The sequence below is a fragment of the Acomys russatus genome, chromosome 8 (assembly GCF_903995435.1).
Source record: "Acomys russatus chromosome 8, mAcoRus1.1, whole genome shotgun sequence".
Taxonomy (NCBI): Eukaryota; Metazoa; Chordata; class Mammalia; order Rodentia; family Muridae; genus Acomys; species Acomys russatus.
Genome location: NC_067144.1, coordinates 43,212,631 through 43,500,988, shown reverse-complemented (window position 1 = coordinate 43,500,988; position 288,358 = coordinate 43,212,631).

The window sequence follows — 288,358 nt, the reverse complement described above, 5'->3', positions numbered from 1 at the left end:
AGTCTGCAGCATTGGTACAGCTATGCTGGTCATTCTATTTATCCCAGAATTCCAGAGGAAGCTAACATAGCTACTCATGTCCACACATTACCTAGTAAGATACTGGATGGAAATAACATTTTTATTCCTCTTTTTCTAGATCTCAAATTCCCCACCACTGTCTTGCGGTTCACCTCAGAATGTGACTCCAGAGGCAAGAAGGGTTTTGTTGCTACTTTGCTTTGTTTTGTGACAGGATCTCATACAGGCTTAAAATAAATTTTGTAGGTGAGGATGGCCTCCAACTTTTGAGCCTTCTGCCTTTACCTTCTGCTGGGATGAGAGGCTTGTCCCATCACACCATCCCTGGTCTGGGCTGTGCTGGGGATAAAGCCCAGGGCTTCATGCACACTAAAGCAAGCTTTCTCCCAAATGTGCTGCATCCTCAGCCTCGGGCAAGGGTTTTGAAAAAGGTAATTACAGCTAAGGGAGGTTGTATAGTTGGGCTCTAACTCAATCTGACTACTGTCCCTTTAAGGAAGAGAGACTTTAGGGATGTGCTTGTAGCTACAACAGGCAGGCCCTGAAGGGGCCTCCCAAGAAAACAAGGCTGTAAGCACCAGATGATCTTGTACTTCTGGGAATGAGAACTAGAAGAAAATAAATTTCTGCGGGGCAAGGAGCTCAGTCTGTGCTATTTTCTTATAGCAGCCTTAGAAGATTAGTATAAATTCTGAATGAGGGTTGCATTTCTTTTTTATTGTGAAAATAATCACTCATTCATAAAATCCTAACATTTGATTCAGAAAGTCATTAAATGTTAATGTTGGGAAATGACTGTTTAACATTTACGTGGCAGTGCTCTCCCTGCTCAGCACCTAAAAGGCAGGGGAAGAGTCTCCTGCCACTACTCTGCAGGTACCTTTCTTTACCCACCACAAATCCTGCTCTGCAATTTGCTATTTTTCCCTGAGCCTATAATTGCTCTAAAATCCTTTTTAAAAAATAAATAAGAAAACCTTAAACATTCAAAACCCAGGCAAGCCCTTTTTGTTTCCTGGGTTAATACACTGGTTCAATTCTTAGAAAGGATGCTTAATTTTCTATTTTTTTAAAAGAGGCTATAAAATATTATCTCTTAAATGGATCCTGGGGCTTAACAGTAAAAACCCTTTATTTTTGTTATCATGCAGGTTATAAATATTTAGAAGTATTTGGTATTCCAGCTATTTATTTTGGAACATTTTAATCTTGTCTCGTTCTTAAGTTCTTCTAAGACTTAATCATCTCTTCTTTAATCTACAATAACATGTATTAATGGGGGGAATTTAACAGTCTTATGCTTGATTCTCCATAATCTGTTTTACTTTTGCTTTTTCCTAGTGTGCCCAAATACATGTGTCAGTGTACTTTTACTCATATTTTGCTGTCAGTGATGAATTCTAGAAGTATCTATCTGAACATGGTACGTGAATAGACTGTGAAAACACGTAATTCTCTGACTTATTTTCAGTTCCTTCTGCTTGCAGCTTCACCGAGCTTACGAGGAAAACAATGTGCCAAGTTAGCAACTCAGAGCATCCTAGCAGCATCTGAACGCATTGATCTAAAGGCAGCTCTTTAGTCCTCAGGGACTTTGACATGCTTGGTCCACAAAAGGAAATTTCACTTCTGGAGGGAGTTGTCATTTTTGTAGGCAGGACAACAATAGGTGGTAGACTGTCATGAAGTTAATGACTTCATTTTGATAAATAGTAATTGTTCATCCATGTGAAGACACATGCCACATTTCAAAAACACTTTGCATTGGGCTGGCAAGTGCTTGCCAAGTGAGCGTGAGGGCATGAGTTTGTATCATCTGCATAGGACCACTAGCTGAGGATATATTGATTGGCATTTGTTAGCTATGGTGATTGGCATTTGTTAGCTATGGACAGGGAGAGCAGGTCTTCTTTAATGGTGTGACATATGGTAGGTCTACCACACTTCATGGTGGGCCTCATTTCCAACAATTGGACAACCCATAGTCAATTCCTTGAGACAAAAGGAAAAAGCAAAGACAAAAACAAACAAACAAGCAAAAAACCCAACTGAGCTAGGGAGATGAAGGAAAGAGAGGATGAGTAATATGGGTAGAAGTAGGGTTTTAGAGGTGAATATAGTTAAATATACATTGTATGAAGTTCTCAAAGAATTAATAAGCATATTATTTTTTAAATAAGATGAGCACAGCACTGTGTGTCTGCAAACCCAGGCCTGGTGATGAGGACCCTGGTGACTCCCCTGCCATCCAGTTCTGCTGAGGCAGTGACATCCAGGGTCAGGAAAAGATCCCATTTAAAAAAAATAAATGAAAGCAATAGAAGAAAATACTTGATGTCACCTATGGCCCATATGCTCACAGGAACATGCACACACACACACACACACACACACACACACACACACACACACACAGAGTAATAATAATGATAATTTTAAAACACCTAATTGCCTTTCTTTTCTTTTTGTCCTTAAAGAGATCTAGCAAGGCCTAAGAGAATTAAGGTCTTCAGACATTTATCTGATATTCCCTCACATATGAAACATATCTATTATAGTGCTATCTGATAAATTGATCCAATTTAATCAGCAAAATTAAATTTGCCTGTAATCTAGGTGGGCTCTTAAAGATTCCTGTGTGAAAAGCTTAGCTAATGAGCATTCTGCATAATAGTTTGTTTTATTAGATGCTTATTTACATGCTAATTTCTTCTTGAAGAGCTAGATATTTTTCCTAAGAGAAAATAATTATGCATAGATATCTTAAGATGATGTGAGAGATGACCAATTAGGAGGGTAAGATCTTAAATACTTAGTTTAAAAGAAAAAAAAAAAAAAAAAGAAAGGAAGAAAGAAGCTTGAGGCCTGCTGAAGTCCTAATTTGTCATTCAAGTGCTAGACTATAAAAAACTATCACCAGTTTCGTGTTGTTGTTGTAGCTGTTGTTCTCGATGTTGTTGCTATTGCTCCAGGGTCATGCTGGCTTTTAACTTTTTATCCTCCTAGTCCTGGCCCTATCTCACAGGTTCTCAGCTTGCTACTATACTTACTGTGCCCTGCTCCAACTTTATCTGACTGAATCCTGGTAAGAGAAAGGCGTGTCTCAGTCATAGTTACATGAGTTTTTACAATGGTATATTTGTGGGATGAGTTTTTACAATGTTATGTTTGTGGGATGAGTTTTTGCGCATGAACATGCTGGTGTGATGGTGTTTGGGTTGCAAGTGCGTGTGTTGTTTGTGGCTGAATGCCCAGCATTCTCACAGAGGATGATGTCAAATGTCCCATTTTTTTGTTCTCTGCCTCATTCTCTAATGGACCTGGAGTCAGGCTGCCATCCAGCAAGCCCAAAAGATCCCTGTGTCTCCACCTCCCGCCACCCCCAACACAGGGCTCTTGTTATGGGCAAGTGAGCATTAGAACACACTCAGCTTTTTATATGGGTGTAGAGGTCTAAACTAAAATACTTTCATTTTGATAGCAAGGACACTTAACCAATGAGCCTTTTCTCCAGCCAGGTATGCCATCATTTTTATAGTCAGAGCTAGAAGTCAGATCTTTTCCAGGGGTAGATAGTTTATTAACATCTTGTGATTACTTCATTTGCATGTGATGAAAAGATGTAGATCTTGGAATGTGAGTACCCAACCTGTCATCTGGTGATGGCTTCCTGCAAAGTGCTGATCCTAGACAAAACCCAAAGGAAAGGTATCTGGAGCCCTGCCCAAGCACTCATTCATTCCATGGTAGTCAAAACGTTTTTAAACATTTTATAGGAAAGCTTAGGGAAGCTTGCACAAATGAAACACAACTTTTAGGTTGAGAAATCACTGCAGCTTATCTGCAGAGCAAGATTATTCTGTAAAGATTGGAATATAAGTAGACTTAGATTTTTTCACATTTTCTTAATTAATTATTTTTTATTTTTACATATACGTTTATATTATTACACATATACAAAAAAACTACCTACAGCAAGAAGAACCATGAAACAATCAGGAATTATATAAATGTTACATTCTTAGTGTTTTGGCTATTTATATTTGGCAGCCTTGAAGAAAACATCTTTCCTATCTTGGTGTGTCTAAAATTCTGAATGTAAAGCAATATCTATCATATCTCGCCATTATCAAGCTAAAACATCTATCTAGACCTAAAAACATCTTAACCCATACATAAACAACTAAGTGTAATTGTAAAACTAATCTATCTGGTCTTCAACCTCATCAAATATTGACAAGGAATAGAATTAATTACCTGAGTATAAAGGGGGTTCAGGATAGCAGCTTCCCAAATGAGAAAATGACTGAAAACAAGGCACACTAAATCTATTAGAAGAAAGAGTGGTGAAGAATCTTAAGCTCACTGGCAGAGGAGACAAGCTGCTGAATAGCTCAGGTTCTAAGATGAACTATTAAAAAAAATGGGACCTTATGAAACTGAAAACCTTCTGTAAGGTGAACATCACTGTCAACAGAACAAAACAACAGCCTACAAACTGGGAAAAGATCTTCATCAACCCTACATCTGACAAAGGGCTAATATCCAAAATATATAAAGAACTCAAGAAATTAAACACCACCAAACCAAATAACCCAATTAAAACATGTGGTACAGAACTGAACAGAGAATTCTCAAAGAGAAATATTGAATGGCTGAGAAACACTTAAAGAAATACTCATATACAGGGGGAGGAGGTCCCCCTCAGTCACAGTCATAGGGGAGGGGAGTAAGGGGAAAATGGGAGGGAGGGAGGAATGGAAAGATACAGGGATGGGATAACAATTGAGATGCAATATGAATAAATTAATAAAATATATTTAAAAAAGAACTATTCAACATCCTTAATTATCAGGGAAATGCAACTCAAAATGACTCTGAGGTTCCATCTTACACCCATCTGAATGGCTATGATAAAAAACTCAGGTGACAGCACATGCTGGCGAGGATGTGGAGAAAGAGGAACACTCCTCCATTGCTGGTGGGAATGCAAACTTGTACAACCGCTTTGGAAATCAATCCAGTGCTTTCTTTGAAACCTAGATGCTTTTAACTCTTCTTTTGTTGGACATTTAGAAGACCCCCCCCCCACATTTGTGCTCAGAACTATCAAATGCTGTTACTTCAATCCCCTTCGTCACCAGAAAGGGCTGCTCCACCTCCCATAACAGATCAGAGCACATCTCCATGTTGGGGCCTTCCACATACCTTTTCCAAGTTTTCAGACATTACCATCTGTCTTTTAGATGAGAAATATTTCCTGGACAAAAACCGAATAGCTGACTGCATTCTTGAGTTTTCCCCCATGGTTTTAAGAGATCTAGCTGTTAACAGAAATTGCAAGCCATGATGCCTTTGAGGATGGAAGTGGAGGCAGTGGCTCTCATCTCATTTTTTTTCAATTTCCCTAATGCTTTGGGCTGCAGTTATTTGAATCCAGGTTTAGGCTTTATCTATCTTCAAGCCACAGCATACACATGCTATGTGCATTGTGCATGATAAATCCAGTAAGTATTTGTAGCAATGTCATGCAGCATGTAAAGTTACAAGGGTTCCAGTATGTTTTGGCACAAGATGAAGCATTAATTAAAGGACATACATACAAATGAGTTGAGGGAAAACAATGACCAAAGTGAACATTGCTGGCATTTTTGTGACCTATAAATGCTATATGAAGCATTACCAAAACCTACTGAGGTCAGAGGCAGTGATGATTAACTAATGGGTACTTAAACTCCTGGCAAAATGATTCATATTAAAGCTTCAAAAGAATAAATCACTATGTACTGATGCAGAATAGATTACATGGTTATTGCAAGCCACAGCATATGAGAATGTAAAATCATTAATAAAACACGGAATACAACAAATCCATTTATCCAGTTACTATTTTTCATGTCCATTCCTTTTCCAATTAGTAGAACAAATGTTTATACTAAAAAGCCAGGATAATCAGGTAAGAAAAAAATCCATCCTACATAGAATGTAACTGTAGTTTCAACCCATTTAAATTCTTTAATGCCTAGTATGTGGCTCACCAAATGAAAGTTAGTGCCCATTAGAATGTGATGGTCTCTCCCATGCTTTCGACTGTTCTTGACAGAATTAGAGAGACTCTGATTTGAATAAAATATTTATAGGAGGACTTTCAGTGGGCAAATGATAAAGTAGGCTGTATAGGTTGCTTGGAATAATGACCCTTCACAATTAATCTTTACTTTGCAGTTGAGTGTAAGCTGTTTTAACGTATCACATCACAGCAGGTTCTTTAGGTACTCCATGGTGTCCAGCTTCAAGAAATCTCAAAATAAGAGACTAAAGACATGTGAGTGAGTAGAGGAATTTTAATCCAGAAAACATGGCTGCTCTGGCTGGAATACACACAGGGTCCTTAGCACACATCTTTAATCCCCTCTGGCTGCAACACAAACGTGCCTTAGCAACCTTCAATCCCAAACAGTGAAGGTGAACTTAGTTTGTAAAAGGAAGTACTGTTGTTTGAAATGGTCTAGAAAATGATAGATCAGAGAGGGAGGGAGGAGAGAGAGAGAGAGAGACAGAGACAGAGACAGAGACACAGAGAGAGAGACAGAGAGAGAGACAGAGAGAGAGAGGAAGCAGCTGTTTTACTGAGAAAGGACAGTTTTACAGAGACAGGTTGCAGAGAGAACAAGCTAGACACAGGTGAAGACAGAATGAGCCAGAGGATGAGAAGACTAGAACAGATTTGCTGCAGTTAGCCTGAGGCAAAGCAGAGCAATTCCATCAGAAACTAAGAGAAGCCAGTTAGAATCAATCAGCTTGCAGCGGAATTTGAGCTAGAATAGTTGAGTTGAACCAGCCATCCAGAGTTCCGAAAGAGGTAGACAGGGTGAGCTTATTCAACAGTAAATCTCAGAGACTGGAAACGTTCTAGGACTGAAAACATTAGATTTTGCAGAGGCCAGAAGCTTCCAGAACTAGGCCTATGCTAGCAGATGGAGGCAGTAAGCTTTGGAGACAAAAATTGCATCAGGCGAATAAAAATTACTTTAACATTATTGCCTACTCCATATTCCACGGGTCATTTTTTCCATCTAATAATGCCTCTGGGTGTGTGTGTGTGTGTGTGTGTGTGAGAGAGAGAGAGAGAGAGAGAGAGAGAGAGAGAGAGAGAGAGAGAGAGAGAGAGAGAGAGAGACGTCAGCTTCTGTCTCTATGTCTGTACATTCATGTAAACTTGGCAAATTCATTCCCACACTTAGGCTTGAGTGTCTGTGATAATTGATAACCAGTTCTGATCTTAGGAGTGATGTTGAGAATTGAATGGTAGGGCAATAAGAGACTGAAAGAACACATGCATTGTATTAAAGCAAGAGTACGGTTCTAATTTGACTGTGGTAACTCAGTTTTCTGGAAATGAACGTCTCTATTCTTTAGAATCCATCACTTCTTATGTCATTCTCTAGGAAACAAGATCCTAAATCCAGTTGTTCTGTATTGAGGATCATTGTCTACTTGTCTTTGCCAAGAACTACAGTCACAATCCCAATCCACTTTTGAGCAGCCTGTTTACCTTATTTTTCTATCCTGGCAGTGAACACTCTGAGAGCCACATATGGCAGGTATGTGTGTGCTCTCCCCAACTGGAAAATACTAGACAGAAACTACCAAGTTTGTTTCTTCTTTTGAGAAGCAGTGGCTCTCAACCTGTGGCAGGGATCCCTTTGAGGGCCAAACAACCCTTTCACAGGGGTTGCCTCTCAGATATTTACATTATGTTTCATAACAGTAACAAAATTACAGTTATGAATAGCAATGAAATAATTTTATGGTTGAAGGTAACCACAACATGAAGAACTGTATTAAATGGTCCCAGCATAAAAAGGTTGGGAAGCACTGGCCTAGACCCATAGTGGACCTGCATTTCCCAGGTCTTTACATATAGATGGGACAGAGAGTTGAGTTCCACCTGATAGAATTTAAACAACATACTATTTGCCAATTTCTCTTTTAGGCAATCATGAGCAGATGAATATAGCCCTAGGTTTGATTGCCAGCAATGTGGAAAAAAAGAAATTAAAATTTAGCTTTTGTTTCTTTGTTTTTTACTATTTATTCTTGAGCTACCCCAAGTACTTTTCCCTGCCACCCCATCTCTCTTTTCTCCCTCCCTCCCTCCCTCCCTCCCTCCCTCCCTCCCTCCCTCCCTCTCTCTCTCTCTCTCTCTCTCTCTCTCTCTCTCTCTCTCTCTCTCTCTCTCTCACACACACACACACACACACACACACACACACACACACACACACAACTACAGTCACAATCCCAATCCACTTTAGCTGAATGATGCTAAACTAATTGTGGGGGCACATCTGAAGAGAAGTCGAAATAAAAACAAGGCCTTCGTTTTCCTGAATGATCTCACTAGGCAAAAGCACTGTTGTCATTCAGCATTGAAGAATAGTCTATTAAGTCTCTGAAATTTCATGTATTTTTAAAAGCAGTTAATCCACTTTAATTTATCTGGCTTTTGCGGTGGCTATAGTAAAACTCTGAAGGAGAGAACAATGGTTTAAAATTTGGGTTGCAGAGCTCATAGAAGTGGATTTTGGAGACTGGAGATCGGAATGTGTATAATGTGCGGACGATGTCTGGAGAAAAATGTTCAACAGTGCATTGTGAAGAATGCTCAGCTACCTACCTGAGGAAAAATAATGAACTTGTTAGTGTACACTGCCTTAAATGAACTGGGGTTGTCAGAGATAAAGAGCTGATGTACACGATAGTGTACAGTGACCTAATTAATTAACTGGGGTTGCCATAGGTAAAGAACTGATATACTTGTTAGGGAATGGTTGGAAATTGAGTCTAAAAATGGTTCTTGAAAGCTTGGAAAGCAGATTGTTTCTGTATCTGAAATAACTGGAAATAAGACTTGATGCCTAATGTCATGAGGAGCTTTATGAGCGAAAGAAGCTCATTTCAAATGATATTATTCCATATTCTAAATATGTTACATGGATCATTTAGTTAGTATATTTGTACCAGAAAAATAGCCTTGCTAGCTAAGCTAGATTCTCTGAGAGGATTGCTATTTTTGGAGTGAACTATTGGCAAAAACTGCAGATAAATATATCAGATTTAGGACATGTTTTTGTGAAAGGTCTTAATTATATTTGCTATATGCCATATTAATTTGAACTCAGTAATTTAGAAGCTGGGTAAAAGTAATAAGCCAAGACCAAAGTGCTTTGACTAAACCCTGAATGAACAACTGGGTCATTAGCCTACAATAAGCAGAAAGTAAATTTCCAGAATTACTGCCTCCCAGGAGTGAAAATGCCAAGAATTTTATTTTAAGTAATTACAGAAGATTTGAGTTTGGAAGGACCAATAATCCCAACTGATATGAGCAGGCATCACAGGAATAATGAAAAGATTGTGTCCATCCTAAAGAACAGGTGTGCATATGTTATGTCGTTTGATGGGATTTCAGAATTGCTATGTGTGCCAATTGCTTCATGTTGCCATCTTTCTCCTCCTCAGAATGACAGTGTTCATTGAGGTTACAGTGTCCAATCCGCCACTGTGTAATCCGTGGAGGAAGCTAGATTTCTTTTCTTGATTTGTTTGTCACCAGACCAAGAAAATCACGCAAGCCACCGAAAGTGACTCTGTGTCACTAGAAATTCTTGACTTTTAAACTGGTTTCTGTGAACATGTGGGACTTCTGACTTATATGTTGAGAAGATATATGAATGTATTCTATGTGTGTGGGGGGGCGTGCCAGGTAAAAGATATTTTTCTTTTTTGTCTGCAGGGATGTATTGAAAGGCAGAGTTTCTTAGCCAGTTAGAAGTAGGTAAGGCTCTAGATTCACTGGATTCCTGTGAACAAAATGCAGGTGAAGGGTTACATATGCTTCTAGGTCCAGTCCATAAAAATCACCTATGAACAGTCACTTATTTTTTTCCTCCTTCAGGGCATCCTTGAAATTTATGTGTTTAAGTTGGTGGCATCATAAAACTGAAAGAGCTAAGTTTGTGAAGCATAACCCCCTCATCTCAAAACTGTTCTATTAGATAATAGAAGCCACCAATAGAACAAAATTGAGTTAAAACACATATTTTAAGGTGTTTTCTTCCTGGCCATCAGTCCATCTTGATGACCATACCCAATATTAAAACCATAATTTTAAAATAAAGATGTTACTCTTGAAATGATTTTTTAATAATACCTTCACCCTTTCTCTCTGTTTTGATCTGTGCTTTAATAAGTGTGGTAATTCCAGTCTCTTTATATAGATTTTATAAATTACTGAACCAGATAGACAGTTCATTAATTTTTATTCTTTGTTTGTTTGTAGTAAAATCTTCAAGAATCTATTACTACTATTCTGATATCACTTTTCTATGGTGCTCTGAGTGCAACTGTGCCTCTTTCTCATACATTTTGGTGTATTTTATTTTCTCATTTTCTCTTTGTCATTATTTTTCAAAAGACTCCCAATGAAGCTTTTATTTGCAAAGAGATGAAAGACAAGCCTTGTATTCTGATGAAAGATGGCCATCTCCAGACCACGTATCTGCTCAACGGTTTACTCACTTTTCATTCTGATTGTAGTTTTCATTTTTATTCCACACTATGATATGGAGTGAAAACTCTTCTCGGCTTCTAAGTTTAGATATGCTATGAATCTTTAAGATAATGACATTTTAAAATCTGGATATTCTTAGACACTTGAGTAAGACTATTGGAGAAGCTGCACATTAGAATGGGCCCCTTTGGAGCCCTCCTCCTAAAGCTAAGATAGCTCTTATTGATGGTAACATCAAAACAACATAGGGTCAATTGGATTTAGTGAAATAGTTAACGTATACTTTCTTGCTAATAATTGCCTTTGCATTTTGATTTTACAATTAGACCATTGTTTCATTTATGATACCAACTTCTAAGGATAATAGAATATTGGCCTTGTCCTGAAAATGACATGAAGACTGGAATAGTTGCAGCTGCCACATCAAAATCAACACTTGAAATATTACTTGGGTTGGCAAGATGCATCCTGGACAAAGGACATTACTGCAAGCCAGAAAAACATTGGGAATCATAGATAAGCTCAGATATTTGTACCAGCTGTGGCTTTGAGTCAGCCATCCTGCATTTTGGGTGTCTGTCTTAACTCTTTGTCTAGACCTGCCACCTTTTGCTATGAAATAGGGAAGGGGAAGAGTTGAACACTAAGCCATTATTTACGAAATTCATTAAATTTAAGTAGCACATGATGAGTGGGTGAAAGCCCAACAAATGACCACAGGCTAGAACCCTTTGTTAGTTATAATAGCATTTATTGGATATGTGGTATATTCTGGGAAATATTCTAAGCCCTTTACATTAAACGCTGTGTATAGGTCTCCTTAAGTCAGTAAATAAGTAGTCATTTTGGGAATGGTCATATGACATTTGGTCATATTCTTTATTTTCTCCAAATTCTTCCCATATCTTCCCCAACCCTGTTTCATGTTCTTTTTCCTTATTAAACAAAAGAAAACAAACAAAACAAGCAAACAAAACAAAAAGCCAAATGGCACAAACCTAGAACAACAACAAACTGCATGCACACACACACACACACACACACACACACACACACACACACACATACACACACACACACAAACCTCAAAAAGAGAGAAAAAAAAACACAAGAAAAACAAAGTCTGTTTTGTGTTGGCCATTTATTTCCAAGTATGTAGGGGCCTGGGTGTGGTTAATATACTCAATTTTACTCCATTGAAGAGGCTGATTTTTCTCTCTTCCAATGTTATCAATTGGAAACAGTTTCTTGATTGAGGGTGAGACTTCATGTCTACTTCTCTTTGTCTGTGCTAGGATTTTGTGTGGTCTGAATCCGTGCAGGTCTTGTACATGCTTCCGCAGTATCTGTGAGTCCATATGTGTATCATTCCTGTTCTGTTTGGAAAACACTGTTTTCTTAGAGTCATCTATTATGAGTAGCCCTTGCAATCTCTCTGCATCCTCTTTCCTACAGATTCCTGATCCTTGAGAGGAGAGGCATGCTGCAGACATCCCATTTATGGTTGAGTGTCCTAGTATCCCACACTCCCTGAACAGTGTCCAGTTGTGGGGCTCTGTGTTAATTTCCATATACTAGCAGAAGAAGAGTCTGGTGAGTGGTCAGTGATCCACTGATCTGAGTCTCAGCTAAGGGTCATGGCTGTGGGGTCCCTGGTAAAGGGCTGTTCTATAGTTGGTGGGAAGTCCCAAAGGAATGGAGACAGAGAGTGGGAGGAATGGCCAAGGATGGTGGCCAGGAAGAGCCAGAGGAACTTAGGCACACATGAAGGCTGAATTCCAAGGGATTGATCTCATTTCAGCTGTGAAAATCAACACTCAGAATGCTAAATAACTTAAATTCACATTGTTGGATGACAAGGCAGGAATTCCAACTGGAGCCTCTTTGAGCTGGACATTCTGACTGGCAAGCACTTTCACACACTGTAAATATAATAGCAGTCCAGCTTACCTGCACAAACCTGAGGTTCAGTCAGTTCAGGCTCAGATGTATGTGATCTTCCCAAGGTCATAGAGAAAATCAGTCATTTAGTCATGCCCTGAGATCCTGTGTTGAGATACGAAATCCTTCTCTGCATGTCATAGCATGGCATTGATTTCTAACTCTCCTTAGTGGCTCTGCATTCCACATAATCGATGAGCCATAATCCAGATAATTAAATGTTACAGATGTAATTCTGGAAATCACGTTTTGTTAATGCCCATGTTCTTTTAAAATTGTTGCTTGGTTAAAAAGAAAACGGCTCTCTGTAACAGATAATTGCATCATCCCCACTGTTCCATTTCACAGTTTTATTTTCAAGATCAATGAAATGCCATCAGTAAAGTACATAATGTAGAACATTATGCACAATTTATATAAAGTAGATGGTGCCCATGTCCCTGTTGTATTTGTGACTAAGATCACTTTTTGTTCTCAGCTGCCCACAGTGCAAAGGACCAACAACCACAGGACATTTTCTCTCACCTAGCCAAAGTGGCTCTTTCCTTCTTGGGTTGAGCAGTTAGTAGCTTTGAGTGTTGTGGTTGTTGAATTTCTATATTGTGGGTAGCAGAAAAAGTAGAGACATGATTATAGGCGCAAAAAATGGGCAATAGAACAAGCTTTTTTTTAACGTGTTTAATTGCTTCCTATAAGATGCTACACTGAAGTGCTAGCTGGCTTTCTCCCAAGATCCAACCACAAATGCATTAGAACATAACAAAAAACCAAAATAAAACAAACAAACAAACAAACAAAAAACCCAAACCAAACCAAAACAAACAAACAAAAAAACAAACCTCCTACACAGTGTCCTCTGGTGGTCTCCCTCTATGAGAACATCCCAGAAAACTGGCTTGGCTAAAGTCCTCTTTTAGGCTTCCCAATAATTTCATTATTGTGAGGCCAGCATTTTGGTGCTTTATGTGAGACAACGATTGAGGCAATTCATAGTTATCATGCCATTACCACTCCCCTTGGGAACTCAGCTTCATCTTTCAGAGGTGGTCAAGGCCCAGTCAAGACTGTCTGGCTGAGTAGGTGAGCATGGTATCTCATGTTCACATATAATTCCAGGTTTCTAATCTTGGACCTTGAATCCAAGTTTGTCACCCACTTTGTTACAGTTATCCTGACAATTCTGAAATACACATATTGCCTGCCAAATACTGGTCTGATTTTAGAAATGGAAGAAAAGGAACCATGGCCTTTCTCTTAAGCCATCTGTGCCCTTTGTCTCTTTTCTTTATTTGACTTCTCATTAGGCTATTTTATCTGATTCTTTTAGTTAGTTCTCTCTGGTAATCTTCCGTAATCAGCTCCAGATTTGATTGATTATATTCATTTTTAGTTGTAGCAAATTTTCAGCTTTAACTGTTATTTCATCCTCAAATTATATAACATCAGATGAATCTTGACCTTTTAAAAGCCAGCCCCTAGGATATGTTTTTAATATACAATCTGACTGTGGCATAAACTGCTTCTTAGAGGCTTGGGCAGTTTTAAAAGACTCATTAACCATCTCTGGTCTATGTGGTTATAAGGTGCTGATCATAGCTAGTTATTATCCAGAAATTGAGAAAAGTTTGTATTTTAAAATTAATGGCACTTTTACTAACATGCATTTCAGTCAAAGGAAAAGAAATGATAAAATGAATGAATGAATGAATGAATGAATGAATGAATGAATCAATGAATCCTAAGTGGGGAAACTCTGTTACTAAAAGGATGGGCACAAAAGAACCCTAAAGTTCTCATGCATTGATTTGAAAATGGTCCTAAGCTTTGTTGGTAAGTGCTGGGGTATGAGGAGAAGAGCCCCTGGGTTGTAGAGCTGTTCGTCTTTAGCTGTCTTTAATTCTCACATTCCATGTGGAGTTTTTTCTTACCACTGTAACAAAACATCAAAGATAAACTAAAAGGAAGAATTTAATATATTCATGACTTTCCTTGGGGCTAAAGCAAGATTCTTGACAAAAGCAATGTAAGGCAGGGTTTGTTGGGGCTTACAGGTCCAGGAGATACAGTGGGAAGTGGGAGAAGGCAGCTGGTCATGTTGATGGCATTGCCCAGAAGCATGGAGGGACATATGCTTGTGCTCAGTTCTGCTTTTTATTCAGTTCAGGAATCCACCCATGGAATGTTATTGCCCACATTTAGGGTGTATCTTCCAAAGGCAAAGGACTTAATCCCTAGATAACCCCTCCCAAGCTTGCCCAGGGGCTTGTCTTCTCAGTGATGGTAGTTTCTGTCAAGTTGGAAGTGTTGGCCCCATCCTAAGGCTCATACTCATGTGGTTGCATACACTGGAGCAGAATGTCATGGAATAAAAGCCTGTGTCACCACACAGGTTCCTCACACATTGAGGACAGGAAGTAGGGAGACTGAAGAGAGGGTGTGCTTCTGTTAGTCAGGTTTCTCTGGAGTGACAAAACTTACAGAATGAATCTATAGGAAGGAGGTGTCTTAGAATGACTTAAAGGCTGCAGTCCAGTTTATCCAGCATTGGCTGGCTCTGAACTGAAAGTCCAAGACTCCAGGACTTGCTCAGCCCACGAGGCTGGAGGTCTCAGTTGGTCTTCAACATATACTGGAGTCTTGAAGAAGTAGGCTCTAATGAAGGAATGGACTTGCTAGCAAGGCAGAGGTAAGCAAGAGAAAAAATCAACAGCAACAAAAAAACCTTCTTCTGTGTCCTTATATATACTTTCAGTAGACCGTTTGGCCCAGAATAAAGGTGTTGTCTTCTTGCCTTAAGATTTAGATAAAAGGCAAGTTTCTTCCCATTTCAGGATCTGGATTAAAGGCAGGTCTTTTCCCAGCTCCAAAGATCTGTATTAAAGACGTCTCTTTCTTTCTTTATTTTATTCTATTTTTATTTTTTAAAATATATTTTATTAATTTATTCATATCACATCTCAATTGTTATCCCATCCTTTGCACCCTCCATTCTTCCCTCCCTCTTATTTCCCCTTACTCCCCTCCGCTATGACTGTGAGTGAGGGGGACCTCTTCCCCCTGTATATGCCCATAGGGTATCAAGTCTCTTCTTGGTAGCCTGCTATCCTTCCTCTGAGTGCCACCAGGCTCCTCATCCAAGGCACACAGTCAAATATGGGACACCAGAGTTTGTGTGAAAGTCAGGCCCCACTCTCCACTCAACTGTGAAGAATGTCCTGTCCATTGGCTACATCTGGGTAGGGGTTTGAAGTTTACTGCACATATTGTCCTTGGCTGGTGCCATAGTTTGAGCAGGACCCCTGGGCCCAGATCTGCCCATCATAATGTTCTTCTTGTAGGTTTCTAGGACCCTCTGGATCCTTCTATTTCACCATTCTCCCATACTTCTCTCACCTACAGTCCCAATAGGATGTCCTCCCCTCTGTCCCACTTTCCTAGTAAAGACGTGTCTTTCTATGTGAAAGCTCTGGAATAAAAATGGATCATCCTACTTCAAATTAAGCAAAAGTCTCTCACAGATGTGCCCTCCACTTTTGGATTTTACTTCATTCCAGATGTAGCCAACTTGGCAACCATTACTGGGTGTATCCAGCGGAACCTTCAAATGACAAATCCCAGGGAACTACTTCCTCCAGCAAAGATTGACTAGACTAGCTAAAATCTCTACCTCTCACTGTCATAGCTAGTGACACTAGCTAGTGACCAGGGCTGCAACACAGAGCCTGCCTCAGATTCAAAATACAGCACAACTTAAGTCCTTGACCCAGGGCTCTGGGATTGAAGCATTCTTCTTTTGATGGGAACTATATCTCTGCCATTTTAGGTTGGGATTTGGAATACGTTTTCTTTCTCATGAGGTCATTATAGCATGGCCTTTAAGTTTCAGAACACAGTTAAGGCAGAACTTTGCTTCAGCTGCTTAGCTGACTCGTTGTCCCTAAACTGCAAACTGAGGCTCAAACCACACACCTCCCAATCTGAACTCTTGGAGCACAGCCTGTGTAGAAGCTAAACGGAGAGCCTTTGTGCTTAGAAGTACCCACAAAATCCTCACCATCCTCTTTCTAAGCTCTCCAGAAAAGTGTGAACATTTTGACAACCCTAGCAGAAGCCAGCAGGCACTGCTATTGAACTTTTGAACTCGGAAACTGCATCTATTTTCTTAGTTCTGTTTGTTGACTCTTCTTTGATCTCATCTTATTAGAAAGATAATGCTCTAACATTTTAGCATATTTAAAATAAACTGCTCCAACAATCCTCCAGGGAGCTCAGCTTAACTTTAGCCTTTTCCCAATCTCTAAAGCTCTTTACTGTGCTGTGTACTCACCTTCATGGAAATTGTCTGTTAAATAATTCTCCCTACCGGGGAATTTACTTTTCTGAGTACACTTCAGGCAGGGATATTTATATTTCATTTTACCATTTGAGAGAAAATTCTGTGTCTTTGAAAGCTTACTCATAAAACTGAAGGACCAAAAGAAATGGAGAGTGGTAAAGGTCTGGCGAGGACTGGGTGGTTCATTAGGGTAGAGCCCTCTGTTCAGAAAGAGTCTCAAAATAAATACTTAAAATAAAGGATTAAGATGGCTGTCTAGCCAGAGTGGTGGTGCCTGGGGAAAGCGGAGGTAATAGGATCCTGCGTTAAAGGCCAGTTTCAGTTACATAGTGAGTATGAGGTTGCTCAGCGACACTGCCTCAAAAGAAATGGAAAATGACCATACACTTTAAACATTTTTCTGTCAAACCATGTCAGTGTAGCACACTCAGAGTTACTATTCATGAATCCGTGTAGCACACCAGAAGCCAATGAGTTGGTTAAATACTGTAAACTGATATAATAAGCTAATTGATATTTATTTTCTGTTATTAATTTAAAAAGCCATCCTCCAAATTTCTTGTTAGTATCACAATATGTTAACTTTATCTTTGTTTTCTAGTTATAAATTTCATAATGCAAACATCAAAAGTAGCCATATTAATGAGTGTTATTGGCATTTTTGAAGTTCTTTCTCACCTTGGTTTTCCAAACGTGACCAAAATTTTAGCTCTATTTCTTTTTTATGAATTTATTTATTTATTTATTTGTGTGTGTGTGTAAGTCAGAGGACACCATGCGGGAATCAGCTCTCCCTGTCCACCATTCGGGTTCCAAGGACTGCACTGTGGTGGTCAGGCATGATGGCAAACACCTTGACCCTCTGAGCCATCTTGCCAGCTTATGCTGCCCTTCTCTTACCTGCTCACTTTGTCTTCATTGAGACATGGCACTGATTGCCTTGCACCAGTCAACATGTTTTAACCTGGCAGTCCCTGTCACAGGCAAAGGGATGCACATGAGTTATACGGTCCAGCTTGATTGATTTGAGAGGTGTTATATTCCGTCTCTGAAGAGGTTTGAAAGGGGAAATGGATACCTGAGACCACGAGAAAAATGAGCCATAAGACAGCTTTGGATCAGGACCCCAGGAGCCGCATTCCTCTGTCATACATGTCCAGATATGCCAAATGTGAGCCTGCTCTTCATGAGGAGCTTCCGTGAGTGTGGACAGCAAGTCCTTCCACTTTGAACTAGGATTTAAAGTATTCAGCTGGTAGACACACTGTCTTAACTGTTTTCTCTAAACCTGGAGTGGAATTTCTTAAGTATTTAGTATTTAGAGTTCTTTAAAAAATCTGAAGTAGCTCCTGTCCTCTCTGGGTCCTTCTGTTCCCTGCAACTCTTCCGTAAGACTCCTGGTGCTCTGCCCAAAATTTGGCTGTGAGTCTCAGCATCTTCTTCCATCCCCTGCTGGGTAGAGTCTTTCAGAGGACATCTATGGTAGGCTCCTAATCTGTTTTCTCTTCAATGACTTCCAGGGTCTATTTTACTTGTCCTTCTGAATAAGAATTAAGCAGACAGACTGATGCACCAAGTAAGGACCATGCCTAGGGAGGACCTAGGCTCCCTGCTAAGATGTGGTCTGCTGTAGGCAGCTTAGTCTCCATGTGATCCCCTAGTAAGGGGATCAGAGGCTGCCTCTGACATGGACTCTGTTTCCTGCACTTCAATCACTTCTCTCTGGAAGGGCCCACAGAGGAAGAGGATGCAGGCAGTCCTGATGAGACTTGATAGGTTGGAGAGGAGGGCTCCCTCTCTCCGAGGACTAGGAGAGGGGCATTGGGGGGAAGATGGAGGGAGTGGGGACTGGGTGGAGAGGAGGGAGAGGGCTAAATTTGGGATGGAAAGGGAATGCAAAGGGCCAACTCAAGCTTTCCTGGGGTGTGGAATTTGTGTGCTTGGTGCCAATACCACCTGAGGCTACCTGCAATAGCCTCTGTGGTTGTGCGGTCCTGTAGGGTCAGAGACATGGAGTTCTCAAAGATCTCCAGAGTGGTTAAATGGGCTGGGCATCCTGACCTTCTGCTTTACATTGTTTGTTTATTTGTTTTTTCAAGACAGGGTTTCTCTGTGTAGCCTTGGCTGTTCTGGATTCACTTTGTAAACCAGGCTGGCCTCAAACTCACAGAGATCCATATGCTTCTGCTTCCCCAGTGCTGGGATTAAAGGCGTGCACCACCACTCCCGGCTGCTTTACATTCTTAAGATGATTTAAAATGTAGAGCAAAACTCAGAAAGGGTGAATAGTGTATAACCAAGTTGTAAAAATATTCTGGGTATAGTGGCTTCCCTATTTCATTCCCGTTGAGAAGTGTCTCCTAACTACAAGTAAATTCTCAACCAGTCGTTCTCATGGGACTTACCAAGGGAGGCAAGATGCTCTTGGGAGAAGCTGTCAAAGCTACTCAATATGTCACCAAGCACAGGGCAACCAGCCCACTCCACCCCTAACAAAGGATGCTGCAGCTCTGGGTGTTCACTATCCCAAGCTGAAACTACCCTGTTTACCATAGGTGGTAACAAAGAAATGTCTACTGTAGCTGTTTCTTTCTGACCTGTTTGCTCAGAGTTCCGCAGTATTTTCTCTCCACTTCCTACATGTGGAAAGGGGGGCTGAATTTTGGCAAGCTTCCTCATTAAGCTTTGCCTATAAAATTTGAAATTAGTCTAATATTTTAAATATATGGTACAGTTAGATAGACCCTGACCAACAGGAATAGTGTTTTCTGGGATTCTTGCCCCCTTTCATTTTTAAATGACGAAATGCCAAAGAGACACTCTCACTCTCGTTTTTAATTTCCTGAAAGAGTCCAGGTGTAACACTTCTCTTGGTTTGCAGGACCCACCCTCCACGAGTAGAAATGGAGGAAGAATTCACATGCCATCTGTGCAAGGACTCGCTCATCAGCCGTGGTCATAACATCACTCGGGTGCTATACAAGGCTACATGGCTACATAAAGGAGTACAAATTTACAGATTACCTACTCCTGGGGTAAACACTGTTGGACAAGTCTGGCTACCTATCACTTTTCCCTGGTAGCATCTCCAGGATTACAGACCACTGGAGTATTTTGGGAGATTCCTGGCAGTTGCCTGGGGTAAGGCTGCCAGCTTTAATCATTCACTTGCCGCCCCCGCCCCCGTAAAGACAGCAAAGGGAATCAGTTCAGGACAGTGACTACTAGATTTGCTATTTTAAAGTAAGTGACTAAATGTCGTCTTCTTCTTCCCTACCGCTCCCCTCCCCCCGAAATAGTAATTTTCCTGTGCTGTTGAGTGTAAAGGTGACCGCGCTGTGGTGGGCTCTCAGCGGTTTGTAGTCGACAGCTAATCAGGTTGATTCATTTGGCTGGGCGGGTAGTGAGCTCAGATATAAAACACAATTGAGTTCTTACCTCACCAAGCTATCACACCACACGTTTTTTTTTCTTTTCCTGCTTTTTGAAGGAACAAAACAGTCATGCAGACTCTTCAGAAGCATGTTGTAGGTACCAGGTGTTATTGGTGTATTAGAAAACACGATCAGCCCTGGAACAAAAGCCACTTTCCTTCCTGACTTTGCTAGTCCTCTTTCAGTAATTGGTGCTGTGGCTGCTGTTGCTAATGGGAGTGGGAGGTTTAGCTAGGGGCCCATCCTGGCTTTACTGTACTTCCATCCCACAGCAGCTAGTGGACTGTAAAATGCACATTTACTTACTACTAATTGCCTCAGAGCAGATCAAAGAAGTCAGCAATGGCTCAGTATTACCAACATTCCCCACAGGATGGCATCCATCAGTTAAAAACAAAATTTGCAGAACTCATAAAAATAAAGATGGATTAACTTTTCTATTAGGTTTTACAATATTTAGAGTTTATTTTGATACACATTTTAACTTGATCATAGTGAGGGAGGAGATAGGGTGTTTTCCAGGAGCTGGTACTGATGTGGAGATGGAGTCTCTGGTTTGTGCAAAGGGAGAAATGGCTCTCAGACTGAGGATGGGGAGGCTAGCCAATAAACCTTAGCAGCTAAGAGCCCCAGATCACCAGAAGGCCAAGGACTGAATTAATTTATTCTTCTCTCTTAGAAGATTAACACTCATGCGGAGATCAAACCAGAACAAAAAGGAGCCTCATGCTAAGTAAAAGAGGGAAACACAAGGTGCTGATTTCGAATTGGATTAGTTGAAGTCAGGGGACTAGTGTTTTGTCTTTGTGCGTAATAACAGTACAGAATATAGTGTTTTCCCACATGACCATGGACATTAATAGGCCACCCCTAGATGTCTTTTTAGTGTGGGTAGAAGTCTCACAAAGAAGGAATAATGTATTCAAGCCAGGAGAAGAAGAAAGGACAGTGGCTAGTATGCTACTGAGAAAGACCATACTGGGGAGGAAGGAGCATAGGTGCTCGGTTTCAAGGTGTACAACCACCTTCAAAATTTATATTGAAGACTAATAAAATTAGCTAAGGTTTCCTTGTGTGTGGGTATGTGTTTGTGTGGGCTGCACTTATGTGTGACTGTTCATTATGCACCCATGGAGAAGAGAGGTCAACTTTCAGTGGGGTTCATCGGGTGTCCTATAAACATGAGGTTTTTTATTCTTTACTTTTTCAGTGTTGTTGTTTTTTGTATTGTTTGTTTATTTGCTTATCTTTGTGGTTGTTTTAGAGCCTCTAACTGGCCTGCTATTTGCCATTCAGTTAACATGACTGCTCAAAGAATCTAGGGGTCGCTGATTGTCTCTGCACCCCCGGCACTGAGATTACAAGCAGGTACAACCACACCTGGCTCTTTACGTATGTGCTGGCGGTCAAGCTTAGTTCCTCAAGCTTGCACAACAAGCACTCTACTGAGTGAGCCGTCTCCCTAACTTCCAAATAGCAAAGTATTCTAAAGACTTATTCACTTTCAAAGGAAGAGACGCATCAAGAGTTCCAATAAACACACTTGGGACTGCTGGACGGCTTGTGGGAAACTGGGCCACACTTAACCCTGTCACGGATAGAATCAGAGTGCCTCACTTTCCATCAGCTTCCATCTACTGCAGTGTTTTCCTTGAACATCGCTCAGCCCCACACAGTGAGTACCACTGTACTCTCTGGAGACAGCATCCCTTTGTTTGGCTGTCCCTTTGTCCATCACATCCTTAAGGCCTTTTATGCCTAAACCTGTCAACTACACTTCCCCATCAACTTTGAAAAGACACCAAAGTACTCCTCAAGGAATTATCTTCTCACTATGGGCAATAAAATCACAGTTCAATTTTCCCACCTACAAACTGCCAGTTCATTTCAACTGCTAAGTGTCTAGGAGTTCCACTATTGAAGGGGGCGGCAGGGGGAGAGCTTTTCTATATGTTCATTTGCCTGTGGGTTATCTGGTACACCCATAATAGAAAACATGGGTATTTTATTCTTAAAACGTTAAAACAGACAGAACAACAAAGCTATTAGCTATACCATGTTGGTGTCTGAAGCCTCTTTTACACTAGTTATAGATCCAGGGAGCTGTATCTGGCCTATGAATGAAGAATCGTTGGGAGGCCCTGTGTAAAGCACTGGCAACTAACCAGAAATGTAGAGATGCTGCTGTGCTAAGAGCTGGGATTCTGCACTTTATCTTCACCTCCCCCAAACCCAGTGATTTTTGAATGCAGAAGTCAGTTAAATCCTAAACAAACGACAGGGGCCGTCCCTGTATCTGCAAGCAGATCTGGAAGATCTGACATCATGGCTGTGACAGTATTTAAATTCAGCCATGTTACTGCTGGTTGCTTGGTCTAAGAAATATAATAATCGTCCTATACATACGGGAATGTGCTAGCACAGTCTGTTTTAAATCACTTTGGGGGATGGTGTTGAAGAATGTTAAGAGACAATATTATTACAAACTGTGAAAGCTAAATCCTTTTTTTATCCTCAAAAAGTTTCCTAGAGTGTTTTGAAACTAGGCATCTGTGACAGCTAGGGATTCCTAGCACTTTTATTAGGTGTGATTATTTACAAAGAACAAAATGTCACCAGGCCATGGTGGTAATGCCTTCATCTCCCTGAGTCCTGAGTTCTATGACGGCATTCTATTAGGCAAAGAAAAGGAAAAAAAAATACAATCTCAGTCTTTTCTTTTTGATATGATCAGCATGTAAAACTGTAGGCGGGAAAGGGCCTTGGCGTCCTTGTTAGTAAATAGAGTCCTTACAATTGTTCTGACAAGAGGGTATAGAGGATTCTGCTCCGGCAGGCACTTTCTCTTTGTCTCTCCTGCATGCTCTTCAGTTTGACAGGCCTATTGCATAGGACAATGAAAACATCCATGTCTCTCTCAGGTAGAGGTGCTCAGTACCTAGAGGGTGATTTTCATGCTGGTGGGTGTCAAGTCACATAATGTGAAAAGAGGCAGCCATCCTGGTCTCAGCCATCACTTTCCTGTGAGAGCAGCTCTGATGAGCAACTGGCCAATTAGAATCTGAAGACATCTGATCATCACAGGCAGCTTCTCTTTCTGACTGGTACTACTTTTTAGACTAACTCAAGCAGTACAGGGAGGCAATAGAGACACACTACACACTTCAGATGTTTTCATGAGACAAGTAGTCACGTCTCACTGGTGCCAGCAGGTTGTTCACTTTGAAAATAAAAAACTCATCACATTTTCCCCCACTTTGTTAACATATCCTTCACACACTCACATACACAGAGAGAGGGGGAGGGGGAAAGAGGGAGGGAGGGAAGGAGAGAGACAGAGAGAGAGAGAGAGAGAGAGAGAGAGAGAGAGAGAGAGAGAGAGGCAGACAGAGGGAGGGAGAGGGCTTCTACTAGACAACAGACTACATAACCTGTTAACCTGAATTTTTCAGGTATTGCCTTGCATTACTTGTTTCCCTGGTACATCTCACTCGTGGGAAGAGGCTGTGACAACAGTTCACACGGTTCAGATCCAGGAGAACATTTTGGAGAGACCATCCAAGAATCTATTAGTTTTTGCTTCATACAAAGCTACCCAGATGTGAGTGCCTTCAACAGCTGTAACATTGTTTCCTGATCTTGCAGATTAACCCTTTGGCTGAGCTCAACTGGGATACTCTTCTAGTCTTTTGTGTGTATGTGGTCACCTTCTAGGTTGACTCCTCAGCCACTCTTTGAGGATGAGGTAAGATGCTATGGTCTGTTTCTCTATCAGGTAGTGTCTCATCCTCTAGTGAACTAGCCAGGACTTTGCTCCATTCTGTCTGTGTAGTGTTCCAAAGAAAACAGAGAAGAGATAAAAGATGTTTTGGGCCTAGGTTTAAGGTGATCCACTGTTTTCTTGTTTGTTTGTTTGTTTGTTTGTTTTGGAGGGGGGATGATAGGGTTTATTTGGGTTACATTTCTACATTATTGTTCACCATTGGCTGAGCCATGACAGGAACTCAAGCAGGGCAGGAACCTGGAGGCAGAAGCTGAGGTTTAGGGCTCTGGATTCGGCCCTGGTAGGGTAGGAGGTTTCTGCCACACCTTGGCAGATCCACCAAGTTTCTGGCTACATTCTTCAGGCCAAGGTAGAATACTAGGTAGGGTTAAATTCAAGGGAATACGCATAAATGTCCTGCTCTAGGGGAGAAGGTAGAAATTCAGTCCCAAAGGAAATGAATTCAGAGTGAAGGAGGACATCATTTTTGCAGTTTCTTGCGAGACGTTCAAAAATAATTTCTTGTAATGTTTCTGTGGATTGTTTAATAATTCGTATAATTCTTAATTTTATTATTTTATTTGCCTGTTGCAAGTTTAGATTTGTTATGTTTCTTATTCCCAAGAACTGGGGTCAATTTTATCCAGGTCTCATTTGTAATTTATTGTATAAAGCCATACAAAGTTTAGAAATTACAAAAAGAAAACCAAGTTATGTATTTTTGTTTTACATGTTAAAGTATGTACCATAGCTGAGCTCACATTTGGACAGACCATACCTAATCAGTATAGGAAGTCACTGTGTCACCTCTTTGCTCCACATATATGAACCACAGTGAACATAGGCTGGCATTTTTTTTTCATAGAGTAAAACACCCATAAGTACTAGAGAAAGAACTCAAAGAGGTATATACCTTGACTTCTTCCCATATAGTCAGCTTTGTAATTGACAAAGTTCCGCAGCCGAATGTTTGTCCACTTTTAATTCCATGTGTTGAAACCCTGTTCCACAAAAGATGGGATTAATTAATAAGGGCTTTGGTCGTAGTTAAGGTAAAGGGCAGACCTTTCATGGCAGAGATTAATGCCATTTAAAAAGAGGTATGTGCAAGTTGGCTGGGCCTTCTCACAGTCAGAAGATACCACTAGAATGTGCTGCCTCTGAGGCACCGAAATCCCACCAGGCATTAAGGAACTTCAGCCTTGGACTTTAGAACTCACAGAACTGTGAGGAATCCATTTATGCTGTTGATCATATCCCCAGTTTACGCGGTTGCATTATAAATAGCAGCCCAAACAGACTAAGATGCATGGGTAAACACACACAGTTATACAGTTGGGTTAGGAAGAAGCAAAGTCTTAATGGATGCTGGATTGAAGTAGAATTTGTAGTATGCTTCATGGTGGTCCCAAAATTGATAAAAAAGTAACTATATTCTTTCTCTTTGGAAAACAGGGAGTAGGTGGGAAGTGTAGTGTCCTGCTATGCTTCAGTTGTCAATTTGACATAGCCTAGAGTCATCTGAGAGATCAGATTAGCCACTGGCCATATGTATAAAGAACTGTCTTTATTGGTGATTGGCACAGGAGGGTGCAGCCCACTGTGGGAGGTACCATACCTAGGCCTGGGCCATGTAAGAAAGGCAACAAGCAATGTTCTTCTATGGATTTTGCTTTATCCTACTCAACTTCCTGCCTTGACCTCCTTAAATGGTAGCATAGAACATGAAAGTTTTTTTTTTCCAAATAGCTTCTGATCAGAACATTTTAAAACAGCAGCAAGGGGAAACTGGAACAAGTAGGGAAATGGTCAGTGGCCTCTTGTTTGAAACAGTATTGAGTCTATGTTTCCTGTGACCTTGCTCCAAGCAGCTATGTTCCTGAGTCCTTGTATTGGTCATGCCAAATGGCCCCTGGTGAAGAAGCTAGGAGCTGCATTTGGGCTGTGTTTATCTTTATTTTTGTCTCATTTATTTTTCCTAGGAAGTAGATGGCACACATTATGCTTCCTGCTAGCATTTACAGATTTGAGCTCATGCATCAGTTCGGCTGTTATCTCCAAGGCATAATCCCTGAGATCACGGAGCATGATGCGGCATTATCCCGTGGCAATTATTTGCTCAAGCGTTTACGATTGTTTTCTCAGAAGGTGGCCTCTCAGTCTCTCAAGGAAACGACAAAACTGTTGATGAGATTTCAGTTCAGGGGCTTGGAGGTAACTTGAAGTCTAACTCGCATTCACTGGCAGACACATTTTAAAGCTGAGGCTCGAATCAGAGATTCCCCTGAGGTGGATTCTGATGCTTTGTTTAACAAAGCAAAGGATGAGGCCAAATTATTCATTACCATATTCATAAGTAACCTATTTAGTACGACAGTATGGAGATAATAATAAAAACAAATATTGAATGAGGCTCTTGCCATGTCGACGTTTTCAGCACTTACAGTTTGTCAGCTCATTGTTGGTCTGAAATAAATGGCTCAAAATTAATGAGCACATACTCTTCTGCTATGTGAGAAACTACTAATGAGGGACATGGAGGATTGTGTTGTTAGGCTTCCTAGGAAAGCTTTCTGGGGGTGTATGAGGATGCTGGCTGGATAAAGGAACTACTGTTGAAATTCATTTTAAATGAATTTGAATGCCCAGAGTTTATTGTCTTCCTCAAACACAAAAATCACTTGTATCAAAGTAAAAATAGTTTATTAATAATATTGTTAAGTGTGACATTCAATTTTCTTTTTGTTTGTGGGGTCTCAGGATGTGGGTGACTTCAGACTTGCTCTTAGCAAATCCCAAATGCTAATGTCTTCCGTGCCCGTGTTCTGGGATTACAGGCATGCATTTGTGTACATGGCTTCTCTGTACTAATTTGTCTAATCTGTTCAAAACTTCTTTTCCATCCTTTATTTTGTATCTTTCTTATCGTATTTTATTTTTATTTTATTTTTTGGTATTCCTATTGTCTTATGAACATGCAGTTAGAGTGACTTGGCATGAAGGCAGGTTGTAAGTGGTCATCTGGTGCAGTTGCGTTTATATCCTCAGATTATGTGAGGGGATTACTGCATGTACAACTGTCATTTGCAGCTTCCTGAGAGGGACAGAAAACCTGTCTCTGTCTGTATCCTGATCACAAAGAGTTTCATCAAATGTGAGTTCTAGCTCCTGAGAGTCAACACAGGAACAGCCCGTCTTCTCATCCTTATTTGCCTGTCTTAGAAGCATCTCAGAACAGCTGAACACTGTCTGTAGTGGGGGGCACTAACAGAAGGATTCGATTCATCTGTGTCTTGCGCTTTTCTTTGTAGAAGTTGATAAGAAAGGCATGCTAACTTGTTATTATGAGAGAGTAAACGGTTCTCTTCTCTTACAGGAGTTTCATCAACACCTGAGAAAAGGTGGCCAGGAATTCACTTAGGGAGAAAAGTTGGGAGGATATGTTTAGATTCATTAGAAGAGGATTCATTGGTGAGAGAGGAAGAAGGCAAAGGAGAGGGAAAAGGTGAGAGAGAGAGAAGGGAGAGGAGAGAGAGGGACCAAGGAAGGAAATGGGGACAAATTTATTCCTCTTTGATTAGAAAGTGGAAAATAGAGCAACGTTATTATGATGCTCCTGGGAAGGTCATGTGCAACACATTTTTTGCAGAAATATTCCTGTATAAATTTTAGAGGGACTTCAAACCCTTATTAGCATCAATGTTTGAATTATCCTTGCTCTTTTCAAAAATGAAATCGGACTTGAGTTGGTTCAAATGAGCATGCTCCAGCAACCAGTGGCCAATTTAAGGCTCAGTACACTCATGCAGAGGACATCCATATTTAAAGTTCTTCATCTTTTTTTAAAAATTTAATCTTATCATTTTTAATTGAAAATTTATACAATATATTCTGATCATAGCCTCCTCGCCTGCGTTTCCTCTCAGATCTCCTCTTCCCACTCACCCAGCTCCACGCCTTCTTTTCTCTCTTTAGAAAACAAGCAGGTAAATGAAAACCTCAAACAAACCAGAATAACCTAAATAAAAAACACCAAAAGCACAGAAACACACACACACACACACACACACACACACACACACACCAGAAAAATACAATATCTGAAGCCATAATCTACAACAAATGACCAGCAAGATAAAGCATGTCCAAAAACTGTTATATGAGACAAAAACAAAACAAAGCAAAACAAAAAACAAACAACCCCCCCCCAAAAAAAAAACCAAAAAACAAACTTCTAAAATAGCCAAGGGTTTGCTTTGTGCTTACATTTATTACTGGGCATGGGGCCTGCCCTTAAATGTGATTTGTATACCCAGTGAGACTTTTTTTTGGAGAAACTATTTTTTCCTTTGCAAGCAGTTGGCAACTGAAGATAGCTTCTTGGTTGGTTAGGGATGAAGGTTCATGTTTACCTCACCTGCTCAGCTTGTGGATGTTGGTTCACAGTGTAAAGAAACATCTGTAACTTCCATTTCTAATCTCATATTTTTTTTTCTGTCCTTCTTGATAGTGGTTTCTTTCTTTCAGAGACATAAACGTATTCCACGTGTTTAAAAGGTGCCCCTTTGCTAATCGGTTTCGGTAAAACAGTGGAAATGATAGACAATTGAGGCTGGAAGGTGGGAGAATAACGAAACCACAAACAACTCACTGGCGAGAACCAGCCAGCCGCCGCCACACTGCCAGCATCTGGCACGTCTTCCTACCCCTAAAACACTTTCGGCTAAAGAATGAAAATCTCACTTTTAAAAGCAATTCTATAAATTCACTACAAATAAACAAGAGCAATTGTCTGGCTGCCAATTACCATCAGAAAGCATCTATTTGCTACTAAAAGCACTTGCTTAGGTCATTTTGTTTTCTTCCTATGGCTGGTATAAAAAGTTGGACACATTAAACCTGCATTGTGTGTGGGAACTTGCAAAAAAAATGCTTGTCTTTACAGCACTCTATTTCAATTCTCTTGATTGTTCAGCATAATTAAAATAAAGCCTTCAAACACAAACAGCTTGTCAAACACTTCTGGAAGTTTCTCCTGACTCAGGCCTTCAGTGGGAAGAACACATTGTAAACACTATAGACACTCTTCTTTTAATGGAATATCTGCTGTAAGAAAGTTTAAAAAAACTTTAAATAAATCCAGTCATGCACTTCTCAACTTTGCATTTCCATTTATCAACAGCACAGAAGATGTATGAAATAATAGTGACAATAGAATGAGTGTGGTGACAGTGATGTTGGTGATGACACAGATGACAATATCCTACATTTGCCCTTATAAAGTCAGTTCTCCTGGAGTTCCACATTTTTAGCTGTTAAAGTGTTTCTTATTGAAAATACAGAAATACTTGCATTTCTACCTTAACATGTGCTGATTTTTCCCTCTGGGTCACTGTTTCCTAAACACAGTGTAACAATGGTTTGTAAGTATTAGGCCATTTAATGGAAAGCCCTTGAGCACCTGTGGAGTTTGGGATCCACAGGAATTCCAGAATCAATTCCTTACGAGTGCTGAGGCTAGCTGTGTGGTGACTTGTATACCCTCAATACTTTGTGGTATAAAACAATCATTTCTTATGTCTGCGTTTGTATTTGAAAGGGCACAGCTTCTTTTGCTTTGTGGCATCTGGGATCTCAGAAAGAATTAAAAGCTAAGAATTTTCTCATGGAGTTAATGGCAGTATTCAATTGGGAGCTTATATAGAACAATATTTTAGTCTGTTGTGCTTGATACAAAAATGCTTTAGACTAGAAAATTTATAAAAAGAAAAATTGTTCTATTCTCAGTTATAGAGGCTGGGAAGTCAAAGTTAAGGGGCAAGAGACTTATAGTCTTGTGAGAATTTGTTTGGTGACTTATGGAGCCCACTCACTGTTGTGTTGTCACACAGTGGAAAGGGACAAAGATCTCAGTCAGGGCTTTTTTATTTTTATTTTTTAAATGAGGGTGATAATACCATTTACTAAGACTCTGACTTAAGCCAGGCAGGTGTGGTGGCTCATGCCAGGACTTTGGGAGGCAGAGAGAGGTACCTGTGAGTTCAAGGCTAGTCTAGACAACATAGTGAGTTACAGGCCAGCTGGGATTACACAGTGAGAACCTATCTTTAACAAAATGTATATTACTTTGTAGCCTAAGTATTTATGTCTCAAAGACCTAACTTCTTAATAGTACCATACTGGAGAAACATTTCAAGGAAGATGTTTGGAAGTACGTGTGTGCAGGGCTACTCTGAGTCCTGGACAGGCTCACAGCATGGTGGCTTGTTTCAAAAGATGAAAAGAAAGTGTGAAAAGTGTTAAGAGGCAAAGAGAAGTACTATTATCTTTTGTGATCTAGCATTTAGATTTTAAGCCATGTCACTTTTACTGTAGTCTTCGTGGCACTTACAAAGATTTGTTCATGCCTCAGTGGGAGAGAATGCATTTAGCCCTCCAATGACATGAGATGCCTGGGTGAGTTGTATCCCTTGAAGGCATCCCCTTCTCTGAGAAAAAGGGGAGGTGCTGTGGGGGGAGGGGAGTGTGAGTGCCAGATGGGGAGGAGAGGATGGAGGGGGCTGGGACCAGGATGTAAAGAGATTAAATTAATAAATAAAATTAAGGTATTCATAAGAAGTTGACTAGATGCCACCATTTGTTAGAAAAGAGCTATCCTCATACTAAATGAACATATATAAATGAGATGTACTTTACCCATCTTTGAAAAACAATATTTTACAGAGACCTGAGTTTTTGTTAAATACTGTACATAAAACATTTTGTTTAGACTTTACAATAGTGATCTCCTCTCTCGTTGATCATGAGAAACCTGAAGGCAGAGGTAATAAATAAACTGGGTGCAAAAATATAAACATGAGTAGAAGAGTTATTATTTGAATTTAGCACTTCCTTTCTCAAATATAATATGTGCACTTACTTCGAATATGAACATCTTTTTCATTTTTTTAATTTTTAAAAATTCTCAAAATAAGGATTTGTGGTAATAATGAGGTAGGTTTCAGAAAATAAACTATACAAAGAAAATTCTTCACAGAAATAAATAGTGAAAAATAAAAAGGGTAAGAATCAGCCTCTTAGTCTTAGAACTGTAATTCATGAATAAGGAGATGATCTTTGTGTCCTCAACTATGTTTGTCAGATCCCAGCTGCAACCCTAGTAGGTGGTCCTGCCTTTGACTAACCATTTCCTGTGCTAAGAGTCCAAGAGTAACTTTTGTTACCAGCACCTCTGACTCCTGGTGTCTGAATGACTTTCTTATCTGAATTCTTACCTGTGCCTCACATACAATCTCTGAGAAACGTGATGGTGTGTTCTAGTAGTCAATGCCTACACTCAGGGATGTCTTTACTACATCAGCCTTTTAGAGTCATAACTCCTCTTGTAGTCAGTGGCTATCATTGTTTCAGACAGTGTACCAAATCATGGCCACCAATTTTAAAGGATAAATCTAAAGTTACTTGCTCACCTGTGAGCTTTACAGTCAAAACAGCAATGATTATTCAATAAAGAAAAATTTAATTACAAGGACTTAAGCTTTTCTAGAGTATGTTAGCCTCTAACGAAGCAATGAGAGTAAAAAAATATATTTTCTATATTTTTGTCATGAACTTTTGGTTAGTAGTCTTCACTGAAGTTCTTTTATGAAATTATACTAATCAGAGTTCTGTATAAGGGCAGAATCAATAATATAAACACACACACACATACACACAGACAGACACACACACACATTTTACATGATAGGAAGTCGGATAGTCTAACAGTTTTGTCTGCAAACAAACCAGTAGTTGCTCAGCCCAAGAAAACCAAGAAGTTGTTCAGCAAACTTACTCTGATACTGAAGACTTAGAAAGATCCTTGCATTGCTGGTGGTGCTGAGTTTACACTGAAAGAGAAGAAGCTGGAGACCCATAACTGGGCAGTGTGCGATGAACAAGAGATTTCTGAGGGTTCAGCCCCAACTGAATGTCTATATCATATCCCTCTCCTCAAGGATCAGGGATCAATGGGACAGGCAGATAATAATAGCCAGAAGTGGTGGGTGATTTCAAGGAACCAGTGTTTCCCAGACATAATAGGGCAGATGCACATGTGAACTTACAGTGAATCTAATGACATTTGCAAGGCTAACGCATGGAGGAGATGTGCTGGGCACAGCATCACACCATTATCTGAAGAGCTATTGGGATTTGCTTGCTTCTGGCAGAAGGAAAATCAGGTTTTTGTTTTGTTTTGCTTTTGATTTTGTTTTTGTTAATTGCTTTGATACCTGGTATATTTGCCACCCTTTAGCACAGGCCTGACATCCAGGTTAACAGAAACTAGACTCCATGGGCTGAGAAAGACAGAAAAAATTAATTGTCTTGGTAGGTGGGAGAGGATCGGTGAATAGTTGGGCAGGGAGATAAATACGATCAAATCACAGCGACATTTCAAATGATTAGTAAAACATTATTTAAAGTGAAAATGAAGTCAAGACTCTAGTATTCATGGACAAGAATAGTCGGTGGATTAACCCAGGCAGATGGGCGCTTGAGAGCTAATTAGCTTCCTTGTCTTTATGTATGCTCCAGCCTGTTAGATGAGGCTGCCACACTGAAAGCAGGTCTTCCCCGCCCACCCCCACCCCAGTTACTGTCACATAAATAAATACATTTTCTCTGAAGAAGCCTGCAGAGACACACCCGTTACGGTGTTTCACTAATTCTAGGACTCTCTCAACCCAGTTAACTTGATATTCATGGCCAGTCACCACAAATAAGATCATTTTTCCTTTAATTGAAAATGAGATTTTTTTCTCACATAATTATATTCTGATTATGGTTTTGCTTCCTTCTATTCCTCCCAAGTCCTCCTCATATCAGGATACACACAATTTCTTTCTTTTATTAAGAAAAAAAAATTCTAGGATACAATAATCACATAGAACAAAACAAAACAAAGCCTCACATACCAGAAATGGACAGAACAAAGTGAAGAGGTAAAAACAAAGAAAGGCACAGGAAACAGACACAGAGGCCCCACTTATTTGCACAGTCAATAATCTATAAAAATGAAAAAAACTGGAAGCCATAATACAAACAACAAAGGTAAAAAGGTAAAAATACCAGACTCTATGCTAAAAAGGAGAGAAAATATATAAATCAAATAGAAATGAGATAAAATTGAAAAAAGAAAATAAAAGTCTTGACATGCATGCAAGTAGAGATAGTTTCTGCATTAGGTATGAGGACATGTGTCCACTTCTTTCAGCTCTAGGACCCATCTGGTTCAGACTGGTCCATGATACTTCAGTTTCTATGAGTTCATATGTCTGCCAATGGTATTGATTTAGAAGGCCTTTTTTTTTTTTTTTTCCTTTTTGAGTCCTCCTTTTCTGTTGGTCCTTATATGCTTTTTGGCCTCCTCTTCCATAGAGTTCTTTGAGCTCTGAGGGCAAGGATTTAATGAAGACATTTGTTTTAGGATGGAGTGTTCCAAAATCTCTTGTTCTATGCAGAATGTCTGGTTGTGAGTCTCTGATGCAGGAAGAAGCTTCTTTGATGATGGCTGAGCAAGGGACTGATCTATGAGTATAGAAGAATGTCATTAGGAGTTATTTTATTCCTACTTTAATTAAAAAAAATTTTTAGAACAGTAGCATTTGGTTTTACTCTAGGTCCCTGACCTGTCTAGTCTCAGGTTCTTGGTCACCATTGCAATGGTGGGTATGGGTTCCATATTGTGCAGTGGGCTTTGTATCAAATCAGATATTGGGTGGTTGCTCCAATGGGCTTTGTGCCACTATTGCCCTAGCATATCTTGCATTCAGGGCACTATTGTAGATCAAAGGACTTATACCCGGGTTGGTTTTAATGTTTCTCCTTTGGCAGCATGCAGAGTACCTTCATTACCATGACCATTTCACCTCACAGGTGATGATTCTATGGAGGCATCAGCTAGATTTCTGTATGTTCAATGAGTTTTGTAGCTGTTGTCTTTAGCAATGGGGCCTTGCTGTCAGTTTGTGGTGAGCAATTTGTAGTTGTGGCGATAGCCTGGGTTGTTTGGGGGAGTCCCATAGGACCCCTTTGGCCAATAGCACCATTGTAACCCAATTATGGTATTTGAAGCTTCATTTAGTGACAAAAAATGTCCAGTTGGTACCATGTCTCCCCAATTATCTGGTAATTTCATTTAGATTGCCTTCATATATTTATATAATTTAGGAAACTTCTCCTCTATTAGGCTTTCATATTATTCCCCAAATGGCCTTAATTTTTACTTTCTATCCCCATGTCATCATTGTCCTCCAACCCTGTCACCTTATTTCTTGTACTTGTAATATACCTAACTTCTGTGGTTCTGGCTTGGTTATCATCAACTTAACAGCTAATATCCACATATAAATGAATAAATACAATATTTGTCCTTTTTGGGTCTGGGCTGCCTTAGTCAGAATGATTTTTTAAAGTTCCACCCATTTACCTGAAAATTTCATTTATTTTATGTAGGCTTTGAACCTTTCTAAACCTACCTCATTTGGGGTGCTTTAATACCTCCCTTCCCACCCACCTACCCTAGATAGGAGAGAAAAGAGGTTAATGGTAACAGGAGAAGTAGACATTTTGAGGCTCAGTTTCATGGAGCAATTCCACTCTTTGAAGTCTGGATTTCAGCAGATATGTTTACCAACAAACCAGCAATTCAGCAAAAGTGACTGAAACTGCAGAAGCTGGAACCTGGAGCAACAGCTGAAGGTCAAAGCTTTCTCTGGATAAGTTCTCTCTAGGAGAGTTTTGAAGTGGGGTGATGAATAGCCAAACAATAAGAAGCAATGCCCAAACCAAAAACTGAAAAAAGCCCAAACTCTTGATATATATATACTCTTAAAGTCCATACTAGGGTGTTTATCAGGTGGCAAAGACCGTGCCCCATGCCCTTGCAAGAGATGGTTTTCTTCTAGTAGTGTTCTCTCACAAGTCTATTTCCAGTAGAAAAACACCACACACCCTCACACAAGTCTATTTCACATCCCACACTTGAGATGAAAATGAAAACATGTTTACATCCACTAGAATTTTATATGCGTAATATACCATTGTGTAAATGTACCACATCTTCCTCATTCATTTTTCTGTTACGGTACATTTAGGTGTTTCCAATTTCTGGCTATTATGAATAGAGCAGCAATGAACATGGTTGAGTAAATGTGCTTGGCTAAGGATGTCGAACATTTTTAAGTGTTTCTCAGGCATTTTGGTTTCCTCTACTGAGAGTTTTCTGTTTAGATTTGTATCACATTTTAATTTTTTTCCCCAGTTTTTTAGAGTTCTTCAGATAGTTTGGATATGAGCGCTCCATCAGATGTGTAGTTGGTCAAAGATCTTTTCCCATTCTGTAGGCTGCCACTTTGTTTGAATGATGGTATTCTTTGATGTATAGAAGCTTTTTAGTTTCATGATTTTCCTTTAGTAATTGTTGATCACAATGCCTGTGCTAACGGTGATCTGTTCATAAAGTTCTTTCCTCTACCAATGAAGTGCAAAGCTATTCCCGATTTTCCCTTTTATTATGTTAGGTGTGTCTGGATTTACATTCAGATCTTTGATCCAGTTGGAGTTGAGCAGGGTGATAAGTATTGATTTACTTTCATTCCTCTACATGCACCAATGAAGTTCAAAGCTATTCCCCGATTTTCCCTTTTATTATGTTGGGTGTGTCTGGTTTTACATTAAGATCTTTGATCCAGTTGGAGTTGAGCAGGGTGGTAAGTATTGATTTACTTTCATTCCTCTACATGCACCAATGTTTGACCAGCACCATTTGTTGAAGATGCTGTCTTTTACCCAGTGTGCATTTATGACTTCTTTATAGAAAATCATGTGTCCACAGGTGTGTGGATTTATGTCTTCATCTCTAATTCGATTCCACTGTTTGACAGGTCTGTTTTTGTGCCAATAACATGCTGTTTTTATTACTATAGCTCTGTAGTAAAATTTTAGTTTGAGGATAGTGAAACCTCTAGCAGATTTTACTATTCAGGATTGCTGCAGTTGTGTGTTTTGTTTGTTTTGATTTTGGAGTGTGTGTTGTTTCCATATGAAGTTGAAAATTATGCTTTCAAGATCTGGAGAAAATTGAGTTGTACTTTTGATAGGGAAAGCATTGAATCTTCAGATTGCTTTTGGTTAGATGACCAAGTTCCTAAATTTTTCATTCCCAGAACTCCCTCAGTTTGTGGTTTTGTTATTGATTCTATTTCCATTTTCAAGTCTTGAACTGATTTATTCATTTCCTTTCACTGGCTGTTAGTGTTTTCATTGATTTAAGAGATTTATTCTTTTCCTCTTTGAGCACTATATCATATCTATGTATCGTATCATATCATATGTATCGTATCATATCATGTCATATCATATCATATCATGTCATGTCATGTCATGTCATATCATATGTATCGTATCATATCATGTCATATCATATCATATCATGTCATGTCATGTCATATCATATCATATGTATCGTATCATATCATGTCATATCATGTCATGTCATATCATAAAGGCTAAGGTCCTTGTTTTGGCGTTAATATATGGTAGAATTCTCAGGGTCTACTATTGTAGAATTGCTGGCCTCTAGTGTAGACATGTTTTCCTCACTATTATTATTATTTTTTTTTCTCACTATTATTGATTGTGTTTTTATGCTGGCATCTAGGCATCTGTGTTTGGGAAGTTTGATCTTGTTTTTGTTGGGTGGGTGTTTTGTTCCTTGTTTGTTTCTGTTGCCCTCTTTGGTTTTATGACTGTGTGGTGGTTGTGTTTTGTCTGGGAGGAAAGTTTTCTGGAATCATCCTGGTAGGTGTGACCATTGGCAGTTCCCAGGAATATGCGTTTCTAGTTATTGAGAGCTGACAGGAATGGAGATGGGTTTGGAGAATGGGGTAGACAGGAGTCACAGGAGGAGGCAAGAGAGAAAACATGGTGCTCCATGAGTTTCTGCTTAGTTCTTTGGGAATGGATGCAGAGAGTGGAGTGAGGCCACAACAGGGGACGCTACAGAACAAGGGATGGGGCAGGGGATTGACTTTGGAGTAAGAGAGGGATATGAGTGTCTGAAGCTCACCCACTTGCTTCTCTAGCAGGCTGGGCTGGCACATTTCCAGGGAATGCCTGCTGGAGTGGACATGTGGGGTGGAACACCTGTGAGATCCACTGGAGATGAGGACAAAGTCGTAAGGAGGCCACAGCAGGTGGTGTACTCTAGAGATGAGGATGAGACTGGGGGATTGGATTTGGAGGAGAGAAGAGAGAGATGAAGATCTGTAGTTAGCTTATGTGCTTCCTTAGTCAGGATGTACAAGTACCCTCTTACAACAATACCTACTCATTATTTCTCAATAACATTGAAGAACACCATCAACAGTTTGAAGGAAAATTTTCTTTTTTTCCTTTGGTACCATGGTTACTAAAGTCATCTGGCAGATGTCCTGGAAAAGCGTTTGACAAAATTACCCACTGAAGTCTGCGAAAGGGACCAGTTTAGAAATAGCAGAGGATAGACAATTATGCGTGCATTAACATTGTCTGGTATTCCAGTTTGATTAATGTAGAAGAGGAAAAATTTCGATTGTCTCCCATATATGTATGACTAGTCATCTATTGGGAAATCCAAGTTAAAATATTTAAGTATCTGGGCAGGAGAAGTTAATTCCTGTTTCTCAGAGTTTTGGTGGAGTACATGAAGTCAGAAACAGTTAATAAAATCTTGATTCATATATAAACGAATTCCAAACAAAGGCAGAAGCAAGAAATATTGGAAAGTAGTTAGTTAACAGTTAATTGACTCAGCTGTTATTTTCAATTGATTAGGCCTGGAACCTAACTTCTTATGAATATTTCTTAAGAAGTTACCAGAGGGAAAAATAGAACAAAATCAATATTCAATTCAGTTGTCACAAATATTTTATTGCCTTTGGTTACTAATACCATCTATCTGGAAGAGGTGAGCAGACGTCGCTGAAAGCTCCCATTTGCCAGTGACAGAAACTAGCCATAAAGCTGACTTTTCTATTTGTGGTTAGAGTCTAAAATGCTGAAATAGACGACCATAAAATGTGCTTTGTTCCTAGAAAATCATGCGGTTATGTGACTTTTTACACACTGCATTTTTTTTCCTTCTCTCTTCAGGGACTTTTCTCAAATTTAATTCTCTTCTTATACTGAACACATTTCAGTAAATTATAACACAATGTAGTCTGTTATCAAGTTTATAAACCTAGGACTCATATATAACATCTTATCTTTCCCTGCTTTCAATATTATACCTGCTCCTAAATCATCCTGAATCTACTTCCACATTATGCCTCAAGCCACACCCTTTATATCCATCAAGACAGTTACCTTCTTACTACAATTCAGGGCCATTTCTTGGCCACAGTACTGGCAATAACCCTTAAATTCATCTTCCTAAATTCTCTTGACCCTTTCTAAATCATTTTAATACAGAATATCTAGAGAACTATATTTAAATAACCATTTTAATTTCACATTCTTTCTTTCTTTAAAAATAGAAGGAAGGCTACAGAGATGACTAAGTAGTTAAGAGCACATACTATTTTTGCAGAGGACTGGAATTTTATTTCCATGTTAGCTAGCTCTCAATTGTCCATAGTTCCAGCTCCAGGAGGATACTACACCTGTGACCTATATGGGCACCTACACACACACACACACACACACACACACACACACACACTAATAATAATAATAATACAATGTGCCTAATATTTATTGCATAATTTGTGTGTATGAGTGTGTCTCTGTGTGGATACAAGGTATATCACAGATTACTAGTGAATGCTCGGGGACAATGTGTAGGAGTTGATGCTTGCTTTCCAGTGTGTGGGATCTGAGGTTGGAACTCTTGTGATCAGGCTTGGCAGCATACGCCATCACTAGCTCAGGCATCCCACTAGCTCCCATATTATTTTTAGCTTAAAATTTTAAGTGGCTTCACAGAAAATTTAGAATAAAATATGAACCCTATTTTTTGACTGAGGGCCCTAATTGAAATGTCTTTTTTGCTAAGATCAGATCTAGTGGAGAATCATTTTCCTTTGCTTTGTTAACATTCAGATAACTGGAGAAAGAGTCAAGTAATTTACACACTTACCTCTCCCTGCGATTGTCTGCTTTCCTGGTTAGTTTCATTTATTAACTTGCCACAACTTAGTATCATATGAGAAGAGAAAATCAATTGAAGAATTATCTAGATCAAGTTGGCCTGTTGGTATTTCTATGGGGCCTTGTATATTACCTCTTATAAGAAGATCCAGCTTACTGAGGGCAGCACTATTTCCTGCACAGGAATCCTGGACTACATAACATAGGAGGAAGATAGGAAAATGGAGACAGTGTGGTGCACTTATTTACTTCTGACCTTGATTGTGGATGCCTTAAGTTTCTGCCTTGATTTCCTTCAAGGAGGGATGGTAAGCTGGAACTAGAAACTAAACAAATTCTTTTCACCAAAGTTGCATTTTGGTTAGGGTATTTTAATCACTGAGACTGAAAAGAAAGTGGAACACCTTCTTCCATGGTAACACTTCCAAACTCCATGTTCCTAGAGACTAATTGCTCTTTCCCTGCCCCTATAGGCCAAGAAGACACAGTGCATTCCAACCATTGTTATCACTGCAGTGATTACATACCACCATCACTTGTATCATATCCAATCCTTCTTAAATTGTCTTCTATTAAACTTTCCATGCGTTCACCAGGTCATATGTGTAATTATTTTTCTGGTAGGAACCTGGCTGACAAAATACATGGTAGGAAATATGAATCAGAAAATGTTTATGAATTGGTTGCTTTAACACATTTGAGGAACACACAGACAAAGTGTTTGTAGTGATATGTAATTTAGAGAGTTCTTAGTGTTAATCACATTTTCTTTGTATGGCCTAGGCTTATGTGTGGTTAGTTAGAAGGCAAGAGATGTAGAAGTAGTGTGTTATGCCTTTGAACCTGTATTAACAGAAACAATTAAAAAAAAATACAGAGTATCTGGCTTTTCCTGATGACTCTGGATATCATTATGCTGCAAAGAGACAAATACAAGGTTATGAAAATACAGCATTCAGAAACTGAAGTTTTTAATTAATTAATTTATTCACTTTATATCCCAGCCATAGCCCCCTCCTTTCTATTATTGAGGCCCTACTCTCCCTCCTTCTTCCCCTTATCCCGCCTCCACTACCTCTTGGAAATGAGAAGCTGCTCTCCCACCTACCCATCCCAGTACATCAAGTCAGGACTAAGGGCATCCTCTACCATGGTGGCCTGGGAAGGCAGCCTCACCAGGAGGAAGTAATCAAAAAACATTCAAGAAATTCCTTGTCAGAGACCGCCCCCACTCTCCTTACTAGGAGACCTGCAAGAAGATAAAGTTGCCTATCTGGTACATATGTACAGGGGGTCTAGGTCCTTGGTTGGTGTTTCAGTCTCTGCAAGTCCCCTGGGCCCAGGTTAGTTGACTCTGTTGGTCTTCTTGTGAACCTCCTGTTCTCTCTGGGTCCTTCTGTCCTTCCTCCCACTCTGCCACTAGTCTTTCTGCACTCCATCCAATGTTTGGCTGTGAATCTCAGCATCTGTTTTGATCCATTTCTGGGTGGGGCCTCTCAGAGGACAGCTATACTAAGCTCTAGTGTGTTGCATAGTAGAGTGGTGTTAATAGTGCTAGGTTTGCTCTCTTGCATGATGTGGCCAGATCTTAGTTAAACATTTTCTCAATCTCTGCTCTTTCTTTATCCCTGCACATCTTCTAGGCAGAGTAAATTTTTGTTCGAAGTTTTTGTGGGTGGGTTGGTGTTCCCCTCCTCCCTCTACTAGGAGTCTTGTCTGGAAGAAAATTTTTTAAAGACAGGGTTTCTCTGTGTAGTCCTAGCTGTTCTATAACTCACTTTGTATATCAAGATGGCTTCAAGCTGTCATCTGCACTGTCTCCCAGATGCTGATCTTAAAGGCATGTGCTACCACCTGGCTAATAAGGAGTCTTTTTAAATGGAGCTTATCATTTCCCGACATCACAGAACAGACATGGGTGAAAGCCAAGGCCAGGACCCAAGTAGTGGATAGTAGTAGTACCACGTCACAGATAATCTCATGGGGATGCAGAATCTTATTTTCTAACCCTACTTGAGGTTAAGTTCAGATCCTACTTACTCTTCTCAAATGAAATTTTTTATTACTACTAGAGTGAGCTGTCTCTCAAAGACATTCCAAATCTATTCAGCTCTATGACTATTCATGATAGCCAGGCTCATAATAAAAGTCAGCTAGTAATGTGTAACAGATGACTATATATGCTTCCTTCTCTTGATGGATTTTACTGATACGCTAGTGGTTTCAGGCTTACCTCCATTGGTATTAGCAAGAATCACCTGATGTATAAGTAATCTCTGTAGTTATTATATCAAGAAGGATGAAAAACATTGATTAGATAGTAATGATAGTATTTACCCATGGAGATTATATAATTTAATATCTTGGGTTAAGCTTTTAAGAATAATTTAACCAACTAGACTGACTAATTCTAAGCTTGTCATAAAAAAGATGGAACTGGTAAAGTGTCCTTGGCTTACAGAAGAATGACCTGTGAGAGATAGATAGATAGATAGAGAGAGAGAGAGAGAGAGAGAGAGAGAGAGAGAGAGAGAGAGAGAGAGAGAGAGAGAGCAACATTCAATCCACTTACTACTACTAAATTTTCAGATACACCTCTAACTGTACCTGGCTGTATAGCCAGAGAAACTCAACAATGCACTTAAATGCCCTTGTGAAGACTGATGTCATTTGGCAAAGCTCTGTGGCCTCTGGACTGTGGGCTGGAATTCATGATTGTGGCTTTCTTTACCACGGTGTCCTTAAAAGAGCTGTATACCAACTCCAGGTTCTGAGAACTTCAGGACTATCTCAGCATTATTCTGAACAAGAGATCTGAAGAGTGGAGAACAAACTTCCTTTTCAATATCCTGACATCTTTGGATTAGCCAAATTCTTGGAAGTAAAAACCACTATTTATTAATTATCGAGTTAAAAACTTTACTTGGTCTTTTCAGCCATAGTAACTAAAAATTGTTTGCTACTTGCTTTTCATCTCTTGAAGTGTCTTAAAAGAAAGCTTATAAATATATGACTTTAATATGAAATGTCCCCCACAGGCTTATGCATTTGGGAGATTATGGAACTTTATTGAGATGGGACCTGGCTGGCTGAGGTAGGTCACTGCAGGTTAACCTTTGAAGTTATAGTGCAGCCTTGGTTCTGGTATTTTTTCTGTAATTTCTGATCTGTCATGGTGTTAGCAGGTCATTGTGTAAGCGTCTCTCACCACAGATGGAGCCACAGTAGCCACCACGTCTTCTTCTCGAAGATGGATTGTACCTTCTAGATTGTGAGTCAAAATAAATCTCTCCTGCCTTAAAGTGTTCCTGTTCAGTATTCTGTCTCAGCAGTGCACCAAGTGAGCTGGACATGTACATATCTGTGGAGAAAGCTTTTGTACTGATCAAATTGAGGTTGAAAGAGGACTGCGGATATAGACAGATAGACTTTGTTTTTGATAGTCTCTGAACGGCCATGGCTGGTAAGTAGTTTGCTTGTTAGTGTAGAGTATTCTTCTTTCTAGAAAAAAAAAAAAAGATGAGTTATTACTATGTCCTTCAAGAACTCATAAATTGTATTTACTGCCTTAGCAATTGCTTTAGTCAATTCTTTAAGTACTTTGTGATATTGGAATCTGGTAATTGGGTGGATTCCAACTTTTAATGGAATCTTTGATGCAAAACTCTCTTGTTATCATGCTATGACATAAATATGATGGCTTATATTGGAAATTCAACAAAAGTTGTAGTTGGTCTGTTATATTGGCTATTTTTAATAGTAAATAAAAGTAGATTTTTATATTATTTTTCAATATTTTGGAGAAGAGAGAATATGTATAAGATAAAAAGTGTATATACTGATATTATGAAAAAGAGTACTAAATTTGAACAAATATGTATCTTATCAGGATACTAGATTTTAGTGTATAGGAAAATATTATCAATTTTCAGAGTTAAATATAAGGGTAAAAACAATGAGAAGAAAGAAGTGTAGCATTTGATGAAAATTATATACTAGGTTCTTATATGGTAATTGCTTCATATAGAATACGCAGGATCAGATTAATATCCATGCGGTTAGTATATACTTTCACAGATGAGGAGACTAAGCTAGGGAAGGTTAATTAATGTTCTCATGGTAACAGTAGCTAAGATATAATTCAAACTCCAATGACATTCTTAGAATCCATAGTACATGCTGGATTGACTTCCCCTTATGGTGGTTTGAGAGAATTGTGATTTCCTGTAACAAGAACAACACAATGAACTTCCAGACTCTTATGCTGAAAAAAGTATAAGCTGAAGAAGGCAGGAAACCTAGAAGTCAGGATATAATGGTTTCATTTAATTGATAAGGATCATGAGGCCCACAGAACAGACCAGAGTATATACCATGTGGTTTTACCTCCTTATTGACATGGCTCTTTAAATATTCGTTTCCTATCTATAAAATGAAGATATTTCCACAAAGATTTGCAGAAAGCCCGAAGAGTTTCACTGCTCCAAACAAAATAGCCACTTTCTTGGTTATCAAGAGCTACTGAGTGAGTAAGGAGTGTGGACTCCTGTTTCTCAGTGTCATGGCTGCTCTCTCTGAAACCTGATCAGTCCTTCTCTCATAGTCTCTGGATGCTTCGCCAGGTTCCCCAAACATGGCTTTACTTGTGGGGGAGGGGAGTGTTAGCGTCCAAGGATCTGCTGAGGAAAGACCCCAAGCAGTATGCAAAAGCAAAGAGAGTTTTTATTCCAGCACTCTGGCTGGGATTGCCTCTCTTCTCTAGAGGGTGACCCCAGAATGAGCATGCAGGCTACAATTTATAGACAGCTAGAGGGGTTTGTGACAAACTTTAATTGATTGGTCAGAGGGAGTCAGAGTATATGAGGGGATTCAGGTTCAGCTGCTTGTTTAGTTACTGGGAACTTTTTGAATAATTGATGTTTTGGCTCTTACTCAGGAGCTGGCTTTTAATTTGACTGGATGGGGCCAGATGTGTTCTTTACCAAGGCCATGAAGTAATAAAAACATGGTATCTGGTTATTTTATCCTATAACCTGATGAAGTGCCCATAAGATGTCCATGAATTGTGGGTTTTCTAGGAATTATCAGAAAAATTGGCCTAGTTAGTGAGAGTGAAACCCTGAAGCCTGTAATAGAGTTGGACTAGGCAAGCAGACTGGGATCTTTTGAGTCTGGGGTCCCTGGGGGAGGGTCGCTTCAGGGAAGATGGAAAGGATTGGGTTTCTCTGTCTCCTTTGGTAGGAAAAACAAAAGTCTTCAAGAAAACTGTGGCTTACTTTAATCAGTCTCCTTCACTAGAACTAGAGCAGTAGTTGTCATCCCGTAGATTGTGACTCTTTTGAGGGTTACATATCAGATGTCCTGTCTATCAGATAGTTACATTACAATTCATAACTAGCAAAAGTACAGTTATGAAGTAGCAATGAAGTAATTTTATGCTTGGGTGTCACCACAACATGAGGAACTGTATTTAAGCGTCACAGCATTAGGAAGTTTCAGAACCATGACCTAGAAGGAACTGTGTTATCCAAATAGATTTTTAGTGTCAAGTTGTAAATAGATTTGTTTGTTTGACATTGAGACACTATGTTACTACCTAGGCCAGGCTGGTTTTGAGGTCTGAACCCTTCCCCCTCAGCCTTTTGAGCATTAGGATTGCAGTCATGCCAGCTGTAAATAGATCTTTGCTTAGTCAACACTAATACTCTGATTTGTATTGAATGTGAGTTGAAACACTAGTTGGCATACAGATGAATGAAGATAGGGAAAGAAATTACAGTGTTGTGTGGTGATTACATTATATTTTATATGTGGCATGCTTTATGATCATTATTTCTTTTACTTTTCAAGATACCATTTAAGAAAGTGATTGTCTACAAATATCCTGTAGTAAATCTTTAATCAAGATTTCATGGATTTGAATGTTTATGGCTTGTAACTGGGACATTAAAAAGTAAAGAAAGCCATAGATTGGTACATGACAGTGAATGAATGTTACTAACTCCAAGCATCACAAAATATAACAGTTTTAAAATGAGTTTTCATCAGAACAACCCTGGCTCATTTTTGTCTCTGTTCTGGAGGTGAGCAAATGGATTCCAGCAAGTTGACCGCTGCTGAATTTGCTTAGCCAAAAATGTTAAGGCTCTGTTAGGGATATCCATTTTGTTTAATGGAAAGCAATCTTCTCACACCCTGTAAAACAGATTCTAGTTTGCAACTATATGTTAGCACAGTTTTGTACAACCCCACCTAATGTGACCATTCTAGAAGTATGAAGAATATGGCAACCTTGTAAGGACACTTGTCTCCTTTCCTGTTTCCCTGTTTAACTTGTCAGGACAAGAGTTCCAAGTGATGGACATTAAATGTCTGTAAGGTCATGGCTGTCTGACCTAGTTCCTCCACATTGCTGATGGTCTGGATTGATCCTGAAGTCACAAAAGACAGTTAAATAGAGGTACACTTCTTAAGCTTTTTCCACTAGTGATCTTTATTCACATGAGAAAAATTTATACAACTCTACTTATGTAGACATATAAAGTAAGTATACATATCAAACATATAGTGATAAACAATCATAAAGTTATTTTAAAATAATTATTTGTTATATAGACAGCTGTACCATTTATTAATCATAAATACTAATGAGTTGCATGTGATCTTTTTTATATATAAATAATTAGATTATGAGGGCGATGTGCCCCTCTCCCAAGATGACTCAGTGGTTATGAACACTTGCTGCTATTGCAGAGGACCTGGTTTCAGTTCCTAACACTCTTTTCAAGGTGATCTAATGTTCACTTTCAGGCTTTGAATGGCCACTCCTTGTAAATACATGGTCTACATACATGCAGGCATATATACATACAGAAAAAATGAACAAATTCAATCTTTAAAGAACTAAGTATACAGCAGGGAAGGCAGTTCATCTGGTAAAGTGCTTGCCATGAACATGAAGACACGAGTTCAATCCCCAGCACCATGTGCATTAGTTATTTTTCTGTTGCCATGATAGAATTTCCTAACAGAAAGTAACTTTGGGGAGAAACGGGTTATTGTGGCTTACAGTTGCAGAGAAAATTCAGTGGATCATGAACAAGGCAACATGGTGTCAGCAGTATGAGGCTGGTCTGGCAAGCAAAAAGCGGAGTGCTATTTCCACAAAAGCGTAAAGCTTGGTGTCTGCTATAAAAAACACTACAATTCATAATATACCAGCATCTCATGTCTGGGTTGAGGTATTTCAAGCAACATTTGTTAGCGTCATGGCAGGTACATTGCAGAGGATCCTTTCTGTGTGCTCCAAACTCAGGCTTCAGTGAAGTTGAACAATGCAACACAGGTGAGTGCTTGGACAAATATCTGAGTCTTTATGATTTGATAAATCATTGCATATTGAAAGGCTGTTTGTTCTAGTCAAATTTATTTTATGACTCTCATCCATTGGGATGGCTGAGTGGCTTGGAAATAGAGGATGTTGCCAAGGAATTACTTGATCTACCCTTGTGACTACTCTATAGCGTCTTACATTCTTTAAAGCTATTACAACGAAAATAAAACAGCAGAATATGACACAAACCAATGAAGCCAGTGAAACCCATGGTACTAGCATCATGTTCCTCTATGGAGCAGTGGTGTGACCACTGGTGTATTAGAATGTGCAACCACTAGCAGCTATACACAGATACAGAGCTTAAGACTGAAGCCTGGCCCTTGGATGGCAACAAGATAGCTGTGCTAAACAGTGACAGAAGACTCAGAAGTCACTCTGTGCATGCAGTGAAGAAATGGGACCAAGTTCCCCACTTATGCTGACTTTGGAGGGTTCTTTGAAGGCTCAAGCACTTTGGAGATAGTTATAAGGGTTTCAGAGGGACAGGTGGGCAGAGATCACTGCACACAATGAAACATTTACCCAGTATACCAAATGCACACAGAAAGCACTCACATTACCTTACAACAGAAAACAAAGTCGGGAGAAATGTCTAAATAGTGTGAGATTTTATTTCCAGTACAACTATGATACAGTTATAAAATAAATTTTGTTCTTATGGTATGAAGGTAAGATAAAATAAATCTCAGACCTTTTCTCGACCTCTCTGGTTGGCTGGTTGGTGCTGGTTTGTGCTCACAGGTGAGCCTATTCTCTCTAATGAGCAGGAAAAGTAACTCCATGGACCATTAATCTCAAGGAGAGGAGTAATTAGGCATTTCTGAATCTCTCTGGTTATCTTCAGGTTAATAAATATTCCTTTCAGTAGCTTGAAGCTATGAAGATAAGCCATTGTATTGCAATTTGTAACACTTAGAAATCTTTTTTTTTTTTTGCTATAATACAAACATATACATAATGAACCTTTGCATTTTCCAGAATAATTCAAGTATTTGAAACTTTGCTACAGGCTTCTGAAAGCGCCATTTTCAATAATGACATATTTTCTTTAGTCTAATGATAATAATTACAAGCAATAGCATTAACTTACATTTATTAAGTGTAATCACTTTGTATTATTACTGCAATGAACTGTGAGACAGGTAACTTCATAAAAATTACTTAATTTACAGTTCATAGGTTCATTTTTTGTTTGTTTGTATGTTTGGTTTTTTTCCTTTTCAAGACAGGGTTTCTCTTGTAGTCCTGGCTGTCTTGGACTCCCTTTGTAAAACTGGCTGGCCTTGAACTCACAGAGATTCACCTGTCTCTGTCTCCCAAGTTCTGGGGTTACAGGCTTGTGCCACTGTGCCTGGTCAGAGGTTCATTTTTTAAGGATGAGATAGACTCAGTTATCTGTACTTTGGTCAGAGCTTTGTGGGTAACTATGACAAGGGGTTGTGTTAGAGTGATAGTCACATGATACAGTGGAGGAAAGAGAGAGATGAGAGAGACTTCTGCAGACCATGCCTTTTATGTGGATTGTCATTGGAGTTCACTATCTAGACCACTGCACTGAGTTAGTTTTTAATATTTGATTTTACTAACCTAATATCTCTTGTTTCAGAAAGTTCAATTGTAGTTACTCGTATTATTTTTAATTTCACAGGCGAGAAAAATATTCCCAGACAGATAAATTACTTCCTCAGAATCTTACAGCTGGGGCTAAGAATGTCACTTGGTTGGTAAAGTGCTTACCCAGCATGCACGAGACTCTGGGTTTAATCCCCACCATGGCAGAAACTGGCCATCACATAGACTGGTCTGTTTGAAATCTCAGAACTTGATTCATAGGTAGTTGGAAACCTATCTGCACTACATGAGACCATTTCAAATAGAACGATTTAATAAAAAATCTCTATAGTTCATATGCAGACAGTAGTCCAGAGGCTCGACATACAACAGTAACAATAATGGTAAAGAAAAAGATTGATGAACAGTTATAGAATTAGCTACAGGTTTAGAATTCTCAATGAATGTTTAATGGTAGAATTCTGGTCACAATTATCACTTTTGCCCCTCAGTCAATTGAGTATCTTGAACTCTAATAAATGGTGTTGATGTTGATACCTTGGTGCTACTTAAGGAGCAAGACATGGTAAAAGACAGGGCAGAGTGGAATGATTTAGATCATTGGGGTATTCCTGCACAGAGGCTCACGGGACCTAACCTCTTCTATGTTCTTTTGTGTTCTTACCATGAGGTGAAAAGTTTGGTTGCGCTCCGGGATCTTTCCACAATGCAGTGGCCTCTGGCCACAGGCCTAGAATCACAGACAAGATTACATAATCACAGAGGAGAGAACCTCCAAAACAATGAGGCAAAATGAGACTTTTCTCATCGTGAATTGATCTGCTCTAGGCAGCTAGCTAACACAATCCATTTCAGTCAGGCATGACATCTACCTGCAGATCATATTAAACAATAGACAGACTCCCTCCTTAGGTGTTTGTGCTTAGTGCTGGCTACATCCTTCACCTCAGTGACAATGTTTGTGTGACTCCTTGACATACTTTGTGTCTCTGCTCGAGGATTGCCACCTTGGAAAGGCATTCCATGACCACTCTCCCAAAATGACTGCCCTCTATCATTTCTGATTTCCTATTCTATTCTGCTGTTCTTTTCCCCATTTCTCATCTTTGTCCCATTTTTCCCTTCATTGTTTTTTAATGTAGCACTGACTTTATACTACGTATCTTTCCCTCAGTCTTATAGAAACATGAGAGTGCTTATCTAATATTTGTTTTATATTATATTGCTATTATTATGCGTGTGCATGTGCGCACATGCATGTGTATGTGTGTGTGTGTTTGTGTGTGTGTATCCCGTAGCACATGTATGGAAGCCAGAGGAAAGCTCTGTGGAATCAACTCTGTCCTTCTATCTTTACATGGGTTTCAGGAATTGAACTCTGGTGGCCTGGCCTCTAAAACATGTGACTTCGCCTGCGAAGTAGTCTTACTGGCTTGCATTCTATATTTATGGAATGAACAATTTTCTAAACAGTCAAATAAAATCACCTTCAAATATCCAGGTTATAGGAAGAGGCAACTTGTATTCAGAGGAATTAGAAATGCAATCAGAGCCTCTTTAGTACCTAACATCTATCACAATGTTCATTTAGTTGTGATGTCTCCTTAGTTTTATGTACTTTATAACCATTTATTTGTTTGACAGTGTTCATAATATAGGGCAGTTGCTAAGCAAAATGTCCTGTAATTTGTAGCTGTTTTTTCTTTATTCCTAGTTTTGAGATATATATATATCTCAGGAGTATTATACAGCCTTGGTATTGTGCCTTCAGGTCACATTCTATCTACAGGAACATAATCTTGATTTGTTCCACTGTTGATGTTGCTTTCTTAGATTCCTTGGATCAGATGCAGCTACTGTGCTGAAAGCACCATTGGTTTTCTTTGTAATCTGGAAATAATGCTCTGGGTAAAACTGGCAGACTGTGGGGGAACTGTTTGCTCCTTTTTTTTTTTTTTTTAAAGCTGGTGTTCTTTGTTAAGAAGACCCTTCCCCCCTACCTTCCGTGAGTTTAATCGCTTCTCTCTCACTGCTATACTTTATTTATTCCCGTTCTTAAATGTGAAAACTGTCCCACATTTTGTCAGTAGGATCCTTCTGTTTGGTCCCCACACTTTTGTTGCTGTTCCTACCAATCTTTGAGTGCTCTTTGCTTTCTGACAGAATAGGAACCTCTAAACACACCAGTGGTTTTCCTCCTGGATAAGCCATTTCTTCCGGAAACACTATTTTCCTCACAGAGAAAATGACATTGGATATAAAGATATTGGCACTGGGTGAACACCTTAATGTTTACGTGGGCACTAGCAATTTTCACTTCTGTTCTGGCCATCCCACACCCACTTCTCCATTCTTGGTTTCCATTTGCTTAATTTTGGGTTTTAAACAACTAAAGCACGTCCTCTCATCGTGTTTTCATCAGTTAATTATTGAATTTCAAAGGCTCGTACCTAAAATTCTATGTACTTCCTAAAGGTTGTCACCGGCTGAGAATCCCTTCCTTTTCATCTGACAGTATTAGATCTCTGATGTCCCACGCTGCACTCAGATACTCATGTCTGTCTTTTGCCTGAGTTTTATAGATGTTTGGAAGTACGTAAAATAAATGGGGGTTAATCGGTGAACCCCAATATCTTGAAGATAAATTAACACTTACCTGTTTGTATTGCCATTTGTTTCATTTTGGATTTGGGAAGCACACATTCAGTCCTTCCAAACAGCATGCCCTTTGCAGCATCCCTGGTGACTGGCTTCAATTCCATCTGGTTGAGTCTGATTATTTTGTTGCAACTGTTCAGATTTATAAACCCAGCAATTAAGAGTACGTAGACATGTTAATACGTATGTACCCTTAGCCACTTGTTTCTAAAGACCTGTAAGAGGTTTTATAAGACAATGTTTTCACTGCAGGAACTGCTGTTATTTCAATAGGACATGTTAAACATGCATATTCTTTATAAAGGTTTCTCTCCGGTTTCCCTTTCTGAGCTGTCAGCCCTTCATTTACAACTAGAAGATTAGCTACAGTTTGTTTTAATTGTTCCACCTTTGACAATGGTGAAAAACAAAACAAAACAAACAAAAAAGAATCCCAGCTTTGTTTATCACTACTAACGTTTCTGTCTGAAGATTAAGACTGTCTGCAGCTTGTTCTGGAGTAATAATTTCTATTGGCTCAAGTCCATTAACTGCAGGGAAAACACCTGGCAAGGCGGTTGGTAGCAGCCTGTTCTTGTTAACCTTTCAGCCTGCACAATAGCCATCAGCAGGCACCGAGTCAGGGCCTCTAATAAACTGGTATTAAAGCTGCTGACAGCTAATAACTTTTTATGGGTTTCCAGACCTAAATGAAAGAAAATGTTCTGATTAATTAGAATCAAAGAAATTTCAAGTTCCACATCCCTAGAATTGAATACATTTTAGGCATGGGAAATAAAAGAAAGATCAGTATGGCCCTTCATATTTCCAAGGAAATTTTTAGTGATTGCACTCTTTTTTTTTATTTTTTATTTGTAAAAGGGAAAATCCCGAAGAAATTGAAAATCTAGCATGCTAGCTATAGATGGATAGCTTTACCTAAATTCTTTCAGCGTGTAAAAGAATTTCTGCTAGTGATCTGTAGAAAACTGTAATCCCCAACAATCGTGGGAGAGAGGACCTCTTCTGTGGAGAAGCCTTTTGAGAGGTATATGCACATTCATATTCTGTTTTGTTTGCCTGGGAGAAAACCAGTCTACAAGTAGACTGCATCTTTAGGGAACCAGAGGTGGGGTTAAATTTTGAAGAAAAGAGAAAGCATGGGACATAAACACAGCCTTGGACTTTCAAGGACCTAGACAGATCTACTTTCTTTGTTGAGTTCGAAAGCCAACATTTTTTTGTCATTAGAGGCGCCACCAGCAGAGAGAAGGCAGGGACAGAGAGGAAAGCAATTTATTCTACTGCTAAAGTTGAGGAAATCAAAGTCAAAAACTTCATTGTAGCCCCCAATGTTACTTTGTGTAGAACACTCAGGTGACCATGGTGATATAGTGTTACCAAGTTATCAAGCTTACCTCCCTCCTTTTCTAGGTTCCCTGATCCCCGTGGATAAGCTCAGGTAAGACACAGAGCACAGTGCGGAGGGCCAGTAACAATGGCATAAAAACAACTGTGATGACCCATCCGTTGAGACTTATATTCACTCTTCTGTTGTGAAGTTTCTGGAAGACAGTTTCTTGAAGGGCATTTTCCGATCCGGTGACTAATGGGCCCATTGAGATAGACTTTTAAGGGAGGGACAGTGGTATGTTTTTGGAAGGATAATAGTAATGTCTTGGTTCTTTATGACAAACCCTCTGTCTGCTAAGCGGCATTTTATGAGCTTTAGGCAGTTCAGAATGCCACATCTCCCCCCAGCGCCAGCAACATATCACAGATTCCATTCCTTTGACCGAAACTACTTTAACAGAATAGATTAAAAGAATTAAAGAAGGGATAAAAATATTTTTTGTGAAAGTAGCCATGTTTTACCAAGAGGACATAGTTTTCCATTTTCTTGATCTCAACAAAATGCTTCTATCTCCACCTTCACCTCCTTTCACACGATGTCTCAAATTGTAGAGAATAGCAACTGTGAGGTGCTATCCTTCCTTAATATTAATGTATCACTAGGGACCACAAGAAGTAGGTACCAGAAGCTGATCCTATGGGAGGAGTCATTTGGTCCAAAACTCAAGCCTAACAATTTTTAGAATGAGAATCTGCTCCTGGGGTGGTGAGTAGAGATCTCATAAAGCAACAAGAAAATTTCACCAGCTTCAAGGGTCCGTCCAGTCTTATGGGCCTGCTGAACACTGTACACATAGTGATTTGAATGTTGGTCTTCTTGCAAAATCATGTAGAAATTTTCTCGAAAATTTAACAATATTAGTGTGGCTAGAATGCCAAAGTTTAGGATGTACATGACCATGAGCAACAATGAACAGTGATAAGAACTAAATCTTTAAGTCTTACTTTATATGTACTGACCTAATGGTTGAATGGATTAATGAATCTATAAAATTAAACTAATAAGTGGCAAACTGAGGTTTTAAAAACATGGCAGGTGATGCCATTTATGCCATGTATTCCTACATGTCTTATTGATGTGGTCTCTAGTAAGAGCTGGCTCATGTGGAGATATGTAGTGCTTGCCTTCTCATATCCCATGTGTGAAATTTTATAGTTATTATCCAATACATCAAGATATTATGACAATTCAATGCCTATGAGACCTCTAGGAAAATTGTGAAATAGTACATAATGATCACTTCATTATAATCAAATGTCTGACAGAGCACAAATGGGGTAAAGGACACTTTTGATTCATAGTTTCAAAGAGTTTCAGTTCACCATGGTGAGGAGGCATGGTGAAACAGCCCAGCTCAGGGCAGTGGGAGTGTGTTCACACTAAAGAGTACCTAGAATAAGAGAACTATTACAAAAACCAGCTGCTGGTTTAATCTTCAAGGGCCCATCCCTAGTCTCTCATTTCTACCAGCTAGTTCTCACAAACTTTTAGAGGTCTACGAATGCTGAACATGCTGCGGCCAATTGAGGATCAAACAGTTAAAATGTGATCAATTAGGAGACTGAGACTCACACTATGACCATGTGTGTGTGTGTGTGTGTGTGTGTGTGTGTGTGTGTGTGTGTGTGCGTGTGTTGTTCCCATCTTCCCTCTCACTTGCAAGTCAATTGATAGCCACATTTTGATTTTTGCTGAATTGTCAGCCTTACTCAGGTTGTTCCGTTTGGTCCTACATCTCTCTGAGCTATCCCCTAATCTCTACAAAACAGTGGCAAACCTCATTTGTGCATAATGAAGTATGAATGTCTTATAGTTGTGGACATGTTCAGTGCCTCAGATATTTTGAGAACAGTTCTTTATTGTTGCCATGTGTAAATTCTTAATATAAATACTTACTTAAATAGCCACTTGCTTTTGAAATATGTGCCATAGATTCAGAAGCAAACCACAGGTCAACTAAAAAAGAGATCACATGCGAGGACGTGGTGTGCTATTTAATATCTGCTTTTGAAGATTGCATTATTTTCTCCAAATCAGAGGAAGTGAGAACATATACAAACTGGGAGTAGTTGAAAATGAATCTAGCTTTATACACCAAAATGGAAAGGAAAACAGAAACAACTCTTCATTCATCAAGCTTAATCGTTAACTTTAGCAGTGCATCTAGCTTGCTAAAAGTTATTGTTTTGTTGTGGGAGTTGTAGAGCAATGTGCCAGGTCTGAGAGTTCCAATGAGCTAGGCATGGCTATCTGTCTTAACATGCCGACCAAGAGAGAAGCAGTGGTGTGGGGCTAGGATGAAATCTGGAGCAGAGTGGCATTACTGCAAAGAATAGATGTAAAGAGTTAAGGAAGCTCTATGGCTCAAGACCTGTCCTTAAGAGGCTGAAAAGAGCTGTAGGGTGAGACCTGGTAGCACTCAGAGGAAGGACAGCAGGTTGCCAAGAAGAGACTTGATACCCTATGAGCATATACAAGGGGAGGTAATCCCCCTCAGGAACAGTCATAGGGGAGGGGAATAATGGGAAAATGGGAGGGAGGGAAGAATGGGAGGATACAAGGGATGGGATAAAACATTGAGATGTAACAAGAATAAATTAATAATAAAAAAAAAAAGAGCTGTGGAATCTTATCAAAGAGCAACGAAGGCAAGGGTTGGATGTGTGATTAGCAGGAGAGCTTAGCAGAGTAGGTCATTTTGCTCTGACAAGGGTCTAGTTGATAAGTGTTTTAGGGTTAGCCTTGCAAAGCTCATGCATCCATAGGGGGTGGGATTTGCTTCTCTGGGTGAGATGGTGGCATCTAATTGGCACTTGATTTCCGCACAGAGTGATCTGCTTTTGCAAGACATTGGCCATTACTTGGGAAGTAGCTTCAGTCTTCTGTCCAAATTAAAAAAAATGTTTATCATCAGATACTGTCCTTCCTGTAGTCTAAGGCAGCTGAAGAAGGGAGTGGATTACAAGAATAGCAACAATCGCAATAACAACATGATCATCAACAACAATAGAAAAGGGTAGGGCGGGCAAAATGGAATCAGTAAGAGAAAAACTAGTTTGCCTAGCCAAGCCTGGGCTCTCGTGTAATTTTACTCACCAAGTAACATCCATATAAGGTATGCAGTCTCCCTCTTTCAGTGCTTATTTCAGTGTAAGTGAGATCTCTTGTTTTTATTTAATTACTAAAATATCTGTGCAAATAATAATATCCCAACACCAATTTTAAAAATGATGGTGAAATTGATATGTATGTTAATTATGCTTTTCCTAGAAATGATGTAGCTTGTGAGACTAAAACAGGTAAACTTACTTATGTAACTTGAAACCTGTGTTCCTAAAAGCAAATCTAAGATTGTAACCACTACTTGTATCTATTTTCCATGTTTCAAATGTATTTTTGAAAATGATGGATCTCTTTTTGTTTGTTTAAAAATAATTGTTGAGTTTTATATACAGTCTTTCAGGAGTTTGAACCTGATTTCTTTCTTATCTACCCTCAAGGTTAAATGGCCCAATTCAGTGATGCCAGCATCCCTCCTGGTAAAGGAGACATGGAAGGTATCGTCTGGGTGTTCAGCATTCACCTTGAAGCTATGTGATGTTAAATCAGTTTGACTTAGGGGTGTTTTTCACCCCAAGGTCCCTTTTATTCTATCATACAATTTGCTGTCAAGCTAAATGATGCATTTAAATAGAATGACCAAAGATAATGACTGTAACAAGGGAGAGGCCAGTACAATTGCTGTTGTAATGTCATTCTAGTCTAGATGACCCTCTTATGTTGAAGTTGTGATATAAAGAATGTCAAGTTATGGTAACCTACTGACATTTTTCAGCCCAAGGATGGAACTTTCTAGTAGAATGGTACTTTCAAAAACTCGTTCCATGAATATTTGTTACAATATATGTTCAGCAGTGGCAATGATACTAATTGGAAATAAAAATATAAGAACAATTACATCAAGATGATCACAACATAGAAGACATTAAAATCTGTTTTTCATAGAGGGATTTATCATGGCAAAACCTTTAGGAAAACAGAATTAAGGCCAGAAATTTGATTTGATCATTCTAACACAGAAAGAGCAATTGATAAGATAGTATTTTCCAAAGATTCAGTTACAGTTTTCTACTGGATAAAAACAATCGCCCAACTTCCAGAATACATAACAACCTAGTGTAAGCATCTCTTTTCTTTTTTTCTTCCTGTTTCTTTACTCCCATTTTTTCTCTTTCTATAGTATAATTACACAAAGGGGACTCTTATAATGTTGCTTTTTATGCCTCAGACTCCAGTTATATAGACCTAATAACCACAGGTAGTCAACTTAACTTATCTCCAGAAACGATTGGCAATGCTATATAGCTTCTTTCTGTCACAGTTCTGAGCACTGTTTCCCAGATTCTCTTGGTTCGAGAAAAAAAGGATTAGCTTTTAAAAAGTTGTTCAGTGACATGCTACATGTTTTTTTTTTTTTTTTAATTTTTAAGTAAAATGCCCCATAATATCCATCTTACCTCTGCACTTCTTTTAAATTTATAATATGACCATAAGATCCTACTTAATTGAGTCTCCTGAAAGTAGAGATTGATTTTGTAATTTTTGTATGTGCTTTTTGTTGTTTTTTTCCTTTATAAGTATAACAGTTCTTCAGTAAATGATTGGTTCAATGTGTGTTTGGTGGGCAGAGAGAATTTTGGTATGTCTGGGGTAGAATTGTGGAGGCTTCCTGACATAATCTATCATTTAAGATAACCTATTAACCTCTTCTCTTCCATCAAAATGGATTGAATAACTCCCTTGTATGCTCTTTTTTCCACAATATATAAATTTCATATTAATGGAATATGCAAGTTTCTACTATTTATCTATGTCAATTTTGAATTTTCTTTTAGTTTTAATACTTGCAGTTCTTTATTATTTATTTAATTTAACTTATTTTTATGACAATTACTGAGTGTGTTCTTTGAGAGCTTCTCACATGTAGAAAGTGCATTCTGAGAGCTACATCTCCATCATTTCTACATCTTTTTCACACATTCATGTCTCTTTTTTCTCATGTGACCCATTGAGTTTAACCATGTTGCCCAGAAGAGGTTTCAACCAGAATTACTGGGAAAGGACCCTATACAATCTGTTGAGCTGTCTATAAGCTTTGCAATGTGCTACAAGTTCCCAGCTTTTGTGAGCTGTCACCAATGCCATGGTTGGCTTTTCTAAAGGAATTTTAATCCAGTAATATGGCTACTCTGGCAAGGGATCACATCTAAAGGCCTAGGTCTGCATGCTTCCACTGGAATACAGCATGCCCCTAGTACACATCTTTAATCCCTCTGTCTGGAATTTAGTACACCTTTAATCCCAAACAATAATGTCTAATTGAGGGGCAGACGAAGAATCTGAATCAGAAAAAGATTTGACAGAAAGAGTCAGAGCTAGGATATGCCCAACTCTCTCAAGAACAGATAAGAAAGGGAAGTTAACTAAAGAGCAGGAGTGGGGAGGGGCTTTGATCAAGCTGTAAAGTGATTAAATAAATAAATAAATGAAAAAACCCAAACCTAACCAAAACAATAAGAAAAGAACAGGGCGGAAGAGAGTGTGGGAATTTATGGAGACAGCGCAGTTGAGTTTGAGAGTTAATACAGTTTGCTGCAGTTCATTTTGTGGAGTTCAGAGGCAGTTTTTCCAAGCAGAGCAATTCAGTGAGAAGTAGAGAGAAGCCAGTTTGAATAAGTCACCTTGGAGAGGAATTTTGAGCCAGAACAGCTGATTTGAACCAGCTAGGCAGAGTTCAGAAAGAACTGGAAAGAGTGAGCTTGAGCTTATTCAGCAGTAAGTCTTGGAGGCTAAAAACAGTCTAGACCTAGATTAGGAGATGGAGGTGGAAGCTGAAGCCTCCAGTATCGGGGCTTGCAGAAGATTCGAGAGTATGGATAGGTAGAAGCTCTCTGGGATCAGGCCAAGCAATGTATTAGTAAAGCTTGGGTACAGCTCTCATCTCATCCCCTCATCTCATTTCTTTCTTTCTTTCTTTCTTTCTTTCTTTCTTTCTTTCTTTCTTTCTTTCTCTTTCTTTCTTATTTAAATAATTTATTCAGATTACATCTAAATTCTAATCCCCTCACTCATCATCTTATCTCCTAGGTCTGTGACAGAAGGGGACCTCCTCCCACACCATATGATCACAGCCTATCAGGTCTCATCCTGGTAGCCTGCTTACCCTTCCTCTGAGTGTTACCAGGCCTCTCCACCAAGGGAAGTGGTCAAATAGGGGGCACTAGAGTTCATGTCAGAGTCAGTCTCTTCTCTTCACACAACTGTGGAGAATGTGCTATCCATTGGCTAGATCTGAATAGGGGTCCTAGATTTACTGCATATATTGTCCTTGGTTGGTACAGTAGTTTGAGCAAACCCTCCCTGGGTCCAGATCTGCCAGGCTTGATGGTCTTCTTGTAGGTTTCTAGGACCTTCTGGATGCTTCTATTTCCCCATTCTCCTATACCTCTCTCACCTGGAGTCCTAATAGTAACTCCTCACCCAGTAACCCCAATAAAACTCATCAGTTCACCAATTTGGAATTTGATGGTATCTGGACTTTAGTATGTCATGGGCTCTCTGTCTGGGGTGACTAGACATGCGTATTGTGTTTCCTCAGGAAAAGTCATAACACATAACAGTGATTCTTGACATTCCTGCAGATATAACCACCACCATATTGTCCTGTGAGAATATCAAGTCCAAATCACTTGAGCTAGTAAAGAAATCTAGTACAATCTAGAAATCTAGTGCCAAAATTCTACAAAGAAATTTGATGGGGCCACTCCGGGACCTGGCTTGGAGCAAGATTCTATTAGTGAGTCTTATAACCATTAAGTGTCAGATCTGTTCTCTCCAGTGACTAACAGAGTTGCTCCACAACCTAGTCTCAGGCACACTGAAGTTCTCCCTAATTCCCAGGAACGCATCACACTTCAGGCTGCCATTGTTTATTCTTCCCAAGTTTCAGGCTTACCTCTTTCCCTAGTGAGTTCTCAACACTGCCCAACTTCTAGGAGCCATTCTTCCCGCTTTACGTCTTTCTGTGGTTGACATCAACTATATCTATAGCTCTGCCCGAACCTGAACCAGAGAGCAAGTTTTTACCTTTTCCTCATTGTAGTCATTCAAGCACACACTCAGGTCCGTTATGACATCTGGAAGAGTATATTTATCTCCCTCTAGCGCCACTTTTTACCTGGCCTTGTTCTGCGTACCCCGCAATCTCTCTCTTAAAGTTTTGCAGCTGTGATTTTTTAATGTTTCCTGTGTTTCTATGAAGTCGTAGTCATTCCTATGTGAAGCTATTAATTTAATCCTGCCAGTTGATAAAGGCTTTCAGTTGTTTTCATTTCCTGTGAGTGTATAATATGAGCATTCTAGTGTGGCTTACAATACTGCTTATGATCTGATTATTATCTAGCCAATTTATTTCTGCTTATGATTTCCTTCATTTTTCTCTTCACTTCTCCATTTTTTTTTTTACTATTTCCTATTTTGATCATACTAATTAGTTTAATAGATAAGTTCTTTTAACTTTCCAAGCTGTTCCTTGCCTCTGAGCCTTTAACATAGAATACTCTCTTCCTCCACCCTGAGCTCTTCCATATTCTCCTTACTCTATCTCATCCACTTGACACTTGGCTCTCCCTTTATCTTCACTGCCCACTATAGACACCATATAATAGCAAACGTTCCGCCCCCCCTCGCCCTCCCCGGTGCACCTAAAAGCAAGAAAGAATAGATCTAGCCAGCACTGTGATAACATTTTTTTTCATATTGTTTTCCAGAATTGGACCAAACAACCACCTGTAGCTGCAAGATTGGAGAAGAATGAAAGCATCATTCCAAATAAATACGATATCAAGAACAGTTCAGACAGGTCATGATTCATGGGTTTAGGAAAGACAAATTTCAACTGAGAACAAAATTGAGATGATAGTACCATGAAACAGGAGGGAATGGCCTAAGGGGATGTGATCAGAGACACTTTTGAAGGTTTCCCTTCTTGATTGACAGGACATTCAGTTTAACTAGCCTATTCCTCACTCCAGATGTTGCACAAGGTCTATTTCTCCTGCAAGAAGCAAAGGCCTCAGGCTCTCCTGGTCAAGGTTAACCTGTCTGCAAGTTGAGCTTGCCTCTTAAGGGAGCCTCTTGCTGCTTGGCATGCTGCGTGTTTCTGGAGCTGCTTAGAAGGATTAATTTGGCTAGTGCTCCAGAGAATTTGGAAAGTAAGCAACTGTTTCTCTTTTGTCAATATGGCAATTAAAACCAGGGAGATTAAAGAAAGAGAAGTAAATGCAGCTTTTATTTCTACAGTAGACTGATAGGCTTGGTGATTTACTGAATAGGTAATGAGTACCAGAGAAAAATGTTGGATTAACAAACCCAGCTCAGGGATGCAGTCCTCCCTGTCGTCAGTTTTTTCCCACCCCCACCCCTCAAACATAGCATAAGCAGAAAGCTCGCAATTTAGAGATGGGATTTTGTTTTCAATGACTGCGGCATAAAAATCATTTTATGCGAAGGACAGAAACATGCATGAAAATTTGGCTTCCATGAACGGAGCATTTTGGCAGCCAGGGCTATGTTCTTTTTGAGTTTATTATGCATAAGGAAACAGTAAATACATACTTGTCACTCAATGACCCCAAGGCATTATTGGTCATTAACAGGAAGTCATATTTGTACACAGTGAGAACTTGCTCCAAGCCTGCTAGCAATTTACCTGTCAATGGTCTCTTCAGATCTCTTTATCTTCATCATTTGGGGACTGTTTCTTTGCTTTTTCAAGAGGCCAGATAATGCTTCCTGCTCCAAGGACTCATGGAGAGCCTAGTCTTATACTTCGAGGAGTTGTAGGACTGTCACCATGGAATATGCCACTTTTATATGCTGATTACTTCCATCTGAGAGCACTTGAGGAACAGCGAATGTCTGGAGTTCCCTTATCTGCTAAAGATAGATCCTCCAAAAAAGAATTCAATTGTCATGCTCTCCTCCAGGGGAATCCTGTCAACTAGGGAAGATTAACTCACAGGAGCTGATGCTCCATCCACAGGCAGGGTGTCAGAGAATGGTGCCTGCTCTGATGGGCTCTTGGGGACAGGTGTTATTACCTGAGAGATCGTATCTGCATAAGTAGATGATCTTTACTCATCACAAACTCCCACCCATCCTCCCTGGAATAGAAACAGCATGCATTTCTGACTGATACCTACTAGTGAAAAACCAAAACCAAAACCGGAAACACTTCAGTTTAAGGGCTGGGGATGTGGCTTGGGGGTAGGATACTTGTGTAGTGCACATAAACCTCTGGGTTTAATTCCAGTGTGACAAGCAAACCCTACATGGCAAGTAACACTTCAGTGGTCTGGCTCTGGCTCAAGTCATATTTGAGCACTTGCTAGATAAAAAATGTGGGTCTTTTCATACCAACATGTCCATTGTCAGTTTTTTTTCTTAGACTCAATTATTGGACATTCAGAAACAATTTTTCTCTCCTCTACATGCCCCATTTGGAGTTTAACATATGATAGACATCCAATGAACATACTAAATTGAAAATGACATTAGAAATCGGGTGATCAATGTATATGGAAGTATTATAAATCACCACGCATTTATAATCAGGAAGGTACCATTGAAGGTGTTTTCTCTCTCTCCAGATGAGAGCTGCAGATGATTTACATATAAAGATCTTCTCACATCCTAGTTACCATAAATAATCCAGTTGGTTTATTTATTTATTTATTTATTTATTGGAAAGTCGGGTGGGTGTGAGAACCTAAAGAGGAAAGAATGTTTTATCAGGAGCTTTAGTGTTTCAGAAATGCTTTTGAAACAGAAGGAGAAAACACAAATAGTTGCTGTAGAATGGTTACTCTTTAGCAGCAACAACCAAATTTGATTGATGGCAGAGATGAAGATGTCATAAGATCTCAGTTATCACTAAGATGTCTTCTGTTAATTAAATGGTTAATGTTAAGCCATTAAGATGTAAATTAGTTAGTATCCACAACTGTATACAATGACTGTAAACAAGGGCAATGTTTACATGCAGAAGAAATAGCCTGCATTCAGAAATGAACATGAATAACTGAGCAAAAGACTTATCTTGCTGTCTGCTCTGTCTTTCACCACTATAGCCTTTTTGATTAAACTGTTATGAGATTGGCTGCTCCAGGATACAAAAACGAACATAAAAGAAACACCAGAGAATCAGTCAGATTCTTGACTTTATAACTCCTAAGGATGTTTTTGTGATTTTTCCATATAATCTATTTGTCTGAAAGCTGAGGGATGCTTGACAAAAAACAAACAAACAAACAAACAAACAAACCCTAGGAGGTGTTTAATGGAGGACCAAAAGTTGAGCTTGAATACTCATATTAAGAAGTGCACAGTTTGGGATGGGGAGCAAGGTCAGTGGGTAAAGTGTTTGCTGCAAACATGGGAACCTGAGTTCAAAACCCTAGCACAGATGTAAAAGCCAGAGGAAGCAGTCATTTCAACCAGTCTACTTCAAACATGAAGAAAATCTGCCTCAAAAAGTAAGGTGACCTCCAAACATTTATGCAAAGAGTGATTGCACCTGTACACATTGAAAAACACACATATCACACACAGACACACAGACACACACACACACACAGACACACACACACACACACAGAGAGAGAGAGAGAGAGAGAGAGAGAGAGAGAGAGAGAGAGAGAGAGAGAGAGAGAGAGAGAGAGAGAGAGAGAGACTCACCAAAGAAAATCCTAAGGGGAACAGTGAACCAACCATGTTTTAGTCTTGAGGTGAAGGAGTGAATTTATATTAATGTGATTGGGATTCATACTTATGGGATCCTTAAGATAGGCATAGCTACACAGCCACGAAGAGCTGACAGATATATTCATACACTGACAGGCACTAGTTATGTCTTTGCTCTATATCATGTGACTTAAAAAAATAAATCAAACAATGAAAAAAGTTCCTTGTAATTCCATAAACTCAGTAGCAGATTTCAGTACTTATCTTGCTATTTCCTATGTACATTGATATATGCTTAAATGTATTTATAGCTGTACTTGTACCAATATTCCCTCCTGTACTTGCATCTCTACACCTGTAGCTCTAGACAAGTATGGTTGTAAAAGTAGTGCATCTTAGGGCATTCTGGGAGTATGGTGACAAGTAAATAGGGGAAATTCACAGCAGATATTTATAGCAAAACTAGGTCACAATCTATTCCTTTAAGTCTTAAAAGGAGAACAATTGGGAGCAAGTTATCAACTATGATATAGCCTATGTAGGAACATCTTACTCTGAAGTGTCAGGAAAGGAGCAGTGAGCTGGCTGAACGATTTGAGAACAGAAAACACCCAAGAGGGGAATGGAATGAGCGACAGGGAGACAGGAGAAGATGAAGTGTTGTCTTTAATTCCCACAGTGCATAGTGTCAGGTCACAGTGAGGATCATGAAGTTGGGGTCTCTAGATTCCATGAAATATAAACATTCTGATATATAAAGCTCTTTGAGAATTTAATATAAAGCATTTTGATCATGTTTATCCTTCTCCCACAAATCTGCCCAGATCCACCCCCACTTCCCAACTTTCCCAATTTTGTATCTATTTATTTTTTCCCCCAGTAAGGCCAATTTGTGTTGCCCAAATTTTCTTGGCTATGTGGCTGTCCCCTGAAATCTGATGAATTTAGTGGGAGATCCACTCTTAGAGAAAATTGAGTCTATATCTAGCAGATAACAATGACTCATATCTAAGTGGCTAAGGTGAAAGTTAGTCCCTACCCTCCTTCACCATGCTGGGATATGGTCTGGTATGAGCTTGCACACACTTTGTTCATGCTGTTATAACCTCTGTGGGTGCGTATGTGCAGCTGACCTGCTGTGTCCAGGGACACTATTTTCTTACAATCATCCCTTGCCTTTGGTTCTGAATGTCTCTCTGTCCTCTCTTCTGTAATGATCTGTGAGCCCACGAAGGAGGAGGCACAATGCATTTGTGCCATTGGGGGCTGAGCACTTGTAACCATTTTGTTCTCTGCATGTTGGCCAGATGTGGCTCCTTATATTAATCAATGAATACTACAAATAGAAACTTCTCTGGTGTGGGTTTAGAGATCCAGTGAAATGTGAATGTAATGGTGAACCATTAGGAGTTGTCTTATTACTATACTGTATCATTCAGAAGAATAATTGTGGTAGGGCCACTCCTAGGGTTTTGGATCTATCTAGTCATAGGTCCTTGGCCTGATAATGGTGGCAGGTATGGATTTTTGAAGAAGGTCTTAAGTCTAAGCAGAAAGTGGCAACTCCCATGGTGTTCAGGTTTACTATTGCAACAATGGGCATCTCTTGCCAAACCAGACATCATCATCACAATTATTAAGTCTTTCTTCCTTTCTTTCTTTCTTTCTTTCTTTCTTCCTTCCTTCCTTCCTTCCTTCCTTCCTTTCTTTTAAACAATTCTGATGTCCCCCAAATTGATGGTCTCTTTTTCTTTGAGAAAAAAAATATTACACACACACACACACACACACACACACACACACACACACACACACACACACACGAGTCACAGTGAAGATCAAGAAGTTGGGGTCTCCAGAGTCTACAAAATATAAACATTCTAGGATTAATAGAATCTTAGTTCATAATTCAAGTACACATGTAAAAACCAGTACTCATTTGTAACCTAGTACTGAAGGAGGGTTACATGTGTACAAAACGGAGTATTACTCAGCCTTAAAGAAAAACAAAATCATGGCAGTTTCACAAAAGTGGATGGAACTGGAAAGGATCATGTTAAGAGAAAAAAAGAGTCCAGAAACTCAAATCCATTTCATTATTTTATGCTTTTTTTCATGATATTTTGTGAAAGAGGTGTCAGGAAATGTAATAAGGATAACAGGGCTAAGTATGAAAATTTATGCACCATGGGCACCTAGTCAAATGGTATACAACCCCAGGGTTTCTTGGTGAAATGGCTATTTCTTTTCTCTTTTTCTTTGTTTTTTTTTAGACAGGATTTCTCTGTGAAACCATGGCTGTTCTAGACTCACGTTGTAGACCAGGCTGACCTCGAACTCACAGTGAACTGCTGGCCTCTGCCTCCAGAGTGCTGGGATTACAGGCATGCAGCACCCTGGCTCTTGAAATGGCTATTTCTAGATATATATTGTGAAATGGACGAATGTGGAAAATCTGTTACATTAAATAACAAGACAACTGTTGGACATAGTACTATTTATTTTCCTCTTTTCTTTCTGTAGGCATAAGGTTAATGTGCAATTTAAATTCTGATTCTGTGCCTAAATGATGTGTAAACTCTGCTCCCTAATTGTCCCTCTGTTATGTCAATAAAGCAGCTTACAGCCAATCGATGAGCTGGGGAGAGAATAGGGCTGGACTTCCTGCCAGTCAGCAGGGAGGAGTTAGAGAAGGAGACAAGGGGAGAGGGAGAAGGAGGTTGAAGAGGAAGGAGCTGGAGCTAGGAAAGTTACAACGCTGCAGGTATCACTGGGTTTGTTTGCTGGGAGTCAGACAGAATAACATAAAGGGTCAAGAACAGACTCAAACTGCTCAGATTGTGTTGTGAAGCCTTGTAGTAGAAAAGAATCTCAATTATTTGTGTGATAGCTGGGTTAGGAAACAAGCTAAGAGAAACAAACACAGTTCTTTCTTTCTTTCTTTCTTTCTTTCTTTCTTTCTTTCTTTCTTTCTTTCTTTCTTTCTTTCTTACTATTTATTTTCAGTGCCAGGACTTTGTGCTCTACCACTGACTAGAACACAGATCATTGTGTGATTTTCTTGAATATTTACTTTGTTATCTAGTGCATTTAGCTAGTATTACAAATATATTAATAGATCTTCAACAACCCTTTGTAATAGAACTTTTACAGTAGTAGCAGTTGTTTCCTTGGTGCAGTGGGGTTATTAATCAGACATATTTAATGTTTTAAAATAATTTTAGTAATTCTCTAAGAATTTTATAAAATGCATTTTGAATATACTCACCCTCTTCAACTTTTCTCATCATCCTCTCACCTCTCATCTCTTCCTATCCAGTTCTGAGATTTGTCCTTTGTTGCTTTGTTCCACTTTTCTTTTTCTCCATTTCATAGCTTGTATTTTTCTCTAGGCTTGAGATTCATGGTTTTGATAGAAATTATAACATTCTCTCTGAGGAAGTTTTTCCAGTTTCTTTACCCACATGTTGCCAGATTATTAGGATATATTCCTCAAATTGCCACCCATGCTTTTAAACTCATGTTTTGCTCATAAGTGCAAATTATATGATATTTCTGGAGGCATATTGTCTTATTTCAACACAATTTTGGGGAAAAAGCTTAACTTAATGATATTTCATTTATCTATATTTTTAATTACTCTGGTTAGAGAAAGAAAGACCCTATTTTTCTAACTTCAGGTAACAATTACAAATAAGCTTCACTGACTGGATATAAGCCAAGGCCTTCTCTGGCTTCTTCTTTGAACTGAATTCAGTCACTCAGTAAGTCAGTCACAGAACTGATGAAGGAGCTTATGCTTGCCAGCTTCTTATATGAATAGAGGTTTGATAAAGCATATGAATGAACAGGCAGATGGAAAAGACATATAAACAGGCCTTGGAAAAGCACTCAGCACTGCCACCCTGCAGGCATCTCCATGTGTTGAACAAGCCGGAAGTTCTCAATCATGTCCCTTTAGGGTTTTGATGAAGGATCATTAAGCAGTCATGGTAAATTACATTATTGGCCATTTTTATTAGAGGATAGGAGTGAAAGATCCACTGTCTAGTCACAAGCTGGTTTGCATGGCAACTACCCTCCTACTATGCCACCAAGAGGAACCTGGGTCAGTCCAACAGTGCTGTGAAGGAAGTGCCAAGGGATGCAGGAACACAGGGTCAGAATGCTTCTATGTCTTAGGAAATTGAAGACCTTAGGTACCCTGGATCAGGAACGATGGCCAAAGAAAGGCCAAATGTTAGAACAGAAGATTGCTATAATGCCCCTATTGATAAAAGGATTGTGTCAGGATCAGCACATGTACATATCATATACATATTCAAACCTATACATGTTTTGATATACCGCCAATAAAATTTCAACTCTCTCTCTCTCTCATCATTTTGAATACCATGAAAACTGACACATCCAAAATACAAGTCAAGACCAGTGGCATATACTTCTAATCCCAACACTCAATAGGTTAAGGCAGAGGATTACCACCCTTAGGGATATCATGTGCTATATAGTAAATTTCTGGCCATACAGGCCTGACAAAGCAAAGCATACAACCTAGCCCTGCCCCCACCTTACACATACACACACACATACATAAATTAAGTTAAATAAAATACAGTGTCTTATAGGAACTCATTTATTCATCAAAATTAATCAGTCACTAAGGCAAATCAGTTATTTTAAAAATATTTAGAATTTACTAAGATCTCTAAGAGAGAGGTAGAAAAGCTGTTGTCCGATGAACTGGTCCATAATGCCGATTCGTCTGATTTACCTCTGAAGAGAAAAGAAGTAAATGCAACTCTAGTTTTTGTTTAGTCATTTCCCTGGGAATTACTGACTACATTTTCTGACAGGAAACTTCCCCTTGAAATCATGTGTGGCATATACTTAAAGTGTCTTTCATAACCTGCAGTGGAATGAGAAATTTCTGAAGTCCAGAGCCTGGTATTGAGGGCTCCCGCTGCAGCTATGGGGCGTGCTAGGATTAGGCAGAGACTCATTTAGTTGACTCCCAAGAACCCGAATGCTGAATTTCACTCAGCCTAATTGGAACAATGGGATCCAATGGAAGCAGCTGGGGATGTGTGTACTGTAATTGTTAAAGGATGATGGAGTTTGTAAGTGTCTGAGCTCCAGATCTTTGCTAATATTTGCAGGGTATTTCCCAGTAGAAGATTTTAGTTTATTTTGAATATATATATATATATATATATATTCTGGGCAGCTTACTACTTTATTTGCTAGGGTAAAATATCATGGCTCAGTGTCCAAGGCTTTATTTATTCTTTGTTTTCATTTATCAATATCTCAGTCCAGTGTAGTGGTTTTTGGAGTTATCTGTATTTACGAAAGGCTTCTAAAACTTCATATTGTTCTTCTCTATTTTTCTATTTTATTCTGTTTCATCATATTTATGTTGCATGTTAAGCTAGTTTGAAGGATAGTTCATGAATGTGTTTTAATACGTAGGCAGGTTTTGATTTCTAACTTTGTATGAATATGATCAGCTGCCCCACCTTCCTCATCATAATGAACCATATCCCATCTAATAGAAAATAGAAACCTTTCCTATATTCAGTTGTGACATGTTGGATATTTGGTATGAAAACAAGGTAAATATAAAATATAGGAATGGCTAATGCTGTCATATATTTGACCATGTGATGTTTAGGCCTTTGGAACTGGTTCACATATGTGTATATTTATGTGCGTGTGTACAATCTGTATATTTGTTTGTATATACTTGTATATTTTTGTCTGTATGTGTGTTTATTTATGTGTGTACATTTGTGAATTTATGTATACTGGAACATAAATTTGCCTAAACAGAAGTTGACAGCATTGTTCACTTGGTATTACTTTTGGGTGCCGAAGATGTGCTGAAATGAGGGGATCATGGGATTTTATACCATAGTTTCGGATGCCTGCTGAAGCCAGAATAATCTGTGACAGGTTTTCATGTTCTTCAAGGATGCCTTGGAAGGCTTTTTGACGAACCTGACAAAGTGAAACTCAGGAATAGAAACTCTAGGATGTTGGAGATGCCAAAACCATGGGATATTCACGAAGGAAAGCTGCACACACACAGAGTACAGCTGGCCCAGAGGGTGCTGCTGGAATAGGGTTACCGTAGCTGTATGGGGCAGGGGTGTGTGTGTGGGCACTGGTAGTAATACAGTGAAAGCCACAGAAGCTGTATACAGAGTTAAAAGATCTGGCGTTTGTTTTCTTTGTGTTCAGTCTTGGCTTTGTTCCAGTCTTTCCCTGCCATGACCCCATTCCTTCCTTTGGAATGATAATGCTTATGCTGTGCCAATATGTATTGAAAGTATATGATTTGTGTTTTGTATTATAATACAAAATACAATTAGTTCAACTTCAAAAGTCTCCATAGCCCTTGATAGTCCCACCGCTTCAAAATCCTGCCTCTTCCAAGGGCGAGGACAAGTTCTTAATTGTAAGTCCTAGTAAAATCAAAACACAAATCATATACTTTCAATACATATTGGCACAGCATAAGCCTATTGGGGGGGGGCAGGTGTAGAATGTCATGGCTTGAATAGGAAATACCCTTTATAGACTTGTGTGTTCGCTCTTTAGGTCTCTAGCTGGTGGTGCTATTTTGAAAAGTTGTGGAATCTTGGGAGTCGCGGTCTCTCTAGACAAGTGGGTCACTGGGGGGTGTGCCTTGTGTTTTTGTATTCCAGCCTCATTCTTTGTCTGTTCAACACATCTTCTCTGTGAATGGAATGTCAGTAAGAGCTACTTGTCCTGTAGCCATGTTTCCCCCCATGTACCCTGTTCTTTGTTACTGTAAGCCAGAAGAATTTATTCTTTCATTAAAAAATATGTAGTTGGGAATTTCTGGGACTCCTCTGACCAACAACGTGAAGGGAAGTATCCCACATTTGTTACTGTTTTTTTTTGTTGTTGTTGTTTGTTTGATTTGTTTTGTTTTCTTTGATACCTATGGTTTTTGGGAGGAAAACCCTTTTATGTAGACTAACTCCAATTAAGTCTTTTTTCCCAAATTACTCTTCTTTTTTAAATATATTTTATTAATTTATTCATATTACTCTCAATTCTTATCCTATTACTCTTCTTTTCTCCTTCATAACCACCATGTCTTCTATTCTCTGCTTAAACTCTGTCTCTCCTCCCTCCAAGGGCTCCTTTCTGATTTATTGGCTTCAATAAGATATTCTAGGCTAAACCTACAGATCTAAAGATTTGAGGATAAGATCCTCTTTGAAAAAGAAAATACCTTGTTTTTTTTTCTTTTTGGGTTATATATTTTCTGGTTCCATCAGTTTTCACACATTTTAAGAACACATTTTTTTTTTTCTTTTCAGATGAGTAAAATACCATTGTATGTACACGCCGCACATCTATTACCCATTTACCAGCTGATTAACATCTAGGCTGTTTCCATTTCTTAGTTGTGATTGGACCCACAGTGAACATGGACATACAGGTATATAGAAGACTTTGGGCATATGTAAAGGATAGTTGGATATCATTGCTGTTCTCTGTTGCCAATGAAAACTTGATGTTAAGGCTGTATTTTTGAAAAGACCACACGTTTTGGTAACAGGTCATGGGAAAAAAAATCAAACTTATATTGAATTCTTATATTGGCTTCTTACTTATATTCAAACTTATATTCAAACTTAGTTATATTCAAACTTTATTGACTTCTTATATTGGCTTCTTACTTGCTGGCTAGCTTTCAGAGTGCTTGAAAGTGCTATTCAGGTTGTGGAAGGAGAAAAGTCATTATTAGTCTTAACCAACTGTGAACTTTGCAAGCTATAATAATGATAAGCCTTAGCCTTGTGATATATTTCCATTGATATAATAGTGGCATGGATGTCCTTGCAGTAACTAATCATTTTATGATAGAATTAAACTGTACTTCACAAAAGGGAATGTAGATCTGGTACTGGAAGCCTGGCCAAGATCCTGTGGCTGAGAAAGCCATACACTCTAGGACTATCACCTGTTTTGCTAAGTAGACATGACCTCAAACTGCTTTCTAAATATTTGCCCTCATATTGGTAGATTAACACAGCTCTTATTTCTCATTAGAGAAGATTCATATAGCAATGAATGGTGGTTAATAAGAGACGGCTAGTTAACATGCAGAGACTAGGTGATGGTGGAGTGTTCAGCCCTAAATGGAATCTCTCTATCACTCCTCCAATCAAGGCTCATGGAAGAGGGTGTAGAAATATTATAAGAGCCAGGAATTGGGGAAAGTCACTGACTAATAGTGTGTTCTGGGCATGAGATGGACACGGAACTTAGGACTCATAGTTCCTGTCATTGCCCACAGAGGCCCTGAGCAAGATCAGGCCTGTCGACATTCCAGCCTGGATAAGGGGAAGGCCCCAACCTAGTTGGGAGCTACTGGCAATTGATGTCTTACAGATGATGGAGAGTCAGTTTTCTTCAGAGGTGTGGCCTCTCACAGGTTGGTTGCCAAAACTCCAGGTGATGGCCAAACACAGTACGCAGAGTAGAAAATATTAGACTTAGAGGGTTCTAAAGGAGAAAAACAGATGAGGTGACATTGGGAGGAAGATGAGAGGAAGTTCTTGGAGAAGTTGGAGTTGGGTAGTAGCGCATGGATATGAGCAAAATACATTGTACACATGTAGGAAATATTCCCAAAGCATGCATTAAATAACAATTTAAAACAATTTCTTATCATTTTTTTTTTGTTTTGCTTTTTTTTTTTTTTTTTTTTTTTTTTGAGACAGGGTCTCTCTGTGTTAGCCTTGGCTGTCCTGGACTTGCTTTCTAGACCAGGCTGGCCTCAAATTCACAGCAATCCACCTGCCTCTGCCTCCTGAGGGCTGGGATTAAAGGCATACATCTTTTAAGATTATTGTTTTTCCTTAAAAACAAACAAAAATCTGTGAATACATTCCAGTGGAAAATTATTCCAGATCATCAGTTTATATAAAACAAAAAGAAAATTAAAATTGTCTAAGCCATGACATTCCAATGGTTACAAACATATTTTACCACAATTTTTGCAGCTACTCAAAATGTGAATTATCTTGCATTGTGGTTTCATGTAGGACAAAAAGGTAATCTCTTGATCTATTATGGGTTATAAAACAATATGGACCCTTAAGAATTATATGAGGAAAGTACATGTTGTGGTTTGTATAGCTGGGTTTTTGGAAGCATGGATATAATTTTGATAAAGTATAACATATGTGTTTGTTTTTTTTTTTTTTTGTAGTAAGACACTACAGACCTACTACTACTAGATAAAATGAATGGTATCAATTTACCAAAGAGCTTTAGTTCATATAATGAGGGTCTGATTACCAGAATTAATTTTAGTTACACTATAGATCATCTGTCTTTGTGAACTGTTTTCAAACTTGGCATATGGATGTATTTTAATGACATTCTGAGCCTTGTGACATTGTTTACACTCCTAAAATGTAGTTGGGTCATTTCTTCTATCTTCCTTGTCACTTCTAGTTTACTTGTTTCTTTCTGTTTCTGTCTTTTTGCTGTGTGTGTATGTGTGTCTTTGAGTGCACACATGATATGTAGGCATGTGGAGGCTGAATGCCACCTTAGATGTCATTCCTTGGGCTATACATCTCATTTTTTGAAGCAGGGCCTCCCACTTGGCCAGAAATGTTCTGATTAGGTTAGCCTGGCAGGAAGTCATAGGGATCTATCCCACCTCCTAAATTCTGGAATTATAAGTGTATACCACCATGGTATACACAAGCCCATGTGTTTTCATAGTATATTAGTCAAGGTTCTCAAAAGAAACATAACTGATAGGCTGAATATATGTGTGTGTGTGTGTGTGTGTGTGTGTGTGTGTGTGTGTGTGTGTGTGTATAATATTACATACATATGAGGTTTTATTAGACTGTCATAGAGTCCTGGGGTATTATTTGAGAACTTCTGGTCTTCTGTTTACATTGAAACCCAGAAGAAGTTGGATTTAATACCAGATGCAGCAACAGGATAGATAAACTTGCCAGCAAGAGTGAGGGCAAAGAGGCAAACATCAGTTTCCTTCTTCGTTGTCCTTTTATCTACTTTTACACTACTGGAAGGTGGGGCCCAGACTTAGAACAAGTTTTTCTGCTTCAAATCATCTGGCTAAGAACATCTGCTACAGGAGTATTCAGAAGCTTGCGTTTTAGCTGATCCCACTTATAGTAAAATCTAAAGTCTGAATGTTTGTATTCCTCATATGTTTGAACTTAACCCTTAACCTGATAGGATTAAATCTTTAGGAGATGACTGGGTCAGGAGGGTAGAGTCCTCACTAGGGAGACTGGTGTCTTTATAAAGGAAGTTTAGAACCTAGAGATATGGGTCAGCAGTTAGGAGAACTTGCCCTTGAAGAGGGCCAGGGTTCAGTTTCCAGAAGCCACATGATAGCTCACAATGTCCTGTAACTATAGGCCCCTGTAGGCTCCTTAATATACTTGGTTCACAGAAACTTACACAGGCAAACACACATTAAATAAATAAATATTAGTCAAATATATGATAGGTAGATAGATGATAGATAAATAGATAGATAGATAGATGGATAGATAGATAGATAGATAGATAGATAGATAAAGATCTTTAAAAGACCTTGCCTCTTCAGAGGCACAGACATATAAGGTACCAGATATGGGTCAGAAACCCCCACCACTAGACATCAAACCTGCTGTCACTTTAGTGTTGGATTGAAAGCCTCCAAACTGCAATACATTTCTGTTGTTTTAGCCTCCTTAGATTCAGATATGTTGATACAGCAGTGCCCACAGACAGGATGGTTAAGTCTCTTAGATTTTACTCCTGAAATGACCATATATTCTCAGTTTTCCTTCCAACTCCTGTTTCTTTTAACCTTTTTCAGATCCACAAAGAGTTAAATCTTGATCTCCTTATTTCTGAAAGTCTTTATAAATGATCTTATAAACATACATCAATCTTCATAAAGGATAGCTTTGGTTCACATACTCAAAGGCTGCCAATGGTCCCCACTGGAGGTGAGGGTGTATTTTCTTCAAAGCCTAATTTTTCCTGGAAAGTGGCTGTATGCTTCCTTGTCATTGTCTTCTATTTCATTTTTCTACATGTACTTGACACACATTTTTCAAACTCAATGTGCATCCAAATCACATGAGATGATGCACTGTGCTCACGGCAATGGCTGTTAATTTTTTTTTCCAGTTTAGTGCTATTCACTTCCTGTTGTACCTGCCTCATGTTCCTCTACTATATCCACAGTTTTTCCAAAGCACATTTCAAAGGTCATTCTTGAGACCTTACTTACATGGCTTTTATATTTTGTTTTTGCATTTCTAAACATCTGAATGCATGTCATTCAAAATACTTTAGCTACATTACCTTGAATGATAGTTTCTGAAACAGAAAGTAAGAAATTTGAAGATGAGATTTGTGTTTTATTTTATTTCAATTTTGTTTTTGTTTTTGTTTTTTCCTTTTAGGCTTTGTAAAAAGTTTTTTTTTTTTTGTTTTTTTTTTTTTTTAGATTACATCTCAATTGTTATCCCTTCACTTGTATCTTCCCATTATCCCGCCTCCCTTCGTCTTCCACCCTTATTCCGCTCCCCTAGGCCTGTGACAGGAGGGGACATCCTCACCCACTATATGATCACAGCCCACAGCCAATCAGGTCTCATCTGGATAGCCTGCTCCCACTTCCTCTGAGTACCACCTGGCCTCCCCACCAAGGAGAAATGGTCAACAAGGGGGCATCAGAGTTCATGTCAGAGTCAGTCCCTGCTCTCCCCACAACTGTGGAGAATGAACTGTCTGTTGGCTAGATCTGGCAGTCTAGCTTTACTGCATGCACTGTCCTTGGTTGGTGCAATAGTTTGTGCAGGCCGCACCTCCTGGCTCCTGATCTGCCAGCACTGATGGTCTTCTTGTGGGGCTCCTGGACTCTGGGTCCTTCTATTGTATCTCCTATAAACCATATAAACTATGTAAATCATTGACATGACCTAAATGTTTCACACATTTTATTTTAATTGAATTATTTGCAGGAGTTGAAGCAACTTGAATTTATATTTACATTTTCAGTTTCATAAATAACATTTCTTGTAAACTGAGGAAGCTTAGATTCTCTTTGTAGCCTTTTCAGAAATGTTGGTACATATTGCAAATATCAAATCCTTTTCTATTATTAGTACAGCACTAGAACTCAAGTCATCTTGTTTAAAATAAAGAAAAATGCTTGTAATGAGTGTAGTAATGAATATAAAATAGGTTAAACTTTACAGAGAAAGAAAATCCTAAATTAGTGCAATTGAGTGGGAGAGGGGAGGAGTAGGGTGTCAGGGTGGGTGTGTTCCTGCAATTGAATTGGGTTCTTTTGCATGGCATGATGTTTGAAACTTACTTTGTGTTCTTAGTGAAGAGGCAACATTTCAGACTGCCTTAGCTGTTCCCCACCCTTGGAGAGGAAGGAGAGCTAAGTTAAGGCTCTCTTTGCCTGATCTGGGGAACCCCAGATCTTGTAAGGATCATCACAAAAGGCCCCAAACCTTTCCTGATAAAACCTATTCAGCAAGCACCTGGGGATTCCTGGAATACCCCATCCTGTGTTAAGGAGATTCTAGCCTTCAGCAAATGATCTTTAATTGTACCCGGATGTTCTTCCTCAACCCATAGGATAATTAAGTACTGTGTTTTCCTTATTGTGATAAGACCCTGTGCTACACCCTACCACTGCAAGTATGTTAAGTGTCCTGGCACCCCTAGCCCTAACAGATCAGACACATTCACCCTCAAATCCCTCTCCACTGCCCAAGATTCATACATAAAGGTTGGCCGGCATGCTGTCTTGTGCTCTCATGCAGTCTGAGAATCTGTTTATTTGGGGGAATAATTGCCACTGGATGCTCAGGGCTTGACTGCTGGTCAAGGCAGTCAAGGCAGCAGTGGTGAAGCTGCCTTGGCAGCAGCTGAAGCTTGCTCCATCATGGCAAGATCAGTGCTGACTGCTGGTGAAGCATCCTCCGGGACTGCATCTCACCTGACCTGCCTTCTGGGGCATCCACCTGAATCCTCTGCCATGCTTAGTATGGCTGCAAAATGAAGAACTGAAACACTTTTGATATCATCATGGGATTGGGGAGCTCCTGAGTCTCCACTGCCATCTGATATCAGCAATCTCATTCTCAAAAAGCTAAAACTGTAATACTCAGTGGAAAATCATTTCCATATCCTCTGGTGAGACTGGCAGCCTCGCCTAGTGCACTGGCCTTGCCCTAAAGGGCTCTCGCTGGTCCTAAGAGAAATGGCACCTCTGACCTTGAGGTCTGTCTGTCCTCCTCTAGAAGCAAGCAGTACTTGGACCTACCCACCCAACACAGAAGTCAGGCCACCCACTGGACTCTGAATGACAACAAAGCAAATACTCTGGGTAGCCCAACGACCTATGGTAGAACCAAACCCAACTGGAAGAAAAAGGTACTGATTCCTAATGATATTCTGCTATACTCATAAATCAGTGCCTTGTTCAGGCATCGTTAGAGAGGCCTCCTCCAGCAGTATATGGGAGCAGGTGCAGAGACCCACAGCTAGGCATTATTATATATAGAGAGAGTCTAAATTGGAGGTCTTTATCTTCCCTTTGAGATGTAGGAACTGTGGAGAAAAGGACTGTGGGGGAAGACTAGAAGGCAGAGGGAATGGAGGACACCAGGGGAACATGGCCCATTGAATCAACAAAGCAGGACTCACATAGGCTCACAGAGACTGGTCTGCATGGCTCTGTACCACATCCTCTGAGTATATGTTATGGCTTTTAGCTTGGTGTTCTTGTGGGGCTCCTTACAGTAGGAGGAGGTGTATCTCTGACTCTTGCCTGCGCTAGAGACTCTTTTCCTCCTATTGAGTTGCCTTGTCTAGTCTTGATATGAGGGCTTTCACCTTATTATATTTTGTTTTGTACGGTCATCCCTTGGAGGCATGCTTTTTTTTCTGAAGCGGAATGGAGGCAGAGTGTATCTCAGGAATAGGGGAGGTGGGGGAAACTAGGAGAAGTGGAAGGAGAGGAAACTGGTTGGGATGTATTTATGGCATGAGAGAAGAATCTGTTTTCAATTAAAAAAAACTTTAAAAAAAATTGGAATCAAGTTGGGCTAGTCATTGGTTTGCCAGTTCCTCAATCTCTTTTCTATCTTTATCCCTACACTTCTTGTAGGCAAGACAAAGTTTGGGTCTAAGGTTTTATGGGTGGATTGGTGTGGCCCTCCTTTTACTGAAAGTCACACCTAGGTATAGGAGGTGCTGAGTTTAGGCTCCGTGTCATCTACTGTTACAGCTCTCAGCTAGGGTTACTAAAAAAAAAAGAGTAAACTAACCTGGGCCCATGGCAGCTCACAGAGACTGAACCACCAACCAAACAGGATGCCTATGTAGCAGATGTGCAGGTTGGTCTTCATGTGTGTCTCCTAACAACAGGAGTAGGGGCTATCTCTGACTCTGTTGCCTGCCTTTGGATCCCTTTCCGCTAGCTGGGTTGCCTTGTCAGGTCCCAGTGGGAGAGGATATGCTTATTTCTGCTGTGACTTGAGGTGCCAGAGTGGGTTAGTACCTCTTCTCTAAGAAGGAGAGTATAGACTGGTGGGAGAGGGGGAGAGGGACATGAGGACAAGACTGGAAGGAGAAGACAGAGGGGCCTGAGATCAGGCTGTAAAGTGGTTAAATAAACAACATTTTTAAAATTGAAAAAAAAAAAAAAAAGGACTAATCTCAAAAAAAAAAAAAAAAAAAAAAAAAAAAAGGAACTAATTGGCTTTGTGGGTAACCCATTTGTGTGTAGCTGGCTGAGATCCTTATAGCAAGAATAAAGGAAAGATTATTGGTGGTCACTGTAGAACTGTAGAATAGAGTTTAACTTCTACTCTGGGAGTGCAACACTTACTGCCATTACAAAGAACCCAGACTTCTTCCGGTTCACCCAGTGATGCCAACTCTAGAATGTGGCCTTTGTCTAAGCTGGCTTCTACAGTCTGGGTAGCAGCTACTCTTTGAGCCCAGTTGGTTTCTCTGCTCTGGGTCAGATCACGCCAGCCAGGACATACTCATATGCCCTTACCAAGTTGCATAGCAGGCTAGGTGAGGGCCTTTATTTTGATGTCCATATTTCCAGTTAAAATGTCAGAATGATGACCTGAATGTTGTGGTCAACTACTAATGCTGTTACTCCTTGATAAAATTCTTACCCTAAAGAAATTATTTTTGTTAATAAATTATAATGAACTAAAAGAAAAGAAATCATGACCCAAGGTCTAATAACAAGTAACAAATTAGATTCATATTTTCCTCTTACATAATTCTTTTGTATTTCTATATTTTAATTTTTTTGGCATTACTTATAGTCCTTGCTGTCCTGGACTCACTCTTATAGACAAGGGTGGATTCAAACTCACAGAGATCTGCCTGCCTCTGCCTCCTCAGTGCTGGTACTAAAGGATGTGCCACCACGGCCAGCAGTCATAATTATTTTTGAAAAAGATGTGTTTATTTTAATCTTATGCCCAGATATTTTGCCTGTGTATTTGTAAGTTCATCACCTGAGGGCAGTGCCCATGGAAGCCCAGGAGTCCCTGGAACTTGACTAACAAATGGTTTCTAGAGCTGCAAACTGAATCCCAGTCCTTAGCAAGAGCAGTGAGCCCTCCTAGCTGCAGAGCCATGTCTCCGGCTCCATCTGACTTCTGTATTGTTAGAATTAGTAGTTCAGTAACATAGCTCCTTTCTCCTTTGGTGTTGTAAAGCACTTTTTCCATATGATTATAGAACTTCATTGTTTATTAGTAAATTTAAAACAAATGTTTTGCTTATATTGTTTTTCCTTGCTTAGATTACTTTTTTAAACTGTCTGACCACCCAGAGAAGGTGGGTTGTTGAAAGAGTTATGATTATTTTATGGCTTTTGAAGCACAATAAAACTGATTTTCTAAATGAAATTAAAGCATCTTTGAACTTCAGTATTCCATCTATAGAAACAACAAGGCTGTCATGGCTTAAATCCATGTATCACAGTTCCTTGTCACTTTGTTTTTGCAGAAAAATTAAGCATAAAAGTCATGTACATTATTTTGAACATTTGATTTTAAAATTTGTCAGAAGTGAGAATGGTTGAAGATGCAAATTACCATGAAATTCATCAAAATTTAGCAAATAAGTTTCACCAGTATCTTCCTCTTTGCATTCTCTTTCAAAAGGAAAATAAGATGAGTCGTTAAAATACACACAAAACATGAGTGCAGTGCAAAAGCTGGAACAGACTCTGCTCACTCAAGGAAAGACTTGTTTTAGTGATTTATCTTGATTAGTTTCATCTTGAATAACAGACACACACAGACACAGACACACACAGACACAGACACACATAGACACACACAGACACAGACACACACAGACACACAGACAGACACACACATAGACAGACACAGACACACAAAGACACACAGACTGACAGACAGATGCACGCATACACACACACCACACACACACACACACACACACACACACACACACACACACACACACACACAGAGACTCCAGGTTCTATTTGCTGGGATTATGTAGTTCAATCTATTAGAAACTCGCAGGATACATCCCTTCCCACACTTGGCTGGAGGAATTACAATTTCACAGTTTTGTTCCCAGCCCTGCTTTGCAGGGCTGCTGTCATAATGAGTTTCTGGCTCCGGACATGCAGGCAGAAATCCCAAACATTGGCTTCCCAACAGGGAAGCTGAGAAACACTAGAGGAAATAGCAATTAGATCAATACATACTAATACAACAGCTCTAGAATTGTTCCCTGTACTCATATGTATGTTATTGAAATAGTGTGTTTCTTTCCTGCCCAATATTTTTTTTTTCTTCAAGAAGATGAGCACAAATTTATCCAAGCTGAACTTTGAGGAAATAAGTGAGAAATGAGAAAACCTAGAATAAAGGACATTATCAAAAGCAAGATTTTAATCAGCCAAAACAGTTATGATTCAAAAACATTTTATGAATAAAATTTTTATTTTAAATCTGCTCATTAAAAATATAAAAACAAGTCACTTTAAAGACAGACAATACAGAATATATACAGAATAATAGGGTATATCCATTTTACATATTATATTTAATGAATGACATGGTCATGGGAGCAAACAGAAGTGTCTAAAAGTTATTTTAGCAAATTGCACTCCAGAGCAATGGAGACATGTGACATTGGACCCCTTAGTGGTACTTCTTCCCTGCAGATGGATGACACGTGCAGGCGTGACATCAGTCCCCTCAGTGGTACTCTTTTATCACAGATGGGTAATATGTGCAGGTGCAGTGGAGTAGAAGGCAGTACTGGGACCCTGTTGTTCTGCCTTTTATCTGTTCTTTGTCTCTGGACAGCTCTCTCAAGCTGGAGAAACGTGATTTTGGCACCGTGTTCCACTGTGTAGACAGCCTTCGGATTCAATCATGCTAAAGTTGATACTGCATTCTGTAGCTTTTGTTTTGTTTTGTTTTGCTCTTTGGTAGGCATTTTCATTTTCAGCACATAGTGCATGTAAATAAAGACACATTCATTCAAAGGCTTCTCCATGGGGACACTTCACTGTACGATAGCTGAGCTTTGTACAGTGCTGGAAGTTCAGGATTGTTCTTGTTATCTTGTGGCCCTAGTGAAAGACCCTATGGCCTTGCACATGCCAAGCGTTTCATCTTTGAACAATATCCTCACCCCAGGCACTAGCGTTTTGTCAGTAAATTTCCTTTGTGTGCCAATATGGAGTGGGCGTGCATTCTGTGAACAGCTTCCTGGTTCTAAATCTGATTTACAAACTCTTACCTGTTTAGTCTCTATTACTTTCAGAGGGAGATCTTAAATCCAAAGGCCACTGAGCTTTATTTAGAGTGATATTGCCAAGTGCTGGGAAAGTCAAAACCATATGTGCTCATGGCTACTATACCCATGGGAAATAGGGAGAAAGGCCCGTCCCCAAGTTATGGTCCAGAAATGGGGGAACAGTTGATGTCCACTTAAAGCAAAAGTTCCCAAGTACTGCTTCTTCAAGAAGAGAGGCGGGAGGTACCTCAGTGAGGAACATCTCTCTAGCAAACTCAAGGTCTTGGGCCTGATCTCCAGTCCTGTGGGCAAAATAGGAGAAATAAAGGAGTGGAGGGTTGAATTACAGAACTTAATACTTGTCATTTTCCTACTTTTGTTTGTTTGAGATCTGAGAACCATGAAAGTAAGTTTATAGTGGACCAATTACCTTTTGGGAGAGAAAAAAGAAAAAAAATATTATGGCCCCTTTTATCTTGGTACAAACAGAAATCTGTAGTGACCCCTAAGTAAGAAGCTATTTGCATTGATACTGGGTTGCAAAAGGAGTTTTCTCCAGTGGAGTGTAACTGGGTATATCTACCATTCTCCAGAGCAGGCCCCATTCCTAGGCCAGCACAAAATGGAATTGTGTGTGTGTGTGTGTGTGTGTGTGTGTGTGTGTGTGTGTGTGTGTGTATGTTTGTGTGTATTCATGATCATGAGTGTACTTGTGTGCAGGCCATTTGGTTTTGTTTTGTTTTGTTTTTTTGTTTTTTGCTTTTAGTTTTTTGTTTTTTGCTTTGTCTTATCTTGTTTGTTCAATTTGATTTTCCTTTCTCTTTTTGATCTATCTCTATCAATCTGGCTATATCTCTATTGTCTGTCTGTATGTCTCTCTATCTTCTCATCTGTCTATCTGTCTATCTATCTATCATCTATCATCTAAGTTGGTGGGAGAAGATCAGGGGAAAGTTCGGAGATGGAAAAAATGTGATCAAAATATACCCATGGGGTCCCTCAAAATTCTTCATCCTCTAGAGCACACTATCTTCCCAATCTACTTCTTTTCAGTGGCAATAGAGTGTACACACCTGGGTTTAGGTTGCATTATATGACAAAAGTGGAAGGCTGTGCTGACTGCATCACTATTGCAAATCCCCTGACTTTGAGTTAATCATAAGAAGTGTAACTCTGTGAGGGCCTGATCAAATCATGAGAGCATTAAAAGATACCTAGGCCTCTCTCGTGTTAGCCGTTTGAAGCACCAGTGATGTTCATATTGTCATTATATAGACAGGGCAAGATGTGAGACAGCTATAGCTTCTAGGAGCCGCAATAAGGCAAGGATGACAGCCAGAAGTAGAGCAGGGACCTCTGTTTTATAGCTATAAGACACTATAAATTCTGCCAACAACCAGATTTCTTGGAAAAGATCTGGCTCAGACAAGAACTCAACACTGCCTCGTGCCTTGATTCCATTGTTAAGGCCTCCCCAAAATAACTCAGCTAACATCTGGACTCATAAAGGTTGTTAGATAATATCTCCAAGTTTTCAACAACTTAAAAATATCCCTTATTTTCTTGTTCCTCTCAGGAAAAGCCACATACTTTTCTTTAAAGTTGACTATTTCTATTGAGGATGTCTTGAGTCCATATTGTGTCTTCAACATATTTTGTAGACATGACTCTAGAGACATGTCTGGTCTTGCCTTGCTTAACACAAGCCTACATCTACCTCATGTGCTTCTTCAGATATCCTCTCAGCTACATCAAGAAGAGTTCTTGTCTGTGAGTGCCTCGAATGCGTCATTTCTTATTCACTTGGAACTAGTTCACTGCTGCTAATCCACAAGCACTTGCTTGACATGCTTGCATGTGATGCTTTTGCTACTAAGCACAATAGGCACTATTTTGTTATTTTGCTCTGGGACGGTCTGCAGTGTCAGCAATTTCTTTTCCAAAACATTTCATTTTAGTTTGGACACATTTTCCTCTTTCTTCAATGACTTCTCTTTTTGTACTGAGTGTTACTTATAGTCGGCTTTATCCCCAACTCTTTTCTTTCTTTTTAGTGTAACTATTCTTCTTGAACAAGAGTGTCTGCCCTCTTCATTTCATTGGCCATGTACTTAGGTTCAAATATTTTTCTTTTATTTTAAACACACCTGTCCAGTAGTTAAAGAATGTTTCTGTTTTGGTGGCCAACAGTCATTCTCTCAAATGCCAAAGTTCAACTAACATCTTGATGGATTTTATTTTATTTTTCTGAAACCCCCATGTTAGTGGCTATCACCACCATTATCTACCTATTTAGACAGTCTGGGAAACCTGAGTTTGTATTAGCTATAGTTCTCAAAAGGATAAGAACTGATAGAAGGCATATAATAAATCTTCCCATAACATATTGTGTGCACACACACACACACAGACACACATACACACACACACACACACACAATTTATTAGAATATACAAGCTGTAGTCTAGGTAGGCCAACAATAGCTGTCTCCTGACTAAAAGGACAAGGATCTGTTTAACAACATGGGGCATTTCAGAAGTCCCAATCTGGTGCTGGAGACCCAGAGGGTTTTCAGAGAGCTGCTGGTCTTCAGTTCTCTTTGGTATGGGAAGAAGTCAATTCTAATGCCAGTAAAAGAATGCCTTAGCAACAGGATTGATGAACTTACCAGTGTGTGTGTGAGAGAGAGAGTGATGGCAAATATGCGAAAATCAAAACCTTTCTTTTCCCAAGTCATTATACTGGACTGCCACCAGAAGGTTTGTCCCAGATTTAGGGTGGGTCTTCCAAACTCAAAGGATCCAAGCAATAAAACCCCTCACAGGCATGCCCAGCTGCTTGGATATTAATTGATTCCAGATGTGGTCAAGCTAATACCCAAAATTAGCCATCACAGTGTCTTGCATTAATCTCTTGTTTTCCTTGCTTTTCTCACTGATAGTTCATCATTTAGCAAAATCTGCTCTGCTCTGTCTTAGTATGTCTGTTCACATTTACCATATTTTCATCATATTTTCATCTGAAGCCATTGGTATTTTTCCATATTTCAAAATGCCCCCAAAGTTATTTCTGTTTTTAATCTAGACTATTTGTTTCTTTGCATTGAACCTGAAGTAATTTTACAATACATGTATTGGATTATATCATATTCCTGCTTCAAAATCTAATGAATCCTTTTTTCATTCTGTGTAAAATTCCAAACTCCAGCAGGACACATCAACCCCTGCATCTCCTAGAATTACTCCAATGCCTGTCTCTTCTTACTTTTCCAACTTGGTCCCTCACTCTAGCCATGGCTCTTTTAGTACTCTACTTAAAGCCAAACAAACCCTGGCCTACAGGTCTTTTCATCACTATGGCTTTTGCCTGCACAGCACTTCCTTGTTTGTTTGTTCCTTCCTTTCTACTTTTTTTTAAAAGGAGTTTCACTTATCCCTGATTATTAGCCACCCATTAGAGCACTGCATTCTGTGAGTAAAAAAATTTATTTATTTATTTTATGCATGAGTGCTCTATCTGCATGTATACCTGCAGGCCAGAAGAGGGCATCAGATCACATTATAGATGGTTGTGAGCCACCATGTGGATGCTGGGAATTGAACTTAGGACCTCTGAAAGAGCAGTCAGTTCTCTTGCCTGCTAAGCCACCTCTCCAGCCCCATGTCCTGTGATCTTATATTTATATGTATATCTGCATTTTACATGATAACATCTGTCAGGGTGTGTTCACTTCCTTTTGCAGCCCATCAATCCCAGCACAATGCCTCATATAGTAAAGCATTTAGTACTTCCTAAAAACAACACAGGCATTGTGCACCTAGCACTTCTTAAAAACTGACACCATGCACTTTTGGTTCACTCAGGAAATTAAGTTTTATTCCTTCTCAAGTCTCTGATGGGGTTTAAGATCAGATAGGTTAGTCTTACAATTAAGCTTAGTCGTTTAGGGGTTAAAATGTTTCTAGGTCTAGATAGATGTTTTAAGTTAAGACAGATGAGATGTGATAGATAATGATTTACATTCAGAATTTTAGACTCACCAAGATAGGAAAGATGTTTTCTTCAAGTTTGCCAAATACAAATATCTAAACCACTATGAATATAACATCTATATAGGTCCTGATTGTTTCAGAGTTCTTACTATAGTTTATTTTATTTATGTGTAATATTATAAATATATATTAAAAAAGAAATATAATTTAAAAACTGACATCATGTAGCTAAATTCAGTTCATCTTTTCTAAAGAACCTTGAATTCTTATATAGTCTGTTTTTGTAATTCAATTTCAATTTGGCCTTTGAACATTAGTGTGTGTGTGTGTGTGTGTGTGCGTGCATGTGTGTGGGTGTACGTCTGTGTGTATGTGTATGTGTGTACATGTGCTGGGACTCACATGTGGAGGTCAGATGGCAACAAGTTGGAATTGCTTCTCTCTTTCCATTTTGTGAGTTCTGGAGATTGAACTCAACTTGGCAGGCTTAGAATCAAGCACTTTTACTTTTTGAACCATCTTGCTGTTTATAGAGTGAAATAGAGCCAAACACTATTTAGTTTAGACCAAATATATTAAGATGATTTAATATTGATGTCAGTATTTCACCTGCTGTAAAATGATAAACTTTTGTACCTGGTAAGCCCCTAGGAGCTAGTTTCTTCATGGTTGGATGCAGGCATGCTTCCCACTGTTCAGAGCTCTGGCCTCTGGCTGATTATATGGCAGAACCACACTTTCCCTCTCTTTCTGCCCCCATCCTTCTCAGAAACCTGGGCTGTTGCTGGTGAGCCTCGGATCTAAAGTTTGTCAGCATCTCCATTGTGCACCACTTCCTCAGTGTTTTTATGGTGTTTTGTCTGTGTTGCTGTTTAGAGTAAAAAAACTATATATATATATACACATACATATATGATTATCTCTATCTATCTATCTATCTATCTATCTATCTATCTATCTATCTATCTATCTAACGTTGTTCCAGCTTTTAATTTATCAGAACTCCATTTTAGTTTTTTTCTTTTACACTTTTCATCCTCTGCATTTTCCTCTGATGTCTTTTCGGAGGCATAACAAAGACTCTTTTTCTTCCTTGGTGTCAAAGAGTCTTCATCTACTTATTTTTCCTGGGGTTATGAAAAGTGATGTAGAATAAGCTACATTTGACTTGAATCTTGACTCATTTCTGAAAATGTTAAAGTTCTAAACCGCCTACCTCTGTAGCAGGATTTTTTGAAATCTTGACTTACTTCCAGCCTCTGCTCTGAGCAAGAAAACACCTTGCTTTCCATCTGAGTTCATTTAAAGAGTGCAAAGTCTGTCTGAAAGAACTGCTGTAAGTGTCTCTCCCTCCCCCAACCGTCTCCACCCATGGGATGTGCCTATCTACAAAGCAGCAAACCTCTGAGCTGTGCCAGTGGATGAGATCCACAGTCCCACCTTCCTGGGAGTGGTGTGGCTGGAGAATGTGGGGCAGACCCAGAAAGATGTCTAAATGATATGCTTATAAGGGTGTTATCACCAGCTGTTATTCCCCAAAATACATCCCACTTCTTGCTTCTGTCGGGAGATGTTTGCATAAAGCTCTAACCTGGATATATTTAATCTTTCCATTTGTAGGGAGAAAGCTGCTCAGTTTGGAACATGTTGATCTCTTTGAAACGTTCTGGTTGAACGCTGCATGCTTTTTGAGAAGTTGCATGCATTAGGCTCTATTTTTATGCTCTCATGACAGATTCTACACTTTCCTGCGCTTACAGTATCTAAGGTTCTACCAAAGTGTGTAACTACCAGCGATGGCTTAACACCTACCACATGGTGCCAATTAAGAGCAAATGGAAGCAATGTCAAAAAAAAAAAAAAAAAAAAAAAAAAAAAAGGGAAGATTGACAAGCTGAAGAGAGTCACCTGAGACGAATCAGAAACTCAGATGCTCCTCTGAACACTTTCTCCATAACTATAAACAAAAGGACCTTGTTTACTTTTTAAAATGATCTGCATCAAAGATGTAAAGGGGCTGTTTCTGTTTGTAAATGAAGACTGTTTCTTATGGACAGTGAACTTTAATTTGTTGTCTTTATTGTTTTTTTTTCCTTTTGGGTCAGGGTATCATCTATAAAAGGAAGCATTCAGGATGTATATCTGTGCATAGCTTAAAATGAGCCTATAATTGACTAAGGACATTGAACATTTCCTCAAGTGTTTCTCAGCCATTCGATATTCTTCTGTTGAGAATTCTGTTTATCTCTGGACTCTATTTTTTATTTAATTGATTTATTCAGATTAAAACTAAATTGTTATCTCATCACTTGTATCCTCCTGTTCCTCCCTTCCCCCCACTTTCACCCTATTCCCCTCCCCTAGGTCTATGACTGAGGGGGACCTCCTCCCCCACTATATGGCCATAGGCTATGAAGTCTCATCTTGGTAGCCTGCTTATTCTTTCTTTGAGTGCCACCAGGCCTCCCCACCAAGGAGACGTCGTCAGATATGGGGCACCAGAGTTCATGTCAGAGTTAGTCCCCACTCTCCACCCAACTGTGGAGAATGTCCTGTCCATTGGCAAGATCTGAGTAGGAGTTTGATGTTTACTACTTGTACTGTCCTTGGTTAGTGAAATAGGACCTCTGGGTCCTGATCCACCCATTACAATGTTCTTTCTTGTAGGTTTCTATTTCCACATCTTCTATATTTCTCTTACCTAGAGTTCCAGTAGGATATCTGCCCATCTATCCCAATCTCCTGGTAAGTGGAGACTTTCATGAGACATGCCTTTTGGGCATGCCTAATTATAAGTGAGTCTTTCTGCTTCTGGGTTAACTCACTCAGTATGATTATTTCTAGTTCCATCCATTTGTCCACTAATTTCAGGATTTCCTTGTTTTTTATAGCTAAGTAGTATTTCATAGTGTATATGTACCACAGTTTCTTTATCCATTCTTCAACTGAGGGACATTTAGGCTGTTTCCAGGTTCCGGCTATTATGAATGAGGCTGCTATGAGCATATGTCCTTGTTGTGTTGTGGAGCATTTTCTGGGTATATTCCAAGGAGTGGAGTAGCAGACTGGTGTGGGGTGGCTTGGAGGGATCCAAGGACAGATTCATCCATTTCCCTGAGACTTCCCTAGGCCAGGAGCTCCAGTGTTCCACAGTCCCTCACACTGAGTTCAGGCTGCAATTCACAGGTGGGTTCCATTCCAGTGTCTGGAGAGTGGGCTCAGGACCTCCCTGGGCTGTTGCTTGACTCAGGGCCAGGACTGTCTGTGGTCTACACTATGCAGGACCCCACTCACCTAGTGTTCTCTAATTCTAGCAGTTTGTGGCTCCCAGTCAGGTCCCTGGTCTCTGTGCAGTAGATCATATACAGTGCATGATAGGCGCCGCCATCTTGGAACCAACTGTGCTCTATTTTTAATTGGGTTATTTGGTTTGGTGATGTTTAATTTCTTGAGTTCTTTAATATATATATTTTGGATATTAGCCCTTTGTTGGATGTAGGGTTGATGAAGTATCCTTTCCCAGTCAGTAGGCTGTCATTTTGTTCTGTTGACAGTGTCCTTTGCCTTACAAACTTTTCAGTTTCATGAGGTCCCACTTATTAATTGTTGATCTTAGAACCCAAGTTGTTGATGTTCTGTTCAAGAACTTGTCTCCTGTACAAATGAGTTCAAGGCTCTTCCTCACCTTTTCTTCTAACAGATTTAGTGTGTCTGGTTTTATGTTGATGTCTTTAATCCACTTGGACTTTAGTTTTCTGTAGGGTGATAAAAATGGATCTATTTGCATTTTTCTACGTGTAGACATCCAGTTAGACCAGCACCATTTGTTGAAGATGCTATCTTTTTTCCATTGTATGGTTTTCAGGATCCCCACAAGGAGACCATCAAGGCTGGCATATCTGTACTTAGGGGGCCTGCACAAACTTTTGCGCCAACCAAGGACAAGCAGTAAGCCTAGAGCCCTGTTTAGATCTAGCCAATGGATAGCTAATTCTCCATGCCTGTGGGGATAGCAGGTGCTGCCTCTGCCATGAGCTCTGGTGTCCCCGATTTGATTACTTCTTCTTGGTATGGAGGCTCGGTGGGCACACAGAGGAAGGGGAACCAGGCTATCCAGATGAGACCTGATTGGCTAAGACTAAACAGAGTGTTAGACCTAGTAGGCCAGGAATTAAATCCCCAAATCCTCAGTTTCTCCAAGCATTGAATTCTTGTATAAGACTGAATTGAAAAGACCACTATTGTAACTTGAGAAACACTAACTTACTTACTTACTTACTTTCTTTCTTTCTTTTGTTCTTTCTTTCTTTTTTACTCTAACAAGAACTTTAACTCTAGATCAGCTAGATGCAGCACCCTCTTGCAATATGATAGAATGCCGTAATCTCAGATTTACCCCACCACTGAAGAGTTAGATTTTGCATTTGGATGAGATCCTAGGGAAATTAATATAGAAAACACTAGATTTAATTATAACTGAGTGATTTTTTAGATGCGACTGCTACTCAGGAAAAAGAATGGGTGATAGAAGACAGACAAGGACATTTTGGGTAGAAAAGTGGAGAGTATTCGAGAATGGGGTGGGCTTGAAGATGCTTACTTGCATGGGGTAGGGCTGACAATTATTTGAATGAGTAGGGGGAGGTTTCAAAATAACTATAGAGCCCTTTGCTCAAAGTGGAAAATAGTTTCAATGGTAACCACAGGTTTAAAAACATTTTTTAATTCATTGAAGCTTCAGATTTGCACAAGTATTTTTGATAAATTCTATCACACTTTAATATTTGATGATTAAGACAGCTTCTGAGGTTTGAAAAATATCTACAGATTGACCTGGTCATAGCCACTGAACAGAAGCAAACATCCCCCTCAGGTATCATGATGTGTAAATCTGGCTACAAAGATTAAAGTTCCCAGCAAAATCTAGGAGCAATATTCCCTGAATGAATTCAGTCTGGTGAAATGAGCTTGGTTATTTTAAGCCTCTATCAAGCAGAATAAATTTTATTAGAATAAATTAAATCATCTAACCTAATGGATATATTTCTAGTCATTTAGCAAGATAACTCTTACAAGCTAAATACTGAAAGCTGTGTATTTAATTGATAAAAGCACATTTATTGCATTAGGCATACATAAAGCTATCCTGTAATGTCACCACCACACAGGGTTATGTCTCATTAATTCCAAGAAGACACTGCATAGGTTTTATGTTAATTTTGACAAATTAAATTTCTTAGGGTTTTAATCTGGGGTTTCAATCTTTCTTGAAAAGTAACTGCTTAGCCTCACAAATGTTAGATTTATAATAATTAATTACAACTCACAGATAACTGTTAAATTCCAGTAGCTAGGCAGGTTTTTATTTTATTTAAAATACATGTTCATTTTAATAAAGAAAAAAAAAAGCCATTTTTTAGAGGAGTATCTGTAGGGGTTAGTGAATGTAGCTATTTTTCCTAAAGTTCTCACGAGACAGTGAGTGTGGCCATTTTACGAAACTTGGCTCTTCTGGAACCTCACTCTTTCCAGGGGTAGCAGGGAATCTGGGTTCATTCTTGGAAAAAGTTTCGTGAAAATGTCCCCCCAAAAAAGCCCTCCACCAAAAATGAAAGTCATGTGCTTTGTCCATTAGGATTGCTAAGCAGCAAACTCATTCGGCTTATGACATTACATGTAATGAATTTAAAAAGTAAAAAATATGGGAAAACTAGGAGTGCAATTTTAGTTTCGATGTATTAATTTAGGCAGTATTTTTGCTGCTCAATAGTGAATGCTAACAACACATACTTATCTGCTTCTGATGCACTACATGTTTCTAAATTCCCACAATGTGACGACTCACCTAGTGTATGTACTAAATGTCACCTCCTGAGTGTTTCTCTGGAGATTGTGGTTTACTTGGGTTGGAATGGGGTACTGGGATTTGCATTGTTGTCAATGGCCTGAGTGAGTTCTATCACTGAACATGGCTGCGACACCTTGTTTTTACTAAGAGGCAGTAAAAGAAAATCTGGAATCGTTTGTACTCTCAAGTTTAATTGTTCCTTAGGAATACTCAGATGTGTGTTTGTGTGGTTGTGTGTGTGTGTGTGTGTGTGTGTGTGTGGTGTGTGGGCATGTGTGATGTGTGTGGTTGTGTGTATGTATGATGTGTGCGTGTGTGTGTGAGGTGTATGTGTGATGTGTGTGTACGTGTGGTGTGTATGTGTGTGTACGGTATGTATGTGGTGTGTGTGGTTGTGTGTGTGTGTTATGTGGGCATGTGTGGCATGTGTGGTTGTGTGTGTGGTGTGTATGTGTGTGGTGTGTGTGTGGTGTATGTGTGATATGTGTGTATGTGTGGTGTGTGGTGTGTATGTGTATGTACAGTATGTATGTGGTGTGTGTGGTGTGTGTGTATGTGTGTGTTATGTGTGTGTGTGCGCGTGCACATCTGTATCTGTCTAAATACACATGTGCACATGAATATGTGTTATATGTGGAAGTAAACTCTAGAGGAAAACGTTGGGTCTCCTCAGGAGGGCTTTTAAGAAATTATTCTGGAGACATGCTCCGTCAGTGACTGGAACTCTTGAAATAGGTTAGGTTTCCTGGTTCACAAGCCCCAGAGATCTGCCTGGCTCTGCCTCCTTAGTGCTGGGATTACAAATGTGCCTCACCACGCTTGACATTTTTTTTTTAATGTGGGTTCTTGGAATTGAACTCATGTCCTCATGTTTGCAAGGCAACCTTGTAGTTAACTGTAGACTTGGACTTGGAAACTTGGGGTGCAGCTTGGGTCTCCTCAGTGTTGTGATGATTAACCTTGGTTGTCAACTTGAACCAAATGAAATGCAATCCCCTTTGCGAGGCATTTTCATGATTGGATTATTGGAACACTAAAGACCACCTGAAGTGTGTGCAGCACCTTCTCGTGGCAGCCCAGATCAAGGGACAGAGAAGAAGTAAAGTATGCTTTTTGCCTGCTTGCCTCCACTCTTGCTGGTAAGTTTCTCTATTTTGTCACTGCAGTGTTCCATTTCAATACCAGAATTAGCTTCTTCAGGTTACCAGTGTAGACCAGCTATTTTCAACCTGTGCATTGCAAATCACTTGGCAAACCTCTATCTCCAAAAATATTTACATTGTGATTCATAAAAGTAGCAGAATTATGTTTATGGAGTAGCAACAAAAATTATTTTGGTTGGGGATCACCACAACATGCGGAACTGTATTAAAGGGTCTCAGCATTAGGAAGGTGGAGAATCAGTAATGTAGGCTTAAGCCCAGGAATCCTCCAGGTTTTCAGAACCAGACTGGAACTGTTCAGACATTCAGCTTTGTGGAATGAACAACTACTGAATTCTGTTTCTTCAGTGTGAAACAGCCATCGCTCGACTACTCTGACTATATCGTGTACGGCAAGGTAATAAACCTTCTTTTAATATCTATGCTTATTCGATCAAGTCTGTTACTTTTAAGAACTCTGAATAATGCAAGAGTCTAGGCAGTTCTCCAGTATTATACTGAAGGCAGCAAAGATGGATAAGATTCTTTCCACCTGTAGCTGTTGACTGCCCAACTAGAATATAAGTGCTTTATCTTGCGGTATTCCTATAGATAAAATCTAGAGAGATGTGTTAATGGAATAAAAATCTAATAACCAAAAGAGGAAATGATAGAAATAAAGTTGTTCAGATGTAGAAACCACCTGATGTATATTAGGAGAGGAATGGTGCAATAGTTAAAGGGACTGTCTGTAGTTCGTTTGTGCCTGAAAAAATGTGGCAACACCAGATGTGAGCAAACATAAGCATCATATCTCATAACTACAGAGAAAAAGGTGGAATAAAAGAATGCTATTCCTGCCCAGGTTCTAGTTCTGCAGGAGTGTTCAGGTGCCTTTGCACACCAGGGCTGGACTTGAAGGAATGAATCTTAGCCAGGCAGGAGGGTTAGTAGGATCCTGCAGTGGAAGCAGCCTTCTCGGAGAAGGTTTTCAGTGTAAAAGCTCTCCTTTATTGGGGGGTAATAGGGCTGTATAAATCTTGAGGAAGTGTAGGGGTTTTGGGGGTGATTGTACATCATTGGCTGAGGCTCAAATGCTGAGAATGCTTCATTTACATGGAGAGAAATTCCAGTCTCTAGCTGTGCATGTCCTTATAAGGAAATAGAAAGTTTTAACCCCAAACCTGGCCACCATGCTATGTGACTAAGGATGGCAGAGGTAGGGCTCATAAGGGGACATGCACCAGGGCATTCAGGCCCAGAACAGGGAGGGAGTAGTTCATACTTCTGCCTGTCTCAAGATGAGATTTTCAGGGATTGAACACCTTTAGACCTCACTCTTGCTCTGGGCTGGCTCTCCTGGCCCTATGGCTTACCTGAGCCACAATTCTAGGATTGAAACATACACACGTACATACACACACACACACACACACACACACACACACACATACACACACACACAACTTATGAATATGCATACATAGGCTCTGAATTTTTCTTTTTTCTTTATATATATATTTTATTAATTCATTCATATTACATCTAAATTGTTATCCCATCCCTTGTATCCTCCCATTCCTCCCTCACTCCTATTTACCCCTTACTCCCCTCACCTAAGACTGTGACTGAGCGGGACCTCCTCCCCCTGTATATGCTCATAGGATATCATGTCTCTTCTTGGTAGCCTGCTATGCTTCCCCTGAGTGCCACCAGGCCTCCCCATCCAGGGGATGTGGTCAAATATGGGGCACCAGAGTTCATGTGAAAGTCATACCCCACTCTCCACTCAGCTGTGAAGAACGTCCTATCCGTTGGCTAGATCTGGGTAGGGGTTCGAAATCTGAACTTTTCTAATCTTACTTTCTTTGGGGTTCTTTAATGCCTATACTGTCCTTCCAACCCATAGGAGAGAAAAGAGGTTAATGGGGACAGGAGAAGTAGAACTTTTTAGACTAAGTTCCCCAGGCAGATTCCTCATCAGGATTCCAGCAGACCTGTTAAACAACAAACCAGCAATTCAGCAAAAATGACCTCAACTGCAGCAGCTGGAACCCGGAGCAACAGCTGGAACCTGAATCCTTGAAGGTTCTCTTTAGCATTTCACTCCAAGAGTGTCTCGAAGTGGAGTGATGAACAGCCAAACAATAGGAAGCGATGCAAAACCCGAAGAGTCATGTCTCTGGTTTTGTGCTCATATATATCTCCTCTCAGAGTCTGTACTAGGATTTTGTCAGTTGGCAAAGACCATATTCCCACATGACGTGGTTCCTCGTCTAGTGGACAAATACCATGTGTCCTTTCACAAGTATGTTTCACATCCCACACTTGTGATAAAAACAAAAACATCTTTATATCCACTACATATATGGGTCATTAACTGTGGTTTCAAGTCATCAGTAGTTAAGAAAATGTCTAGTTCGAAAAACATGCATTGCTTTTCATTAAACTATAAAATTTTCATTGACTATATGCTAAGTACTCAGTATATGACAGTGAACAAAGAATTGTTTCTGTTGGGACTGTGCTGATGTTCTAGCGAAGCAAGTGAGAGTAAGCACACATATAACAGCGAGTGAGATGTTGATACTTTTGGAAAAAATAAAGTAGAATAGTGGGGACAGAATATGGTGAGAATGGTAGATTGTGTGTGAAAAAGTGGTGTGCGAAACACTTGCTCATGTAAAGCCATCAAGGACATCCTCTTTGATAATTTGATCACTGAACAAAAATTTCGAATCAGAGAAATGTGAGGGAAAACATTAATATAAGGCCTAAATCAGAACCCTAGAGTAAGGCACCTTATGTAAAATGAAACTCCTCAGCCCATGTCATGTCGACAGCCCAGCGCTACTTTCTCCTTGTACCTGAAGAAACTAATCAGAAAACACTGCCTCAGCACTGGTAAAGGGTAGGATAGATATAGCCTGTAGCTGGCAAATTGGAGGACACACTTCTTCCTAATGCAATTACTAGGTACTATAAGTGGGTGTCATCTACAGTTGATCTCTATCTGCTGGTGTGTGTGTGTGTGTGTGTGTGTGTGTGTGTGTGTGTGTGTGTGTGTGTTTTATTCCAGGCATTGCTTATCTTTTAAGAAGAAACTCTGCATGAAATATAAGCTGTGAACAAAAAACGTTCTCTATCAGTTGGTCTCACCAGGTGCTTCTTTTGATCCACAAACACATTTTGCTTCTGTTGTACATGTAAAAACAAAAGCCCATAGTGTTACATGACCCTGTCACACTCCTCATGAACCTCTGTGCTGTGGTCCTACTGAAATTGGAACGAGAAGTTAAAATACTTCTTATTTACAGCAGATAGGGGAACTAGGTTTCGTTGTTTGTTTTTGAAACAGCCAAGGGTGGCTGGGAACTTGTGATCTTGTTTTAGCTTCCCTGGTATATAGATTACGGCATATTCCACTACTTCTGCCCAGAAACCTTTTCAAAACCTTGGTTTAGTCAAATAGATATATTAAGATGAAAGAGAGTAAAGTACAGATACTAACATTTTTCTTTTGTTTGATCTCCTTGCTTTGGGCCAGGATTACATTTTCACACACCAGTACTGGAAAACATTGCACAAGACACTATCACAGCAGTTAAATTTGGGTACACTGCCTAAATTCCCTTGAGAATGTGTCATAGTTTTATGCTTGTCTTAGTCACTTTTCTATTGCTATGAAGAGACACCATGATCACGGCAACCCTTATAAAAGAAAGCATTTAATTGGGGCTGGCTTACAGTTTCAGAGGCTTAGTCCATTATCATCATGGCAGGGAACATGGTGGCATGCAGGCAGACATGGTGTAGAAGTAACTGACAGTTACATCCTGATTCACAAGCAGAGAGAGAGAGAGAGAGAGAGAGAGAGAGAGAGAGAGAGAGAGAGAGAGACAGAGAGACAGAGAGAGAGAGAGAGAGAGAAAGAGAGAGAGAGAAAGACAGAGAGAGACAGAGAGACAGAGACAGAGAGAGACAGAGACAGAGACAGACAGAGAGAGAGACAGAGAGAGAGACACAGAGAGAGACACACACAGACAGAGAAAGACAGAGAGAGAGAGAGAGAGAGAGAGAGAGAGAGAGAGAGAGAGAGGAGAGAGAGAGAGAGAGAGAGAGAGAGAGAGAGAGAGAGAGAGAGAAAACTGGGCCTAGCATGGGCTTTTGAAACCTCAAAGCTCTCCCCAACTGGCACACTTCCTCCAACAAGGTCAATTCTTCTTGAACAAGGCCACACCTCCTAACCCTTGTAATCCTATCAAAGAGTTTCACGCCACTCCCATTCAAAAATGTAAACCAGTTGTCGGCGGGGCATTGTTATTCAAGCCAGCACAATGTTATACAGTCAAACTAGGCATCAGTGTGAGCATAGGCCTTGACTAAGCTGTGATGCCAGTGAAATCCTTTCCCTGGCAGATTTAATGACACCATCCTGGGAATGAAGCATAGGATGGAAACTGTGAGCATGGTGCAACTATTGTCTGTGGTAAACACAAACTTCCTGCCAAAGGACTATGCCCCTGCTGGGAGAAAAAGGCTTAAAACAGACATTGAATAGAAAGGTGAGATGGGATTAGATTGGAAGGGCATCTGAGAAATCATGTGGTTGTGCTATTTTCAGCAGAGATTTGGGCATGAAAATACTGTTCTGAGCTCTCTCTCAGTCCCCCTAATGACTAATGGCTGAGGTTGGGAGAAGCTGTGTGAATTGCTTTGTCATTGGGAAGAAAAACTGACACCTGCTGAGTTTTTTTTTTTCTAAAAAAGTCTACTTCATAATTTGCGTAAAAGAAGTGATGCCATTTTTGCTTTCTGTCGAATCAGAATCAACTTACTTGAACGCGTAGCTACAGTTTGGCTCACATGGCTACTTATCACTTTGAGCTTTCTTAAAATACTACAGTAAAATGTAAAGGGAAGAAATTATTCAGACTTAAAATGTGTTCTAAATGAAGAGAATTTATACAGGTTAAATTGTTTGAGCAGAATGAAATCAAGTAAGAAATGAATCAAAAATGACCTATTCAAAAAATCAAAAATATTTTTGAAAGGAAGATAGGAAGTGCCCACGGCATGTCTACCAGCTTAATCACTGACAGTGCCCATGTGCCAGGAGTTCTGAGGGATTTGAGGAACATCTCACAACTAGGCCAAGCTGTAATATGGGGACCAACCACCATCATAAATACAACCTGCTAACTTTTACTTCTGGCTGGCTTGGAGGAAATGTACTCCACCATAAGCAAGTATGGAACCAATCACGATACGTGAAACAGGTGTTTCAGGCATTGAACAGATGGCAACATGTTACTGTCATCCAAAAGAAGAAGAAACCAAGCAAGACGAGGTGTGTGAGTTTTTGCCTTTCTGCCTGGAGGCACTTTCTGAAAAGCATCCTCTGCATGTGGCGATGGGGAATGTGCATCCAGCTAGAATACAGTGTGCTGGTTGAATTTCATAGTAAGCCTGGTGATGAACTTTATTTGTTAAAGGCTTAGGCATAACGGAGCCAAGAAATCAAAGAATAAATTTTCTTTAAATATTAAATATTTTATGTACTGTTTTCAGTGTTTACAGCTTTTGAAGTACCTGGAGGGACCGAAGGCTGCTTATAAATAGTTCCCACTAACTTTTCCTAATAGGAGCTAGGGTTTGATTTAGAGCTTTGCTGCACACATGGGGATATGAAGGAGGTTTAAAAAAGGATATGTTTCCAATGAGGTTTTGTGTTTACCTCCCTGCTCAGTTCCAGGTTATCTAATAAATCTGAGATGATTTTAATCGTTTTGGTTTCAGATTTTACCAAAGGTGGTGATGGTAAGTTCCAGGTGAGAATAAGTTTATACTAGGAAACACCCTGGGCAGACTTCACTTTTTGTCTTTTTACTGCCATTTCTTTGCTTCAGCAGCAGCATCCATCATCACTGTTGTCATCATCGGCAGTGTTTGTTCTACTTAGGAGTACTAGAAAATATCTCTAAATTGCTCCTCTTTTCTCTTTACTGTTAGAAGGAGCTTTCCCATCCACACAGTCATTACATGGAATTGAATCGTATTTTGTTTACTCTTAAAGCCTGACTTGTCATTCCATGTGGCTCCTTTTTTAACATTCATGGGCCAATTTTAGTCACCATAATTTGGAAGTGACAGTCTTCCCGAGTCCATTCTTCATTTCACAGTTGTTTCTGACATAATTTGTTAGCGTTTTAGAAACTTGACTATTATTAAAATCATGTTCACATGCCGTGAATACATAATCGCATGATATCACAGGTGAAACACAGATCCTTCTAAGATAATGTTTAGACTCTTGGAGTTATACATTGAGGGCGTCTCATGTTATAAATTAAAATACAAGGCAGAAGGTTTAGAATAAAATTGGAATCAATGCTAAAGGTCAGTACAACAAATGTAAATTCTGGGCATTACAGTATAACTGTAGTTGCTCCTTGATTTGTAAATGGAACATTTGGGGCTAATTGAAGTGTGTGTAGGGGTATGTTTTATAATTAGAGGTCTTCCACTCATAACTATATGGGTGTTGGTTCCCTTGCTAATGCTGTGGTGCTGTTTCATGCTGCAGATAAACTGATGGTTTGAGAGAATAGTGATCTAGGAAAAGTTAATGCAGTGAGGTTCATCTCTCCATTTTCCTCAATTTGACTTGTGAACATTAGTTTCAGCACTGAGTCTTTAGGACTGCATAGAAATGAATAATGTCCCAAAATCAAAAGAGAAGCATTTTAATTTAATCAAGGAGTCACTATACAATATTTAGAACAACAAACTCTATGTTTTTGTAACATACAAATATTTTCTGTTTTGAATATAGCTTAAAGCTTTTACTACTATAAAGTTCTTAAATATATATATATAAGTATTTCAAAATGCTTTTGGAATAGACCTTTAAAAGGAGGTATGTAGTTGATGTATTCACAATATAGGGTGTTTAATTTATGGATCTGATTTCTTTAAGGATTTTTTTTCAAAAATTTCATATAGAAATGTTTTTATGAAACTATAGGGGTATAGCAAACTGTTAATTTTCCTCTTATTTCAAAATAGGGTTTTTTTGTTCTTCATATTTTTTATGCTGATTCTCCATCCCTCTATATTTTTATTTTCTTTAAGTGTGAAAGAAACTCTATACATGTGCATCATGACTTTTATATTCTTAATTGGATATTAAAGAGTTTGTATAATCATCAATTAAGATGGACACTGTGCACAGAGTAAAAGAACAAGTGTATTTTTTTTTTGTATAGGTCTAATGTATAAACATGGATAATGGTAGAAGCAGAAAGTGTAGTAGATGGATCCTAGGGCTCATCACAAAATCTCTAAATGCCCCAACCTGTCATAGCCTAAAACCTCCTTGAAGATGACCTCACGGTCTGGGAACTGAAGTTTGTGGAGCTAGTTTCCTGTGAAACTTCCTCAGCCACAATGTTGTGACATTTATTAGTTCATAGGAACTCATAATAAAAAAGTAAAAATAATTTATATAAAGTATTTTAATCTACGTTGCAAAATCTTGGACAAGACTGTGTCTTTTTTTACCCTCATAAAGTCATAAAATGGTAGCTTTTATGGATATCTTACTGATTTTATATTTATAAATTAGTAGCTAACAGACTTCAACCAACTTTTCTGCTCTGTGTTTCTCTAGTATCTTGAAAAGTGAGTATGCTTTATGTTCATTGTATTGCATTTTGTAAAATTCAAGCTTTGTGTTTTTTCTTTGAAATTGAAACTCATGTGTGTCTGTGTGAGGGCATGAGCACACAAGTGCAGGTGACTGTGGAGGCTAGAAAAGTGTCCCTTGTCCCCGGCAAATAAAGTTGCAGGTGGCTAAGAGTCTCTGAATATGGGTGCTCAGAGCGGAACTTGGGTCCTCTGGAAGAACGCAAGTACTCCTAACCATTGGACCATTCCTTTTGAAAAATGAGAACTATGAAGCCGGCTAGAAATTTCGGTTAAGGATCTCCCCACATCTTTTCTCTATTCTGCCTTAACTCTTTCTTTGCTGAAATCATCATTCCTCCTGCCTGGTGTTCCATCATTATGCACTCGCAGGAAACAAGGACACTTTCGAGCAGAGGGATGTTTCTTTCTTTTTTACTATGAAACCAGGGATTTTTTTTTTTTTAAACAAGGGAAGGCACAGTGGCTTTATAAGAAGCAAATGAAGCAGAGGATGTTTGTCTCTGTCAAATCCATTTGCTTTCTTTATTTCAATATACTCCCAGTGGTCTCTATACTTTTGCTGAGGAAGAGTCAGAAATGATGTTAGATCTGGGAAAATCTCAGCCAACGAAAAATAGGCCTGAGATGTTGGTGGGACCGAGTTCTGTCAGCATAGAGTCCTAGAAGAGTGGTTGTAACTATATTTCTTAGTTGGCTATTTTATTCTTCCTTCAGCTGTATTCTAGAACACATACATGCACAAGAATGATGTCTACATAGTTTTATTTTACAGTTACAATCGTTTTCAGTTTAGTAGTCTTCGTAGCATCATGAAGTTAGGATTCTTATATTGACAATGGCCCTGAAGTTCCATTTAAAGTATTTTATTATATATCTTTAATATATCTTACATAATTATGATCATATTTTATATGATTTTTTTGCACATTTTATGAAAGCACATTGTCAGTGTGTCTGTATTTATTAATGTTTGTGTTATGAATTGTGTGGGGAAAGGACACATGCCATGGTGTGTCTGTGGAAGTCAGAGGGCAACTTGTTGGCATCCATTCTCTCTCTCCAACATGTGGCTTCTGAGGATTGAACTCAGAATATGAGACCTGCCAGCAGGTACCTTTACCCACTGAGCCATATATTGGACTTCTCATATATTTTCTAATACTTGAATATATAGAAGGAGTAAAGTATGACTTTAAAAATAGCCAAATTTTATTATATTTCGTTAAAAATTCAATGTGTAAATAAAAGTTTAAAAAGGTTGTATGAACTTTTCATCAAGACAACTTTTGCTTATTCAAATAAATCTAGGTCTCTTGGTTTCAACTGACAGTTTTAATGCAGTGCTGTCCCCAAGCTCTGTGAGTAGCTTACTGTTTAACAAGCTCTGCTTTCAGTAACTTCACATTAATAGCGAACAAAATTACCATTCAGTTTTCTGTTACAGCTGTGAAATCGATGTATAAAAGTACAAAGGCAAATGATTTCTCACGGTAATATACTGTGTGTTTATTTTGAAAATGAAATTTTTATCCAGATCTGATTATCAAGAATGTATATTAACACTCCAGCAATGGTAAAAATGCATTTGTTTGTAGAAAATTGTTATTAAATTGAATTGTTCTGACTTGTGTTGTAAATCAATTTTATTTAACTAAAGACCCATCACACTGACTGAAATCACATCAGCTATAATCGAAGGGAAGAGTGGCAAGCTACATTGTCGGCATCAACTCCAGGAAGGTCAAGAGACCAACCTTGAATTAATATGGGGAGGCCTTCATAACTTAAGGGACTTCAGAAAACACCTAAGTCGCCTGGCAATCCTAACTGTGATGGAAATCATGCACGGAACAGGGCATTATTGTAAATCTTTGTCTACATGACAGATTTACATTTCCTTACCTCCATAAAACTCACCATTAATGGCACCACACCTATTAAGCTGAGATATTTCTAGGTGTAGTACGTCATGGTATTTTCCTGTACAGTTTACATTATTCTTGGCGTTTCACTGCCTGTCTCATGAGATGGCCAAGAAGGAAAATATAGTAACTTGCACTCACATCTCAAGGACAAAAATGCCATGTCTTACCACAGGATATGTTAAGAAACTGAAAACCAAATATTGAGAATAATAAAGATGAAAAATAAGGCGTAAGAGAAACCCAAAGGCTTAGGGAGGGGGAAATAGTTTCTTTCTTGGAATAACATTTTAACATGTTATCAAATCCATCAAGTTCCCAGGCTGTAAGGTGTTTCCTAGGTGGTCGAGGGACATTTACAAAGGTTCATTCCTAGAGTTGAGAATGTGCAAAGTAGACTCCTGGACATAAACCCAGGTTAAGAGTTTATACTTCCCCTGGAACTTCCATACAGAAACCCTGACTTGCAAAAAAATATGAGCATAGTACCACTGCAGTGCCCTATGAAAACGAGTGGGCTTGCAACAAAGAGCCTATTGAAGTATATGGGAAATGTTCTGAGCAATGTCTCCATGGCAAAAGCCCAGGATAATTTAATTCTTATTAGCATATGGCCACAGAGAAAAAATAATTACAACTATTTTGGCATTTTTATTGAAAAATTTTCCAATAATATATTCCGATCACACTTTCCCTTCCCACAATTCCTACGAGATCCCCTCAATGTCCCACCTCACTCAATTTTATTCTCTTCCTTTTCTTTCTATTTAAGGACAAACAAAAAAAAAAATAAGAAGCACACACACACACACACACACAGAGAGAGAGAGAGAGAGAGAGAGACACACACACACACACACACACACACACAGAGAGAGAGGGAGGAGGAGAGAGAGGAGAGGAGAGAGAGAGAGAGAGAGAGGAGAGAGAGAGAGAGAGAGAGAGAGAGAGAGAGAGAGAGAGAGAGAGAGAGAGAGAGAGAGCCATACACACACACATACCACAGAACTCATACTATAGAAGCTGTGCATAGTCTGTGATAAAAGAACCAGGTCATAGTTGCAAACAAGCGTTAAACTTTGACCCCTGATGATGTTTTCTAGTTGTATTGTAGGATAAAACATTCTATAAACGTAAGTCTAGGCATCTAGTGTTGACTCAAAGGAAATAGGAAAGACACTTTTCTGCATTTCATAGCTGAGAGAGACTAGTGTAATTATTCTCAGCAAAAGTTCTAATTGCCTAGGTTGGAGCTGCCAACATACTAAGCCAAGGTCATACTGATATCCAATGGTAGAGCACACTCCAGAAACAGATGCTCCCGTTGTGCTCTGGGGAATTCCCTGAATTCATTAAGAAACAGCCATGCTTCAGGAATAGAGTAGAAAATGGTGTTCCGGAGCTTTTACTTTTTTGTACTTTGGCCAAAGAGAAGTACAGAAGGTGAGTTATTGAAATTTTAAGGACATTTTCAGTAAGAGAAGTTGTACTTCTTTTGTAAGTAGCTAGCACGTATTAATGTGTGATCCACTACTTTGTTTGTTACAGTATCCTTTTCATTTTATATTAGCAATAAAAGGCTCTCTACAGAGTCTCATGTGTGACAGTATGGCCATTACACAACATTTTGGATATATAGTGTCTATTGATGTTACAAACCATTGGAAATAGCTATATAGATCATATGGGAGAACTCTATTATAATGGCGAGTAATGGTTTCTCATAATAGAAGCTTGGGGAATATTTGTTATTTGGTATGCTGCTTTTGCAATTGTGTGTGTGTGTGTATGTGTGTGTGTGTGTGTGTGTGTGTGTGTGTGTGTGTGTGTGTGTGTGTGTGATCCTATTTCTAAGGTAATCTGGTCCAGACCATGAATAGCCTGAAAAAATTAATATGCTGAAGTGCTCCATGAACATCATTTATTTATAGGTTTTTCCATAAAAGAATTTTCTAGAGGCTGTGTTGCAGTCTTACCATTACTGCACAGCAGACCAAGAAATTTCTTACAATCATAACAATTAGCAAGCAGTGTGTGCTTCCTTGTGATTTACAGGAAAACTACAAGAGCATTCAGAGAAAACTGCCGAAGCTTCAGATTCCAGTTAAATAATTTCAAATCCACTCTGCAGAGACTCTTTGGCTCTGCTGGACAGAACAGCCTGTCACAGACTGAACGTATGTGAACCCTCCAAATGCATCCATCAAAGCTCAGCTCCAAATATAACTGTATTTGAATATAAGATCTTCGTGAAAATAATCATGGTTAATGAAGGCCGTACAGGAGGGACTTCTTCCCACTGGATACGTGTCCTTATAAAAAGAGATGTTTGTAAACTCTGTCTATGATTATGTGAAGATAACCAGGAGGTAACCATCTAAAAAATCCTCCAAGAGAAAACTACACCACATCTTGATGTTTGTTCTCAAGAGCTATAAAATGCTGTTGTGTCACGGTCTTTGGTATTAAGGTTAAAGAACCTAGAACTAATCCATTTACTCTTTAAAGTATAAATATGATAATGGAATCTTAAAATTAAAAAAATTATTATATTTAAAGTTTTAAAAAATCAAAGTTAGATTTTTCTCTCTTTTTACTTTTATCTTTTTGCTTCTTCTTCTTTTTTTTTAATTTGTTCGCTTTGCATCCTGATTGTAGCCCTCTTCCTTGCTGACGCCCGATCTCACCCTCACCCCCTCCCCTAGTTCTCAGAAAGGAGAGCCCTTCTCCCCTAACATCTGACCTCAGCCTGTCAAGTCTTATCTGGACTACCTGTATTCTCTTCCTCTGTGACCTGGCAAGGCCACCCCACCAGGAGGAAGTGATCAGTGTGTGGGGGCCAGAGTCCATGTCAGAAGTAGTCTGTACTCCCCATATTATGGGATCTTCAAGGAGACCGTGCTCCCTATCTACCACATCTGAACAGAGGGACATGGTCCTCACCATGCATAATTGGTGCCTTAGTCTCTGCAGCACCTCCACCTCTTGGATTTGTTGGCTCCACTGGTCTCGTTGTAGAGTTCTTGACCCCTCCACGACCCTCTATTCCCCAAGAGATGGGGAATCTTTTTGGTTCTTAACTTATTTCTTCCTATATAGTAAAAGATGAAGATATCCATGGTAAATTAGACACAACCAATACAAACTTGTACAAAGAAACGCATTATAGTTATTTTAGGGACCCAAGCTCATTGTAGTCCAACAAAAAAGACACCAAGAAACCTGAAATTTAAACAACAATTCAGATCTTTTGGGGTCAGCCATGTTATATGACTTTGCGGTTTTCACTACGATTTGCTTTAGTTCTCTCTCTCTCTCTCTCTCTCTCTCTCTCTCTCTCTCTCTCTCTGTGTGTGTGTGTCTCTGTCTGTCTCTGTTTCTCTCTCTCTCTCTCTGTTTTGTTTTGTTTTTGTAGAGACAGGGTTTCCTTGACTGTCATGGACTTGCTATGTAGACCATGTTAGCCTCAAACTTACAGAGTTCTGCCTCCCCAGTGCTGAAATTAAAGGTGTGCACCACCACACCAGGCTCAGTTTTATCTCTTGACCAAGCACATTAACCCAAAAGGCTTCAGGAACAGCCATCACTTCACCAAGAACCCTTCAGAGACAGAACTGTTGAGTTTTTCCAAGATGAGAAATTGTGTTTTCATAGCAGAAAACCCTAATTTAAGTTGGAAATATGTTGGAAAATGTCATTTCCTTTGCAACCCAAACAAATTAAGAGAAAGGGAAATATCATTTAGAATTCATAGCTTGTGAAATTTTGAGAGTTGTAGGAATTTGGCAAAACCTAAAATATTGCTTGGCATTTATAAGATAAGTATTTTGGGAGTCTAAATTAAGCTTGTGGCTAGATATACACTGAGAATGTGTTAATCTGGCACTGTGTATGTTTCTTGCTGTAATTAATGTCCTAGGAACTAAGTACTTGTCCTGTATATAACTTGCTGATGTATCAAACGGATGACAGATTCGTGTGTGTGTGTGTGTGTGTGTGTGTGTGTGTGTGTGTGTGTGTGTGTGTTTGTGTGTGTGTGTTTTCACAACGACATGAGTATTGTGTAACAATAAATTCACAAGTTCCACAGTTTCATTGGCTGCAATTTACCAAGAGTCCCAGTTTACCTCAGAAGCTGGCTGTGGGAAAATGTGGGTTCTTCTCTTTAAGTCTCACTCACTGGCATCAACTCTTAAGTTCTATGTTACACATCACACATATGTACGTAGGTTGTAGAAAGCCTACAGTAAGATCAAAGAGGCTTCAGCAGAGTTTTGAGTTCAAAGAGGCCATACACAGGCAGGCAGAATTCTAACAAAGATACTACATATTTTTAAAACCATGATCAGTGCCCCGGAATGGAGCTTCCCCAAGTGCTTTCAAAGCTAAACATAGAAGAACAAAATTTACTTGTGAGATAGATATTAATGTGTTGTATACGATGTCCTGGTGGAAGGACAAAAGAGAGAGCCCTGGATGTTAAAATGAAGGAAAACCACTAAAACCTCTTCTTTCCCTCTGTAGATGACATAGATTTTAATGTTATATACAGTTACCTGATGCCACTATTATGTTTTGTTATATACCTCTACTGTACAAATTGGATAACCAGACTTTGATGGTGCTTCAATTTTCACTGGAATCTCTGCAAGTATCAAGAGGGAAAAGTATTGTGGATGGTAGTGTTTCTAGAAACATGGAGGTAGAAGTAATCACTGAGGTAGTAGAAGTTCACCATTTTAAGCCAGAGTTAGAAACTTAAATCATTTTGCATATGGCAATTTAACTCTACCTATAGAAGAATCTTAGCTACTGCCATTCCCTATTTTCCCCTTGTATGTTTAGTAAATCAGGTGTAGTACATATAACGTCTATTACAGTACTTTCGTCCCCTTCCTTCCTAAAAGAGGACTGGCAGTAGGGAGGGGGGATACTGAGACCTGATTTGGTTAAAGGGAGGCTATTGCTTGGCAATATGACTTGGTAGTTTTTATAAGAAAGTGAAAGCAATGGAAACAGGCTAGTTCTGCTATCTATTCTTTAGGAGGAAATGCATCTGATTTTAGAATCTATTTGGAGAATTACTTTGAATATAATGAATTGTAGCAAACAGAAATATTTATTAAAAGAGCAAATGAACAAATACATGCTATATAAATATATAGGTACTCACACACACACACACACATACACACAAACCTGTGGATACAACAATCTATGCAGTGATGACTAAGTGAAGAGTGGAAGATGCAGAATTTATTAGTCTTCCCTCTCTGCCAAAAGAAATAGCCAGAGTAGATGGCTTATACATTAATTTTGTCACAGTTCTAAGTACCTGAAGCCAAACACCATGGTGCCATCAGCACTGATTTTCTGCACAGCTTTTTTTTTTTTTTCTGGGCTTGCAGATTGCACCTTCTTACTGAGTCCTCGGCCTTTTGCTGTGAATCTGAGAAAGAGCAATCTCAATTGTCTCTTCCTCTTCCCATGATCATTTCGTATTAGGATCCCATCCCATGATACTTCATTGCCCCAATCAAGGTATTCTTTCTCCAAAAAAGATGCCCAGTGAGCTTGAACTTCATATAGGAAGCTAGCGAGAGAGACATCACAGTCCACATAAGACTGGGATGGTTGTAACAGCTGTGGTCTGTACCCTGTGAGCCGCTCTCATCTGGTGCTCACATACGTGTGTGTTTCCATACTTTACCTTGATGATTAATATTAGAACTACAAAAATCCCATTCGAGAAGAACCCTCACTCTCTTAAACTGTTCAGTGTATCTGCAGTGCATTCCAACCTTTCAAATCTATTCTTTTCAAATTCTTCCATATTTCCCAACCAACAACAAACAAGCTCAAACCCTTGTCACTTCCAATCAATGTTTATAACATGGTGTTGATTCAAAGGGGAGCGACTAAGGAAACATGCATTCTCAGCTGTTTGGGCATATTTCTTTGTCATCTAATTGTCTGAGGCTACAGGTGGACCTTAACTGAAGAGCCCTTATCAATCCTGCTAGAGGCAGGCCCCATTTTAGGAGTCCAGACTACAGCACAATGTTGTCCTTCTCCCTTACGTGAGTGACCCAACAGAGTTATTAGAATTCTCAGTGCTGTTGGCATAGTGTTCACATTCTTCTAATTTCAATTTTAATAAAAAAGCAAATAACTCCATGCCTAGAAGGGCTAGAGATATAGAGTCTTACATATTTCTTTGCCTGCTTGCTTCTACTATTGCTCAAACAAAAACCGCAAGATTCTCTAACGTAAATATATATTTTTTATTAATAGATTACATTAAATTCTTCCACCACATCTGAAAAAGGAGGCTTAAAAGCATCATATCAAAAATATGAAAATTTAATACTGGAGGCCGGTTAAAAACATTGCTTTAAGTGATTTGTTTGGTTCATTTAGAAGAGCTTTAAGTTTTGATTTATATGTGCTTTGAATTTGATGTTCCCTTATAAATATGTACTTTACTGGGTTTTAACTTTATCCACAAACACCTCAGACTAATGATTATTCTTCTTCAACAAACTGACACAGTCAAATTATCTGTAATCTAAAGACGCATGACCTGTATATCAGGCACATGCATGCATTCGGAACTCATGTGCATTTTGGGGTTCATGGGAAAAGCAGCAGGAGTGAGGTCACGACTCAAGAAATGTCCTTTAGCATCGCTATAGATTTAATTTCTTCTGTCCATCCTTTTCTTTCTTGTTTTTCTTCTCCCACTCCCACACTAACCACAGTAAACATGACTGACTCTCCACCAACCATCTAAAGTGCACATATTTCCCTGAACAATTCTCAAGTCATTTACTTCTAAATGTGCTTATTGTGTCGCTTTTCTCACACACATGAAAGGAATATACAGGAATAGCTCCAGACTTATTTTTGTGCTATTTCCAAACAAATTTTAAATAATTGCAGGAAGCAGACTTACCATGTGTAACTCAATAATATGCCTATGATTTTCCTCTGTTTTTGAAGAGGGCACTGATGGTATCTAAGCACGAAGCCTCACAGGTTCCTGATACACTGGCATCTTTCCTCTGTGTTTATTCTTCTCCCTCCTGTCACACTTCATAGTCATTAGAACTCCAGTTATCATTTCTTTTTTCGCAAGGCTGTCTGAATAATGGTTTTAGAAACACACATTCTAGTTAGGCATTGTTCGGAAGTGGAAATATTTGAAACCAGGGGAAATTTATTCTGTTTTTTTATTTAACTTTTTCTTTGCTGTAAAATATTCCTGATTTTTAAAATCTCCTTTTGTTATAGGTTAGTGGCTTCTCAGATGAATATATGAATATGGTATAGTTTCCCCAATGCACTCTATTAATTCTGCTTGAGGGTGCTGTCTTGATTGTAGTGAAAGGCTAATTGTGCTTTGATATGCACAAATCTAAGACAAAAATATTAGAATGATAAGACTGGTGTGCATACAAAGATGTGAAGCAGGTATTCCTTCCAAATTGTTCCATCAACATTTTATTGGAAGCCATACCCATGTGATTTAGTCATCAAGATCCTTGAGGTAATGACAGCTAAGGAATTTAATTTAGTATAAGTAAAGATTGATGGGAAAGAAAATGGCTCCACTTATGAGGTGGGTCCCCTAACAAGTGGAGCAGGGGCTGTGTATAACTTCAACTCTGTTGTTTCCCCCTGGATCCCATTTCCCTTGCAGGGCTGCCTTGACTTGCCTAAGTGAAAAAGGAGACACTTAGTCCTGATGCAACTTGATGTGTCAGGGTGGGTTGGTACCTGGCAGGTGGAGGATGGGGGAAGTGGGTGGGAGGAAAGAAGAGAGGGAAGTTGTGATTAGAATGTAAAGTGAGCAAGCAAAGAAATTAATGAAAACCATGAAATAGTTCCACTTATTAAAAAAAAGTGTAGACTAGAAAGCCATCCCATTAAAATTCAGCTTCAGTCAGATTTTCAGAACACTACATTAGTTTTCAGTTTTATCGTAAAGAAAATGCTTGCATTTCATAAAGCAGCTAACATACAGGGAAGATATACTTGGATTCCGGGCCCAAAGTTGTAGGAGTGGATACATGTTAGGTACATTTGGCAATAAAAGTACAGGCCCAAAGTAAAAAAAAAAAAAAAAAAATTGTAGATCTCAGACACTGTCTATGGAGCTTCAAGCTGATGCGATTGTTTCTCGTGGCCTCTAATTTCTATGTGTGGAAGTTCCACACATAGAATTGTTTAGATTGCTTCCTATGGAAATATGTCTCTAGGTTAAAGATGAAAGGGAAAATTTCACCCAAGCTTTCATTTAGAAAACTCATAGTTAAAATCTCTTATCAGACAACTAAAGCCTTGCACCTATTTCTGAAATAATCCCTGGGCCAGAAGAGTGAGCCATCAGGGGCAGCTGCTTGTGGATGAGGCAAGGTTTCCAATGGGTAGTTCAAATGAAACACAAAGTTCTAGTCACTGTGTGTGGGGTGGTGGTGGTGGTGGTGGTGGTGGTGTGTGTGTGTATGTGTGTTGGTTGGTATTAATAAGCAGTAAATGTAATCAATGTCCATAAAACTCTCATCTGTAGTAACTACAAGTCTCCTAAACTTATACTTTAAAAAGACTCATGCATATCCAATTGCTTCTTCTTCTTCTGTGTTCACACACCCTACTTCCCTTGTCTACATCAGTATCAATCAAAACTGAATCAAGATCTAAATCTGGACTTTGGGCAGACTCTCCAATCAGATTGTCTTTTGTCTTGATCCAGCTGACTGATGTGCTGATGAGAAACTGAAAACCCCATGCATTCCCATCCAGATAACACAGTAGACCTTCTCGCAGTGTTTGATGATCTTTTTTTTTTCTCTCTCTCTCCTGCATGGTCTTGAGTACCATAGGCCATTATATAGCACTCCTGTACTCTGGCCACTAGATGTCAGTAGCACCCTCCCAACCATCTGACAACTGAAAGAGTGCCTCCATCATTTCAGATGTTCCATGAGGACCACATGTGCCAAGGTGAAGGACTACTGAGTCAGGGAAGGTGTGAATCAAAACAGTTGTCAAACAGCACCCCTGGATTCTCTCTGGAGTGAGCTGGTGCAGCTCTTTGGGTTCAGATTTTGCCATTAGCATGAAGAAGTTTTCTAGCATTGGCTAACGTGTGTATGACGTTTCATTTTCTTCCAATAGACATGGTGACAGGAATAAATCATGAAGTTATTTTGATTGGCTCATGAACAATTAGCATAGAAACTATGCATAATAAATGGGTTTTCCACTAATGTTATTATTGCCAACTGGAACATTAATGTGCTTCTACACATTGGCTTACTTTCTCTACAGCAGAAGGGAGTGATCGTCTTGGTTAGATATTTTGATGTCCTGTTTCTGATCACAGAAAAAATGGACTTTTCCAAAAGTTGTTGTAGATGATCTTGAAGAGATATCAGTGCTCTGTTTCCAATGGAGGGATATGCTATAGGTGGAGAACAGTTTGCAATAACTGTGTGGATTGTTTGCAGTTACACAATCATGAACTCTTGTTACTGAGCACAAGGGTAGGCTTTCAAAAAGCCATTCCTTCTGTCTATTCTTCTTCCCTTCTTTCCTTCCTCCTTGCCCCTAGTTCTCCCTCCTTGTTTTCCTTTGTTTCTATTTTCATCATTCACTTCCTCTTCCTTTTTCTATTGTTCTATTCTCTCTCGGTCACACTCTATATACATACAGTTGCCTGTAAATTTCATGACAGAAACTTTTTAGTAGTAAATAATATTGGAATCCAAGAGCAAGGATCTCTGTATGTGAATAGCTCCTTTGCAGTTTATCACAGCAACAGGTCCCAGATTCCTCTTTCTGTGAAGTCTCAGCTCAACGTTTTTGGTCTGATGCAGTGCATGAAGGAGGGTTAAGAGATGGGCTTGAGTGGTGAGGTCAAGCTTTCCTGAGACCCAGGACCTGCCTTCCATTTGATTGCCAATGAATCAAATAATAGTGGAACGAAGAAGAAGAGGATGCATTCAGTGTGGCCACATTGGAGTTGGGGACAAGGAGAGCCTATTGTTCCCTCAAGTAAATCTTTTTGGTTGTGGTATGAAGTTAAGGTTACACTAAAGGTGAAAATGCTGGCATAAGTAAGTTCTGGTCAAGGTGTGGTCTTGCCCTTCCTTGACTTACTATTTCATACCCAGTAACTCAGAAAAAGTGGACTAAAAGTTGTAAATCTTTTTCCAAAAGGTAAGATCTAGACTGTAGGTAGAACCAGGCTTCAGCCCTTTCCCTTACCCAATGTGAGATTCCAGGGGAAGTTCAAGATCCATGGAGTGCTTTGTGTCAAAAGAGGGGCTAGTGTTTAAACCTACAGAGATAGTTGAGTGCTTAGCACAATGAGACTACAAGACCAATTTCCAGTACTACTACTTCAAAAAAAATCCTTACAAAAATAAAATAACTAGGAAAAATTAGATACTTTAATTTTTGTATTGAACTAATGTTGTGGTAAAATTCAGATAAAAACATTTCTCACACCAATCTTCGTTTTTTTCCTTCTGCTTCTTTTCTTTGTCCTTCCTTGCTTCTTTCCTCCTCTATCTTCCTCCTCCTTTCCTCTCTCTTTTCTTTCCTTCTTTCTCTTCCTCTCTTTCCCTCCTTCACTCCTTTCCTCCTTCCTTCCTTCCTTTTTTCCTTCTTCCTTCCTTTTCCCCTTTTCATCATTCTCACTCATGAAAGTTCCTGGACAGCAGCTACACATTCCATTGAATGCTCAACTAGGCTGATGAACTGACTTATAATGTGCAGAGTTTGGGATATTCTGAGTCCAGAGCCAAATAAATGTCAGCTATCTTCTCAAGTCAATAGCCATGTGTTGCGACCTCTGTGTATGACCTAACATACTTGGGTCTACTAGTCATGTGATTTTCGAATTTATTAACAGAGTTCTAACTTCCATAGCATCTTAAGCCTAAAGCAGAGCCATTGTCACTTTTTTATGAGCCTCCTACCTGATGTACCCACCAATGTATTTGAAAAGAAAAGATGATTTGTGACATTCATTGTTCTGCTACTATAGAATAGTATTAAACATGCAGAATTTGGGGAAACCTTAATCTGTGTTCTCAGACATGGTCACTCATTTGGGTTGCGAATAAGAGTTGAGAAATGTGGTTTGGGTTCACAACTCATTCATTCATTCTTTCCTTCATTCATTCTTCTTTTCTGTTTTAGTTTCATTCTTTTTCTCTGCATTCTTTGTAAAGGAATTTCAATATTTGTCCAGATTGGCCTAAAACTGACTTTCTTCTGCCTCAGCCCTTTGAGGACAAACATAGGAAGTCCCATCAGGGTCGCCCAGCTTAATTTTGCCTTTTGTGTTCGATCTTTCTTGAAAAAAATATGTTGATAACTTCATGTCATTTTTGTTTGGTAATGATCTTAATAACTTTACAATGAATTGATAATGCAGTACCTCCACTTTGCATGTATGTGCTCCATTAACACTGGGGGTGAAGAATTTTCTCTTTGTAAGAATTTTGTTGTTTTCTCAAAAAATTATTTTTTTTAATATTGAGGAATACAATAGGATTTTAGCCATGCTAACAAAAAGTTTGGTGAGAAAAAAAAAGTTTGGTGAGAGAAACAAAAATATTTGTAGTTCATGTTAGTATGCAGCAACTAAAATTATCATTCAAGAATTTGTCCTGTAGCATGTGGATAGAGTAGCCTTGTCGTTTGAGAATGGGATACACAGAATGATCTAGGTTTGTAAAGAGTAAAGGTAACCACTAACGACAGATATTATTACCTAACTCCAGTTTCTTCTTCAATCATGACAGGTGATTGTTTAGATTGTAAATATATCTGTGTCTTAGGGTAATCATATTGAAATTGTGTATGGGCCCTGAAAAGTACACTGAAGCTCAGGCTCAGCCCAGGTGAACAGTCTCTGCATTTCTGAAGGATGGGCATCTAGACCAAGGAGGTGGAGCTTTGTTAAGCTTCATAGACAGGTTGTAATATAAGCAGGAGAGCTACTTCTCTCTCTACATGGCATACAGGATTATAAGAATGGAGTGCTGTCCTTTGATGGTGGATCTGACTTGGCGTTTCTGCAATAATGCAACATCAGCTTTGAGGAAATTCCTGAGTTCTGAATGATACTTTCTACTTGGTATAGAGAGTTAATGTCACACACTCCTGACCTTTGCCTCCATGCGATACTAAAGCATAAGGAGAATGTAAGAGACTATCGTGTAGTTTAGCGCCTGAACCAGAAAGCTGAAGTACACATCACATAGAGAACTGGAAACTCAAATCTGATTATTTTCTATTTTGATGGTGGTATTAGCTTTATTGTTTTGGGTTTATAGATTAAAAAAAAAAACAATGCCTTTCTCACCAAATGGTTGCTGAAGGTTACATTCAAGTGTCAGAGTATTAAAAATGTTTTGAATATTATGTCTTGTAAGGTTGAAGGTTGCTTAATATAGTTTAAATTGGAGTGAATTAAACATCAGGAAGTGTCAAAAACAGATATCCAAATGAGGGGCTTTCTTAGCAAGTTGTTCTAGAATGGTGTTTTTGTGGTGACCAAAGGAACATTTATGCAACATTCAATCATTGGTTAACCATGTACTTGTCAGGCTGCAGAGATAGCTCTGTGGTTACCGTGCTTGCTATGTGAGTTTCTGCCTGGCATTCACTCCCTAGCTTCTGTGTGAGAAACTGGATGTGCTGGTGTGCACTTCTAGTCCCAGGATTCCTAAATGCAGACGGGTGTATTCCTTGGGCTTCTCAGCTAGACAGGGTAGGTGGACCTTAGGTCCTAAAGAGAGAACCTACGTCAAAATATGAGGTTAACAATTGAGATGACAACTGACATTGGCCTCTGGTCTCCACATACACCTTTTCAGTACAATCATGTATGCATGCATGCCCACACCCTTATAGCTTGTAAAACTGTACTCATGTTTACAGTGTGGCAGAAAATAAGCTAGACATTTTGAGGGAAGTCAAATTAAAGGAGTTGTTATGATAATAGATGTAGAAAAGATATATATTAATTTGTATGTGAAAAAATACTTCACTTCATAAGAGACAAATGCTGATTAGATGGTTAAATAAAAAACCATATTGGAATTCTCCAAATTAGGAATATTATCTATGCACCCAACTTGAGAAACAACAATGAGTAGAAGAGCTGTCTCTAGCAGTTATTATAGCCTCTGATTCCCAAGAATCAGAGTTTTGTAACCTCTCCTCTTAATTAAACTATTTTTTGTGTGTGCTTGTTTTGTCTGCAGATATGTCTGTGCACCACATGTAGCTTGGAGATCACAGAGGCCAGAAAAGGGTACTGGATCTCCTGAGACTAGAGCTCCATATAGCCATCAGGTGCTGGCATTTGAACCTTGATGCTTTGGAGGAACAGCTAGTGCTCTTAACTGCTGAGCTATCTCCCCAGCCCTTACTCCACTTTTTAAAAGAATTTATTTTTTATTTAAGTAATTTAGTTAGATTACATCTCAGTTGTTATCACCTCATTTGTATCTTCCCATTCTCCCCTCCCTTTCTTTTATCCTATTCCCCTCACCTAGGTCTGTGACACAAGGGGACCTCCTCCCCCACCATATGATCACCGCCTATCAGGTCTCATCCTAGTAGCCTGCTTATTCCTTCTCTGAGTGCCATCAGGTCTCTCCACCAAGGTGAAATGGTCAAATAGGGGGCACCAGAGTTCATGTCAGAGTCAGTCCCTGCTCTCCACACAACTGTGGAGCATGTGCTGTCCATTGGCTAGATCTGGATAGGGGTTCTAAGTTTACTGCATGAATTGTCCTTGCTTGGTATAATAATTTGAGCAGAACCCCTGGGTCCAGATCTTCCAGCTTTCATGGTCTTCTTGTAAGTTTCCAGGACCCTCTGGCTCAGAACTAAACAGAGAATTCTCAACAAGGACTATCAAATGGCTGAGAAACACTTAAAGAAATGCTCAACGTCCTTAGTCATCAGAGAAATGCAAATCAAAATGACTCAGATTCCATCTTACACCCATCAGAATGGCTAAGATAAAAAAAAAAAAAAAACAAAACTCAAGTGACAGCACATGCTGGTGAGGATGTGGAGAAAGGGGAACACTACTCCATTGCTAGTGGGAGTGCAAACTTTTACAACCACTTTGGAAATCAGTCTGGGGCTTTCTCAGAACACTGGTAATAGGTCTACCTCAAGACCCAGCTAATCCACTCCTTGGAATATACCCAAAAGATGCTCTGCCACACAACAAGGACATATGCTCAATCATGTTCATGGTAGCCTTATTCATAATATCGAGAACCTGGAAACAACCTAGATGTCCCTCAGTCGAAGAATGGATAAACTGTGGTACATCTACACTATGGAATACTACTTAGCTATTAAAAACAAGGAAATCTTGAAAATTTCAGGCAAATAGATTGGACTAGAAATGATCATCCTGAGTGAGTTAACCCAGACCCAGAAAGATACACATGGTATATACTCACATAATTGGACACGAGCCCAACAAAGATGTCCCCTGAAAGTCTTCACTTAGCAGGAGATTGTAATAGATACTGGGACTTCCTATTGGGACTCGAGGTGAGAGAGGTAAGGGAGAATGGGGAAATAGAAGGATCCAGAGGGTCTTACCCCATATTTTGCTTGTTTCTAGATCCTAAACTTTGTCTTATTTATCTTGGTTAGCATTGTGCTTTTTTCAGGTTCCTCATTTTCTACCTTCCTTTCTGGGCATAGATTATAAACATTATATATATAAACCTGAAAATTGACCCCTGATTCTCATGAACAGTTTATGTTCCATTAATTTGCATGGACTTTAGGTATATTCTGTCCTTGTACTTTGGACAATTGAACAGCCTGCAGATTACTTTTCACAACTGAATATGTATGTATTGAAAACTAAAACTAATAGTAGAGACTCAATTTTCACACATTTAGAAGGCGTTCATTGATTCAGATAATTTTTCAACACATTATATTTCAAACATGAGAATTTTTTTTCTCCCTAAAATATTTGACAATGGCTTGAGGTGTTTTTGTTTGCTTGATTGTTTGTTTTGTGCATGAATGTATGAATGTATGTATGTACGTACGTATGTATGTATGTATGTATGTATGTATGTATGTATGTATGGTTTGTGACTAGGAAATGCTCATGGTATCCAGTGGGTAGAAGTTAGGGATGGTGTTAAGCATCCTTCGGTGCATAGCGTACCCCCATAACAATGCATCCCAATATTAGGAGAGCATAGCTGAGAAATCTAGCCTTAAAATAATTCCACAAAAGACCAGTACATTGTTGGATTTTTAATGTGTGCTTTAAAGCCATGGTATTATAATTTTTATCTAGGGAGAAGATAATTTAAAAACATTTATGCTTTGGGCCTTTTTTCTCTTTTCCCATTAATGTATTGCTTCTAAAGCTCTAAATTGAGCAGATTAAGTGATTTCCTTTCTAAGATGTTCAACTACCTGTAACCACGAGTTCTTCTCTTAAGTGCGAGAGCAAGCTGTCTTCTCAGTAAGTTATGCCACACTCTGTTAGGAAGAAAATGAATACCCTGCAGATAAAACACGTTCTCATTTCAAATAAATCACACATTTAAAGGCTGCTCAACAATTTTCTAAGTATGTTTCTTCTGTACAAATCGACCTTCTATTCCTGTGTTCACCACACAGTTTTGCCAGTAGAAGCGGAGTTTGATCTCATCTCTTTGTATATAAGGGAATATGGATGGATGGATGTGAACACACCTTCCAGGCTGCTGGGGATCTGCAGTATTTGCCACTGTATACGTGTGCATAGCAGACGTACCTCACATTATTTTCAGATTTTTACTGACACCTAATTTAGTGCCTTTCAAGGACTATTGTGGTATTGTGTAAGATACTTAATCACACCTGTACTTTTCAAAGGAAAACATTGTGTTGTTGAATATCTTAAAAAGCATATTGTTATATATGCGAGTACATGCTGTTATAGCTTGCCATTTGTTTCTGATTATGAAATTGATAAAGGGCAATGGAACTTCTTCTAGAAGGCCCTTCCAGTTTCAGTTATAGCCCTCTCACCCCAAATACGCTGATTGAATGCACAGCCTGGACACTACCACTGAAATACGTGGCTTGATGCTAATGCAAGGCCTGGTTGTAGGCTTGTTTGGTGTGTGCACATGTATATGCATGTCTTGATTTGGAGTTGCTTCAGTATTTTGCCCAGTGGGCGTTGATACGGCCTGTACTCGTCTACCCCCAATCCCTCCTTCTGGTTCCTAAAAGGATCTCACGCACTTTCGAATAGCCTAACCCACATGATTAAGTGAAGGGGATACACCCGAAGCTTCAGGACCCATGTCACGGACTAAGACAGCTGTCAGAGAATCCTTTCCAGAGAAAGGTTTAACCATCCTTAAGCGAACCGGGAACATGTAGAATGCTTTGTGGGGCTTGCTGGTTATGAACTTAGGGATTTTTTGCCCAGTGAAATGAGGAGAGGGTTCTTCCCTGTGTTCACTGTATAGGACCCCAGCCAGCAAGCACCCTGCTGCCTTAGCTGCTGGCAGCCATCTCCTATTGCAGAGAAAGCCTTTTTAATACTAGGATGGAGAGGAACACAGGAAAGGGGTGAGTGGCAGAGGAGACGCGGAGCTGGGGTTGCACCACGTGGCACCCGGAACCTCTACAGCCTTTTTTTGTACAATGTCGAGCATGGGAGAAAATATCTGGGTGTATTTTTAAGCCTGTTGTAGCAATGCTTTTATTCCTCTTTAGCTCTTGTGACAGCGTGGTAGAAATCCCCAACCTCCTCGTTCTTTTTTAAAAAATATCATGCCTATGAGGTGCCTTGGGCTTCTTTAAGGCTATAATCACCTACAATACATTCCGTTCTTTCATCTCTGGCTGAGCCCCAAAATGTCACTTAGATCTCTCCCACTTTTAGCCTTGCTGACAAGGGTCTTTTAGTTAATTTTCTCCTAGTGACTTATCAATACTGCTTCAAAACAAATTCCCCCTTCTAAAAGAAATTCCAGCTCCAGTTGTTAAAGCAGTAAAACTAACTCCTCCATTTTCTCAATACTTCTGGTCCTTGAAGTTGCCAGTTCTATAATACTAGAGGAAACACAGGGGTGCTTAGGAGCTCAGAGCCAACATGGCTTACTTTCAAATGCTGCCATCACTAAGTGACCTTGAGTAAAGCCCAGAACTATTCTACATCTCAGCTTCATTCTCTGGAGTTAGGGCAGGCAGACAATGATCCATAGGCAAGCTGCAACACTGAGGTTTTGGTTTTTAGTTGTAGTGGACTAAAATCAGACTTATCAGACTGTGTGCACGGCAGGATCCATGGAATAACTACTTGTGTAGGTATTGCAAAGCTGGCCAAGCTTCAACTAGTAGCTCCTTGTCTGTTTACCAAGAATATTCGACCCCTTCTGATCTAGTAGGTAGCGCTAATAAAATGCTCATTGGTTAGCTGGGGTGCTTAAAAGAGATCCTGCGCATTGATACTAAGCAAGCCAAGTTCCATCTGTGAACTTGTGGTGGATGCTCCCTGCCATGCTGTGGTTGCTAATGACAATGATGCTGAGGCAGAGGTCAGTGGGGCTTGTCAGAAGCCAGGGGAGCCAATCAATATCCTCCACATTTACTGCAGTTGAAGGCAGTGAGTCCCTGGAGACGTGATGTAAGTTCACCATAGGGTGGATAAAGGAATGTTTATGTCTGGAGTGAGTCGTCCAGGTTGGGGGGGGGGAAGTAAATATAAATTAAGGCTTGAATGGATTTGTGGCACCCCATTGAAATGGAGACACTCTAAGTCTCACTGTTGAAGCAGATAAAATAAATGTTATTTTAAAAATCATGATTCACTGCTATTGTGAATTCAGTAATAACAACTGTGTACAGAGTTGCATTCAAGGAGCCTGTATCACTACTGTGTGGCCAGACAGAGGAACAATTAATAGAGCCCCCATTTCCCCTAAGAGGCTTATTTGTCATGTCAAAGTTACGCTGGTCTGGTGCAACACAGATGGTATTGTGACAGCACAAAATGATGAGTGCCACGTTGTTCTTCTAATGATCTTTTCTGTGCCATTCATCTCTGTGTACCCCCTCGAATCTCTGCGATGCACCTGATTTGAGGACGTAGGCACCGAGCAGGAGAACTCAGAGAAGTTACCTTGAGCCACACATCAGAACTCAGATCATGGCAACTTTTAAACTGTGCTACTGACTAAAGTAAATGTCTTAAAATCACAGATCTTTGTGAATGTCTTAGATTTCTGTGTTATTACATGTAATTGAGCCACATTTTCCTCTGAGTGGATGACCCAGGACCCTGTACTACCCAGTTCTCTCTGGTTACTCTGAACCCCAGAAAGCATATTCTGCCAGAGCATTTGGGGTGGGAATTTATGTGCTTGGTGAGTTTTGTTTTGAATTGATTTCCTTCTCCAACCAGTAACACACAAAGCAAAGAAGAATAACTCGAATGTTCTGTAGGGTGAAACTCTGATTGCACAGAAAGAGTTTTGTTTTGCTTCGTCTCCAACAATAAGAATTGCTGTACTTTGATTCTGAAATGATGGCCTCGGGCTTCTGAAGATATTAAACACATCTAGGAGACGGGAAGGAGCTGTGTGCAGGTATTGTAGCCGTCCTTTGGGTACCACCAGTGTCAAGAAGCAGTGTTTCCCATCTCATATCCTGTCTGAGATGTGCTGAACACATTCATTCTTCACTGTGAGTACCCTTCAGTGTGAGAAATAACTCACCTATTTCTTACCTTTTCAATACAATATCCTGAGATATTTTAACCTGACCAAATGAAATAGAAGTATAGTGAAAGATTGAATCAGTTTTTCAGTACTGAATACATGATAATATGGGCATGGCATTGATCATCTACTGGACATTATTGGGACTGACATCCTGACATTGACCATTTTATCTTTTTTTTTTTTTAAACTGTGCAGTAATACTTTTCTTTGTTAGAAATAGAAATGGGACTATGTTAAAATTTATCCCTCAGCATATTTTTCAGTGTTTGCTACCAAAGAAAAATATTCTTACTCCCTTCAGCACATTTCCAGCAATAAATGAATCCAAAAGGTAATGTGCATGTGTCCCTTATGCTACACATAGCAAAACTCTTATTTGCATGCTTTGCATATGCATGATCTTATCTATGGACAAAACAAATGTGTAGCAGCTGCTTTTCCTCTGTGCATGCTATGGCTGTGCAGGTAGACATCTGGGCTGTGACTGGGAGCACTCACTGCTAATCGTCTGGCTGGACAAAACTGTCAATGTAGATTCCTTGGACCTGGAGGTAGAACGGTGTGCTAAAGAGCAGAGAAGTTTCCTTCCTGTTAGCAGTGGATTGTACATGATTGAGAAATAAACTTTCAGCTTGTTGATTAAATATATCTGCTAAAATAAAATTACTTCTGTGGCAATAAATTTGGCTGTACCTATATCCATAATCAGAGAAATTGCATAATATATTTGAGCCTAAGGTTTTTAATCTGTAAAATATAGGTAGGTGATAAACACCTGATTCAAACAGTTATGCCAAGGAATAAATGACAGGAATTATGTAAAAACACTTTTAATAAATTTCAAATCATGTGGTAATAATATATTTTAACTGTTGAATGTGTTGAATTTACTGTTACTATGAACATGAGTTAATCATTAATTTATTACTGAGATGAATATAGATTATATTTATTATGTGAGGCTCAGACAACTTAATTATTGCATTAACACTTGTGATGTTTGGGTCCATTAGCCTGATTCTAGATGTGTCCGATAGATGTCCTCCAATCTGTCAATTTGCTCTTTAGTGATCGTGATTTCCTCCCTGCTTTTTAACTGAGTTATAGTCTTCGTGTGCTTTTTTTCAGTGAAGAAAAGTTCATCAAGATTACTTTTGTTTGTATGGCCCAGGGGCACATGGTATGGTGAGCATGAGGCTGTCAGAAGCCAACCTGTAGGAGTTGGTTCTCTTCTTCCATCAAGTGGGTCCTGGGAATGGAACTCGGGTTCTCAGGCTTGGCAGTGAGGACCTCTACCCTGTGAATGGTCTCTTAAGACCGTCTTATGTGCTTTATGTTTAAAGATAACAGTTGTGTGTTGATTGGCATATCACATTGATTAGTACCATAGATTATTTTATTATATTATTTTTATTTGTCTTTCCTTTTAGTTATGAAGCAAAAAAAGATCCAAAAGACATAAAATATCTATAAACTGGCATCGTCATAACATGCATTCACCCATGATAGAAGCAGAGGAAATTAAATCATGTTAATATTATCATTTTGTAGTAATGACCAGTACTGGACTGTGTGTAAGTCAATTTTGAATAAATTTTGGTAATATTTGAAAGTCTATATTAGATTGTCTTCTTTGGAGAAGACTTATTTATTATTTCTGGAAATCTATTAGGAGTTTGCTTTACTGTTGTTACTTTAATATTTTCCCACTAAAAATACAAAATTTAGCATACAATATCGCCAGTGAAAATTCAACAAGCAACAGATTTGTAAAGAGACTTGTTTACAATAGTGCAACTCTTCAGTTTTTCTCATCACAAATTCCACACTAGATATGAGGAGCCAAGACGGTTTTAAATAATGAAATAATCACAATTCAGTTTTTATAAGAAGAACACGAGCTACACACAGTCAGCTCTTCTGCAATAAAGGCTTTCAGGGCTTGCAGCTGAAAGTGTGCTTTTCCCTTCTCCCTGTTTTCTATCTCCATTCTCCATGCATGCTCAGAAAGCTACCTGCTTCAACTCCCCTTAGCTTTACAACACTGCTTTCAGTGTCTCTCCAGATTGAGTATAGCTCAAAACTTGAAGTCAACCAATGCTTGCCAGGGAAATGCATGTTAAATAATCCCCCATACTACTTGGGGCTGGACCTTGGCCTTCACGTAATTCTGCTATAGTAGCCCTCCAGTGCTGAGACTTGATACCCTATGAGCATATACAGGGGGAGGTAATCCCCCTCAGGAACAGTCATAGGGGAGGGGAATAAGGGGAAAATGGGAGGGAGGGAAGAATGGGAGGATACAAGGGATGGGATAACCATTGAGATGTAACAAGAATAAATTAATAAAAAATTAAAAAAACTTCAAAATGTTATAGTTTGCCTTCCTGAATTTTCACCATGGAAACATTGGTATGAAAACATTTTTCATGACCACTAAGCACAGACAGGCCAGGTTATTTATTCTATAAAATACCATTCACACGCTCCTAAACACTTCTAGTGTTCATGTACAAACACTTGGTTTTTCTCTAACCACCTCCTTCTCATGTGCACACACAGACTTTAACCCCTGTTTCCCTCCCTGTCCTTTTGTTTGTTTGTTTGTTTGCTTGTCCTTGTGTTTGTTTTTTGAGACAGGGTTCTCTGTATAGGAGCCCAGAGTTCCAAAGATCCTGGAACTCCGTTTTAGACAAGGCTGGCTTTGAACTCACAAAGATTCTGCCTCTACCTCTCCAGCACTGAGATTAAAGGAGTTCCACCACCATTGCATGGCTAGTCCTTAATTGTAGTCCCTTGGTTTCGTTTACTCATTTCAGAAAAATTGTCCATACTTACTATTTCATATGGACATTATGCCTTCAGCTCAAATTGCTAAGGTTAGTGATAATGCTGGCGAAAATTCCAAGTTGCAATATGTAATTAGGTATCAGGATGACTCAATATCATTATCATATAAAGCCTGTTTACAGTTGGAATTTTCTTCATTGTGACTCGCCTTTGTCTTGTTGGTCCTTCTTCGCAAAGTTAAAAGTGTCTTAAAATAGCAACACTGAAGGAAAAATAACAGAGTTATTAGGATATATATGATTATCTGAAGAACATTATCATCTTTCTCTATTTGTTTCTGTTGCTACTTATTTGGTCATGTACTTCTGTCTAGACTGATGGACCCTAGTATCTCCTTTTTCATGTTGTTTTATTTCAAGTGGTCCATACAACTTGGTACTTAGTGAAAGATACAGCAGGACTTTGAAGTCCTCTCTGATCTTTTGCTTGTAATACGGTTCAAAACTTATATGTCATAGATTAAACACAACCTTGTCCATGTTCTGATGACAAACGTGCTGCGTAAGCCCTTTGCACAGGTTCCATCAGTGACACTGTCTTTTCACCCTTGATTGCCTTTAAAAGCTGACCATGTTCTTAATGTGCAGAGTGGAGGCTCCATGTTGTTTCCCTTTTTGGTGTTAGCATATTTATTCGTGGCATCCTCATGCAGGTCTGTTTAAGCAGCCATGTTGAGACTTCACCTGTGTAGCTTCTCTGAATATGTTTTTATGTTTGAAGGTGACATATAATTACATTATTTGCCCTTCCCTTTCCTCCTTTCTACCCTTCTCACATACCCCCTTGTTGTCTGTCAAATTCCTGGCCTCGTTTTATTTAATTATTGGTGCATATGTGTGAATGCTTGTGTGTGTGTGTGTGTGTGTGTGTGTGTGTGTGTGTGTGTGTGTGTGTGTGCATGTTCCTAAATTTACAAGCATAACCTAATCAGTTTGTATAGTGTTATTTTCACATTTCTGACTTAAGGGCTGACCACTTGGTATTGGATAGCCAAGCAGGGGGCTTTTCCTTGGAGGAATATTTTCCTCACTCCTGCAATTCTTTAAAATAAAATAAAATAAAATAACATAAAAGAAAATCAGACTACATTATTGGGGCATGGACTCGACACTGCTCTGCCAGCTTCTGAGCCTAATGTACCTCTGTCACTGGTCTTGACTTGCCATGTCTGCTGAACTGCATTTTGGAGCCCTTGTTTCTTTTTCTCATCACCAGTTCTTCTCAAGGCCATTCCTACCCATCAGCACTTTCACTAATTGGAATCACACATTAAGAAGATATAACTTCCTTAAAGAAAAAACAAAAATCAAAAACAGTCCTTGACCTCTATATGAATTTACTCAGTTTCCCCTTATGAGCCATATTTGTGTCAAGGTATTTGCAAGAGGCAGCCTGTCATATGACCTAGGGTCTTATTTTAACTTTCCGGAAAATACCTGTGTCTGTAGTTGATTACCTGATATGGAATGTTAATTTCTGTTTAAGAGGAAAAAACTGATATTCCCTACAGTGACCTTGTGTCCATCTTCTCTATGCATAATTTAACAACTTTTCCAGTCCTAAACTCTTTTTTTTCCAGTTGTTCCTGACCAATAACATATTAAGATATTTTGTTGTGGAGAAACAGAGGGAATATATACAAATAGTAAGGCAGTTTAAGGAAGATATGTCAGAAGTTGGAAGACAAGTGGTGTTCTGGGAGCGGCCGGGATGAAATGGTTATTCTTTACAATTATTAAGAGGAGAAAAAGGCCATTCAAAGGTGGTTCCAAGTGGCTTGGGAGTTAGGCTGCTGTGAACCAGTTAGGAAATTGAGCATTGTGCCTGTGGAGAAGCAAGTTGTGGAATTCTGTTCCAGTTCATTGACGTAGTAGTGGGTGTAGACCCCAGCCTCTCACAAACTTTGAATTGCTTGTGGTTCTGCAACCGTGGTGGTTTATTTACTTGTTTTTGGCCTTCTTGCATTCTGCTTTAGGAAACATTTATAGTAAATGCTACCAGTGGGAGGAAATTTGGTTCTTTGAAGAGAGGAAACAACTTCTGCTATATAAGCCAAATGATTTAGTGAGGGTCCTGCCCAACACTCAAAGTTTTACTTAGTATTTCTACAAAGATGGAGAACCTTATCTGTCAGGGAAGGCATCTTATACTGTCTCCTGTCAGAGCCTTCTGCACTGCACTGCATCCCCTCCTGCTGTGACTTTCTCCTTTTACTTTCATGCGTTAATGAAGGAATCCAGGATGGCTATTCATCACGGCTCCATTTATTTCTCATTCTTAGTTCTTATTATGGAGAACATCATTGGAAAGACATCATACTTTCATAGATGACTAATCCCTGATGAAGATAGATCACCTTTTGCTTCATAAGTAACATCTGGCACCGAAGATAATTCCATTGACTCAAAATCTCATAACATGTAACATCATTAAATTGAAGAAAAGTCTGTCATTTTCTTTGCTTATAATGATGCATTTCTACCAAAATGTCACATACAGGTACTTTAAACAATCCCCCGGAGATCTATGAAGTAGAAAACATAGTTCTGAAGATGTCCCAGAAGTTTCCTTCCCAACGACAGGAGGTCTGTGAACAGTGAAGCCAGAGGTGCCACTCTGAGGCATAGAGCATGTTTGCAGAGTGGCTTCTAATTGTCTAGTACTCGTTTGTCTGATCTATAACCACATGCACCAAAAGAAGAGGCAATTGATTTCTAATGAAAAATATGTTTCCGTAGACATATGGTCCATAAACATTATCACATTCTCCCCAGATAATAAACTTAAGTGGGAAAAAATCTCATAAAGATTACATCATTGATAGGTTTAAAATGATGAGAAAGCCTTACTGTTTTCTGGGAATAAATCAAGAAATCATTATTTTTTATACAATCTGTAATAATATCAGGTCAATGCTGGGAACTCTTTCAAGTTTATATTAGGTAATTGTTACTTTAACAATAAGACATCATTTTACATTAATTGAAAAAATATTTTAAGTTATCTAAGCTAGTAATAAAAATTGAAATAATGACATAAGCAAGATTTTCTCTGAAGACAATTTTGTTTGAATTAGGTTTGCAATTATGGAGTTAAATGTTCTCAAGAACTGCTTATACTAACATTGAGTACTGTATTGTTTCGAGAAGCACTTTCTACATAATCTTTTATGTGGTCCAATAGAAAAATTATCCTCACATTACTTTTTATAGAAATAACACTATTTTTAGGAATTAAAGTAATAAGATGAAGAGGTTAGTATAAGCTAAAATACTTTCATTTGTGATAATCCTATGAGTGTCTAAATAGAAAAAACTATATAATGCATGCCCAGTTGTTAAAAAAAATTCACTTTTTTTGTTTAGAGTACTATAACTGGTGATTTGTCTTCCTCTGAGAAATAAATGAGACTTCCTCAGGCCGAAAGAATCAGATGAATTCATGACATCATTCATTTTTATGACTATCACATTGAATTCTGATTAGATTATCACCTAACATTTAAATTATTAGAGAAGAGCTATCTACATAAATATATATTTTCATTTACTTAAGCACTTAAGTTCATTTAAGATTTTCTTTACTTTGCCTGAAAAATAAAACCAAACATAAAACAAACAAACAGCTCCAACTCTCCAAGTGCTGCGGTGATCAGGCATAGTTCCAAGTTTGCTCTGCACAGCAGCAAGAAAATTGCTTTGGAGCTTTTTGTGTTCTTGAGATTAAAATGTAAAGAAGCTGTGGAATACCTGGTTAGGTTTTAAAAACCGGTGTTAGTCCTGAAAGAAATGGGAATTCACATTTTTAAGAAGGCTGGCTGCCTGGTTCTCTGTCAGTGCTCCATGTACGACATTTTAGAGTGTTTTATACAATACTATAACTTATCTGTGAGGATGCCGGGCTTCAGAGAAGCTAAGGAAACTATTCAAGGTTATGAAACAAGTATGTGATAAAGTCTACTTCCAGTACATAAGCACCGGGGCTGAAGGTATTCCTCTCTCTTAAAAAATTATTAATTTTATTATTTATTGTTTTTATTTTACATCCTGGTCATAGCTTCCTCCATCCTATGCTCCCAGTCTTACTTTTTCCCCACCCTTCCCTCTTTTCACCCCCCTTCTCCTTCCTTATTCCTCAGAAAAGAGGAGCCCCCTCTACCCACCCACCCCCAGCTCATCAAGTAGCTTCAGAACTGAGCAGGTCCTCTTCCCCTGTGGCCTGTAGAGGCAGTTCTGCCAGGGAGAAGTGACCCAGCCCCTGTCCCCATTTCTAGAGGAGCCACGTAGAGCCTGAGCTATCCATCAGCTCCATGTGTGTAGGTGGCCCATGTCCAGTCCATGCCTGATTCTTGGTTGGTGCTTCAGTATCCACAAACTCCCCTGGGTCCTAGTTGATTGGCTCTTTTGGTCTTCTTGTAGAGCTTCTCCTGTAACCTTTAGGTCCCTTTCTCCTCCTGTCCCACACTTTTTGAAAAGACTCCATAAGCTTCACCCAATGTTTGATGGCATCTCACTAGCTGTTTCAAGCTGTTGCTTGGGGGAGCCTCTCAGAGGCTTCTCTCTGTGAGCATAGCAGAATATCATTAATAGTGTCAGGGATGGTCCTCTCCCATTGGGTGGGACTTGGATTGGTCCTCTCCCATTGGGTGGGTCTTGGGTTGGGCCAGGCATTGGTTAGACACTACCTCAATTTCTGCTCTACCTGTATCCCTACACATCTTGTAGGCAGGGTAAATTTTGAGTCAAAGTTTTTGTCGGTGGGTTGATGTTCCCCTCCCTCCACCAGGAGGTTAGAAGGTGACCTCTTCATTCTCCATGGCCCCTGCTACTAGGAGTCTCAGTTAGTCTCCCTTAATCCTTCCAAAAGCCTACCTTGACTTAAGTCTCCAGATTGTCACAGAGATGCCCAGCCCGCAGTTTCTCTTTTCTCTTCAGGCCTCTATCCTTTTGCCCCTGCTCTTCCCTGGTCTCATCTCCACCCCCATTTCTCTCTGTGTTCTTTCTCCTACATTGTTCCCTCTCTTCACCCACTACCTCTGTTTATTCTATTTCCTCCTCTGAGGAAGATTTAATCATCCTGCTTTGGGTCCTGGTTATTTAGCTTCTTTGTGTCTAGTGCATTGTAATATGCTTACTCTATACTATATGAATAATATCCACTTATAAGTGGGTATATACCATGTGTCTTTCTGGGTTTGGATTACCTCATTCAGTATGATCTTTTCTAGTTCCATCCATTTGTCTTCACGTTTCATGATTTCTTGTTTTTAATAGCTGAGAATTATTTCATTATGTAAATGTAACAAAGTTTCTTTAACCATTCTTCAGTTAAGGGACATCTAGGTTGGTTCCAGATTCTGGCTATTAAAAATAAAACTGCTATGAACATAGTTGAGCAAATGTCCTTGTTTTATGGTGGAGCATCTTTTGGGTATATGCCCTGGAATGGTATAGCTGTGTTTTGAAGTATCAGTATATCAGTTTTCTGAGAAAGCGCCAGATTGATTTCCAAAGTGGTTGCACAAGTTTAAACTCCCATCAGCAATTGGGGAGTGTTCCTCTGTCTCCACATTCTCACCAACATGTACTGTCACTTGAGTTTTAATATTAGCCATTCTGACAAGTGTAAGATGGAGTCTCAGAATTGTTTTGATTTCGATTTCCCTGATGACTAAGGACGTTGAATATTTAAGTGCTTCTCGGGCGTACAAGATTCCTCTGTTGAGAATTCTCTGTTTTGCTCTGTATCCCATTTTTTAATTGGATTATTTTGTTTGTTGGTGTTTATTATTTCCAGTTCTTTATTTATTTTGGATATTATCCTTTTATCAGATGTAGGCTTGGTGAAATTCTTTTCCCAATATTTAGACTGCTGTTCTATCTTATTGACAGTGTCCTTTGCCTTACTTAAGCTTTTCAGTTTCAAGAGGTCCAGTTTATTAGTTATTGATCTTAGGACCTGAATTGTTGGTGTTCTGTTAGGGAATTGTCTCCTGTGCCTATGAGTTCAAGGCTCTTCCTCACTTTCTCTTCTAATATATTTAGTGTGTCTGATTTTATGATGAGGTCTTTGATTTACTTGGACTTGAGTTTTGTGCAGGCAGACATCTAGTTAAACCAACACCATTTGTTGAAGATTCTTATTTTTTTTAAAAAAATTGTATGGTTTTGGCTCCAATAAACCCATACATGTATGGCTCAGTCATTTTGAAAACATTTGCCGCTATTGCAAATGACCTACTCTGGACTGCTAGAACTCACATGTACATTGCACAGCACACAGTTTCCTGTGATCATGGTTCCAGGGGATCTGTCTCTCTCTTCTAGCCTCCATGAGCAACTGCCCACATGTGATATACATACAGGTAAGGGGACATACATGCACACACACATGAAATAAAAATATAGTGAGATTTGAAGACCAGATTCTTTTATTATTAGTCAAGTGACATAAGTTTTCATTCAATACTCAAAATGTTAGAAAAGTCAGGTTTTTGTGAAAATATGAATTAGCTTTTAGACAAAGTCTTAAAGTTAGTTTTATTTAAGTAACTTTTAGATGAAAGGAAAACCTGTGTAGACTTAAAATAACTCTGCTAAATGAAAGAAGGAAATTTTAAAGAGAAAGGGTGCTGGACACTTGTCTAGTTAGGACTACGATGGAACTGACATTGTGTGTTGCTTGTAAATTCTCAAGTTAGTCTGCATTTTATATGCATGTAAACACACACACACACAAACACACACACACAAACACCTTCAACAACACAATGTTTCTGAGTTAGAAAAATATTGTTAATATTTGCAATGCTGGAGCTCAAGCCCATGGCTTTGCCCTTTTTGAACAAGTACTGCCACCAAGTAGAACCATAGCTGGTTTTGCCTATAGCAAAAAGCAATGGCCAAAGTGGATCAGATGACCTCCTATGTAATGAAGGTTCCACAGGGAGGTGACAGTGTCCAGATATTTAACTCCACATGCAGTGACTTGTACCAGAAAAGGAGGACTCTAAATATTGGAAGGTCTGGGAGTTTTTGTTTATCAGTTGGTGATACTCTATATTCTGTTCTGGGGAGAGATTACTTGTTATCATGAAACACAACTTGGTATCTTTTATAGCAATGAAGGAAGGTAGTTATAGATCCATTACCTTGAAGTCTAAGGAAATGTCTATGGAAAGGAGAGCAAATGCTTCTTATCTTTATCGTCATTAAACGTCACCACTTCTATCTAGAGGCTCATGACCATTGCTAACTTCTCTACATAAGAATGATATTTGCTTGCAAGTGTGATCATTTGAAGAAATTAGAGACATTTGTAGGAATTTGTCTCCATATTAGTTCTTTTGTCTGGATAAGCCACTTCCACAAACTTTGGTTTGAACTCCAGCTCATACTTGTGAACTACTCATATTTTATTATTTTCTTTGTTTTGGTTTGCCCCTTAGCCCTTAGAAAAGTGTATTTACAAGTATTCCATTTGAGATTATGACATAGACAACAGGAAGAAGAGATTCACGAGTGACATAGGAAGGAGGGAGAGATAGCTGAATGCAAGGTCACATTCTGAAATACTTCCAGGGAGCCTTTGAGGTGATGTACCAAGGTGTCCCTGACCTTGGGGCATGATTTACCTCTTTGTGCCTTGTAGTGCAATGACATCTGGTAAAGCATGTGTATCACAGTGGTTCACATATTTTGTTGCCTCTGTTCTCTTTTATCATCCACTCTTTAATTTTTGCTTACATGCCTCGATACGAAGCATTTTCCTCTTGATTTTGGCTTTAGAATTTGCTTTCTAACAGACTTACAGCTGAAACAGACATGTTTTGGAACTTTAAGATCACTTCCATAAGTATGACCTTACATGATCTTGTTTTAAAATAATATTTAAAAAATCAAAGTAACATTGCAAGCAGTTTATTAAATAAACTTATGAAGCACTCATGTAGCAGACTTCTGATGTGCCAATCTTCTGCCCTTCTGCCTCTTCACTGCCAATTTAATCACAGAGGTAATCATTTTCATCTCTTTAGCAGCAGTTTATTTACTTCAGCACTCCTTCTTATTGGAATTCAGTTTTAAAAACACTAATTTCAGACAGTGTCTGTTTACTCCTTATCCGGGGATTAGCATTTCTCAGTGTTGTAGGCTTATTCTTTCTGTCCACCCCACTTACTTACTCTTTTCATTTTGGATAATAACTTTCCATTAAAAATTGCCTCACTTCATATATATTCGTATTCTAAAAGTCTCCAAATTCCCCAGCACAATCTATGAAATGCTCATATTTTAAACTACTCAATGTAGTAAGTGATCGATCATGTCTCCAGAAATCCATTTTCCCAGGCTTCGATTTATTTTATTTGATCTGGAGTACTTGCTCTCTAGGGTGGATGTACAAATGCCATTCTGGTATTTCCTTCACGTGTCTCTTATTTCTTGACTTTTATTTTTATGTTTAGTTGTGTGTATGTGCGTGTGTACATATGTACATGCATGTGTGTCTGCATAGGTGTGAGCATGTGCTTGCAGTTGCCCACAGAGTCCAAACAAGAGCTGCAGCTGGAGTTACAGGCAACTGTAAGCCCTCCAAAGTGGGTGCTAGGGCTGGAGCCTTAACCTCTGGAACAACAACACGTGGCCCTAACCACTGAGACATCTGCTCAACCTTTAGCCTTTGAACCTATTTTTTTCCTATTTCTTGGTTTCAGCACTCACTTTTTAAAGGAACACATTATATAGATATTCTTTTTCTAAAAGAAAAGGTGACAACGTTGAGACCTTTTGAGACAGGTCATCTGATTGTACTCATTTAGATCTCAGTTTGGAGAGAGAAAACTCACTGGGATTTTGTTCAAAGTACTTTGATTTCCACTAAGCCAGTAAACAGCAGTGGAGAAATATACAGGAGTTACATATAAAGTTGAAAGGAAAAACGTTTATTGCCAAATTGTCTTCAACATTTTATGGTCAATGCACCCTACATGTGCTGTGTTAACCTTGGGGTCATAAGTGCTATGAACCACATGCTTTTGATTTTATTAGCTTGGTATGATGGGTCATGCCATCATACAAGGGTCTGCTCATGGCTTTCTTGTTTTATTTATTACTGGAGCATTTGGCCATGGCTAACCATTCTTGCTTGGCAAAAATGTTTCCATTTTCTCAGTGCTTCATCGATAGTTTGTCTGAATAGAGTATTATAGATTTAGAGTAATATTTCATTATAATTTCTCAAGTTTTGTCTAATTCCCTATTGGCATCCAGCTTTGCTGGTCTGTTGTCTGGTGCCATTCTTATTTTTCATCACTACTGTGTCAGTTTTCTCTTTTGTTCTTTCTACTAAAGAAATGTATCTTCTCTGCAATCCACTGAGTTAATTCATTTCTTAGAACCCTTCAGGCCCATCTTTCCTCACTGTATCCGTCACAACGTCGGGGTTAGAAAGAAGCAGATGGACAGGAAATACCTGCTAGGATGACAGCTACTAATTCTTCACCTTCATTCCCATCAGGTACTTCACTAAAGAATACCCTGGTTTCCATTTCTCATATTGTTTCATGTAATCAGAAATGTACAACTGAGAGCAGATTTATCTTCCAATTGTTAAAAAGAACATCATTGACATGTTTGATAATAAAATCTGGAGAAGACTCAATGTAAAGCTTAGGAAGAAGAGATGGCTTCTGTACATTGGACCCATATAAACGGTGCAACTTAGACAAATAAATGTGAAAACTATGATGAAAGAATGGAATGCAAATGTGTGTGTGTGTGTGTGTGTGTGTGTGTGTGTGTGTGTGTGTGTGTGTGTGTTCTGAATATGCAGATGCAAGTACATGTCAGTGTCCATGGGGTGGCCTGGCAAAAGATTAGCTGTGGGTGTTGTTCCTCAAGATCTCTGGTGGTTTGAGTGAGAATGGCCCCCACAGACTTACATATTTGAATGCTTGGTTCCAGCTGATGAGACTGTTTGGGAAGGATTAGGAGGTATGGCCTTGTTGGTAGAAATGCATCATTGGGGTGGACTTTGAAGTTTCAAAAGCCCAAGCCATTCACAGTCAGCTTGCTCTTTGCTTCCTTTTGGAGGATAAGATGAAAGCTCCTAGCGGCTGCTCCAAAACCATAGTCTCCTGCCTGGTACTATGCTCCCCACCGTAACAGTCATGGACTCACTCTCTGTAACATTAAGTTCCATTAAATTCTTTCTTTTTTAGTCATGGTGTCTCTTTACAGCAGTAAAAAAACCCAACTAATATGGGAGTCACTCATCCTCTTTCTTTCTTCCTTCCTTCCTTCCTTTCTTCTTTTTCTTTTTTTAAAGAGGGTTTCTCCTTGCAAGCCGGAATTTGCTAATTGAGTTAGTCTGGCTGGAAAGTGAACATCACAGCTCTATCTCTTTCTCTGCCAAGAGCCGCCCTGTTCAGGGAGCTCACTAGGCATGTGGGCTGTCTAGGAGGTGATCTGGTGTTTGCAAGGTCTTATACCATGATGTACCCCAATACTGCTTCCAGCCTCTGACATGCTGTCAGGAGCCATTGATTTGGGGAAGTCCAGGAGGCATGAGAGATCTCTGGAGGTGATCCGATACTTGCAAGGTCTGTATTGTGATGTGCCCCAGAATTGCTTCCAACCTTTGACTACCCTGTCAATTGTGCACTGCTGTATCTCTCTGAAATCTGGCATTAGAGCCGGGCATGGTGGCGCATGCCTTTAATCCCAGCACCCAGGGAGGCAGAGGCAGCTGAATCACTGTGAGTCTAAGGCCAACTTGGTCTACAAAGTGAGTCCAGGACAGCCAGGACTACATTCATGGCCAGCCTGGTCTACAAAGCGAGTCCAGGATAGCCAAGATTACACAGAGAAATCCTGTCTCGAAAAATCAAAAATAAATACATCTGGCATTGGTGTGAATTGTTAGCTTCTGGGTACTGACCAGCTCTGATTGAGCAAACTTCCTAGAGGATCTTATTGAAGATGTACTTTTTGTTATCCAAATGAATTAATCCCTGATTATGGAATTCCTGATTTGGCTCAAATAGTTTTAAAAGTTAAAGTTAGTTTATGGCTGCAATAAATACCTTTGTGGACCTCCAGATGCCTCACTTAGGATAGCCTACCAGCAGATTTGTGGCTTCAGATAAGCCTCCACCGCAGATGGCACCACGAATCCTGGTATTTGACCATAAATATAGCCAAATTTGTTTAAACTCCATGTGAACCTATGTGGAATGAAGTTACCTAGAGATGTCTGAATTTACTCTGTTTCTTAGAATGAAAGACAGACAAAATTATTGTCCTGAGCTCATAATAAACTAAGAGATAGCTGGACAATGTATAGTCAGGTCCATCCTAACTGATAGGTTGTATACTCTTGTAAGTTTCAGACCCTGTTAACCTTAGACCCTGCCAACCTTCGTCATTTTGAACTTGCCATGAACTTACATAATGGATACATAGATAAGAAATGTTTAGATTTAAAGCATGTAACTTGTTGTATTTTAGAATTCATCTGCTTTTGTGATTAATTGTACTCTTCTGACTATGAGTTAATTCCCTTTTCTCAGAAGTATATATATGGGCTACAATAAATGTGAGCAGGAGAACAAAGGAGAAGAGAAAAAGGAGAAAAGGAAGGAGAACGAGAGAGAAGTGAAGGGGAACAAAGGAGAAAATGAAGGAGAACAGAGGAGAAAATGAAGGAGAACAAAGGAGAGGAGGAAAAGGAGAGAACAGAGGAGAAAAGATTGAGCAGCTTAACTTGAGTTGAGGTTAAAACGCCTGACTTCATCCACCTTTTCTCCTGGTCCTCTTCTCTTGAACGTATGTGTGGGAGTGGTTTATTTTCTATCTCTCTCTCTTACTTCTTATTTCTCTATAGATTAGCAAATAAGTTAGCAGACTCAGGGGCATCAGCCTTCTATGGCTAATAAGCCTAAGTTTACACCAACTTATTGGAGATCTCCGCAAAGTGGCCTATCTACAGATCAAAGAGCCTCCTTTTACGACCCCATGCAGTTTCTAGCCAGAAGCCGCTTTTACAGCCTCAGCCATAGGAAAAAAGGTGGTCAGTTTACGTTCTCCTCAGCCGCAGTACAGCCAGTCCCTAGAGAAGAAATCTTGGGCTCTTTTTCCCTTTCTCTCCTTTTTCTTCTTTCAATCCTGATCAGTTGCCTGAGCCATCAGCTCTGGTCACCCAAGAGATAAAATAAACTAGAAGGGCATCCGCCATCCAACCCCAGAGAAACTACCCTGGACCCTCTCCAGAGCACTAGCCGGGCATTAACATTTCTCCCCCCCAAATGAAATAAAAACATGTGCCATCATACCTAATTTTTTTAAATGGGTGTATCAGAAATCAAACACAGGTCCTTATGATACCAACACAGGCAGTTTATGAAGTGAACTACCTTCCAAAAAACCCCAACATCAAAAATGTGAACTAATAACCAGCACAAGCAGATTAGAGTATAAAAAGATAAGAATTCCTAGTCCTCTACCTTTCTTCCATAACATAAGAAGGGGTCAAGTCCCAGTGTAGTAACTAATAAGAAAATAGAGGAAGTATCTTTATAAACATTTAAATCTAAATTTTAAGGTGATTTAAAATAACTAGCAGAATCATCAAAAATTACAACAAAGAGCGGTAAGCAAGTAGGAAAGGAAAATGACTTAGTTCACTGTTTATGGAGGTGCAAATGTACAGTCCCAGTGGGAAGCAGTATGCTGTTATACTAAGAATCTAAATATGCAACTACAATATGATCCAGATATCCCAATTCTGGGTATATATGGAAAGGGTGAAGAGATATGTTTGTACATACATACCATTGCTACACTATTCAAAACAGCTAAAAAATGGAACTAGCCTAGATGCTCACCAATGTGAATGGATAAGAATATGAACAGATACACACCGTAGAATTTTATTGATCTTCTTTTTGACCCATCAAATTGCTTTATTCATGAGAATTTATTTTCAATAAATGACATCATTACAGTAAAATAGATGAAATGTGAAATGATTAAACAAAATAACCCAGACATAGACAATGCTGTATTCTTTCTCTCATATGCAGATGTGCTAGTTTTATTTATATCTATCTATATCAATATCTATATATCTGTATCTACCTATTTATCATCTATCACTCTGTTTATCTATCTATCTATTATCTATCTATCTATCTATCTATCTATCTTCTATATTTTGTGTGTGTGATTACAGATGATAAAAGTGGAAAGAGGATTGCAAGAGAGAAAACCAAGATGTTAAAGGAAGGAAGGGTAATTAAATGAAAGTGTAATAGAAAATATACGGCTATAAAATCAGAAAGAAGTCATTGGAGGAAAAAGGTGGCCTGTGGGAGGATCCAGGAAATGGCAGACAGGTATGAAGGAAGAATATCAGTAAGATACAAAGTATATTACAGAATGCCACAGTCAAACTGTGCTGGCTAATCTTGGTTTTCATTTAGAAACATTTGGGAATAGTCAGTTTTTAGCTGAAGAACTGCCTCTATCAGATTGTCCTGTGGGCATGTCTATGGAACATTTTCTTGTTTTGTAATTGATGTAGGAAGCCCACTGTGAATTGCTTAGGGTTTTGGAAAGTGGGCTCAAGCTGCGCAAGAAATATAGCTGATCAACCTAGAGAGAGCAAATCAGTGAGTGGTGGTCTTTCATGGTCCTGCCCCCAGGTTCCTGCTTTGGCCTCCCAAAACTGGTAGGCCAAGTAAATATTTTCTTTCTGCATGTTAGCTTTGATCAGTGTTCTATATCAGAAACAGATATCAAAGCAGAGCAATAACCTATTGCTTTTCAGCTTATTTTAAAAAAATAATGAAAAGATAAAGCTTATTGAAATGAATAAATGACTCATCATTCTACTGAAAAACCCCAATTCCCATTTTCTTTTGAATGAGAACAATTCTTTGTTATTGATCTTTGTTATTCCACCCTCATTCTTTCAGTAAAGAAGCATCAGTTCCTTGTCTCTCCCCTCACGGTAACATCTTTGAATAAAAAAAAAAAAAAAAAAAAAAAAAAATCCATACTATGTGTGAGAGTAGAAGATACTGAAAAAGACAGAGTAGCCACTGGAGTCTCTAATTTTCATTATTTCAGTGGAGAAAGGGTATGGTTTTCATGAAACTTTTGTACTTGTTAGTTTACATTCAGAGAGCAGTATTTAATTTATTTGATATTATTATTGGAGGTTTTTTTTATTAGTATTTGGAATTTTCTACTGTGGTTTGTCCGTATAGGAACTTAATATATGTAACACAAATTTACTAATTCTGGCTGTTATATTTTGTAAAATGGTGACAATTTACCAATTTTTAATATTTCAAGACAAAGAGTGGGATGACTTGTTAAGTGCAGGGTAGGAGGGTAAGATAGAAATGACAATGAGGTATAAGTTAGCTATCGTTCTTTCTTGGTTTTCTTTTCTTTTTTTTTTAGGAGAATTTAAAAAATATATATTCATTTTATGTAGACATAGGGTTATTGGGTAATTCAAATGCTTATTTCTGTATTGCCCATATCTGGTTTCAGTGGTGCTCTGAGAATCTCCTGTCTCAATGATGTATATACACTGCTCCCAAATTGTCTCCTGATATACCAATAAATCAGCTTACAGCCAATCGCTGAGGAGGGGAAAGAAAAGGGTGGAATTCTTGTTAGCCAGGAGAGGAGGATTTAGAAGAAGAAGTAGGGGATTCAGCCAGGAGCAGAGGGCCAAGAGACATCAGGAGAGAGGAATAATAACAGAAAAGCTGTAAAGTGCAAGTATGTCTGAGATATGTGCTAGGAGGAAACCAAATCAGTTTAGAGGGTTGAGAATAGCGTAATAAGTGCTCATTTCTTGTGCTGTCTGTGAGTAGTATAGTAGAGCCACAATTATTGGGGTGATAGCCGGATTAAGAGAGAAACTGAGAAAAAACAAACACAGTTATGTAAAAATAACTCTAACAACTTTACAACCTGATCGCAGCCCCCCTTCCCCTTCCTTCCATCCCACCTTCTTTCCCCTGTCTCCCATACCCTTCTCCCAAAAAAGGACAGCCCTCCCACCAACTTACCCCAGCATATCAAATTGCATCAGGACTGAGTTCATCCTCATCCACTGAGGCCAGGCAAGGCAACCCCCTTAGCGGGAAATGAAAGAAAGCTTTTTTTCCCCTCTTTCTTTCTTAATAGCCAATCTTGGGTTTAGGTGTCAAAGTCGCACATGCTGTGGATACAAATATATTTTCTGAACGAACTTGGGCCAGAGTTTATAAAATTTCAAGGTTTTAAGAGACCTGCACAGTTAAATGGCTAACACAGGTTCTGTCAGTTTATCAGTAACAGAAGAATAATAGCAATTTGAATTATTGGAATAATATTAGAGTGCCCAATAGCCACTTAAAGCCTCTTTCCTCGGGCTACCAAGAAGAGACTTGATAATCTATGAGCATACACAGGGGTAGGAGGTCCCCCTCAGGAACAGTCATAGGGGAGGGGAGTAAGGGGAAAATGGAAGGGAGGGAGGAATGGGAGGATACAAGGGATGGGATAACCATTGAGATGTAATATGAATAAATTAATAAAATATTAAAAAAATAAAATAAAAATAAAAGTAAAAAACACCCAACTTTTTTGCCTGATATTCTTAGGGGAATCAATAGATAGTTTTCAATTGAGGTAAAATGAAGAAGTATACATTTAAGAAACATTCTTCTCTTCCTCTTCTCCTTTAGGATGCTCATCATTCTAGGATTGTTTCTGTTAAAGCAATTTAGTGACCATCTGAAACCATGAGATATTTATGTCATACTGTTTGAGGTCTGGTTAATGATTGAGATGTAATATTTGTTTCTGTTCTTCCACAAAGAAATCAGGTACAGCCTGACATCAACACACATCTTCAGCCTCTTGAAAGTTGAAAACAACAGTTCTTGTTAACATAGTAAGACAAGATGACTATTTTATCCCACTGCTGTGGACTAACCTGAGTGATGTCGATGCAGAGCTGGTGGCAGCCATCACTGAGGTTCTGGCTACAGAAAATGAGTCTCTTGCTCTGGGAAGTGATATCCAGTCAACAAAGGCAATTTCTATCCATCCCATCTGCGGCATTTGTCTGTAGTTTTCTTCATCTGCATTGTAAAGCTTTATGGACCTGTGCTGTAATACAACAGTGTAGTGCACAGCATATTGGCATTGCTGCACTCAGTCTTCTGAGACGCCTGCCTGGACACGATTCTGCAGGTAATGTGCTGTCTCGGTTCTGCTTGAGGTTTCATCGCTTTTTCCACTCCAGCAACAGCTGCGCTTTATTGTTGTCATTTGGAATAATAAACGGGAGAACACTGATATTCTTTTCAGTATTCTGTTCCAGTAACTAATTGGGATAAGTGAAAAGAGTGTCCTGATGTTTTCAAAATAACAGCAAAGCTGATAGCATTTTAGCACATTTTTATAAATTGTGAACATATTCACAAATCTGGCATTTTCTGCAAACTAACCACAATCTGAATGTTCTATGTCAAATTTCAGTTGAGTTTGTTTTTGGTAAATTAATTTTCATAAACAAAACAAGCAGATGTCTCTGTAACAAAATGGGAAACCAAACAATATAAATAAAGCTGTTTAGTTTGGGAGCTGTAGGGTTATCCAACTCAGAGGTTGATAATTGTCACCCTCTGTCAAATATGTCATTTGTGCGCTTTTATGAATAAAGTTTTATGGTCACAAGGAAACTGCCTTCCACTTATGTGTTGTCTAGTCACATGTAAGTTATATGAGTCGAGAGGACTAGTTGTGACATATTCCGTACACATCCCAAAGTATAAAAGAGAATGATCTAACTTTTTAATAAAAAAATTGCCGACCCTTTATCTAAAACAACCATTTGTAACTTTATTATAATTTTTGAAAGCATTATGAAAAGTATAGATATCTGGACTTCAGTGTGCATTTCAGTTGAGCTGAGCAGGGCTCAGAGCTTTCTACATAATTTGATTGTGTAAGAACTAAAATTCACCATCAAAATTCTGCAATTCATTCAATTATCCATGAAGTACATTACCTTCTTTTCAAGGGGAGAGGCAAGAGAGAGAGAGAGAGAGAGAGAGAGAGAGAGAGAGAGAGAGAGAGAGAGAGAAACACACACACAGAGAGAGAGAGAGAGAGAGAGAGAGAGAGAGAGAGAGAGAGAGAGAGAGAGAGAGAGAGAGAGACAGAGTCAGACTTGTCACATTATACATCATGCAGAACGCAAGGCCAGGACATGCACTCTCTCTGTTGCCCATGATTTGGTCATTGCCCCTTGGCAAGATGACCTAGCAGGCACACTGAGAAGGGGAGGCAGGCTATCCTGATGAGACCTAAGAGGCTGTGGCCAGACAGTTGGGGTAGGAGGCCCCCTACATCAGAGGTCTAGAGGAGGCGAAGAGGTATAGGAGGGAGAGAGGGTGGGACTGGGAAGATAAGAGTGAGGGATAGCAATCAGGATGTAATGTGAATAAATTATAATACATAAACTATACAATTAAAAACATAAAAAGAAGAGTGGCAGGATTTAGAGGTAGGGATATATGTAATGTATAATATATACCTGTACAAAAATTTAAAGAAGCAATCAAATCAAATTAAAAATAAATCGGCAACAAAATAAAATAAAAACAAATGCATGTAACACAATAAAATGGCTTCCATCTTTTCCTGTTTGGGCAAATGAATGACATGCCATGACTTGAAATGATTCTATAGAATCTAAAAACATTTAAAATTTTGTTTATTGGGTTACTGAGGAAGGAAAGATCACTTGGAGTTGATGTTTCAGAGTATACATCACAGATAGCTACTTTGGACTGAGCCTGAATGCTTTAAACATAGGTATGACTAAGTAATTCAGATAAAGGCCTTGCAGTGACCACCTTCTGTAAATTATAGCTTTCTCAACACATCTGTCCTACGGGTTCAGGAATTGGAGTTTATCTGTTGTAACTTGCTTTGTTCCTTCATTTCATGAAATATCTGTGATCCCTCCTGTTATCTGCATTATCCAGAGTTGAGTGTAGCAAAGTGAAACATATAGACTTTGTCTTTGATGTACAGGGGTTTTCTCTCCACTGACCATATAACAAGGTAAATACTTTACTAAGGAAGCATAGAGTGCATAAGAGAATTAATTTACTCAGCCCTATATATGCTGAAACCCTTTTTAGCCCAAATATACTCTTTTTGTGGAAAATTAGAAAGTTTAGTATGGCTTGGAGGAAACTGAGGCAAAAATATAAACGTCAGGAATGACAACAACATGTATAGCACATAGTACAAGATGGATGGTATAATGGATGCGAATGAGAATAATTATGAGTAAAATTTGGAGACCATTTTCATGCCATGTTGAGAGACATAGACTTCCGTAAGATATTGGAAAGCCCAAAGAAACTTTGAATTTTGTGTGACATGATCAGTAGAAAAAATTTATATTGATATATGGGGAAACAATTCAAGATGAAGAATAGCTTTGGGATGAGAGGCCCAGTTTTGTGTCTGGTAGTCACTCTTAGAGGCTGTCTGAAAGAAGTGGGCCAGTGAGAGTAGAAAAAGAAATAAAAAGATGAGCTTTAAAGCTAATTTGAAGGTACAATAGGTACACACCTAGGAAATTGCTTGCATACTGGCTATAAAGAGAGAATTTGGGATGATGGAAGTTCTTGTTTTGCCTTGGGCCAGGGTAAATTATTTAGAGGGTCAGACATTGGCCTATAACATTTGCCACATGAGTTTTATATCTTTCTTGTCTCAATTCTGCTGCTAAAATACCATAAAAGTCTCTAGCTCGACTGAGACCACCAATACAATACAAATTTGCTTCATGACCCTTGAGAGGAGGGCTGACTTTGAGGATTTCACTTTGTAAGTGGCTGTGGGTTCACACTGAAATGAGCTGTGACACATTCAAAACCATGTTAATATTGTAAAGTGTTGAAGGCAAGGGCATTTGCATACCTCTGTCTGACAGTCTCAGACAGGAGTTCCTTTCACCTTAAAGGTCCATTCATCCTTCCTGTGATCACATTTAATGTATGACTCATATTCATTCAACTGCTGTACTTGGAGCATTTAAAGAATCCATGGGCCATTTACTTCTTTTAGAGATTGTTAGCAATGCTATCTTGGGGATTTATGCTTCCTTTACCATGTTTCGTGAACTGTGAGGTGGGTCTTTGCTATTCATTTATCCTAGTCTGGGAAAAGCAAAAGCAGAAATAAGAGAAAATAGTGAGTAGGGCAATGTTTGTATTTATTATTTGCACATTGAACATTGGCAAAACACTATTCTGCATTCAAATGACAAATATTCAGCAGCATGTGTATCAGCCATAGAATTACCCAGGGAAAAGAATAGGTTTTATCTGCATTCACATTGATTCCCGGGCAGTCATACATCACCTTTATTGAAAATAGCACATAGCTGGCGATGAAAGGAGTGTATTCCTGTGCTGCCGTGCTATGCTAACTTGAAGCACTCTGACTCTACACATTGTAAAAATTTCTTTCTCACATTCATAGCCAAACATCAAATGGATCTAGATAAGGGGATTGAAACAAGCTAAAATTAGCTAACCTATTTTAAAAATATAATTTCTTCCTTCCTCTGCTATATTTTCGACTATCTGGAGAGCCCCCGGTAATATCACAAATTACTTCCTCTCCATATGTTAATTTCTTTCTTATTTTCCGAGCAGAGTAGACGTTTGATCTGTAGTTGAAGTTTTCATTATATTCCCTTTTTACCCACTCTCACACTGAACTCTCTAAAAACCACTTTTTCTTAGGTATCTTATGTAAATGAGCCATTTTCACTTTACAATGTCCCTTCTCTCATCTCCAAATTTATTCATCTTGTAGAATTGTTGCTTTTTTTTTTGTAGATTTTGTTCTACACACACACACACACACACACACACACACACACACACACACACACAAACACACACACCTAGAAACACTTTTTTTCCTTGTAGGAAAGTCTTGTGGAGTCCAGTGCCTGTGTCCTCACTGTATTTCTATGTGCAAAATACACAAAAGAAAAAGTATTCTTCCCTTAAGCTGTTTAAGGAAACATTGATGGTATTTTTTATTTTGAGAATAATTGAAGGACAAACATGTCCATTAATTAAGGACAGAGCAGAAAAAAGATTGAAAAAGAATGCTTTAGGGAGTTACTGGAAATATTTATATTGAAAATTACATGTGAAGAAAAAACATGTATGGGTATAATTAGAATAGCAGAGGAGATAGAGCACAGACCTGAGGATGGGAAAATGTGACAGCTACTTCTGAAAAAGAAACTAACCCATAGCTAGGCATGGTACTCAGGTAAGGGTTTGTGTCTAACCTGTGTCTCATTGGTTTTGAAAAATACTTAAATACTTACAGATATCTGATTTTAAGTTTTATTTATACTGCTCATTTCAGTTAAAATCCAGGGCCTTGATACAAAGCAATATCCAGCTTTTGTTTTGCTTCTCTGCTATTTAACTTGTTTTAGTTAATTTATAAATCTATATTATACTGTCTTCCTTATCAATGTAATAGAAGACAATTCAGAAGACAAAATTTTCTTTTGTTACTAAACATCTTGGTACTTGAATCATTATTTCCATTAGAGAACAGGGGCTCCCTGTAGCCTTCTTTTAATCTTGTGTATTATAAATGTCCAAAAGAGATTGATAAAAATGTAGTGTGTTGAACGCTGAAATACTATTAGACTTTAGTAAAGAATTAAAATTTGTCATTTGTGATAACACATAAAAACAGGAAGCAATTGCGTTAAGTGAAATGAGCCAGACGCAGAACAGCAAATTCAGCATGAGCTGACATGTGGAATCTAAAAGAGGTAACCTCTGAGAAGAGAAGAGTAGGGTGGTGTTTACTGGGGGTGCTGGAGGAAGGAGGATGGAGAAGGGAAGGAGAAAAAGGGAGGGAATATTACATACATGTTGTAAATTTCAGTTAAGTAAGAGGCACTAGCTAAGGCTGTGGAGACTATACAGTGATGTACTGAATTCATACAGATTACTGAGAGTAGATAGTAACTTTCCAATAAAACACATGAAGTAATGAGTGCATTAGCTTAGCCATTCCACAATGAACACATTTCAAACATCATGTTGTAATCTGAAGAACAAATGGTTATTTTGACAATTAAAAAAGAAGGATAACGGCATATAAACTATGTGCAATGTTATCAAAACTTAGAGAGTTTAAGACATAAACATGTCAGTTAACCCAGAAGCAGAAAGACTCAAATGGTATATACTCACTTATATCTGCATACTAGCCCAAGGGGCATGTCCCACAAAAGCTTCACTTACCAGGAAACTGGGACAGAGGGGAAGGCATCCTATTGGGACTCTAGATGAGAGAAACATGGGAGAATAGCAAAGTAGAAGGACCCAGAGGGTCCTAGAAACCTGCAAGTAGAACGTTATGATAGGTAGATTTGGGCCCGGGGTCCCGCTCAAACTAAGGCACCAGCCAAGTACAATACAGGAGGTAAACTTTAAACCCCTTCCCAGATCTAGCCAATGGTCAGAACATTCTCCACAGTTGAGTGGAGAGTGGGATATGACTTTCTCACGTACTCTGGTGCCTCACATTTGACCATATCCCCTGGAGAGGGAGACCTGGTGGCACTCAGAGGAAGGACAGCAGGTTACCACAAAGAGACTTGATACCCTATGAGCATATACAGGAGGAGATAATCCCCCTCAGGAACAGTCATAGGAGAGGGGAATAAGGGGAAAATGAGAGGGAGGGAAGAATGGGAGGATACAAGGGATGGGATAACCATTGAGATGTAACAAGAATAAATTAATAAAAAATAAATAAAAAAAAAGACATAAACATGTCTTAAAAATCTTATCATAATCGATAAATGTGATTTTTTTGTCAATTATTTGGTAAATGTGCCACAGATCTTGGTTTGGGTATTTGGAAGCAAAACTATAATCTGAGGCCAGATGCTATTTAGGAAGCAGCTCCTGGGTTCCTGGGTTGTGTTTTCTTTCTTTCTTTCTTTCTTTCTTTCTTTCTTTCTTTCTTTCTTTCTCTCTTTCTTTTCTTCTTTCCCATCACTCATTATCTATGTGTTATCAGTTCCTTTAGTTTTTCCAGTTTGTCCATTATTAATTTAAATTCAAAACTCCACCTTTGATATAAAATATTTTCAGTAGCCACCTGATCTAAATTAAGCCTTCCATAACTAACCTGTGCTGCATGTACAACTCAGACTTAAATTTTTGAAGATTTATTTATTTTTATGTGTACTAATGTTTTACTGTATGTATGTGCATGTGCTAGGTATATGCCTGGTTTCCTCAGAGGTCAGAAGAGGACATCAGATACCATGAAACTGGAGTTACAGACAGTTGTGAGCTACCATAAGGATGCTGGGAATTGAACTTGAGTCCTCTACAAGAATACTGTTCTAACTAATGAGTCATCTCACTAGCCCCCAGACTACTTTTTTCTTATTTATTCTCAAATATAAACAATGTCATGCCAGTGTCCCTAAGAACAAAATACACAAAAGGACAATGGGGCATTGTTATTTCGTATTCTCAAGCATTTGAAGGGGTAGGAGTTGCTATTGCTACTTTAGTTAACATATTCTGAGAAAGTATCTTTGGGGATGTGATGAACTTTAATAGAGAAAAGATTGATGAAAGGAACCAACTATGTTGACTTTGGGGAAGAATGCAAGCAAATGGTATAGATGTAAAGACTTGGATGAGAATGAGTTTGCTGGGGTCAAAAGAGAAAAGTGTGGGGATTGTACTATGAATATATGGAAATAAATATTACTGAAATGTGGCTATAGACTAAACAAAGTATACAATTTAAAACATATTTATAGTTTAGATTCCTATGAAAGAGCATATTTTCAATATATCCTGTTTATTCTAGGTTTTCTTAGTATCTTGATGTCTTTTGGCATTCTTGCTAGTTTTGAGTTTGACATTGTAAAGGGTTAACTGAAGGATAAACATTCTGGAGGGGTTGATTGATTTATAACATGTGGCAGGTTTTTGACTTGCTGCAAACATATCACTTACCAAAAATCGAAGTAAATTTTTATTCTGCTTTAATATTTAAAATGTGATAAAACTTCTCTTTGCTATTACATATTCTAGGAGGCTTAAGCTGTTGTAGGTAGGCAATACTAAATGGAAGAAATGCCAATAAAGTTTAGCCATGGGTTTATTTTATGGGAATATAAAATTGGTGAGAGTTTTGCTTCATTCTTCAGTGTATATTGGTGAATTTTGTAGCTTTTAGATATGAATTTGCATTCTAGATGTTTTCTTCATTGGCTCATGTTAACTTAGACAAATTAAAACATCTTATCTTCTCATTTCTGTCTTCCATAAAGTGAAATATCATTCTATGAATGGTTTATGAAGAATAAATGAGTTGGGGTGTGTGGAAGGACCCTGCTAGACACTGAGCCCATACTGCATTTATGACATGCTTGTGTGCATAGGTTTGAGCATAGGTGCACAGTCACTATTTTCTTTTTCCATAAACTTTCTTGCTTTAAGAGCTTCTTATATGTCTCCAGCTTGTTACAGAAAAACTGTCGCCTGAGGAGTCTCTTCCTTATGTAAGCCCTCTGTCCTCCTGCCCCTGCTCTCCTCAGGTCTGATATTGACCACCATTTCTCTCCCTGCTCCCTCTCTTACCCTGTTCCCTCTCTTTAACCATGTCCATTACTGAGTGATATTTAAGCATTCTTCCTTGGGTTCTCCTTGTTACTTATCTTCCTTGGGTCTGTGCATTGTAGTATGGCTATCCTATACTATATGGTGAAAATCCACTTATAAGTGAGTACATACTATGTGTGTCTTTCTGGTCTGGGTTACCTCACTCTGGATGATCTTTTCTGGTTCCATCCATTTGCCTGAAAATTGCATGATTTCCTTCTTTTTAATAGCTGAGTAACATTCCATTGTGTAAATGTACCATAGTTTTTTTTTTTTATACATTCTTCAGTTGAGGGATACCTGGGTTGTTTCTGATTTCTGGCTATTACAAATAAGGCAGCTATGAATACAATTGAGTAAATGTCCTTGTTGTATGGTGGAGCATCTTCCAAGGATGATGCTAGCTGAGACTCCTTGTAGCAGCACTCATGGCAACTAAAGAGATCACCCTCTAACTAGACACGAGTCCTATTGGAAGGAACACCCACAAAAACTTCGACACAAACCTTACCCTGCCTACAAGTCATACAGGGACAAAAATAAAGGAGCATTTGAGGAAACATCCAACCAATGCCTGGACCAACCTGAGACCTACCCATGAGAGACAGCCAACCCCTGACATTATTAACAATACTCTTCTGTGCTCTAAGACTGGACCCTAGCATAGCTTTCTTCCGAGCTCCACCCAGCAGCTGATGGGAACAGATACAGAGACCCACAGCCAAACATTGTGTTTGAGCACAGGGAGTCTTGTGTAAGAGTAGGGGGAAGTATAGAAAGACTCCAAGGGGACAGGAGCTCCGCAAGAAGACCAACAAAGCCAACTAACAAGGGCCCAGGGGGGCTGTGGAAACGAAGTTAAAACCAAGGACCATGCATGGGCTGGACCTAGGCCCACTACATAGATGTAATCAATGGGCAGCATGATCTTTATATGGATTCCCTACTAAAGAGGAGTTGGGGATGACTCTGACATGGATTCTGTTGCCTGCTTTTAAATCACTTTCCCCTGGCAGGAATACCTCAAAGGCCACAGGGAAAAAGGATGCTCTCAGTCCTAATGTGACTTGATAAACTTGGGTATGGGATGGCTCTCTCTTTCTGAGAAGTAGGGGAGGAGGGGTAGGGGAAATGGGGGGGATATGGGGCTGGGAGGAGAGGAGGGAGAGGCTATAACTAGGATGTAAAGTGAATACTTAAAAAAAAAAAAGAGGCTCATATAGACTGGACAAGAAGTATTCCGTGTTGAAGCAATGGTCAGAGGTGGGGCTTTTGAGAAGTACTCGGATCACAAGGGCTGAGTGTTCCTATCAATGGAGGAATCCAGTCTTTGATCAAAACTTGAGTAGACTCTTGGATAGGGTGGACCTGTGATAGGTGGGACCTGGGTGGAGATTGAAGGTCTCTGGAAATGTGTTTTTCAGGGACATCTTCAGGGCCCCTTTATCACTTTCATGTTCTGTCTTCCACCATGCCGTTTCTCCACAATGTTTTCTTTTCTTTTTCTGTTTGTCTTGTTTTATCTATCATAACATGTGCCTGACCCAAAAAGCAATAAATCCACAAGACGAGGGACTAACATTTCTGAAAAATGTGAACCCAACAAAGCCTTTCCTCTTCTTAAACATTATTCTCAGTTTCTTGTCACACTGATGTGATTAACATGCCTCTAAAGTCCAAGGAGCCATTTGCCTACAGAAGTAATCCTGTTCTGCATGACTGATGTTGAACAAGTCCCAAACCTCTGACATTTGGATCAGAAAATAGAGGAAATGATTCTTTGCCTGATTATTAAGCTGCATATTTCAGATGTTGCTCCTATTGAATTTCTGTATTTCCAACCATATCCTGGGAAACACTGCTTGGCTGAAGCGGGGTGGGGGGGGGGGACAGTTTTAGCATTTTTGCAGGATACCTGTGGGAGATTTTTCTGCTGCAGTTCACAATTGCAGGAATTCTTTGACATGTTCTCTCTGGTCCTCTTGGCTGTAGAACACCTCAAAGATGGAATCCCAGGATGCTTCTCATTATCTTGGCCCCTTTGAATTTGAGAATTTGCCTCTAGTACCCATTATTTTCCTTTCCTGTATTTGGTTATGTGGAAATTGGCTCAAGTATTACCTTGGTCCTAGCAGGGGTACTAATAGAAATGTTCTCTCTAGGTGCAGTCTGCATCTCAGTGAACTTAGATTCTAACTCTGTCGATCATTTCCAAAGGATCTTTAATTTGAGATAGAGGGAAGTACCAGTGAATACATTTTCCTACTGTAAAATTAAGTAGAATAAGTTCCTGAAACCTTCAGGAAGACTAAACACAGAGGCACAGTGTCATTCCCAAGACTGCAGAATGGCTCCACCTTTAGTTTCTTTTTACTAAGGGTGTAGTTTGAGTTGATTACTTTAAATACGCTAAGTTGGATTTTGGCTAAGTATTATTTTAATCCCTTCCTCAGTAGTCTATTCTAGCCTCAAACTCAATGGATAGCCCAGGTGATCCTCCTGCATCAGCTGCCTGAGTGCTATCACCCACCTGCATCAACAGCATTAGTGCCAGGGAAGACGTGTTTAGATTCCTATTAGCATCTTCAAAGTGTTTTAAAGCACTTGATGTTCGGTGGTGCCTCGCTTTGACAATAGTGCAAGCTGCCTCTGGTTTTTTTAAATATATACTAGAGAAACAAACTCCAGTCCATGGAAGAAGGCAAGACTTTAGCCAGTGCACATGTTTAAGTGCTCTGGTAAAAGAGGGTGGGGAGTCCCAAAGCACATAGCCTATAAAGTATCTGGGTGTCTTCCCTGGGGATGAAAGGGAAAGTCAGAGGCAAAGTGGAGTCATAATGTGGGTGGAGACACTTCCCACGTGAACATGAGAATAATAGTAACAAGATAGAGAATGATGCCCAAAGGGTCTGAGAAAACACATTCAAGAGACTGTCAATAATAATCCATTTTTTCGGCAGTGCTATGATTGAGTGCCTGGCTTCACGCATACAAGATGAGCACTCTACCAGCTGATGTTGTGTTAACCCTCCAAATACTTTCGACAAGAAGGTGTTCTTGAGAAAACTCACACAACTGTTCACATTCTTTCAGTAGAGTGAGAGACTTGCCCATGCTTGGTGGGTTCTTCTTTCTTACAATCACAAGGTTTCTCTTTTTAACCTCAGCTGTCTCCTCAGCCTGGTGATGAGAAAGAATTTGTGTATAAGTGTACTTGCACATTTTCAAACTTCCTTGCAGGAGTACAAATGGGCTGAAAACACTCCTAACACTATTTTTTTCAGGATTGTTGGAAACTTTTAGTGCAAACGCATAAGCCGAGTGTCTTACAGCTAATTTCCTGAAGACCAGAACATCTACACATTGAGAGCTCATAGCAGAAGAAGGAGGTGTCTACATCAGCTTTGTGGCCCTGAACACTTCCAGCTCCCTGGCATTCTCTGAAAATGTGGAGACTATCTCTGAAGTTTTCACTCAGCTCTATACCTGCTAAATTCAGAAAATCACCAGCTCATATCTTTCCACTCACGATGATTTTTTTTTACCCCTACTATGTCAGATATTTTCCTCAATGTTAATAGAGTCAATGGCAGGAAAACTCATAGCAATTTCTCTAGTCACTGATAAAATCTGACAACTAAAGAATGCATCTTAAATATTTCCTAAGAATGTCAGCAAACCCTGCAGGTTCCCCATCCTGAGAATGCCACAGTGGGGAATGCATAACTCAGATTGCCCAGCCGAGGAAGACAGTTTTCTTGCTTTCTGCTTGTCATCATCTTCCTGCCAGCCTTCACTCCAACACTAAATGGGTTCAGATTAGTCTCTCAGTCCTTGTCCAATGAAAGGTCTATGTCTCCTTCATAGATTATGTAGCTTATGAAGGCCAATTTTTTCATTTATGTTCTAATTCCAAACAAAGTGGGGCTACAATGAGGTGTAAGTCTCAAACTACAATTTTTGCCTCAGAAGCAGACATATAAGTTGTCAACCTTCATGTAGGTCCCTGAGCCTTCATTCGCTAACACATTGTTTCTTTTAAAAACATATATTTAAAAAATTTAAGTGTGCATATGTGCACTTGTGTGTGATAATGTCTACCTCTGTGTTGGTGCCCATGGAGCCCAGGAGAGTCAGAGCCCTCAAAGCCAGAATTGCAGTTGATTGTGGGCTACTTAATGTGGATACTGGGAGTCAAATCAAGCTCAGGTCTTCTGCCAGAGCAGCAAGCACCTCTAACTACTGAGCCACCTCTAGCCTCACATTACTTTTCTTTATAAATATACCTCCCATCTGTTCATGATGGTCCTCTCAATAGGTTTTCTTCCTTCATCCAGCTATACATAGATCCTTTTACATTATCTTCAGACATTTAGTTGCTTCTACACTAAATAAAATTTTGGGGCACAAAAAAGAATAATACGTAGTTGCCGCTCAGCAAGTTTTACTTAAATATCTATTCATACACATATGAAAAAAATAATTATATATTATATGAGTATCTCTATAATTTATGTATTTATGTATCTATATATCAGTATGTATGTATGTATGTATGTATGTATGTATGTATGTATGCATCTATTATCTATCTATCATCTACCTATCTGGCTATCTATCTATCTATCTAGCCAATAATAAATATTAAAGAGGACATAAAAGGGAGTTGGGAGAGGTTTGAGGGAGAAAAGAGATTGGGAAAATGATGTAATTATATTTTAAGTAACAAAAAAATTTAAAGTCAACTTTTCTTTTCAACATGAACCTATACAATAAAAATTCTCTTGTAACCAGCATGCAGGAAGGCAGAGGCAGGTGGATCTTGGTGAGTTCAAGGCCAGCTTTCTCTACAAAGCAAGTCCAGGACACCCAAAGCTACACAGAGAAACCCTGTCATGAAAAAAAACCCCATTGTATCATTTAGTCTATTTCTATGCCAAGTGTTCATAATCTTTCATTTTGAAATAAGTACCATTGGTTTTGACTGTCACACTTGAAATCATTTTTCTAGTATACTTAAGCATTTCAGAATGTGTTTTAAAGACATATCAGGAGATGTGACTTCATTGTTAATATTTGTGCAGTGTTGGATAAAGTAGATTTGAGTTGGGGATTGACTTTCAAACATAGGAACTTTAGAGGGCCCATTTAGAACATAGCATCTTCAAAGTAACCTCTAGATTACAAAGAAAAATAACGGTCACCTCTTGAGTATGATGGGTTCTTAGATATTTTATGCGATGATTCTCTGACTACTCACAGTGCCAAGGAGATACACACATACACACACACACACACACACACACACACACACACACACACACACACACACACAAAGCTTGAGGGAAAGAAATCCATCAGGAGGGGGCCAAAAGATGAGGCTGGATATATAAATACACTATATTTATATATGAAAATGTTATGATGAAATATGTAACTTTGAACAATTTTAATGTGCATTTCTTAAAACATGGTTTCTTTGATAACTGGTTGGGCCCACATGAGGTGTTAAAAAGTAACTTAACACTTTTTTGTTATGTTCATATTTTGAAACTTATCTATTGTATGATTCCATGTATGGGTCTATTACTCAGATACTTCTGAGTTTAAAAAAATCAGGTTAAATTCCTTTTTTTATTAATCACTAGCAGGGAGTTGGAGAGAATTTCATAGTTGTTTTGACTCAGATGCCTACAGTGCAGGTAAAACTGACATAAGGAGACTAATTTCTTCTTTCTTTAGAAGATACTCTGATTCTCATCAGAGCTCTTTGTTTTTCCAATTTATTCATTACCATGCAGTAAATCACTTCAACTGACCTGTAGTTCAAGGCTACAAAAATCCAGGCTGTTTTGCATGCATATGTTCTGCTTTATAATGTTTTTTTTTCTGGTAGATACACACATGATGCAAATTGTTCCAAAACATGCTTGTGACTGTCAGGATTCTTCCTGTCCTCCTCATACTTCCCTCCTTCTTTATTTCCTCCTTTCCTTTCTTCCTTTCCTCCCTCCCTTACAACTTTTTCATCAATGCAATGTCTGGCACAGCAAGCCTTTTAAAGGGAGTGTCCCCAAGGATCTCTGTGGAGTCACAGTGGCAATGGAACTCAGATGTCACTACTGACTGACGTTAATAAAGAACATGATTTCTTCAGAATAAATTTATCCCCATGCCCTGGTGTGCCTCCCAGGAGCTCACCACCAGCCTGACAGGCAGGTGTCAACTTTGAATAGACACGTATAACTGCCAAGTCAGTAAGAATGGAGGCTGCTGTAGTCCAATTCAGAGGATAAGAAAAGAACAGGGAAGCTGATGTCAGTTTCATAACACCTTCCAAGAGAAACTGATAGATTAAGAAAAATGGCCATTGGAAAGATTCCACAGAATTTTCTTCACTGCTTGTCATTAGACCCATGTGCCCTTTTTTTTTTTTTTCCATCATACTAATAGTGAACATCTTCAACTATTATCCCGAGAGATGCACTTCCTGGTTTAAACTTAGATAGTAGTATGAATAACTTCAAGTTGATTTTATGGAAGAAGACTTTTGTAAAAGGGAGAAAGTATATAAAAAAAATGAGCAACAAGAAATTTTGGAATAGAGGGACTGACACAGGTGTGTAAGATGGCACAGTGTAAGGGGACACTGGTAGACCCAAAGACAAATCATACCTATTTAAATGACCCAGAGCCACAGCACTCCATTTACAAATATACTACTTAAGGAATTGTCCAAGGATAAATCAATGTGATACTGTCACTGAATGAGGACACTGCCAGTGAAGTGTGACAAGTGAGCCCTCAGAGGAGATGAGATTGTGCCTGTACATCCTTGAAATTGCCAATGAGGAGGGATGAGTAGGGAGACATGTGAGATAAGATCAGCAGAAGTGTTGTGGCACAAAAATGCACACATCCAAAAGAGAGCTAACTGTTTAGAAAAAGATTATTAGTACCTGTTAGAACTCTGGGTCAACAAAATAGTACTGAAGACTCACAGAGCCTTCTTTGGACTTAAGTTTGAACTTATAATTTCCCTTACCATTGTCATCTTTGCTGTTGTCGACTTGAGAGAATATCTTATGTATGATGAATACATTGATCAATTAAAAAGCTTATGGTCTACACGATAGGGAGAGTAGAAGGTGAGGTATCTGTCAGGCAGACAGACTCTGGGATAGTAGCAGGAACAGGAGATTTGCCTGGGAAGACATGAAAGAGGGCAGATACATGAGACCTGAGCCAGACACGTGGCAGAATGTAGGTTAGTATAAATGGGTTATTTTAAATTATGAGCTAGTCAGAGAAGAGCCTAGCTATATGGCTTTGGAATTTGTAAATCTATTTTGAGTCTTATGTGTCACTATTCTGGGATCTTGGGGCTGGGAGGAAAACCCACCACCAAAGTTGACTGTAAATCTAGTATATAACATTCTTTCAAATTCTAGCCTACATCTGGTGAAAATTCCGGAGTTAGTCAGGTTCCTAAGGAAAATCAGAAACTCAATATATTTTTCCACAAAGTTCTTTTCCTTTCACATAATACTCTCCACATACAGTTTTTAACAAGGTGCAAAATCCCATTATTTTATTCCTAGTCACTAGTAATTTATATTTTTTATGCTGATGCATGTTACTTATGAAGTGTCACATTACATAGCATTCAGACAGGGTTCTTTACAGCTCTAATAGTTAATATTCAAATAGTCAATAATAAAAAATCTACTTCTAGTTTTCAGCAGCAGCTATGAGCACCACACCGCCCTCTGGGTAGCTAATTTGTGACTGTGGTCTGATTGCCCTAATGCCAGCTGATAACACGTGGCAACAAGAAGATCACTTAAGGCAACCCCTCACGGTTTAACGAGACCACAAGCTTCTGTTTTATAGATTTTATTATAGAAATGGATATCTGATGTCTGCATTGAAATATTCTGCAAAAGAAATAATGAATTATCCCCCAAATGGCTACTTATGACAGCCCATACATGTAAGATGGCATTACCTCTTCTGTGGTATGGATTTTTTTTTTAGGCAGATGTGTAATTACTATTCATCTTTTTGTCAGAATAGTTGATTTTTGCAGTTCTATCAGCATTGACGCATAATTTTCCATTTCATACTCCCTATAAATCTATTAATTAAAATCCTTTCTTGTTTTCATCTGCTTACAATTGAACAAACTGTAGCAAAAGCTTCTCATTAAGAATATTGCAGCTTCCTGATTGAGCTCTAGATGACATGATCCCCACCCCTTTGGCAAGACCTTGATCCATATTTGGAGGAGGGAATAAAAGTGCCTGTGTCTCAGCAGCAGAGAGTATTGTGTGTGCTGTCATCCTGATGGGCCTGGAACAGAGGCTGAGCGGGTAGGGCTGCGTTCGCACACTCAGCCAGGCAGAATTGCTTTCTGTTCTCCAAAGGCACCTCACTCATTACTGTGGGTAATGATTAGAAAATGAACTTGGAGGGCGGAGGCAGTATGCAGATCTTTCAAGTCTCCTGTTCAGGTTCCTCCTCCATTGTTAAACCTTCCTTTCCATTTCAACCCCCTGCAAGCCCCATGCTCTGCATGCCTGTAACACTCATTACAGCACTTTCTCGCATTGTGACTTCTACTCAGGTGCAGTCTCCAATATGCTGCAAATCTTCCACTGTCCTATGTTGCAGGGTTCACTTGGAGTAGGAAGACATCCATCCCGCTTTCAACTCCTCTTGTCTCCACTATGGGATCTACCAAAAACTAGCCCATGGATTCCAGCCTTGCTTAACAAATGAAGTATAAATGTTTAAAGAGCTTCAGATTAATAGGTTATCATAATTAGCTCGAAGTCCAAATAAGCAGATTATTATCCACCTGATGGGACAGGTATTGGGCTCCACAGAGCACAGTACTCAGACTTAAAGAGTATATGAAAGAATAGGTTTTGTCAACATGGTGACTTCTTTGTGCGTAATGCTACTTTTCTTCCTGAGTTTTCCCTGAAGCATTTGAAAACAGTGATTGTCTGTTGGTCAGTGTGCTCAGCAATGTCACAAGGTGAACAAAGCAATGCCCCAAGGAGGGACATAATATGGAACTGTTTGCAGAAAAGACCTAAGTCAATCTAAAAACTGGAGAGAGTGCAATTGTAGATTTACCAACAGAGTAAAGTATCCAATATTGACACAATAGGACACCCTCGCAAGGTGTTGTCTCCTGAGGGAAAGGGAATTCTCTGGCTTTAGATGGAACAGCAGCCAGTACAAAAGGAACTTTCAGCATTGCTGCCATTTAATCATAGGACTTTTGCCTGAATACAACAGTTTCCCCTCAAACTCAAGACTCAACATTTTCTGCCAGTGTATTTATTTATTAAAGGACCTTTTTCAGGGCCCATTTTATTCCAGAAACTTTGGAAGGAGCTAGATGATCTAGCATGGGACAAAGAGACAAAATGCTCGTTCTTATGAGTATTATAGTCTGGTATAGTCTCTCTCTCTCTCTCTCTCTCTCTCTCTCTCTCTCTCTCTCTCTCTCTCTCTCTCTGTATGTGAAGTGCATACACTGTAAAATGTGGACATTCTTTAGCATCAGCTACCGTTACAGCCACATACCAGAACTTTCTAGCATTATTTCTCATAATATCTTAGCCCATAATTTTTTAGCATCAGGAAGGAAGAAATTGCTTTAGAAGGAATTGCTATTCAGAGATACAAAAGTGAAGCAGCTTAAATTAATTATTCACTCATAATAAATGGTAATTTTGTGTAGAGTTTCTTGACATTGTTCTTCATGACATATATTCCTGTTAGAGCTGTAGCATGTACAGGAACTTTAGGAATAGTATAGTTCAATGTGTATTAACTACAGATGCTCCTTGGCTTCTGAAGAATACATTTGATGATTTTTCAGTCTTACTATGGTGAAGCAATAGGAATTCATTTGAAAATGTATCTCAGATTTAGAGTTTTGATCTTTTCCTGACCCAATGGTTCTACAGTCCAGGAGGCTTTTGTGATACAAGACAGAAGCATGGAGCTGCCACTTCAGGCCAGGCCCCGATCTTTTGCTTAAATAACTGCTATTCTACAATGTGCTGTTGCTAAGCTATGTTTGGTTGTTAGGTGAAGCTCACTGCATCTTTTCCTATTTTTAATATTTTCAGCTTAACATGAGTTCACTGGAATACAATTAGATTGTTAGTTAAGAAGGATCTCTATGAGTTGTGCAGCTATGAGAATTTTTTTATTTTATGATTCAAATTGTGTTATCATCTCTTCACATCCCCTTTCTGAGCTAATTGCTTTTACCCTGTGTGTGTGTGTGTGTGTGTGTGTGTGTGTGTGTGTTGCTCATAGCATACATATACATGTGGGGAAGCACATGCTTGCGTGTTTGTGTGAGATCTTGTGGATATCCAGGATTGCTACAGGGAATTCTTTTACTGTTCCATCCACTTTATTCATTGAGGAAATCACTCTCAGTCAAATGCGAAGCTCACCATTATTGTTGCGAGCTAATTAGCACTGAGGATCCTCTTTCTCTGCCTTTCAAGGCTGAAATTATAGATGGCCACCAGGTATTTACATGGGATTCTGGGTCATGTGACACAGTCTTCCTGTTGCATGGTGTGTACTTTAAGTCCCAAACTTTCTCCCCAAGCCTTGAGTTAGTTGCTAAGAGACAAAAATGAGTCCTGTGCCTCAGAAGACTTGTTTTTATCACAATAGGTTCAAGTGATACATATTTAGCTGAGGTATCCGGGGACTTCAGGCACTTAGATGGGTGTACTTAGATAGGCAGTAACATTCAACTTCATGTGGACGATGTTCTGCCAGGTCTTTGCAGTTCTACCACATTTTCCAATTTTCTTCTTCCTCAGTCATACCATCTTTAAACTACTTTTGCATAATTGCCGAAAGGTGCTTCCATTTCTCTGATCATTTAGCTCTTCCTTGCTACATTATCCACTCAAATTGTGATAAAAACATTCCACATGACTGCAGACACAAGCATGTGACCATTGTGTGTGTAATGAGCGATAAGCAAATTTTCTCCTGTTGCAGAAAGCTCTTCAGAGACAGGTGCTGGGAGGGCCAGCTTTTATTTTAGTACTCATCTGATTCCTGTTGATAATCATTAATTATTTCATTGACAGTCTGATATATGACAAGCAAAATAATATGAGTGTAAATAAAAACTACAGGTATTGGAGTGTAGCTAAGTTGGAAGAGTTCTGAAGGAGCTTCTTGTTTTTATTCTTATTTTTTGCTGTGGTTCTGGAGATTGAACCTAGGACCTTTTGCATGCTAGGTGAACACTCTATCAGCTGGGCTATACCTACACTCCATTGGAAGAATTCTGATCAACTATGCACAAAGCCCTAGGTTATTGCCTGAAACTCCAGCTGCTGGGAGATGGAGGCAGGGGAGTCAGAAGTTCAGTGTCATCCTTGGCTACATAGCAAGTTCAAAGTCAGCCTAGGCTACACGAGACCCTTAACAATAAGTAATAATTTAACAAATAAATAAACAACAGTAGTTTAAACGATAAAGTAAGATTCTACTCTGTAAAATAAATGTGGATATATTATATATTTTATGTGTAGTGGATATGTATCTCTCAGAGGTGAGATTAAGATGCAAATGCTCAAAAAGCATATTTGAATCTAATGTTAAATGTTCTATGAAGCAATAGCTTTCCTTTGTACACTTTAGTAAGATTTTGGCTCCTAGAATACGGCACGTGCTGGGTCTTTGGTATGCTTTTATGAAATGAGCAAGGCATGGCATTGGAATTCACATCTGTGAACACTGAATGAGCAGCTGAATGGCAGCAATCAATTCTCTAGAAGTTCAAGTGAAGGAGATAAAATTCAGGCCTAGAAAACCTTACAGCTAATAATACCATCTAAGTATCATTTCAGTAGGCATGATCTTTTGCATGTATCATTTCATTTTTGAACTTAATATTTCTGAGAGAAAAACAGTAGGTAGGTGTCAGTCATCTTATAGATGAACTGGCAACAAGAGATCAGTAAAAACTTTTCCAAGTGCTTTCGTGGTGAAGTGGGGACTCAGACTCTGGACTCTGCATCCTTTCTGGTGTACAACTATGTTACCCTCCACTTTCAATCAGCAGCTAGTGTGAATTACTTAAGGTACAATTAGTATTTATTTGATTTCCTAGAAGCTCAAAGAACATCCTCAGATCACTGTGCACATAACCCAGGAGGTGTCTGTGAGCCCTGACTGTTTATATATCTAAAGAAAATCAGCGCTCATACAAGATGGCATCAGCAGTTTAATGACATCGAGTTTAGGCTCAGTGTACGTGGATTATGTGTATCTGTGGGTTAAATGGAAGAACCAGAACAGTAATACAAAACCAGGCTGGAAAGCCTATAGTAACCTAGCCACTCACTTAGAAATGATTCTTGGACAATGCACCTCTAAGCTATAAAGAGGGACAGGATGCAGAGTCTGCCCTAGTTAGCTTGCCGATGAAAATTGTCTCCTAAGTGTGTTTTAGTCCATATGGTAGAGCTCATTTCTGGCATGAGTGCTTTCTAAACAGCAGGCTTCCTTGTAGGGACTGGAAGAGATTTCACAGGTGATAACCTATCTGCGCACCAGAGCAGGTGCATTATTCCGCAACAAGAAGCTGATGTTTAACCTTTGCTTGGCCTCAAAAGCCCTCAGAGGCAGAAGCCAAGTAATTTCAGATATTTCAAGTTAATGTACCTTCAAGTCTCCAGCCTGCTCTGTTCTGCTTTGAAAATTATCTATTTTGTGAAAAGTCGAGCCCCTTAATAGTCAGGTAAAGTCTTTAAGGTAGTGGACCAAGAGAGCGTGATGGTCCCGCTGTGATACCTCACTGCTGATCTCCAGATGCCAGGTTGTGGCCAGGAGTGTTGTGCTGGCTTCAACCCATGCCAGTCTTGAGTAATTGTTCCTGTTGCTTTGTGCTGCATTAATTTCTCCCAAGTCATCTGACAAAGCAAAAATGATGGGCACCAGATTTGTATGTTTAGGGTTTGCTCCACAGATCTGGAATTTTCCAGAGGAAGGGCATTCATTTGCTAGTGACGGTAGCACCCTTTTGTCCTATAATTTGACCGAAAGTTCTGTTAAAGAGCTGACTTTTGCTCTCAGACCTTTTCTTTCTGAACTTGGCCTCATGTTTCTCCCAAATCATCTCAAACCAGATTTCTGAGAGTTCTCTGTCTTCTGTGTTGATAGATAGAGCCTACCATTCCTGATATTGCAGCTACAGAACCTCTGAAAATCATCAAAAGTCCACACAGTGATGTCCTGGTGCTGATTTGTAAAGCATCCCTTGAGGCAGCGAAGGCTTTGTCTTTCTGGACATAGCCGGGCTTTCCTCTTGGTGTCATGCAGGCCACCCTAACGGGAAGTCTGCTTTTTTTTTTATTATTATTATGCACACTAAAAGATCCCTTTCACATTCTACATGGTTTTTGCTATTTAAAGCCTTCTCTATTTTCATATCGTATTAACACAATAGCATTTCAGCATTTCACATATACAACTGCCTTTCGTTCCTCATGTGTTAGATAGCTATGTTTTCTAAGCTAGAATATATGATATTTAGTCGGAATCATCTTAGGCAATTGTCTATAGCATGGGTACAGATCGACAGGATGTTCAGGGATTCTTGTCAGGCCCAGATTTTTTTCCACAGTAACTGGAGAAAGTGAAGGCTGAATTAAGGTTAGTGTCTTATTCAAGATGTTTTAGTGAGATGCTTGCAAAATTAAAATGATCCAGCTAGTTGCTGGGTATTTTGTGCATCAGCCCCCATACTCCCCTCTTTTTTTTTTTTTTAAATCAAATTGACACATCAGGTAAGTATGTGAAGTGGATGTATTGACTTGTCTAATGCTTCTTCAGATGCCTTTAAGAAGCTCTTTTTACTTTCTTGCAGTGCTAACAATCCAGTTCAAATCTTTCTGCAAGCTACCTAAATACTCTGCAATTGAGCTATGTCCTCAGTCTTTCAGGGCAGGTCTTCTTGGTCATCAGCCCTAGAGCTGTGTGAGTGATACTCTGGTGGGTATATTAATGTGAATGTACCTTAATACACATATATGTGTGTATCTGCCTAGATTATAAAATACAAAATTTTGGAGCTTTATGACATTTTAAAATGACATTCAATGATTAGGACTTACTGCATTTTAACAAATGCACAATCATTTTCTCATGGAGAGACGTGAGGAATTGTGAGACTGATTAAGGGCTCCTAGGAAAACATTCTGAACGGTATCTACATTAAATGTTGTAAAGTTAAATTTTAAAAGTTTAGGGAAATGGCTGGATCTGCAGAAGTAATGTAAAAATTGGACATAACAAAGTATTTCTGCATCTAAGTACTATGTGGAAAACCAGAGACTTGAGGGTCATTGTCCATTCAACTTAGGCAAATTGGGGAGCTCCAGGTTCAATGAAAGATCCATAAGGTGAAAAGCAATTGAGAAAAATATATGAAACACACACACACACACACACACACACACACACACACACACACACACACACACACACAAATCAACATCCAGAGGGAAGTTTTAGTACTTTCTGCTGCCGTTGGTGAACTTCAGTTAAAACAACAGATCAAGAGTGAGGATTGTTTTGGAGCTGAAGGTTTGGTCTCCAGTCCTTGAGTAAACACATGTTCTTACAGATGCAGAACTCACTTCATTCACTGATGCTAAAACATGAGCAGAGGTTGTCTGCTAAAAAATTACTTTTTTAATATATGCTGCTTTGATCTTTGTGTTATCATTATTAAATAGAACACCATTTCACAACCAGTGAGACCCTGTTTTTGACTTCTGTTGACTGCTACAGAATGTAATTGCATCTACACTCTGATGTAGATAGCTTGGAACTGATTGTGGCTGAAGTTGACAATTTTATTTATGAAATAGCTTACTTATTAAACATTTTCCTGACTTCTTTGTTTATGTGTTGTTTTTTGTTTTTCTTTTTGAGACAGAGTTTCTCTGTGTAATAGTCCTAGCTATCTTGGAACTCTCTTTGTAGAGCAGGCTAACCTTGAACTCAGAGAGATCCACCTGCCTCTGCCTCCCCAGTGCTGGCATTAAAGGCATGTGTCACCATGCCCAGCTCCATTTTCCTGACTTCTGTTCTGCAATTTTACAGACAATCATGAAGTAAGTTAAGAGCAGTCTATATTTTAACAGTTGTATTCTTTTTTAAAAAATATTTTTTTTAAAACTATAGTATGAATACATCATTTATCTCTTCCTTTTTCTCCATCAAGTCCACCCATATAAACTTCTTTTATAAAGTCATGGCTTCATCTTTTCATTCAATTTTGTTATATGCATGTATCTATGTATATACATCTATATACCTAAATACATACATGCACCTTGCTCAGTCTGTATAAAGTTAAGTTTTTGTGTGCATGTTTTCAGGACTGACCACTTGGTATTAGATAACAGATTGATGTGGACTTCTCTATACTCTTCATGGCTCACATGAGTAACTTCCACAGGCTATTCTTTCCTCATTGCCTTCTTTGTGGATGGGTACCCATGCAATGCTTACTCACCATAGAAGTGTGCCTACTTCATAACTGCTGCTGAATGCTCTGGCTAACCAACTCAGAATACTAAGACATTTTCATGGAAGCATTTATTTCTTAGGTTGACTTGGTGCTTCAAAAGAAAAATATCATGTATCTTTCACCTGATTAACATATTCACGTCACTATCTTCTTTGAGAACTGAGGGGTAGCTCTGGGACACAGGTAACTTCACGTAGCATCTAGCATGTTGTTATGCTTGGAGTCATCCTAAAGGCCTAGAACCACCTTGTAATTTATTCATAGGAGATTTACATAATCTACATTGGGCTAGTACTCCAGAGAAACTGAATGAAGCCATCAATGGTCAATGTTAAATATATTGAAAATACAGAAGAAAATTAAGCCTAACAGTCCTAAATAACTCTCCACCTGTACTGTCTCCATATATTTGCATTTTAAAATGACTCCTAAAATGACTTAAGTGTTGTTTTGATTTTTTTTGTAACGACTGAGTGGGAATCCTTGTACAATGAAATGATGCTCTTGGGCATGATACAGGCTACTGTTTATTTCAATGGAGGTGAGTGCATGGAAACTTCTAGTACAGTTACAGAGCTCTATAGGCTTTATGTAGTCAATTATGGGGTTTCCCATCTGAGGAATATCCTCTTAAGTAGGAAGCTGTTTTGATAATGAGCAGTGTAGAGTACAAAGCAGCACCTCCAACAAAAGGAAAATACAAACCATATGAAGTTAACATAACCAATGAACACATATCACTTCTTAAAAGGCACATCCCCTTGAGGCAGGCATAGACAATCAGCAGCAATAAGCTTACCCTCTGGTTAATGGCGTGTTTGGATCATGAGGTTGAGGGTTCACAAAAAAGGGTTCATTGGTCAAGACTACGATAAACAGTCTTACACAAGAAAGCAACAGAATTTCTGCCATTAAACAGTGCTTTTTAGCTTCAGATAATGACCCTTTTCTACATTAATGGAGCCCTGAGGAAAAGCTCTTCACAGTTCCCATGTAAACTCTTAGGCACTGATTTATTTTCAAGGAGTTCCCCCTTTTCTGATCTAATGATCTCCTTTGTTATCAGAGGTCTTTTAGAATCTCAGTCTCACATTTTACAACCTGGTTGAAAAAAGAAAGCTCAGACTTCCGGCAGTGCTACTGGAATCTTGAAAGTTTGGATTTCCAGGGACTTAGGCATAGGGGCTAGGTTTCTCTGTGAACTACGAGCTCAGGATGACTGAAAAACCTTTGCTGACTGATATGTAATATACTTGAATGTACTTTAACCTGGTAGAAATTTTTGGAATGTCCTCTTTGTGATAATTGGGAGAAATGCAAGTTTTCTTCCATTTATTTCTTTTTCTTTTCTTTATGCTCTCACCTAAGGTTTACATAGATTGCCATGTTATTTAATTTAATCTAGTTTGGTAAATTAATCTATCTTTGAACCATCCCTTTGTCCCATGTGTTACAAAAATAATTACTTCCTTGGTAGTGAAATTACTGTAGTTTTAGCCTTTTTTTTTTTTTTTTTGTCCCAATAAATTCTAAACACTTCCTGATTCTCTCTCGCTAGCATTCTATAGCTTTCAACAAAATAGTCAGTGATGCTTTTGGAATGTGTGCCTCTTCCACAAAAATTGCCTGAATATTTCTCATTACCAAAAGCTTCCTTCATTTTGTGGCATCTGCTCTAACTGACATTTTTACTATTATTCCATTGGCTATTCATGTTCTTCAGTGTGTTCTTTTATTCTAACCATGAAAGCAGGGGACTTACTGAAATTGTAAATAGTTGATTAAGAGTACGTGGACCTGGGGAGAAATTACAATTTAGTTTACATCACTCAAAGCACTTATGATATATGGTTTTTATCTTGACTTGATACTACTTGGGTGTGCTATCTGATTCTTCCTCTAATGGCAGCCTCCTTCCAATTATGGAGCTGTAGAGCAGAAATGACTAAATATTATTACTTCATAACTGAGGTCTTTTCTAAATTCTTGTTTCTATCCCTGGATTGGCATTGTCAAGTCAATGTTAATAACGATACATTAATTTGAAAGGAATCCTTCCAATGTGTTGTACTTTGATCTGTTCCTTCCTCTCTCACCTGTCCACCTATAATTGTTTCGTATCATGTTGAATGAATTGGTTACAGATAACCACACACATTGGATAGCAACAATTCAATCCACATTCCACTGCCAAAGTCAGTTCGCCTTCACTTTACCTTGTCCAGATATCTGTATTCTTTCCCATCTTTGAAGATCATTAGATCAAAACAGGAGGAGCTCCTTGAAAATGAGTCAGTGCCTAGGAGCTACCTCATAGAGGAATGAACACATATATCTTGATGAATTTGTGCATTTTTATGATCACTTACATGAATATTTGTCAACATTCTTCTGACATATCATTATTTATATTTCCAATTAAGCAGCACAACCCTCAATTCAATTCACAAATAAAGTCATCAAATGCTACATACATAAGGCGAAGCACCTGCCTTCACTGTACAAACTCGCACCCTTTGCAGCTCTCCAATGACAACTATGGCAGCTCACTAACCAAAGACTGATGAAAATGTATTTCCAGAATTTATAGTTACATTTGCTGTCTACTTGTTCTAAAAAACTACAGGTTTATTTTGTGATTAAAAAACATTTCAGAAACCTTTGCAGTAACATTATTTTTAATATTGCTCATTTCAAATTACAGAATATCTTTTTTATTTTTAATCATATTCATAGCTCTTCTTTTCCTGAAAATAATTTTTCCATATAATACATCCCAATCACAGTTTCCCCCACCCCAGGTCCTTCCAGATCCTCTTCACTCACCCAGGAAATTCTATTATCTATAGTCCCATCTTCAAATTTAATACTTTATTGTTTTATTTTCAACATAAAAACTTGTAATCGGATGCCCAAAGGTATCCTAAAAGGAAGGGTCACCCCCCATGTTGGCAAGAAAGAGCAGCTAGAACAAATTCTAGTTTATGATGATATTAGTAATAGCAAAGTGTATAACCTTCTAATAAAACTATTTGACAGCATAATATCTTTGTGGGTTATTTTTTAGTGCAAAATGCCAACAGTTAGGATAGACATTCTTTGATGACAAACTATTTCTTATTCCCTTATTTTTCAGTTGGGCAAGATTTTATTCCATTTGTGTTCCTTTCTGAAATTAGTGGCATTTTTTTTAGAGCAAACATGATGATATGTTTCGAGAAAGATTCAATCATCACACAGAAAAGAAAAACAACCCCACTCACGAAAGTGTTCTGTAGACATTCTGATAATTAAAAAAATTATAGCTGTCATGTCCAAGACATTCTAGTGAGAAGAAACTTATCTGTAACAGTAATGACTTCATATTACTCCTTAAATTTGTGCTAAATTCTATTTAAATGGATTATAACATGCTATGTATTTCCAAATTCATTTTTATTGCTTGACAGTTTCATACATTTATACAATGAATTTTATAGTCTTTTTGCTCCTTTTCTTCCTTTCTCCACATTTCTCTCCCATTGAAACCCTTCTTCCCAGGGAGTGCCCACTCTCTGTATGTGATCCACTGAGTTTAATTAGTTTCTTTCCCAAACATGAGTAGGACCTTATTTACAGAAACAATTTCAATTTATCAGTAGGCATACCATAGGAGACTATCAGCCATTAACAGCCAAGAGTCTGTGAAGGGTAGGGTTAATAAATTATATTTTAATATACTTTGATTTCAATCTTGAAAAGATTACACAGAATAAGGGAAAACGTCAAATACTTCATCCACCATGATCAAATAGGCTTCATCTCAGGAATGCAGGGTTGGTTCAACATATCAATATCCATCAATGTAATCTACCATTTAAACATACTGAGAGAAAAAAGTCATCATGATCATCTCATTAGATGCAGAAAAAGCCCATGATAAAATTAAACACTCCTTCATGATAAGTCTTAGAGAGATCAGGTATACAAAGCCCATACCTAAACATAATAAAGGCAGTATACAACAAGCCAATAGCCAAGACCAAAATAAATGGAGATTGTAAGTTAGTAGCTTCCCAAATGAGATAATGACAGATATAGTTTGCTACCTGACCCAAGCAGTCACTGGCAACTCTATAATGTTGGAGCATCATTTTAAGTCTTCAGGATCAATACAACTGACAGACATATCTGTGAGGCAAGAACCGTTGAGGACTTGCTTACCCTGTCTTGGCAGAGTTTGACCATTGACTCTGCCTGCATCCAAGCTTGCCCTTTCCTAGGCAGAATTCTGTCCTTGGTAGAAATGAGGACATTTGCCCAGTGGTTTGTTTGCCACATTTGAAGCCATCACCATAAGGAGGTTCTGTGATGCTCATGATCCTCTTTGAGGTAGGTAGTCTTGGTATTGCCAGGAGTTAACCTATCTCATTGTCTATGAACCTTTAAAATAATAAAAACATTTATTTTTTTTTTCTTTTTTTTTTTTTCCTTCCATTTTCTTTTTTTTTTTTTATTAATTTATTCTTGTTACATCTCAATGTTTATCCCATCCCTTGTATCCTCCCATTCCTCCCCCCCCCATTTTCCCATTATTCCCCTCCCCTATGACTGTTCCTGAGGGGGATTACGTCCCCCTATATATTCTCATAGGGTATCAAGTCTCTTCTTGGCTACTTGCTGTCCTTCCTCTGAGTGCCACCAGGTCTCCCCCTCCAGGGGACATGGTCAAATGTGAGGCACCAGAGTATGTGAGAAAGTCGTATCACACTCTCCACTCAACTGTGGAGAATATTCTGACCATTGGCTAGATCTGGGAAGGGGTTTAAAGTTTACCTCCTGTATTGTCCTTGGCTGGTGCCTTAGTTTGAGCGGGACCCCTGGGCCCAAATCTGCCTATCATATTGTTCTACTTGTAGATTTCTAGGACCCTCTGGATCCTTTTATTTTGCTGTTCTCCCATGCGTCTCTCATTTAGAGTCCCAATAGGATGCCATTTAAATGCCATATTCTGGATGTATCTGAGGTTTTTGAAGACCTTATCTAAGTATTTTACCTTATTTATCTATAGAATCATATCAATCTGTTGCACCGAAGATGTATATTCTTGTAATAAAACAGACTAGTAATTGATATGACCATGATTTGATCAACTAACAATTAACTTGTATAACTTATTTATCCTAAGCAGCCTGCAATAGCACTTTAAAAGTGTTGAAAGTACACTTTGTATTATAGTTGAGTTGTATGGTTACAATATCTCATATTAAAGTAGAAATGTATTCTCATAGGGTATCAAGTCTCTTCTTGGCTACTTGCTGTCCTTCCTCTGAGTGCCACCAGGTCTCCCCCTCCAGGGGACATGGTCAAATGTGAGGCACCAGAGTACGTGAGAAAGTCGTATCACACTCTCCACTCAACTGTGGAGAATATTCTGACCATTGGCTAGATCTGGGAAGGGGTTTAAAGTTTACCTCCTGTATTGTCCTTGGCTGGTGCCTTAGTTTGAGCAGGACCCCTGGGCCCAAATCTGCCTATCATATTGTTCTACTTGTAGATTTCTAGGACCCTCTGGATCCTTTTATTTTGCTGTTCTCCCATGCGTCTCTCATTTAGAGTCCCAATAGGATGCCTTCCCCTCTCAGGAACAGTCATAGGGGAGGGGAATAATGGGAAAATGGGGGGGGGGAGGAATGGGAGGATACAAGGGATGGGATAAACATTGAGATGTAACAAGAATAAATTAATAAAAAAAAGAGAAAAAAAAGAAAAAAAAGAGATATTAAAAAAATAAAGTAGAAATGTATATAACGTGTGAAGAATAATCTTACATTTGAATTCTGTACTACTGTATCTAAAATTAAACTTATTTTGCATCTATATACAGAATTCTATACCAGTGAATTAAAAATAACCTGTGAGTGACAATTAAGACATTAAGTTGAGGAGTAGACTTACTAATCTACTTTTTGTTCTATCTTCCCTATATATTTCTATATTCCCCTTTCTTTTTCTCCAACCACTATCTCTAAACCTACAATTGGACAATAAAAGAAAAGAGAGATATCCCTGAGTACAACCTTGTTTTCTCTCTAAATAAGGCCAATAACAACTTATAACCAACTCCCATTGAAAATAACCTGCACTCCTGGTATACTCAGGTAATCAATTTTATTCCTTCTCAAGTCGCTGATGTGGTTGAAAACTAGGTAGTTTGGTTGTACAATTAAGCTTAGTTGTTTAGGGGTTAAGATGCTTTTAGGTCTAGATAGATGTTTTAAGTTGATAATGACAAGATGTGATGGTGACTGATTTACATAGATTTACATTTACACACTAAGAAAGGAAAGATATTTTCTTCAAGGCCGTCAAGTACAAATAGCCAAAACACTAGAAATGTAACATCTACATGATTCCTGATTGTCTTATGGTTCTTCTTACTGTGGGTAGTTTATTGTATACTTAGTTATTGTATATGTGTGTAATAATATAAATGTATATGTAAAAACTAAAAAAAATTAATAAAAAAGTAATTTTCTTTACCAACAAACCAACCAAACAATTCCACTAAATTCAGGAACAAAACTGCCCCTTTCCCAACATCTCTTCAATACAGCCTTTACAGTTCTAGCTAGAGCAATAAGACAACTAACAGAGATCAAGAAGATACAAATTAGAAAATAAGTCAATGTATCCATATTTGCAAATGATATAATAGTATATATAAGAGACTGCTAAAATTCTACCAGAGAACTCCTAGAGCTGAGAAACATCTTCAACAAAGTTATGATACAAAATTAATTTAAAAAAATCCATAGTCCTCCTGCATACACATGGCAAATGGGCTAAGAAAGAAACTAAGAAAAGAACAACCTTCACAATAATATAAAGTATATTGGTGTTCATCTAACCAAGCAAGTGAAAGACCTGTATGATAAGAACTTTAAAGTCTCTAAAGAAAGAAATTGAAGAAAATATCAGAAGATGGAAAGATTTCCAACGCTTATGGGTTTGTAGCATTAACATAGTAAAAATGGCCATATTTACAAAAGAAATCTATAGATTCAATGTAATTATCATTCAAAATACCAACAAAATTCTTCACAGACCTTGAACAACCCAGGCCTTGAAAGAACAATTCTCAACTTCATAACCCAGAATAGCTAAAGCAAATCCTATACAATAAAAGGACTTCTGGAGGTATCTCCACCCCTGACTAAAAGCTATAATACAGAGCAATGGTCATAAGAACTGCATTGTATTGGTATAGCCACAGACTGGTTGATCAATGAAATAGAGTTGAAGGTCCAGAAATAAACCCACATACATATGGACACTTAATGTTTGACAAAAAGCCAAAACCATACAATGCAAAAAAGACATCATCCTCAACAAATGGTGCTCATCCAACTACATGTAGAAAAGTGCAAATAGACAGTCATTTATCACCCTGCACAAAACTCAAGTCCAAGTGGATCAAAGACCTCAACATAAAACCAGAAACACTAAATCTATTAGAAGAGAAAATGGGAACTAGACTTGAGCTCATTGGCGCAGAAGACAACTTCCTGAACAGAACACCAACAGCTCAGGATGTAAGATAAACAATTAATAAACAGAAAATGGGAGGGAGGGAGGGAGGAATGGGAGGATACAAGGGATGGGATAACAATTGAGATATAATATGAATAAATCAATAAAATATATTTAAAAAATAAATGGGACTTCTTGAAACTGAAAGACTTCTGTAAGGCAAAAGACACTATTAACAAAACAAAATGTAAGCCTACAGATTGGGAAAAGATCTTCACTAACCCTACATCTGACAAAGGGATAATATCCAAATTAAATATCAACAAATTAAATGCTCACAATTATATAATCAAGAAATTAAGTACCAAAAAGTCAAATAATTCAATTAATAATGGCGTACAGAGCCAAACAGAGGCATCTCAAAAGGTTGAGAAGCACTTAAAGAAATGCTTAAAGTCCTTAGTCATCAGAGAAATGCAAATAAAACATATCTGAGATTCCATCTCAGAATGGCTAAGATAAAAACTCAAGTGATAGCATGTGCTGGCAAGGATGTGGAGAAAGGGAAACACTCCTCCACTGCTGGTGGAATGCAAAAATACACAACCACTTTGGAAATCAATCTGGCACTTTCTCAGAAAATTGGAAATAGTACTATCCCAAGACCCAGTTATACCACTTCTGGGCATATATCCAAAAGATGTACCAACAAAGTTCAAGGACCTTTGCTCACCTATGTCCCTAATGGCTTCATTTATAATAGTCAGAAACTGGAAACAACCTAGATGTTCCTCAATGGAAGATTGGATAAAGAAACTGTAGTGCATTTATACAATGGAATACTACTCAGCTATTGAAAAAAAGGAAATCATGAAATTTGCAGGCAAATGGATAGAACTAGAAATAATCATCCTGAGTCATTTCATGGGAAACCCAGACCCATAAAGACACACATGATATATACTCACGTATAAGCAGCTATTATCTATATATTACAGGATAACCACACTACAAATGTCAGACCCAAAGAAGCTAACTAACAAGGAGCACCCAAGGAAGGCCCTCTTTGAATCTCACTCAGTGGGAGAAATAGAATAGACAGTGGAAAAGGAAGTAGAGAGAGAACTGGATAGGAGAGGGTGTGGGGAAGGCAATGGAGGTGGAGGAATCAAATGTGGAGAAAGTGGAGAGGGGGTGTTTGAGGGACTGGGTAGAAAAGGGAATATGAAAGCAGGGGAATCATTGAGACAAGCTGGAGACGTGTGACAGGGTAGGCTACAGGGAGGATATGGGAATGTCTATAACTGAGCCTCCTAGTAGCAAGTGACACAAGAGTAAGGAAGCCATCTTCTAGACAGGCAGGACCTATAGTGGTGGGAGGGGAACACCAATCCACCTACAAAATCTTCAAACGAAAATGTACACTTCCTACAAGATGTGCAGAGATAAAGATAGACTCTGGAGGAATGACTAACCAATGCCTGGCCCTATCTGAGACCCTCCCCATGGGAGAGAGCCAATCCCTGACACAATTAAGGATAAGCTGGTATGTTTACACACTGGATCCTAATTTAACAGTTCTCTGAGATAGCCCACCCAACAGCTGATTGAATCAGATGCTGAGACTCACAGGCAAATATTAAGTGGTGCTCTTTGGAAGTCATATGGAAGAGTGGGAGGGAAGGATAGAAGGAGAGGGAGGGGACAAGAATGCTGCATGAAGACCAATAGAGTCAACTAACTTAGACCCATGTGGGTTTACAGGGATCGAAATACCAACCAAAGAGAATGCATGGACTGGACCTAGCCTCCCTACACATATGTAACCGATGGGAAGTTTGACCTTCATGTTGTGCCTTTGTAAGCTGAGAGAGTGCTGTCTATGACATGGACTCTGTTGCCAGCTTTATATCACTTCGCCCTAACCACTCTGTCTTGCCTGGCCCAAATGGATGAGTAGGGCCTCAGTCCTGTTGCATCATGATGTGCTAAGGTACGTTGTTGTTGGGGGCTCTTCTTTTCTGAGAACAAGGAAAGAGGGGGCCAAGGAGAAGGGGGAGGAAGGAACAGGAGGAGAAGATACAGGGGACTGTGATCGGGATGTGAAATGAATTAAATAATAAGTGTAAATTAAATGTAAATATAAAACAAGTATAAATGAAAAATAAGTATAAAATAAAGACAAAAAGGAAGATTTTATCTTAGTTTAGCCAAACACAATCCTTAATATCCACCAGTCAACTAAATCTGAAAACAAAAGCCATATAGACATTCAAGTATAAATATAAATGTATCAGTGTGTGTTTGCTTGTGTAGCATCAATTACTTATCTCTCACCTATTTATTTATCTTTTATAGGATATGGAAGAATGGCACATTGAGTCTTTTCCCATTTTACCCTCATACATTCAGATGGATTGTATTGGAGCAAGAAGTCTATTTGGATAGGATATAGTAAGGAATCATCATGTTTAGGGTTGCATTGTATTTCTCTGGGAAACATGAGAAAACTTGTATGCATAAAATAATTGATGGCTAATTAGTTTTATAATTTTAATTCTGTCACAGATATTTCATTGTTTGGTGGCAAATAAATACATAAATACATAGTTGACAATGAATGTGAAAGATCCAATGTCAAGCTTCAGAGTGACTATTCAAAATACAAATCATTTAGGTATATAGATTTGGAGTCTAGATAATTCCACTGCATGATGATTTTTATTTGTACGTTTTTCATGGTAAAGTTTTAATAATTAAAAAACATTGAAAAGTTACATTTCCAGTCATGGTCATAAAAAGTGATATAATTCACTTATTTATTTATCCATTTATTTCCCACAGGTCCTAAGCATCTGTCCCTGCAGTCAGCTTCAAAAATTATAGAGGAGTGAAGGAGAGTGCCACCAAGGTCCTCCCATCCCTCTGCCCCTGCTTTAAGGTAGAAGAACTCAAGATTATGCAGGCATCACTGAGCTGGCTCTGGCCAACATGTCATTTTAAAAAATAGACTTATACAGATTTATTTCACTGTAAGCATTGTATATTTTCATATATGTAGTGCTTATTTGTTAACATATATGCACTAAATTATAAACATAGAAGGAAGATAAGGCACAGACTTTTTAAATTAAACATTTTGCCATATAAGTATGTTCTTCTTCATCTGAGAGTTGAAGAGCCTCACTCTGCCCTTTAAATTTAAGATGGTCTCACTTTGCCCTGGAGGAAAATTCATATCTATAAGGACTTTCTTGCATCCAGTCTTGAACTGTTCTTCTTCTATAACATTTTCTTTCAGCATTATGTTTTTTTTTTTTATCACACTTTCATTTATGTTTCCTATTTCTGATCTGGGCATGTTAAAACTAGAGACACAGAGATACCACTGGCCTTATTTAGGTTGCTTTTCTGATTTGCCTGTCAAAAGAGCTTCACATCTATCATAGGTGCTCATGAAACGTTTGTTGAATAATGATGATGTCATCATCTGCTGATGATGTCACATTTCATTTAGTACCCATTTAATTTATACTACTACTACTAATAATAATGATAATAAAATAATAATAACAACTTATTTATCTTTCATCTATTAGCTTGCAAGCATTACAACTTGGAAAAAGTGACAGGAGAATTAAGTTTTCATTTTAGCTTTGTGTTATATTATAATGATTGTTTTAGAAACTTCATTGTGATATTTTCTGCTCAGTAGAAAGCTAAAAATTAAATTAAATCTAGAGCATTTCTAAAATGAAGTCCTGGTCAATATTCCCAATGATTAAAAAGGTAGCATGAATTTTGTCCATCACTAATGATTCCTTATGAAGGGGACAGTCAGTCCCTCTGTAATGACAAATTTCTTTTCCTTTGGTAGGAAATACATTTTTCAAATGGTGGAGGACATCCTCTGATTTGGGTCACTGTTGGGTTTTGCTGCTTTTGTGAAATTCACTTAAAATAATATCTATGGAGAAAGTGAAATTAACTACCAGCAATTTCATGTTGAGGATCACATTACTTATGCTTTATTTTTCCTCATCTGCAAGGAGGCAAGGCAATATCCACTTTACAGGTCTGCTGTGAGTATTAAATACAATAAGATCACTGCCTGTTTGCAAACACACACAGGATGTATTCCAAAAATTCTTTAGAACTGGTTGTGGTCTTCTCAAGGTCTTAGCACTGAAAGGAAATTGCATCATACAATAGTTAGTATTTCGAGAAGGAGACGGCGGGGGGGGGGCCGGGGGAACTAGGGAGAGAGGAGGGAATCTCTTCACTCTGGGCTCACAGAATCTCCTACTTTCATAATTGTTTTCCTTGTTCTTCTATTTGTTCTTGTGCTTTTGTGATGTGTGTTTGTGTCTATGTTCTATGTGTTACTATCTTTATTTTTTCATTAGAGATGATTCAAATTTGTGCATCTTGGCTGATTTAATTATTTTTTTAAAATTGTAAGTGCATAGGTCTGGTGAGGTTATAATCTGAGAGTTCTACTACTTGATAAGCTATGAGTTAAAATATAAGGACTCAGTACCTCTCCATTGAATAAAAACTTTTCTAGAATCATAACTTTACCAATTTCAGGAAAATAAGATTCATAAAACCCCTCATAAAAATTGCAGCTTTTGACAGCACATGCTGATGAAGATGTGGAGAAAGGGGAGCACTACTCCATTGCAGGTAGGAGTACAAACTTGTACAACCACTTTGGAAATCAATCTGGCACTTTCTCAGAAAACTGGGAATAACTCTACCTCAAGACCGAGGCATACCACTCCTTGGAATATACCCAAAAGATGCTCCACAACACAAGGACATTTGCTCAACTATGTTCATAGCAGCCTTATTCATAATAGCTAGAATCTGGAAACAACCTAGATGCCCCTCAGTCGAAGACTAGATAAAGAAATTGTAGTACATTTACACAGTGGAATACTACTCAGCTATTAAAAACAAAGAAATCTTGAAAATTTCAGGCAAATGGATGGAATGAGAAATGATCATCCTGAGTGAGTTAACCCAGACCCAGAAAGATAATATGGTATATACTCAGTTATAATTGGATACTAGCCCAACATGGATGTCCTCTGAGAGTCTTCACTCAGCAGGAGATTGAGATAGATGATGGGACTTGCTTCTTGGGATCCAAGTGAGAAAGGTATGGGAGAATGGAGAAATAGAATGACCCAGAAGGTCCTGGAGCCCTACAAGAAGACCATCAAGGTTGGCGGATCTGGACCTATAGGGGCCTGCACAAACTACTGTACCAACCAAGGACAATGCATGCAGTAAACCCAGACCCCGTATTCAGATCTAACCAATGGACAGCAATGGTCTCCTTCTGTCACAGGCCTAGGGGATAGGAATAGGATGAAAGAGTGAGGGAGGGGGGAAAGGGAAGATACAAGTGAGGGGACAACAGTCAAGATGTAATCTGAATAAATTATTTAAATTAAAAATTGCAACCTGTGTGTACCAAATTGGTAGATTCCTCTTTTGTGTCTTGCTCTCCCAGAGGGTTCTGGTATGAACCATCAAGGTTCCTGTGTGACACACAGGGCACATGATGCATGTCTAGTGAACCACTGCATCCTTCAGTGATGTGGGTGAGCTGGGGCCTCTTTCCTGCCACACCCTGAGAGGCAGCCCTCTGGAAATGCACATTGCGAGCAGGCAGATTAGCCCTTCATTCATCTCAGAGCACAGCAATTACAATTCTGACTTTTGAATGCATAGAAAATGAGGCTTCCTAAGGACACAGTTTGGCAGGCCATGGTTGGGCTGAGTCTCTGGGTATTGGATGCCTGCCAGAAGCACTTGCCCAGCACTAATTGCAGAGCACCTGAACTTTTATCCATCATCTGTTCTGCTGCACAAAACTTGAACACTCTGATGAATGCTTTGTATTCTTCCTAGCTTCTCCAGGAGAGAGGAAAATCCTTTCATTTAATTAGGTTATTATTTTCCATTTTGAAGCTTCAATAGAGATTAGAAACAGGTGCCAATTTCTCTTCAGCCTCTAGGCTGGAGAAATCAGAATAACTGCTATTGAGGAAGGGAAGAAGATAAGGCCTCATCAGCAAGGCCATTAACTTGCCTCTACCTCTGTAGCTCAGAAACAGATGTTAATTACCCAACAATGCAGAGCTAACTGACAACAGCTTAATCAATGCCTGGGCTTTTGTTGACTCCCCATTAATGCTTTCTACTGGGTCCTTAGTACCCAGAAACACACTTTCTCTCTCTCTCTCTCTCTCTCTCTCTCTCTCTCTCTCTCTCTCTCTCTCTCTCTCTCTCTCTCTCTCTCATCCTCCTCTTTTTGCTCTAATATTGGATAGTGGAATCTGTGTTTGTTTTTAAAAACTCTTGAAATTTCTGATATTGTCTTTTCTTAGTCTGTTATAGTCTCTTTTCTTAGGATGCCATAACACAAGTATCAAAAACTGAGTGTCTTATAAGTAGAACACACATACACACACACACACACATACATACATACACACACACACACACACACACACACACACACACACCACCCCACACCCCATTTATGGAAGTTCAAGCTCAGGACTTGATTAGAGTATTTGTGGATAGCCTACTTTATGGTTCACACATATCACTTTTAGATGCATCCTTATGTAGAGGAAGGCATTTTTAAGGGCTATCATAACATTCATCATGGATTCACTTTTTTAATCTAACCACCTTTGAAAGATGCGACCTCCTAAAATTATCACATTGTTGAATAGGACTCAGGAACTTTGGAGGACACAGCATTCAGATCCTCTCATCCCTGTATAGATAGCGGCATCCAGGGGGCTTAGCTTCTCGAAGGTCGTTATCAGCAGCAGAGGTCCTTGATAAAATTCACATTGCGTTTCAGAGGTAGGATTCTTTTCTGATGCCATGGCTTTCCACTTTCACCTCTACCCAGAGTTTATAAGATTATTCCAAGAAAACAAGACAAAAGAAAAATAAGCATATCAGACACTTACTTGAAAATTCAATTTAAATCTCATTCTATTAAACAACAAGAGGCCTTTTTTCAATGACATGTCTTAGATTTAAGACATAAGTACCATGAGAAGAAATTAAATATATTTTGTGGGACTAGAGATTACCGTTGTTTTGATTGTAGTATTTGCGAGGAACCTAATGCATTGATTAGCCCTGAGTTATCTTACATTTAAAAATCATTATATTTTTATTAATTTATTTTGTGGGGGGTGGAGATCATGGGGATTCAATGACATACATGGGGATACACAAACTTTTAGGAGTTAGTTTTCTTCTTCTAGCATGTTCGTACCAGGAACCAAAATCAAGTTGTTAAACTTGATAGTGTCAGGTCATGGAGGGGGAAAAAGGTAGGTGTGTGTTTGTGTGTGTGTGTGTGTGTGTGTGTGTGTGTGTGTGTGTGTGTGTGTGTGTCTGATTAAAGACTCAATGGGAGCACTGACTTTATTCTATAAAAAGGACTTTGAGACATGAACTCTTGGGTAAGCACCAGAGGGAAGAAGAGGATTGAGATGCTTCCTTTCTAGACCAAGCCCTAGTGTTGCTAGATATAACACTAGGTGTAACTAGGTAAATATACTGGACAGTGTATTAAAGAATGTCAGGTGAACAATAAGTATCTTTTCTGGTCAACTGGTATAAGCAGCTATATATTCCACGGGCTTATATGATGGGAAGGGCAAGAATTGTTCTGGCTACTTTAGTTTCAGGAATTACTGAATAACCAAAATGGAGGTGTTTTACAAAACAGCAGGAGTCTTTATTCTCTGAGCCACCTCAGTGGCCCAAGTCACTGGACTTCAAAGAACAAGGAGAACCAGCAACAAAGGGGGATTGAAAATACATCTTGAGTAGCAGGAATTCCAAGTTGTTTGCTGTCTGTGAGCACAGACCAAGCAGATGGAATTGGGCTCAATCAGCAACTGACATATTTATTGGTGGGGCAATGCAATACAGCCATAAATGGTCATTTTGTGAGAAATCTCAAAGGCAGTGAACAAACAGTTGGTGTGACTTAAGCAGTAGGTCCAATTCTTGGAAAGAAAATGGGAACTGATATACTGTCAAGTTCCTTCAGGCCTAGAGAAGCAGTGTCAACAGTTTACTTTTGCCTGAGGTAAGATGAAGCAAACACTAATTTTTATGAGAATGAGTCGACTAGCCTGGCATTTAAATACTGCAAGCCTTGCTCTTTGTCATTAGATTGAATTTTCTTACTTTTGTAGATATTCAGATGCAAGACATTTCTCTTTCTCATAACTTTACTAGGGGAAAAATGTGTGACCATGATGCTAGGAGTCGAAAACACTCCCTTAGGCCAGGGAGCTCTCCAGAGCAACAGTGGCTACCACAGCTCTAGGGCCCAGTGTGTCACAGGCAGTCATCACACTTTCTGGCCAGAGGCTGCTATGTAAGGGTGTGAGGCCAGTTCTTCTAGTTATTTTCAAGAGAAACTACACAATCTAATATTCACACAGAAGCTTGTAATTTGTAAATTGCAGTTTCTAATGCAGCTGTTATGAATTATATTGCCAGTATAGATATCCCTCAATCCAAGAGTTAGGCAATTAGGTCAGCATCCTTTGTTCCCAGCCTGTAGCAGGTTTCCCAGAGGCAGGGAATGATGTGTGATTTACTTTGCCCTCAACCCTGGGAGATAACTTCCTATTGAGCTGATAAACAACCCCTTTTATCTTTTACCTGGGGCTTAACTGATTATTTCTCCTTTGCTCCAAGCCTCAGAAAATTTTCCTCTGTGCCTCATCAGAGGAAGGTGGAAAATATTTACAGTATGAAGAGGACTTTAATATACGCGTAACAAGTCACTGTCTCCCAAGCATCACTTATGTGACAGTAAAGAAACAGTGGACAGGCTTGACAAAATAATCTGGAATGGAACTGGTGTTGGGCAATAGATATTTCAGGAAGAGTTACACAACTTTCAATACTGTAACTATGGAACAAAATAAGATTTCAAATTGACAGAATATTTGCCAAATCTTCATTTGGAGAAAATAAGAGGATGAACAACTAACAAAGAACACAATACAAAGCAAAAAACAAAACAAAACAAACAAACACACACACACACACACACACACACACACACACACACACACACACACACACACACGATGTCACATGGGCTCTCAGAAAATGTTAGTAACCCTCTGGTGAGCCTAGGCTGTTTCTGAAGGTTGCTCAGGCCTATCTATGGAGGGATATACATTGTGGTAAAATAATTAAAATCAATCACATGCAATTGATGTATCAGAAAGACCTTATGCAGCTTCGACATCTGTTCATGGGTCTAAGAAACATGCTCAAATTTCAGGTGCCTCTTTGTGGGTTGTCATAAGAGAAATTCAATAACGGCTAAACACTTTTTAGGCTTTAAGTGTCTTAATGGCACATTGTAAGCATGGGTGGCTGAGTACCTCTGGTTTCAGAAGTCATTAAATTCCATCTTAATCTTCTGGACTAAAGCATTACAAGTGGTGTATGATTTGTGGGCTATTTAATAATTTTCCCTTCCCTTATCATCTGTTCCTCTAATCAAATGAAGAAGCCCTGCTATCATCCATCACATTTGTGGTATTTCTTATAAATTTGATTTTGAACCCCCCACATTCCAGTTATCTATGGCTACACACAAACCACCCAAACCTCTTGGCTTAACACAAGAACAATAATGTGCTTGTAAATTGAATCTGCAGTCATTTGTGGCTTAAAGAGGTGTCTCATCTCTGCTATTGCACTCTGCTGTTGGGGCTCAGTGGAAGCTAAGGATTCACTCTAAAGTGGATCCTTTTGATGCTGACTGCTAGTGAGCTTTGTCCAGCTTAGATGCAGAGAAAATTAGACTCCTTCCCTGAGGATGTTTGTGTTTCCTTACACTGTGATGCCTATATTCTAAAAAGCAAGCCTCACCGCACCAAATGTCAACTAGAAGACAAAGCGTCACAACTTCTGTTGGTTACATGTTCATGGAGTCTATACATTTTCAAGTAGAGGGCCTATAGACTCCAGAAATAAATGCAGTGTAATTATGTATATATACACACATATATAATATATATATAATATATAGACATATATGTGTATATATAATATATATATATTCTGTATACTATTTGGCATATTGTATATATGCCAATTACATTACATTATATTATAATATCCTATTTTGTAATATAGCATATTATGTATGTTCCTATATACATGCTTACTTTTATTTATTTATTTATTTATTTATTTATTTTTATTAATTTATTCTTGTTATATCTCAATGTTTATCCCATCCCTTGTATCCTCCCACTCCTCCCCCCCCCATTTTCCCATTATTCCCCTCCCCTATGACTGTTCCTGAGGGGGATTACGTCCCCCTGTATATTCTCATAGGGTATCAAGTCTCTTCTTGGCTACTTGCTGTCCTTCCTCTGAGTGCCACCAGGTCTCCCCCTCCAGAGGACATGGTCAAATGTGAGGCACCAGAGTACATGAGAAAGTCGTATCACACTCTCCACTCAACTGTGGCGAATATTCTGACCATTGGCTAGATCTGGGAAGGGGTTTAAAGTTTACCTCCTGTATTGTCCTTGGCTGGTGCCTTAGTTTGAGCGGGACCCCTGGGCCCAAATCTGCCTATCACATTGTTCTACTTGTAGATTTCTAGGACCATCTTTATCCTTTTATTTTGCTATTCTCCCATGCGTCTCTCATTTAGAGTGCCAATAGGATGCCTTCCCCTCTGTCCCAGTTTCCTGGTAAGTGAAGGTTTTCGTGGGACATGCCCCTTGGGCTAGTATGCAGATATAAGTGAGTATATACCATTTGATTCTTTCTGCTTCTGGGTTAACTCACTCATTATGATAATTTCTAGCTCAATCCATTTATCCACAAATTTCGGGAATTCCTTGTTTTTAATAGCTGAATAGTATTCCATAGTGTATATGTACCACAGTTTCTTTATCCACTCTTCTACTGAGGGACACTTAGGCTGTTTCCATGTTCTGGCTATTATGAATAAGGCTGCTATGAACATGGTTGAGCAAATTTTCTTGTTGTGTGCTGGAGCATCTTCTGGGTATATTCCAAGGAGTGGAATAGCTGGGTCTTGAGGAAGCCCTATTCCCATTTTTCTGAGATAGCACCAGATAGATTTCCAAAGTGGCTGTACTAGTTTGCATTCCCACCAGCAATGAAGGAGTGTTCCTCTCTCCCCACATCCTCGCCAGCATGTGGTGTCGCTTGAGTTTTTGATCTTAGCCATTCTGATGGGTGTAAGATGGAATCTCAGAGTTGTTTTGATTTGCATTTCCCTGATGACTAAGGAGGTTGAGCATTTCTTTAAGTGTTTCTCAGCCATTTGATACTCCTCTGTTGAGAATTCTCTGTTTAGTTCCAAGCCCCATTTCTCAATTGGGTTATTCGGTTTGGTGGTGTTTAATTTCTTGAGTTCTTTATATATTTTGGATATTAGACCTTTGTCAGATGTAGGGTTGGTGAAGATTTTTTCCCAGTCTGTAGGCTGTCGCTTTGTTCATGCTTACTTTTTTTAAACCATAATATTTTTATTATTTGGGAGTTTTACATAATACATCCAGATCTTAGTTCCCAGTTCTCCCAGGTTCCCACACACCCCCTTGTGGCTTCCCTCCCCGCAAAAGATTTTTAAAAAGATCTTATTTTTGTTGTCTGATTTGGAGCATGGTCAAACTGCCAGTAGCCAGTCCCTTAAAGAAAAGTGAGTTCTTCCGTAACCTTACCCCCACCTTTGCCAGTGGTCCTCTGTTACGGAGAGCTACATTTCAGGGTCCTTATCACAAGTTGAAGAGTTCTCCATTGTTACTTTTTGTACGTTGGGTGGGAGGGGAGGGTAGGGGTGCGGATTGTCACAGAAGCCTTTTACATCTCTTTCTCAGCTATGAATCTGCAGGCACTGATACCACTGAGGAAGAAGTCCCCTTGTCCTCTACAGTCAGCAGGAGCATGCATCGTGGATTTCCACGTGTTATTTGGCAACAGCACAAACTACAGACTTCTTCCTGGTCTCTGGCATCAGCATGTGACAAAGGCCTCAGCATGGTTTACAATGGCAGCCTGACCCCTGGAACATCACCATAGCTTACGTGGCAACACAGATCATGGACATCCTTGTGGATTTCAGTGGTAACACGGGCCATGGACATTCGCATGGCCCTAAGCTACAGCATAACTATGGACCCAGATACTGCCCCTGGTGGCAATATAGACCAATGCATCAACACGGCCCCCTGCCACAGCTTGGGCCATAGCCCTTTGGAGTAACCCAGGCCACAGACACTAACACAACTCTGGCAGCTGCACAGCCCATGATTATCAACATGGTTTCAGGCAGCATCACAGCTCACATACATGGCATGGATCCCGGTGGTAACATGGTCCATGGATATCAGCTGGGCACTCAGCTGCAGCGGGACCACAGACCCAAACATAGCAATTGGTGGCAGCATGGACCATAGATAGCCACATAGCCTTCTGTGGTAACGGGGGACAAGGACATCAACATAGCCTGTGGTGGCAGCACAAGCTATTCAGATCTGCATGGCCACAACATGCCTACTTTTACATTTTCATCTGATACTACTATCTGTCACCATCTCAGCTCTCACTCCCCTTTGCCTCTCAGCACTTTGTTATTTCTCATCCCTGGATCCCAATTATGTTACTGTTGTCTTCTTTTCCTGGACTGTCAGAATCTAAGCAACAATAAAAGTTTGCTTATTATTTACAGGAATAATGTTATCTTTGATGTCTTTCCTAACTGCCTTTAGCAAGTAACTAGAATTAAGGATTTTTTTTTCCACATTCACTAAAATACTATCTTTAAACATCTTGTTTTTTTTGGTTCCCATTAATGTAATGTTTAATACAGAGTAGGGACTTAACAGTAATTTGTTAAATGAATTAAATCTGAAAATTGGAGAGCAAATTATTGAAAAATTGAATCTTTAATAGACATTGAGTCTACATAGTCTGGTATTTGTATTATTTGAACCAGTCACCCTGTGTTGCTTCCCTTATCTAGTTTCTTTATCTGTCAAAACAAGTCCTTGTGCCTGTCTTATAAGTCATCCAGGGATATGGGGATGAATGAGCACTACATATAAAAGCAGCTTACACATAAACCAAAGCTATGTATAAACTCTAAGTTATCACTGCAGTGCTGTCTTTTCCATGTTCTATGTTCCAGAGATAAAGTTGTCATTTTGAGTTGCTGACAATGCTGAATTCAAGGAAAAACAACCCTTATATTGTTTTAATTCCTGTTGTCGTAATTTTATGGGTTCTCTAGACTTTTTTCCTTATGAAAGCAACATTTGAGTAGGATTAACATCTGCATCTTCATAAGGTGACTGGTGTGCAGCTGTCTCAGGGGGCATGCTGTGCTTACTTGTCCTGAGCTGACAACATTTGTAAGAAAAAAAATCTCAGCTTTGCTGTCTCTGAGGAGTGAAAGGAAAGAAGTTATCTCACATTCATCGTGTGGTTTTCGGAAGAATGCTCAGTGGCATCTCCTCCTTGAGCAATGGTCCTTATGGTGATAGTGCATGCAAAGTCATTTTCTCGTTCTAAAATTATTCTGCTTCATTGAAAGTAAGTAGCTACTTTCACTATGTGAAAAGGACAGTGAGAATTATTTTCTGAGAAATTAATGTCCTGAGAGGCGAGGTTCGGGAGGTAAAAGAAAAAGTGCAGAGAGGGTTGTGTAAGAGGAGATAGGTAGTCATATGCCTTTCTCAGCAAATGGAGGAAAGAATACTGCCTTGGTGCCACTGCAGGTGAAATCCATACAGAAAGGAGAGAGAGAGAGAGAGAGAGAGAGAGAGAGAGAGAGAGAGAGAGAAGCTGTCATCTCCTAATGCATAAGAGTATCACAAAGAGACAAAATGTAAATCAAGGAGAGTGGATCCAAGTGTGACAGGGAGGACTTTGACAGTATGTACTGGAGGAGCTTCTGCAACTGAGTGATTGAGTGAGACAGCACCAGAGAGAGCAAAGTGCTTGCACACTGTAAATACTAGAGGTGTGTAAAGAGAGCAATGTATAAAAGTAAGAAAAACTCTCCTGTAACATGGGTGGGTAGAGGGCATGTGGTTCCATAAGACATTCTAAGCAGCGCTTTAAGTTTCTATTTAGAAACTGAGTAGGAAAGGCATGAATTCAAAATATTACAAGGTAGAGACACAAAGAACATTCAGCATGCACAAAGTACCGATTGAGATTCTGTATAAAGCCTAGCGAAGACTGTCTGGAGAGAAATATTTCACACAGAGCAGCCTCAGCTGCATTTACATGGAGATTTTTATAGTTTTGGTTGTGAACCTATCCTTTAATGGCCAAGCCATCTCTCCAACCCTTGCATAGAGCTTTTAAAGGCAAAGAACACAGAAAACCAACATCCTTTTTGGTTATGCGGGGGAAGTAAAGCAAACAAACAGTTTAACAGAAACCAAAGAATGCAGTTAGCTAGGGCATTTCTATCCCACGTTTCTGTAACAGGGTTGAGTACTTATCCAAGAGACTTTTCATGGCAGAGGTAGAAAAGGGAGTCAGTTTCAGGTTAAAGAAAAGATGGTTCCAGCCCAGACAAGATGGAGAAACCTTTCCCCTGCCCCAAAAGATGCCAATAAATTCTCAGGAACAAACATGGGGGGCAAAAGGCTAAAAAGGGAGAAGAGCCTGCCCTCTTAACCATGTTGATCAATACTAGTTGTACCAGGGCAGAAACTCAAGGCTGTGTTGGACATAAAGTTAGAGTCTCATTTTTTCAGAAGCCCAGCATCTGTCCAGTGCTGGTTTGTACGGAAGGTTGTTTTTACCCACATATGCTACTGGCTTGCTGTTCACTTCCCCTAGGCCCCAGCTCCTCACACAAAAATGTGAAATGATGTCCTGAGAAACTACTACAGATGAGGACCTGGCAACTTGAGTGGACTCTGAGTTCCCGGAAATTCCATCAAATGGTTTCTTCACGAGAACAATAATGTTTGTGAAGGGAATAGCCTATTCTTGAGATAAAAAGAGCTTTCAAATGATTTTTTCCTACATATAGAGAGTGAACTCACTTTGTTTTTCTTGTTTCCCTAATAGGTCTTTTCCTTATTTTGCTGTAGTAAGTGGTGTTCAAATCCACTTGTATATTCTTACACAGAACCTGAAATAACAGAGTACTTAGTTTTGCTTCCTTGAATCTCATTCTGTATTAATGTTTTTTCCCCTGGTGGAGAATCATTGTTAAAGTCAATTGAAGCTAGGACTAAAATTTATTTCACCTACTACAAATTATTTGTAGCATTGATGTTATTAATTATAATGTTTTCTATATTAATTGACTCATGCAAGCAGGCTTAGTTTCTCACAGTTGGGTAAGAAATTGAAGTAAATTTCTACAGCAATACTCTGTAAAGATACTCACAAGCATCAAAATGCAATGGGAGACAGTTAGTCCACCTCTCTCTCTCTCTCTCTCTCTCTCTCTCTCTCTCTCTCTCTCTCTCTCTCTGTCTCAATGGGTTGAAGACCAGATAGTTTATTTTTACAATTAAGCTTAGTTGTTTAGGGGTTAAGATGTTTTTATGTCTAGATACATGTTTTAATTGGATAAAAATGAGATATAATCGATATTTACATTCAGAATTTTAGACTCACCAAGATAGGAGATATGTTTTCTTCAAAGTTGCCAAATTCCAATAGCCAAAACACTATGAAGGTAGCATTTATATAATTCCTGATTGTTTTGTGGTTCTTCTTGCTGTATGTAGCTTATTTGTATATATTTAGTAATATAAATGTGTATGTAAAAATAAAAATAGTAAAAAATAAAAAGGCCAGAATACTGAAAAAAATTAGTTTAAATTGTACCTGCCCAGTTTTTGTTCTTAAAGCTCATTTAAACAAATCAATAGGTTTCTGTTTCAATTATTGGAAAACTACCCAGGTCATAGTAGAGTCCTTTCGATATAATAAATATTGAACAACATTCTGTTGGAAAAAGAGTCACAGAATCCATGGTTGAAGAAGAAAAATGACCCTTAAAATTTGTTTTCTGACCTCCACACTAGATTTGTAGCATTCATGTGCCTCAACACACTTGAAAACACACACACACACATGCACAATGAAAATATATGTATGTTTCACATTATATTAATATCTAAAAGAGCTTTTCTAAAGAATATGTTGTCACAAATTAAACATACTTGACAGACTGTACATAAATAATTTACACACTGAGAGTAGGCCTTCCAAAAAACTCCATGAATAGAGCCAACTATCAAGTCATCCTTCTATAATGTAAAGTCCTGTATTCAAAGTTTTGTTTTCATCTTCCACAGTGGGCTATAATCCGAACATAGTAAGTGCAAAATACTGGAAATAAAGAACTCATTGCTTTAAACTGTGCATGACTTTCAGTAACAGGAAGTCTTGTGAAGAAGCCTGGCCCTTTTCCAGCTCATATGTGAATCATTGACCTGCCTCCGTATCTACACTGCACATGATGCTTATCTGGTAGCCCATCTCTGTTATCACATAGACTGTATTGGCATTACTTTGCCTCCTATAGACTTTATTTTATTTAATAATAACTTTAAAGCACAAGACTAGCGAAGCTGACAATTCAAATAGATGAGGATCTGTAATGTGTTTCCTTATAACCAAAAGAGAAAAAAAAATCCATCACTTTGTAAAATAAAATGTATGCTGAAGTTTCTAAGATCAGTGGTACAAATTTATTTTCTACCTGTGAAGTGGGGAAAAGGATGAAAAATCCCCATTTTAGCTGTATTGTAGTACTCAAGTTGTAGAAGTTATTGCCACAGTGAATAGTGAATAGTTTAAAATTAAGAGGGAAATCAATTAGTTTATTTATGGGAAAAACTATCTGATTTTTTTGAATTCCCTAGGGGGCTTTCTAATTTTTTCTTTTTAATGTTTTATTTTTCAATAAAATATAGTTACATTATTTTCTCTTTTTTTCCTTCCTCCAATCTCTTCCATGGACCTCGCCCATGCAATCTTGAAATTATGAATAAAGAAATCTTGACCTATTGAATACAAATTATTTAAAAATTATTGCCATACACATATATGCTTTAGCTAAATGTAGAATTACAACCTACTCCATCTGCTTAGCTAGTTTAGTGTTATTTGTGTGTGTGTGTATATATATATATATATTTCAGGGCTTGCCACTTAGTATGTGATAGCTGATTAGGGGCTCATCCCTGGAGAAGAGTTAATTTTTGAGCTTCTCAGCATTCCTTAGTTGTCTGTAGTTATTTGTCTCTAGGTGAGGGGCTCTGTGAGATTAACCTTTTCCATGTCTATTGGTGGTGTACTTCTTCAGGTTTGTTCAGGAAACCTGTTTTTTGAGGTATTAAGGTGACTGGGGTGAAGCTTTCCTATCATTTCTAGGAGGATAATCTCAGCACAACTGCTACTCCTCTGGCTCTTAACAATATTTTCACTCCTCTTCTGAATGTTTCCTGAAGGTTAGGTGCAACAGTAATGTTACAGATATAGCCAATGGATTTGGGCCACTATAATTGGCTGCTCTCTGCATTTTGACCAGTTGTCATTTTCTGTAATGGTCTCCTGCTACAGAAAAAAAAAAAAAAAAGCTTCTTTGATGAGTGGTGAGAGCTACAATTATCTATGGGTCTAAGAATAAATATTTAAAATGCAGGTAGAAATTATTCTGGTTTAAGTAAGTTGTGATAGTAAGTTTTCCTATAAGATTGAGGACTTCATTTGTGCAGACATTTGACTAGGTACAGAACCATATATTTATAAAAGATATGCTTTCTTAGTGAAAGTAGCAGATAGGGATAAGATAAGCTTGATTTTGTAGGATCTCTGAATTTCCCACTCATTAGTTTTGATGGCATTTCTTAAGGTACTTCTGATACATTTTTAGTTTCTGTCAAATGAAATAAATCTGGTTTAATTAGTGTAGTCATCAGTTGGAAAGAAAAACAGTATTTTACTTACATTTTATTTTTGAACTGATTAGTTTAGGATAAAGCTTCAAACTTTTTAACTAATTGCAGAAGAAGCAGAGGTCAGAAATTGGATTTTAATATTTTTTAATATTTTTGTGGTATATAATAACATAACTGCTAATTGAGAAAAGACATCAAATACAAACAAATATAAGGAAATTAAGGCTCATGCTATCTTATCATTATACAATGGTCAATAGAAGATTTTAGCCTGTATACTTACAATCCATGTATCTAATTTTGCTTTTACAACTTAGAGTTAACAAACAGATATTTAGTATTCTAATCAATATTTGTTTCCTACTTACCATTATGTCATAAGCACTTTAACACCCATTAATATTTTATCCACATATGATTTTTTAAATGGCAGCATTAATTCTATCCCATTTTATTTTATAGTCCTGTAAGGTCAGTGTTTTCCATGTTTATGCTCATATAAACACTGTGGAAATGGTATACACCATCATCTAAAAGTTCCTCAGCGTATTTGTGGACTTTGTATAGGATAGATAGTTAGATACATTATGGATCCTAAAAGCACAATGAACATTTTTAACATACTAAATTGCTTTGTTAACATTCTTGTGGAAAATATGGCCATCAGATTCTCAAAAGCTGTCAAGTTCATTTCACTGACACATCATGTGAACAGAATATGTTACATACATATGTATATATATATATACATACATATCAACAAATTTACACATGTTACAGTAAATATAAGTAAAATATCTTAAAACAAGTTATAGTTTTGGAAATCACTTAAAATTATTTTGAGACAATAGTTTACTTCCAGAATTTTCTCTATCCCCTTTCTTCCTTTAAGTCCTCCTCTATACCCGCCCATACTCTTCTTTCCTGGACACCCTTTTCCATTGCTTGTTATTGCATGCATAGGTATATGCACACATATTCCTAAATATAATCATAATCTGTTCAATTTAAATGTCATTCATAAATACGTTTTAAGGTCTAAGTGTCTGACACTGGGCAACCTACTGGTGTGCTTGTCCCTGAGGAGGACCACCTCCCCAGCTCTCAGCTTTACCCAGCTATGTACATCACTCCTTGCGCAGCAGTGAGGCCTTGTGGGTTTTCCTCTATGCATTTTATCATAATCACTGTTGTCATCCTTGTTCAGCTATACCATTCCTCAGCATATGCCCAAAGATTCAACATTCGACTCCATAAATACTTGCTCAGCCATGTTCATAGCTGCTGTAAATACAGTATGGATATGGCATGGAATACTATTCAACTGTAAAGAAAAAAACGAGCTAAAATTCATTAAAAAAAAGTGACATTAAGGTTGCGGAAAAGATTCTAAAAATATGAAGACAATGAACTAAAACATATTAAAAGAAAAATGTAAGTAATTAAAATTGTTGATGTGACTTTACAAAAAGTTTTAAAATAATATTCAAACCTGCACAAAAGTATAAATAGGCCTACATAGTTGAGAGTTGAAGTATCAGAGAAGAAATGATTTGTCAAAGATGTAACTGGATAAAATAAAAGAAGAAAATGAGCATCCAGGGACAGTTATGAATTAATGATTATAGATCAGGAGTTTCAGGGTAGAAAGTACGTTAGAGTGAGATTAAGAAAGAGACAATTAATATCAAATACATATACTAACATAATCAAGATCTCTGTTCAACTCTGTAACAATTTCTTTCCCAGTTGTCTCAATTCTGTCTTTCCTTTCTACAAGTATGTAAGAGAATTCCCCAAGGTCAGAGATGTGATGGGTTGGTAAAAAATGGACACACAGAGTAACTGAAGGAGTTTGCTTTATACACAACTGCTCTATTGAGAAGAGTACATTAGGTGAGTAGTATTCCATAGTGTAAATGTACCACAGTTTCCTTATCCATTCTTCTACTGAGGGACATACTACTCAGCTATTAAAAACAAGGAATTCCCAAAATTTGTGGACAAATGGATTGAACTAGAAATGATCATAATGAGTGAGTTAACCCAGAAGCAGAAAGAGTCAAATGGTATATACTCACTTATATCTGCACACTAGCCCAAGGGGCATGTCCCATGAAAGTATTCACTTACCAGGAAAGTGGGATAGAGGGGAGGACATTCTATTGGGACTCTATGTGAGAGAAGCATGGGAGAATGGCAAAATAGAAGGATCCAGAGAGTCCTAGAAACCTACAAGAAGAATATTATGACGGGCAGATCTGGGCCCAGGGGTCCTGCTCAAACTATAGCACCAGCCAAGGACAATACATGCAGTAAACTTCCAACACCTACCCAGACCTAGCCAATGGACAGGACATTCTCCACAGTTGAGTGGAGAGTGGTGACTGACTTTCACACAAACTCTGGTGCCCCATATTTGACCACGTCCCCTGAATGGGGAGACCTGGTGGCACTCAGAGGAAGGATAGCAGGCTACCAAGAAGAGACTTGATACCCTATGAGCATATACAGGGGGAGGAGGTCTCCCTCACTCACAGTCATAGGGGAAGGGAGTAAGGGGAAAATGGCAGGGAAAGAGGAATGGGAGGATACAAGGGATGGGATAACCATTGAGATGTAATATAAATAAATTAATAAAATATATAAAAAAGAGAAGAGTACATTAGTTGAAACTTGCCCGTTTTTACCTTTTGATATGTTGCTTAAAAATGTTGCAGACTTTTTTGGAGAGATATTGCTCTCTTTTAGTAATTCTCAACATTGCTGATTGAGAGAAAATGCTTCAAGGTTAATAACTTAATCCTTTGTCACAGAACACTCCAAATATATTCTGTGATCATGTTCCAAAATGTGCCTAAAAGCATTTCATTAATAATAGCTGGTATGTTTAGATTTTAAGGTATGTGAGCTACATTTGATGTGACAATTGAACTTCTATAAAAGGTAAAAATCATTAGTCTAAGTTTGAGAAACATTTATTTTTGCTAGAAGAAAAGCATCTTGGAGTGTGGAATGCATGAATATAAAGCAATTTTATTTAAGACAAAATGCCCATGTTTTATGTTAAGTATGTTTTGGTGGAATATAGGTGCAGGAGAGCAAATGACTCATCAGTATTTTTTAGCCCAGATTCTTCACAGACAGTTCTGAAGGAGTTGGGCAAATGGATAATTCTTTAGGAGAAAAAGGCTTCCTTAGAGCTAGCATCACACTCAGAGTGCGATCTTCTGGAGTGGCTACACACTGTGTGTTAAAACACTAAGAGGAAGATGAGCAATGGCTTCCATCCATTGTCTGGCATTGTCCCCTGGGGGTAAGCTCCTTCTTATTTCTTGGCTATACCTGCACTAGTCCTCATGAATTATGTGGCTTTAGCATCACAGCCGTCTTATTTGTTGGATAAGGGAGTTTAATTCCAGCCAATGTTGTGAGGTTCTTATGGGTTGCCTCTGTATGAAGCTGAATGTAGCTTTCACAGTCCTGATTATTACGCCTGGGGTAAATATGGGACTAGGAGAATTTGAAAATGCTCACAAAAGAGAACATGCAGTCCAACTCAATCCAGTCAGTTGTACGCATACTTGTAAAAGCTATGCGTTTTTTTTTTTTTCTGATACCCTCTTTCCTCCATAACCGAGGCTCCCCATTTTACCTACTCAAGCATCTCAATCTTTTTTTATTTTTTAATGATAAAGCCATTTACTACTCTTTTGGTCATACAAAACCTTTGTTGTTCATTCTATGTTTATCATACTCTCACTCTATAATTTCAGTTTCTCTAGGTTGTTTATTTGATGCAATAACATAATTTTAGCCTTGAAGCTTCAAAAAATTTTTAGTGGCCAATGTAGCTTGCTGCTAAAGCATTCTCATCCCCATTGAAGAAGATGCCCTACTGAAAGCTTGCTGCATTTTCTGCCTTTTCCATAAGTGGTGAGACTTCTGTTTTCACAAGAGACTGTCATAATCATAGAACAGCATGGAATTTTAAGGGATTTTTGTCTGAATAAATCTGTCAAGGTAAAAAAAAAAATTATTTATTTTTTTCACTTTACATCCTGATTTTAGCCCCCTCCCTCTTCTCCTCCCAGTTCCACCATACTTCTTCCCACCTCCCCTTTCCCTTATTCTTCATAAAAGGGGAGACCCCCCCTATACCCCAGCACATCAAGTAACATCAGGACTGAGCACATCTTTTCCCCTGTGGCCTGGTGAGGCAGCCCTGCCAGAGAGTAGTGGTAAAAAAGCCTGCAACCGAGTCTGTGTCAGAGACATCCCCTGCTCCGTTTACTAGGGAGCCCACATGAAGCCTGAGCTGTCCACAGTGGGAAACATCTGTCATTCGTGCTCTAAGTTTCAGAGGGTTTGAATAACTTAAATGACTTCTGGATTGAAATATTTTATATTCTTAATGTGTTTGCAACTTCAGCACAGGCTACGCTCTTCTGTTTACTACAATGTGCTCTTTACACTATGAACCAGAGACTTAAGAGAGGACACACCAGCAATTCAATTACCATGTTCAGAGAGAGCACCAGTTTAATACTGAATCATTTTTTCAGAATTTTTGAGCATTGCAATGTGGAATTTGTATTTGTTTTCTGGTCTGCATAAAATTTCCCTTACAAAGCAGAAGAGCTCCCATGGATTTGGCATCTAGGGTTTTTCCAGATTCTGGCTATTATGAATAAAGCTGTTATGAACATTGTTAAGCAAATATCCTTGTTGTGTGGTGGCGCTTCTTTTGGGTCTTGAAGTAGCTCTATTCCCAATTTTCTGAGAAAGTGTCAGATTGATTTCCAAAGTGTTTGTATCAGTTTGCACTCCCACCAGCAATGGATGGGTGTTCCCCTTCCCCCACGTCCTTGCCAGCATGTGCTGTCACTTGAATTTTTGATCTTAGTCATTCTGATAGGTGTAAGATGGAATCTTAGAGTCATTTTGAATTGCATTTCCCTGATGACTATGAGCATTGAGCATTTCTTTAATTGATTTCTGGCCATTAAAGATTCCTGTGTTCAGAATTATCTATTTAACTTTGACTTATTTTTAAAATTTGGGTATTTTGTTTGTTGGTGTTTAATTTTTGAATTCTTCATAAATTTTGGATATTAGCCTTTTGTCAAATGTAGGGTTGGTGAAGATTTTTTGTTAACTTGTAAACTTTCATTTCTTTCTATTGACAGTGTCCTTCGCCTTACAGAAGATTTTAGTTTCAATAGTCTCATTTATTAATTGTTGTTCTTAAAGCCTGAGATGTTGGTGTTCTCTTTATGAAGTTGTCTCTTGTACCAATGAGTTTAAGGCTCTTCCCCACTTTTATTCTAATAGATTTAGTGTATCTGATGTTATTTTGAGGTCTTTGATCCATTTGGAGTTGAGTTTTGTGGAGGGTAATAAATATGGATTTATTTGCATATCTCTACATGTAGACATCCAGATAGACCAGCACTATTTGTTGAAGATGCTGTCTTTTTTTCTATTGTATGGTTTTGGCTCCTTTGCCAAAAATCAAGTGTCTATAGGTGTGTGGGTTTATCTTGGTCTTCAAATAAGTAGCCCTCCTGTATACAAATGATAAATGGGCAAAGAAAGGAATTAGAGAAGCTGCACCTTTTACAATAGCCATAAAGAATATAAAGTATCTGGTGTAACTCTAACCAAGCAAGTCAAACAATTGTATGACAAGAACTTCAAGTCCCCAAAGAAAGAAACTGAAGAAGATGTCAGAAGATGGAAAGATGTCCATGCTCATGTATAGGTAGAATTCGCATAAAAAAAGTGACCATTGTACCAAAAGTAATCTACAGGTTCAATGCTGTCCACATAAAAATACCAACACAATTCATTACAGAACAATTTTTAACTTCATATGGAAAGACAAACAAACAAACAAATTCAGAATAGCTCAAATAATCCTATACAATAAAAGAACTTCAGAAAGACTCTCCATCCCTAACTTCTAGCTATACTACAGAGCAATAGTAATAAAACCTGCATGGTACTCACATAGAAAGAGACTGGTTGATCAATGGAATTGAATGAAAACACAGAAATAACATGCTGCTTTGCTGTTTAATATGTTTTAGAGATGCCGGAAGGTTCCAGCTTCTTAGCATTTTCCAGCAAGAAGCTTTGCTCTGAGAGCATGTTCTTCCTTATTAGGATTTTGATTTTTTTCTCATAGCCCTGTAGAGGTCACATATCAATCCATTTGTAACATTACCACTGTTACTGAAATCTAGGACCCAATTTTCATCAGAGTATATCTTCACATTGTAGGAGATTCTGGTCTATATTCCAAGGATCCCTTGAGCAAGTAGGCCAACCTGAGCTTGTCATTTTTTCAAGGTTTCCAAAGCAATTTGTTAAAATCCCTTTTGGGCCAGAAGGTTGAAGATGATGCTCCAACATTATAGAGAGTTTTGGGTGATTGTTCAGGCAGCAAACTGTCTCTATCATTTTTTTCTTTCTCATTTTGAAAACTTCTAACCTGCACTTCTGGTTCAAGCAACTAATTAAGTTTCATTTCTTCTCAAGTCTCTGATGGGGTTGAAGACCAGATAGTTTAGTCTTATAATTAACCTTAGATGTTTAGGGGTTAAGATGTTTTTGAGTCTAGATAGATGTGTTAAGTTAACAGAGATGACATATGATAGATATTGATTCTCATTCAGAACTTTAGAATCACCAAGATAGGAAAGACATTTTCTACAAGGTTGCAAAAATACAATTAGCCAAAACACCATAAATGTAACATTCATATAATCCTTGATCATTTTGTGGGTTTTCCTGCTGTATGTTTTTTTTTATTTATGTGTAATAATATAAATGTATATCTCCCCCAAAATAAAATAAAATCTTTAGAAGTGAAAAAAATAAGATCATGATCTGCAATGGTTCATAAAAAATAAAACAATCATTCTGTACTATTTCATCCTATAAAATGACACAGCCCCCAAGATCTAATTTTCTGCATGTTTCTACTTCACATCCACCAAAGGTGAAATTCTGACTCATAGTGATGATCTTTGAGGTCCTGCTGCAGTTGCCCTTAACAATTTAGAGCTTGATTGTAGCTTTCAAATCTCATTCTAAAAATCTGTTACAGCAAGCTAACTAAGGCAATGATTATTTTGGCAGTGATATTGAGAAAGCAGAGATGATACAAAGGATCACACAGAAAATAGGAGTGAGTATAGGACAGTAAAGTGGGGGGGGGGAGGGGTGGCAAGCTAAGGATGCATTATTAAGCTGGCAATCAGTATGAGGAACTGCCTCTTGATTCCACTGAACTTTATGAAGTATTTTATGACAGGTACTTTAGAATGATCTGCCCGGAGAATTAAAGATGGTATTTATCCATTGGCTTGCATCTTGCTTTAGTTAGGGATGTTCCTGAGCATTAACTCTCCCACATCTCCAGTCTCCTGGGTAGCTGTCTGCAAGCATCCCACAATCTGACATTAAGAAATCCTGAAGACAAGAGAATTAAAATGATGACCTAAACTTGCTCCTGTGTGAAGCATATCAGAGCTGGTGACAAGATGCATCACTGGGGGCAGTGGCAGGAGTAAGTAGGCCAGGAGTGGTGGCTTGTGCTAGTACAGATAGTTTCTGATTGAAAACACAATGACTAGACTTAGTAGCATTACACATTCAAGTGTTTATTTTGAAAATCATTTTTGCTTATGAAAAACCTGTAGAATTTTCACACAATGCTCTTAGACATTGTCTGTAAACACTGGAAAGAGTTTATAAAAATATGTAATTTTGCAGATTCTCACTATGCAAATACTCTCATTGATTGTCAAGTACGTTGTCTCTTCATTATTCTCTTTTCCTTCTAGATTTTACAGCTGCTTTTGCCTACCATTATACTTATAAAAATGTGTACCTAATGTATACTGTATGAGAGAAAAGTATTGCTGTTCACAAAATACTTCATGTGATTTTTTTACATCAAAACTCGTAAATGTGGGAAACAAGCAATTCTGAGGGGTGCTGTAGGAATGATGTGACAACACAGCCAAAAATTTAGTCATAACTTGCATCAAAAAATATTAAACAAAGCAGAATGGTCTTCTCCAGACTCAGACATCAACTAAACCTTTCCATTCTCTGCTGACCTCACTAGAACTGATGTGTACCAGAGCAGGAAATTTTCTTACACACTCCGGTGCACTTCCTAGAAAAACATACTCATTTATAGTGTGACCTAATTAAGATACCTTAGTACTGGGAAAGAGATCTTGTCAAAATTCATCTCTATCAGTACTGTCAACACCAAAGTCTCCATACCTCTATTGTACTCCTTGAGGCCCATGCCTGGGTACCTGCTCATACAGACCTCTCTGTTTCCCTGCAAGTTCACATCAAGGTCTGAGATATTTCCTTTCCTGGATGGCTATGGTCCACAGCGGGTGGGTGAACACACACACACACACACACACACACACACACACACACACACACACATGCACGCATGTATATATATGCACATATATGTTTGTATAGGATACATACAAACATACACATATAACCTATAGGATATGTGTCTCTATATCCCATATAGGAAATATTCTATATGTTCACATATGTATCCTGTATGTATATATGTCCTAAATATTTCATACATATATTACATCTATACATACCATATACATCGTATTTTTCTCAAATTTGAAATCCAGAGAGGAATACAGCTCTGTAGATATAAGATTTTGGTCATTGGGATACAACACTGTTCTGTAACTCCCTTTGCAACACATCTATATTAACATTAAAAAACCTTATTGTCAATACCAGTGGCCATAATACTTTATATCCTTGAAAGACTTTGTAGTTCTTATATTGCCCAGCGAATCAGCTATTCCAAGTCCTTGCTTTGGGCTTCAAAATGCACAAAGTTCAGTTACTCCAGCTACTTGTGAGATTAGGCGTAGGAGTGGGAAGTGAAGAATGCTAGGCAGCCTTTGCCTAGATCCCTGAGCCCATCATCCCCTCCTCTCCAAATCAGCAACCAGATTCCATTTCAATTCCTTTTAAGGAATTATAAAACCAAGTCAACTCATTAACAACCACAGCTCTTGAAAACTCCCAGACTCTCAACTTCTTAGTAGCTATTCAAGAAAGCGTCTGCCTTGTTCCAGAAGAGTAATATGAGGTGTTTGTGCTAACCAGACACGGGGAAAAGACTCAGAGATCAAGTTGCCAAAACACTGTAAGATCAGCAGACGTGGTAACAGACTGGGGCTTGAGATAGCTGTCTTTGTTACTGAGCATTCTAGGATCACTTACTTACAATTATCTGATTCTAGTATTTGATTCCAGCATTTTTAACCTATGTATAAACTTCGATTTCTCTAAGATCCAACAATTTCCAGGCTCAGATGTGCATAAAAAATGAATTCCAGCAAATATAATGATAATCTATCACTCCTTGGCTTTCACAGCAAGTCACCAGACAGTTCTATTCCACTTATTTCTAACCAACTGCACCTTCAGGAATGATTCATGTGGTCCCTTGACAGAACAGAGACAGTAGGTAGGAACATCTTTATGAAAATATTCAGCCTAAAGAATATCCAGAGGATACCTGATCAAACATGCAAGAAATGCCTTGCTTTTCTGTTGATATGAGAGACTGGGGAGGCTAGAAGGAATAACAACTCTGAGGGCCAATGTATGAATGAAGTGACTCACTATGGCCAATAAAATTTACAATATGTGCAGTAAACATTGAACCCCTACCCAGATCTAGCCAAAGGGCAGGTCATTCTCTACAGATGAGTGAAGAGTGGGGACTGACTTTCACATGAACTCTGGTGCCCCATATTTGCCCACATCCCTTTGATGGGGAGGCCTGGTGGCACTCAGGGAAAGCACAGCAGGCTACCAAGAAGAGACTTGATACTCTATGATCATATACAGAGGGAGGAGGTCTCCCTCAGTCACAGTCATAGGGAAGTGGAATTGGGTGAAAGTGCAAGGGAGGGAGGAATGGGAGGATACAAGGGAAGGGATAACAATTGAGAGGTAATATGAATGAATTAATAAATAAAAAATTATGCATAGTTGAATGCCACAGGGATGTCATCCTTTACACCTCACTGCTGCTACCTATAATCAAACTGACCAATCAGAACATCCCTTACTTGCATTGTTAGAACAGAAAAAGAAAAGAGGAAAGTCCTCATATAAAAACAGCCATAGTCCACACCATACTACAAGAAGTTCTCCTAATGTCTTATCTATTGCTTTCTTTGCATTATTTTCCATAATCTTATTCCTGTTTTTATTTCTTTAAAGCCTAATCAATCTGACGTCTATGAATTCTTTTACAACCATGACTCCAACCCACCACAACTTGAAAGTGTGTACACTTTTCTGGTTCTTTTTCAAATTCCTTTGGAAATGTATTTAGCGTTAAGACACTATTTGAAGAGCTTGCAAGATATCCCAAAGGTAATGACACACAAGTCATGGACATGAATTGTAGGGTTGCTGAGCAATGGGAGTTTTCACCACTCAGCTGTCCATGTGATGACAACTCAAAATTAATAGAGATCAGCCTGGGACAATGGTTCCAAGTCTGCCCTCCCATGCCAACTAAGAACAATGACACAGACTGCTATGGAAGTATGTAAAGGGTAAGCGGGTTTCGCTAAGAATTATTTCATAAAAGTGAGAAAGTTAGAGAGTGACAATTTAAGGAACAATTGGAGAATGACTTCTTAAAGGGAGGAGTTTCCCTTAAAGAAGAAAAGATGTTAAATTTCCTTTCTTAGAGAATTTTAGAGGGCAATCGAAGAAACTGGACAAAGAATCAAGTCATCCGTAGCCTATTATGGGCTGAATCAGTAGAGAGCCCATGTGCTCTGTGAATGTACTCCTAGCCCAACTACAGAGGTGATCATTATTATTCTTGTGCTTCCCATCCAGTTATGGGTGGTTTAAGACCCTTCTTTTCATCTTTGGCTCTAGCAAGTTATTGATCTTGGATACTTGTTGACATTTAGTCAATTGGCCAGTGTTACTACTTTCCAACCTTGTAGGTGTCTTTGATAACTGTCAATTATATGAAGCTCTCTAACTTTGCTAGTGGTTGACCTTGACCAATGGCTGGCCATTAGTTACCTGCAGGTGTCATTACCTCTGACCTTGCATGTATCCTAAGTGCTGTTGATAATATGAAACTCTTCTTGTTTTAACAGTATTTGTGTTGTCCTTGGTTAATTATTTGTTAACAGAATGATCTGGTATCTCTTTCTTGAAATGGGGCCAGGATTATTAGAACCATCCTTCTTACAACTAACTTCATTATAACTGACTACATTAGCATCTGTGTATTAAAAGCAGGGGTATGTAATAAGTAATATTGCTTGCAAATGTTTTCAAAAGGGAAAAGCCTCACTGAAGTTATCTAGCTTGTCTACCATTACTGGAATTGTTTCTTAAATCTCATTTTTCTCTTATAGAGCCTGCCTGTCTGGCTGTCACATACTCAGCTGCAAGGATGGTTCTGTCTCATTCTCAGAGTCCTAACTTTACTGTTTAAACCTTGTATTCAGTTTAATCTTAATCTCCATTCTCACAGGAGCATACCTGTGTAATTTATACATTTCACCATGGACCTTTCTTCCTTGCTACCTTCTTTGAGCTATCTCCTGCCTCACCTGAAAAACCACAGACATGGCATAAAATATGTGTTCTCATTACCTGCTATATATAGTGATAACAATAACAACCACCACTAGTACAGTAATATTAGATATTGTTTGAGACAGTTTTCCTTTAATATTTTAGAGTTCTGCATTTCTAAGTGATCAGGTATGAAATAGAAAATGCTAATTGATCAAGGTCAGTTCTGATAGATCATGTTTCATTTATCATTACTGACAGTCTTTCTGGCACATTGTCAGTGTTCAATAAACAAATAAATAAGTTTGTTATTTTCATGAACATAATTTTCAATTTTAAATGATTTTATGACTTCTCACCAGAGAAGTTTTTAAGTAGAATATAGTACAGTTTTTTATTAAATTTTTTTATTTTATATATATATATACATTCACATTCTTACACATATATAGATGCAAAGTATGTTTAATTTTAGATACAGTGGTATAGAATCCAAATGTAAAATTTTTCTTCATGCACTTTATATATTTCTACTTTAATATGAGGTATTTTCCCATATAACTCAATTATAATACAAGGTTTACGTCCAATACTTTGAAAGTGCTATTGCAGGATGTTTTAGGATAAATAAGTAAGTTAATTGTTAGTCGATCAACTCATGGTCATGTCAATTACTAGTCTATTTTTATCACAAGAATATACAATCTAGGTTTAACAAATAGGTATGATTGTATAGAAGGATAAGGTAAAATAGTTTGACAAGGTCTTCAGAAACCTCTGAGACAGGCAGAATATAGCTTTAAAAATGTTTTTCATTATTTTAAAGATTCACTGACAATGAGACAGGTTAAATCCTGGCAACCTCAAAGAGCCTTCCTCAAAGAGGATGATGAACATCAAAGAACCTCCCTATGGAGATGGCTTCATATGTGGCAAACAAGCCACTGGCCAAAATGTCTTCATTTCTACCACAGACAGAATTCTGCCTGAAAAATGGCAGGCTTGGATGCAGGCCGAGTTGATGGCCAAACTCTTCCAAGTCAGGGCAAGCAAGTCCTCAATAGTTTCTGCCTCACAAACGTGTCTGTCAGCTATATTGGGCCAGAAGACTGAAGATGATGCTCCAACATTGTAGAGAGTTTTCGGTGACTGTTCAGGTAGCAAATTGTCTCTGTCATCTTCTTATTTGGGAAGCTGTTAACGTGAACTCCTGGTATACTCTGGCAATCAACTTTATTCCTTCTTAAATCTCTGATGGAGTCGAAAACCAGATAGTTTAGTTTGACAACGAAGCTTAGTTGTTCAGTGCTTAAGATGTTTTTAGGTCTAGATAGATGTTTTTAGTTGATAGTGACAAGATATGATAAATATTGATTTACATTCAGAATTTTAGACACACCAAGATAGGAAAGATATCTTCTTCAAGGCTATCAAATACAAGTAGCCAAAACACTAAGAATATAACATTTATATAATTCCCGATTGCATCATGGTTCTTCTTGCTATAGGTAGTTTATTGTATATTTGTGTAATGATATAAATGTATATGTAAGAAATAGAAAAGCTTAATTAAAAAAGAAAGAAAATTGAATCTGAGATTGCAGGGATACAAATATGTCCTATTCTGTACATTATTGAGGAACTCATCTTCTTTCAACACTATTATTATATTTTTTCTCAGTGCCGTCTCATTACCAAATTACCTTTGCTTAGTTTTCTTTTTTCCTATGGTGAAAAGTTTCTCTGACTAGCTCATAATTAAAAGCCAAATGATTTTTCTTTTTAGAGTCAGCTGAAAACCATTTTCCTTTTTCCTTCTTACAACTGAAAGCATTGTTTCTGGCCGACCCATTTTCCTATTTCATTTGTGGTAACTAGTATGTTGAAATTCTCAACACCACTATCTAAATCTCCAAATTATAAGACTCAGATGATGAGCTACGTATGCCATAAATATACAAATTAAGTTTTCCATTTGTATACCACAAGAACATCATTTATGTCAAGATAATCAACACAATCATCACTTCCAAAAGTTTTCATGTGATTCTTTTGAGCATTTCTTTTTCCTTCGCTCTCCAACTATCAGAAAACATACATACCCAAGCTTATTGGAATTAGATCGAAAATGGAAATGTGTCTTCTGAATTGGGTTTTGTTTTTCTACTGTAAGTTACCAGAGCTAGTTTGAGAATCATCCATTTTACTTTTTTGAAAGAATAATTTTTTATAACTGAGAAAAATTTAAAAGAATTTTTATTAATTTATTCTTGTTACACCTCGATGGTTATCCCATCCCTTGTATCCTCCCATTCCTCCCTCCCTCCCAATTTCCCCTTATTCCCCTCCCCTATGACTGTTCCTGAGAGGGATTTCCTCCCCCTGAACATGCTCATAGGGTATCAAGTCTCTTCGTGGTAACCTGCTATCCTTCCTCTGAGTGCCACCAGGTCTCCCCCTCCAGGGGACATGGTCAAATATTTTACCTCTGTAAACATACAGTAACATTTTTGATATTTACCTATTAGTGAACATGTAGATTGATTCCAGTTTTAGGCCCAGCAAGACAGTTGGGCAGATAAAGGCCATTGCTGCCAAGCCTGGGGAGCTAGGCTTGATCTGTGGAACCTACCCTTTCGAAAGAAATTGACTCCGAAAAGTTGTCCTTTGACTTCCATATCCTCACATGACATAAATAAAGAAATCAATGCATTTTTAAAAACGATAACTCTAGTGGAAATATATATCCCTAGAATTCTTTCCAAGCCTTTGTGCTTTGATTTCTCTTAAGTAGAATTTAGAAAAGGCGTGCTTTGATTTCTCTTAGGTAGAATTTAGGAAAGGATGACTGTATCTTATGAGGTATATTTCTTAACAAAACTTCTAAATATATTCTACAAATAATTTATACAAAGAGTATATAGAATATACCATTTTTTCAATATCTTTCCTAATACTCACTATGCTGAGACCTTAAACTTTATTCATTTGACAAGCATTTAACAATAATGCAAATGCATATTCCAACTTATTAAAGACATTATCATTGTCTTATGTGCTATAAGACACAAAATTTTTGTGTTATCATTTTATATCGTGTTTAATGGTTTTTTTCCTTTTTTCATTTGTATGTGTATGGGTGTTTTATTTTTATCTGTATGTTTGTATGTGTATGTGTAGTATACTTGGAGGCCAAAAGAGGGCATTGAACTCCCTGAAAATAGATCAACAGAGGTTGTGTGCTACCCTGATGTTGCAAATTGAACCCAGGTCTTGGGGAAGAGCACCCATGCCCACTGAGACATCTCTCCAGGCTGTCTTCTCACTGCCTTTCCCATTTTTTATTATTGACTTTCTAACATCCTTTTGATATTTGAGTTACACATTATTTATCACATTATTTATCATTTATAGTACTTTCAAACATTTACTTTCAGTCTGACAGGAAGTCATGACACTCTATTCTTTTTATGCACTTCTCAAAAGATCAGATACATTTAAATTTAATGAAGGTCCATTTATCAGTTTGACTTATGGTGGATCATGATTTTGATCTTGTACTTGAGTGATTTAACTAATCTATGCCACAATATTTTCCATATATCCTATGATGAAATAGTATTGAGTTTTGTGTGTATGTTTGTTTGTAATATAACCATTGTTTAATTATTGTAATATAACCATTGTAAAATAACCATTGAAGACAATTTTCAATTTAGTTCACATTGCAGTATTATCTTGGATAAAATAATACTCCACAAATCTCTGTGTAACTGTGAAACAACACATGAGACAATGCTAATGTCCTTAGTAATTAGGAATGGTTATTTATATTATTAAATGATAATTAATTAATAAAGTTTAAGATATTTCCATAATAATTATTAGTAAAAATATGGAACAATATTTGGAGAAATATTGTCAATTATCCATTTCATATTCATATTTATCTTATTATAATTTTCTTAATTTTTACTGAAAAACCCACTGTGTTGACCTATAGGATCAATTTACAGGAAACATTTTTTAAACAATAGTATGTTTAATCAAGTTCAAAATCTCATTCAACATTTACTTCAAACTATAATTATGTAGATTCTAATTGTTTTTCATGATATTCTCAAATATCTGCATATTTTGTGCTATTATAAATAGTATTCACTTTAACATTCCTCTTTTACTTATGATAAATTTTGTATGGAATTTTAATTTTCTGCTCCTTGAAAGGATGCATGGGTATTCTATATGATTTTTTCCTCCTCTTCCTCTTTCTTCTTTTTATTGCATATGTGTGTGCATGTCAAACTTGATGTTTTTCCTCAGGCATCATCCAACTTTTTAAAATTCTAAAACCCTCATAAATTTATTGTGTACATAAGAGTGCATGGTGTCTATGTACGCATCCATGTCACAGCATATGTTTGGAGATCAGAGAATAGTTTTTTGGGGGCAGTTCTCTCATTCCACCTTTATGTGGTTTTTGGAGATTGGACTCAGATATACAGAATTACCAGCCACTACCTTTACCTGCTGAACTTTCTTACCAGCCCCTACTGTAGTATTTGAGGCAGAGCCAAGAAACTAGACAATTAGGCTAGACAAGCGAGTCATCAAGCCTCTATCTCTTCTTTCTCAGCTATAGAATTACAATCACACAAGAGGCATCCATGCCAGACTTTTTCATCTCCTGCTTTATTAGTTTGATGATTCTTTACAGTGTTTTTTCATCATGTTTACTCCCTCCCCAAACTCCTCCCAGATCCAGATCCATCTCTTCTTTCCTACCTACTCAAATTGGTGTCCACATTTTGTAACCCATCAAGTATAGTTGCTGCCATCTATATATTCTTGGATGTATGGCCTTCAATTTATTTGAGTACTGGAAATTGAGATCAGGTCATTATGCTTTAGAGTCAAGAATCTTATAAACTAAACTATCTCCTTAGCCTCTTCTTGTAATTGTTTAAATAATTCTGATTTTATAGAGAAATGGTAAATATGTACTCTACTTAATTTTATTTTATAGCTTATTTCTTAAACATTTTATAATCTTTATCTCAAAACCAACCCAAAACTTGAACCAGCCATACAGAGCTCAGAAAGAGCCAGAAAGGGTGATATTATTCAGCAGTAAGTCTCAGAGGCTTAAAACATTCTAAGCCTAGATTAGCAGACAGAGGCTGGGAACTGAAGCCTTAGGGTCTAGGCTTGCAGAAGAGTATATTGTTTTTTGGTTGTTTGTCTTTCTTTTTTGTTATTCATTTTGTTGCTTTCTGGGCTCACTTTGTAGACCAGGCTGGTCTGGAACTCACAGATCTCCACCTACTTCTGCCTTCCAAGTGCTGAGATAACAGGTATATGCCCCCACACCCAGCTAGAAGATTATATTTTATGGAGGCTAGAAGCTTCGAGTCTTAGGGCTAGAGATAGATAGAAACACTCTGGGATTAGCCGAAGCCATGTATTTAGAAAGCTTGGGTATGGCTCTCATCAAATTTCTTTCTTTGGGAAATAGAAACAACATTTACATATAGTGCCCAAAGTGGTTGGAAGAAAAATCCAATGTGATTGGAAAACAAGAAACCCCACGAATGTTGCAGAAAGCAGAGAATTTCTAACAGAAATTTCACAGAGGACACAAAGTACTTGACAGAAAGCCACAGAGAAAAAACTTGGCTGGAACCATCTCCAGAGGAAGCACAAGTTTTTTAAAATTTAGATGGATACCCAGAGAGACTCAGGAGACTCCGGAGCTACAGGAACCTTGAGCCTAGAGCAAGGAATGATTCAGGAGCTCCTGGGACAGTGAATCACAATAAGTAAGCCCAAAAGACAATTTTAATTATATAGGCAAATCCTTCCATTAAAATATGGGAAACTCCATGTCAGATCCCTTAACAGCAAGGATAGAATGTGAGCATATAGAAACATTACTTGAAAAACACATTGCAGTGCTTGTTGTAATTGTTATCACTGGAGTAAACCCCTCCCTATTTTCAATTGCAATATATATATATATATATATATATATATATATATATATATATATATATATATATATATATATTCCCTTTAAAAAAGATTGAAAAATTAGGTATGGTAGTACAGAGGCATGAGAGACAAAAGGAAAAGCTAATAAGAGAACTGGAAATGCTTATTTGTGAACCTATGAAAATTAATGAAATTGAGGATCAATATAGAAAGCCTACTGACAATATGTAAGAAACACGCAGGGGTGTTTCAATATACAGAAATACATCAATGTAATCCTTCATTTAAACAAACTGAAAGGAAAAAATCACATGACCATCTCCTGAGATGCTGAAAAAGCATTTGACAAAATCCAACATGTTTAATGTGTTGGAGCGACCAGAGATACAAGGCACATTACCTAAACATAATAAAGGCAATATACAGCAAGTCAATTGCCAACATCAAACTAAATGGAGGGAAATGTAAATCAATTCCACTGAAACCAGGGACAAGACAAAGCTGTCTACTGCCTCCATATCACTTCAATACAGTACTGGAAGTGCTGCTTAGAGCAGTAAAGACAACTAAAGGAGATCAGATGAAACAAACTGTGAAAGACGTCAAGCTATCACTATTCGAGGATGATATGATAATATATATCAATGGCCCAAAAATTCTACCAAGGAACTCTTACTGCTGATAAAAGCCTTCAGGAACGTGGCTGGGTGCAAAATCAACTCGAAGAAGTCAGTACCCTTGCTGTATGCAAATGACAAATAGGCTGAGAAAGAAATTAGGGAAACTACACCATTCTCAGTCTCAGTATCCACAAATAACATAAAGTATCTTGGTGTAACTGTAACTCTAACCAAGCAAGTGAAAGACGTGTATGAAAAAACTTCAAGTGTCTTAAGGAAGAAATTGAAGAAGATATCAGAAGATGGAGAGACCTCCCATGTGTGTGAGGCAACAACTACATCTGGCCAACACACGTTGCCTTTTCAGAAAACAAAACCCTTATTTTGGCTCCTTTGTTTAACTCACCATCAACTGACTTTACTGAAGTGGGCCTTGGGTGAAGTAGAAGATGATGGCAAGAAATGCATGAACATGACAACTGAAAAGCAAAGAGAATTAATCAGGAACAAGCGATGCCCTTCAGTAGCAAATCTCCAATGAAAGGAATCTTTAAATAAGTCCCTGTTTCTAAAGTATACACTCTTACCTTTTAGCCTACTTAACTATAAATTCATCAATGGATTAGTTCATAGATGGCATTGTACCATTCATTATCCAATCACTTCCCAAAGCCAAATTTCTGAGTATAAGTACTTGTGGGGAACAAGCTTTTAACAAATCGCCTTTCAGTGACATTTAACATCCAAATCACAATCCTCGACCACTTGTTTCCCCAAAGACATTAATCTCATAATCCAGAATACCTTAATGATATCTATATCTTATATGTTGATAAAAAGATAAAAATAAAATTAAAATGCATTTATTCTAAGAGTTTCAAAGACTCAATAACTCTAGCATTCCCCAAATTCCATGTCCAAATTTTCTTTGATATCAATGATAAACTCTTAGCTGTGAGTACCTATGAAAAAAATAAAAATATAAGTTATATACTTCTAATAAAGGAATCAAACATTCTCATAACAAAAAATGAGGTATAAGCCGAGAGCCAGGAGAAGAATCACTGAATTCTGCAGATCCATATTCAGCATCTGGGCATGTGCTATCTTTTTGTAAGCTCTATGACTTTCAAAGTGACTCATCATGGCTTTGCTGGCTGAAGCACATATGGTTACTCTCTCGTGTTGGCTCAACTAGTTATCTAAAGCATTACTTGGCAGAAGGTCCACATCCCTGGCATCTATAATTTCCGTAGATCTCCTTTGAGAGTTCAGTTTCATTCATATTGCTTAATGCATTATGTCTCTTAGGAAATCTGGCACAGGCACTCACTACTTGGTCTAGATTTCTCTTTTTAATTTTTGGTAGAAAACTTTATTGCCCATAACTTTTTGACATTCTACATGCCCACAAAACTAGAATCATATGAATAATTCCAAGGTCTTCCATCACTGGGAACATAAGTTGCCTTGCCTTGTGTTGTGACTATAATAGCCTATGGGTACCAAGATAGCTGAATCAGTGCAATGCTTTTCGAAGTGGCCCTGTATGCATGTAGACTGTCATTTTGCTCCTTCTAAAAGAGAAGTCTAGCAAGCATGTTTAAGCCAGTAGGATCTTGAGGATGTCATAGACATTTTTTTGGGCACATTCTGAAATGTCTTTAAGGCATTTTTTCTATTATTCTAGTGCAGAATGCTTAATTTCTTTTTCAGAGAGCTAATATATTCAACAATCACACTCTCCTTGGCTTGAAAATTTACAAACACTTCTCTGAGAAGGCTGGTTTGCTTGTTTTTAACCATTCTGCTCTTCTTTTTACTCCCTCTTCTTGATGAAAATACTGTATGGCTTCTGTGCTGCTCTGAAACTTCCTTCATTTAGTTCATCTGTTTACAACTTAGCCTCTCCAAGGTCTTGGGAACAGACAAAAGATAGAAAGAAAATGTGTTGTGTTCCATTTTATATAATTCCTAATGCACTCATCTTTCTGCCTGGAACCTAACAAAAATAGCTTTTGCTAACTATGTGCCTGTGATAATTCCCATCTTCAAAACTTTCACCAAGAAAGTTAATTTCTGTTTAAGGTAGTTGAAGCTATTTCTGGCCAAGCTCTCCAAATTTTCAAAAGTCTTTGAATAAGGTTTCAAAGGTGTCCAAGCCACATGAACAGGTGTGGCACTAACAATGCCCCACTTTTGGTACCAGTTCATCCTGTTTGTAACTTTACATCACTTTCACAAAACACCTGAGGAAAAAAGTTAACATAACAATTTATTTTGGTTCACAGTTTCACACATGTTTGTTGATAACATATGGGCATGTAGTAAGGCAGAAGATTATAGAGAAGTGAACATGCAAGAGTAAAGCTGTTTATCTCCTGACAAGCAGGAAGAGAAGAGGGCAAAGGGGAGGAGCAGGAAGGAGGGGCAGAGGTAAGATGAAGAGAGGATAACAGAAGGGAGAATAGAGGAAGAAAGGAGAGGACAGGGGACAAGATGGGAGGAAGGAAAGAGGAAATAAAAAAGAAGGCAAAAGGGAGAGGGGTGAGATTTCAGAGATCAGACATATCTTTCAAGAGCTCACATTTAGTGGGCTGTTACCTCAAATTAGGGCCCTTATACTAATGAATATACACCTTCTAGTAGTTCATGTCATTATGAGTCCACCAATATACTAATCCACTGATGACATCAGAATCTTCCTGATATAGTCTCTTCCTACCAGTCTCACCTCAATATTTTCGCATGAGTGAAGACACAATTCTATACATCCATGCTTGGGGAACATTTCTGATTCACACAATTGTATTAGATGTAGAACCATTAATCTTATGTTAAAGTGGGCTTTGGTAGCTTATGACATTTAAAAAGTTTGTTCATTTCATAAAACTTGCCAAAATAATTGTTGTAATGCCACTTTTTAGCATTATACTATAGAATTTATTATAAGTCACTTCTACCAATTTAAACATTTATTTAGTATAATGTTGATATTTTGTCTGCATGTCTATACATAGAAAAACACATGACAGTTGCCTTCAGAAGTCAGAACAGGTCATCAGATTCCCTCGAATAGGAGCTAGAAGAAACAGCTTTGAGTCACCATGTGGGTTCTGGGAATTAAACCTTTGTCCTTGAACAAGCAACTGGTGATCTTAAAATTGGAACCATCTCTCTAGCCTCACGTCTACCATTTTTGATGATTCCTTTAAATTACTAGTTTGGTGAATAAAAAAGACATTGACTTTAACAATCTTTTAAATTGCAATGTTTTCTCTGTTGATAAGAAATGTTTTCCATGTACCAGTATCTCCAGTGCAGGCATGAAATCATAAGATTGAACCTTCTGTTAATATTGTGGTTTTCTATCTGTTCTTATCATAGGCCTTAGTAATATTAGCACAGAGTTTTGTTTTTGTTTTTTGTTTTTTTTTGCATTGGTATAGGTCAGGAACTTTCTTCTTTTCACTTGAATGAAGTTGATTACATACATCTCTCTCACATATATGAATCAGCAGTATCACTAGTCATGCACTTTTACACGTGAAGTTTGAGAAAAATAAAGGTTCCTTGAAAACAGTGTTGTTCAGACAGTTCAGACAATGGTCGGTCTGATGATGAGTTGGTATGTATAGACTCAGGGATGCGTAGATGATGAGATGGCCCATGGTCCACGATGTACAGAGCAGTGTGGGGAGGGATCTCTTGATGCTTTACAGAATACCATACAACTTAGAAAAGCTTGCAAGTTCTACTTCACACTTTGATCCCATCTAGAAATTTCTAGCCCACTTCTAGATTTTTCCATGGAATCTTTTCAGCTAACTACAGGTAGCAGATTTTATAAATTGAACTAGCTTATGCCTTGATATTTATTTTACACATTCTACTTAACTTGGGTTCAATTAGCTTTTCACTGTAATATTTCTTCAGATGGCAAATGAATCTCATCTTTTGCCAACTTTATGTTTTATAATTTAGATATATGGTTCTATGAGTTTTTCTCTAATTTCTTTAGAGACAACCAAGAATACAGAGGAATTCAAAGTTTCAGCTATCTTAATGCAGATAATTCTAACTTAAAGACATTCAAATATATGAATCCAATTTATTAGTGATTATTCATTTTAAATATGTGAGAATTCTGATTTTAATGAGCCCATTAAATATCTCTACAGATTGTAAATTAAAATTGATATAAATCAAATATTATTTTCTTTATATTGTTATGGAATCTAAAATAACTGATCAAGTCAGAAAACTTGACTTCATTAGTTATTACAGTTATTTAATTCTCCACTTGACTTTTATTGTTGCCTGGCCTTTATTCTGCATTATTATTCCCCTAAGAACCATCACCTAATTTCTGTTTCAGAGACTAAATGATTTAGAGAAGATGGTTTTAAGGTCATCTCTGTTTGTGAGGTGTATGACCTAAATTAAGCCAATACAGACATTTTCTTCTCCATAACAAGCTTGATGCTTAAGTATGAACCACTTATATTAAGCCTCAAGATATTTGTGAAATTTCAAATACAAAGATTTTTCATTCCAGTATTATGTTTAATTTCATGCCCTACTCATTTTGAGATTAATATGTGTTAGGGATGTCTTTACAATATAAGGAAAGTTGGCTTGACAATGAATCTAGCATAAAGAGAATAAGAGGGCTGGTGAAATTTCCAGCAAAATATGCTTTTTTTTTCCTTTTTTCAATTATGTGAATTAGTTTATTATCCATTTTAAGATTTTCATTTTTAAATTGATTATAATTTATTCAGATTATATCCCAGTTGTTATCCCCTCACTTGTATCTTCCCATTTCTACCCCTTCCTCTTCCACCTTATCCCCCTCCACCTGAGATCTCTGACAGAAGGGGCTCTCCTCCCCCACCATGTGACCTTGTATTCAGAAAAGTGACATAGGCTTGATCAATTGAATATTTGGACTACAGGCTTTGATGCCTTAAGCATGATACAAAGATGAAGTATAATGAACTCATGAAGGTAATAGGGACTTGGCATGGCCTATCTATGCATGGGAAACGTGTGTTTGATAATAGGGACTTGGCATGGCCTATCATCTATGCATGGGAAACATGTGTTTGGCAGAGCCGTGGCTGTCCTGGGCACACATCTATCTAACTATCTGACATTCTAGGTGAGCTTTGTATTTGTGTAAAAAGTATCTTTTTTTGCTTACTTCCCAAGGCTATCACTCTAGAGTCCCATCTATTTGGACATATTTCATGTCTTCTTCTCTTATTTCAGTCAAATTCCACAAACAATAGTTTATTTAAATTAAAAGTTTATAACTGTCTTGGACAAGGACTTTTTAAAAAAATGTTCTGCAATTTCAAGATGAGAAATGTTTTACTGGTAATTATTTCTATTTTTTCTTTTGAATAAAATAAAGTATACTACCTTTGGAGTTAACAATTCCTGGTATTTATTTCTTTTTCCTCCAAAGTAAATGTTAACAGAAACAATTCTTGAAGATTGCTACAATAATACAATCCTTAACTCTCCAAAAAGCAAAATCAACACCAGAGTGCCCGCTGGAGTGGTGCTTTCAGTTAAATTGTCAAATGGATGTGGTAACCACACTTTATTCTAATATTCGTTTCTACCTCAGCGTACATCTCACACTTTGGTCTGTGTCTCTCTGCACCCAAAAGACTTTTCCTGAATTAGGCACTACCAAATTATAAAAAGGTTTAGTCCTAATTCTCAGTACAACTTTCTTTCATATTCTTAGGAAGCTAACTGTGTGTACTGAAGTTCAGTATGCCTTAGGGAAACAGTGAACTTTGCAGTAATTAATTGAAAAAGTTTTTGATTTACACAGGACATTTTTCAAATACATTTTTTACACTTTAGAAATGTTTTGAAGACTAAATAAACAGGACGGACATTTGCATTACTATAATCCAAACAAGCTTACACCTGATTTTCAGCTTAGTGCTTGGCTTTTTGTTAAGCTATGTCTACATAATGCTATAGGTATTAATAAGGGTTCTCTAGAGAAACAGACGCAAAAGGAAATATATATATATATTTGATCAGACCAAGTTCGATGCTATGAAAACTTTGAGGCCACTAATGTTAACGTAAGTTCTGATTCTAAAGGAGGAAGAGGTTGCCGTTGTGATAATCAAGTCCGAGAAAAGAAGCATGTATTTAAGCTTTTTAAGAGGAAAATAGGGTGTGAGGTGGAGGGAGAGGGGGAGAGAAAGGAGAGAGATTTTTATCTTTTCCTCTGTGCCCCCACCACCCAACTTTAACCACAGCACATTGAGTAATACATTCTCATATTGAGGGTGGATCATCTCTAACTCCATATAGAATCACGTGTAAATACTCTCACTTGATAAAATTAATTATCACTTCTTCAGGTATTTATTAATCCCCTTAAAACCGACTCCTGAAATGAACCACCACACAATAGAATTAGCACAATTTCTGGCAGAAAATCAGTACAAATAATAGAAAATTAGTAGCAGAAATTAACTGCTTGACTAATGAAATATTTTTCCATTAGTTGGTCATAGTTTTGTATCAAATAGCTTAGAGACAAGTGTTAGTTTATTTCTCTCCCATGACAAATAGAATTCAGAGGGAGTTAATTACAGCTTTCTAGTCCTTTTATTCCTCTGCTCCAGTAAGTTATACATTGATGATAAAAAGGAAGTAAAAAGATAGTCTGGGCAGTAAATATATGACATCCTGGGACTCTAAAGCCAAATAAATATATTCTGTCTTTAGCTCTAGTCTCTTCTCAAAGTCCACCCTAGATGCCCATGAAGAGCAAGGTGTTGTAGGTCTTGTGTCCTTAATGATCAGAAACAGTACACTCTACAGTGTTCCTGTTTCCTTGACAAAGAAGGAAACTTGACATTATGGCATGTGAGTCATTGTTATCAAGTGCATGTTAAAACAAAATGACAGTGCGATGTCTTGCAACCTAGTAACAAGGAATTGTATATTTAATATATCAGTGTTATGATGATACGAGAACATATGAAGAGATTTGTACATGGGAAGACTTTGGATAATAGGAACTGATTAGCTACATAAACTGAATATGTAAGTAGGATAAGCCCCTTTCTTTATATTATAACTAAAAATCAGACCATGACACAAATAAATTGTGGGGTATTTCCATTAATGGAGTTTTTTTTGTGGTTTTAGAGCAATGGGACTAAGAGGATTTTAGAGATTAAATAATAGCCTCTATCTTTTTCATCCTCACACAGCAGTGTCAGCATATGATCCTAGGTGTCACAGAATTTGTAGCAGAATTGATACTAGTGTGCAAAAAGTCTAATTCCTATTTCTTTGGCTTTGTGACTTCATAGAGGCCATGCTTTCTCTCATGATGGCCTCAGAAGTTAGAAGCAATCCCTCATTTAAATGCTTTTGTTTGTAAGAATTGCTTTGGTTGTGTTTGTACATCAAACAAATAGTGGCTAACACACACATATTACATTTATTCACATTCTATTAATCAAGGTCACATATTAAGTGTTAGAAGCCATCTCCAAATGCATATGCCAAAACCTGAATCCCCAAAGTGAGAAAGCTTGGATAGTGCTTTTGAAGGTAAGTAAGTCCTGAGAGTCAGTCACCCATGCTGGGGTTTGTCTCCTTAAGAGTATGATTATGACCCAAAACTCTCTGTGACAGAGCATCTTCTTTACTCACTGTTCTGACAAAAGTGTCTTACAAAGACAACTGAATAGCAGCAGGGTTTGAACATGCATTCCTTCACGGGGAAGATAGCATGACACCAGGAACATGAGGCAGTTGATCATGACTATCCCTACTCAGAAAGCAGGGAGCTAGGAATGGGTTTCTCAGATCAGTTTCTCCTTTACAATTACTCCTGCACCCTCTGCAAACACAAGCCTTCCCATCTTCATTATCCCAAGCTAGAATCTCCCTCACAGATGTGTCCCATGTTTGTCTTCTAGATATTTAGCAACCTTTGAAGCTGACAACCCTACACAGAGAGAATATAATTTTTCTTTCTCTGCATGTGAGATGGAAAAAGATAACCAACTATGAACCAGGAAGTAGCCTATCATTAAACATTAGGTCTGTTGGTGTCTACAGTTTAAACTTTGCTACCATTCAGAGCTTGAAGGAATAAATTATTTTTTATTTAAATGACCCATTAGATAATATTTTTAAAATGTATTTTATTTATTCTCTTTATATCTTGATCATAGCCTTTCCCTCCTCTCCTCTACACATGGTCCTTCAGTCTCTTTTTCTCCCCTCCCCACTACTCCTCAGAAAAGGGGAGCCCACCAACACCAAGCCACCCCAGCACATCAAACTGCATCAGGAATGAATGCATCATTCATGAAAGACTGGCAAGGCAGTCTAGTCTAGACAGAGGCAAGTGATTGAAAAGAAGCCATCAGAGTTCATGTAACAGATAGCCCATGTTCCCCTACCACTAGGAGATCTACACTAAGACTAAGCTGCCCATATGTGTAGAAGGTAGAATAATTTTAATACAGCAACATGGCTGTTCTCGCAAGGGATCAGACCCAAAGACGTTCTAAGTCTATATTATCTTACTGGAATGCAGACACACTCTGTATTGTAGTATGATCTGGCCAGAATACAGACATGTCCTTAGTATACACCCTTAATCCAAAACAATGAATGTAAGGTTAATTTATAGAAAGAGGAAGCCATGTTTGAAAGTGACATCTAATTGAGGGACAGAAAAAGTGACTAATCAGAGAAAGGTTTGACAGAATTGATCAGAGATAGAATACACCAAACTCTCACAAGAACAAGGCAGGAAAGGGAGGATATTTAAGAGCATCACAGGGAGAAAGAGGAGAGTTTATTTTTTTACTCAGTGTTTTTTATTGGAATAGTTTTACAGAGACATGTTACAGTGAGAACAAACAAGACATAGGTGAAGACAGAATGAGCCATAATATAAGGAGCCATAAGATGAAAACATATTGCCAGAATTAATTTGAGGCCAGGAAGAGAAATTCAGGGAGAAAGCAAGAGAAGCCAGTTTGAATCAGTCATCTTGGCCAGGAGTTTGGGCCAGAAGAGCTGAGTTGAACCATCCAGAAAGAGTTCAGAATGAGCTAGAGAGGCTTGGGAATGACTCATAACTCATCTTTTAATCTGCGGAAATAAAAACAGTATTTGCACCACCCACACATATACATGAAACAGAGCAGTATAACTTTGGGTATAGATTCCATATTCCTCACGAAGACTATGTGACTGCTTAGGATTGCTCCTGTCTTAAACTCTAACTCTACAATACACATTTATAAACTCTACCGTGTCATTTCACATGTCTGTTGATAGTTTCTATCATAAAGAAATAGGCAGAGCATAAGGCTGGGTGAATGGTGCTGTCCCTTACTCTTCTTTACAACAGATTTAGAATCATCCATCAATCTCAGTGCCTACATGCTGCCTCCCATGAGCTCCTGACCAAGATCTTTATGATACTGCCCTGCCCAGCTTGCCATAGCCAGGCAGGTGTAGCTTGTCATAATATTGACAGGTCAGGATTACTCTTGGAAAATTGTGACTATTTATTGTGTGGACATTTTCTAAGGAAGAATAAACATGTATTCCATAAACATATAGCTATGTATACTGATACATTTTACTTTATGGACATGCTATTAAATGAAATGTATATTGTTTGAAGGCCATAACGTATTCATAGATATTATGTAACCCACATAAACTTATATCAGTCATATGGCACCTTGCTACTCTTTATAAACATAGGATTTCTCTCTTACCCCCAAAGTGCATAGTGAGTGAACATATCCTCATTAACCATAACTTAGGTGAAGAATCCAGGCAGGCAGTGATTTAAAAAAAAAATCATATAAACCAGTACAAGAGGATGCAGTCCTAATTGATAAAGATTTAATGAATAGAATCTCCATAAAGGAGTTTGTTTTTATTTAAGTCTGTTGTAAGTAGTGGTGGCTGTTACTGGTGGCTCCTGGGGAACACTGACGAGGTTGAGTGGCATTTCGCTGCCTCTGTGATCACATCTCCTCTAGCTTTGCATGTTACTTGCTCGGCGTACTTATTTTTGTCCTCAAGTTCCTTTGATTATTAGGAATCATCATGCTTGAAGAGCCAGCTCTGCTGCTCTTCCGCAGAGTGAGGGCGGGAAACAGCACATTTTGCAAATTTCAGTGCTTTTGAAAAGAATAATGAAAAGGAGGTGGTGCCGTTTTAGAAGGCGAGCTACAGATGGAACAAAAGGTTAACTCCAATTTCTGCTGAAAATAGAAAGTAAAAATAGTAATGATGATCTATACAAGAGTAGAAAACACAGAAAAGCGGAGTAATTCATTTAGAATCAGCAACTTCTTTTAAAATAGCCTTTGGTTGTTACAAATTGGCAATCAGTAGGCGCGTCCGACAACTGGTTCATTGTGTCTCTTTTGCCAATTGTCAGCATCCGTCTTCCTTTGGATCAACCGAGGAGTCTTGATGATCTGGGGTAGTTTTACTGAGAAAAAAAAAATGTTCCAGATTTTTCTCGAATGATTGCTTAAAAAGAACTCACAACTTTCAAAATGAGAAGATGACAGAGACAGTTTGCTACTTGAACAGTCACTCAAAACTCTCTATAATGTTGGAGCATCATCTTTAGCCTTCTGGCCCAATATAGCTGACAGACACATTTGTGAGGCAGGAACTATTAAAGACTTGCTTACCCTGACTAGGTAGAGTCTGGCCAGTGACTCTGCCTGCATCCAAGCCTGTCATTTTTTAGATAGAATTCTGTCTGTGGTAAAAATGAGGACATTTGGCCAGTGGCTTGTTTGCCACATTTGAGGCAGTCTTCATAAGATCATCCTCTTTGAGGAAGGCTCTTTGAGGTCCCAGGATTTAACCTGTCTCATTGTCAGTGAATATTTAAATAATAAAATAATTTTAAGTGCCATATTCTGTATGTCTTTTGGAAAGTTACTAACCTGCACTCCTGGTATACTCAGGTATACAGTTTTATTCTTTCTTATTCTTTAATGGGGTGGAAGACCAGATAGTTTAGTTTTACAGTGAAGCTTAGTTGTTTAGGGATTAAGATGTTTTTAGGCCTAGATAGTTGTTTCAAGTTGATAAGACAAGATATGATAAATATTGATTTACATTCATAAGTCTAGACACACCAAGATAGAAAGATTTTTTTTTTTTAAGGCTGTCAAATACAGATAGCCAAAACACTAAGAATGTAACATTTATGTAGTTCTGATGTGTCATGATTCTTCTTGCTATAGGTAGTTTGTTGTATATATATGTGTAATAATATAAATATATATGTAAAAATACAAAATGTTTAATTTAAAAAAGAAAAAAAGAACTTACAGCTTTATTCTGTACTCGGTGGCTTTCTCTGTTATCTCTCTGGCTGCTTCCCACTTTCTCTTTCACTACAAATGAGAGTACTTTTGCTTTTAGATAACAGTTATCTTTTGCTGGCTGGGGACTTTACTCTCTGTCTCTGTCTCTCTTCCTCTTTCTGTTTCTCTCTGTCTCTGTGTTTTTGACTCTGTCTCTGTCTTTCTGTCTCTCTGTTTCTCTGTCTCTCTGTATATATGTATATAATTTTTATCTCTATCTATCTATCTATCTATCTATCTATCTATCATCTATCTATCATCTATCTATCTATCTATCTATCTATCTATCTATCTAAAGGTTGTATAACTACAGAAAAGAAGTTGCTTTCCTTAGAGACGTCTGAAATCTTCAGGAGAGGTATATGAGTGGGAATACAAGTGAACTTCAGGAATCCGCTCTGAGCATTTCATGTATGGAGCTTTGAATAGCAACCGAGCAATCTAAGAAGATCAGCTTTACTTACTTCTTGTCAAACCTTAACCCCAACCTGTGCTTTCTGATGAATAGCTGAAGATCCACTTGAATTCAGAAAGAAAAAAAAAAAAAAAAAAAAAAAACCATCCCTCTGCTTGTTAAAAGGAAGAAAAAGGATTGGAATTGTATGAAAGGAGCCAGGAGTGACATAAGTGCTATATTAAACCTGCTAATTTACACATGATACAGTTTCCTCTGTTATGAGCAGGCTGTTTATTTAAAAACCATGTTGAGAAGCAACTCCCTAAGTCTTCCGGGCAACTGAGTAATGATGGAAGGTTGGACGTTCAGTTCTCACAATTATGATGGTGTGGTGATTGGAAAACATTGATTAAAACATTTTCTCTTCATTAATACAACACTTAGGTGTAGATTTTCTGCTCTTGGAGTCTTTGAACAGATAATAGCCTAAGTCTGCATGGGTTATGAATATAAATCAAGTATTTATTATGTGTATCAGGCACTTTTGAACAGGACACTCATAATCACATTCTGAAGAACAAATACTAAAATCCTGATGTGGATGAATTTGTTTTTTAAAAAGACACTGTCTTTTGAATAATATTATTGTGGCAGACAATATATTTTTTTTAGTATATATCTTGGATTTTTGTATGTACATTACACTGACTTGCTACTTTGCTTTGTAACTATGACAGACTTTTGGCTAATAATATATAAACATCCATGTCATTTACAGTTTCTAAGTGTTCTCGAAGACTATAGACATGAGTTCATTTTCTCTGATGTGATGGTGGAAACGTTAGAAGACAGTGAAATGAGGTGGTGGAAGACAGAGATGGGGAAACATAGCTGGGAGGAGCATACCTTTGGGCTGGTAAGATGACTTAGTGGGTAAAGATGCTTAACTCCAGGGGATGCAGGCAGGATGACCAAAGTTTGGTTCCCAGAACATACCTAAAGGTGGAAAGATGGCACTGATATCACAGAGCCATCATTTGATCTATGTCTCCATGTCACACTTGTCTCTTATAATAAAAACACATAGAATTAAATTTAACAGAAGTATAGTGCATATCCTATTAGCTATGCTAGTTATATATTAGGCAAAACCCCTGTTAGCTGTGTTGGCTTTTTCATAAGATATATGTTTTTATGTGAATTTAATCTCATGTTATTTAAATCTAAATGTAAATATAACTCAGGTATTTGGTTATTGTTATAGTAAAAGAGATGCCAGGCATTAGGGCATCTGCTTTGTGTGAATAGAAGAGATCTTTGTACTGTGTCTAATAATTAAGTTTTGTTTTCAAAATCAGCAATGAATTGTTTACTATAATTTGTGTAGAGTGGGTGGTCACATTTTGAGGTGGACTTGTGTTTTAGGTAATCTGCATACCAAGTATTTTATAGCACATTTCAAGAATTAATATTTATGCAAGTATAGTGCTTCTTTAACATAGCACTACATAGAGATATGAATGAAGATACTTCTAAAACCTTTTTTAAATAGATGGAAATGGCAAGAAAAATTGGAATTGGGATGACAAATGGAATGGATAGACTAGATTTCTTCTCTTACTACCACTTTGTCTCCTTCACTTCCGTCCATTGGATTCTTTTAGTAAAGCTCCCATTTCCTTCAAACAGCTGGGAATCTTATCTCCTAATGATATACACCACATTAAAATATGTGACTACTCTAAAAATTCTATTCTGTAAGGATAAGCTTATGGTTTAAAGGACAAAAATGCTGACTGTGTGATTATCTTCCTGTCTGCTTGGATTGTACAGGATCATTAAGCTATTCATAATTCTTTCTCTGTGCTTAATTTGGGGACTGAGTACAGAGAAATGAGGTAAGCAGAGAAATGAAAAACTTTTATCTCGTGGACAATGGGTTTTGACCCCTGCCATTCACATATTACTCATCTGAAGGTGGTCATCAAAATCTATAGTGACCTTCTAGGTCATTATGGGGAATGCTTATTTCTGAATCTTAAAAGCAAAGCAAAACAAACAAACAAAAACCCTTAAGGTATTTAGTTCCTTTCCTACTTAAAAAAGTCTATTTTGTCCTTGTTATAAGCTTTGGAAAGGAGTTAATACTTGCTTAAAATCCTTTTAACATACTAAGTAGCTATATGATAATGAAATAATCATCTATTTACTAAAAGAATCTATTGACAGCCTATGTTAAGAGTGCAGTCCTCCCTATGAGCATATACAGGGGGAGGAAATCCTCCTCAGGCACAGTCATAGGGGAGGTGAGTAAGGGGAAAATGGGAGGGAGGGAAGAATGGGAGGATACAAGGGATGGGATAACCATTAAGATGTAAGAAGAATAAATTAATAAAAAAATTATTTAAAAAAAGATTGCAGTCCTAGTGATTGCACATAGTAGTACACACAACAACATTTGCATGGAGACTAATGCACTCAGTGCCATTTGCTCAGCAAATAATTCAATATATAATAGAAAACTTAAAAATAGATGAGAGAAATACTTAGTAGGGTTAAGTAATTTGTTCAACAACAACAACAACAACAACAACAACAACAACAAAAGCAACAACAAACCAACTCTAACTTTTCATTCAAGGAAGAGAAATGCTTGGAAGAAAAATATTTAACTGTAGGTGTCTGAGGTACATTTGTTCTGTCTCTCAGTAGCACAAATTTAACTCACAGCAGTTTCACACTCACAGCAAGTACAAGAATATGGTTTTGATAAAAGTGAGCCAACTTTTGAGTTCCCTTCTGAGTTCACAAACATTTTCTCTATTTGTTGGAAACTTGAATAAGTGAGTAAAATGGTTAAAGGCAGGCATCTCTCAGAAATCCATGCTTTGCTTTCCAAAACCAAACAGAACTGAAGCAAACATATAGCCCATGACTAAGGTAAGATGTGAAATCTAACTTGGTATGCAGTAAATTTGAAAGCTCAAAATTTGTCTTTAACATTAGAAAGTTTTCTAAAATTTCATGAATAGACTTAGTAAATTTAGTCTCAGTTTCCATTTTTCATTTATAATAATGGTAATTCCACCAGCGTTTATTGAAAATTAAGTTCACTCAAAATAACTTGTTTTTTATTACAATTTTTATTTTTTACGTACTTATTTATATTAGTACACATATATGAAATAAATTACTTACAGCAAGAAAAATCACGAAACAATCAGAAATTGTATATATGTTACATTCATAGTGTTTTGGCTATTTGTGTTTGGAATCCTTGAAGAAAACATCTTTCCTATCTCGGCACATCTAAAATTCCAAAAGTAAATCAATATATATCATATCTCATCTCTATCAATTTAAAACATCATTATAGACCTAAAACATCTTAACCCCTAAACAACTAAGTTTAATTGTAAAACTAAAGTATCTAGTCTTTAGCCCCATCAGAGACTTGAGAAGGAATAAAATTAATTACCTGAGTATACAGGGAGTGCAGTTTAGCAGCTTCCCAATTGAGAGGATGACAGAGACAGTTTGCTGCCTGAACAGTCACCCAATTTGTTTTTAACCCTGTTAAAAGATTATTAACATTTAATATTGAATTATTATTTAATGAAATCAGCAGTTACTCCTTAACCAGCTATTTAATTAACCTATAGCACAATGCTGCGCAATAATTACTCCATCCTAAACCTCCATGCTAGTATAGTTTCTTCCCATTCAGATTTCTCATATCATACTTGCTTTTAAACCATCTCCTAAAGCTGATAAACACCTTCAGCAAATTGGCTGGATACAAAATTAACTCAAAAAAAATCTGTAGCCTTCCTATACACAAATGACAAGCTTGCAGAGGAAGAAATTAGGAAAACCACACCCTTCACATTAGCCACAAGCAATATAAAATATCTAGGAGTTACCCTAACTAAGCAAGTGAAGGACTTGTATGAAAAAAATTTCAAAACTCTGAAGAAAGAGATTGAAGATGACCTGAGAAGATGGCATGATCTTCCTTGCTCATGGATCGGGAGAATTAACATAGTAAAAATGGCCATCCTACCAAAAGCAATCTACAGATTCAATGCAATCCCTATCAAAATACCTACACAATTTTTTAAAGACATTGAAAGTTCAATTCTGAACTTCATATGGAAAAACAAAAAACCCAGAATAGCTAAAACAATCTTGTACAATAAAAGGTGCTCCGGAGGAATCTCCATACCTGATCTCAAACTGTACTATAAAGCAATAGTAATTAAAACAGCATGGTACTGGCACAGCAACAGGCTGGTTGATCAGTGGAATCGAATTGAAGACCCAGATATGAATCCACACACATATGGTCACTTGATTTTTGACAAAGAAGCCAAATCCATTCAATGGAAAAAGGATAGCATCTTCAACAAATGGTGCTGGTCTAACTGGAGGTCTATGTGTAAAAAAATGAAACTGGACCCATATTTGTCACCTTGCACAAAACTCAAATCCAAGTGGATTAAAGACCTCAACATAAAACCAGAGACACTAAGCCACTTAGAAGAAAAAGTGGGAAAGAGCCTGGAACATATTGGCACAGGAGACAACTTCCTGAACAGAACACCAACGGCCCAGGCCTTAATGTCAACCATTAATAAATGGGACCTCATGAGGCTGAGAAGCTTCTGTAAGGCAGGAGACACTGTCAAGAGAACAAAGCGACAGCCTACAGACTGGGAAAAAATCTTCACCAACCCTACATCTGACAAAGGTCTAATATCCAAAATATATAAAGAACTCAAGAAATTAAACACCACCAAACCGAATAACCCAATTGAGAAATGGGGCTTGGAACTAAACAGAGAATTCTCAACAGAGGAGTATCAAATGGCTGAGAAACACTTAAAGAAATGCTCAACCTCCTTAGTCATCAGGGAAATGCAAATCAAAACAACTCTGAGATTCCATCTTACACCCATCAGAATGGCTAAGATCAAAAATTCAAGCGACACCACATGCTGGCGAGGATGTGGGGAGAGAGGAACACTCCTTCATTGCTGGTGGGAATGCAAACTAGTACAGCCACTTTGGAAATCTATCTGGTGCTATCTCAGAAAAATGGGAATAGGGTTTCCTCAAGACCCAGCTATTCCACTCCTTGGAATATACCCAGAAGATGCTCCAGCACACAACAAGAAAATTTGCTCAACCATGTTCATAGCAGCCTTATTCATAATAGCCAGAACATGGAAACAGCCTAAGTGTCCCTCAGTAGAAGAGTGGATAAGGAAACTGTGGTACATATAGAACTATGGAATACTACTCAGCTATTAAAAACAAGGAATTCCCGAAATTTGTGGATAAATGGATTGAGCTAGAAATGATCATAATGAGTGAGTTAACCCAGAAGCAGAAAGAATCAAATGGTATATACTCACTTATATCTGCATACTAGCCCAAGGGGCATGTCCCACAAAAGCCTTCACTTACCAGGAAACTGGGACAGAGGGGAAGGCATCCTATTGGGACTCTAAATGAGAGACGCATGGGAGAACAGCAAAATAAAAGGATCCAGAGGGTCCTAGAAATCTACAAGTAGAACAATATGATAGGCAGATTTGGGCCCAGGGGTCCCGCTCAAACTAAGGCACCAGCCAAGGACAATACAGGAGGTAAACTTTAAACCCCTTCCCAGATCTAGCCAATGGTCAGAATATTCTCCACAGTTGAGTGGAGAGTGTGATACGACTTTCTCATGTACTCTGGTGCCTCACATTTGACCATGTCCCCTGTAGGGGGAGACCTGGTGGCACTCAGAGGAAGGACAGCAAGTAGCCAAGAAGAGACTTGATACCCTATGAGAATATATAGGGGGACGTAATCCCTCTCAGGAACAGTCATAGGGGAGGGGAATAATGGGAAAATGGGGGGGGGGGAGGAATGGGAGGATACAAGGGATGGGATAAACATTGAGATGTAACAAGAATAAATTAATTAAAAAAAAAAAAAAAAGAAAAAAGAAAAAAAATCATCTCCTAGGCCTGGTTAACTTCTCTTGATGTTTCTTGGTCTCTCCTACTGGCTCCATCCTCTCCTTCCTCCTCTTTCTTCTGCCCCCACTGGATCATGATATCTACCTATTGCTCAGCTTTGGCTAGCTTGTTTTTATTGACAACACAGAAAGCAAATGGTGTCATATTTACACAAAGTTAAAACTGGAGATACCTAGAATAAACATTACAATGCAGTGTCTAGACTGATCCAGACAGTAGGGTGGATAAATCAGCATTTGAGTGAACAAGGGTAAACAGTACACAGTTCACAAGAACATTATTCCAACATAACCCTATTAAGGAGTTTAGAAAAACTCACTGAACATGAGTATATACCTTTAGGAGCTTATACCACATTAAAAAAATGACAAAAATAATTAACAGTCTTGAGGCTGAAAAAACAAGAAGTAAACTCAGAATCTTGGTCTAACTTTTTCTTATCAGAAAAGACTTCCTTTATAATTTCTTATATTTTGGAGTTCTAGAGTGAAATTAGGAAGTAAAACTCATATTTTCAGATGAAATGAAAGAAAATTAATCGTTCAGATGACAAGGTATTTGGGCTAATTCTCTGTTAGCATTTAATGTCTGCATATGAACAGCCCAGTCTAACAGTCCTCATCACATTTAGGGTTGAATGGTTAGAGCAGTAGAAAGCCATTAGCTTGTAGGAGTTGAGCTCTGGGCTGTGGGAAGAATTTATTCATATGAACTGTTTGACCTCCATACGAAACAAAGAGGCAGTTACTGAGTTGTTCATTTTTAATGTTTCTTTCCATTGTTCTATATTAGATCTAAACGTTATCATGACTTTCTTTTCTTTTCTTTTTTTTTAGAAAAAGAAAAACAGGAGAAATCTAATAAAAACAGATTGTGCCTCCTACTTGAGATACGTTTTGGTAACTTTATCACATCACATTGTGTTTTGAACTAAAAACAAAGCAGTTAATTTATTTTACTTACCTAGAAATGTTCTTGCATTTTATGCTCTCCAACGTTTTCCTCTATAAACTCAATTTCCTAATAGTAACTTGACGAAGCACACATGGGGGAAATTATTCCATACAAATACAACAACAACGTTGACTTTGATATTCGAGGGCATCGACCTGATGATAATTGATCTATCACTAAAATCAAGTATTTCAACATCATCTTTGGACATATGTGTTATTTTTCCTCAAAAGTCATATCATAATCATTCAAACATCACTTTCTGTCTCTGCAGATATTCTACCTTAAGCTTCTTTTTCAGATCGACTTCATGCTTTCATAAATAACAGTTCCGTAGCCCACGGTAGACTGCATTGCATTTTCCTTTGCCCTCTTTTAACACATTGGATTTCTAATTCTACTAAAGAATGAGATCTAGTCCCGCCTAGCTCACAGACAAAATCATTTAGCAAGTTCAGGAAATGATAACTGTAATTTCAGTGAAGTGGAACATATTCATGTGACTTCTTTTATCCTTAATAAAATCAAAGGTAGAATGTAATTTAAAAAAATCTGTCTCTAGGATAATCTTTGAGATTATTTAATGACTGAAAAAAAGAGAGAAAGTCTACTTGTTCCCATGTTACTAATAATTTTTCATCAAGTACTGAAACTGACTTTCAGATATTCTAAATTATTTTTGACTTTAGAAAACTATAGGAAATTGACAAAAACAAATCAAAACAAAGAGTAAAGAGATATTCATGTGGGGTCCTGGTCTTCTGCATGTTCATCTCTGGTAACTTGGTGTCTTAATTGTTTATTTTTTATTTTTTATTAATTAATTCATATTACATATCAATAGTTACCCCATCCCCTGTATTCTCCCATTCCTGCCTCCCTCCTGCTTTCCCCCTACTCCTCTTCCCTATGACTGTTCCTGAGGGGGACCTCCTCCCCCTGTATATGCTCGTAGGGTATCAAGTCTCTTCTTGGTAGCCTACTATCCTTCCTCTAAGTGCCACCAGGCCTCCCCATCCAGGGGACGTGGTCAAATACGGGGCACCAGAGTTCGTGTGAAGGTCAGTCCCCACTCTCCACTCAACTGTGGAGAATGTCCTGCCCATTGGCTAGATCTGGGTAGGGGTTTGATGTTTACTGCACATATAATGAGTGTAACATAGTGAGTGAGTTCACCCAGAAGCAGAAGGAGTCAAATGGTATATAATCACTTATATCTGGACACTAGCCCAAGAGGCATGTCCCATGAAAGTCTTCACTTACCAGGAATGTAAGACAGAGGAGAACATCCTATTGGGACTTTAGGTAAGAGAAGCATGGGAGAATGGGGAAATAGAAGGATCCAGAGGATCCTAGAAACCTACAAGAAGAACATTATAATGGGCAGATCTGGGCCCAGGGGTCCTGCTCAAACCATGGCACCAGCCAAGGTCTTAATTGTTTTTAACTTTCTCTAATCTATTTAAAAACTATTTGTTTTATATTTTGAGAACATAATATAATTACACCATTTCTCACTCCTTTTCCTACCTCCAAACTCTCCAACATACTGCTTCTTGCTCTCTTTCAAATTTATGCACTCCTTTTCATTAATTATTTTTGTATTAATTATTGTTACATACATAGAAATCATATTTCTAAGTATGCAAACACTCCCTGCTCAGTTCATATAATGTTACTTGTACGTATGTTTCAGCGCTAGCCATTTGGTACTAGATAATCATTTGGCACACCCTTCCCTGGAGAAGACTATTTCTCCTCCACTCATCCTTTCTTAGTTGCCTATGGTTCTTTGCTCAGGGTTCAGGTCTCTTTCGCATGTCTATTGTTGCTGTCCTTGTTCTGCTTGTGTTGAGACTTTACAGCTATAGTTTGTGGCATTACTAGGAGGCACAATCTCCCAGCAATGCTCCTCCGGCTTTTACTGTCTTTTGTTTTCCTCTGCCACCATGTTCACTGAGCCTTAGGTGTAGGACTTGTTTAGTAGATCTATCAGTTGGGACTGGGCTCTATAACTCTCAGTTTTGATGCGTTGTGGTTTACTGTCATGGTCTCTGTCTATTGCAAACAGAAGTTTCCCTTCTATTTTAGTTTCCTCTCTCCCCACCAGTAATCCCTAAACCCTTTGTTTGATCTATATTTCTCAATCTGCCTCTCTCTCTCTCTCTCTGTCTCTCTCTCTCTCTCTGTCTCTCTCTCTCTCTCTCTCTCTCTCTCTCTCTCTCTCTCTGTCTGTCTCTCTCTCTCTCTCCCTTTTCTCTTTCTTTCTTTCTTATTTCCTCCTTTCTTTTTCCCTTCTGTTGAAACATGAGCTATAATAAAATATCATAGTTCAGTAAATTTCTTCACTGTATTTAAGTCTTGTTACTCACATATCCATACAAGAATCTGCCTAACTACCACTACAATTAACATCATTAGAAAGAAAAGTTTTTGCATCACAAACCCAGTTTTCTAGGGTGAACCTCTTCAAATTATTTTAAAGTGATTCTTATGTGTCTTCTTTCATTATGTGAGCTACAACTAAAAGCTGAACAAGGAATAGACCCTTTAATAAACTTATATTCACAATGTATAGTGAAATACAGTTGTATTTCCCCATAGAATGAAGTTAATAAGTAAACAAAAATAGTTTCAGAGGGTTAAACATTATGATGAATAAACAGACAAAGAAACAAACAAACCCCAAATGTGAATGGTAAAATTAAAACAAAAACAAAAACAAAAACAAAAACGAACAAAGGAACAAATAAAAAGCAAGGTCATGTATCTTCTCAGATTAACAACTGAAGTGGAAAATAGTCAGAAAGGGGTGATGACTTTGTTTTAAATGTTACTTCCATTTTGACTCTGCCCACTGTCACTTACCCATCTGCAAGATGAATGAACCAAGGGAAGAGTGCATATTCCCTCCTTTGCCTCCACTTTGTCAACTTTGTCATCAGGCATGAAGTAGCTCTGCCAAATAAAGAGAAAATGGGAGTCTATTGCATCTCTTTGAAGACAAATTATAAATTATTTTCCACATGTCAAATATATATGTATATATATTATTTTTTAGTATAGCTTATTTCAACTGGGTTATAGGCTAGTTAGTGACAGTCAAGAATTTAAAAATAGTTTTAGTGTTCTTTCAAAGAGATATTTAACAGAACATGGAGTACATGATTTTGTATTTCTCTGGCTGTAGCAAAAGGCTGGGTTATGCTTTATTTCAGTCCACAACTATGAAAAAGGCCTTACAATTACTTTCAGGACATTATTAAATCTTAACTTTGTGACTACACTGTACATTGATTTTCTTCCTGGGCTTCAGACACACTCTCCTGTGACCTCTTGTTAATGGCCTTTTTTTCTTTTCAGAACTTTCCTCTTTTCAAGATTTTGGCAAGGTCGGCCACCATATTCTCCATGCCTTTGTTTGAATGTTACCTTTCTAGTAAATACCACTTCCACTCTTCCTTCTAAAATTTACCAGAAGAAGTGGTTGATATGTACAGAATATTTTCTATAGCCTTAAACACTGTTTTAGGTGAATGTACTTGAGATAGGTATAAACATCATAATGCATTAAAATTGTCATCACAATTTTCTAAATTTCAAGTCTTAGTTATTATTCTCCTTAATTTGTTCTTGTTTTGTGGATTTTATTTGTTTGCATTTCAAAACAGAATCCCTTGTATCTGAGGATGAATGTCTAGTCCTCTTACATGTATATCCTAAGAGCTGATATCACAGGTACATCTAAACTCAGTTTTATGTGATGTAGGGTTTTGTGTGTGCTAGGCAACTTCTCTACCAACTGAACTACATTCTGTATTCCAGACAGTTCTATCCATATGTATTGATTTTTTTCAATTCTAAGAGTACACCTGTTATTTACAGTTTTCTTCAGAGTTCTTAGGGCTAATAGCAAAGCTCTGTACTCCGTGGTACCATCTAGGAGTCAATCATGCACAGCATTGTCTATTTAAACATGGCTTATAGGAGCTAATTACTGCACAGGAATTGCTTTTGTCTTAAGTCATCCCATGCAATATTATGTAGTATGTGTTATGTGAATACCAATTAACACCCACCGAGCAGTTCTGCAGCCTCACAAGTGCTTCTAATACCATACAAAGTGATTTTGAAAATTCCCTGGAGGGAATTGCCAACTAGTTTTAGGTGTAAAAGTATTGATTTAGTTACACAGCCAACATGGTCATTTCTGAAAGTTGTCTAAACACGGTGTGCTGGATCATTTTTCTTTTTGGGTGTACTTGTCAAGAGCACTTCAAATTTATAATTAGGGGAGAGCCAAATGGTATCTGAAAGGGAGTTAACTGTCAGATAGCAAAAACTCAACTTCAACCTTATTACACAACTTAAGTACTTAATAATATCATCTATTTAAAGTGACCTCACCAAAAGTAAAAATTTTAAGATTTATTTTGAAGACTATATCCTACTAAACTCCACACAATTTGTGTAGATCAGAAAAATGTATTGTATGGCATCAATTAACATTTTGTGCTGTTTTTCTTCTCTCATTAAATCAGTTTTTCCACAGGAGGAACATGTTGTCATACACAGCGCAATGGATCTTGCCTCACATCCTATCATCATCCAGACTCCAGTGTTTACATTTTAGCCACAAGAACTAACGTTTGTGGCATCACATACTAATGACAACAATAATAACCAAATAATAACAATTAGCCTTTTGTGAGCACTTTGTTGTGTGTCATACTTTGTATTCACTAATTTCAGTATATGAGTTAGTTTTCCCAACAGTATTTGGATATGTTTCATATATTTATGTAAGAAGTGAAAAAAATGTGCCTCCTCATCCAGACAGTGTGGATTAAGCTCAGTTCTTTAATTTTAGAATTCCAAATCTTCGTACTAGAATTTCATTGGTGCCATTAAAGCAGGACTGGCATTTATTTCTTAGCATTAGTGCTCTGTCTCTTTGGAGATTGTATTTTTGATTGCATAGTTCACACTTGCAAAAATTTGACTTGCATCTTCTGTGGTCCATAAATAGCTTAGAGAATTGAGTATAATGATGGATCCACTGTTACGTTCTTTACACAAAATTAAAAGCATACTTTGTTTTTTGTATATGAAGAATTACATGCTTCATTTTAAAAATCATTTTCTATTTGCTGATTCAGGGATGGTGCAATGTTACTTTGTTTACTAATTGAGGTGCTCTCAAGCACTGGTGTATTTACCTAGCATGTGTGTGGCCCTGGGTTTCATATGAATACTGGGTAAAAAGTGGAAAGGAATTAATCTAAAATGCCTTTTAAAGCATCCTTTACATAGCTTGTATCTTATAACTTTGGGTGAAATCCTGTGGGCCCAGATCTCTCGATCTGGACAGTGACATTTAAAACATTCTGAGCAAAGTGTATAACCACCGTATCTGCACTTTTCTTCTGTATAAAATGGATATACTTGATGTTTTTCAATGCTGTGATGCTTAGTAAATAAGCAAAATAAAAAGGTATGTAGAGATTATATTGCTGACAGTGGCTTGGAAGGGACACATGAATAGGAATAGCATGGTGCCAAAAAGCAGTGGAATACTATGAAAGACAGGTTGGGGAAACCTCAAGATTCTTATCCTTAAATTTGTAGTTTTAATGTTGACGCATGATTACTATTTACACTTAGGTGTAAATGGGCTGATATGTGTGCATGGCTCTTTTAGCCTCAATTCTGTGGCTGTGATAAAATATCGTGACAAAAACAACAGGAAAGCAAAGTTTCTTTTAGCATATAATCTTAAGTTTTGTGCCCATCATTTGAGGGAAATCAGTAGGAGAACTGGAGGCACCATGGCACATTACATCTGCTGTACAGAGGAGAGAGAACTGAATGCGTGCATCCTTCACCTCAGCTTTCTCTCTTCTTGTATATTCCAGGGCCCAGAAGAAGGAATGGTACCATTCATTGTAAGGCTGTGTCTTCCATCCATCAACTAATGTAACCCAAACTGTCTCTCATACAAGGAACAGTATACAGACTGAGCAGGGGTACTTGTGCATTTATGAATATAGAACAATTAATGAAAAAGGTGCCATGAACTTGAAGCAGAGCAAGGAGGGATGTTTGGCAAAGGTTTGGAAGGAGGAAAGGCAAAAGGAAGTTTTGTAGTTACACTATAATCTCAAAAAGAAAACAAAAAAAAAAAAATAACTAAAAATTGTAAAAACAAACAATAAAAACAAACAAACAAAACAACAAAAAAAGGAAATCTCCATAGATGTACACTCAATTTAATCTAATCTAAATTCTCCATTGAGAAATTACTTTCTTCTTGGATGATCTTACATTGTGTCCAGTTGACAGTTAATCTAACTATCATTCATGGTATATGGAACACAGTATTGTGAACACAGGTTCACAATAATTCGTGAACCTGTCACCTCAAACATTTATAATTACTTTTTGCTGAGAGCAGCAAAACTTATCTTCAGGTGATTTTGAAATATCTGTTGTTGACTGTCACCACTCTGGTACACCATTAAGCACTAGAATTTAATGTAATTTCTCACCCTTTGACGAAATGTCTCTCTCTCAATTCCCCCTGTTGTCACTGATAACCATCTCACTACCCTCTATGTCCACAAGCTAAGGTGCTGAGGTTTCTTGCTCCCCATTTCATTCCTGTGTGATGTCATGGGTCCATTGGGGGATGGGAGAATGGTACCTTCCTGAAATACCAAGAGAGGGTCCCTGTATTTTGCAGTGCCCAGTCCCTCTTATTCGTAGTGAGCCCTGGGCAAACATTCTGTTCACATATCACCAAGGCAGGCAAACAGAAAAACAGCTTTGTGCAGTATCCCCTATCCGAACCTGCTTCCTTGAAAGGCTGCTGCCGTGTCCAGTTTATTTGTGTGGGGCACTGTAGTCCTGTGAGGCTGCTTTGCTCAGTCGCTTTTGCTTTAAGTCTTTCGAAGTGGATCATCTGTGTCAATTCCAGGTCATGTCTGTTGTCTTTGTTGTTTAAAGGTGAAAATAAACATGCTGAGAGCTAGGAAAGAACATTTTAAATCAGGTTTTGAACTATGCAGTGACTTGGAGGACCTTAGACAATTAAGGCAATTAGGCAGCGAGAGGGAGAGCCCCAGATGAAAAGCCCATGTATTTGACTCTTTTATTCTTCTGGCTTCCAATAGAGAAATAATTAAAAAAAAAAAATATATATATATATATATTCACTTTCAGTTCGTAATGAAGTGCTGTGACCCCAATATGTACACAGGCTCCATGTATATTTTCTGAGAGAAGTGGAGAGGAAAGGGGAAGAGGGAAGGAAGGGGAGGAAGGCAGGAGGGAATTAGAGAGCTAAGGAGACAGACAGGGCAATGGGGAGGCAGAGGGAGGGAGACTTGCTCCCAAGATTTAGCTATATTAAAGCAGGCCACACTGGTTCACTTGATTACAGACATGGTTTTCCATTCCCTAAAAGATTGGTTCTTTAGGGAATCAGTGATGCCACAGTTATTTTAGACAAATGCCAATATTTAGATAGCTGACTAGCTGCACTTCTGCTCAAAGCAGAGGCAGTGATGGAATGCTGCTAGCCACTCTTGTCAACAAATTACTAGAAGTGCACTGTACATGCACACGCACGCGCGCGCGCGCGCGCACACACACACACACACACACACACACAAACACACACACACACAGAGGATCAGCAGAAGCACGTGTCTCTGCAGAGGCACTGCTCTTTCTGCACAGCTCTGAGAATTGCTGTATTTGTATTCACCTGGCAGCTCCCTTTTTGAAATAACAGATGACACACCACACAACACTGTCGCTTTCATGTGCTCTTGTCTCTGGCCACAGGAGGCATGATCTATTTGGAAATGCAGCTCTGGGTTTCTAGAGCAAATCGCTGCACACAGGGAGAGGCATAGCTCCTAGGCTTTAATAGCCCAGCCAAGACAGTCAGTCAACAAAATGAAAATTTCCACAGAAGCCCTTAAGCATACTTCCCTTGCCCTGATGTAGTGTTCAGTTCTGACACATGGGAAAATAGCAATGGTCCATGAATAACTGAGTAGAGGAAAATATGGTTATTTTATTGAAGACTGTCAAAGCCTTAGATATTCAAATATCTGGAGAGTTTAAAGTATCAGTAAATAGCAGAGGGTCTCTGACTGAACACATTTCACCCCATTCATAGGGAGAAGGCAGTCTTAAATGTCAGACTTCCTAACAGAGAACAGAACCATTAGTCTGCACACATCTCCAGCACTTGAGTGGGATTTGCAAACTCTTTGTTACGAGTAGAAACAAACAACTTAGTGCTGTTTTTACCCATCATGGCTTCCTCCTTGTGTCTTCTAAGTGGCTTTCATTTGTAAAAGATCTACTGGCTGCCATATGTCTCACATTACTGAAAAGAAAAATAAGTACTGCTTACTCAAGTTATTTGTGTTTCTGCTTAATTTTCTTACTTTGCTTTTCTGATTTCTCATTGCCCTTCTGGCCACCTCCTCAGCACCTTCATCTGTGTAGCTGACTGAGGTTGGAGGGAAATGGCACACATGTTGCTTTGGCTTGGTCTTAAGTTTTCCTCATGACTCTTACCTCCATGGACAATTTTTGTGCTACTGAAGAACATGCTACCCATCCTGACTTGCTCTCTCCTTACTCTCCTAGATAGCCGTGAAACACATTTTCTTCCTTTCTTTTGAGATTTTTTATTATATTTTTTACATATACATTTACATTATTACACATAAATAAAATAAACTACATACAGCAAGAAGAACCACAAAAAATCAGGAATTATATATGTGTTACATTAATAGTATTTTGGCTATTTGTATTTGGCAAACTTGAAGAAAACATCTTTCCTTTCTTGATGAGTCTAAAATTCTGATGAAAATTTATATATATATATATAAAATATCTCATCTCTATCAACTTACAACATCTATCTAGACTTAAAAACATCTTACCCCTTAAACAACTAAGCTTACTTGTAAAACTAAACTATTGGGTCTTCACCTCCATCAGAGACTTGAGAAGGAATAAACTTGAGAAGGAATAAAATTAAATACTGGGAGTGCAGGTTAGTAGCTTTCCAAATGAGAAGATGACAGAGACAGTTTGCTGCCTGAACAGTCACCTCAAACTCTCTATTATGTTGGAGCATCATCTTCAGCCTTCTGGCCCAATATATCTGACAAACATAGTTATGAGGCAGGAACTATTGAGGACTTGCTTACCCTGTCTTGGCAGAGTTTGGCCATCAACTCCTCCTGCATCTAAACTTGCCTATTTTTAGGCAGAATTCTGTCTGTGGCAGAAATAAGGACATTTTGCCCAGTTACTGGTTTGCTACATTTGAAGCCATCTCCATAAGGAGGTTCTTTGATGCTCATATCTTCTTTGAGGTAGGCTGGGTGTTGCCAGCAGTTAAGGTATCTTATTTGTCAAAAAGTCTTTAAAATCTCCCTGTGTTGATACCAACTGTCCAGTCTTCTCTACTCCTGTCAACGAAGTTATCTGTAGCTATTGAGAGAGTGCTCAAAATCTACTGCTTCTCTGATTACTTAAAAAGAATGCAACCCAGAGAGGCAGGGAAGCTAAGGAAGGAGGAAAGATCAGTTTGGGATCCAGGTAAAGGGGGTATGGTTAGGGAGAAGGTCTGAGTAAGGGAACAGGATGGATCAGGTGGGGTGGGGTAGGAGAGAGTACTGGAGGAGACATCTGCAATGGTGTGTGTGTGTGTGTCTGTGTGTGTGTGTGTGTGTGTGTGTGTGTGTGTGTGTGTGTGTGTGTGTGTGATCTCTGGGCTGAGGTAGAAAACGGTGCAGGGGAGACTGCCAGGAATCTACCAGAGTAACTGTAGCTAGGACTCCTAGAAATGGGGACATGGAGCCTGAACTGGTCCTCTCCTGTCATCAGGCAAGACTTCCACTGGAAAATCTTGGGACTTACCATGTACCAAGACACAAATCCACCCACAAAACCTTTAGCCTCCAATTTGTTCTCCCTATAAGATGTACTGGGGGTAAAGTTAGTGCAGAAATTGTGGGAGTGGCCAACCAGTGATTGATCCATCTGGAGACCCACACCATGCGAGAGAGCCTGCCCTTGACACTGCCTGGAGAGCCAGGACCCAGAGGCTAGATAGCTCAGAAACCTAGGATAGAACATGATTTCTAATGACATTTTGCTATACTCACAGATTTGTGAGCAGCCCAATTATCTGAGAGGCTTCATCCAGCAACGGATGCAAATAGATGCAGAGACTCGTGGCAAAACAGTAGGCAGAGCTCAGAGAATCCTGTGGTAGAGCGAAGGAAGGATTGTAGGAACCAGAGGGTTCAAGAACACCTCAAAAAACTCTGCAGAATCAATAACCTGATCTCAAAGGAGCTCACCGAAATGGAACCAACAACCAGCCTGTAAAGCACTGACCAAAGCCCTCTCCACATTGTTACAATTGTTTAGTTGGTCTTCATGTGAGACTCATAACAATGGGAGCAGTGTCTGTCTTTGACTTTTTGTCTGCTTTAGGGACCTTGTCCCCCTACTGGGTTGCCTCTTCCAGCCTCAATATGAGGGGAGCTGCCTAGTCTTACTGCAACTTGATATGACATGGTTGATTGATATCTATGTGAGGCCTACCCTTTTTGAAAGAGAAATGGAATGGTTAGTGGGGGAGCAGAGGACGGATGAGGGAAGGATTGGATGGAGAGAAGGGAAGGGAAACTGCCTTTGGGATGGAAAGAATGAAAGACAGAAAGAAAATTATATGTATGTATATATATAATTAATATATTTATAATATATATACGTGTGTATGTGTGTGTGTGTATGTGTGTGTGATTTTTTATTTGTTCTGCCAGCTCTCCCTTTTCAATTTGTTTTTGACATATTCTTCACTAATAATTTTAGGGTTCAAGTTTATACTATATATTTTATATTTTAATATTTATTTGCATTTTCAAGTCCAGTCTATTTGCTAAAATATTTTCCATATTTTTAGGTCTAACTGTGACTTTTCAGTTCAAGTACGCCTCCAACTATTCTGAAGCCTACTTGACATTTCCTACTTCATACATTTGCCTGGAACTTCAGGTTCAGCATACCACAAACCAGCTTCCCCCTTTTTTTTTTTTTTTTTTTTTTTTTTTAGCTTTTTTCCCTCAAAAAGCACTTATTTCAGTCAACAATTCACTTTATGGTTATTGAACTAATGTCTATGAGAGGCCTTAGTTCTTCTATCTTACAACTTAAATACAGTATACAGAACATTAATTTCTATCCTTAAAATTTTACATAGAATCCATTCATTTCTTTCTACTTAATTATTACATAGACTAAACTGGTTAAACCATCATCAGAATTGGTGTGAATTATTTCTGTGCTTTTTTAAATTGCTCTTTCTTCTCTTACTTGTATTTAGATTCTGTCTAGTGAAAGTTATACATTCAAGGGAATCCCTGTGAAATATGTTACATTATACTGTGTGGCGGACTATAGATGTTCACATTCAAGTCTCCTTAGCATCATGCCCGGGTTACATAGTAGGTCTAGACTTAATTATTTAAGAATCATTGTTTTCCAAAAGCTAAGGACCATTTTCTATTTGCAGTAGTAGTGTATAAGGAGTCCAATCCCTTTGTATCATAACGGTAAAGACAGAAAGCAAATCAGTGGACGTCTGACAACAGTGAATGGGAAAGATTTACTGATGGAGATAGATAGACAGATAGAAACATGCATTAAGAAAGCTTTTGTGGATTATGGCTATGCTTATTATCTCAACTGCGATAATGATTTCCTATCATTATCCTGTCTCAATATCATGTATGTATTTGTGAGCATATATTTAAAATGTCATTAAATTTTATAGTATGTGTGTACTTCACTGAGTACAAATTCTGCTCCTAAAATAGTTATGGGAGCCATGATGTTCTATTTAGTTATCATGCACCTTAAATGAGGTAGTGCATGCAAAGCACTAGGCAGGAGACTAGTCTGTGTTAAAGTGTGCAATAAATGGTGACTATTATAATTTTATTATCACTAGTAACATAATCTTGCATGCTGCTGCCTGGAGAGATGTGGCACTAATTCTGAGGAAGAGACAGGAATAACCCCTTTCCAAAGGTACTTGTGTTTTTATGGTAAATGCTTAAGAGGTTTTAGCTATGAAGAATTCTAAAGTAGTTTCTCCAAAATGAATAAACCTAGGTAATATACCATGAAGCACAAACAAAGAAACAAGAAATTAAGGCCCATTTGATAAAAACAGCATGAAGTAAATTTAGTTCCTTATTTCAGGACTTTTAATCTGCCCTATACAATAGAGTCCTGTGAAATTACACAGGAAATAAAGCTAAGGACACGGTGCAGAAAGCACTGAGAAGGTATATTCTAAATATCAACTTGATCTTCTTGCTGTGGGGACCTCATATGGACCCAGGGTTGCATCTCTGACACAGCACAGAGAAAACAAACTCCCCACACAAATACACTTTTCCTTTTTCACTACTGACTTCCCTTTGATTTTCTCATTGTTACACTTCATAGTTATTAATACCTCAATTCAGGACATTTTCATTATGTTCTTTGACAATTGAGTGTCCACTTTAAGGATCTCTATTTCTGTCTACCAGGTTTGCTGTGCTGTTCCATATATCTGGAGTACATTAATATAAGAACAAAGAGGTGATAAGTGAAAGCCAGTTGTAATAAAAGTCTGGTTGTGACTTCTGAACTCTTTTTCAGCAACTGAATCAGATAATACTACTTCTAATTAAAGTAAATATTCTAAAAGTGGCAAGGTTTCTATAGTGCCGTGGAGGAAAAAATTCAATTACATTCCATCTGACAGGACTAAACTGTCATTAAGAATATTGACTAACAAAGAGGAAAAGCATTACCTTTTCTTTATTTTTTTTCCTAATTTTTAATGCTCACTTTCAAGTGCATTTGAAGTTACTTTTCTCTCTCTTTTTAAGTTTAATAATGAAACAATGACTACAGAACATACAGATGTTTACTTGATGAAAAAGGCCACTCGTTTTATGAGGAAAAAATGTTGTGGTGGTCTTTAATCATATTTTCCTTCTACAACGAAACAGTTTCTAAAAAGATGTATTTACTTATTATGTATGTAGTATCTGACTGCATATGTGCCTGCACGCCAGAAGAGGGCACCATATCTCATTGTGATGGTTGTAAGCCACCATTTGGTTGCTGGGGATTGAACTCAGGACCTTTGAAAGAATAGCCAGTGCTCTTAACCTTTGAGCCATCTCTCTAGCCTCTACAACAAAACATTTTGTTAAGAAAATTTGATGCTCAATATTAGTTACACATTAAGTATTAAATATAACGGCATTTCTGTGATATCTGATTATTGTAGTGTTGGTTTACATAAACTTTAAGTCAACTTTCCAGATAGTCTTATGATAATCTTATAGTTAATAGTGATAGCTTTGACTTTCTCTGCCTGACTGGTGAGACATCAACTTCCTCTGCTACTTAACACAAAAAACGATCAACTTATTGACTCTCAAAGCCACTAAGTGATGCTGTTTAACAGATTCTCATATCTGGGGATATAGGTCCCTAGTAAAGCAGCTGCATTCAGTTCAAGTATGAAGACTTATATCAGAATCTATGGAACCCATGCTGAAAGCCCATATGGTGGTGTGTGCCTGTTACCCCAGTGCTAGACCTGCTCTAGAACCTATCACTAAAAACACGGTGGAGAGTATAGAGAAAGATACCTAGTGCTGACCTCTGGCTTCTGCGTGTGCGTGGCTCAATGAGCATACTTGCACACACATACATACATGTGGGAGATAGTGAGGGAGAGTGGAGAGATAGAGGACAGACAGACAGACAGGTAGGTAGGTGTATGAATGGATAGATAGGTAGATAGATAAATAGGAGCACTGTGTCCTTGCATGAGAAACACAAGTCCAATCTTCCTTACTGGAAGGTACACCAACATTGTCTTTTATTGAAAACAGAAGATTTTCAGATATATCCTAATTATGGTTTCTCCTCCCTCTGTTCCTTATAGTTTCTACCCACATCTCTTTCCATTTGGATCCATATCCTTTCTATCCCTCAGTAGAAAACAAACAAGCATTTAATAGATTAATATAATATAATAAGATAAAACAAAAGAAAACACAATGCTCTCATACTCTGGTGCCTCACATTTGACCATGTCCCCTGGAGGGGGAGACCTGGTGGCACTCAGAGGAAGGACAGCAAGTAGCCAAGAAGAGACTTGATACCCTATGAGAATATATAGGGGGACGTAATCCCCCTCAGGAACAGTCATAGGGGAGGGGAATAATGGGAAAATGGGGGGGGGGAGGAATGAGAGGATACAAGGGATGGGATAAACATTGAGATGTAACAAGAATAAATTAATAAAAAAAAAAAAAAAAAAAAAGAAAACACAATGGAATAGGACAAAACAAACAACAAAAAGAAGGAAAAGAGCCCAAGAAAAGGAACATAAAACAGACAGATGCCAAGACCCACTCAGGAATTCCATAAAAATACCAAACTGGAAGCCATAATATACATGCAAAGAACCTGTAGAGTATAAAAAAGACACACACACACACACACACACACACACACACACACACACACAAGTCAAAGAACTAAATAAAAGCCCTACATGGTGATATGAGTTAAGGAACCTCCAGATTCTTTTTTTTTTTTTTTTCGAGACAGGGTTTCTCTGTATAGCCTTGACTGTCCTGGACTTGCTTTGTGGACCAGGCTGGCTTCGAACTCACAGTGATCTGCCTGCCTCTGCCTCCCAAGTGCTGGGATTAAAGGCATGTGCCACCACCGCCTGGCACCTCCATAGATTCTATTGAGCTTGTTTTCTGTTGGCCATCTACTGCTGGGCATGTAGCATATCCTTGATATTGGTTTGTTTCCCCAGTGAGACAGCCTTGGGAAAAAGTGAAAATTTCATTTACAATAGTCGTAATTGGAGAGAGCTTCTGTATTAGGGATGAAGACACGTGTCTGCTTCTCCTCAGCTCTAAGATGCATCTGGGGAAGACCTATGTAGGCCTTGTGTATGCTGCCTTGATCTCTGTAAGTTTATATGTGTGTCAGTCCTGCTGTGTTTAGAGGGCTTTATTTCCTAATGTCTTTTGTCCTGTGAGACTATTACACACTTTTGGTCTCCTTTTCTTCAGAGTTTCCTGAACTTTGAGAGGGAGGGATTTGATGGAGATGTCCCTTCCATTTAGGGCTGTGTGTTGCAAGGTCTCACATTTTCGCCATATTGTCTTACTGGGGTTCTTTGTATTTCTTCCCTTCTGCTTCAGAAGGAAGCTTTTCTAATGCTAACTGGGTAAGGCACTGGCCTCGGAGTATATGGAATAATATTATTGAGAGTCACTTTTTGGTAGAATACTGGCCTAGCCATAGGTTTAGGGCTGAGGGTTCAATCATCAGTACAGCCAACAATACACAATAAACGGATAATTCAAAAAGCTTAAAGTCTTCTGTTAGATTATATAATTATTAATTTTTATCCATGATATAGGACATCTCATTGCTATATAAAAGAAAGTGAGAAATATAGTCAGGCTTCTACCACTAGATTTTTTTCTACTGGCAGAGTCTCATTAAATTGCCCAGTCAGGCCTATAACTTCCTGCCTCGGTTTCCTGAGTAGCTCAGATCATAGGCTTGAGCAACCATGCCCAGCTTATTTCTCACAAGTGCCAGGATTACAACTGGATACCACATGCCCAGCTGTGCTGCCTTAAAAAGATATCCTTACAGTAACACTGAATTCAACCTACACATTAGTTTTAAATTTGAGTGTTCATAATCTGTGTATACACTTCTGGTAAAAAAAATACATACTCTATGATTATAGGTTATGAACTAATAAAATAAAATAATTTCAGCATCTAATTCCCATAGAAGACTGATCATGTGGCAAACTTTGCTGTAACACACACACACACACACACACACACACACACACACACACACATACACACACACACACAATTTTACTTATCACAAAGATCCTGTAAGTTAAGTATAATTAACCCTATTCTGCTGATAATGAAAATGAAGCATAAAATGGTTGACAGACTAAGGTTTTTTCCTGGACATATAACTAAGTACAATGATATCATTGCAAGTATACAGCAAGAGTGAAATATTCAACACTATAATGGAGCAAGTTCACACTATAGTCAGGTAACCAGCTATAGCTATATGCCAGTCGTTAGTCACATACTCTTTGCTAGGAGGATTACAACTTGACAACTTGGTCCCTCCCTTCTTTTTTATTAATTATTGTTGCTGGAATATATGAGGTTTTGTTTTAGTTTTGAGGTAATGGCTACGGTAAATCACAGAGCTACTTCTTTGTGAAAGATGGAAGAAGCAACACCTCGAAACAGATTGGAAGACTCACAGCCGATCATTGGGAGCATTGTGGAAAAGTGGGGGGTGAGGAGAAAAGGACCTGGAGGTGTCAGGCGATCCACAAGAAGACCAATAGAGTAAAACAACCAGGGCCCAGAGGGGCCTTCTGAGACAGAGCATCAACCAAGGATCATGTATGAACTGGACCTAAATCCCCTATAGTGATGGACAGCTCAAGCTTCATGTGGGTCCCCTAGTAAGGGGAGTGGAAGCTGTCTCTGACAGGGACTCTATTGACAGCTTTCCAGTTACTTCTGCCTGGTTGCCAGGCCACAGGGGAAGATGACCTGCTCAGTCCTCATATGACTTGATGAGCTGGCATGGATAAGAAAGAGATCTCCCCTTTACTGAGGAATAAAGAAGAGGGGGAGAGGTAGGGAGGGTTGGACTGGGAGGTGAGGGGGAATGGGACTAAGACCAGCATGTAAAATAACTAACTAACTAACTAACTAACTAACTAACTAAATAAATAAATAAACTTTTCTCTCTTTTCATTAAGTTTTTTTCCATCTCTAAATGGAAGTAGTGACTATTTCACAAATTTAGAATCAAGACATGTTGCGTGATATACATAAAAATGTCTGGGTATTGTGTAAAAAGTAAAACCTATGAGTATTGGTGAGTAATAGGTTGGACTTCTTGACCCCTTTCTCTTTAATAACACAGTAGTCTTTTATGCTACCTTTAACCCCCTCAAAGGCTAGTCAAGATTCTACCCCAGTACCTCATCTCATTCAGTAACTCCCTCTTCCTCTTCCCAAAATCCGCCTTTTCCTACATCTCACCTTTCCAGTTTGCTAACTTTGAAAAGCCACTGGTGCTAGCTAATGTCCTTTCAAAGGTGTGAGGTCTACTCAAGATCTAATGCCAAACACTTGCCCTTTATTTCATTTGACCCTGTGGGGTAACAACCGAGGAAGCGATGGTCTGAGGAGTGAGTAAATTTCACAGCATCGCCCAGCTAACAGAAGGTAGACAGGCACAAAGTAAAGACCAAAGAGCCAGGGTTGAGCTCCCTGCAGAAGGGAGCTGCCATAACCCTGCCACTACAACCTGAGTCAGGAACATATGCAAAACAACCACGCACAGTGATGGTTTTGAACAAAGGCCTCTGTAGATAGCTGAAATGCCACATCTCAATTCCAAAAACACTAATAAAGAAGTGCTGGTGGGAAGGAGGGAACTGCATCGAATCCTCCATCCCTCCCTCTCATCAACTGTACAGGACATTTCCTCTGACAAGCTCTACACAAGTTGATATGAGTTAGGAGAAATCTGTCTGGGTGGGAGCTATGAAAGGTTTTTTAAAAATTATTTATTTATTTAAAATTTTTTTCACATATACGTTTATACTATTACACATTACAATAAACTACCTATAGCAAGAAGAACCATGAAACAATCATAGGGGAGGTAGGGAGGGTAAGTCTGGGAGGTCAAGAGGGATGGGACTATGACCAGGATGTAAAGTAAGTAAGTAAGTAAATGAATAAACTTTTAAAAAAAGAAAAAAAAAGTCATTTTCTTGCTTTGGTTCCTGTAGTAAAACATTAGTATTTAGTTTTACCCTAGGATATCTAGTCTCAGATTCTTGGTCACCTACAGATTGTCTGGTATTGGTCTCTTCTGGTGGAATGGGTGGACCTTAAGTCAAATCAGATATTGAATGGTTGCTTCTACTACCTTCTTGTGATCATCGCATTAGCATATGCGGTCAGGATACTATTGTGGATCTACCAGTTTGTAGCTGGATTGTTGTTTACCTTCCTCCTTTGGTAGCATAAAGAGTACCTTCTGAAACCCAGAACAGCAGTCAGTAGGGGTGAGGGATGTAGGTTGGCAGCAACTTTACTTTGTGTTCAATGTGTTGTGTAGGTGTTGTCTTTAGCAATGAAGCATTGCTGTTCACTTGTGGAGAATACCTTATAGCCTTGGCAACAGCCTGGGTTATTTTGGGTTTCCCATGGTACTCCTTTGGCCAAAAACTCTGTTAGATGTAACCCAATCCATTACTTGAAGTTTCACTTGGTGACAGGAGATGTTTAGTTGGGTTTCTGTCTCCCCGATAATTTGTTGATTTCATGTTTTCTGTAATTTTCAGTTTATAGAGTAAAATAACATCATATATTAAAATTTGACTTTAAGAACATTTTGTTTCCAGAAACATTCAAGTTGCTGTATTGAGTGATAGGTATATTTTATTTTTCAGATATATAATGTGGCAAGACATTATGCTTAATATTGTCATTTTCCAGGCTTTATTTATTTTACACTGGCATAGTCACAAAAGAAAATTTTGTGTTTATAAAATATTGCATATTTTCAGTGTGCTTTTTGCCTTTTATCATATTTAAACTCTCTTGTTTACTTGTGTAGTAGGTATGGCTGCTACTATGTAATATATGAGCCTGGTATTTATCAAACCCTGGTAGCTTGTGCTAAGTAAATCTAACTGAAAGCCCTGTATTCTCACACTCATTTTATTTGTCCTGCTGTGTTGGGTTTTCTTTAAAAGAAGCCAATAGCTCTCACTTGCCTCAAAAGAAAAGCATAGGAATAGTAATCACATATACACGTACTCATGCAGAAGTAAGATACACTTAAAGGTGCGGGACAGGTGCTGGTAAAGTGCCTTTGCTAGAGAAATGAGAGGGTTTTTTTTTTTCCATCTGTAAGCAAGAATTTCATCCTAAAGGCACAAGTAATTTTTATTTATTATTTATTTCTTAGTGTTTGAAGATGGAGTGTAGGGCTGTGGGCATGCTGTTCCTTTGTTTTGGAAAAAAAAAATCATTTTGTAGTATATGAAAAAGAAAAGACCAGATCCTTGAAAAGGAGATGGTCATTACGCTGCAGTCATAATGTAAACATTTATCTTTATGAGTAGAGTTTAAGGATTTTAAAAAAAGTAGGATGACATGCTTAGTTTTAAAATAGCCACTTAGAACTGGTTCCTCTAGTAAAGATTTACAATAGTGGTTAGAAAAGAAGGCCCAGGAATCAGAGATTCCTCAGATACCAGCTGTGTTCCCAGGAGCTAGTTTTCCAACCCCCATGTTATCGTGGAAGTAACTGGAAGTCCTTCCTGTTATCATCATGAGCAAAGAGATTCATGTGTTATTAACATATTACCATATACATGATATGCAAATTGTTTAATTAATTCAAGCTACACAATTGGAGATTCTTTTAAAACATTTTTCAATGAGAAAAGCATAAAAATTTTATTAAATTTACAAAGGGATCTTCACCTGGGATTGCTTTCAGAAGAATTTGGGCAAAAATAGAGCTTTCATATTTAAACAAATTACTTTAAATTAAAATTTGTCTTTATCAACAAATTTCATTTTGATCAAATTTACTCCTAATTCTGCCATTCTAATTCTTGCCAAGTTCCTTTGGGACTTAGGAATCCCTCCCAATTTCATGTCTGTTGGCTAAGCTACATGGCATTTGTAGCACTATTGCATGAATGGGCATGTCAGGCCATTCATTATTGTAGTTCAAAGAGTTCACAGATGGGTAAGGCAGCTGATACATTTTCTCTTCTGGTGGCCTGCCTAGCACAGGGAAGATGCTTCCAGTACTGTATCCACTTGGTTTCTCTAAGACCTGTGACTGAAGTGTGTATTGTCTTCAGCACTATGGTTTTACTTTAAAGTTCCATTGTGCAGCCAAATTCAATGGCCACATTCTGTATTGTTTAAGAGACTCTCAGACTCCCTTGTCTTGAAGAAAAGCTTGCAACACCTCAGTATATTTGTTTGACAGATTTTTTTTCTTGGAGAACCATTGTCCCTTATGTGGGATAATTCCACTCAATCTATGTTTGCAAATATATTTTTTAGGAAAAAGGAAAAGTGAAGGTAACAGAATTTAAGGGAAAGATAAAGTAGATGGGAGACAGATTGAGGGCAGATAAATAACATTAAGCACATTTGAAAAATCCAGATAGAAATTTACTATTTTATAAGATTACACAAGAGGTGGGAGGGAGGAAGGGAAGAAAGGAGAGAGGGAAGGAGGGGAATAGGGAGGGAAGGAGGGGAATAGGGAGGGAAGGAAAGAGTTTAGTTTAGTTGCAGCTCCTTAGAGTTACATTGGACTCTCAAAGGACTCTGATATAATTTTAAAGAATCCATTTTCTTACTAGAGAAAGAACATTAGGATTTTAGATTCTAGGAGTTGTCCCAATAGGAACTTATGCAAGGTCGATTTTGTGAGTAAAAAATACCCATCAAGTTGCCAAGCATTCAAGGAAACTATTAATCTTAGGGGAGAAAGGAGCATAAAAGACAAATTAGAATAATTTAGTTTGATAAAATATGGAAATGTTTTTGCATTTCTATGATGAGCTGGGACTTGGATCTCAAGAGAAGAAAACTTCTGTCAGTTTCTTATGGAGAAATGGAAATGATGGTGCTAGGCCACAGACAACTGGCAAAGAGGAGCTACCATCCATCAAACAAGCTTAAGACCATGGTCCCTGTGATGTCATAGTTTTCTTCCAAGTTTAAATCATGTGCTTTGCCATTCATGTGTGGTATCAACAAGCTTTTGGAAAATATGTATATGCGTGATCACCAGGTCACTTGTCAATATGAATTAAAGCAAATGCCTATGCTACTGTGAGAAGCAGTGTGATGCAGAGAAAACACAAGTGGTCTGTGCATCTCTAGTGTCAAGTCTATAGAAATGGCCCATAACAGAGTGCCATTGCAGGGGTGGTTGCAGGCATGCAAGATAGCAGATGTGGCTCACAGCATAACATAGACTCTGAAGAACATGTCAGTATTTCTCAGCCTGAAAAACCCTGAGGAACAGGATATGGTAAATGATGAAATTTGTGAAGATTAGATAATAACTTTGACATTAAAGAAAGGGTAGGCTTTCATAGTTAACTTTGCTAAGCAGCACTAGTACTGTTGCTGTCATCATTATCCTGATAATGAGACCCCACAAGCTTATAATAAAAACAAGTATTTGTAAAAGCATTTTCAGTGCAAGCACCAAAATAAAGGATAGACATAGTATCTTACCAAAGTATTCTTGTTATCTCAATCTTTTCTCAGGTTCCTGATTTATACAACTGTATTCAGTTTGCCACCAGCCCCTTTGTTTTGTCCTATTGCTATCTCTTCTATTGATCCTGTATTGGATAGAAGATATCCTGATGGTGGGGACCACAGAAGCAGCTTCTTCCCCTCAGGAAAGAAAAGAATCACTTCTAATTCCCCAAACACAAACAACGTCCGACCATGACTTTTTATAAAGACAAATGTTCCTTCAGTAGCAGATGCTTACTCATGTTTATTACCCATAGAGCCCTCAGGACTACAACTTATAGTATGAAGTCTTATTTCTTCTCCATCAATCTCCTGATAGAAGCATATCCATTTGCTCCATAGGAATGATCTTCCAACCATCATTCCTTCTGAACCTATTGTATCATTTCCCTATCTTTGGACCTTATGTTCAAATCCTCCTAACTCTAGAGAAAATAGGAGGTTTTTCTTCATGACACACATTGGTTCATATATTTCCTCATTATTAAACATGTGTTAACATGATTGACAGTTAAGGGATTCATAACTCTCAAAGCGTAGACCCTGTGCCAGTTCCAAACAAATGTCTGACATAAGTCAATCACAGTAGTTCGGGGTGTGTTTTCAAAAATATGTTAATTAAATCTGGAAAAGCTTCACATGGAGGAAAGCTTTTATTTAGCACTGGCTGTAGTCTATTGGGCTCTATGAAGGCCCCACAGGATATTAATCTTCCAGTGTTATATTTGTAATTATGTGCATTTACGTGTGTGAGTGTGACAAATAAATATGAGTCAAGGCTTGAATCAGAGGCCAAAAGAGAGTGTTGGATGCCCTGGAGTTAGAGGTTGAGTTGCTTATGAGCTACCCAACTTTGGTGTTGAGTACTGAATTCATGCATTTTGCAAGAAAAGTATATGATTTTACCTTCTGAATGATGTCTCTGTCCTTTTTGGGGAATCTTTAAAGTTACTTCTTAGATGACCTCCTTCAATGAATTATGTTTATATTCACTCTCCTGTCCCAAGTCCCAGATCCATTCCCCCATTCTCTACCAGCTCAACTTTGTATTCTTTCTTTTTATAAAACCCATCAAGTCCAATTTCTGCTATCTATGTGCTTTGGGATGTGTACACATTTATTTGAGTGTGGTTGCCTTACTAGGGATCAGACCCTGAGAGAAGCTATTCATCGTCATGAGCTCCTCAGGTAGAAGAGGGCTTCTTGCCTATATCTCTTCTCTATTTTGTCATGTTGTCTAGGTTGTGTTTGTATAGGCCTTGTACACATTCACAACTGCTGTAAGTTTATATGTGCAACTTCTCTGCTATTTTCTTGTACTTTTCCTACCCCATATGGCTCTTATAATCTTTGTGACTACTCTTTTGTTATGATCCCTGAGACTTTGGAATAGGAATCCATCCCTGAGACATGGATAGACATGTCATAGGCCCTAACAGAGAGCCTACTGCTACTGAAAGTACATAACCCTAAAGTGATTCCTGATAACTTTTCATTATATTGATTGATTAGTGCACCTCTTAATCCTCATCAGAGAAGCTTTATATGATGGTGATTGAAATAGTGATCACAACTGATCAAGTTCATACAATAAGAGGCTATGGAATACTTAGCTCTAAAGGTGGTATCACTATAACATGTTCTTCTTCATCTTTAAAGTTCCAGGACAATTTCATTAGAGATGTTTTTCATAGAGAAAAACAACAGGACAACAGGACAGGCAAGCTGGGATCTTGGCAGCTTCTGGGAGCCAGCACATGAGATGAGATGAGAGAGAGAGAGAGAGAGAGAGAGAGAGAGAGAGAGAGAGAGAGAGAGAGAGAGAGAGAGAGAGAGAGAGAGAGAGAGAATACTACACTGCTTGTAAGCAGGCATTTGCGTGGTAGGTAGCCTTTTAGTGGAAGTTGAGGTAGAGCTTCAGAGAAGATCAAGACAACCCAAAGAATCATGGAAGTCATGCCCAAACTTTGGCCAATATCTGAAAGATATTAGATAGAAAGAAAAGAAAGAAAAGGGGAGCTGTGTTCAGAAAAAAGGGGCAGGCTTTGAAATACTACAGGATGGAAGTTGTGCACATATCTGCTCCAATATGTATCACTTCAATGGCTACTAACACAATACTGGCCTTAGATATCTATAAGAATGCTGTTAATCACCAACTCAGAGATAAAATAAAAATAGTTCATTTAGAATTCCAAAATCCTAGAATGAACACTTGCACTTCTGTCAGACCAATATTTCCTGAAAATTTTAAGATAATAGATTAAACCTCAATTCTGGTATACTTTGAGTACCTCTTCTTTCATTGCTCAAGTTAGTGTACTTCTGTTTTTCAAGTCTTCACTTAAGAATATCCACAATATTCTGGACTGAATGTCTTATTTCAGAATCCTTGCTATAGAAGACAGATATTTCCAAGGCTTTTCAGTTGCAGATGTTCAAAGATCCCTTTATGAAAGCTCAGTGAATGTATTTGAAAAGCCTGTTCCAATGTGCACTAATAAACTATTATGAATAGAGGTTATGAATGTCTACTTTGAATATAAATTGTCTGGATTTGTATACCGAGTTTTCCATTTACAAGCTATGTAATATTAAAAAGAGTTATTTAACATTTTGCATCTCAATTTCCTTATCCATAAAATAGTGACAGTAATAACATCTGCAGCATAGAGAAGTGGGCTTTAAACAGAAATATGTGCATACATACCTATGTGGAAATATACATATATAACAGTGCAGGTATTAAATACCTGCATTTGTAGTTCTGAACACATAGGGGCTTCTCACTATATAGAAAAAAGGGATATTAGTCTCAGTTTTACTCATATACATTCCTTTTGCTCTTTATTTTTAGTGAATATTCATTATTGAATATTCTCATCTCAGATTTTGCAACACAGGTTATAATTGCTGTTCTATTCATAGGTGGAAGGTGAGGAATTCTAAAGTAGGAAATGTCAGTTACAATTCAGAGTTGAAGATAAGCTCAGATTCCACTTGCCTCAAGATCCAATAGCATAGTCTCTCCAACCACTGCTCCATCCTCACATCCTCATCGCCATGGCTGTAGTATAGCCAAGGAAGCCATTCAGTTTTGTTTTGTTTTGTTTTTGAGATAAGGTTTCTCTGTGTAGCCTTGGATTTTCTGTACTCACTTTGTAGATCAGGCTGGGCCTTAAACTCACAAAGATCTGCTGGCCTCTGCCTCCCCCCAAGTGCTGAGATTACAGGTGTGCCCCACCATGCCCTGCAGGAAGGTATTCTTTACTCACTTTTTATCAAATCGGAAGTTCTGGTATATTGCTAGCACACACTATGCCTGCAATCACATGAGAACCACTGACGATTTAGAATCTACTAAATAATTTTGAATCTTTAGTTTTGGAAACAAAGTAACACACACACACACACACACACACACACACACACACACACTTCACACATACATACACCCCACACACATATTCGCACACTCCAGTGTTGTGATATAAGATATTTTTTTAAAAATGAAAGGCTTTGCATGAAAGTCTTCTATTTGGGGCCACTTATGAAATCTGACATATCTAACTTTCCATAATTATGCTGTCAGTCCTACACTGCTGTTTCTAATTATATTATTTGGCAGCTTTTCATCGTCTTGACACTGACTAGATTACAATAAAATGATAAGGATAAAATATAATTTCTGGCAGATCATATTTCGTGGGTTATGATTTTTGTGCTGATTTGTGAAGCTGAATCTTAAAAGGAAGTACTATTGAAATCCTACAACATTTTCTGGAGCTGACTGTCTTTGTAAGAAACTTTAAACCCCTTCCCAGATCTAGCCAATGGTCAGAATATTCTCCACAGTTGAGTGGAGAGTGTGATACGACTTTCTCACGTACTCTGGTGCCTCACTTTTGACCATGTCCCCTGGAGGGGGAGACCTGGTGGCACTCAGAGGAAGGACAGCAAGTAGCCAAGAAGAGACTTGATACCCTATGAGAATATATAGGGGGACGTAATCCCCCTCAGGAACAGTCATAGGGGAGGGGAATAATGGGAAAATGGGGGGGGGAATGGGAGGATACAAGGGATGGGATAAACATTGAGATGTAACAAGAATAAATTAATAAAAAAAAAAAAAAAGAATCACACCTGATGATGTTGACGAGTTGTCTTTCCTACAGTAATGACAGAGGCAAACTGTGCAGCAGCAAAAGGCATATTTCAATGCATATGTGGTTTATTCATCTGTTAACTTCTTTCTGACATAGGATTTCCAGCTTATTAAATGACATTGTGACATTACTTTACTCATAGCATGACTGCATGGAGCAAATTAATTAGTATATCTGAAGAATACTATCACATAAACTAAAATAACTTTCACTAAAGGCTATGCTTGGGGTAGCTATTTCTCTTGTGAGGATGGACTAAGTGCATTTTACCTAAGAAAGGAGACAAATTTGGAGTGGACATGGATAGAAAGCAGAGAATGTAATATCTCAGTCCCTTAAATTAATATGTTCTGATTGTAATTGCCAATGCAAAGGTGTTTGGAGATTAAAAAAAAAAACTTTGAGAGGTAATTGCCCACAACTGTGGAGCCTTAAGGAATTTAATTTGCAACTCTAGAAGAGTCTTCCAGGTGACAAAGAGCAAGCTTTCAGTTATAGGAGGTTATCAGTTTCTTGAACCTGAAGTCTCTCCTCAGCACCTGACCACACTGGGGCCTGGAGCAGTGAAGTACTTTCAGTCCTTAGAACAGCGATGGATAAGGCTTGGGTACTGATAAGCCACTCAGTCTATCGCAGACTATAGTAGGATAAAACATTCAGATACTGATAGTCACTGATTTATTTGTCTTCATGCCTAAAATGTTATTAGATTCATTGTTTATAAAAACTAATCTTTATTCAATAACATCTCATTTCTTTTTTAAATTAATTAATTTATTTACTTTATATCCTAATCATTGCCCTCCTTTCCTCCTTGTATGCTATTCCTCCCCTTTTCCCTATCTTCCCTTCCCTGTTCCTCAGGAAAAGGGAGCCCTCCCCCAACCCATCCCAGCTCATCAAATCACATCAAGACTCTTTCCCTGTGGCCTGGTGAGGCAGCTCTACTAGGGGTAAGTGATCAAATAGTAGGAACCTGTGTCCATGTCAGAGTTGTCCCCTGCTCCCCCTACTAGGGGACCCATATGAAGCCTGAGCTGTCCATCTACTGTATCTGTGTAGGGGACCTAGGTTCAGTCCATGCATGGACTTTGGTTGCTCTTTATTTCTCTACAAACCTCTCTAGGCTCTGGTTTGTTGGTTGTGTTGGTCTTCTTGTGGAGTTCCTGTAACCTCTAGTTCATTCTTTCCTTCCTTCCATTTTCCCTCAAGACTCCCTATGATTTGTCCAATGTTTATTTGTGACTCTCAGCATCTGTTTTTATCTGCTGCATGGTGGAGCCTCTCAGAGCACAGTTATGCCAGGCTCCTGTCTGCAAGTATAGCAGAGTGTTGTTAATAGTGTCAAGGATGATGAATCTCTAATACAAAATAGTAAAAAACATTTAAATGTCATATTCTGTATGTCTCTGAGGTTTTTGAAGACCTTATCTAACTATTTTACCTTATCTATCTTTAGAATCACATCTATCTGTTAAACCTAGGATGTATATTCTTGTAATATAAATAGGCTAGTAACTGACCTGACCATGATTTGATCAACTAACAATTGACTTGTATAATTTACTTATTCTAAATAGCTTGCAATAGCACTTTCAAAGTATTGGAGGTAAACCTTGTATTCTACTTGAGTTATATGGATATAATACCTCATACTCAAGAAGAAATATATATAATGCATGTGAAGAATAATCTTAAACTTGAATTCTATACCAATGTATCACAATTAAACTTATTTTACATCAATATACAGAATTCTATACCAGTGAACTAAAAATAACCTTGTGACTAAAAATTAAGGCCTTAAGTTGAGTAGATTCAATAATCTACTTTTTGTCCTAACATCTCTATATATTTCTATGTTCCCCCTTCTTTCTTTTCAACCCCTGTCTCCAAACCTAAGAAAGAAAAATAAAGGAAAAGGGAGACATCTCTGAGTCCAACCTCATCTTATATCCAAATAAGACAAATAATAACTCATAGCCAACTACCAATGAAAATAAACATCTATAGCCCAAGAAAGCAACCAAAAACCTACTCATCTCCCCCCTTACAGGTAATGGAATACTTTTTCTATTCAGCTACATTACTGAAAATTTTTATTTCTCAGTTCTAAGACTTTAGTAGATGCATTGTTCTCATTTCAGATTTTGGTGAAAATACTTTCAATTTTCTCCCATTTAATATAATTTTGCATTCTTTAATCAGTTACAAAGGTGGAGTAATTCCTTCTTATCCTACCATCTTTAGGACTGTTCTCATAAAAGACGGTTGAGTTTTGACAAAAATCTTGTTTTAATATATTGAGATGGTCCTATTAATATTGCCATTAAGGATATTTATATTTTGTATAATATTTGATGATTGGCATGTAGTGAAAGAACTTCGAATTCTGGGAATTAAAACAACTTGATCATGATAGTTATTGTCATTGTTCTTGATGGCCCAAGAAGAGTAGATGGTGAGACACTACTGCTAAAGATACAGGACTTTTTGATAGTGAGACTTAGAGAAATAAAGCAGGAACTTCCGTGGAAACTCTTTCTTTTGTCAAACTTTCATACTGCCTAGAGGTGCCATGCAGGGTGTTGGGAGAGAAAAGCCCTGATAATTATTTTCTTGTACTGGACCCTTCATGCTAGAATACCAACTTGACAGGAAAGCGATACCCATTGGTACAGCAGTGGCATGAATGTTAAGGAGCTAGCCACCCAACTTCTCTTGGGTTGCATATAAGGCCTTCTATGCAGAATGAAATTTATGCCTGGTTACTGTAACCTGGCCATCTCTATTCCACTGGGTAGTGACTCCTTAGTCATGACTTCACAGCCACCCAGTCTTCCTCTGGTTTATTGTTCCTTTGGCTTGATTATCTGTGGTGGGTGTCACTTCCCTGGAAGCTTAGGCTGACCTCAGGAAGGCATTAGCATCTCAGTATGGTAAGATACCATGTGGCAAACAGATGCTTCTGGCTGCTTCTCCACAGAGGGTTTGCAGATCTCACTTCAGATTTGCTCTCTTTTCTGACTCATTCTTTATTCTCTGACACTGTCCCCCTGTCCTACTAATATTCTTCAGCTCTTTCTGTGGTAGCAGTAGAGTTGATCTGCTTAAATGTTGACTTTTCTCATTCAGCCTGTCACACAGAAGCAACTTATAATCAAGCACCTTACCCAAAACCATATTTTCTTGAGTGCCACGTCAGTTGGTCTGAGACCAGCTCTCCTCAGAACTCTTCAGACTGATAACCCATTGTTTCATGTAACTCTATTCTATAGTGATTGTATTACTTTTATATTTTTCCTTTTTGGTGGTGACTGCTAATAACATCTATAAAATGCCAGGCACTGCAGTAATCATTCCATATGTGATATCTCACCTTCTCACAGCAACTCTGCAATCAAGATGGTTTATTATTAGACTATATTTTGTAAATTGAGGCTTGGAAATTGAAGTTACTTTTCCAAGGAATGTCAGTCAGTCTATTCATAAATTGGGATTTATTACTCCGAAGTAATGTTGCTTCAGTTTGATGAATGCAAACAGCAACTAGACTTTTTGTAACATTAGTTGTAAGCTTATTTCCCAGGAGCTGACACAAAATAGAACTGAGACGCAACCTTACTGTGGAATTATGAAACTGCTCTGTAGTGTGTAGCCCTTTTTCTTATTATCTTCACAAAGTTTGTACATTGTCAAATTTAGAAATTAATCAAGACTTATCACTGTTGTGTATTTATTTGCTCCAAATTGAAACATTTCCTGAAAGGAGGAAGATTGCACATAATATAAAGAAAGCTGCCAAATCTTAGGCAGCTTAGGAGTCTGAGGAAGCTCATAAAACTTAAGACTCAGAAATCCTTCCTCCATGCTCAGGGGGCTGTAAACAGTTGCTCACGGAGAGGATTCGCTGTTGTGTGTCTGCCTACAAGAAGGACAGAGAGCTTCAAGGGTGAAGCTTTTATGACCCATCCATTCTGGGATGGGTCTTCTCAGTAAGTAATATTGTTGCCTAGGAATTATCAAATTCCTGTAATTAACCTCTCATCTATGTTCTTCTAAACAACCTCAATAAAATTTTGACTTTCAAAGCTAAACTTGGCTAGAGTCATTCTTAGGTCTGCTGTTAGTGTACCACCTAGAGTAATTAAATTTGTTCATGTATCTCCCGAAAAAGTCACAGAAGATACATTCAGATATCAGGACCACTAAATGCTGTAATGTGACAGAGTGAAAGCATATCAGGTACCACACAGGGAGAGGTGCCCGAAGTAAAATTTATTCTCCTTAGTAGTTGTAGCTGATGTACCAAGAATCAAGAAATCACAAGTCCATTTGTGAAATAACCTAAAAATAACACTGGCACCTATAATTAGGTCACACTACTTATATGAATTAATGAAACAAGTCAAAAAACATGTTACCTGTACTGTATATATGTGAAATTACATGGTATATATGATATGATAACTTCTGTGTGCCAATAAGAACAACATGCTTACATTAAAAAGAACATCTAAAACCTTAATTGTGGTCTAGATTTCCACTTAATTGATTGTTTTTCAACCTTCATAAGGCTGCAACACTACAATTATTCATGCTGTAGTAACCCCAACCATAAAATTATTTTCATTGTCACTTCTAACTGTAATTTTTGTACTGTTATGGATATTAATGTAAATATCTGTGTTTTCTGATGCTGTTAAGTGATTCCTTTGAAAGAATCATTAGACTTTCAAAGGGTTTGTGACCTACATGATGAGACCCAATGGCTCAAGTGGAAGTGTGAAAGTAAGGAATTGTCTGTCTCTCTCTGTGTGTTCATGTGTGTGTGTGTGTGTGTGTGTGTGTGTGTGTGTGTGTGTGAGAGAGAGAGAGAGAGAGAGAGAGAGAGAGAGAGAGAGAGAGAGAGAGAGAGAGAGAGAGAGAGAGAAGAGAGAGAAAGAGATTGGGAAGAAATTCTGATTCTTTTCTTCATTGTGAGAGGATGTTGCAGTTCTGCTTTCTAAATGCTCTTGTATGTTATGTTGAATGTAGATTACTATTAATTACTTTATTTAAATTATGATAAGACTATCCATTTTAATTTTTATGTATTTGTGAATGCACATATATATACATATATATTTATATATACATTTGAGAGAACAAAAGGCTAAAGAAAATTTTCTTATAAGGAAAAGAGGAAATAAATCTTGTATTTGAAATTTAATCTTCATTTTATTCTTTTGATTCCATATTCCCTCATTAAATTATCAGATTATTCAACACTTTTCATTCTTTTTGACTTGTTTGGTGAGTTTAAGAGATACAATAACAAATGACATTTGTATTTAGCATGATTTCAGCACATTAAAAATTTGATCATTTATAAGGCTGAGTGACTAGTAAGTTGCATGTCTTAATTATCTTTTTCAAAATAATTTTTATTTATTTACATATATATTTATATTATTACACATATATAAAATAAACTATATACAGCAAAAAGAACCATGAAACAATCAGGAATTATATAAATGTTATATTTAAAGTGTTTTGGCTATTTGTATTTGGCAACTTTGAAGAAAATGTCTTTCCTATCTTGGTGAGTCTAAAATTCTGAATGTAAATCAGTATCTATCATATCTTATGATTTGATATTGCTCACATTTTTATTTCATTTACAGTAACAGCTAGACATAAACTTTTATACTTAAATTAAAAAATCCAATTGTTTTCACCTTCCAAAAAAAGAAAGAGATACAGTAACAAACAAGGCAACTGAGGTGCTCAATACTATGTAATTAAAATACTGAGTGGATAATGGATGTGGGTATAAAAAGTTATTTTTCTTATAAAATAGGCAATATGTTGTCTTCTTTAGCGCACTTTATAGTTTCAAATACATGAATTTTGAAAGGGCCAATTGGGCAGCCCATATCCATTAAAAAGCTTTTGTACACACTGTGCTCTCTGGACTAGCTAGCTCAACCAGATGACCCTCTCTCTCTCTCTTTTTATTAAAGGTCAATTCATTTGTGCCCTTTAAGTAGGGTGGGGATTTCAAATTCTGTACTTCTAATAATTGGCTCACTGCATATTTTCTGAAAATTCAAATTTAATTATATGGTCTTCCCAACCAAGAGAAAATTTTGATATCTAACTTTAAATTCTAAATGAAGTTTGAGTTCATAGTCTGAAATATAGCACTGCAACTACAGGACTGTCCCTGTCCATTGTTTGAACTATTAGCAAATCTCTACATGACTGTACAATGGGTCTCACAATCAAACAGCAAGTTCACTCACTCTTAATTTGAAATGGGGTCTTGCTTGACCACAGAGCACTGTTCTTCATATACAGTTGTCACTCTTATGCAAGACTTCCTTTTAACAGTTTGGTTAATAAAATTGCTCGTTCTTTTTACATGCCTTTAGCCCTTGCTGTGAATTTCATTAACTTAACTTTTAACATGTTAATGATGTTAATTTTTTAATGCAACTTTTTTGCTCTCCATGTGGTGTGTTAAAATCGGGCCTCCTATAATTCCTTTTACGGACAGGAAGGAAATAATTGGGCCCCAGCAAGCATTCTAATCAGGTCATTTTCCTTGTGTAATGGAAGAAAAGAGGATGCCTGAGGCTTTGGCCTTTTCTCATCAGCTCATATTCTTCTGGGGGCTTCATTAACTACTGGACCTTTAGACATATGTTCCCATGTAAGTAATTGCAGAGGTACCAGTGATGAATTTCTTGTTTCCATATATGTCTTATACTGCTTATTTGCAAGTTAACTTGGAAACTAAGGTGGACACATCCTCGCCATGCGGGGCCAATGCTTTACATCTGGTTTAACTTTTTGCTTTTAATGTCTGTTATCTGTCTAACATCGCTTAGGAAAGTGCTTTTAACCTGCATATTCTGCAAGCCTTTAATACAGTTCCTCATGTCGTGGTGACGCCCAACCATAAAATTATTTTTGTTGCTACTTCATAGCTTCAAAACTGTAATGTTGCAGCTGCTATGAATTCTAATGTAAATATTACTTTTGTGATAGAGGTTTGTCAAAGAGGTCTCTGGAGACTGAGAACTTCTGGCTTAGATTAACAAAAGTACTTAATATATAAAAACGTACATTTTAATATAGGTCTCAGGTCAGGGTCTTTGAAATCGTTTTCTTCATAACAAAAGCTGCCTTACTATGTTCTTAATACATTTGTGCAACTGAAATTATGTCATACAAGTAAAGCTGCTTTCTGTCTCGGATATGAACATCTATAGAGATAGAAATTACCTTGAGAGAAGGCACAGGAGGGAGCTTCCCAGTGTTCCAGGAAATTTCAGAGATGATTCTCTGTGATGCTTCTTGTTATCTCCCTGCAGATATAAACGCCATTCCTCCAGTAGGAAAGTGATGCTGGAGTCTGGTGGGAAGAATATAAAGGAATTACACAAACGTTTATTGACCACATTTTATTTTATCCTGTTTCATTTGATTTTGTTCCAAATTATATATATGTGTGTGTGTGTGTGTGTGTGTGTGTGTGTGTGTGTGTGTGTGTGATAGCCATGTATTCCAGAGTACATCAGAGTCTCGAATTACAAACACTTGTGAACTGCCCTATGTGGGTGCTGCGATCCAAACTCGAGTCCTTTGGAGAAGCAACAGGTGTTCTTTTTTTTTTTTTTTTTTTTTTTTAGTTTTTAAGTTCTTTATTTATGATAATTTATTCATATTACCTCTGGATTGCTACCTCCTTGCTCTTGCTTATATCTTCCCTTCCCATCCTCACTCCCTCTTCTGCCCTATTCCCCTCCCCTAGACCTCTGACAGAAGAGGACCCCCTCTTCCACTGTCTGACCACAGCCTATCAGGTCTCAACAGGATAGCCTGCATCCCCTTCCCCAAGGCTGCCCTGCCAAGGGGCAATGATCAAATTGTGGGCACCAGATTTCCTATCCAAGGCAATCTCCACTTTCCACCCTTGCGCTCCCCCCTTCCACAAGTGGAGAATGAGCTGTTGTGGTTGCATCAGGTGCTCTTAATGCTTAGCCATCTCTCCACCCAAATGTTCTCCCATTGATGTTTGTATTTCACCAGAGAGAAAACACATGCTTTGATAGACCAGTGTTTTTCAACCTGTGGGTTACAACACATTTGGCAAACATTGATCTCCAATAATCTTTACTGGGATTACAGGCATGCGCCACCATGCCCGGCAGATAGTATTTTCTTAAACCATAAAGGCTAGACTATGGGAAAAATGATTTCAGGCCAGACATAGCTCAAATGATAACCATCCTGTTTGTAAGTGTGTGATATCTTGAGCACACTTTGAGACGTATATGAGATCTACGCTGATAATTTATTTTGCTTTTGGAGACACTTGGACTACTCTGACCAACCCTTTGAAAAGAGGTTTCTTGTGACTGGTACTGGGATTTCTGTTAGTCTATGGTTCTGGAGAAAAGTTTCTTAACTTCCTTTAGGAGACATATGTACATAGATGTGTATATTCACATATGTGAATGAATTATTTACAATTTTAGGTAAATATATAATACTAATGTTCCTTGAAGCTTTATCAAACCTTGCTGTTAGCAGTCCCTACTCCCCTTCTCTATCTTACTGCATTGACTATCATCCATATCTTGCTGTTTCTCCCCCAGGCTCCACTCTCTATGGTCTCTTTATCCTTTTCTCCTTTCTGTGGTTACTCCATGTCATTCACTCACATCTGAGGACTCAGAGTTAAGAACCACCTATAAAAGGGAAACACATGGCTTTTGTCTTTCTTGTCAGGCCACCTTATTCAATATAATATTTCCTAAGTGTACCCACTTATCTGCCAGTTTTATGAGTTCATTTTTCTGCAGAAGGATGAAATTAGATGACTATCTATTGCCTTCAACAAAAATAAGACCCAAGTAGATGAAAGAGCTCAATTTGAAACCTAAAACACCAAAACTGGTAAAAGGGAAGATAGGCAATTACCCACATGATACAGGTGTAGAAAAGAACTCCATTTGCTTAAGAACTAAGGAAAACAATTGATAAATTGGAACTTATGAAACTAAAACTCCTTCGTTCAGTGAAAGAAAGAGTTTAGCAATTGAAGCAGAAACCCACAGCATTGGAGAGTATCTTTCCCAGATGTATGGCTGACAGAGAGTTAACACCTGTAATATACAAAGAACACAGGGGAAAAAAGAGTCGAGAAAACAAATGAGTCAATTAAAAAAATCAACTAGTGAGCTAAAGAGAGTTCTCAATAGAAAAAACAAAATATGGCCAAGAAATACCTTAAGATGTTCATCATCCTTAGCAATTAGGGAATTCTAAATTTAAACAGTTTTGAGATTTCATCTCATTCCAGCCAGAATGGCTAAAAATTGACAAAACAACTGAAAACAAATGCTGGTGAAGGTGTGGGAAAAGAGGAACTATTGTTGGGATTGCAAACTGTTCTAGTTGCTCTGGAATTCAATATGGCAATCCTAAACAAAACTAAAAATAAATCTACCATATTACCAACTACACCATTCCTTACAAAGGACTTGACATCGTATTCCACAGATACTTGTACTACAATGTTCATTGTTACCCCATTCACAGTATCCAAGAAATGGAAACAACTCAATTGTCTTTCAATAGATGAGTGGATAACAGAAATATGGCACACACACACACACACACACACACACACACAAACACACACACACATATTCTGCTGTGTTTTTTAATTTTTGAGGTTATTTCTAACATTTCAAAATTGAAAAGAAATTATACTAAAAACAATTATAGCTTAATTTGAAAAAATCCTGAAATTTACTTTATGGGAATAATCAGTTTGATTTAGTTAGTAGTTTCCCCTTTAAGAAAGGCAAGAATTACTTCCAGATTTTTTCATGTAACAGAATTGTCTGTGAGGCAGGTGTTTCTTAATCCATCGAACCGAGACTCAGGATCTCAGGATATTATAAACAACTAGATCTGGATAATCTGGATAGATAATATGGAAATGTACTTCAAATTGTTGATTAGAAGTTTTAAAAAATATTTCACTTTCTATGATTGTGTGTGTGTGTGTGTGTGTGTGTGTGTTTATTAATGATTGTAAATGCAAGTGGGCTCATGGAGGTCTGACAACAACCTTGCCTTCACGTCATTTGAGACAAAGTCTCTTGCTTTTCCCAAGAGTTTCAGGGCAGCTGACCTATAAGTGTCTGAGAGTTCTCCTGTTTCTAAGTCCCTGCAGGGATTAAAGGTACGCATTCTACTGCATTGGCATGAATTCTGGGGATTCCAAATCAGGCCTTCATGCGTGTAGGAGAAGTAGTTTACCTACTGAGCCATTTCCTTTTCCATAGAAGTAATCTTTTTCTATTGCAAGATTGAATAAGACTACAAATTTAAAACTGTGTCGCAATGTTATGTAAGTGACATGAAAATTATGAATGTACATACTTTATGTTTTGTAATGCTTCCTCAACTTAAATAATAAACTGTATTGAACAAAGGCTCACAATGTAACTTGCCACAACTTTTTATTTGTTTAAAATATAGGAAATATTATTCATTCTTTAGTAATTTAAAAAGTAATATACTAAAACTATTTCTAGCTATATTTCAAAGGGAGACAATAATATGTTTTTGCTGTTGTTGCTTAAGGATAATTGTGAGATATCACAGAAAACAGACACCAAATTAGTTATTTATAGTTTGCAAATTCAGAGTGGGTTCTTCAGAACTGCTGGTAAGTGGGTCTTTGAAAAGAGGTTAGCCACTCCTCTTGGCTTGGTTCTGTCACTTGATAAAAAAGTAAATGGTTTTTGGTGATCTTTTCCTTATTGAAACAACAACAAATCAGGGCCTTTCATGGTTTTATTTAAGGTTGTCTGGGAAGGTCATCAAAGAAGTGTGACATTTTGTGAATCAGTATTAACTTGCACAAATCGCTTCTTAAAACAAACATGCATATTAGCTGTGTCATGAGAGATCTAAAAAACCATGAGATGTTTCCTGAAAGTAGAGTAGAGATCATTTAAACTTGATGTTTGCTTTTTTGCTGAATTTATGGGAGAAAATGAACACTAGAAAATTAGCTTCATTTTATTCTAGAATCAGAGATGTAATGGAGATTATAATATATAGTTTGTCCAAGTGGCACCTGTTTGGAGAGAATCACTGTTGTTTGGCTTTCTATCCTGCAGTGGTTGAGCCATAGGTGATTAAACCAGAGGAAAGAATTAGTTTTATTTTAAAGGTGAAAGTCAGAGATCAGAGTCAAAATATTCAAGTTACAACATTTTTATAATGCTAAGACTTCTTTACTTTTTAATCCTTTTAGTTACATAAACCACTATATGAATGCAGGTTAATCAGTTCTAACTATCCGGAGATGCTAAGAAATGCTAGAATCTTTTTTTAGAGCACAAACTTACTTCTATAAAACTCATGACTTCAAAGTAAATATGAAAAAATGAATAAATATATGAAAGATAAAATATAAGCTATCAATTACTTGGAGGATATTAACACAGAAATGATAGAATCTTAACTCAAAAGTTCTAACATTTATCCACATATATCTGGTGTTTGTTATCAGAGGTGGTTATTTTTTTCCCATGGACACAGGAAAATGAGCCCTTTTCATAATTGTTCTGTTATCTGTATAGCAGGAGAGACTAAGATTGACAATATCGATTTTCAATTGTCTTGGTTAGATACTCATAAATATATTGGTACTATTTATAATCCATTAGAATGAATTAATTTTATGCCATAAAACTAGAGCCAGAGAATCTCGGAATTGTCAAGTGATTTTTGTAATAATTTATGAACATTGAGTGTATCTTTAACACAACATCTCCTGTTTAAATAACATAGTTTTTATATACAGGATTGGAAGAGCCACTGGTCTCAATGGGTCTGCTTTGTACTTGTCACTACACCAGATGTCACTACGCCAGAAGCAAGGATATACTAATAGCTTGGTTGATAAGTTAGAGTAGTGAGAGGGTTCACACAAATTATAACAAAAATTTGTTCCAAGACATAGCCTTTCTTTCTCATTTTGAAAATGTCTCTAACTGAATTTCTGGCCCCATCTCCTATTTTCTCCAGTGGCTGGGAGATAAGAAATTTCCATTTTGTAGTTCAGTATCTCATCAGCAGGTTTTCCCCATCTGCTGTGCAATCTTGGGAGGCCTGGAGACTCGAAAGCATTTAGAGAAGCTAAATGCTATCTCACCATCTCTTTACATATCTTCAGGTTCCGTTGCTTTTTTACCAGTATTTATTCCATCTTTTTTTTTTTCAGGCTAAAACTTATTCTCCCAGTCAAAATGTAGAAAAGTAAAATGGACTTTTCAGAACTGTGTTTTGTATAACCTGTTCAGTTCATAATATCTTGTCAGATATAATACAGATGACCTCTTTGTTTTTTACTGGGAATAGTATGTACCTTAAAATGTTTTATCACAAACATCAAATTAATTTTGCTTCTAGATGCTGTATCCACAGGCTCATATTTCTTTTTTTTATTTGTATTTGGTAATATGTTTCTTATCACCTCTTCTTGATGCTCTTATTTAAAAGTCATAGCTATCAAATAAGGTTTCATGGTTACAGTAAAAGTTTTCAGATACTTTCCACAGGGAAATTATTTTGTAACGTCATAGGTAGAAATTTAATTCCCATTACTTCTAAATCCTCTAAACTTTTCCCTGTCAGAATTTCAAGCCACATACCATCTATCTACGGCACTTCAGCTCTTTGATATCTTTCTATCTAGTGGTTAAAGTATTTTTTCATGGTCATTATGATCTCAGTATGTCTAGAATATTTATGGTCCTCCATAGACACTTTTTGAGTGACTAAATTTAGAATTAATCAAGGACCAAATTTCTTTTCCATGAGAACCCTATCAATATTAAAATCCTTTTTCTCCAAAGCGAATCATTTGTCAACCTCTACACACTGTGATGCTGTGTCCTCAATGCAAATCTTCAAAAAGGTGAGGCTTTAAATCAGATTATTTTGAACATTTCTTGTGATCTTTTTAGTGGACTCTAAAGTTTGTACTAACAATGTTTTTTTGAAAATTTTGTATGATTAAAGCATTGTTAGAGTCAAACACACATGTTTAACATCCACATAAAACTCTTTGTCATTTTGCAAGAAATTATATCATATGAATTTATAGCATTAAAATCAGGTTTTATTGATTAAAATAAGAAAAAGATCAAAAGAAAAATATATCCAATTCTACTTGCATTTTTATGAGCAAATGATCTTAAATATCTCCTTTGTACCTGATTTCCTAAGACTTTATTAATGCTAGTTTGTACTGAGTATGTAATAACTTTTAAGAGCATAAGTCATTCTCAGTGAAGTTCTGAAAATTTGCATCAGAATAAAAGGGACAAAATATATTAAGTTTAATGAAGTAGCTCAGGTTGATATTAGTCTTTAGATCAATAAAAAGAAACCTACAAAGTCATAATTACAGAACTGTAACTTTATTTTCATAGTAATACAGGGTTTATTTTAGGTTTAGAGAAAGAGTTGTTCCATCCCCCCATGACCCCCATAACCATTTATTTACAAAATCCAAGATGTTGGAATAGTCGGCGAATGAGATTTAAAAAAAAAACCTCTAATCAGGCATCCTGGAAATTTCCATTATTATTCTTCCAAATAACTTACTTCTTGGATACAATTTTTGTTTTTGTTTTGGTTTTGGTTTGGAAGAAAATCTTTCTCCATCGTTCTCCACTTTTATTTTATTTTTATTTTTTAATTTAATATTTTTATTATGTTTCTTTTTTAACATATACACTTATATTATTAAACATGGGTAAAATGAACTACATACAGCAGGAAGAACCATGAGACAATCAGGAATTATATAAATGCTCCATTCATAGTGATTTGGCTATTTGTATTTGGCAAACTTGAGGTAAGCATCTTTCCTATCTTGTTGGGTCTAAATTTCTGAATGGAGATTAATATCTATCATATCTCATCTCTCTTAAACTAAAACATCTATCTATCTAAAAACATCTTAATGCCTAGCCTACTAAGCTTAATTGAAAGACTAAACTCTCTGGTCTTCAAATCATCAGAGACTTGAGAAGGGATAAAACTTAAATACATGAGTGAACCCGTAGTGCAGGTTAGCAGCTTCCAAAATGATAAAAATGACAGAGACAGTTTACTGCCTGAACAGTCACCCAAAACTCTCTATAACGTTGCAGCATCATCTTCAGCCTTCTGGCCCAATATATCTGACAGACATATTTGAGAGGCACGAACTACTGAGGACTTGCTTACCCTGTCTTGGCAGAGTTTGGCCATCAACACTGCCTGCGTCTAAACTTGCCCATTTTTAGGCAGAATTCTGTCTGTGGCAGAAATGAGGACATTTTCCCCAGTGGTCAGTTTGCCACATTTGAAGTCATCTCCTTAAGGAGGTTCTTTGATTCTCCTCTACACAGACATAGTAGATAGGCAGCACAGTCTCTATATAGATCCCACAATATGTGGCGTATGGATTATTTCTGACATGGATTTAGGCCTCTTAATATTGTTCACTTCTACCCTGGTGGGTGGCCTTGCCAGGCCACAGAGGACACTGGGTAAGCTGAGGTCAAATGTTAGGGGAGGAGGGCTCCCCTTACTAAGGACTAGGGGAGGGAGGGAAAGGGGATGAAGGAGGGGATGGGATCAAGAATTGATGAGGGAAGGGGCTGCAATTGGGATGTAAAGAGGTCAAGCTGGAGAACAAGCAGGTAACTAATATTGATATTCTCACTACATAGGAATGGCTCTGAGACTGGATGTGATAGGAAGGTTTATGCATAGACAAGGCTTCATGTTGGTCACAGATTCTCTGTGACTTATAATTAGAGGCCATTATTAATTAGTATGGCATGAAGGAAGATTTGCAGATGTCTTTACTTTTGCTCATACAATGAGCAGAGAACCAGCCTTAATTGTTCTGTGCATAGTGCACACCTCATACCATCACAATGTTAGAGCTGTATAATGCCTGTGAGAAATTATGTTTTCAGAACAAAAGAACTGGACATTGATCCTGGATCAGACCTGACAGGATTGATTCCTCTCAGCATGCTGGATGCTGATATCTTGTACCCTCCATAATGCAGGCCCAAGTGCCTCAGTTGCTGTTACCCATCAGAACAGGACAGCTTCCAGGACAGCACTGTAGAAAGTTTCTGAGGCCAATTGGTCCAGAAGATCAGACTGTCCCACACAGGACTCCTCTTAAGCCTGGAATTTCACAACTTTTGAAAAATGGACCACAAATGCTATTCCTGGCTTACTTAACCATTTCCCCCAGGTTTTTTTGGGGGGGGGGGTGGGAATCATCAAAGGAATTATTCACCATAAATCAGCCTGAAGAAACCTTAAGAGAATGACATTCCATTTCCTCTAAGGAGGTTGGGTAGGTTTCTGTTTACTCTTGTGGTCTACAGATGCTTATTTTCACTGGGAGTCGGTTATAAATATTATTGGTATTTTACAGAGAAGAAACTAGGTTTGACTCAGGGACATATCTCTTTTCCTTTATCTTTCTTTTGCAGGTAAGAATATAGGTGCTGAAAAGAGAGAAAGGGGAATATAGAAATTTAGAGGGAGGATAGAACAAAGGTAGATCATTGAATCTACTCCTCATCTCAAGGCCCTAATTGTTACTCACAAATAAGGTTATTTTTTAATTCAGTGGTATTGAATTTTGTATATTGATGCAAATCATGCTCATGTTGAAAACTAGTCTAATTTTAATCAGAAGAATATATACCCTACGTCTCATAGAAAGATATGATTCTATAGATAGATGAAGTAAAATAGTTAAATAAGGTCTTCAGAAACTTCAGAGAACTACAGAATATGGCATTTAAAGATGTTTTTATTATTCTAAAGATTCTTTGACAACAAAACAAGTTAACTCTAGGATACATAATTTAATAGCTTATGAAATACTTGAAGTTCAATAAGGAAAAAAAGATTATCTGCTAAAACAAGACTCTGAAGTCTCTAGAGAAGACACACAAAGGTACAGAGGCAAGTGAAGAGCTGGATGCTTTGACTCTTCATCAGGGGGATGTAGATAAGAATCACAGGGAGCCATCACTTCACACCTGTCAGCAGAGCTATTATAAAAATGCAGGCCTGGTGGCACTCAGAGGAAGGATAGCAGGTTACCAAGAAGAGACTTGATACCCTATGAGCATATACAGGGGGAGGAAGTCCCCCTCAGGAACAGTCATAGGGGAGGGGAATAAGGGGAAAATGGGAGGGAGGGAAGAATGGGAGGATACAAGGGATGGATAACCATTGAGATGTAACAAGAATAAATTAATAAAAAAATTTTAAAAAATGATGCAGCCTACATGAAAAACAGTATGGAGGCTCCTCGGAGAGACTTAGCATGAGTGCCTCACCATTACAAAAAAAAATCTATTCATCTAAAAGAACTGAAATTGAACCCCTAGAAAAGAACTGCAACAAAATTGAGCCAAACAAATCCTCAGAACACTTTACAATAGCCCAGAAACAACACAACTTAAATATTCATTATCAGATGAAAGAATGCAAAGAATATTCTATATTTTTTTCCAACTTGATAACCTTCATTCCTTACTCCTAAATAAAGCAGAGGGCTTAGGAACATAAACTAAGACACAAACTCTGGGACTTTATTACAAGGGAGGGCCTAAGCCACTAATAAACAGACAAGAAATGATACAAAAGAACCTTTTCTACAAAACAGTGTAGCATGGTTCTACTTATATCTGATATCTATAACACTGAAATCCGTTGATCAGATAAGAACAGCAGTGGTAGCTGGCAAAGGGTAGAGGCAGGAAAGCGTGAGACACTGATGACTGGATATAGCTGAGTAGGGCTCTCCTATCTGCTATGTAACCTTTCACCTAAAGGCCATACTCAAATATTATACATTTAAACATTTGTTGAAAGCAGATCACATGCTAACTTTCCTTCTCACAGTAAAACAAAAATATAAGGAGTAATTTAAATGAGAGGACTGTTGTAATGATGAAGATAGGTGAAAACTGCTATTATGTCAATCAAATATAAATATATAGCCACCATATAGTTTATTAAACCTATTTTTTAATCCTATTACTAAATTTGAATGATAGTTTGTAGAGGACTTTAAATTGGAGACAACTATTTTTTTTTTTAATTTGAAGAAAGTTTTCTCACACCCATAGCTAAAATTAATGTCTGAAACCAGCTAGACTTACTGGCTCTGCTTTCCTTCCCCACCAGGAACAGGTATAGTATTTAAACTTTTTTGTTTTTCAGCCAAAGGATATTTTTTGATGCATGATGATCTTAAGGGGTTTCTTTACTATCTATTAACATACTAATTATATTTTAATTAATCTCTCATTATTCTTTTGACTTTTTTTAAAATTAATTTATTCTTGTTACATCTCAATGTTTATTCCATCCCTTGTATCCTCCCATTCCTCCCCCCCCCCATTTTCCCATTATTCCCCTCCCCTATGACTGTTCCTGAGGGGGATTACGTCCCCCTATATATTCTCATAGGGTATCAAGTCTCTTCTTGGCTACCTGCTGTCCTTCCTCTGAGTGCCACCAGGTCTCCCCCTCCAGGGGACATGGTCAAATGTGAGGCACCAGAGTACGTGAGAAAGTCGTATCACACTCTCCACTCAACTGTGGAGAATATTCTGACCATTGGCTAGATCTGGGAAGGGGTTTAAAGTTTACCTCCTGTATTGTCCTTGGCTGGTGCCTTAGTTTGAGCGGGACCCCTGGGCCCAAATCTGCCTATCATATTGTTCTACTGGGAAAAAATCTTCACCAACCCTACATCTGACAAAGGTCTAATATCCAAAATATATAAAGAACTCAAGAAATTAACCACCACCAAACCCAATAACCCAATTGAGAAATGGGGATTGGAACTAAACAGAGAATTCTCAACAGAGGAGTATCAAATGTCTGAGAAACACTTAAAGAAATGCTCAACCTTCTTAGTCATCAGGGAAATGCAAATCAAAACAACTCTGAGATTCCATCTTACACCCATCAGAATGGCTAAGATAAAAAATTCAAGCGACACCACATGCTGGCGAGGATGTGGGGAGAGAGGAACACTCCTTCATTGCTGGTGGGAATGCAAACTAGTACAGCCACTTTGGAAATCTCTCTGGTGCTATCTCAGAAAAATGGGAATAGGGCTTCCTCAAGACCCAGCTATTCCACTCCTTGGAATATACCCAGAAGATGCTCCAGCACACAACAAGAAAATTTGCTCAACCATGTTCATAGCAGCCTTATTCATAATAGCCAGAACATGGAAACAGCCTAAGTGTCCCTCAGTAGAAGAGTGGATAAAGAAACTGTGGTACATATACACTATGGAATACTACTCAGCTATTAAAAACAAGGAATTCCCGAAATTTGTGGATAAATGGATTGAGCTAGAAATGATCATAATGAGTGAGTTAACCCAGAAGCAGAAAGAATCAAATGGTATATACTCACTTATATCTGCATACTAGCCCAAGGGGCATGTCCCACAAAAGCCTTCACTTACCAGGAAACTGGGACAGAGGGGAAGGCATCCTATTGGGACTCTAAATGAGAGACGCATGGGAGAACAGCAAAATAAAAGGATCCAGAGGGTCCTAGAAATCTACAAGTAGAACAATATGATAGGCAGATTTGGGCCCAGGGGTCCCGCTCAAACTAAGGCACCAGCCAAGGACAATACAGGAGGTAAACTTTAAACCCCTTCCCAGATCTAGCCAATGGTCAGAATATTCTCCACAGTTGAGTGGAGAGTGTGATACGACTTTCTCACGTACTCTGGTGCCTCACATTTGACCATGTCCCCTGGAGGGGGAGACCTGGTGGCACTCAGAGGAAGGACAGCAAGTAGCCAAGAAGAGACTTGATACCCTATGAGAATATATAGGGGGACGTAATCCCCCTCAAGAACAGTCATAGGGGAGGGGAATAATGGGAAAATGGGTGGGGGAGGAATGGGAGGATACAAGGGATGGGATAAACATTGAGATGTAACAAGAATAAATTAATTAAAAAAAAAGGAAAAAAAACACAAAGTTACTGAAATTTAAAGTAATATTATAAGATAATTGTTAATAAAATAAATAACAATAGTTTCTTTGACATGAAATACAAAGATTTAAAAGTGTAAATTGAAACAAAGTCCATTCAAATATGTGACTAAAATGTGTGTCTAAAAACTTTAAAATAACTCTACAGAGAAAACAATGGGACTCAAGAAAAATAGATTTTAAATGTAACAAAAGTATAAATGTTATCATAAAGGGAAGCACGCAGCATGTTCCTATATGAAGAGACTTAAAGTCATGTAAGAGTTACTCTTCCTAGAAATGAGATTTTTAGAAGGCAGGCACTATTTGTGAAGACATGGCTTGATGTAGATTTTATTCTAGCAGTGGGATATAGAAGTTCACTGAATTGTGCCGTGTGAATAATGTCAAACGTCTTTGAGGACGTTGCCTCAGCTGTTAAGAACCAACAAATGTAACCATTGCATACCAAGAGTAATGTCAGACACTGAAGCAGAAAGGAAGGTTCTGGAGCCCAGAGTTTCACGAGAGCATCTTTTGCTGTTTCTGTACTTCTGGGTAGTACTAAATAACCAATTGTACTGACATTGACCTAGAAAAGGAAAAGTACCAAAGCTTCAGAATCTTTTTTTTTTTAATTAATTTATTCTTGTTACATCTCAATGTTTATCCCATCCCTTGTATCCTCCCATTCCTCCCCCCCCCCTTTTCCCATTATTCCCCTCCCCTATGACTGTTCCTGAGGGGGATTACGTCCCCCTATATATTCTCATAGGGTATCAAGTCTCTTCTTGGCTACTTGCTAACAGCAAAATAAAAGGATCCAGAGGGTCCTAGAAATCTACAAGTAGAACAATATGATAGGCAGATTTGGGCCCAGGGGTCCTGCTCAAACTAAGGCACCAGCCAAGGACAATACAGGAGGTAAACTTTAAACCCCTTCCCAGATCTAGCCAATGGTCAGAATATTCTCCACAGTTGAGTGGAGAGTGTGATACGACTTTCTCACGTACTCTGGTGCCTCACATTTGACCATGTCCCCTGGAGGGGGAGACCTGGTGGCACTCAGAGGAAGCTTCAGAATCTTTAGAGAGGACTAGCAATTGCCTTTCTTATTGGCTTTAAAATATATAAAACCATTTCTATATTTTAAACTTCAGGTATGAGTTGGCTTAATTACAAGCTTGATTTAGAATCCAGGTCAGCTTCTTAAGCATGCATTGGCTTAACAGACATACCTTTACTATGCTGCTTTGTGCTTATAGCTCTACTGTTATGATAGTAAGTACATATGTATATTTCTTAGTTAAAATTATTTTAAAATTATAAAATTAAAAACTTTGTTTTCCAAAATAATAAACTACGGTAGGTTTATCTTCTCTTCCTAAAATTACCAACTCAAGATCACCAAATGATGGAAAAAACTATCTTTGATTTTGTTAGAATTCTTTGAAATATGCCCCTAAGAACCTCCCAAGACATGGGGTCTTGATGCTGCTGCTATGTGTCTCTTATACCTGTGTGGAATCTCCAGACAGAAAATTGTCCTACTGCTAAATGAATGTGCCTTCGCTTCAGAGAATCCATTTTCTCCAAATAAGGATAACATACCAGAACATTGCAGGGATGGTTTTGTGGAAGATTATAGCTATCTTACAAATGCTGTAGACTATATGCTTTTATATTTGATGAAAAATAGTACAAAAGTGATACAGAGAAAGGAGATGGCTTCCTTTTACTAACTTGGCCACTGGATTAGAGCTGGCTACATTGTCAACCATCTGAAAAAGATAGATGTTTGAATGCTGATGTAGAATTGCTTTTGCATATTTTAGTATTTTCAATGTGTGTATTCATATAAATCTGGCAGGAAATTTTATATTTTTATTTTTTTCTTCTTCTGTTAATGCTATGATGGGGGCTGGACCTGGGTTCTGTGAAGGCTAGATCAACAGAATTCTACTGCTTTCTATCACACGTTCAAATTGGGTTTCTAATATTAATAAATTTTGTGTTGAACACTTTACCAATTTAGCACAAATATAAAGATTTTGACTGAGTAAATTGTTACAATACAGATGCTGGAAGATGAAGACTTCAAGGCCCTGGTTTGCAGAAGATGAGATTGTAAGGAGGCTCAAACATTCCAGGTCTAGCCTATGGATAGTTAGATAAACATGCTCAGCCTCAGCCCAAGCCATGTATTTGTAAAGCTTGAGTGTGGTTCTAGTCTCAGCCTCTCCTCTGAGGAAATAATAATATTTACAAACCTGGCTACTATATTTTAACTAATTCTAACAAAAATAAGTTTGTGTTGCACAGCAAGGGTTAAAAGGTGTGTTGGTTGTCCAGTACCTAATGGTCAGCTCTGAAATTTCTACGTAGAAATAATATTATACAGACTGGGTAGGTTGTGTGTGTAAACATATATATATATATATATATATATATATATATATATATATGTATATGTATATATATATAGTATGCATTTATGTATTTATATATGTATGTATGTATACATATACATGCACATAAAAAGGAAAATAACTATTATAATAACAAAATTATTTTGAAAAAGAAATTATATTGAGTTGGGACACCAAGATACTGTGTCTGGAGTAAAAGCTGCATTATATATCAATGTTCAGTTAAGCTTTCAATGACCTATAGTCATTTTCTGTAATCCTTTAATCTTTTGCTGGGATCTTATAAGATAGTTACTAAGTGCTGTGCTCAGAAACATAACTTCTGTTTCAGTGTTGTTTTTGATATTGTGTTAATTTTTTTTTTTTGAGAAAAGGTTTCTCTGTGTAACCTTGACTGTCCTGGACTCACTATGTAGAGTAGGCTGGCCTCAAACTCACAGAGATCTGCCTGTCTCTGCCATCCCAAGTGCTGGGATTAGAGGTGTGTTGTGTATTAATCTTAGCAGTTCCCTTACAGATGATTTATTTCATATGAAAACAAACAGATACTCATCCTTTCTTCTTAGCATACTATCTCTTGACCCTTGTTAGGAAACTCACAAGACAATTATATTAAATATACTTTATATTGAGTATATTTTAAAACCTATTCTTAGAAAAATCAAAGCTTACTTTGTCCAGTGAAACATGATATTGTTTCATGTTTTGGAAAGTAAGGATGAGTTCAGAACCAGTGACTATATTCTGAAGATCAGTGTACCTTTGTACTCATTTTGGCAAATGGTGTTGATTATATTTTAAATGGAATACATTTGCTTTTAAGTAAACGTATTAGCCTAAATCATCTATATGGAATGGTTTCTGAGTTTAGGTTGACTTAGGTGTCATAAGCATGCTGTAAGTTTCCAAACTGTCAAATTGAATTAGACTTTCCATAGTAAATCACACTTTTTTTCACACTTTTTAAATCATCTGTATGTTAAGATGTTAAGATGCAATTATGTGAACTTCTAGGAACTACATTTTTTATTTCACCGTGTGTGTGTGTGTGTGTGTGTGTGTGTGTGTGTATCAATGGTCACAGTTTTATATGGGCTCAAAGGATGCACAATTTTCTTACTATGGGTTATTGTACCATGGTTCAAATCTTTTCTTTGATAAGAACCTACACCTTCACTGTAGTGCTCTAAAATCCCATTGTTAACACTCGTAGTATAAATTGAACTTTGACTATAATTTTTCACACTGGCTTTCCTTATATCAGATAGAAAGCCAAAGAAATAATCTTGAATTTTTATGTATTCCGCATTAAGGTACTTCTTAATATCTTTATTTTTAATTTTTAAATTATTTTTATCTTACAAAAATTGGGTTTTTTCCTACATGTTTTGTCTTTGCACAACTTTCATGCCTTGTGCCATGGAGGCCTGAGGAGGGGTCATCGAATCCTCCAAAACTGGAGTTAAAATAGGTTGGGAGCTATCAAAGGTGTGTTGTGAATCCATTTCAGGTTCACATGAAAGCAACCAGTCCTCATAACCACAGAGCTATCTCTCTAGCTCCATTTCTTGATATCTTATTAAAAGAATGCATGCCATATGTATCACCGAGACAAAATTGCCAACTGAATTAGCTTAAAAGGAAAAATACTTGTTTTGATTCATAAATTAGTAGTTCCAGTCCACAGATACTTGATTCTGTAGCTTTGGGCCTGATGGCAGCATAATATATCATGCCACATGTCCACGGTTAAAAGGTCACTTTACTCATGGTGAGCAAGAAGAAAGTAGAAAGACAAGATTTGCAGAGTTTCTGTATCCTCTCCAATGGCATTCCTGTAATGGTCTAACTTCCTTTTCTGCAGGTCCCATGACATGAAATTTCTATTACTTCCTGGTAGCCCCTTCGTATAGTTATTTCCTCAGGGCTCAGGTAGGATGATCTCAAAATACTCAGGAAACTGAAAAACTTACAGAGCTCAGGAATTTTGAAATTACAAAGGTCAAAAACCCTAAAGTTATAAGAGCACTTAGCTATTATTCAGTGAAAGGAGACTCTTTCTGGAGTAGATATATGCAAGATGCTCTGGAAGTTACAGAGTTGCAACTTTCATAAGTCACCACACTTACTAGATGTTATGGAATGCATCTGCCTTTGCATCATCAATTCTCATGTTAGTAATCCTTTAAACTCACTAGTCTTAACAAAGCTAGACTTGATTAAAAGAATTTCTCTGTTCTGTTGTCAGTGTACAACCTGAAATGAACAGACATGTATGCTTTTTTTCCTCAGATAAAGTCACACCACAAAGTGTACAAACAGGGACTACTGAAATCAAAGATGAGTTGTAGAAGAGTTCTTACAAACATTTTAATTGAACGCTAATATATGCAGTGGTGGCTGTTCTGTATGGGGACGAATGATTCTTGGAGGCAATCCTGATATAATCATCCATGTCATTTATGGTGGTGTTCCTTTTTTAAAAATGTAACTTGTATACTATATGTAGTAAGTGATAAAACATGTAACCAACATCAAGGCCTCTGAGAGTTCTTGGGAAAATACACCAGTGTCTGTCTTATTCTACATCGTATTAGACATTCTGCCTCATAAAAACTCCATAAGTTTGATAAATAATGTATTTCTTTTTTAAAATTTTTTTATTAATTTATTCTTGTTACATCTCAATGGTTATCCCATCCCTTGTATCCTCCCATTCCTCCCTCCCTCCCATTTTCCCCTTACTCCCCTCCCCTATGACTGTTCCTGAGGGGGATTTCTTCCCCCGTATATGCTCATAGGGTATCAAGCCTCTTCTTGGTAACCTGCTGTCCTTCCTCTGAGTGCCACCAGGTCTCCCCATCCAGGGGACGTGGTCAAATATGGGGCACCAGAGTTCGTGTGAAAGTCATACCCCACTCTCCACTCAACTGTGGAGAATGTTCTTCAATCCACGAAACCGGCAACTGTGAAATGTAAACAGGCTATGGTAGTTGTGGCATGGTTGTTGTTGTGAGTTACAAGATATGCAAGTAAGGCTGAGTTGTGAGGAAGTTGTTCATGCACTGGAAGAACTACAGTGGAAAAGAAGACACACAAATGCTTATGTCTGCAGTAGCCACTGAAAGTAGGGAGAAAAGGGTAAACACGGAGCAGAGATTGAAGGAATGTCCAACTGATGCCTGGGCCAATATGATACCCTACCCCACAGAAGAGAGCCGACTCTTGACACCATTAACAATATTCTGTTATTCTCACAGACAGGAGTCTAGCATAGCTGTTCTCTGAAAGGCTCTACCCATCAGTGGATCAAAACAGATGCTGAGACTCACAGCCAAATATAGGGTGAAGCATAGGGAGTCTTGTGCAAATGTGGAGGAGAAGTATAGATGAGCATGGAGGTGACAAGAGCTCCACAAGAAAACCAACAAAGCCAACTAACCAGGGCCCAGAGAGGCTTGTGGAGACTTAAGCACCAACCAAGGACCATGCATAGACTGGGCCTAGGCTCACTACACAGATGTAGCGGATGGGCAGTTAAGGCTTCATGTGGGTCTCCTCATGAGAGAGAGAGTGCTATCTCTGACATGGACTCTGTTGCCTGCTTTTTGATCACTTTCTTCTGGCAAGTCTGCCTTGCCAGGCCACAGAGGAAGAGGACTGGCTCAGTACTGATGGGACTTGATGAGCTGGGTGGGTTGGTGGCCGGTGGCTTCCCTTCTCTGAGGAACAGGGAAGAGGAGATGGGGAAGAGGGAGGGAAGATGGGACTGGGAGGAGAGGAGGAAGGGAAATATGAATAGGATGTAAAGTGAATAAATAAATTAATTAATTTTTAAAAAGAATGTAGAAAGATGGAATCTGAAATGGAGAAGTTGGATTACAACTTTTTAGAGCTGGAGATACACAAAGAAAGCAGAAATAATCCATGAACCCTACAAGTATCACAGTTTTATAACTTGTCAGATTAACTTATAGAGGGGATAATGTAGAGTTGACAGAAGATGCATCTCAGTTCTGACCTTTAATATAGAAGAAAGGAATGTTTGTGATGTAGTATGCAGATGGGGGCATAAACAAATGAACTAGTGTAAGAAACAAGAATAAATCAATACTCCTGAACTGCTTAAAAATATTTAAAGAAAGACTGAAACACACTTGAGCAGTTTAGCTTATGAGGATGTAGGAAACGGGGGTTGATGAGATGACTGAATAGAATGGAAACAAAGAAACTGAGTAATTTAACTTATTCATTCTTGAAATGAAGGCTGCAAAATATGTGAGGTATGAGAGTAACTGATTCCTGATGGACTGGTTCTTATGAAACATTGCAGGCATTTGACTATAGATGGCTGAGATTCCCCACAAACATCAGAGTCTGGAAGACAATAAAGGATGAATGCACATCACTGAGGAATCTAGGCATGAGAGAGGTGATGTTTAATGTTTAGTGTACTGGGCTTGATAAAACTGTGCTCATAACAGGGTTTAGAAAAAAGCTAATTCATCAGGGACCTCAGTGGTATGGGGCTTTAGTGGATTTACTGAGACTCATGGTAGAATTCATTTGTTATAGAGTAGGAGAGTCTCTAACCAATAGAAATGATTTATACCAACAGGTAAATAGGATTTGCAAAAGACTAAAGCAATCAAAAGGGGATGAGAGAAGGGCAGCACAGAAAAATGGGTCCACATGGGACACTCAAAGTCAAATGTGACAATATTTGTGTAGAACCAGAGTTACTGGGAAAAAGAATTACAGAAAGCCAAATGCTGGTCCAATGAGCTTATGAAAGGCTCTAAAGTCTTAACATTTTATAGATGATATAAAGGATAAAATAATGTCTATCAAATGATTAAGTTGTCCTCAGTGTGTGTGGTTTTCCCCTAGTGTGTGATGTGCACATTTCTTTCTTAAAACAATGTAAACATGGAGGTAGAAATGGTTCCCCCAGCTGTTAGACCTTTAACGGCCAAGATGAGGCTAGGGGAGAGGCAAGGTCCACATCAGAGCAGTGCCTATCAGAACAAGGGAGCCAACCACCTAGAGTAAAAGTACAGCCTTTGAGATCACCGCTCAACAATCAAGCCCTGGAACCCAAAGCAGTAATCAGCTTTCCTCCATAGTTCTTGATTCTGTTCATGCTTGAGTTCCTATCCTGACTTCCCTAAACAATGCCTATTGGGCTGAAGAGGTGGATCAGTGAGTAACAGCACTTGCTGCTCTTGCAGATGTTCTGGATTCAGTCTCCGCCACCCATGTGGTACCTCACAATTCTGTAGCTTCAGTTCCAGAGGATCATCAAGCCATCTGACCTCTATGGGCATCAGGCACATGGGACACAAGCACAGATATAGAAAGAATTCATACTCATAAATAAATATTTACTATTTGAAAAAAATAAAACCAAGGGACTCTGATCAAAATATATAAGCCAACATTTTCTCCTATATGTTGGTTTTGGTCATAGTGTTTATGGCCAAATATAACGGGATGCAAATTAAGACAATGCCTAGACTTTTTTTTTGTAAGGCACAAAGATATGAGGATGGAACTGCGCAGAAGCTTCCTCTCCCTTCCCTCTTTTATTGTATGTTTATCTTAGTTTTATTAATATTGTTCTTGTTCTTCATTGCTGGAAGCCAGAAAGATGAAGAAGAAGTGTTATTTATTGGATATGGACCCTGTGTGGTAAGCTACCAACACACCAGACAAAATATGCTCACTGATAAAACATTTCATGGCTGTGGATGCAGCCTACATATTTTTATTTAATTTAGAGCCTTTGACACAGAAAAAGCTCATGTTTGGGATTTCAAATAAACCAGGTTAAAATGTGGCTGAAGAGGTCATATGCCCCAGTTGGGAGAAACATTGACATTATTTTGTTAAATAGATATGATATATCTGTGGAATTTCCTTCTAAACAATTGTTATGTTCATAGAAGACTGCTCATGTCAGCCTCAGTCAAGGATGGGTATATATGTATATATATATATGGCAGCGGTTACTGTAGAGACTAATAACTCTCTGTATAGCTAAGAATAAGTAACTATTGCTGTGACATATTGGTCCAATACTCATTCATAGAAGGAAGAAAATAATTAGAAATCATGTTCATTTTTCTCAGGCTAAGGGAGAATTATGGAAGAAGAGCAGAAATAATATATTGACTCCATAAGGGAATGGAGAGCTGCGTGGCTATTTTCTGGAAATTAAAAATTTCCTTCAGAGCAAGCAGTAAGGATCATAATATTCAGGAATCTAGTGAAACTTGCAAACCTCAGAAAGCTCAGAAAGTTACAAACATCACAAGAGCCCTCTACAAAATGTATGACAAAAGTAATAAACAAGAGGAGACTATCTGAGGGAGGTGAATGGAAGCAGTGTGGAAAGGTGCAGCTGTAGGGAGTAATCCCCATGCAGGGTAGATGATTCAGTGCAGCAGCTGCCATGAGTCACTCATGTTAAGTATGTCTTCACCCTGTAGATAACACCAGTAAACCCATTGCCATGGCAGAGTTATTTTTTTTCTTTTGTCTATCATCAGTTCACTTTGTGGTGGACCTTTGGTCTACAATTTCTCCATATTGGTGCACTTTTCTCCAAGAAAAATTATACAACATTATAGGTTGTATACACCTTTAATATGTGTACCTTTAGGAAGAGAGTTACTACAGTAGTGTATGTCTTCCCAGATATACCAGAGAGATGAGAGTAGGTGATAGATGAGAAAATTTCACATAATGTCCCCTTTACAATTCTAATGTCTTAAGAATGATGACATCTTCCTTTGCATTACATGAAAGGTTTTTCAATTTCATTAACTATAACTGTCTATTGAGGGAAGGGTAAGGATTTGTCAACCTAGCAGAATATTAATGTCATGCATGGATGCTCAAGCCTACATACAAATTCTGAAAGCAATCTGAGTGCATTCATGCCAATTAATTAGAAACTAATGAGTCTTAAATTATATCTGCGGTCTAATAAACTGAGAATCAGCTGTCACACAAGGTCCTCAGTCTTTCACAAATTTATATTTAAAATTCATTTAATAATCAACTGAAAATAAGTAACAGTGACCAACTCCCCAGAACTGAGGAATTGGGGGGAAGGGGATAGTAAGGTAGTATAATCCTAAAATTACATGCTTTGTTCATAGCACATGGGCTCCCTAGAGAGGTACTTCTAAAGGTGAAAAGCTCATGTAAGCTGTGTTAATGTAAAACTCATTAGCTATAAAGGGATAACTACAGGAATTGTGGCTCACTCATCACTATAGCAGATGTTGCTTAAAAATGTCTTTATAGTAATGAGTTATTTAGATTTTTTTGCGGTTTGAAAAGTCCTTGTACTGTATATTATCCCGCACAATTTTGATTTAAGACATTCTATGGCCTCCCAGTTGTATTTTGTTTGAATTTGACACAGATTTCTTCATTTTAGTATTTCTATATTTCACGAATAAGGCTATCTCTTCCTAGTACAGAACTTGTATCTTACAGTTTACAGTATGTTGAAGTACAATCTCTGTTATATGTCTGGAAGGAAGAATAGGAGAAGATTGATCTGATGTTAATTTTACCAGCGTATAAACCTAGGCATACCAGGGACAACTATAACTTGAGGATGAGCTGATATTTTTTTCAAGTGAAGGGCGTCATAAGGAAACCTGAAGCTCCAGATCAGCCTCCCACAAGCAGCCTCAGTCGACAGAGGAAAGGATATCAAGCCTTTACAGAGAGTTTCCTGGAGTTAGGCACGATGCTTCATGTCTGAGTCTGTGCCCAGAATTGTATTCTTCTGTAGTTTCCAGCCTCCAGACAATGAAACAAAGTATAGCTTCAGAGAGAAGCTGCTCCAGAAGTCTATGAGAATGGTAACACTTCTCAGACGTGGAGCATTTGCTCTGTTAGGAACAGCTCTTAATTGGCATCCTGACACCACTGAGAGCTTTGAGCTGTGACATGGTTTAGAGCTATAATGGCTCTCAGCAATCATCTGCTGTTACTGAGAGCTCAAGTTGTTTCATTTATATCCCCTGTGACAATTTGTCTTAAGTTATTTTACCTCAATTGAGAGTAAAGGACCCCCTGTTTGCACTCACTGTCTGCTCACTCCATTCTTAGAGGAGGGTGGGATAAAAAACTGGTTGGAGATAGGATACAGGACATGGTCTATACCCATCTACAATTTTCAAATTACTTCTGTTTCCTTTAGCATAGAGGTTAATATGTAAATCAGGCATTATATGACCAACCATATCCTAGAGACTTAGCATGAGGATGTTTCCAAAGACATGCCTTATATAAGTTACTGATTAGGAAATAGGAAGTAAGGAACACACTAAAATTAGGGTTATTTTGAAAATGGTTTATTTATAAACAAAACAAAATTTTGGAGACCATAGAAAAATCTGAGGACACAGAGTATAATTTTATAAGATTTTTTTTTCTGTCATTGCCCTCTTTAGGTAAAGGTATCCGGAAGCAGTTTAGAATCAGCTTCTTCATGTGCATCAATGACTTTCTCAAGTGCTTTAGTCTTGATACAGCTTAGAACTAAATTAAACAGGGGAATTAAAGCATGACCACACACAATTTCTTCCAAATCCAGTGACACGCACCCCCCCATGTGGGCGACTCCTTTCTTGGACATAGGAGTGACAAAGGGTTTGATAATGCGTAACAGTAGGCCAGGGTTTTTGGGTTTCAGAGTAGAATGGTCAAGGGTAGAAATACACAAGTGGTGCCAATGTAAATGTGAAGTTACCTGTTAATTCTATCCTTGGAATCCTAGGTATACTTAGTCATTCCATTCTTTCCCAACTGAGAAAATCATTTATTTAAACCATTAAACATTTATTAAATCTTTAAAGAGATGCCATTTTTAAGGATGCTGATGAGAAAAAGCCATTAGCAATGCTGTGTGTAGTTCTTAAAACAATGATCTAATTTATAAAAATAATGAATAGTTTTTAGTGTATGGCTATCAGTACTTGGGAGGTGGAAACACAAGTATAAGGAGTTTCAAGGTCATTCACTGATACAAAATGAATCAGAGAAAAGAGAAAAACAAAGCAAATAAAACCAAACTAAAATATCAACACTAACAAAATAACACGAAAAGCTTTGTTCTGAGTAATTTTACATTCACAGTTATGTACCCCAAATCTGCCAACTGATTCTCTTTTGACTGTGTAAATTTAACTGAAACGTTAAGACTGGTCTCAAACTCTCAAATGTCCACCTGCCTTTCTTTTTTCTTTTTTTTTGCGGCACTTGTATTCCTTTAGAGAAAACAGTTACTGGGAAATTGAGAAACTGAATTTTTATTTTTATACTTTGTCTATTTTATCAGATTTTTTGAAATAATTATTAGAAAAAGTTATCTTTATCCTTTTCTAAATTTCTTTATTCTCTCTCTCTTTCTCTCTCTCTGTCTGTCTTGCTCTCTCTCTCTGTCTCTGTCTCTGTCTCTCTCTCTCTCTCTCTCAATTTCATGGCCTCTTTTTCTTTAATTGTTGTCAAATACACATACACACATGCATGTGCACACACACACACGCATGTGCACACACACACATGCATGTGCACACACACATGCATGTGCACACACACACATGCATGTGCACACACACATGCATGTGCGCACACACACACATGCATGTGCACACACACATGCATGTGCACACACACACATGCATGTGCACACACACACACACATGCATGTGTACACACACTCCTCAATCTGTATGTTACTTGTACCTATAGATCCTCAGGGATGGCAGTTGGGATTGGGTAATTTATGTCATTTTAATGTATTCTAATATAACTTTAGGTTGAGAGAAGAAACTTAAGCTTTCTATATATAAAGAAACAAATTGTGTTGTCCCAAGGCAGAGGCAGGTGGATTGCTGTGAGTTCGAGGCCAGCCTGGTCTAAGAAGTGAGTCTAGGACAGCCAAAGCTATACAGAGAAACCATGTCTCAAACAACCACCACCACCACCACCACAACAACAACAAAGTGCCTTGCCCTTTCCCCCATCATTCTTTTATTTATTACTAATTTTGATATAAAAGTCTCACTTTGCAACCCAAATTGGCCTGGAATTTATTATGTCTTAACAAGCCATGGTGGCCTTAAAATTGTGGCTCAGTCTTCCAAGTTCTGGGATTACAGTCACGAGCCACTATGCCCAAATCCCACTCCAAACTTCACTCTCTTGTTCTGAGAGAATCTGTCCATGCTCTGTTATGCTAAAACAAAATTAAGAAATAATGTAAAGACAATGACACCAGAAGTTGAAAAGTGTATAATGTGCATTGCAAATTATCGTAGCAAGATAAGTACAAAAGGCTTGGGAAGTGATTTGGAGAAGATATTTACAAAGTGCAATTATTGCCTTCATATAATTCAGTATATATATTCAGTGTTTATCATTTCAAGAGCAGAATTTAGAGTTCTTTGTAGAAAAAGTGGTTGAAGTGCAATTTTTAATTGTACTGATTTGAAGAAAGTAGTGATTATGTGTAACTGTCTTAGCAGCACACCATTTTCTTGGAAAACTACAAAAAGATTAGATTTCCATTTCTCAATACTTTCTCTTATTTTATCTTTCACTAGTTCTAAACTTACTCTGTGACTCTGTACTCACTGAACATTGGCCATAATATTAAGCATACATTTTGAACATAATGCTGAGGAATAATAAAAAAAAATCATTAAAATATTATATTTGAAAAAAAGTTAGCAAATGAGAAAAGCACATTCAATAGAATAATATACAGAATGCTTAAAAACATGTTAAAATTGGTCACAGTGCAGCAATGTCGATAAATAACAACTTAAATATTCGGAGTCTGGTCATTTAATGAGTAAGAAATTCTGGAAGCTGGAGAAGAAAGGGAAGGAGCCTCTTAAAGAGAACGTTCAGCAGCCCAGTGGCGACTAGAAACTGTCCATGGTGCTGAAAACGTGTGTCGCTTAAATGAGCATTTTCTTATCTGTAGTCTTTAAATTGTTTTAATTCATTATAATTTATTCAGATTACATCCCTATTGTTATCTCATCGCGTGCATTTTCCCATTCTCACCTGACCACCCTCTTCTGGCCTATTCTCCTCTCCTAGACTTCTGACAGAAGGGGACCTCTTCCTCCACCATATGACCACAGCCTATCAGGTCTGAGCAGGATAGCATGCTTCCCCTTCCTCTGTGTGCCTCCAGGCCGCCCCACCAAGAGGAAGTGACCAAAACAGGGCACCATAGTTCAGGTCAGAGGCAGTCCCTGCTCTCTCTCTACTACATCCATTTCATGATCTCTTTTTGTTCAGTCCATATCTCAGATGTTATAATACATAAACCTCTGCTCATTTTGCTAAGCCCATTCTCCTTTCTGTCTCCTTATATACAATAAGACCTCCAGAATAAATATAGTGATTGACATGTTTTTTCAGGTTTTCAGTATTGAACATTATAAATTACTTAAAATATTTAGCTGATTTAAGGTTATTATTGATAAAAATAACTAATAATTAATAAAATTCTGAAATTTATATGCAGTTCTACCACAATAAAGAAACTCAAACATCATATATTAGTGCAAATATAATTAACTGGTCACCAAGATACTTTATAGCTGTACTAACAGCAAATTTTGAGTAACATTATAGTGGATACACTATTGATGGTTTTTAAGAAAAACTAACACTTATCAGCGATTGATTGAGTTGATTGTCATACTCAAAGTCTGAGTCTGTGTTTAGTTTCTGTCCCTATTGTAAAAAGGTAATTTTCTACTAATGTGTATATGTAAGGAGAAAATAAAAGCTAAGCATTCGGAGAGCAGTCTTTCTTTACACTGGGTTATTAACATGGCCATATAAAAAGATGATTAATTGGTAAAAATAAATATGGCTTTTAGTTGGCCAAATTTAGAGACATAGACATGATGCCCTTAAAACAAACAAATTTAATCAATCTTCTAATTGTCTTTCCTGAAATGACTAATGTATTTGTCAAAATATTAGCTGTTGTCCATGGATCAATGCAGATAACAACCACAAGACTTTTTTTTTTTTTTTTTTTTTTTTTTTTTTTTTTATGATCAGGATAGCTAGTCAAACAATCAACTTGAAGTTTTTAATAATAAAAATAGCTTCCTTGCCATTGAAGAAGTTATAATGTCTCAGTAGTACACATCTTGGTAATGAACCCAGGCTTTACAGTGAGTCATTATAAAGCTAGGCTTGATTTATTTTGGCTCTGGGCCACTGTCCAAAAAGAACCTTCATTTGTTCCATCATTGGCATTTATGGAACTTCAATTATAACACTTTATATTTCACATACATTCTGTACTAGATTAGAGCCTGTACCTTTTGTATTCTTTTCTGGATAATGAATTGGCATTACATACAACTAAATTGTATGTAAATTTACGGGCCAAGATGGCACCTAATTTATAATTATAGGTTTCAGTTCAATAATCTCTTGTTGTTCTCTGAACATTTATTTCAGTTTTAAACGAACTTTAAACTAGGTTTAAAAACAGCATGTCAAGAAAAAGAAATTTAGTTGATGAACAAAATATAACATGACTTTACAACTTTAAGTGATCCTGACATCATCATCATGAGTACCACACAACATTCTTACATACCAAAGATATTTGAGGAATACTTACATCCTTCAAATCTTAAGGACATAGGTTTTGCCATTCGAAATTTTCTTTCTTTTTTTTGGTAAGGTATTCAATTAAATAATTACAGACACTAACTAGCTATAAATAATTATTGTTATGTTATCTGTGTTAGGATATACCAAGTAATAAAATAGAAACATGTTTTGTGAACAATTATTTTTCTTAGTGATAGAAAGCAATGAACTTATCCTTCACTTTGGAGCATATGCCCTGAAATGTCCAAGACCTGAAGCGTATATATTTTGTATGACTTGATTCTATTTTATATTTATATGTCATTGAAAGCTATATTGAGGATTCATGAGCTGAACCAAATGGATTGGTAATGGAACCACATCTGGAAGACTAATTATAACTTGGAATCACTCCCTGATTAAGCTTGAAAAGATGTGCTCTTCAAATACTCATTAAGCTAATTTGGAAAAATGATCAAAATATATTCATCTTTCAAATCTCAGTGGCACTATCTATCTATCTATCTCTGCCATTTCTCAAGGATGTGGATATGCCATCTGACTGATTTTTTGTATAAAGGGAGTTCTATAGACCTTTCAGTTGCTATTTCTACCATAATAATCAGTACTCATAGATGGTAAGTTGTGTGCAGCTTCTTTCCATTGTCAAGACTCTGCTTTGAGAATATAGCAACATGAAGTTGAAGTCTTATGATAAAGTTAGGACTATAGAAAACAGCAACTAAATGATTTTAAAGTGTATTTGTGTGTTAAACTATTCTTCATATTACATTAAAAATAGTGCAGTCTGACATTATTTAATCCACAATCTATTTAGCTAGGTGTTTTTTCCCCAGGAATGATAGAATCTAACTTTAGGCATAGTCTTGAAGATAATGAGAAATGATGTTGGTGGTTGAGAATTAAGTGATATACTTTTATAATAATATTTTTTACAGTAATATTTTAAGAGGGAGATAAAAACAGCGTTTCCTATAAAAGACTGCTTTAACTATTCACAAGTGATAGTCTACAAGTCTTAGTTACACAAACCTGAGTTTTTTCCGGACTACATTTTTATGTTCTAAAAATGACAGAGCAAGGGTGCAAATTCAACCCTTATTATAAGTCAGCACCATGAAGGATTAATCTTTGCATTTAGTTTACAGTGACATGTCTGAAACCACAGGTGAAAATAGATGTTTTAACACCATTTTAGAAAACCTCCAGATTGAAGTGTATTGCTTGAGCTGAAAGCATAGAAATTTGACTTGGTGCTCTTCTGAAGCTGCCAAAGGGTATTTAGAACAATCACAATGCTCAACAGTTCATATGTTTCTCAGTCATAAAAAAATTTAATTTATTTTCTTATGTATGGCATAAAAATATCACAAAGCCAAATTAGCTTAAAAACAACAGAAATTCTGGAAGGGAATCTCCTGCTGAAACCTGCAGGGCATTTTGTCCTTGTTCCCTATTATCCTCTGGTGGCTTGCTGACATCCTTTAGTGTTTATTTATAGCAGAGCCATATTCTCAGCTGCTAGTATATCATCCTGGTTTCTTTATGTATATCTCCATCTTTATACAACCCCAGACACAGTAGTCTAGAGGCCGACTTTTTTCTATAACAACTTCATCTTAATTAATCACATGTACAATCACCATATTTCCAAAAATGATCACATGAAGAGGCATTTCACATATAGGCTTCAGAAATATTTGTTTGGATTATACTACTCAACCCACATCTTGCTTTTTTATTATACAATATAAGTACAGACCCATGTCTTTTTTCAAGCCAAGGTTATAATTTAGCTCTAGTAGTTTTATATGTGAGGAAAAGATTATAATAAGTGATCATAGGTTCCACTAGTTTTAGTCTCAAATGAGTAGGTGATCTATTCTTGACTGTCTTCGTTCCTTTACAAATCAGTGTTCTGAACCCCACTTCAGGTACTAGTTTCTCTGAAGGTAAGATATGCTTGTTAGAGACACCTGGTTCCACTTTAGGATATTTAAAAAGCACATAAATTGTTGTTAAGATATAAGAAATCTCAGTTAACAAAGAAAAATTATTTTGCATGATGACATTTACTTATTCTAAAGAGAGTGTTGGCAATACACCAAAGAAAGGATGCCACTTAGGTCCAACTTGCTGGACCAATTTTTTTTGAGTTTACTCAAATGAGTATGGGATAGACGTTCTTATTGGAGGAAGAATAACTCCAAGTTAGCCTTATCACTGAAGGTCCATCCGAAAAATTATAATTGCTCAGGAAAATGTGAGCGCTGGTACTCTCTATATGACTTGCAAGCGAGTCAGTAGGTCATAGAGTAACTTACCCTAAGATTGACAAATCCATATTTTCTCAGAAGCATTCACTGCTTATAAAACCTTGGAGAGGGAGAAGCCTTATACATGTGGTCAATTTCAGGGATATCCTGAGCTTGCTTCATGATTCTTAACAAACTTCCCTGTCAAATATCGTGGATCTTAAGGTACTTTGGGAGAAAGTACTATACAACAAGTAGATAGCTGTGCTTAATATCACGGAATGAGAACAAGCTCAGAATCCAGCTAGGATTAGAACAGAGAAATATTTATTTAATGATTCATCATCCACACCTTGTAAATCAATCTCTGACCAAGTTGATGGTGCCATGGATTTATTTCCTCTGCTAATCACTTTTTGTCTTAAGGTCCGAATTCTAATCATGGTCCAACTTGGTGGTTTTGACTTTTGCTCCATGATTTATATGACATAAATCAGCTAGGGAAAAATATCCCTCTGTCTCTGTCTTTGTCTCTCTCTATCTCTGTCTCTCTATCTGTCTCTCTGTCTCTGTCTCTTTCTCTCTCCCTCCCTTATTTCTCAAGTCAAAAGATAGATTTTCCCTAATGAAGTTTGCTCAGCAGCATGCTCATGCCCCATTTTTCCTATCCAAATTTCCTGTGGTTTCTAATAATATAGAAAACATAATCTAAAAATTGACAGATTTCTTGTTTTTCTACATTTTTTCCTGTCACATTATTATTTGAGTCAAGAAAAGGAGCCAATAAAACTCCTGAGTGTAGTGAAGAGTAAAATAGTATAAAAATAGTAGCAAATACATCATTTAATATTTTCTGTCACAGATATTTTATTTTTGTAGATAAAGAGGAAGAAGTTTGAAGTGGACAAGCTTCAAGGCAAGCTCATTAAAATGGTAAACTAAAAATGTTATTCTATTGTGACTGTTATATTAGATCTTTTGTTACACTATAC